This window comes from Beta vulgaris, chromosome 6, assembly GCF_026745355.1.
Source record: "Beta vulgaris subsp. vulgaris cultivar EL10 chromosome 6, EL10.2, whole genome shotgun sequence".
Lineage (NCBI taxonomy): Eukaryota > Viridiplantae > Streptophyta > Magnoliopsida > Caryophyllales > Amaranthaceae > Beta > Beta vulgaris.
Window position 1 is genome coordinate 63,313,102 of NC_079207.1, and position 283,207 is coordinate 63,596,308.

General features: G+C 34.8%; 27 protein-coding genes, 1 long non-coding RNA gene, 13 other non-coding genes and 2 pseudogenes across 64 annotated transcripts; 26 read left to right on the forward strand and 17 right to left on the reverse strand.

The window, feature by feature from the left end:
• Positions 1-268: 268 nt before the first annotated feature.
• Positions 269-6,947, forward strand: LOC104897365 (E3 ubiquitin-protein ligase BOI). Its single transcript, XM_010684226.4, has 5 exons — positions 269-645; positions 794-840; positions 3,499-3,686; positions 5,634-5,995; positions 6,251-6,947. The coding sequence occupies exons 3-5, from the start codon at positions 3,578-3,580 to the stop codon at positions 6,791-6,793; spliced, it is 1,014 nt and encodes a 337-aa protein (XP_010682528.2). The 5' UTR covers positions 269-645; positions 794-840; positions 3,499-3,577; the 3' UTR covers positions 6,794-6,947.
• Positions 6,948-8,053: 1,106 nt separating this feature from the next.
• Positions 8,054-9,765, reverse strand: LOC125498438 (uncharacterized). Its single transcript, XM_048646629.2, has 2 exons — positions 9,111-9,765; positions 8,054-8,925 (listed from the first exon to the last, which is right to left on the reverse strand). The coding sequence occupies exons 1-2, from the start codon at positions 9,111-9,113 to the stop codon at positions 8,293-8,295; spliced, it is 636 nt and encodes a 211-aa protein (XP_048502586.1). The 5' UTR covers positions 9,114-9,765; the 3' UTR covers positions 8,054-8,292.
• Positions 9,766-16,863: 7,098 nt separating this feature from the next.
• LOC125498483 (uncharacterized) lies at positions 16,864-24,213 on the reverse strand. The gene is made up of 17 exons (XM_057395838.1): positions 24,120-24,213; positions 23,942-24,032; positions 23,702-23,849; positions 22,647-22,807; positions 21,344-21,497; positions 20,996-21,250; positions 20,803-20,918; positions 20,575-20,702; positions 20,395-20,479; positions 19,341-19,461; positions 19,083-19,240; positions 18,858-18,978; positions 18,576-18,755; positions 18,403-18,465; positions 18,152-18,301; positions 17,402-17,867; positions 16,864-17,303 (listed from the first exon to the last, which is right to left on the reverse strand). Exons 1-17 carry the CDS (start codon positions 24,211-24,213, stop codon positions 16,864-16,866), a joined length of 2,931 nt encoding a protein of 976 aa, XP_057251821.1.
• Positions 24,214-25,028: 815 nt separating this feature from the next.
• LOC104897366 (uncharacterized) lies at positions 25,029-27,929 on the forward strand. 2 transcript variants are annotated; one of them, XM_010684227.3, is made up of 8 exons: positions 25,029-25,392; positions 25,504-25,587; positions 26,014-26,094; positions 26,369-26,508; positions 26,627-26,735; positions 26,816-26,885; positions 27,428-27,490; positions 27,580-27,929. In XM_010684227.3, the coding sequence occupies exons 1-8, from the start codon at positions 25,331-25,333 to the stop codon at positions 27,655-27,657; spliced, it is 687 nt and encodes a 228-aa protein (XP_010682529.2). In that variant the 5' UTR covers positions 25,029-25,330; the 3' UTR covers positions 27,658-27,929. The 2 variants fall into 2 exon arrangements, with proteins under 2 accessions (XP_010682529.2, XP_048503222.1); XM_048647265.2 differs by having other exon boundaries at positions 27,584-27,929.
• On the reverse strand, positions 27,868-32,144 carry LOC104897367 (DNA (cytosine-5)-methyltransferase DRM2). The gene is made up of 8 exons (XM_057395839.1): positions 32,082-32,144; positions 31,536-31,631; positions 31,074-31,218; positions 30,888-30,934; positions 30,491-30,616; positions 29,927-30,011; positions 28,961-29,757; positions 27,868-28,481 (listed from the first exon to the last, which is right to left on the reverse strand). The coding sequence occupies exons 1-8, from the start codon at positions 32,142-32,144 to the stop codon at positions 28,038-28,040; spliced, it is 1,803 nt and encodes a 600-aa protein (XP_057251822.1). The 3' UTR covers positions 27,868-28,037.
• Positions 32,145-43,695: 11,551 nt separating this feature from the next.
• Positions 43,696-46,572, forward strand: LOC104897370 (pentatricopeptide repeat-containing protein At3g13880). The gene is made up of 2 exons (XM_010684230.4): positions 43,696-45,779; positions 46,432-46,572. Exon 1 carries the CDS (start codon positions 43,785-43,787, stop codon positions 45,771-45,773), a length of 1,989 nt encoding a protein of 662 aa, XP_010682532.1. The 5' UTR covers positions 43,696-43,784; the 3' UTR covers positions 45,774-45,779; positions 46,432-46,572.
• On the forward strand, positions 46,206-52,965 carry LOC104897369 (probable polygalacturonase At1g80170). Its single transcript, XM_010684229.3, has 9 exons — positions 46,206-46,645; positions 46,756-46,884; positions 47,019-47,189; positions 47,306-47,326; positions 47,491-47,698; positions 47,994-48,075; positions 48,164-48,272; positions 48,595-48,711; positions 52,356-52,965. The coding sequence occupies exons 1-9, from the start codon at positions 46,403-46,405 to the stop codon at positions 52,668-52,670; spliced, it is 1,395 nt and encodes a 464-aa protein (XP_010682531.1). The 5' UTR covers positions 46,206-46,402; the 3' UTR covers positions 52,671-52,965.
• On the reverse strand, positions 48,861-52,356 carry LOC104897368 (FT-interacting protein 1-like). Its single transcript, XM_010684228.3, has one exon. The coding sequence runs from the start codon at positions 51,390-51,392 to the stop codon at positions 48,990-48,992; it is 2,403 nt and encodes an 800-aa protein (XP_010682530.1). The 5' UTR covers positions 51,393-52,356; the 3' UTR covers positions 48,861-48,989.
• Positions 52,966-53,616: 651 nt separating the features above from the next.
• On the reverse strand, positions 53,617-67,404 carry LOC104897373 (putative receptor protein kinase ZmPK1; annotated as a pseudogene).
• On the forward strand, positions 67,307-72,900 carry LOC104897372 (polygalacturonase At1g48100). Its single transcript, XM_010684231.4, has 7 exons — positions 67,307-67,896; positions 70,106-70,237; positions 70,597-70,824; positions 70,906-70,950; positions 71,043-71,250; positions 71,755-71,945; positions 72,227-72,900. Exons 1-7 carry the CDS (start codon positions 67,465-67,467, stop codon positions 72,617-72,619), a joined length of 1,629 nt encoding a protein of 542 aa, XP_010682533.1. The 5' UTR covers positions 67,307-67,464; the 3' UTR covers positions 72,620-72,900.
• A 2,763-nt stretch (positions 72,901-75,663) lies between these two features.
• LOC130591887 (zinc finger A20 and AN1 domain-containing stress-associated protein 12-like) lies at positions 75,664-76,056 on the forward strand. Its single transcript, XM_057395840.1, has one exon. It carries the CDS (start codon positions 75,664-75,666, stop codon positions 76,054-76,056), a length of 393 nt encoding a protein of 130 aa, XP_057251823.1.
• A 5,078-nt stretch (positions 76,057-81,134) lies between these two features.
• LOC104897374 (phosphatidylinositol 3-kinase, root isoform) lies at positions 81,135-93,545 on the forward strand. 2 transcript variants are annotated; one of them, XM_010684233.3, is made up of 18 exons: positions 81,135-81,594; positions 82,105-82,201; positions 83,885-83,978; positions 84,619-84,777; positions 84,890-85,099; positions 86,218-86,393; positions 86,878-87,025; positions 87,169-87,264; positions 87,474-87,609; positions 87,691-87,812; positions 88,670-88,864; positions 89,003-89,173; positions 89,316-89,453; positions 89,630-89,784; positions 90,808-90,951; positions 91,131-91,278; positions 91,395-91,577; positions 93,141-93,545. In XM_010684233.3, exons 1-17 carry the CDS (start codon positions 81,483-81,485, stop codon positions 91,530-91,532), a joined length of 2,439 nt encoding a protein of 812 aa, XP_010682535.1. In that variant the 5' UTR covers positions 81,135-81,482; the 3' UTR covers positions 91,533-91,577; positions 93,141-93,545. The 2 variants fall into 2 exon arrangements, with proteins under 2 accessions (XP_010682535.1, XP_010682534.1); XM_010684232.3 differs by having other exon boundaries at positions 81,136-81,594; positions 82,096-82,201.
• Positions 93,546-96,260: 2,715 nt separating this feature from the next.
• On the forward strand, positions 96,261-100,492 carry LOC104897375 (ADP-ribosylation factor 2). The gene is made up of 7 exons (XM_010684234.3): positions 96,261-96,416; positions 97,283-97,457; positions 98,678-98,748; positions 99,191-99,310; positions 99,616-99,734; positions 99,824-99,905; positions 100,140-100,492. Exons 2-7 carry the CDS (start codon positions 97,310-97,312, stop codon positions 100,143-100,145), a joined length of 546 nt encoding a protein of 181 aa, XP_010682536.1. The 5' UTR covers positions 96,261-96,416; positions 97,283-97,309; the 3' UTR covers positions 100,146-100,492.
• A 955-nt stretch (positions 100,493-101,447) lies between these two features.
• LOC104897376 (type 2 DNA topoisomerase 6 subunit B-like) lies at positions 101,448-106,369 on the reverse strand. Of its 10 annotated transcripts, none has more exons than XM_010684235.4 (12): positions 106,160-106,366; positions 105,928-106,036; positions 105,404-105,481; positions 105,246-105,272; positions 104,616-104,724; positions 104,445-104,520; positions 104,076-104,096; positions 103,402-103,598; positions 103,069-103,219; positions 102,379-102,572; positions 102,136-102,265; positions 101,448-101,911 (listed from the first exon to the last, which is right to left on the reverse strand). In XM_010684235.4, the coding sequence occupies exons 1-12, from the start codon at positions 106,196-106,198 to the stop codon at positions 101,597-101,599; spliced, it is 1,446 nt and encodes a 481-aa protein (XP_010682537.1). In that variant the 5' UTR covers positions 106,199-106,366; the 3' UTR covers positions 101,448-101,596. The 10 variants fall into 10 exon arrangements, with proteins under 10 accessions (XP_010682537.1, XP_048502229.1, XP_010682538.1 ...); XM_048646272.2 differs by having other exon boundaries at positions 105,928-106,020; positions 106,160-106,228; XM_010684236.4 differs by lacking the exon at positions 104,076-104,096 and having other exon boundaries at positions 106,160-106,367.
• An 879-nt stretch (positions 106,370-107,248) lies between these two features.
• LOC104897378 (pantothenate kinase 1) lies at positions 107,249-117,037 on the forward strand. 2 transcript variants are annotated; one of them, XM_057395384.1, is made up of 10 exons: positions 107,249-107,713; positions 108,706-108,912; positions 110,371-110,417; positions 110,708-110,824; positions 111,814-111,933; positions 112,088-112,182; positions 112,469-112,562; positions 113,989-114,120; positions 115,545-115,657; positions 116,375-116,513. In XM_057395384.1, coding segments are annotated over exons 1-10 (1,032 nt in total). In that variant the 5' UTR covers positions 107,249-107,607; the 3' UTR covers positions 116,376-116,513. The 2 variants fall into 2 exon arrangements, with proteins under 2 accessions (XP_057251367.1, XP_010682543.1); XM_010684241.4 differs by lacking the exon at positions 116,375-116,513 and adding an exon at positions 116,537-117,037 and having other exon boundaries at positions 107,256-107,713.
• On the reverse strand, positions 116,592-120,643 carry LOC104897377 (hypothetical protein). Of its 3 annotated transcripts, none has more exons than XM_048646274.2 (6): positions 120,512-120,643; positions 119,708-119,839; positions 119,274-119,444; positions 118,756-118,878; positions 118,415-118,558; positions 116,592-117,828 (listed from the first exon to the last, which is right to left on the reverse strand). In XM_048646274.2, the coding sequence occupies exons 2-6, from the start codon at positions 119,831-119,833 to the stop codon at positions 117,391-117,393; spliced, it is 1,002 nt and encodes a 333-aa protein (XP_048502231.1). In that variant the 5' UTR covers positions 119,834-119,839; positions 120,512-120,643; the 3' UTR covers positions 116,592-117,390. The 3 variants fall into 3 exon arrangements, with proteins under 3 accessions (XP_048502231.1, XP_010682540.1, XP_010682541.1); XM_010684238.4 differs by lacking the exon at positions 120,512-120,643 and adding an exon at positions 120,325-120,484; XM_010684239.4 differs by lacking the exon at positions 120,512-120,643 and adding an exon at positions 120,181-120,314.
• A 786-nt stretch (positions 120,644-121,429) lies between these two features.
• Positions 121,430-125,131, reverse strand: LOC104897379 (probable nucleoredoxin 1). Its single transcript, XM_010684242.4, has 4 exons — positions 124,705-125,131; positions 123,480-123,959; positions 122,444-122,926; positions 121,430-122,156 (listed from the first exon to the last, which is right to left on the reverse strand). Exons 1-4 carry the CDS (start codon positions 124,804-124,806, stop codon positions 121,677-121,679), a joined length of 1,545 nt encoding a protein of 514 aa, XP_010682544.1. The 5' UTR covers positions 124,807-125,131; the 3' UTR covers positions 121,430-121,676.
• Positions 125,132-129,103: 3,972 nt separating this feature from the next.
• On the reverse strand, positions 129,104-132,384 carry LOC104897380 (probable nucleoredoxin 1). Its single transcript, XM_010684243.4, has 4 exons — positions 132,126-132,384; positions 131,058-131,537; positions 130,098-130,580; positions 129,104-129,973 (listed from the first exon to the last, which is right to left on the reverse strand). Exons 1-4 carry the CDS (start codon positions 132,222-132,224, stop codon positions 129,317-129,319), a joined length of 1,719 nt encoding a protein of 572 aa, XP_010682545.1. The 5' UTR covers positions 132,225-132,384; the 3' UTR covers positions 129,104-129,316.
• Positions 132,385-133,575: 1,191 nt separating this feature from the next.
• Positions 133,576-137,586, reverse strand: LOC104897381 (probable nucleoredoxin 1). 2 transcript variants are annotated; one of them, XM_048646264.1, is made up of 4 exons: positions 137,421-137,586; positions 135,718-136,203; positions 135,073-135,552; positions 133,576-134,522 (listed from the first exon to the last, which is right to left on the reverse strand). In XM_048646264.1, the coding sequence occupies exons 1-4, from the start codon at positions 137,499-137,501 to the stop codon at positions 133,857-133,859; spliced, it is 1,713 nt and encodes a 570-aa protein (XP_048502221.1). In that variant the 5' UTR covers positions 137,502-137,586; the 3' UTR covers positions 133,576-133,856. The 2 variants fall into 2 exon arrangements, with proteins under 2 accessions (XP_048502221.1, XP_010682546.1); XM_010684244.3 differs by having other exon boundaries at positions 135,730-136,203; positions 137,421-137,583.
• Positions 137,587-145,238: 7,652 nt separating this feature from the next.
• LOC125499135 (U6 spliceosomal RNA) lies at positions 145,239-145,341 on the forward strand. Its single transcript, XR_007275854.1, has one exon. It is a non-coding gene; the product is annotated as a U6 spliceosomal RNA (small nuclear RNA).
• A 745-nt stretch (positions 145,342-146,086) lies between these two features.
• On the forward strand, positions 146,087-146,284 carry LOC125499278 (U2 spliceosomal RNA). The gene has a single exon (XR_007275993.1). It is a non-coding gene; the product is annotated as a U2 spliceosomal RNA (small nuclear RNA).
• Positions 146,285-146,723: 439 nt separating this feature from the next.
• Positions 146,724-146,826, forward strand: LOC125499141 (U6 spliceosomal RNA). The gene has a single exon (XR_007275860.1). It is a non-coding gene; the product is annotated as a U6 spliceosomal RNA (small nuclear RNA).
• A 303-nt stretch (positions 146,827-147,129) lies between these two features.
• LOC125499193 (U1 spliceosomal RNA) lies at positions 147,130-147,291 on the reverse strand. Its single transcript, XR_007275910.2, has one exon. It is a non-coding gene; the product is annotated as a U1 spliceosomal RNA (small nuclear RNA).
• Positions 147,292-149,823: 2,532 nt separating this feature from the next.
• On the reverse strand, positions 149,824-149,939 carry LOC125499290 (U5 spliceosomal RNA). Its single transcript, XR_007276004.1, has one exon. It is a non-coding gene; the product is annotated as a U5 spliceosomal RNA (small nuclear RNA).
• A 1,938-nt stretch (positions 149,940-151,877) lies between these two features.
• LOC125499134 (U6 spliceosomal RNA) lies at positions 151,878-151,980 on the forward strand. The gene has a single exon (XR_007275853.1). It is a non-coding gene; the product is annotated as a U6 spliceosomal RNA (small nuclear RNA).
• Positions 151,981-152,762: 782 nt separating this feature from the next.
• LOC125499282 (U5 spliceosomal RNA) lies at positions 152,763-152,877 on the reverse strand. Its single transcript, XR_007275996.1, has one exon. It is a non-coding gene; the product is annotated as a U5 spliceosomal RNA (small nuclear RNA).
• A 1,581-nt stretch (positions 152,878-154,458) lies between these two features.
• Positions 154,459-154,560, forward strand: LOC125499140 (U6 spliceosomal RNA). The gene has a single exon (XR_007275859.1). It is a non-coding gene; the product is annotated as a U6 spliceosomal RNA (small nuclear RNA).
• A 3,670-nt stretch (positions 154,561-158,230) lies between these two features.
• Positions 158,231-158,379, forward strand: LOC125499279 (U2 spliceosomal RNA; annotated as a pseudogene).
• A 1,692-nt stretch (positions 158,380-160,071) lies between these two features.
• Positions 160,072-160,176, forward strand: LOC125499146 (U6 spliceosomal RNA). Its single transcript, XR_007275865.1, has one exon. It is a non-coding gene; the product is annotated as a U6 spliceosomal RNA (small nuclear RNA).
• Positions 160,177-160,747: 571 nt separating this feature from the next.
• LOC109135368 (uncharacterized) lies at positions 160,748-165,161 on the forward strand. 2 transcript variants are annotated; one of them, XR_007275741.2, is made up of 3 exons: positions 160,748-160,955; positions 163,869-163,949; positions 164,567-165,161. It is a non-coding gene; the product is annotated as an uncharacterized LOC109135368 (long non-coding RNA). The 2 variants fall into 2 exon arrangements; XR_002040307.3 differs by having other exon boundaries at positions 160,748-163,949.
• Positions 160,818-160,920, forward strand: LOC125499133 (U6 spliceosomal RNA). The gene has a single exon (XR_007275852.1). It is a non-coding gene; the product is annotated as a U6 spliceosomal RNA (small nuclear RNA).
• On the reverse strand, positions 162,163-162,277 carry LOC125499284 (U5 spliceosomal RNA). The gene has a single exon (XR_007275998.1). It is a non-coding gene; the product is annotated as a U5 spliceosomal RNA (small nuclear RNA).
• LOC125499182 (U1 spliceosomal RNA) lies at positions 163,464-163,625 on the reverse strand. The gene has a single exon (XR_007275899.2). It is a non-coding gene; the product is annotated as a U1 spliceosomal RNA (small nuclear RNA).
• LOC125499132 (U6 spliceosomal RNA) lies at positions 165,059-165,161 on the forward strand. Its single transcript, XR_007275851.1, has one exon. It is a non-coding gene; the product is annotated as a U6 spliceosomal RNA (small nuclear RNA).
• Positions 165,162-169,399: 4,238 nt separating this feature from the next.
• LOC104897382 (glucan endo-1,3-beta-glucosidase) lies at positions 169,400-171,316 on the reverse strand. 2 transcript variants are annotated; one of them, XM_010684247.4, is made up of 2 exons: positions 171,161-171,316; positions 169,400-170,549 (listed from the first exon to the last, which is right to left on the reverse strand). In XM_010684247.4, exons 1-2 carry the CDS (start codon positions 171,219-171,221, stop codon positions 169,591-169,593), a joined length of 1,020 nt encoding a protein of 339 aa, XP_010682549.1. In that variant the 5' UTR covers positions 171,222-171,316; the 3' UTR covers positions 169,400-169,590. The 2 variants fall into 2 exon arrangements, with proteins under 2 accessions (XP_010682549.1, XP_010682548.1); XM_010684246.4 differs by lacking the exon at positions 171,161-171,316 and adding an exon at positions 170,910-171,078 and having other exon boundaries at positions 169,402-170,549.
• A 6,423-nt stretch (positions 171,317-177,739) lies between these two features.
• Positions 177,740-178,904, forward strand: LOC104897383 (mediator of RNA polymerase II transcription subunit 2). The gene has a single exon (XM_010684248.4). It carries the CDS (start codon positions 178,075-178,077, stop codon positions 178,735-178,737), a length of 663 nt encoding a protein of 220 aa, XP_010682550.1. The 5' UTR covers positions 177,740-178,074; the 3' UTR covers positions 178,738-178,904.
• A 10,841-nt stretch (positions 178,905-189,745) lies between these two features.
• On the forward strand, positions 189,746-193,390 carry LOC104897384 (transcription factor bHLH90). 2 transcript variants are annotated; one of them, XM_010684249.4, is made up of 9 exons: positions 189,746-190,124; positions 190,211-190,353; positions 190,766-190,951; positions 191,040-191,109; positions 191,626-191,694; positions 191,820-192,311; positions 192,453-192,665; positions 192,770-192,946; positions 193,092-193,390. In XM_010684249.4, exons 2-9 carry the CDS (start codon positions 190,250-190,252, stop codon positions 193,152-193,154), a joined length of 1,374 nt encoding a protein of 457 aa, XP_010682551.1. In that variant the 5' UTR covers positions 189,746-190,124; positions 190,211-190,249; the 3' UTR covers positions 193,155-193,390. The 2 variants fall into 2 exon arrangements, with proteins under 2 accessions (XP_010682551.1, XP_048503371.1); XM_048647414.2 differs by having other exon boundaries at positions 189,746-190,353.
• Positions 193,391-197,979: 4,589 nt separating this feature from the next.
• On the forward strand, positions 197,980-199,245 carry LOC104897385 (hypothetical protein). The gene has a single exon (XM_010684250.4). It carries the CDS (start codon positions 198,105-198,107, stop codon positions 198,861-198,863), a length of 759 nt encoding a protein of 252 aa, XP_010682552.1. The 5' UTR covers positions 197,980-198,104; the 3' UTR covers positions 198,864-199,245.
• Positions 199,246-203,505: 4,260 nt separating this feature from the next.
• Positions 203,506-212,461, reverse strand: LOC104897386 (AMSH-like ubiquitin thioesterase 2). Of its 4 annotated transcripts, none has more exons than XM_048646498.2 (8): positions 212,073-212,460; positions 209,184-209,335; positions 208,922-209,011; positions 206,096-206,158; positions 205,934-206,002; positions 205,271-205,333; positions 204,702-204,772; positions 203,506-203,953 (listed from the first exon to the last, which is right to left on the reverse strand). In XM_048646498.2, the coding sequence occupies exons 2-8, from the start codon at positions 209,322-209,324 to the stop codon at positions 203,779-203,781; spliced, it is 672 nt and encodes a 223-aa protein (XP_048502455.1). In that variant the 5' UTR covers positions 209,325-209,335; positions 212,073-212,460; the 3' UTR covers positions 203,506-203,778. The 4 variants fall into 4 exon arrangements, with proteins under 4 accessions (XP_048502455.1, XP_019105955.1, XP_010682553.1 ...); XM_019250410.3 differs by having other exon boundaries at positions 205,934-206,008; positions 212,073-212,457; XM_010684251.4 differs by having other exon boundaries at positions 204,702-204,754; positions 205,934-206,008; positions 212,073-212,455.
• A 6,271-nt stretch (positions 212,462-218,732) lies between these two features.
• Positions 218,733-236,775, forward strand: LOC104897387 (carbonic anhydrase 2). Of its 3 annotated transcripts, XM_010684252.4 has the most exons (10): positions 218,735-218,905; positions 222,200-222,291; positions 225,469-225,530; positions 227,507-227,677; positions 229,359-229,407; positions 231,843-231,959; positions 232,119-232,172; positions 233,469-233,554; positions 235,120-235,225; positions 236,443-236,775. In XM_010684252.4, the coding sequence occupies exons 2-10, from the start codon at positions 222,238-222,240 to the stop codon at positions 236,605-236,607; spliced, it is 864 nt and encodes a 287-aa protein (XP_010682554.1). In that variant the 5' UTR covers positions 218,735-218,905; positions 222,200-222,237; the 3' UTR covers positions 236,608-236,775. The 3 variants fall into 3 exon arrangements, with proteins under 3 accessions (XP_019105957.1, XP_010682554.1, XP_010682555.1); XM_019250412.3 differs by lacking the exon at positions 222,200-222,291 and having other exon boundaries at positions 218,733-218,905; XM_010684253.4 differs by lacking the exons at positions 218,735-218,905; positions 222,200-222,291 and adding an exon at positions 224,870-225,384.
• A 14,336-nt stretch (positions 236,776-251,111) lies between these two features.
• Positions 251,112-254,402, forward strand: LOC104897388 (2-methylene-furan-3-one reductase). The gene is given in 5 exon segments (XM_057395388.1): positions 251,112-251,578; positions 252,524-252,847; positions 253,207-253,370; positions 253,585-253,588; positions 254,015-254,402. Coding segments are annotated over 5 exon segments (1,161 nt in total). The 5' UTR covers positions 251,112-251,167; the 3' UTR covers positions 254,273-254,402.
• Positions 254,403-256,209: 1,807 nt separating this feature from the next.
• Positions 256,210-261,536, forward strand: LOC104897389 (hypothetical protein). Its single transcript, XM_010684255.4, has 3 exons — positions 256,210-256,388; positions 257,309-257,541; positions 260,964-261,536. Exons 2-3 carry the CDS (start codon positions 257,319-257,321, stop codon positions 261,155-261,157), a joined length of 417 nt encoding a protein of 138 aa, XP_010682557.1. The 5' UTR covers positions 256,210-256,388; positions 257,309-257,318; the 3' UTR covers positions 261,158-261,536.
• A 13,731-nt stretch (positions 261,537-275,267) lies between these two features.
• LOC104897390 (polygalacturonase 1 beta-like protein 3) lies at positions 275,268-278,020 on the forward strand. The gene is made up of 2 exons (XM_010684256.3): positions 275,268-275,596; positions 275,781-278,020. Exons 1-2 carry the CDS (start codon positions 275,507-275,509, stop codon positions 277,644-277,646), a joined length of 1,956 nt encoding a protein of 651 aa, XP_010682558.1. The 5' UTR covers positions 275,268-275,506; the 3' UTR covers positions 277,647-278,020.
• The last annotated feature ends 5,187 nt before the right edge of the window (positions 278,021-283,207 follow it).

Here is a 283,207-nt window from a genome sequence, read left to right on the forward strand (position 1 = left end):
TATTTTTGTTACGTTATTGTTTGTTGACCACTACCTAAAAGAAATTTTCGACGTTTGATTATAATTTTCTGGTGAGCAAAACTTATGTACAGGTCACGTTACTTGTGTGTGTTTGAGTAATGTTAAGAAGAATTCAGGTTCCATCTCAAACAAATCCAATTACAATTCCCTCAATTTCATATTTAGTTTCTTCCAAGTTCCAACTACTATTGATCATTCTTCATCAATCATCATGTAGTTTGTACCTACTAACATTATTATTATTATAATAATTTTTCCAAGAGAAAAAAAGATTTCTTCTTGCGTAAAATCCCTGCCATTACTCAAACAAACACAACTGCATCACGAGCACGAGCACGAGCACCTGCACCTCCCCCACACACTCCAATTATTCTCTCTCCTCTTTTCTCCTTTCTATCTCTCTCCTCACCTTAAAATTCCCACAAATCTATTTCCCCCCTTTTTTTCCTTTTTTTTTTTTATCATTTGTTTGTCATCTTCTTCTTACCTTCTTTTCTTGCTTTCTTTCATTTCTGGGTACTTAATTTATGAGCTCCCCTAACTTATTTATGGCATTTCACGGATCTTCTTGATCAACTTTATCCTCCTTTTTCTCTGTAAATAATTTCCCCATTTTTTTCAAAGGTTTGTTCTTTATTAGCTCATCTATCTTCATCTACTCTAATTTTTTTGGTTAATTTTTTTTCTGGGTAAAAAGATTAGACCTTTCTAGAATAAAGTTTTTTTTTTTTTTGATGGGTTATGATTTAACTTATTATATATTGAATGGCAGGATCTGTAATTGGGTTTTTCTAGCTGAAGGTGAACAATTTTTGTAAGGTAAATTGAATTTTTTTTTCTTGAAAAATAATTTTCTCCTTGATTTTTGATATATGTGGATGGTATTATTTTCCAGGTCTTGATTTTATTTCTTCTTTTGATTTATCTATGTTTCAGCTTAAAAGAATCTAGGGATTTTTTATTATTATTATTGAGGGGGGTGTTTTTGGTATTTTCTAAGGTTGAATATGAACATTGAATTTGTTCATGCTGACTGATAAAAGTTTGAATTTTTATAAATCTTGTTTTAGTTTCATCTGACTGTTTTATTTCTCAGTAATTTGGTATTTTCTTCATTTTCATGCTTGATTAAGATTATACTGGGTTGTTGGTTGATGATTGGAAAAACAAGGTTTTTGAATAGCTTTCTCATCTATACATATCTTGAGTGATGAGCATCTTTATTTTGTATTAATTGGTGCGTTTAATTCTAACACCATGATCATTTTGTTATCATCTAATGATGATCCACTATGTTGTCATTTCTTTCTATCAAGTTGAATCTATTACTTATTTTCCTTTTTTGTGCTTAATCTATAAGCTGGTGATGTAAATGTGTTGCTTGTTGTTTTTACTTACCAATCCAAATGGTTGTATTAACATATCTGAAACATCATTCGACTGGATATCAACATATTTTCGATCCATAGGCTATGGATAAGATGGATAAGGTTGATGCCTTGTAGGAGAAACTAGATATGGTGTGAGTTGACAAAAACGACCATCTTGATGTTAAGTGACACTGCTCGAGTTGAGCAGATTGAAATCTTTGTTGTGACTTAATTCCAGTTTCTGTCTAACATAGAAAGTCTAAGCTAGCTTGTTTAAATCTTGGTGATATGAAGTTCATGTTATAATTGATTGCCGCTGACTTAATATGGAGGTATTTGTAGCTTCCTGATGGGTTAGTGCTGTTTTTGTCCTTTATTTGTGTGTGTCTGTGTGTGTTTTCGAGGGTTCAATGCTTCTCTTGAGTGTGGAAGATTATGGATGGGCTTCTTGTCTCTACTAGTGTTAATATATGTTATAGCTGTAGATATGTTTGCATAAAAGTTTGAGGGAGCAAATAAGTCTAAATGATATTGCAAATCTTCAAGGAAATTGGGTTATGCTCTGTGTCGTCTCACCCTTTTCCCCAATAACCCATGCAAGTATCCTCGTGGGTTGTGGGATTTTTTTAGTTATCTTTCTTTTGACTGATGACTCTTCAATTAGTACTTTGGCTTAAACAAGCCATATGATCTAGATCACTTTTATGAATGATGATATCTTATAAAGTCCGCTGTGCTCATCTGCCAGATATGGAGTATGCGTTTGATTGTGTCATAATGCTTTGGTATGTTAATAAGGGAATTGGAAGTAAAAAACACAGGTCTTTTGTTTAGTGGTTGTGATTCTCTTGGAATGCTTCAGCTAAGTGTCAGAGGTTGAATTGTGATTGAGATTTGAGACACAGCCATAGGAATTCAACTGAATTGCTTCAGAATAATGATATGTGGCGATTGTAGTGACAGTAGAGAGCATTAAAGGTTGTTGGAATGGTTTTCATGGATAATATGCTCTAAATATGGAACTCATTTTATGCTTAAAAGACCCTAAGTTTTGATGGGTGATGACAGTAAAACACATGAACCTCTTCCTCCATGATAATGATAATACGATCAGTTAGCTGTAAGTAGATCTGCAATTGTATCATATTTGTATCTTTATTACTTCAACGTCAATTATCTTGAAACTTCTTTTTTCCATTTATGATAAAGGATAGCTGAAGGTCTTTTATGATTGAGTGCTTAAGAGTCTCATATCTTTATTACTTCAACGTCAATATGTGCGGTACTGTAAAATGTTATTAGGTAACCAAGAAAGTAAGGTACTTCATATCTTTGCTTAGATTCCCAAAATGTAGCTGGTTATATTTGCTTCTTCCTTGCATTGTTTTATGTAATTACATGAGATCTCCATTGCAAACAACAGACTAGGACAGGTCAGCTCTATCAGAAGCATTAGTGTTTGGCTCCATATTTTGAGAAACACTATCATCTAGATTATGCATGCATTACGTGCTTTGCAAACTTCAGTCAACCCACAAAAGCCTGCCCTTGTTAGTCTCTTAATTGATCCGTCACATGGTAGATTTTCTATGATATACTCCCTCCATTGTCAAAGCTTTTTCTTGTTAGGTTTGGGCATACATATCAAGTGTTTTAGTAGGTTTGGGTAGGTTTTGTTCTAGATAGTGGCTAAAAGTAAGAAGGTAAAAATTGATCTTAAGAGAGAGTAATCGAGTATTATTGACAGGTCTCGGTGTTTCACATCACATGGATTATGCGAGAGCATTTTATTTAAGTACTTATTTAGCAAAGGCATAGTTTTTCAATTTGACGACTTATCTTGTGATGCAAGTTTATGTGTGCTCTGAAATGTGGTTACTAAACATACATTGCAGAAACTTGTCCATACAATTATGAGCATGCAAAATTTTTAGACTTTTGATTGGTTTTTGAACCTTCTCTAGTGATTGGTGGATGTTGTACTTTCGGCATTTTCCAAAATGGCGTAAAAAATATTTTCGATATGCAGAGGCTTATTTTGAAATGGTTAGAATACAAATGTTGTTTCTATATTGACATATGGAGGTTTGTACTTAAAAATTTTCAGGTGTCGCTTGTTTGTAACATCATCAAGGGAGGCAGGATCCTGTATAATTAAACTGTAGCTTGTACTGTAGTTAGTCAAAATGTTTGGAGGCAACAACAGCAATCATGCGCTTCCTATGTTTCTGGGCGAGAACCGCTATCAGCTAAATGCTAATGCACCAACCCATCAACTTCAGCTCTTTGGGAATTGTAAGTCTCGCTGATTTTTTAAGTCCCTTACTCCTGTATTCATCACGTTTTCTTTGATAGTTTCTTTGGTCTGCTGTCCATTAGGTTTTTGTTGCAAGCTGCAGTGATTTTCCTGACTATTCATGGGGATTCAGGATTAGAGTGAAAAAGTAGGGTGGTGAGATAAAGTCGTAGACATTTATTTGTGGCGGTGGGAGCCTTGGAGGACATACACTTTTCAGCCTCAAGTCCTATTATTTAGAGTTTGACTATACAAGTAGATATTAATTCAATTCCTCTTCATACTAAGGTTCTTAAAAAAATGCAGGGTTATAAAATCTTTTGCTACTTGAACCTGTACCTTCTAGGTCCAGTGTTCTTTCTCTTATGTCATCCTTAATCTTGATGCATCAAATGGAGTACTCTGACAAGTTAAGGGTATGGTCAAGGTATATCGTATGGGTATCTTATGACATGAAGCAAACTTGAGCATGGTTTCAAGTTACCCTTTTAGTTCTCTAGATAATGCTACCAAGTTAAAGGAGACATAAATGGGCAAAGTGATAGCCTCATAGGCAGAGTTGGGGAAGATTTTGTGATTTAGGACTTAGGAGGGCTACCTGTATGGGAAAAGGTGGGGTGTGAAGGGTGGTAGTTGAGGAGGGGAGCAAGCTTTGTGGTCATAGGGTTGGTGGTAATACCATTTGCTAATTTGTTCTATTTGTTTCTGTTTATTCTATTTTATCTCTAAATTGGTTTGTCTAGTCAGTTCCTTAGTCTAATAGGCTCTGCACTTCTACAAATGGGTTCACCTTCCACTCCCTTTCTTTTTATCTCAACAAGCTAAAGTTATGGGAGTGAGGGATCTTAAACGGGCCTCCGCAGGAGAACCTGTTAGGACTTGTTTCTGGTAGTAAATTTAGATATGCAGATGTGAGATTTATGGACTTCTGTCATTTTGAAGGTGTGCTTTGTGGTAGGGTCAGTTCAACCAATGCAAAGCTGCATTGAATTCCTTGATTGGCTTCGTCATTATCAATTTCTAGGATTCTTTAATTCTTGAAGAAAATTAAACTAGATACATTGTGTTATTGAAATGAACATGCATTTCTTGCTGCGGTAGTAGGGGATTCAAAGCAGCCCCTTCTATTTAAGATGTTAAGCAAAAGAAATAAATTCAATTAGGTAATCCAAGGTTTGGGTTAATTACACTAATGTATTATTTGATAAACGTATTTGGCCGTCTAGAAGCTTAACTAAAAATATGTATATTCTTTTATGGACTCAAGAATTGATGGTAATGTATTATTTGATGAACGTATTTGGCCTATCTAGAAGCTTAACTAAAAACATGTATATTCTTTTATGGACTTAAGAATTGATGGTAATGCCTCTAACCACAGGTAAGAATTTGGTCAGGAAAAAAAATCCCATAGATCCATCCAGACTTCTTTTTATCTCCTCTTTCCACTCCTTCAACTCTAATTGTAATTTCTTCACCTTCCTTTCTAGGTTGTCAGATTCTCCTCTTTTTTCATACTCCATCTCTCTCCCCATGGTGGCCACCACTAGACATTATGTTTATTTGACTCGCAAGTGTTTGCCGTATCATTATTTCATTAGTATTTATTTATTTAGGAGGATTCCTTTACTCAGTTAATCCTATGGTTACTTGGGTCCTTAAGGTTACTCCGTTGCCCAATACTTTTCCTTGACTACCATATTGTTCTATCATCAAAGTGTTCTTCCCCTTTTCTTTGTGGCGATTTACAGAACTTGAGTTGAGCAAAATGCTGCAATGTTTTTTTCCCTAACGATTTTCTTCTCACTGTTCCCAAATTTGCTCATGCTGACTTTTTCAGTGGTCAAAATATGAATTTGATCAGAATTTAGGCTTGTGTACTTGTTAATTATCTTATCTTATGCTGATTCACCGCTTATTAGTCTTTGCACTTGAATTGTTTGCAGTACCTGTGGGATGTACAGTGGATCCAGTAAATTATTTTGGTAATGAACAAAATTCATCTATTCTTCGGCCAAACAAACGAGGTAGAGAGGCTGAAGATCTTTCGAGGCAACAGAAGCTCCAGATTTCTCTGAACTATAACCTCTGTCAAGATGAAGTTGATCGTTCAGCAAGCATTCCAAACCATAATCCGGTATCAACTGGGCTAAGGCTTTCGTACGATGATGATGAACACAACTCATCCGTCACATCTGCTAGTGGAAGCATGACGGGAACACCCTCCATCCTCATGTCACTTGGTGACAATATGAGGAGTGAGCTTGAACGGCAGAAAGATGAATTTGATCAGTATGTCAAAATTCAGGTATATTACTGTTGACGTTAAACTCGATTTATTTTTGGCTTTGTTGCTGGATTCTTTTCTGTGTTGCGTTTACTCTGCCGCATAGTGTCTTAGTAACTTGAAAAAGAAGACATTTCTAAATTTCTTAAGATACCCCCTGAAAGTTTTTTGTTGCTAAGTCATTTCCGTTCCTGCACTTGCTCACCAACCCAAATCATAGATCTATTCCTATTAGCCGAGTTTTGCTAAACATCCACAATTTTGTCATTTGAGCAGCAAGAGCAGTTAGCAAAGGGAGTTAGAGACATGAAGCAAAGACACATGGCTTCCTTTTTAAACTCTATAGAGGACGGCATAAGCAAGAAGCTTCGTGAAAAGGAGACGGAGTTGGAGAATATGAACCGCAAGAACAGGGATCTTATGGATCGAATAAAGCAGGTAGCAACTGAAGCGCATAATTGGCATTACCGAGCGAAGTACAATGAGTCCATGGTTAATATCCTTAAAAGCAACCTTCAAAATGCGATATCTCAGGGTGTTGACCCAGGGAAGGAAGGTTTTGGAGACAGTGAGGTTGATGATGCAACTTCTTATATTGACCCAACAAACTATCTTACAACGGTTGGAGGGCGGGGAAAATCCATTGCAGTGCCCAGTTCTGAGCATTTGACCTGCAGAGCTTGTCGGTCTCGAGAGGTATCAATTTTGCTGATGCCGTGTAGGCACCTGTGTGTGTGTAAGGAATGTGATGGATTCTTAAGTGTCTGCCCAGTCTGCAATATCCCTAAAAGTGCTAGTGTGGAGGTATACCTGTCTTGACATTAGCTTCCTGCTGATATTACGGAGTTTTCCATGTATGTCTTACTGACTTGTAAACTTGGCTGAAATACCAAATGCTGGTGGAAATGAGCCTGTGACTCAGCTATCTGCATTTGTTATTGAGGTTGTTAATGAATGAAATTTAAACCCAAAATATGTGCACATAAATTCGCTTGTTTCTAACCCCTTCTGGAAAAATCCCCTTTAACAAGTGTTTGTGGTTTTGTGCATATTGACTTTGCTGTTCAAGGAATGGAGTGTCAAGTTTCCATCTTGTGATAATATATGCATGTTCTACTTATTAATGTTCTATGCCCCAGAGTAAAGTTTCCAATTTTCAGTCATCAGCTTATTGCAAATTCCGTACTTAAAGAAGATAATTAGAAGTTGAAAATTTCCTAACAGCATAGTATAAGATCTATAAGGACTAACCGATCAAGTAAGAGCGTAATTGGCCACATGAGCTTTTCTCTAGTTGTATCTCATACATTCCACAAGAGTACCTCGGGTTTGATCCTTGGGAGCCACTGAATAGGGTGGGGGGCAAGATTTCCTTAGGTCCAATGGTATGGTTTTCTATCTCCTATATGGGAGACCAAGGTTCAAATTTTGGTAGAAGTAAATTTTCAATGTGGTGGGGTGGGGTTGGGAGGACAATTGAGGCTTGTTAGGCCTCTGGGTGAGTGACCCTATGCGAGGGCACCTCAGAAGAAATTATTCTTACCCAAGGTTCCCGGAAGGGGGGCCCAAAAAAAAGTAAAAAGACGCAATTGGTAAGGGGTTCTTAAATCTTAATAGTAAGCTCCACGAGGATAAGTAGGAGCTCAAGTGTTAAGAGCACCCACATCCTCAAGTGTTAAAAGCACCCACCGCAACTAATGTTCGCTTGTAAGTTCGACCCTTATCACTCCAACTAATGTTTTCGTCCAGTCTATGGCTAGAGTTACCGTGTTAGTTAGGATCCTTTGATCTCTCCTCGCTCGAAGGTTGTGCTTGATCTGGCCAATAAATTTCCGTGTGGGGATATTATGTTGCAAGCATTTGGTTGTGTGCGTAGACACAGGCACACAGAACATCAATACAAACTTACCTTGATTGAATTCGGTTAAAGAAGTACGTTCTAATTTAGAGCCAAAACAGAGAAGACAAGGGAAAACAGAAACTAACATATGCTTTGAAGGTCAAATGAATCAAAACTTAAGGAAATAGCTAACTCAATCCAAGTATGCTCCTTTTTCATCTAGAAGAAAGGAATTAAAGCTTCATTACTGCAAACTAACTTTAAACAAGGTTCAATGAGATAAAAAGCATATAACGACAGAAAGCCAGACAATGATCTGCTTACAAGATACTAAGAAACATGTCATTAAAACCAAAAACACAGACGCTACTTCTTGAAGCCAATTAAATCCATCCCACAGACGGTACGCGGAGTTAGAGAAGAATGAGATGAATCTTATGCAGTACTCCTTGAAGCTTAGAATTAAAGGCCAGCAAAACTAATTCAGCCCAAAGTACTTCTTCTCCTGAACAGATGCATTATAAGCAGATTTATCAATCACATAACTTGCTATTTCAGAAACCATATTCATCATATCTGTGCTCATAAACCCTGTGTTTAAAGGGTGTGTTCTGAAATCGTATATTTTCTTAGCTTGATCTTGACAATCAGCCATTAATGCGACAGTTAAAACACCAGCTTCTTCTCCAAACAACTCTGTGTTTTTCACTTCGATAAACCATTCTCGATTGAGGTAATCTTCCACAGTTTTCAGGATAACCAATAACCGAGGATTAATTGCAGAAAATGAAGTAACACAGAGACGGAATTTCTTAGTCACAACATCCTTGGTAAATCCAGACCAAAAACTATGATGGAAAACAAACCCAAGATTAACCTCTAGGTATCGAAACCCTCTCAACCATGCAAGTTCAAGTCCTTCAAGAAGGACAATGTAGAATGGAATAGTGCAGTCAGAATCAAAGTAGATATCATTGTGCAAGCACATGGAGATGCCAATAATCCATTCTCCATCTCTGTTACATATTAGTCCGCCACCAAATGAACGTAATGGCACATCAGGTCCATCAGGAAGATGATAGGATGCACATACAGTAAGCTTGTGATAAACCTGCACATCATGTTTATCAGTAAGCTTGCGATATACTTCCTCCGTTTCTTTTTATGTCACACACTTCTCACATAAAAGGGAGAAGTGTGTCACTTAAAAAAGAACCGCGAAAATAGTATAACCAGCCTTTAGATGGATAAAAAAGGAATAAAGAAATCTCTGCAGTTTCTTTCTGAGTTGCTTACCATAGTAGTATTTCCATGGAGTTTCTTCCTGAGTTTCTTCTCATATTTCCACTTATCATCCTTATCTGATGCATCACAATGCCTTGTAGAAGGCTTCTTCCACTTTTTGCATGGAGCAATCTCCTCACAAACGTAACAGTAACACTGTTGTGGTAATGAAACAAAAAAAAATCAGAAACTTTACTAAAGAAATGAGTTCCAAGAAAGAAGCGATTAAGCGAAAGCGAAAGCGAAAGCGAAAGCAACAGTATTATGCTATGTTATGCTACAATACTCGAACATAGGTATGACACTTTGACACGTACACTTGTCCGACACTAGTACCCTAGCAATCTCCTCGCAAACTTAGCAGTAACACTCTTGTGGTAAAGAAACAAAAAAAAATAGAAACTTTACTAAAGAAATGAGTTCCAAGAAATAAGCACTTAAGCCAAAGGGTAAGCAACAACATTATGCTATACTATGCTACAATACCCGAACATGGGTACGACACTTTGACACGTACACTTGTCCAGACACTAGTACAAGTACCCTAGTCCGAGTAACACAAGTGATTACAAAAAAAAATGAGAAACTTTACTAAAGAAATGAGTTCCAAGAAATAAGCACTTAAGCCAAAGGGAAAGTAACAGTATTATCCTATATTATGCTACAATACCCGAACATGGGTACGACACTTTGACACGTACACTTGTCCAACACTAGTACGAGTACCCTAGTCCGAGTAACACAAGTGATATGTCACAACTGTAGATACCTTAATGCAGTGTCTCTTAGGAGATGATTTTCCGAAAGGGTATCGAAAACAAAGGTGCCTTGGATGAGGGAGATCATCCTCTGGTTTGAGGCATATGGTAAGCGTAGTGATTATATTGGTGATCACCTGCTCTTCATTGTTGAGACTAGTATTTGTAAGCTTCACTCCTCCTTTTGATTTCATTGTAAGTGATTGTAGTAAGCTTAGTAGTTGTAGAGAATGTAAGAGTGTGTGTATATATATATATAGTAAGGTTCATTCTGATCCTAGAAGATGAAGAGAATGATTCAGAGAAGTTGGAAGAAATTAGTTAAAACCTTGGGACTTGATGTTAGTATTAATTTGATTTAATTTAAAGAGGAAGAGACCTTTTCTCTTCTCAATGATAGTATAGACATATATAGCTCTCCTATCTTCAATTTTTCAGGCTCTTGAAACATGTTCACGGTTCTTTTTGTTTGTATGTTTAGAGAACTAAATACTCCCTCCGTTTCGAAATACAAGACACGTACGATATTCGAGGTCGAACTTTGACCGTTAATTACTCTCAATTTACGTGGATAAAAAATTTAAAAAATTAATGTTATTATAGTATTTTTCAGGACGGATCCAATGGTATAATTTTTATTTATCATATTATGAGAGATATTTGCGGTAAAAACAAATTTTCGAAAAATATGAATGCCTTTTATATTAAAAACAGAGGAAGTAATAGTTACACGAACCGTTGTTAACTTCTTGTACGAGTTCTTCTCTACCAATAAAATAAGGGGGTTAATAACAACAACAATAATAAACTTCTTGTGAAATATTCCATCTGCTTGAATTTATAAAAATGTTTGTCTTATTTACATGAATTTTTTCCTTGGATAATGTAAAAGTGGGCTTTAATTCCCAAAATATGTCCAAAAAAGTTAAAATTCCCTGCGTACCGTCCACGTAGGACGGCAAGCGAGAAAATTGTTTTTTTTTTTTTGTTTTAACCCACGGAAACCGCTACTCAAAGTAGCGGTTTAATTTTAAAATAAACTGCTACTCTGAGTAGCGGTGTATAAATATAAACCGTTACTCTGAGTAGCGGTTTACCTACGCAAAATATGGTAAGCAGATATCAGTTTTCATAATAAACCGCAACTCCGAGTAGCGGTTTTACCTAAGTTGAAAAAAAAAAATTCTCGGCACTTGTAAACCGCTACTGCAAGTAGCGGTTTTACTAAAAAAAAAAATCTCGCGTGCCGTCCTACGTGGACGGTACGCAGGGAATTTTAATTTTTTTGGACATATTTTGGGAATTAAAACCCACTTTTGCATTATCCAAGGAAAAAATTCTTATTTACATGTCTAATTTTGAAATCGTACTATATTCTTTAAATTCACTCACATAACAATTTTCATTCCTCTTTTATCCTTCTTTTGACAAAATATTAATAAATAATATTTGATGTTATGTATCATTTTGAAGTAAAATATTAATAATTAAAATTTAATTTACTTGAAGCGTAATCCAAACCTTGATGAAGTGAAGGTTATTACCCTTAGTAATAGCTGGCTCTTAGTTACGTTGCTTACTTGAGCCCAGGCCACCTAAGAGAATCTTTATAGTAAACCTGGGTGTACCATGCTCATGGTGCACCCAATGCTATTTTTGCCAAATGAGCAAAATTGGTAAATGAGCAAAATGAGCAAATGAGCAAATTAAGCAAATGATCAAATGAGCAAATGAGTAAAATGAGCATATGAGCAAGTATTTCTACTCATTTAAGAAAATGAGCAAACTTGGTGCAAATGAGCAGTTACGAAAACGAACTAATTACAGGTGAGCAAAAAAGAAAATGAAGAAAGAGATGAAATGAATAGAAAAAAAAAACTAGAGCAAGTATAAGAGTTGACTAAGCAGCAATAATCATCCAACACAAATTATATAAATGAGCACATAATCTTCAATCATTCTAAATAAGCACAAATGCTTGACTCATTTGAACATTAGAATTCAAAATTATTACAGAATACATTTGCTCATTCCTACAATGATAATTCAAAATCAGCACCCATAATTTTGTTCATGTCCTAATAATATTAAACAACCAAAAACATCTGGTTTATGCAATACGAATAACTGAGGGGAAATGAGAAAAACAACAACAACAAAACAAATGAGCAAAAACATAATCAGATCTGGGTCGTGGGTCTTCATCATCGTCGTGGATGGGTTGTGGGTCTCTTTAGTCGCCTCATCATCATCATCATCTCGAGTCCGCGTCATCATCATCTCATCATTCATCTCGCGAATTTCAGATCTCCATTGTTGTGTTTGGAAGGTTTGGAAGGAGGAGAGAGAGAAGAATTGAAAATCAGATTTTTCTGGTGAGCAAGAATCGAGAGAAATGAGCAAGAAAGAAGAATTGGATTCAGATTTTTGCTTTTTGCTTTTTGTCATTTATTGCCCGAAATTACCAGCGTGCCCCTCAACTTGCAATTAATTACAGAAATGCCCCTGGGTGTACCATGAGCATGGTACACCCGGGTGTACCATGAGTGGACTCCTCAATTCTAGTGGTCTACATGTAAATGAACCATCTATATTGTATTTTTTTTGATAGGAAGAAAAATAATTCATTGATAAGGGATAGCCAAACGGCACTTACAATCAATTTTTGAAAAATCGAAAATTCCAACATAGGTATATAACACCTTAGAACTAGATACATCACATATTTGATAAAAAATAGCCTTAATAAAAAACTTCATCTGAAGCAATACAATATGTGAGTTCGCCCTGATTCGGTTTAACTTCCGCTGATGCATAGTCGTTTGGGTGAAAATACTTTCGTGGTCTTCTAGATTCTTACAGAGAATAGTGATTGTTAGATCTTCCTTCTTCACTAGACGAACAAAAAAAGAAATGGAACATCCTAAAATAAATACCATCTTAATGATGAGATATACTTATTGAAAGCAATTAAAAAGGTTTTTGGGGCTTACCACCGGTACGAACACCAGTGGAAGCCCCTACAAAGATTCACAATTGAGACCAAGAAAAAAAGTGATGAAAAAACAAAGAGAAAGAAGAAAGAATGAAGGAAAAACCTTCAAAAAAGAAGAAAAACCTAGCGACGGAGGCTAGAATAAACCCTCCCAAGGAGAAACCCTAGAGGGAACGCATGTTTTTTTCCATAGTATCTATATTGTAATGAAAGAATCGTCCTAGGAATTGATGTCACCTACTCCCTTTGTTCTAAATTATAGTTCCCATTTTCATATTTAATTCCATATTTTTCTATAATTTGTCTAGAAAAACCGTGTTCCATCATTTATTTGCTTCTTAAATTTTGTTTTTTCCTTTGTTTATTCAACCAAAGTGTTACAATGAATGTTCTTTCACCAATTATTCTTCATTTTCTCTCCTAAAATGATCTTTTCCCATACAACATTTATTTAAATAAACAAAAAATCTTTACTATTCCTCTTAGATTCTACTTGCATAAATTACCGTGAAAAAAGGAAAATAAAAACTATATTTTGGGACGGAGGGGGTAGTATTTACTATTTAACATGTCCTAGCTCCTAGGTTGTAAAGTGATGTGAGGAGAATTAAATAAAGGAGCACCGCAATTCTCTCTTGCTTCTTTTCTTTTGTAAGCCCCGTAAATTTATGGATTTTATAAATATATTTTAGTATATACTGTATATATTTATATTTAAATATAATTTAGTTTTAAAATAATTTATTTCTTTAAAAAGTTAACTATTTGAAAGTCCAAGGAATTATTTTAAGGATTTAAGGAAGTTAAAATATTTTGTTTAGGCATGCTTTGAAAAATATTTGAAATACTTTTTGAATTTGAAAAAGGGGTTTAAATGGGCTTGAAAAATTCAAATACTAGTTAGATTAGGAAAAAGACTCCTAGTGGTGTTAGAAGTTTCAATCGTCAATCCTACTCGTCATTAAACTCTATTTAAAGCCCAATTGTCTTTTCCTAAGTCCACAAGGAACACGCATATAAAAATGCATTAAATCCAAATTTTTCCCCACACATAATTTTCTCTCTCCTCACTCCACACACCCAAAGTCGGCACCTATCTCTCTCTTCCTCTCTCACGTTTTTCCTTCTTTCTTTCTTTCTTTCTTCTCTTCCAAGAAACGATTTCTTCTTCAACAAGAAACCTCCCTTCCTCAATTCAACCACAGCCGACCACCGTGCATGTTGCCGCCTGCTGCCACGTCCCATAGCCGGCGCCCTTTGTCTTTTCTTTTCTTTGTTTTGGTTTGATTACTTTTTTTCCTCCTCAAATTTTATTTAAAGATTATGTTTTAAGATTTGTTTTTAGTTTAATTATGTTTAGAAGCTTTAATTTGATGATTTGGTTATGAATCTAAGATTAAATAATTTGTATTTCTTCAGATTTAATTATTATGTTTAGATTAGAATTTTAATGGATTTTTAGGGTGTTAAAGATTGGAAAATCATAGTAGTATATTATAAACTATGGAATTGATTATTCTTATAAGTTTAAGTATGTTTAAGGGGAGTTTTAATAAATTATATGTTGCTGGAAATTTAAAAAGGATATTATTAATGGAGTTTTAAGGACTTTAATGACTAGTATATAGTAATACTATGCTAGGAAGTATTAGTAATTGAAGTTTTAATGATGAATCAACAAAATGAATTGATTGTCAAACTTATATGTCAAAAGAGAGATTTATAAGTATTCAATTTTAGTCGATTTCTGAGTGAAACTGTTGTGAAAAGATCAGATAAAGTTAATGAAATGGCTAAATAAAATTGGTCATGACTGGGAACTGATATCGGGAAAATTTTAGCCATTTATCAGTCTCTAGAATTTTGTTGATTTTTTTTAATGGATGAGGAAATTCATCGGAATAGAGGACGGGTGTGAGCCGTAAACATAGTGTTTGAAGAGAGTTGGGTAAATCTTACCTATTTTTGTGTTTGGATAGGGTATGATTTAGGAAATACATGTGGGACCAGTTTGAAAACACATCTAGCAGAAAATTGACAAATCATCTATAAAAAACTTAATCGATCTAAATTTTTTAAAAAAATTATCAAATGTATTTGCTAAGTTAACAACGCCATAAAGATTCAAATTATTAATGAATATACCATTCATTATAAAATAAATGAAACATAAGGGGGACGGGGATTAAGAAGAGAATGGAGACAGAGAGAAATAAAAAGAGGGACTCATATGATGAAGATAAAGATAAAGGCCATGTTTGGTAAATGGCTTTTTCATTGGCTTTTGGCTTTTCAATTTGGTCAAACAGCTAAAAAAAGTGTTTGGTTATTGGCTTTTTGGTTGGCTGAAAAGTTGGCTTTTAAGCCAAAATGAAAAAGCTGCCTGTAGCAGCTTTTTGGATTGGCTTTTGGCTTGTTGGCCCACAAACTCTCTAATAAACAGCCAACATCCACACTTAATTTTGCCAAACACTTTTGCAAACAGTTGGCTTAAACAGCCAACTTAAAAAGCCAATACATACAGCCAATGCTTCTAGCTAGTCAAACAAGCCAACTAAACCAGCCAAAAGCCAACAGCCAACAGCCGATTACCAAACAACCCCAAAGATAAAGAGAAGTTCACTCTTCGATTTTTATTAGTTTACCCACTTCTTTCGACACAAAGCTTTAATAAAAATAGATATATGGGTCATAGTGAGGAGGATAAAGTATTATTTATTGGCATATTGTTGTATTGTGGACCAAGAAAAGTTGAGTTAGAAAGTAAAGATAATAATAAACAATGGTGGGACCATTCCAAAACATATTAAAGAATTGTGTAAAATAATAAGGGACAGCGCACAATGGAAAGTGAGCAAACTAATAAAAATCAAAGAGAGTAGTTTTCAATTATAATAACATGTCATTTAATTCTGAATATCCTAAAACAGTAAGTGTTTCGTATATTTTAGAATTGGTAAAATATATTATTTATTAGTTGACTATTGAAGTTCTTACAAATTTCTAATATATAATTATAAAAATATTTTTTATCCTCAAATAGGCTTCATGAAAGTGTAAATATATGGGTATTCGTGCACATATAGTTTGAGCTAACATTCTTAAGGAGTAATTTGTTACAAACTTTATTTAGATGGATAACACTTTTAAATCATTTACCCAGTGGAATGATCTTATTTAGATAACATCTTTATATAGTTAATTGTTTAGTTTACAATTAAATTTGTTTACTATTTTATTAATTATTTATGAATTCGTACATCGTATTATTTTATCATATTTGAATGCAACCACTTTTAGAAAATATGCAATCATTACCATATAAATATAAGTATATTTATTGAACCAGTTTTTAACCCGTGCAAAAATGCACGGGAGGCCATACTTTTAGGTTATGTTATAAATTATTTTATAGACGAAAAGATTATTAATGCGACAATAACATTTTTGACTAATGAGAGTTTGAAAATAAAACTTGAAATCAAATTGAATACACAACACATTATTAAAGGAACAAACAGTTACACTTTCTCTTTATCAAAACATAAAAAACGGTACGTGTCAATTACAATTATATACACAATTCAAACATTTTGTAAAACTTCCTTATATACCACATTGGTTGTAACGGATGAGTTACCACGATCTTTATCACAGATCAAGATTTTCAAACCCTTTTTGCTTGTAACTCTTGAAATAGCCACATACAATTGTCCGTGGCTGAACACTGGCGGGGGAGATATAAACCAACGTGCGCTAAGGACTGTCCTTGGCTTTTATTGATTGTCATTGCAAAACAAACAACCAATGGGAATTGTCTTCTTTGAAATTTTATGGGGAACTTTGTTGCATCTGATCGATGGGGTAAGTGTCATCCTCGGAATAAAAACTTTATCACCAACATTACTACCAGATACAACAACTGCCTCAATAATTCGATTGCCAAGGTGCTTCACGACTAACCTAGTACCATTGCAAAGCCCAGAAGTCTGATCAATATTCCGTAGTAGCATCACTGGTGCCCCACCTTCAAGGTTATATTATGATTTGGCAAACCGCCGCACTTGATTGTATTCAGAAATTCAGTAGAATACATCTCGTGTATTCCGAAATTCCCTTCCTCCATTGCAATTGCATCTGAACTCAAGTACGTTCTTTCTTCACCTGGGAAGCGTGACAAAACACGATCATTAACCATGTCAGCAATTTCATTAGTTGGAGCAAGAATAGCTCTTTCTTGAAAATAACTTGCTTCCCAGATGTTATCTTCTATATCAGGATATGTGCTATCGACTATTGCAGAAATAGGGTCATCTCCTCCGTATACCAATGCTTCATGAGGAATTTCTACATTGGCTTCACCATCATTCGGTTCACCAACTTTGCCGTCTCCGATATTCAGAATCCACTCAGAGAACTCCCTAATTTCTTCCAGATTTGACTTATCAGATCCTATTATGAGACGCATGTTTTGCGTCAATCTAAGCACACGACAAAAGTCCCATAAATAAGAACTATTGATTGCTGAAAATACATATCTTGTCTGCTACCTTTGGGAACAACAGACAATATCTGTCTTAAGTCACCAGCGAACACAACCACCTTACCACCAAATGGGATATGACGATTTGCTGGATTTATTGATTGCATAACATCCTTTAAGCTTCTATCAAGAGCTTCAAAGCAATATTTATGCATCATGGGAGCTTCATCCCAAATGATAAGCTTTGTCTTCATAAGTAGTCTTGTCAAGTCCGATCCAGGCTTAATGCCATGACATGTTGAGTTCTCATCGACATTTAGTGGTAGGCCAAATCTAGAGTGCGCAGTTCTCCCACGTGGAAGCAACAAAGAGGCGATTCCACTTGATGCAACTGGCAAAACAATTTCCCCTTTACGCCTTAATGCTGCACATAATAATCTCCACAGGTATGTCTTTCCCGTGCCTCCATAACCATATACAAAAAATACACCTCCTTTACCGCGCAATACAGTGATCTCATTATGAATTCCACGCTGCTCATCAGTCAGTCCAGCATAAAGATCTTAAAACTCCTTTTGTAATTGCTCTTGGTCATACGAAAGCTCGTCCATAATGAGCTTATTTTGACCATCTGATACAATCAAGTCATTTGGAAATGGCATTCCGGTAAATTTACGAAGGGTGCTACCATTATAATCTAATTCATAAAATCCATTCTAAATAACTTTAAAAAAAACAATCGAACATAGTTTTGAAATTTATTCAAGATAGACAAAAAACACATCATCTACGATTATCACTTCTTTTCTTCCTTAACAATCATGGGCCTCTTGTTTGTTGATAACTGAGCATCCAAAGGGGAGCTATATATGCAGCTATCACTATCACTATCACCATTAGTTTCTAAGATGCGCTTTTGAGGTGTAACAGAAGTTGCCGATTCTTGTTGGTTGCTCATATTATGATCCTATAATATATAAAGACATCAAATTTGGTTAGTTAAATAACACATAGATTACATTCATATTATTTTTCTTGAAAAACAGTATTAGATAGGTCAATTGTTACCTTATCCACTTCAATTTCCTTGACACTCTCATTTTCTTTTAGTGCTTCTTTGGCTTCCTCGTACTGGACATTATAACAAAAAAAAAGTATGGTAGAATCAGGTACTCCAACTATTTGACAGAAATATGTAATTAGATTATGGGTTAAAAATATAATTTTGAATGACAATGTACCGCCATTTTCATGTAGAGTCCCATCCATTTGTCTATAGTCGTTTGATCGTCAATTGTATTGATAACGGCAAAGTCCTTTGACTGACCAACCTTATTAGGATGAGGAATCTCCACTTTAAAGAGTAATCTTTTGCCAAGCAATTTTGTGAATTCTTCAGGAAACCCATCCTTGTCACCTTTCTGTTGAGGATTATGAATTAGAATATATAATATTCTAGTATTATTACTTAATTAATATTCTTTAACTTTTTTTGTTAAGCGTATAATATTATTATGTAATACCTTCACTTGCATTTCTAACAAATCTGAAGCGGATTCATCCAACAACTTGTGCACCTCTTTTTCGAATAGAACAAAAGTTGCATCATCAGTTTTGTCAGAAACTATTATCTTCAATCTGAACCTGTAATTTATATAGATATGTTAGATTTAATTTTTATATGTTTCGTGTAAATGACAATAACTATTTATATACATACATATATATGTGCATAACATTTTTTTTACCTAGGCACGGTTGCCTTCAAAACTTTCTCGCACCTTTTGCAAGTTATCTTATCACCATCTCGTTTGACTCCCTTATAACAAATTTTGCATGACTCGTAGTACCAACTGAAATTCGTATCAATGTCTTCAATTGTAGCAAGGCACACACCTAACCCAGACTTTTTAAAAAAAAATATTATAGTTAAATTATTTATACTAAGTGTATTGGTTAAAAGTAGTAAACCAAACTAATCTATTTTAATTATCATGTTGTTTTACCTGTTCACACAGCATCAAATCACTAATGTCTTTTACGATATCCTCTTTTAGAAACTCATTAGTCTCAGTTGATATCTCACTTGGTCGTGGAGAAATTGTTCTTGCTCCAATTGCATTTTTCCTAATAAGAAATTAGTAAACATAACATGTATAAAAGTATAATCAAAACTATAGTAATTCTTAAAGAATGCACTGTTATTATTTATAATGATTGAATAATATTAGTCATACAAATATTAAGATAGAATAATAAACTAAAGATGACCATTTGTTGCCTTTAAGTCTGATAGGTTTATTAGAGTATAATAGTAATGCATTAGGTGTTCTAGGTAAAAAATAATAGTAATGCATTAGATATAGGTGTTTTTTTTTTGATAAGTTGGTTTGTTTTATTTGCTTATCATGCCATATGAAGGAAATGACATGTCAACATGAAGGATTACAGCCGTGGGAATCCTTTTAATGAAGTTGTATGCCATATGTCAATTTTGTTATACCATATGTCAAATTTGTTATACCATATGTCATCGCATTTTATTATACCATATGTCAATTTTGGTATACCATAAAGTTCATTATCATCTCTTCATTTCTTTAGCTTTAGGGCCATAAAGTTCATAAAGGAAATGACATGTCATCGCATTTTATTATACCATATGTCAATTTTATAAGTACTCAAATTTGATACTAAGGACTAAGGACACATAAAAGCTTATCAAATTGTTAAAGATACTGCTGGCAAACCATAAAAATTGACTACATTAACTTTACAACTTACATGTTGTTTGTTTTTTAGATTTAGAACTAAAGAATCCCCAAATATGAGTACACTTAATTATCAGCATTCCTCTCTAATTTGTTTAAGAATAAATAACATATACATGACTAAAAGTAACCTTTTTAATGTCCTCCCTCTCTTTACATAGAATGTAATTTGTACCTAAAAAAAAGACTTTTTTTAATGTCCTCCTTCTTGTTACCTAGAATGTAAGCAGTACATGTTGCAGTTGGAAATATGACTTAAATTTTGACTAATTTAAAAAGCAATACATACTTGTTGTTGAATTCCATAATTGCCGGAATTTCGGAGTTGATGAATAATCGAGTTGCATGGCGAGAAGTTGCGATCCGAATCTCACCTTATTATGCAAAGTAATTTAGGAGTATTTAAATTTTGAACAAATGAAGTTTTTAAAATATAACGTTAAAATATAAATGATGTTTTTAAAATTACCTTGATACGTAATACTGTTTCCTTGTTGTCCAACAACAATAATACTTTCGTCATCCTTCCTAGTCTTGAGGTAAGTAGTGAATTCGTCAGCATATTTACCCCACAACACACATGTAAGAGACTTATTCCTGTGAATATGACCGTCAAAGTAAATAATGTAAAAAAATTAGTCTATTAACTTAATAAGTTAATTTTCGTAAAACAACAATACATATTTTTTGGACTTACTCTAAATCTATAAGATCAATGGTCATCAATTTTGAAGAAGGTTTCTCTTGGATAGAACTATAGCCACTAACTTCTCCAATAAAATCTAAATAGAAGAACAATAGTGAGTACATAATCTGTAGAAAGTAAATAACAAAAAAACATATTAAAGAGAAAATATAATTATTGTAGATTTAAATACCTATTAAAAAACATTTGAATATTTCTCTGATAGTATGTCATCAAATGTGACAAACTCCAATCCATATGAATCAATTTGTAAATCCTCACACTCAGCAATATGGGACGAATAATTTAGATCAATTCTATAAGTATGTCTAGTTCCTCGATCTACACCATCATTGTCTCTAACAGAAAAATTAGAGACCTCCAAGTATTTTCCTTCCTTCAACCTCGATGAAAAGGTAGACAAAAGTGATTTCTTACATGTAAGTTGAATTTTGTATCCCTACACATTTGAGAAGCACATATTAATACATCTAAATTATGAAATTTACACGATTTATAAATATAAAAATAATGTTATGCGATTCATGATTACCTCCTTATCCATCAAAATAGCATCTATCTTTTCAACGACATCATTTTTATTGAATGCGGGCTTCTCCCAAACACGAATCACCCTTACTTTAATTGAACACCGCTTTGATGCCTTAGAAAGGTTACAAATTTTAACAATTTCTGAACCCAATTTACTACAATGAATATTGTTTGTATTTGTTAGTAGAAATAAATTGTATGATGTCTTAGAATATATATAGATGTGGATATCCACGTAACATGGTTAGTAGGATTTGAGCTTGAAATTTTTGCCATAACAAAAGCTAAATCTCATATATATTACATTGCCATATATATGAGATTTGATTGTGGTGTAATTTGGCAATGCAGAAATCTCATCTACACAAGATTATAGTCCACATGTCACCGTGTAAGTATTAAAGTCCATGTTGGATTTGATTTAAATTTGTCACCTTTGATTATGATTTCCTAAATCAATTATGATCTTCAATATTTAGCAAGAAATCATGATCAGCATCAATCATGGCCAATTTGATCAAATATTTTTACTTCATTGCCTAACATATAAATATGAATTTCGGAAATAATCAATGGTATGAGAATTTGGACGTGTATCTATAGATTTGAACCCATCACCACATAATTATAGCATATAACTCCACCATCTCATCTACACACTTTCATTAATCAAATTCTCATACAAATTACATTAAAAAAAAAACAGAGAATCATAGGCAATTCTAATATTATATCGTTTCATGATTATGTCTTTCTTATTCTTTCTATTATACCAACTTTTTACCTTTTAAATATCTTAAGAAAATCAATTATTATTTCGCAAAACAAAAACCTCTATTTAAAAATTCATTTCATGCCTGGGACATCGTCCGGGACAAATTGGAACATTCAAATTTTTTTTATTACGAATGTACGGTCGTGACAATGTTCCGTTCAGTTATCTTTAATTGTTTAAAGTTTCCAACAACTGACCAAGACTTAAATTTGGATATATAACTGGGATCTTGTATATTATTGAAAAACATACATATAGATGATAATGAACTTTATTTTGTATATTATTGAAAAACATACATATAGATGATAACATAACAATCTAAAATTACGCCATGAATGATAAGTAAGTAAATTTTGGCATTAACAAACTTTGCTTATTCCTCAATACAATTTAACTGGTCATTTCTCTTCAAGCGATCCCTGTGAAAACACAATAGTAAACACTCTTAAATGCCTATTATAAATTTATAAGGAAATATTTTAAAATAGTTAAATATAAAAGCAATAAAACAAAATAGTACACACACCTGAATAGATAAGCACATTCTTCAGCCCAATCAACATAGGTTATATGAATAACCTTAAAATATGATAATGTTGAATTGCCAAAGTCTGAGTGTAGCAAGAAGATATAAGCATATCCTATACGTGCTTTTAGTATTTTAGAAATTTCTTCCGTACTAACTCCCTGATTATAAAAAAAATAGTTAAAAGTATTACAAAAACATTAAACGAATAAATCATGCATCGATCTCTAAATAATCGATTACCTCAACATTTTTTTTAATAGAAAACTAATTTGCTTGTCCCACAGAGTGACATTTATGGATCCACTCTTGTCCTTAATTGTAACATTCAATGACATGCTGTAGTAAATGAAATACAAAAATACGTTAGTGCACATTTAGTAAGTTATTATAAACGTACATTAATTTGTAATATAGGTAGGTTTACCATTTCTTTGGTCGCAAATTTTTATTGTGGCACATGTAGCAAATATTATGTGGCCCCAAATAATTTAATATTGTATTACAAAAAAAACACGAATCAATCCATTTGATACTATCGATGTTTACATGGACTAATCGGCCAATGATTCGACAACATATTTCCTGCATTAATAGTATAAATATTGTTATACATATGAAAATATCATAAACATAATAAAAATAAAAAGATATTATATTGGAATTGATTTAAATTAAAGGTCACATACATGGTTCATGTTAATAAATTTATTAACTGTTGTTCTCCTTGCATTAGATATCTTCAGTGTCATATTCATTGGGAATGTGCTTCTTTTTATCCAATTGACTTTGTGTTGGACAAAACGGTCAGTAAGAAACCTGTTACAACTTAATTTAAAATATAAGTAAATGTAGACATTTAAAAGAATTTAGATACAATTAAAAGTTCCATACCAACGCATCATTCTCGTTGCTATTTTACACCTTGGGTTGCATGTTATAGTTGTAGCACTTCCACAATGTAATGAAGATGTACCTAGTGTTATAAAAATGGAGGGACATATAAAACAGTCGAATGTTAAAAAATATTTTCAACAATTAACGCAAAAAATTACAAATTTTTGGAATAGTGATATACAATTACCATAAGCCCTTGTGACAACTAATCCACAAATAAGGCAACTGATTGAATCTTTAAGGTTGTCCAATGCATTGGGACCAAATATAAAATTGCTTGAGATAGTCAACATAACTGCCATGCAACTAATTCATAGTACATTGAAATCATTATTTTACATTAAAAATAAAGAAATTAGATCTAATAAACATATTGTGACATGCAAAAAAAATGTTACCTTCTATCAATTAGTACAATATCTTGTAGGTATGTCACTCCATCTTTTGCCAGTGTGATAGAACTCGCGTATACTATGATACCAATTATACCTAGCATTAAAAATAATTAGGATATTAATTTTATTAATGTGTTTAAAGTAGAATAATGATACTACTAATATTCTAATAGTTACTTACTTATAAGCATGTCTTCAACATCTGTAAGGTTGTTAATTTTGCGAAGACTAATGACTCTTTTGGATGTAGGGAGTCTTTGATTGTTTGTTTTCATTTTCCTGCGAAATAATAAAATAATTAGGATATTCTGTTTGACTCTCACCTTAAAAATAAGATGATATATAGAATATGCATGAACTATGTAGTGGTGATTCATTTGCTTGATGCAAGTAGTTTGATAAGAAATGTCAACATGAAGGATTACAGCCGTGGGAATCTTATTTCAATTATGAATTATGGACAACAATCATTTATTAACTTATTTCATATAACAATCAATTTGTGAATTATGGACAACAAAGTTATTTTCCATTTATGAGTAGATTAAATTTAAAATTTATCACGGCAAGTATTGTACAGCCATATAAGTTAACGTTCACAATTTGAGAATATCCTTTGTTGGATATGGGTAGAGTTTCCTTGAGCTTATACCAATTTGAAGTACTGGTGTGTGAATTGTCAATTGTTGCTAAAAATAAACCAATTAGGAACAGTAAACTCAGCATTTGTGAAGGTAATTATCAGTTGGAGATCATACACAATCTCTTTGCAGAAGCTGCCACATGTCAAAAGGAGTGGAGATGTACACGTGGCTGATCTTGAGTTTTAGGATGACACCTAGCCAAGCCTTCTTGAGTAGATGACATGTGTACAAATTTTTCTAGGTTTATATATATATATATATATATATATAGAATATAGATAAAAAACTTCTTGTGCATTTTGCAGGGGCCCAAAAACTAGTTATATTAAGTGAATGTTATATTATATTGTATTGTATCAAGTTGCTAGTAAAATTACAAAAATGTCATTATATGAGACAAATTGTCCAACATCGAATATAAGAGAATACTTTCTCAAACTCAAGCACATCATCCATCGACCATCCACACTCGTTTAGGGTCGGAAATGAGCTAACTCATGGGCTACTTTACTCCAACCAAACACTTTAAAAAGGTCAAAACAACAACGGAAACCTAACGAGGGATGAATTTCGATTTTCTGTTATCGTAGATTCGTAGTAAATTTCCGATTCTCGCACAAAATCAATTACTACTTACTACCAGGCACTGCATCAAGTTAATTTCCCCCCTTTTTTCCTCCAAAGTTATAATACTAATTTATAGTAATTGCGAACAAATTCCAGCTTCAGGAAAAAAGCTTTATTCAGTATGCCAAGATACAAGGATGAACCTCCTGCAATTCGTGTATATACAGTCTGCGATGAATCAAAGTTTGTATCTTTTTTCTTTTAATCTTTTCTGGGTGAGAATAAATTTCAAAGTGTTAGTTTATACTTTATGAATTTGTCCTTAATATTTGTGGGTTGACCCATTTGCTAAAGGTACTTGATTGTGAGGAATGTACCAGCACTAGGGTGTGGTGATGAACTAAGACAATTGTTTGCAACATATGGAGAAGTTGAAGAGTATGATTTCTTTTACCTTATATTATGTGATTTTTATGTTTCGTGTTATGTTACTCCGACACCTTCACTTATCTCAAAAACCGGGTGTTGTGTCGTGCACCTTACTTGGATACTTCATCTTAAACTAAAAACTTGTCTTTTTTCTACAAAATAATTGAGTCCAACACTTGAAGATTCGTATCCGAGTAGACACTCAATTCGTGTCTTAGCAACATAGGTTTTATGTATTGATTTGCAATCAATGTGATTATGTAAATTGCCTTGTTAATTGATGATTTTGTGGTTAATTAGGGTAGGATGCCTTTTTATTTTTGGGTGTGAAATGTGATAGTCTTGATTGAAGTGACTTGCAATAATTGGTAGTTTTGTGGCACAATAGGCATGTACAAATTATGATATTTGAATTCTGTGAATTCTACTTTGCAGGTGTAAACCTATGGATGCAGAAGAGTGTGAGGCATTTACTGATGTCTATTGGATCAAATTCCAGCTAATCAGCAATGCAAGGTGATTATAGTTGGCTTCTCTTAGTGTTCTTAGCCGCGAAAAGAATCTACTTTCTATGCTAACAAATAGCAGTTTAGGTGGGAAACCTTTCTAGTGCCTGATTCTGACTAGTGACTGGGTTGTCTGGGTAGAGATAATATGCAGGCAATGCAGCTATAATAGTTTACACGATGATACTAAAATTTTGACGTCAAACATTACAAAAATGTAGGAAGAAATCTTTGTGGAAAGAACATATTGTAATTTGTCATGGTGGCTTGCTATATTCTTTTAGGTTCGCAAAAAGAAAATTAGATGAGTCTGTTTTCCTTGGGAATCGGCTGCAGGTGTCGTATGCTACTGAATATGAGAGTCTGTCTGATACAAAAGAGAAGTTAGAAGGCAGGAGAAAGGAGGTTCTGGCACGATTGAAGCGTGAGTAATTTACTCTTTTTGGTACTTTAGATTCTTGCTCCATCTTTATTCTTCTAACTATTATTTATCTTTCATAATCACTTCTGAAATTTGTAACGTATTGTGTGTGTGATCCCAGCTGGAAGATCCAGTGGTCATGAATTGCAATGTAAAGGTGCTAGTAATCATCCATTATCACTTGGAGCTCCATCACATGTTTATCAGCAATTGGACATTAAGCAAGGATGGTATACTATTCTACTCAATTACTTCTGTTCTGCCAATGTCGCAGTCATGGAGAGTATCAATGGGAATTCTTTTCCTGCAGGTACACCAAAGAAATGAACCAAATTTCTAAAGTACACCATTCGTCAACGACCAGGGTGTCCTCTGATCAGGTAATCTACCTACTGCTTCAAACATCTCTTTGTGATATAAGAGTGAGTTGAAACCGGACAACCATGACACCAATAATTCGTGTTTCACTTTCTGTACACATCCTAATGTGTGCATTTCACCTTCCAATTGCTAAACTCTGTGAAGTTCTAAACACTGGTTTTAGTAGTATGTAAATAAAAATGTTAAACAAACTAGTTTAACTCCTACAATCCCCCTCCCCCATAGAACTCTTTTCTCTTTTAGGATCTAGTGTATGGCCTGTATGCCATCTCTTTTTTCTTGAGTCACATCTCTGTCGAAATTAATCCTTTTCTAGCTATTTAATCTTTTGACCCATTTAAGTTCTTGCTGCAAATACTTTTCTAGCTGCTTTTTTTGTGCACACAGGTTACTATAAATCACCTACACTTTTGTCTTTCAGATCATCAAACACGTCTTGCTTAGTTCATTAATAGTAGCATTAGAAACATCAAGATGGTTTTCTTCTGCTTTCTTAGATTTTCTAACATAAGATATTTGCTTTCTTTTTCATGACTGTCAGGATTACTTCCCATCCCATTCAATGAATGAAACGGTTAAAAGAGTGAGAGAGAAGCTAGATAAGGTGAGGACTCTGCAATTTGTATTTATCTTGCACCATTTGCCCTGAGAGATGGTTACGAGATCTTTCTTTCTACACCCTCCTTGTTTCAGATAGAATCAAGTTCTTCAAATGTGCAATCTGGCCCTGCTTTAAAGAAAACACGAGTTGATAATAGGAGAAGGATATGAGACTGCTGTCTTCATACTGGTGCAAGCTGGGATTGTTTGGTCTTTACTCCTGTAAATAAGAGACACAATCCTCTTGTATGCTCAAGAGGCTACTTTTACTGCGTCGTAAATGTTTGATTTCTGCATGTAATGGGGCAATTCCGCACCAATGAAATGAAATTGTTAGTTGTAGATGAAGTTCTCTGATGAGAGTTGTATTACATTGTTAGTTTTTGTAAGAAAACTTTTCCATCTTGTCAATTCAAGAAATATAACATGGTCTTTATAATAAAGTTTTCAATGTCAAAATGACATAAATCAAAATCAATAGAGCCACTTGTTGGATTGATACTCTTAACTGTAACTTAATTTATGGAACAATGAAAAAATTAAAAGAAAAATTATGTTGAAGCTGCTCTACTTCTCATTGAAGACCTGACATAGTCCAAGACACGGTAGTACTCAAAGAAGAGCGATGAGTGTTCTCCTTCAAGCCCGTCTCGGGTCCTCCTGTTGCCGCCAGCCAAGTTGTTGCACGGACTTCCACCAATCACCAGATCAAATCCACCGAACTTATCAATCCATCGATCAATCATTAGATTGTCCACCTTCCTAACATCATCAACATGGACCAGGTTACCCTTTTGCTCCGTTTCTTCCCACCAATCTCGAAATACTTTCCGGCTCACAGGGGAGTTCTCTACTGATACAACATTCTTCAAAGTGATGCCAAGTCTGTGAAGGGCAACCTCTGCTCCACCAATGCCAGAGAAGAGCGACAGAATACTCATGCCACTAGGATACATCGGCTTCAGAACGGAAAGGTGGTAGGCAACTGTGTCGATCTAAACAAATATTATGAAATGTGTTGGTCTAAGAACGAGACATTAAATGAAGTTATAAAAAGAATTCATTGGAAGCTTATTGTGAGAAAAGGAAAAAAAATCAAGCAATTTTTTGAAGTTGCTAGTTAGCTGAAAGTAAATGCAGTTCCCCTTGATGTTATAAATATGACGCACATATATGAATTGCAATAACGACGGGCATGTTGACAATGAGGGCAAGATCGAGTGATAAACAAAAGGGTTTCATCATTATATACTAATGTGGATCATAATATATGATTTCTTTGATAATGTTTTCATGGGTTTGAAGAGTGATGGATGCATTTTGGTTTCCCCAGAAGTTAAAACATGTTTATTTCTAACAAAGTGGATTTCAGCACTTAAATTACTGTGAAAGACAAGTATTCATAATTAATCAAGCATATATCAAGATGTAGCTACTGATAAATTATTGTGAACTTGTAAAACCTTTTGCTAACCTGAAAGGAGTTGCCCAGGGATTTGTATCTGTCAGTGCGGCCAATACCTCTTGTGTGGAATCTTGGGAATCCAAGCAAAAACTCCATGTCTTCAGGTTCAAGAACAGCGACCCTGTTCTTTCCAACCCACACCAAGTTCCACTTCTTGCATTGCTCGATGACGAACTTTTTATCAGATTCAGAAGGTTCGTCAGATAGGACCCTCTTCCTGATTCTTTCAGTCAATTGGGCACTTCCAATGCAAGTCAATAGACAATTTAGCTTTGTCCTCCTATCCCATGCAGGCCACCACCTCTTTGTCTCTGGTAGTGCCTCATGAATCGTCTTTGGGGGAATAGGAAGTAAAGGTTGTCGGTTCTGGATGGGGAGGTTATGTATGTAACCCCTTTTCCTTGCCGCTGCAGAAAAGTAGATGGAATCCACAAACTCTGGTTCTATGTCATATAGGAACCGAGAAATATCTTCCCAAACCCCCTTTGGAGTAAGGGCCACATTCTCATAATAGAAGTATGGAGGACCCACAACATCTTCAGGTAGTTTTCTAGAACATACAGGAATATTGCAGCCTGGAATCCCAAATCCAATCATCATTTTACGACTGCTGAATTCTACCCTTCTTGCTGGTGGCCGCTTTTCAGGTCTTTTATGTCTCTCACTGATTTGGAAAGGTTTTCTCTTCTTGTCTGTCCGGGCAGTCTGATTCTGAGTATGTGCTCCAAACTCTATCACATCAGCATTTTTCGCCATTTCAGCAGCACATATAAAATCTGTCAGTTCTTCAATAGCAGCATCATAACCTGAAATGTCAGGTAACTCGTAAAGGAGGAGATTATGCACATGCTGAGCCAAGTAGGCAAAAACAACTATAACTACTGAACTTTTAATTTCTGAATTAGAAATGATAAGCACAACACGTAATATACTTCAAAAACCAATCTCAGCCTAATAAAATGGTAGTTCACCAACCACATCTCTCAATAGCAATCAGAGCATCCTCAAGATCGTAGCCCATGTCAACCAATACTGATATGGTCTTGTCTTTGCCACTTCCCTGCAAGACGAAATAAGTTATTGTACTAACAAATCATTAAACCAGAAAACGAACATTCCAAAAACCGCGAATTATAGCTTGACTTGGAGGAACTAAGCAAGATATTACAGAAATCGTGCCTCTTGCCTTCTTTTTGTTTCAGTACTGTTGTTTTTATCCTGAACAAACCAAACACATATAGTTGCCCAAGATCACAGCACAAAAGTTTCCATAGACATCGACAAAAGATCTTGGTGAAAAAACATTTTTGCATAGTGCTCAAAAAGCATAGAACAACACTGAGCATTGAAACTAAGATAACAAAAGATCTTGAAGTGTCTCCATATACATTATGTTACATCATCGTTTGAAAGGCATGGCATCATTATGTTTTGAGATACAAAAAGAGCTAAGAGAGATACTCCGAAGAATAATCTTGAAAATGATAGCTAAATTTCATATATCTATCTATAGCACAAAACTACTCTACAACTACATACCTCTGCATCTCCATAAGCACTATCACAATCTGAAAAGTCATCTAGATTGTCCTCATCTACATGTATAGGTGTGTTCATCATCAGCTCAGACGAACAAAGATTATCTCCAGGAGTGTTCTCAAGAACCTGTGTATTACGAATTTCAGAACTAGGTCCAATAAAAATTCAGCAACCAAGCATCATATTATTATAATCAGATATAATGCACTATCATGAGAACTTAAAAGAGCCTTTGAACCTCATTAACCAGATTTTATTTTAGATATAGGAACAATCACATGTGAAAGTAACCTAGAAGAAAATAGCCCCACTAATTCTGATTTCCGTACAAGTTTTAAGTCATATAACATACATGTCATTTACATTAAAACTTCATGATCAATTAATTAGAACTTACCGAGTATGTTAGAAGACTGTTAAGTATTGCATCTTCGTTATCCTCGCCTACGAAGTTATGAAACAAAGGTTAACAAATCATATCATATGGGGTTGGAGGTTTCACCCTCATCCAGAAACAAGCAAGCAAAACAAGAACAAGAGCAAAAGGCAATGACTGAAAAAGGCAAAATGAATCACGCATCACCATTTTCCTTGATTGCTTGGACCACCATTGTTTTGGCAAAACCCATTGAAACAAAATGGTCAACTTTGTTGGTGATGTGATTAGAAGAACTTGATGATGAGGCAGCTTCAGGAGAATCCCTCGTTTCACATATGTCCTTATTGATTGTTGGATAAGAAATTCATTAGTTAGTCACTTAGCATGTCAAAAATAATAAAATCAGTTTGCTACACTATAATGTTTCTTACACTTGAATCTATTGTAGATACGAGTCATTTACAAGTCAAATGAAATACGTACACAGTAATTATAAAAATGTATGAAAGTTTGAAGCAACCAAACGTACAAAGATTCAGTAGTTGTGCTTATCATATGTGTTGTGCTTATCATATCTTATTATTATTCTTATGATAAGCACAACACATAAGGGAAAGAAATGATAAGCATAACAAGTTACCAATAAAAGTTCAAGATGCTACTTACTTGATCATGAAGTGTAGCCTGCAAAAATTCCATTTCTAGCTCATCATCTGTATCCCAATCACCATCATCATCTATTGGTTTATAAATCTCAGGTTCCTACCAAAGGAAAAATCATATTGACAAAAAAATTATGATTAGTTATGGAAATTTTATGTACGGAGTTCAAGTTCTTTACCACTTATGTAATTTCCTAATAACTTCATAGATTGAACTTCTTTTTGTTTATCATGTTTCATGGATCTCTATAATTTAGATTCCAGTTCACATAAATTTCTACCATATATATGCATTGATAGTTAGACATACAAAAACATCAGGCATATAAATAAATGTGTTAGACGACGAATCATAAAAAAATACATAAAGACATAAACTATTCAACTTAAATCGTAACACTTACAATACATATCTTTTAGATGTATGAACGACATATTCATCTGATATGAGTAACAATTAAGTAAAAGAGAACGCAATGCAAGTTCTAGAAAAAATTGTTAATACTTAATACAACTAACCAAACGTACAAATATAAACAGGGAAACGCACCATTACAACAATTTCTTTCCCTTTAGCTGAGTATTGGTCTCGCGAGCTACTCCCAGGATACATATCAACTGTAAGTCCAAAAATTAGGAAATTTAGACTTTGTTTTATAAAAAGATGTTAAAATGTAGCTTGTTCATAACAACAAACAATTCTGATTAGTGATTATATCATTTGCGATAAAAATGCATAAATATCTGTGAGGACATTTCTATACTATTCTTAATTAAAGACTCTTAAAACCTACAAACACCATTGATAATTATCTGCTCATTGCTATCTGATCTTGATTTGCAAAGATAAAATGACAATCATGCTCGTTCAACAATAGCTCGTATATTGAAAAAAAAGTACATGTTATTAGAGGTCCATGTGTTATCAAATTGTGTGGCTAAACTAGCAAATTATTTTCCCATACTTGAATCTAGATTCTAGATAAACTTTATGCACAATGCCAAAGCAAAACAATATAAAAATTATAAGCAACAACATTTCCATCAATATCTTGAAGGAAGGAAAGCAGATTCCATAACATTATAAAAAATCTAAACAATGGCATTAACATAACCCAACTCGGCCAAAGATGCAAACTCTACTATACTCTAAAGTCTAAATTGACCAAAAGATTAGTTTTGTAGTACATACATGATACACCTGAATATATGATAATAACTTCATCTTGTTTTTGCTTATTTCTTAGGGAAAATGAAAAAAGTTGAAGAAATTTTCTATAAAACAAAAAAAAAAAGAGTTCGGAAAAAATAAGAATAATTAGGAAAAAATAACAAAATATTCAGAAAGTTCAGACACAAAATAGAAAATGTTCTGAAAAGTAAAGAAAGAATATGAAAAATTCGGAAATATGAAGTGAATGGAACAGGCCATGAACGATCTCAGCCATAGAAGGTACTCCAAGAACTAAAATAGAGTGCTACTTGTATTTTTTAAAGGAAAAACAAACACAAGATTATAGGAGAAATAATAAATAAAAAAAAAAACTGATTACTCTTCAAGGTAACCACATGCCAACATTTCACATTTGTTTAGCAATGTATGACAAATTAGATATGAAACTAATATTTTCTCTAAAACTAATTTTTTCTCTACTATCATGAACTAAACACACCCACAAAATTCTTGGAGAAACCCAGTTTTCATTGTTACTACAATTTCGTCATCTTAATCACACAAAAGACTAATATCAAATATTAACATCAAAATTTTAGTACTATGAATTGCTAACAAAAAAAATAACAATTTCCAATTTTTTATTTTAGAAACATCCAGATGATCGTACTTCCATTTGTCTTTAGTCCCTCAGAAAGAGATTTTAGTCACCCAAAAAAAGTTGCAAGAGTTTTTTTATTAAAAACAAAAAAAGGAAGAACATAAAAAATAAAAAATAAAAGTTAAACACAGGAAAATAGCAATGGAGTTTCTGGATACACACAACAGAGGTTATGATTTTCAGGCAATATATCAAAAACCCACTTAAAGAACAACAAAAAAGTTCATAACAAACCTCATAATTGTGGAGTTTTTTTAGTAAGAATACAAAAAAAATTAAAAAAGTGTTTAGTAGTACCTGAATCAGTTGAATGTATGTGGATTATTATGGTGTAAGATGAAAATGTCAGGAGATAGAAAAAAGAGATGAAGATTTTATAAAAATGTAAGTGATGCAACAGAGAAAAAGGATACTGTACCACAACGTAGAGGAGAGAGAATAGTATGTGAGCACTGAGCAGTACTGCAGTAGACCAGTAGGATAGAGAGCAGAGAAAATGAAGGTGAAGAACTTTGAACACAAATGGTAGCAAATATGGGAAAAGGCGTAAGAAGGAGGGAAAGATCAAAACTGACTATTGAATATAATACTTTGTTTTATTTGGTGGTACCTTAAGGGTTGAAGGATTTGACACGTTTGTCGATGTATAATTTCATACTCCCTCCGTTTTTTTAATGTAACATTGGACTTTTCACATTTGTCGAGACACAACTTTGACCGATAATATCTCTAATTGTATAAAAGTAAAAATTATAAAAAGTATATATTTGAAAAGTGTATACCGTGACGAATCAAACAAGATCCCACATGACTATATTTTTTCTTAGTGGTCAAAGTTGATTTGGATGAATAGTGCCCAAAGGCAATATGTTACATCTAAAAAAAAACGGAGGGAGTATTTATCATTTTTAATTGTGTTTGAGTATAATTATAAAAAAAAAATTATATTATGAAAGTATATATAATAAGACGAATTTAATAAGATCTTACATGGCTATATTAATTATTATCTCTATTATACTACCTTTGTTTTTTTTAGTTGTAACGATTAGATATTTTCCCTCTCTACTTTATGTCAAATCGTTGCAATTAAAAAAACAGATGTAGTATAAGGGAAGGGGGAGCAATGATGTCCTCTTTTGAAATGCCTATTTTGCTCCCCTTTTCTTTCTAAATTACAAAAGTAATGTCAAAATCAAAATTCACTCAAAGAAAACTATCGAAAATTAATTTATAACACTCACTCACAAATCACTTAAAAGAAGAAACTTTACAAATCACTGATACAATTGAGAAAATCACTTTATGAAAATCACGCAAATCACTCAAATAATCAAGAAACTTTATTAAAACTTAAAATTAACATACAAACTAAAACTAATAACCTAGAATGTCGATACATACAAAAACATTTACCAAAATTTACTTACAAATCACTATTCTCAAAAACCATTTACAATTAATGATGGGCCGTGATAAAAAAAATAGAGGTGTATTTGTAGTGAAATCAGAATTTAGAAGTTAGACAAGGAAAAAAAAATTATTTACTTTTTTTATAGTGTTTCCTATATATAATAAAATTTTTACATATATTTGGACCTATCTTTTCAATTATATAATAGTGATTAATTATCAAGGTAAAAAAGTTTATGTAAAATATCATTCAAGAATTAAAGTACAATATATCTCTATCATATAAAGGAAGGGGGAGCTATGGTGTCCTCGAATGAAAAGACTATTTTACCCCCTTTCCATTCTAAATAATTACAAATTCACTTACAAATCAAAGGGGGCTTCAAACAAAAATACCAAAAATATAATTATAACAAGTCAACTAAAATCATAAAAATTGCATAATTTACGTTATGCAAATCACTAAAATGAGAAAACTTTACAAAAACTTAAAAATTCACTTACAAACTACAACCTATGAAAAAATTGACTTGAAATCAAAGTTTTCACATTCTTTACAATTTATGATATATTGTACTTAATTCAAAAATCAACTAAAAAATTATAATATTAAAAATTATAAATAAATTTGATAAAATTTCAATTTTGTTCATAGAATTTAACTTTGAAAAGTAAAAAAAAAAAAAAAAGAATGGTAAGAGACTTAAGTGACAGAAACTAAACCAATCAAATTTTGCAACTAAAAACAATTATACTTCGTATGTCTAATGTTCAAATTTTGACTCTTATGCCGAAGAAAATCGAGTTTCTGTTTCGAAAAATATTCAAGCACGCATCGCGTGCAAAAAATTCTAGTGTATGAATAAGTGAATAGTGTTGAAAGTTAATATGATCCAACTAAGAAAAATAGAGAAAATAGGAAATAATTGGCCAAAATTTCAAAGGAAAATGTTCACTAGTAGAAAAAGGACGATTTGCGTCCCTTGATTTGCGTCGCACAGACACGGAAGGGACGCAAAAAACCTATTTGCGTCGCATGACAAACAGAGTACGACGCAAAACATGGGTACAAGTACCAGATACAAGCTATATGCGTCGCACGTGCCTTAAGTGCGTTGCAAAAGATCAATTTGCGTCGTACCTCAATCAACGTGCGACGCACGTACCCAGCCCAATTTGCATCGCATCGTATTTAATATGCGACGCAGATACCAAGGCCCACTCATTTTTATTTCAAAAACCACGCATGCCGCGTCACTCAAGTACTCAACCCTAATTCTCTTCAGCCGCGTCATTTTTACACTAGTAGAGATCTCTCTTTCTCTCCCTCCCCTTACTCAACCCTAAATCCTCATCCGCGTCATTTCATCAGATTTCTCTCTCTCCACCTCCCTCTCCCTCTCCCTCTCCCTCTCCCTCACTCAACAGTAACACCAACATCATCTGCTCTCTGTTTTCCGGCGAATCTTCTTCTTCACCAACAGCGACAACACCATTTCTGGCGAGCGAATCTTTAGCATCGAAGACCCGAAAACACCAATATCGACGATTTTTCATCATTTTTTTCACCGGCGAGTTCGAATTCCTCGCTACTGTTTTCTCAAATTCAAGAAGGAAAATTCAAGAAGAACGAGATTTGAAGAAAGAACGAAGTTCACTCTGATTTTGGTGATTTAGGTTGTTTTTAAATATATTTAGTGCAATTTCATACTTGTATCTTAGATCTGATTTTGTTTTTTTAGGTTCATTTTATTAATTTCGTTTTTTGTATTTTAGATCTGAATATTTAAGTTTTTAATTTCGTTTTTTAATTTTTTCTGTTTTTATTAGTTTTGTTGAATTCGTTTTTAGCGAAGGAAGTTCATTCAAATTTCGTTTTGTTGAATTCATTTTTTCTGTTTTTATTAATTTTTGTATTTAAGTTTTTTAATTTCGTTTCAGATCTTGCTTGGCTTTTTCTTTTATTAGTTTTGCTGAATTTCGTTTATGTATTATTTATAATTTATGTATCTGTTATGTATGCATTTTTAGTTTTGCTGAATTTCTATTCGCGAATTTCAGTTTAGATGTATGCGCATACGTTTGCGTTTTGTTATTTTTACGATTTGTTGTGTAGATCTCCCTCTCCATCGTTTGTTATTTTTTGTATGTTTTAGTTTTAGATCTGATGTTAGTGGTAATTGTAATCCCCCACATTTTTATAGAATTTTCATAAATATATTAAAATATTTATGTAGTTATATTTAAATCCAAATGAGTTTGGAAAATAACTTGACTTTTAAAAAGGGTTGACTATTTTTAAAAAGTCAACTAAAAATATTTTCATAGCTTAATAAAATTAAAAATGTTTTAATTAAGCATGTCTTAATAAAAGCTTTAAGTATTAAAAGTATTTATTGGAAAAGAAGTTTAATGGAATCGAAACTTCTAAAAGGATAAAAAGGAAAAGAGTCCTATTGATGATTAAAGTCCTAAGTTGATCATCTTATTAGTCATCAGATCTTTTTAAATCTTATCTCTTTTCCTAAACCTAAAAGGATTAGCCTTTATGTAAATATCCTAAAACCCAATTATTTTATCCCACACAATTATTTTATATACATCACGCCATTCATATTTTCCTCCTCCTCTCACTCGACATTTTTCTCTCTCCTCTTCCTTTGTGCCGTGAGTTCCATATTCCTCTCAAAAATCGTTTCTTCTTCGCTAAGTAACGTTTCTTGTTGAACAAGAAATATCACAAATATTTTCTTGAAGCCAAGATCCTTGCTGCCGGCGCCTCTTTCCTCCTCCTTGTTGTGGTTGTTTTCTTTTCTTCTTCTCTAAGATTCCATTAAAGTATTAATTTTTACATTATTTTATTGTTTTTAGCATGTTTATGATTTAAATTATTATTTTATATGAAGAATATATTTTCGGTTTTCATATGTATAAAAATAATAATTTCAGATTTATTATTTTCAGTTTTTATTATATATGAAAGATATGGTTTTTAGGGTTTTAAATCACTAGAAACTATATATTTAAAGTATGAATATGAGTTTTGATTAGAATATGATTTTTATATGCATTGATATATTTTCAGAAGGTTTATAAATTTTTATAAATGCTGGAATTTCAGAAAGTTTGTATTTTAAAGGTTTTTAATGATTTTTAATCACTAGAATAGTTGTACTATACTAGGGATTAAAAAATACGAAAGTTCAATACATAAAAACGATTTTAAAGACGTTTAAAAGGGTTTGGGACGTTTTTAAAGTTGCTGTAAATTTTTAGTTTAAGTATTTACTTGGTTATTTTATTTTTCTAGGCGGAGAATTCATAGTAGGGGACTTTTAGATCGAAAAAGTGGCCTACCGTTTCGTTTACACAAGGTACGTACATAGTCTACGTGCTATATGGTTTAGAAACATGCCTTAGGGATGTTTTATTTATTAGTATCATGTATAGGACTATGTTGTTCATATATATGATTTTACTGGAATTGTTTTACATGTTACTTGCCTGTGTGCTACATGTAAACTAAGAATATTTATGAGTATGACTGTTTGTATGGAAGTTTGATGCAAGCAGATAAGTTCAGTTTTTGTATTAATTCGTGAGTGAATTAATGTAAGTAAGTTGGAATCATGTGTTACATAAATTCTTGGAAATTATTTATATATCTTATAAGAACCGTGGATCTTATTTGGTAAGTATGAGTTATACCTATATAAAGGTACGGATTTCTGTTGGCTAGGTTCAACAAAGGTAAAAAGAAATAAAAGGAGTCTTGATTGATAAGTTGTGAACACTTGTTAATCCAAAGATAAAAAGGATTCTTGTTATGATTGTGTGATTTTATTTATGTGTTATTTGCTTGGTTGTGTCAACACAATAATAAAATATATTTACGTAAAGTGAAACGAGAATAAGTTATAGACTTTAGACTATGCACGTCTAGAGTTGGACACTAAGGGTTGGAGTACATGGTGGTAGCCCATGGCTTTTCTAGGATTGGACTGATCACCATTCCTCTTTAGTTCAAAGGTTCCTCGATATCGCAGGTCATTCTGGAATATGTGGTAGCTCCTGTATTTCCTATTTTTGGTTGGTCAACTCGTCCAATAACTATTCCATTAAAGTAATAAAAGTTGGGTCAAGTGTAGTTCAGTAAAAGTTGTCTATAGAGTATTATTTACTTATGTTATTATTTATTCCTGCAAGTTATGTTTGTAGTATCATGCTTAGGATTATTTATGTTTGATATGTAGTTGATTACGTGCTTGTCTGTGTTTGTGATCATGGCTTTGCCTATTGATCCTGTGGTGATCCTTCGGGGGAGCAGAGTCAAGAAAGCATTGACATTACAGGTTCGAAGATGCATACCATTGGGGAATCTGGAATGGAGAGGCTTTTGTGACATTAGTAGTATCTAAGTTGTTTCTAGGAATTTATATTTTTAGACTTTATCTTTAAATTGGTGTGTTTCAGTCAAACATTGTTTGGTTCTTATTTCATAAGTTTAATAAAGTTGATTTGGTTTTAATAAGTTTTCCGCTGCAAAATTCTGAGTAAGCCGAAACGTTATCACACGGGCGATAATGCCTGTTAATTCTCTAGATTTGTTATAAAAGTATTTTCTAGAAAGAGAGAATTATCGGGGTGTTATAGTAATGGTGATAATTTTTTCAATTAAAATTATATAAAACCATGTAACTTCTAGTATTTTTTTATGTTTTTCTTGTATTTTTTTTCTTGTATTTTAGATCTGATGTTCTTCATTTCCTTTTCAATTACTGCACACCATGTAACTTCTAGTTTTTACTGTTTCTGTACCACTACCAACTCCACTTTCTATGCTTTCTAGTTTTTTTAATAAAAAAAAAATTGTTTTTTTTTTAAAAAATTGCAATTTGCGTCGCACGTGGCCCAAGGTGCGACGCAAATCACTCATTTGCGTCGCACCCTAGGCGATGTGCGACGCACATTACCCTTTGAGCTTGGTGAATTGGGCTGTCAAGATCCACTTGTATCGCACCGTATACAGGTGCGACGCAAATAGGTGAACCATCTGCGTCGTTTCCCATACGAGGCAGATCGTTTCCGAGTCATTTGCGTCGAGGGCTTTGGCGTCGCACCAAAGTCCGACGCAAATAGGCGCCTCACATCCGACGCAAATTGCCTTTTCTGTACTAGTGGTTGTATTAGAATTTACTTTTAGGTAACTTTTAAAATAGAGAAATTTATAAGAGTTGGATGTTAAGGGTGCAACAGGAAACTCTTAATAAGAGTTAGGTATATATATTTTTGGAATAAGAGACGGGTGCTCTTAGTAAGAGTCACCAATTGCAATACTAAATTGAAACTTTATAATACATGCTTTCAGACTTTTTCGAGTTTCGAATGTCACAGGTGATTTTTAGGGACATGAGAGATTATTGGAAATTACTCAAATGAGTCATGATGGTTGAAACGATTATGTAGATGTCTTTACGTTCATTTTGAGGCAATTTTGGGTTTCACGAGAAATGAACAAATGGGATGTTCAAAGCCTTTTCATGGCAATGCAAATGGTGTCAAGCACCCGCGCAATGTTACAAGTCACGTCGGTACTCCTAGGGATGTTTCGGGAGAATATATGATCAGGTCCAGAGAAGTCCAAATCCGAAAACTGCCAAAATTGAAGGTTACTCACTCCGTCCGAAAATACTCTTCAGACTTTTTTTTTTTTTTGGGTAAACAAAGCATTCATTCATTAATTAATAAAGTTAAACATATTACAATCCGCAGATAATTGTTCCATACAATAACTAGGGGGGGAGGGGAAAATCCTAGTTACAATGCTATCACCATCCATGATCCTACACGCTTTGGCCAAGAGATCGGCCACTCTGTTGTAATTCCTGCTGCAATGTTTAATCTGCAAATCCGGCCTGTTGGTTGTCCGCTGCCTGCACATGGTAAGTAAGTTGGAGTATAGGTCAGAATGACCCCCCTTGATCAAGTGGGTCGCATCTTTGCAATCAGAATATATAATCGCCTTTGGGAGGTTATACTTCTCAACAAGATAGAGGGCCTCAAGGATTGCAAGAAGTTTTGCTGCAAAACAATTATGAGTGTAAATCTTTCTCACAAAACCCCAAAGCCATCTACCTTCAGCATCGCGAATTACCCCCAATCCCAGCAACTTCCCTAAGACCAACAAAAGAAGCATCAACATGAATCATCAAGAACTCTTTTGAGTGGGCCAAAACGAGTGGATCCCTAATTAGACTGGTTGAACCTATAGCAATATAGTCGAGCACCTTTCTCCTAGCCCTAGCTTCTAATCTTCTATAACTCTAAGAGGGGAAGGATTCTTATTGTTAAAAACACAGTCATTTCTATCATATCTCATGACATAGGTAAGGGAAGAGAGATCCCCAAGGTAGGTCCCAAAACCGATCCCTGGAGAGCATATTTTCCATAAGCTACCCTTTAAACTCTGCATTGGTACTCACAGGCATCCCCGACCAAGCCCAGACATCCCTACTTTTGCTACAGTCCCGAATAATGTGAATACTATGTTCAAGGTCGGTCTGACATCTCGGACAGGAGGGGTCCTGAGTTATGCCTCTAATCGAAAGCAAGTGTCTGTGGGGGATGCGATCCTGCCATAGAAGCCACATAAAGAATCTGATTTTTGGTTCACAGTTTCCCTTCCAGATCTAGGAGAGGTCCCCATGTCCCTCATGAACGGGAGTTTGGGCCAGATATGCCTGTTTGAGACTCTTAAGGCACATAGTTTTAGATGATAAATTATTGTTTGGTTATCAATTGTTATTTTATTGAAAAGTAGGTGTGATAGGAGTTAGTAGTTAATAAAAACTAGTATTATTTTATTTCAAGGAGAAAGAATGTAGGCTATGGTTAGAATTGGTAGGTAATAAGAGTGGTATTATTTTACTTGGAGGGGATAGATAGTGTGAGTCAATAGTTAAAAGGTAGAATGATTAAAATAATAATAGATCATATCCCAAAATAGAAGTGTAAAGAGTATTCTGGGACAGATAAAAAAGGAAAATGTAAAAAGTATTCTAGAACGAAAGGAGTATAGTACACACTTTCGAACTTTCTCGGGGCCCGAGCTCGGAACGTCACGGGATGCCTCATAGGGACATGGTAGGTCATTGAAATGAGTCATGTGGCTTGGAACGATTATGTGGATGCATTTACGTTCATTTCGAGGCAGTTTAAGGTTTCATGAGAAAATGAACAAATGAGGTGTTCATAGGCTTTTCAAGGCAACATAAGTGGCTTTCCTAGGAATGTTTCGGGAGAAAATATGACCAAAAATGTTCCAAAAAAGCCAAATTTGAGAGGAAGTTAAAATTGACACTTTTTCTAAATGAGCAAAAAACATAGTGAGTAAAACGTTAAAAAATAGATGAAAAAGAAAAGCGAGTAGAACTTTAAAATCGATGGTGGGAGTTTGTATCATATTCGTTCAGTCGGGTCCATACTCATTTGACCTTTGGGTGTACTAAGAGCTATGTATAACGCGCTATGCCTTTTATCGAATTATTTTACGTTGCTTTGCCTCATATCGCCCACCTTGTATCTGATTATCTCGTATTTTAAATTTGATTATTTTCAGTTCCTAATATGATATTATTCCAAATATGACAATTTTTTTAAAACTAATATTTCCTCCGTTTCTAAATAAGTGCAACACTTTTCATTTTAGGAAATGTCACAATAAGTACTACCAAACTCTTTTTAAATCCTTTATAATACAGAAATACCATTACTTAATTCCCACTACAACTTAATTAATCAAGTCATCTAGAACCTAAACAACATTAATTACTCAAACAACGAAAGTTCATGGGAATTTAAAATTCCCACAAAACGTGGGAACTTATTCACCTTCCCCCTTGGTGGTTTTTTGGTTGATATGAGAAAACACGGAAAATAGAAATTCATAAGAATTGAAAATTTAGTGAGTTGTTTGGTTGACAACAAAATAGCAAAATGCATGAATTAGAAATTTCTAGGAATTTTGAGTTCCCACAAAATAAAGGAAGGGCCTAGGTAGGTAGAAATTCCCATTGAAATTTCATTCCCCCTTTTGTCAACCAAATAATTTAATCAATTTTCCATGAATTTGATTAAGTAATGTAAACCAAATGACCACTTAGTCATTCAAAATTCCCACATCAATTATGAGAATCTATACAAATATATTAAAAGGATTTGATCCCGAGACCCTCAAGTACATATACTAAAGTTTTAACCACTAGGCTAAGTTGTATTTGGTGTTATTATCATAAAGTATTATATTAATAAATGAAATTTTTTCTATAAAGTATTATATTAATAAATGAAATTTTTTCTTACCTGGGGCATAGCCCGAGACTACTAACTAGTTACAAATTCATTGATGTCAATCAAACACATTAGTTAATTTTCTAGAAATTGTAAAAGGAACATCATTTCTTAGAAAATGAAGCTTTCCATCAAAATTAAATTTTCATGCATACACTATACCAAACGACTATGGCTATGTTCAGTTCACCTTATTTTTGCTTATTTCAGATCTAATGATCAGATCATATTAAATCAGATCAGAAAAAATAAGTTCAGATCAGATCAGATCAGTTCTGATCATGCTTATATTTAAAAATCATTATATCTTTCATTACATATTAGTAAAAATTATAATAATTGAATATTAATAAAGTACTCATTGAGACGAATCAAACAAGACCCCACATGACTATATTTTTTTCTTATACATTGAGAAAAATCTAAAAGATAAAATCATGTAATTAGATCAGTTCAGATCAGATCAGATCAGAAAAAATAAGTTCAGATCAGATCAGATAAGTTCAGATCAGAAAATTTCAGGTGAACTAAAGATAGCCTATGTAAGCCGTAATCTTTGAGCCTAACAACAACATAATTCTCCTGGCAATTCCTCATGAGAGCCTAACAAGCAATTTAAAAACTAGCCCTTGTGCAATTAATTAACGTGCCAATTAATGCAACATATAAAACGACTATCATATGCCACACAAATTGGGCGACTAAAATTCCCAAATTACTGGAAAATATGTGCATTTTCCCGTTTCTTGCATCTTGATTCCTACTATAACACTGATGCTTCTGAGCTAATCTTTTCGTACAATCGTACCATAGAAAATCACATCAATTCAGGGTCTTTAGCCTTTGCCCACCAACTGTTCGATGAAATGTCTCTTCGAGATGCCGTTTCTTGGAATTTACTAATTTCTGGGTACAAACGTTATAGAATTCCGGACAAAGCGTTAGAATTATATACTGAAATGGTATCTCAAGGTTTCAGAGAAAACCCATCAACGTTTTCCTCTGTTATGAGCATTTGTAGCAATGGTGGATTTCTTTTTGAGGGGGTTCAAGTACATTGCAGAGTGATTTCACTTGGGTTTTGCCGAAATATGTATATTGGGTGTTCCATTGTGGATCTTTATATGCAAATGGGGTATGTTGATGATGGGTTGAAAGCTTTGGATGAAATGCCTGAAAGAAATGTTGCTGCTTGGAATTCGGTTTTTCGTGGATTTTGTGTATTGGGTTTGTGGGATGAGATCATAAGACAGTTTCCTAGAGTGAAAGGTGATGGAGTTGAATTGAATGAACTTATGGTTTGTTATATGCTTCAGGGTTGTTGTAATGGGAACTTTGTTAGTCAGGGACAACAGTTGCATTGTCATGCTTTCAAGGCTGGATTGGTTGAATCAAATCGTTTCGTTGCTAACGCTTTGGTGGATTTTTACTCTGCTTGTGGAACTCTGAGTGATGCTCAGAAATCATTTGAAGTTATTCCTCAAGATGCTGTGATCTCATGGAATTCAATTGTTTCTGCATATGCTAATAATGGGATGTTGTTTGATGCACTTGAGTGTTTTGAGGCAATGCAATATTGGAGTATGAAACCATCTGTCCGTTCACTTGTTGCGTTAATGAATTCATGCAGCAGAAGGGAGAATCTTTCATTGGGAAGACAGTTGCATTGTTTTGTCCTGAAACTTGGTTTTGATCGTGGAAGCATCCATGTTGTCTCTGCTCTGATTGATATGTATGGGAAATGCTATGAGATGGGGACTTCGTTTAATGTATATGAGGAGTGCCATTATAAAACTATGGAGTGTTGCAATACTCTTTTGACATCTATGTTACATTGTACTTATACTGAAGAGGTGGTTGAGTTGTTTAGATTCATGGTTGATGAGGTAATTGAATTTAATGAATTCTCCTTGTCCACTACACTGAAAGCATTATCAGGATCTTCCTTTGCGGGCTTAGCAAGCTGCCAATTGATTCATTCTCTTGCTATTAAACATGGATTTGAATCTCATATCGTAGTCTCATGTTCACTAATTGATATATATTCAAAATTTGGTCAGGTTGATGATTCAAACTGTGTTTTTGAAGGTTTACTTTCACACAGTGTTTTCTCCTTTACATCAATTATAAACGGGTATGCCCGGAATGGCTTAGGAAGAGAATGCCTGAAATTACTCGAAGTTATGCTTCAGAAGGGTTTAAAACCAGATAGAGTGACATTCTTGTGTGTCTTGACAGGGTGTAATCATTCGGGTTTAGTAGAGGAAGGAAGAAAAGTTTTTGAGTCCATGAATACACTTTATGATATTGAACCAGATCAGAGGCATTATTCATGCATGGTTGATCTCTTAGGTCGTGCAGGGTTGGTATATGAAGCTGAAGAGTTGTTGAAGCTATCATATGTAAAAGATAATTCTTTCATGTGGAGCTCACTGCTGAGAAGTTGTAGGATACACAAGAATGACGTTGTTGGACAAAGAGTAGCGAAACGCTTGATGGAGCTTGAACCGGGAAATTCTGGAGTGTATATGCAAGTTTCGAACTTTTATCTTGAAGTTGGAAATTCTGAAATGTCCATGCATTACAAAGAAATTGGGAAGGCAAGACAATTGGTTAGGGAGATGGGCCGCAGCTTCATCGTCTGAATTGTGGTAATGTCACATAATCAGCCATGAAAAGCCTAAAAGGCAATCTAATTGCAACATTGAATATAATTTGAATATAACAAGAATAAATTGCATTTCTATATAAAATGGTACCAGCATATTCACAAGCTTGAACCAACTATCCATCTTAGAAAAAGAAAGATTTCTGGAAAGTAGCACCCCAGAATAGTTTGGTAGGGTATCAATTAGTTAAATGGTTGACCATAACTTATTCTTATTGTTTTATCCATTTTTTGGTTCTCTATTGTGATTTATCCTTTTGCATCACACTCGTATCTTTACAGTTGGTATTGAGATTGCCTGAAAATGATAAAAAGTAATATATATATAATCAGGTGCTAGTGGAGAGCCCTTGAACTTTTTGACTGGTGAGTCTACAGTCTCTGTTTTAAGAGTAAAGCAAAGATATGTAAAAGAATTTTCACTTATACTTCAAGTGTAGGCATGGAGAAAGTGTTGCATCTTCATCTACTTTCAAGTCAAGCCAATTTTTTTTTACAAATCTCTTGATTTTGAATGCTAATCTGTGCATATAAATGCAAACCCGGTATCGGCTCATAAATTATCCAAGTCTAATAATTTTCTAAATCATACAAAACTCACAAAATATGGAAATATTCTTTGTTCTTTTCCTTAGCTTATTGATCACGGCTCATGGGACTGCGGAATATGAGCTACAGGACAACATTGCTGTGTTTGCAGAACTCGAAAGCTTCGACATATATGAAGAAATAGAAGATGAAGTAGAAGCTTTTGGAATGCCTTCATGGACTAGTTCAAATGCTGCGCGTTTTCTCGTGAATGTTGACAGCTTTGGTGCTATTGGAGATGGAACTACTGATGATACTCAGGTGATCTTGAAGTGGCAAGGATATTCATTTAATGATGAATCTTATTCCTGCATGTTTAACTTCTGACAACCCTGCTATACTGTTTTATCTTTTTCTGCAAAACTTTTCAGGCCTTTGTAAATGCGTGGAAGCAGGCTTGTTCTACGCCAAAATCAGTCTTCTTAGTTCCTCAAGGGCGTCGTTATCTTGTTAATGCAACAAGGTTTGAAGGACCATGTACTGCTAGATTAGTTGTCCAGGTAAGTTGATAGCCAGACATGTAAATATGTCAACGCAATCTGCTTGTTATGTCTGCTAAGTTGAAGTGATCCACTATAATGCATCTGTTCACCATGGGTATTATAACTCTGCTGCTGTTGTGCTTGGAGTGCAGATTGATGGCACAATAGTTGCACCAGAAGAGCCCAAGGACTGGGATCCAAAACTACCCCGGACCTGGTTATATTTTCACAACTTGACCAGTGTCTTTTTCCAAGGCAAAGGAGTTATTGATGGGTCAGGCAGTAAATGGTGGGCTGCATCCTGCAAAAAGAACAAGACCAATGTAATTCTTTGTCATCATCTAAATTCCTTACTACTGACTGATGGAATTGATTGCATTGATCCATATGCTTATACTAATTTATCTTTCCGTTTTCTCGATTTTCCTTGATCTTACAGCCATGTAAAGGAGCACCTACGGTATGTATACCTTCTCTTGGTTTTTTTTTACCACAGAACGTGGTTCTTTTGACAGAAAAAATGAGGCATGGAGGTTGTTCTTGTGATTGTTTTAAACAATTTATTTGTACTTTTCGGACTATGTGAATGCATCAATCACTGACACATTTTCTTTTTTGCTGAAGGCACTAACGATAGATTCGAGCTCTGCTATAAGGGTCAAGGGTCTGACTATCCAGAATAGCCAGCAGATGCATTTTGTTATTGCTCGTTCTGATTCTGTGCGAGTGTCCAATGTGCTAATTTCTTCCCCAGGAGACAGTCCTAACACTGATGGAATACACATCACTGAATCAACGAATGTTGTTCTCCTCGATTGTAAAATTGGAACAGGTATTTTCAACCTTGAACTACTGTATTCATATAAGGTGCTGCTACCATGATCTTCACCTGTTATAAAAAATGCTTCATTTGAGAGGGGTAATCGTAAGTTGTTTCCTTCTTTAGTTGAAGGCGTGAAGTAGTGCTAAAAGGGTCGTATCTTTGAAATATTAACACATGTTGGTCTGTGCTAGTAGTCTAGTACTACATTACCACTTTTACATCTTGGAATAGGAGTTTGCACTATGTATTATAAGCTATTATATGGTTTAATAGCTGCTTTTATGTTGACGTTTGTGCATACCAGGGGATGATTGTATTTCAATCGTCAATGCCAGTTCAACTATCAAAATGAAAAAAATTTATTGTGGTCCTGGGCATGGAATTAGGTATGTCCTTCAATCACTATATTTCTAACTTGTAGAAGTCAACTATCTTGACTGTTCTTTATTGCACTAATTGAGTTTACCACTGCAGCATAGGAAGCCTTGGAAAGGATAATTCAACTGGCATTGTCTCAAAAGTTGTCCTGAATGGTGCATTTATAAGGAATGCGAGTAATGGGGTCAGGATTAAGACTTGGCAGGTAAGTCATGTTTTGAGGAGATACATATTTTTTTTTTTCAAACTCAACACCCCTTCCCACCCACCCTCCCCCCAAAAGCGATGCCTTGAAAAGAACCAACTTACTGTGCTGGCTACTGGTATGAGGTGGAACTAAATGCATTCCCATTTTCTGCCTCCTTTTTTATCTCAATTATTTCAAAACCAATGTTTTTGAAATTTTGAGTTTACTTTGGGGCTTACTTTCAGGCTTAAGCGTAGGTAACATTTTTTCAATTTACCATTTGAATCTTTAATTTCGAGCATTATCACTTGAATGACATCTCCATTTATTCTTAATGCAGGGAGGATCTGGCTATGTGAAAGCAGTACGCTTTGAAAATGTCATGATGGAAGATGTTGCAAATCCTATTATCATTGATCAATTCTATTGTGATTCTCCCAATCCTTGTGGAAATGAGGTATATGCTATCTGTTTATGTCTCTTTTGCTATTAAGTTAGATATATACTATGTGGTTTCTGTTTTGAGTAAACCAGCTTTGGGTGTCTACAATATAGCAGATAAAGTTCTCTCAATTATCTACATCTCTTGTTGAACAAATGAAAAAGGAAAAGTGAAATCATACTTATATTACGAAAACCATATGAAACTCTGGTAAGAGCCTAATTGGAGTAAACAGAAAATTAAATACATATCGATTTTGAAGACAAGTCAACCATTAGACTCCAATCTATTAATTAAAGCAAGCCGTCAGCTCGAGAAGGCAATCTCTTGAAAAAGTTGCTAGGAACAGAGGGCAACTTGCTTCTGAACTTTGGGTGCCTCAAAGTGTACAACCCTGCTACTAGAGCAACCACTCTGAATGGAGTCACGTACAGAAGCACTGCTGCAGAAAGGCAGAACATTACAAATAAGCTTGTCGCTCTTGGGTCCCGCCAGCTAAGCAGGGACTGGAATCTCTCCCCTTGAGTTGCTATGTCACCCACCACTGTTTGAATCCTTCCAGCCACACTTCGAAGCCGATCATATCTCATCCTCACAATTTCATGTGGCCTTGAAGTAGGAAATGTGTCAAATTCTTCATCAAGTTCATCTGGATGTACTGCCTCCGCCCATGAAAGTTTGATATTCATATGGGGTGGGTTGCGTGGGCGAAACCTATAGTTCCATAGGCCTATGAAGAACATGTAGAGGCACATAGTTGGTAGTATCAACTCTGGGTACCATATCAATATCAAAAAGAGAATGTGAACTAAGACTGAAGTAATAGGATTTTTCCAATGGCAAACATCACCGAACCATCGGCTTATTGATATTGTGCCTGACAGAATTGACATGATTCTGAAGAAATTAGCTTTGCTTCTTCGCATACTCCACAGGTGGGAATCCACATCTAACATGTATTCCACCACCTCCTTCCTCAATGGTGGTTCAGCTCTGCCTAGTCGTGCTGCTACTAAGTTCATGGCTTGGAATCTAAGACTGTCTATTTGGTTTACTGTGAAAGGGTGGATGTAATGCATTTTAGGGAGCAAGGGATGGCCATATATGTAAATCATGTTAGCTAGGGAGAGGCTGGTGAATCTAACTGCCAGCTGGAGTTCTCCCATCTTCTTCACCCCACCTGGATGCAGAACAAGGAGAGGGTAGGAATTGGCATACACCCGATGAGACTCAAGTGTGGCTAGTCGAATTCTTACCTTTCCGATTCGTGAATCTCTGGCTGAACTGACAGCAGCACTCTGCTTTTCAGATCCCCCCAAGTGGCAATTGTCGAACACTCCCAATGTAATTACTGTACATGGGTCGTAAACTTCCCATGTGTATTGCTCATTCCATTTAGGAGCAAAGGAATCCAGAATTGTTCTGCTCCGAACCCATTTCTGACCATATTTTGCCACACAGTATGCGTCTGTGGTGCCTCTGCCGTCCTTTGTCTTCATGGGAAGAAGACCTTGAGCACCTAAAATACCCACCTCCAGAATCCCAACTGGCGGCTTCCAAAGTTGACGTGCTGTTGGGCGTGTATCACTGACATACATTGTTGATTCATCCAATACATGGTATCCACCCTCAAGGCAGACTCTAAGGTGCACCCTACTGGAGAATTTCTGCTCCATCCTCCTATCACCTTCCAAAACTCCAAAACCAAATCTCTCCAGGTTGAACCAGCGAGAAACAACTGGCCTGTGGTCTAACCGCTTCTCAAAGATGTTGACTGGTAGCATAATTTTGCCTAGCACATCATCTTTTGATGGGTGAACACGATCCTCAACAGTAAGGACTAGCTGCTCCTCAAAGGGTTCAGCAACTACAAAAATCAGATCCTCATTCCAAAGTGGATTCATGGTGTTAGGTGGACTTATCTTAGTCCTCAAGACTTGGTTCCCAACTTGTACTTTCACAAGAACTTCTGGAGCTCTGCTCCTGTCGTTTGGAATCAAATCCTGAGCTTCAATCACATTCACTCTCAGGTACCATAATTTCGGGGTCATGTAAACTTTCGATCGAATGCTAAATAAGCCCTCTCCCTGAACAAAGGCTGTTTCCGTATGCCATGCTTCTGAAAAGGCTTCATCAGCCTGTGTGCCCATCCAAACAGCCAGCATTATTTCTCCCATCACCTTCCCCTGTCCTCGTCGATCCTCCAGTCTGTACCACTGAGGTGCCAATGGGCTATCAGGTGGGACCCTGCTTGGAACCTCACTCAAGTCAAACACCACTCGTCCTATGTAATCATCCCTCCCCACCATCTCTCTCTCCTTTAAAAATACTTCCAGATTAGATGCTTGGATGCGATCCTTAGAGAAAGCGAAAACCTGATTCCACTCTGGACTCCTTTTGTTCTCAAAATGCTTAGTCCTTCCTTTGTAGTTCCCTAGCTTGACTTCCACATAAGGATCACAGCTTCCAGTTACACCATTGTGGGGAAGATCTTTGGCTTTCACCACTCGAACATAAAGGTAGTGAGTTTGCTCAACAAGATCGTATGTGCTACTGAATTTCTCTCCACTATTCATCCATACTCTTCCACCATAGCCTCCTCCAGTGGGCCCCCGCTCCCCCAGCTGGGGGTTAGCATCTTTCAGCTTGTAGTCATTGTCGTGACTGATACCACCTCGTTGTTTGATGCGGATCATAGTTGGAAAATTTAGGGACTTGCAGATGTTTTTCTTGGTGACGGTTTAGTGCTTTTTTGAAACAGAGGAAGTGTTGGATATTTTTTCGTGGTCATACAACAGGCAATAATAAAAAAGCAGGTTTGTTTCTATGGGGACCTGTGGTGAATTTTGCTCTCTTTTCTTACTTTCACAATAGCATCATTATCTGCAATGGGTTTTCTCCCATTGTAAACAGCTTCTTTAAATGGTATGCAGTGGGCTCTGATTTTATTGAAATGTAAGAATAGCAACTGGCTGCTAGTGGGGTTGAGATATTCTAGGATGTTTTTGGTTTGGCTTCTGTGATAATAAAAGGCAACTTCCAGAAGTGGTCTAGTTGGTACTTGGGTTTGCTGTGTAAAGTAATGAGTGTGTATGATCCTTAGCTCCAGTTTCATGGTCCTTTTACTTTCAGTTGTTGCTCCTGAAAGAAGCTACGAGGAATCGCTTCTGCTCAAGAAATCTGAAACTCAATCCACAAGCAAGGAAGCTATCCTCTCAAAAAAAAGGGGGAGGATAAGCAAAGAATCTCAAAGGCTGTTGTTTTAACCTTCCCTCCCAACTAAGACAGCAGTTCTGGTCTGATGATTTGCCAAAAATTGCTTTGTTCAAGAATCCATGTGCAGCATACTATTTTAAGCTCCTGGATATTTTTTTGACAGATATTCAAGAAAGCAAAGTAGCCATAAAACACAGCAAGCCTTTTTTTAGCAATTCCAGGGAAAGAGAAAGCTTGTTTTTCTTGATTTTATACTTGTCTGAAAACTGAAAAGGTTGCCATTCAATGAATGGCAGTAGTAGTCTAATGATGTGACTTTCTATTCTTTTTTGTTTCTTTTGTTGTTTTGCCTTTTCCCTTTTTCGCATTATGATCACATGATTAGTTGCCTAATCTTTTCTTGTTCTCCTTTTCTCCCCTCTCCTCCATTTTTGGTTTTTCAGACAACTGCTGTGCAAATAAGTCAGGTGATGTACCGGAATATTACTGGAACTACAAGTAGCAAGGAAGCTATGAAGTTTGCTTGCAGTGACGCGTTTCCTTGCAGAAACATTGTCCTCACCAACATTGACTTGCACAAGAAGGATGGCACAGCAGAGACATATTGCAATTCCGTCACTGGTTTTGGGTTCGGAACAATCAATCCACCAGCTGATTGTCTGACCTCCAATGACAAAGATTATTCCAGTCCTGATGAGATGAAAATTTCCCAGATTAAGGAATCAACAGAAGATCACCTTGTTCATACGGAACTGTGATTTTGCTTCTACAATACTATAGGTATAACATTTTAGTAGTGGGTTTATTAAACTCAACTGGAATTATAATTCATGTAGAATACGTACTATAGGGAAGGATGTTACTTTTGACTTGGTGATTTCCAGGTCTAAAATTTTAACCCTTTTTTTCCATTTGGATTGTAATGATGCAATATATTGATTTCCAGGTCTAAGATTTTTTTTTTTTTTTCATTTGGATTGTAATGATGCAATATATTAATTGGTAATTGATTGTTATTGTTGAGTAATATAGAAAGATTGTGATGTCTACTTATTTAATGGAGCCAAATGATTCTTGCTTGATAATTAAAGGTCATAATGTTACAATTTCCATTTTTGTCTAAAGAGACTAGAAATCATGTAATTGATTTTAGTTAACTAGTGCCAAAAGTGGGCTGTCTAACCGAAAGGAAGGGTGAATTGGGATGCCTTTGCTTAAAGAAGAGGCAAAGTACTACTCCTATAGTTGTATTCAATATTGTTATATTGGGAGTATGAAAATTTTATAAATATTCTTTATGCTCTAGGATAATTGGGAAGTAATCCACGTCAAAAAAGGGGTGTAAAATTAAAACTAATAATAGTCTCTCAATTCTATACTAGTGTAGTCATTACCAAATGATTTCTAACGTTGAACTTCGTCGAGCTTTTTTTATTAATTTACTAAAATCTAATTTAAAATACTTATAATTAAGCGTGTATCTTGAATATGGTGAAAAAGATAAATTCAAACAAGTTCATTACATAAGACGAAGAGATTGGTGTTGTTTGGTTGCAGCAGAAGAGAGATAATGGGATTAGCCGATTAGGAGTTAGGACACCCACTTCGCAAGGTCTTTATAATATCTAACATAGCACCATACTAGCTGTACGCACACGGAAGCATGTTAAAACTTGGACCAACAACAAGAGCAAAAAAACTCAGTTTGAGCACTTCACTAATTTCGATCTTACTTTGTACTAGAAGCTATAAGAACGCTAAACAAATTGCATAACATTAGCTTAAACAATAGAATAATGCGCTAAAAATCTATCATTACATAGCTTAAACCAAGAAAAGTAGCAAAACAAAAAAAAAACTACATTTTGGTGGTTAGGAGGGGGGAGTTGATTGCATTACCATTTGGCATTTACCAGCTTGGTTTAGGGTAGGAAATGATCACCCTGTAGAATCTCAACCACTTGACTCACAGTTGGCCTTGCATCTTTGTCCTCCAAAACACACTGCAAGGCTACTGAAGTAAGAGTTTGCATTTGAACAACATTGTAGTTACCTTCCATCAATGGGTCCGCGATTTCTTCAATCCATGCCTCTAATGTTGGTAGCGCGCTCTTTTTCTCCCTTACCCATGTCACTACATCAACCATGCTTGGATTTTTACCTGTCACTATCTCAAGCAAAACAACCCCATAGCTGTAAACATCGACCTTTGAAGTTATAGAAAGGTTGGTAATCCACTCTGGAGCCATGTACCCTCTTGTTCCTCTAATCCTTGAGAAATTAGAATGACTAGCTCCTCTTCGATTCATCAACTTTGACAAACCGAAATCAGCAATCTTTGGTTGAAAATTGTCATCAAGTAAGATATTTTGGGGCTTGACATCACAGTGTAGGATCCAATCCATGCATTCCTCATGCAAATAAGCTAGGCCTCTTGCAGTTCCTAGAGCAATCTCATATCGCCTTTCCCAATTCAAAGAAGTCGATGATAGCTTCTCTGCTAGTGATTTGTTTTCCATGTACTCCAATACCAACAACCTTTCTCTTCCTTGAGCACAATATCCCCAAATTTCAATTAGGTTCATGTGGTTGAGCCTGCCTATAGTGCTTACCTCAGCTAAGAATTCTGCTTCTCCTTGGTCACTAGCATCCACAAGCTTCTTGATTGCAGCGACTCTACCATCTTCAAGCTTACCCTTGTAAACAACTCCATATGCTCCTCTTCCAATCTCTTCTCTAAAATTTCTTGTCGCCTTTTTCAATTCATCATGAGAAAACCTCTTGAAGCCAACTAAGTCATAAAGTTGTGTTAACTTGCTTGAGCCACTGTGAGCCCTAAATAGGAAGCACCATACCAGTAGAACGCAAATTGTCTCCATGATCCCTATTCAAATGGCAAACCAAAGTAAGAATTTTAATGGCCCTCCTTTATCCTTTGTCCGATAATCTCTTTGCAGCTGAATCTTCTTCATGTCACCTGCACTACAATACAGCTTTGACCGTTCTTCAGTTGTGCTGTTTGAAGATATAATAGACACCTTCATGTTCTTGGGAACTTTGAGATATAGAGTGCCATGAAAATTAGGTGCTTGGTACCCATTGAGCAAACGCGCTTTTGGGTAACAGTTAAACATGTTGTGATCATACTTGAGCAAGAAAGCCTTGCAATTCTGTGACTGCAAACAGAGGTCTCTGCATCCTTCAAACGTATAATTCTGCAAGTGATCAAGGTCATAGCCATAAAATTCTACATGAGGGAAACCAATGAAATCAACCTGACTAGTATTACTAGGGAGTTGGAACTCTGGCTCACACCCACGCATCCAATTTGTATGATCTTTGAGCCTAAAACCTGGTAAGCAAGTGCATTTCCTTCCAAAGTTAGGTACATACTTGCATAAGTTGTTAGGTCCACATAAGCCATTCACATTGCATTGTTTGACGAAAGCCTCCCATGTAACCCACCATCGACCATTGTCTAACAAACTGTACATCCTCAGATTACCATCAAAATCAAGAGTGAGCCTTCTTTGAGGCCCGATCCCAAAATCACTAGCGTTAAACTGCAGATCATCAGACGATTTAAATTGACCATTAGAATCAAAGCTAGCAACTCGAGTATCATTAAATATTGTCCTTCCTGCATCCCAGCTAACAAGCCCAATATCAGGCCAATAGACACCAGATATCTCCACACCATCATCAAAGAGTAACCTTAAAACATTGTCATTATCAAAGTAAAGTTTGTAGAAACCAGCAGAGTAGTTTGTTTGGCTTCTATAGGAGATTAAGCTAAGTTCGCGAGTAAGAAATTGGTTTGCAAGTAACGTATTGGTTGGGAACTCGAAGCTTTGCCAAAGGATGGCATATGATGAGCTCCTTAGAACAAGATTACCTGAGTCAAGAAGCTGTAAACTTGAGCCACCTACTGTGTTGGATGACCATACAGTGATTCTGTCTGCATCCATTAAGTAGAGATTGCCATCTTTCAACAACTTCAGCTTGGAATGCTTGCCATTTACTGGTTGATCTCGATTTGCCATCCAAACAATTGTTTTCTCCACGGAATTTTCGAACCAAATGGCGAAGCAAAATGCATTGTTACCAACTTTGTGGAAACCTGCAGAGAAAACATTACTTGGAGAGGTCAATACATCATTTGGATTCTCTACAGAAAGAGCTAAACCCCTAGTTAGAGTGTGTTTCTTCATGCAGAGCGTAAGGGTAGGTATGATCAGAAGAAGTAAGATTGCTAAGATACTAATATAGAATGTTTTCATCACTGCTATGTTTGGTTGATTACCTCATAGAGTCATAGATAGATAGATATGGAGTTTATATCATAGACCAAATAAGAGGTGTTTTGGTCATAGAAAGTTGACTGATGACTTAAAACTGAGAAATAATCCCCTTTATTTCAGGAAAAATCAAATATACGCAGTGTGTAACTTTCATCATCATTACTATAATTATTATGGTAGGAAAATAACTCTACTAATAGGAACTTCGCAATGAGAGTGGAGGAAAGATAAGGAAATTAAAAGGACGTATTGCCAAGATTGAACCTCTGACAATTCATAAGATGAGAATCTACCATTGAATGGATCAATCTAGTCATCATAGTGGTGTACAACCACAATATTATTTATGATTTTAGGCACGTAAGATATGAGGCGACTATAAATATTATTTGCACGCTCTCTCTATTAATTATAATAGACATATCAATCTATACTATATTAGAACTTAAACAATACTAGTTAGTTTATAAAGCTTGACGACAAGTTTACATATTGATTTAGGCTATCTTAATATCTCCTTATAATTAGTTGAACCTTTGTATATTGTATAGTATCCTGCACTCATGTCTTCTAAGCACAAGTTTTTTTCATGTTTAGTTATGTACTTATGTATGTGGTCCACTTATAGACTTTTATGTTTAGTTAAATCTTGACTTCACCACACAAATTTTAGATCCATTGCTTGCCAAACCCTGACTATACGGCATACGCTATTGCAAATATAGATGTCGTCCTCTACATCTTACTTTTTGACTTTGTGTGCTAAGATATGGGCTTGGATTCTTATTTCAGGTAACCTTGTATGACCGCGGACCCAAGTAATTTGCTAAAATACAAATCATATTGAAGATGGGTCTGCACATACAAACCCAAAGAAAGTTCCATATTAAAATCAATTGGTAATAATAGGAGTAACTCCTTTACCTTATAAATGATACTCTATCTCCTCTTTCTCTAATATAGGACAATGCATAATGAAAATGAGGTTTAATACATAGGTGATCACTAGAGGTCCCAAATAAAACAATCAACTCTCATCAATTTGGTTCATATCATATTCGAGTGGTAAGTCAATTGAATTGTTTCGCATCTAGGGGTGAGCACAACCGGGTATCCGGTAGAATTTCATAGATCCGGACCCAGTGGGTATTAAAAATCTGGAATTGGTCAAACCGGGTCCTAAATTTTTGGTCCCAGACCCGGAACCGGTGGATACCAGGTCCAGAACTAGGTACCCAGTTGTAAGTTTAACAAGATACTAAGATCGGCCAATTGAGCTATAAAATTTTTTAAAAAAATTAAATGGATCTAAAGGCCTACTAAGTACTAACTTTTTACTTAACAACTATTATCCTATTACCAATTCTATATGAGTATATGAAAAAAACCAATTCTAAGTTCTGGATACCCGGACCTAGACCCGCTCCAACCAGGTACCCAGAGCTGGAACCAGTCAAACTGGGTACACACCAGGTATCGAGTCCGACAAAATTCTACCCAGAATTGGAACCGGATGCAACTAGGTCCATTTTTTGGACCCGGACCGGGTTCGGACCCAGCGTGTCCATACCGGGTTCGGGTCTGCGTCTGGGTACCCGGAATTTCTGCTCACCCCTATTCGCATCAATTTGAATCAATATCTGATCGATTGGGTCAATTTCAATTTGGCCATTGAATTTTGGTGAGAAATCAAATACAAGTCAGTTTTACCAAATTTAGTGTTCGCAATGTTTTTTTTTAAAACTTGTAATAGTGTTACAATTCATATATAGTCTTTGCATACACTATAAGGTATCCTTTGTTGGAATTTATATGGCTTTGAATGAGATACTATAAATTTACTTTTAACCAAACATGAGTAGCAACTAACGGCTAACTATGGGGATGTTTGGCAATTGATTGTTGAGTTGGCTTTTGACTTTTAGCTTTTCAACTGATCAAACAGTTAAAAAAACTTGCTTAGTACATGACTTTCAAGTTAGCTGGAAAATTGGACTTTAAGCCGAAATCAAAAAAATGCTTGAAACAACTTTTTGGACTTGGCTTTTTGACATAATTAACATTTCAAAGAATATAAAATAAATAAAAAGCCAATTACGTTGAGGTTCAAGAATTCACATGCATTTGCATGAGGAATGAAGAGATGATGCAAGATTGCAATAGCAAAAGAACTAAGTTCTCAAAACATAACGTATGACAAATTTCTGAACCTCAATATTATTGGATCCGTGATTTCTAAGTAAAATAAACAAAACAACTTATACTTGTAGGCCATTCAACACTGTCGATGTTATGTTTCAAAAATATATAAATTTTGGTAACAAACAAAAAGCTCTTGTTTCCACTACTACGTGCATCAATAGAATTCATACACATGAAAGAAAAATTAGAAACACGGATAACTATAAGCTGATCAAGAAAAGAGAGAAAACAAACCAACTCATTTTGTATTTATGAGCTATATATATCTTGGTACTAAATTTATTAATTCACATGCTTGACAAGTAAAACAAATAATGTATTTATGAGCTACACTTCTCACTTGGAAGCTTTTTACTTGTGTTTTCTTTTCTAGCACACACTCTAAAACTCCAACTTCAAAGATGATCCGTGAATCACTTCCTTTGTCACTATTTGATTTTGTTTCTTTTCTTGTCTAGTTGTATTTCTTGTGCTACTATTGGAACTGGGGTCTTAACTATTGTGGACAAATGAGCATTATATGTTGTTTTTCTTGTAATAAATGAGGTAGTGGTACATGATTAGTGGATGCCAAAGCTTATCCGTCGACATTGTATTTTGCTTATATATAACTAGCTAGTTATAGACCTAAAGAGAACTTATACGAGTAGAAAGCATATATATTGCATGTATGTAATAAAATATAACATACTTCCGTTTCTTAGTAAGTACAACATAGAGAAAGTGGGGGGAATACCAAGGAATGTAGAGAGAGAAAGTTGGGACCACAATAAAGTGAGTAATTCAAGTGATGAAACAAAAAAGTTGTGGTCCCCTCTTGCTTTTTGGTGGCATATTTGTAATATTATTGAACTTTTTTTACTATTTTGAGCTTGGTTGCACTTATTGTGACTATTCCAAATAAGGAAAATGTTGCACTTATTAAGAAACAGAGGTAGTATTACATAACTTAAATAGGATCAAATTAAAACTAATTGTCAAGCTATTGTTCTCTTGATTGTTTCCTCAAAGTCATAGAGTAAGACATACATGAGATTATTAAAAAGATAAGATTCTTTTGATTGCACGATAGACTCTCCTGAAAACCATTGGCATGTGTACTAGTGTTTATACTCCATATTTTAGCATGTACTAGTTCCTTTGTTTTACGTTAACAATTAGGGCTGCTTCAAAATACTAGATTGTTGTGAACTAGATTGGTTTCTTGAAATTTGCGATACGATATAATTTAAAAGTTGAACAGACAAGAAACATGTTTTGATGCCTCGAAAAAGAATTCAATATGTCACTACAAAAGATCGAGTATATGAACTCTTTAATATATAAATGATCTTAACTTTCTTCTAAACAATCTATACATATATATTAAAAGGCGTGCGAAAACAAGAAACTGTGCCACGTGGCTCTCCCTAGGGAGTTTTAGTTCATGTAATCCATGTATAATAAAAAATTAAGAAATTGCATAGTATAGGGTTTGATCCCAAGACCTCAAGTACATATACTAAAGTTTTAACCACTAGGCTAAGTTGTATTTAATATTACTATCATAAAGTATTATATTGATAAATGAAATTTTTTCTTACCCGGGGCATAGCCTGAGCCTAATAACTAGTTATACCTCCTAAACAAAGATTTAAACCGTATCCTAAACCTAATAACCTAATAAAATTTTACTTTTCTCCCTATACTATCTATGGACTAGGCAACACATCGTCGATAAACCATATAAACCTTAATATCGGTTTGTTGTAATTTTGTTTCTTTGTTTTGCATACCTTACAACATAGGAATCTATGGTAGGACTGTGCAACTAATCTAAATAACATAACCCAACAATTTTCTTACTATTTTAAAGATCAAAATTGGTTACATTTGGAAGAAATGGACAACCTTTTTACAAAATGCCAACTTACAAAATGATAGCAATTTGTTTTCACTTCTCTAAATTACCCAACGACCTACAACAGGCAGGGAAATCGAGAAATTGGCTTTTATCGTTTTGTTACATGTCATAGTACATCACACTAGCCGCCGCGTGACTGGTTTTCTTTCTCTTTGCTATAATTATCTTGTTTAATTTCACTGATCCATATTTCAGGCAACCAAACAAGGCCTTGGGATGGCAAGTGAAGATCACAAGAAGATGAAGACATCTCCAAAAATAACTTTATGTCAATATCCATTTGTGAGTAGCACATGCATGTGAAGCATCAGAAAATGGACTTGTAATGGGTTTATGATAACTACTAGTTAATTGACCACAAAGTCCGATTTTGGATAATACTAGTTCTTATATAAGTATACTTTCTCAGTTCTAAAATAGATGAAGCACTTATGATTTTATGTTGTTTTAGAATGAATAAAACGTTACTTTATTCAACATTTATTTCTCTCTATTTCTCTCTTGATAACATGAGTCCTTTTTATTTCTCTCTCTTTCTTCTCCTTAATTCATGTGCGTCACCCTATATTTTATCTACTTTAGAAAGATGACGTATATTGTTATTCTTAGATACTATATATCAAAATTTCACCAGCTAGAGTAGTTGACAAATAAACCAAGCATTTGTCTTATAAGATAAGAGAACAAAAAATGGGAAACAAAGGTCAACTCATCCACATATTTCATGTTTGTCAAAATTGAGAATACGCAATTCAACATCTTATCAGTTATCAACTTATCACCAAGACTCTAGTAATGAAATAGAGATACATATGATCAAACAAACAAACACAATTCGAAATTATAACTCAAATCAAATCATAATCTCACTACCATGCTTTAATCCCAAAATGCCCATTTAACTATAATCAATGAACCAACATCTAAGAAATTCTTCTTTTCAAATATTTTGTCTTTTGGCACTTTAATCAACCATAATTGAAAAAAACACAAGATACAAAATAGAAAATACAAAAAAAAAAAAAAAAACAATCCTAATTTTAGACCTCACATGCTAGAGTTATGGATTATCCATCCAAGGATTGCTAAGAATCATCATCTTCAACCACACCACCAAAATGAGAAGATATGAGGGGATTGCATAAGAACCTCAGAAATTTCTAAGGGGTTGTTTGGCCCCATGAAAGAATGAAATAATTTCCTTATGTGTCAAACGCATGCATGTCTTTGAAGGCATTTCATAATAAAGACATGACAACTTTTAAAGCTTTCATTCATCAACCTAATTCCCTAACCACAAGGAAATAAATGAGTAACACTTTGTTCTTTCATATACGGGTTCATTAATTAAATAAATTCTAAGTATAAAACAGCAAAAAGGTTCTCCAATCATCTTTCTTTAATACTCCATTAAAGATCACGAGAGGGTCCCAAAAGTTCACGAGCATGTGATCCCACAAAAAGACGGCTCCTTAAGTCACATCCTCCACATATAAACCATTATTTCCTTTCTGAATTTCCTCCCTACATTATTCCCTCATCATAGTCACACTCATATATTAAAAATTTTACTCCTTAACCCTTAAGCTTGGATATGCGTATCATAGTGAGATGTCAAAAATTTGATATCAAAGCTAAATCAAGTGGTACCAAACTAGAATAATTTGATATCAAAATATAATGTCGGTACCAAACTGAAATTTAGTATCGAGATAGAGTTGGTATCAAATACCTCTATTTTGATACCAAAGATTTTGTGAAATGTTATCTTGACATCTCACTATGAGATGCCAATAACTCTAAGTTGGGTCCTAAAAACCGGAAAAAGAAACAATGTGATACAACGAAGGAAGTAGTAATTATGTAGATCTCCATTTTTATAATGTGAAAAGGAAGCAAACCATTTAGTTACATGCGTACATACAGTACCAAACAGGTGAGAGATTGTTGGCTGTTGTGCTACCTCACCCACCTGTGAACAACTCTTCAGCTCACAGTATTATATGCACCAACAACATTGTTTTTATATAGTCATTCTAAAATTTTCATTATGATATCTCATTATCAAATCTTAAAGGAAAAATTGACAAAAATAAGCCAACTTTTGGCCCATCTTCCACAAATAAGCCAACATTTTGAAATTCCAGAAATAAGTTAACATTTACATCATTTTAGCCAAATTTAGGTTAGAGCTTTTCATTCACCTGCTAACACAGGTTACAACAAGTTAATCGCTATTTAATCATTATTTTATTAATCTTAATTATAATATAATCACTACTTAATCAGTATTTTATACCTAATTTGATTAATAATTAAAACTTAAAAAAATAAATAAAAACCTTAACCACCCCCTCTACACATTCACCATGAACACCACCAAAGCCACCCCCACCACCAGCCGCCACCACAGCAGCCACCCTAACCGCCACCCCAATTGCCACCCCACCACCCCAACTGCCACACCACACCACTGCCCCAACCCCATCCATCGCACAACCAGCCACCATCACTCAAAATCCACAAACCCACCACCGAACCAACCCCACCACCGAACCCGATAAACACCCCTTAGACCATCCACACCCATCCACAAACCCACCCACAACCAAACACCCCACCCCACCTCACCAAACCCAAAACCCCCTAACCAACCCTGACACGGCCACAAACCACTGAACCCGACACCACAAATCTGACACCAACACAAACCCACTGATCCCGACGCCATCACAAACCCACTGAACCGAGCCCCACCACCACTACAAACCACCGAACCCAGCCACACCATCACCCTAAGCCCAGGTGTGCCTTAACCAGCCACAAAACCCAGAAACACCCAACACCCAACACCCAACCCCACCCCCGTGAAACCACCCAAAACCCCGAAACAACCCGACCATACTAATTCCCAAAACCCCTGTCGTGAAACCACCCAAAACCCCTGCCATGAAACCCCCATCCCGAACCAAACACCACCCCCTTTAAACCAATGTAATCAGATTTCGAATGAGAGAGAGAGAAAGGAGATCGAAGGGAGAGAGAAAGGAGGTCCGTTGTGAAAGTGGACATCCGATGGGTGGTGATTCGGTGGGTGGAGGTCCAGTAGGTGAGCAGGAAAGAGGGAGAGAGGAGAGAGGAAGCAAAAGATTGAATGAGAGGAGAGAGAAAAATAAAGAGTAAAAAATGAGAATAAAGTGGAAATTAAAGAAATAAAACAAAATTATAGCCTATACAACCGGTCACAAGTCATCTGACCTAAATTTGGCTAAAATGATGCAAAGGTTAGCTTATCTCTGGAATTTCAAAAGGTTGGCTTATTTGCGAAAGATGGGCCAAAAGTTGGCTTATTTTTGTCAATTTCCAATCTTAAATCTCAAACTTGGTAAACCCTCATGACAATTATAGTATCTCCTCATCTCTTTTATGCCTTTTCGTCTACATAAAATCACCGAGAACATTGATGTCGAAGAGGCCTGATCCCCAGTCTTTATATGCATCCTAATACTTCACCAACTAAGCTAGTTCACATCGATGGTCTTTTACCTCTTTTGCAATAAGATGAGAATTTAATGTGTTACTTTCAGTGGCATGCAAAGAGTGGCAGTATTAGTTCCATTATAGTAGCATCTCCCAACCAATAGGGTAACAAGTTGCTTAATTTACCAGCTTTTAGTATATCTGCGAACATTAATGTCATACACCTATTTCTATGGTCCTAGGATTTCTAGTATATACTTCTCACTTGGGGAATTATAAAATCAGACCACTCAGAGCCTTCACCTGTAAATGCAGAATGTTACTCCTTTATATCAAACTGTTTTTTTTTTACCATAACTACAGCAATAACTACAGATGAAAGCATGAAACCTTGTAACAATCACTTGATCAAGATTACACCAAATTAAATTGCACAAATAAAAAGATTACAGCAAATTACCAGTCACAAAGAAGTCAGTCATCTAGAATACCCATTATCTAATTCACCTAAGAAATTCAGCCTCAAAACGTTTGATCGAAATTAGCTGATGTAAAGAAGAGAGGAGAATGTGCACTCGGGAATAGAGATGTGTGTCCAAACCATTTGGACCCCTTAGGGGTTCTAACCAGAGAGCGCGCATATCCCAAAAACGCATAGTTTTTCCCCAAAAAATCACAACGCTGGTGCTCATACTGTAAGAACTCATGTAATTACCCTTACAAACAAGACATTACAAGGAAGAAAACAAGCTTGGCTAGGCAAATTATGTCAGCTAAAAATACCATTTACTATTACATAACAAGATACGTAAGATCATTAGATCTTAAATCCCTTGTCTACTAGTCAGATTTCCTAGGTAAAAAAAACTTCCATAAATTTGGTCTCTGTCCTTTTGCAAGTTGTCGCATCTTAGATAAACTACATTTTCTTGTTTGATACCAAAACTTAACATGCTTAATAGTTACAACTAACCACTTCTTTAAAATATAATTGAATCACATTTCATCAAATCCTGCACCGCAAGTCTGGACCTGACAATATATGCTGTGCTCCGAGCTAGTACCCTTAATTAAAAATTCTTGTATAGAGTTTGTCATTCTTATTCATGTCTTCTCCATGGTAACAGTATACTACAGTAATTTATACTCATGCAGTGCCTTTAAAGATACTAATCGACCGTAAAATCCCATAAAATACGCACTTGATGACAGAAGAGGCAGTCTTTGAATTCATTACCTACATGTGAGTTGTGACTGGCAGGCGGCAGCTCTTCCATCGTACGAGCGATGTACGAAAGAAAAGATGTCGATACGTCGTTGATCTACCTAATATTTGAGCTTACAATAATGTTCCCTACCATATGTTTGATATGTAATTCTGTACTCTACATAAGGAGGCTAAGGTGAAATTTTGTTACTAGACTCTAGAGGGATTCTACAACTTGGTTTGGTAAAAGATTTCAAATGAGGCCTTAGTTTTGGTAGGGTATTGATGTTTTTCTTGTATTTTCTGGAATTACTGTATTCAATTTTCTAAGTTTGCTGTTCTTGCTCCAGTGAACTTTTTATTGTCTGGTTTTTCTGGCATCAAGGAACATTGATGCATAGTCTGTAACAGCAGTAATCGAGCAACTAGTACCAGCACTTTGATCATTATGATGTAATCACATAAAAATAAAAGATAGTTTAAAATGACACTGACATTCTGAAAAGTAAAGTACTAGTACTATTTATTTTATTCAGTGCATTTTCCATACAACAACAAAAATAGAGCATTCCATGTCGTAACAAACCATGTAAAGTTCAAAACAATGGGCTATTTTAACATAATGTTACTGTTCTAATCTTAAGCACACTAATTACTATGTATAGCAGAGGTTTCACTTTCACCTGGATTAAACAACTTTGGTTGATGCTAATTGTGAAGTTTCAGTTAAATTTTCATTCCTGCTTTATCCCTTTAGCATGTGGTTCCAATAAAAGTGATGTAACACCAGCTAATCAGCCATACTACCCACTCAACTATTCCCTAAAAGTAAATAAGAAGATGAAGTACCTACAAGTTACTTCTCATCATATTAACTAAACTCGTAATCCAACTTAATATATTACTCCCTCAGGTCTTTATTAGTTTACCCGTTTCTTTTGCACAAAGTTTTAGGAGAAACAATATTGTGGGACATAGAAGGAAAGAGAAACTATTATTGTATATTAAAGTTGAATGTATGTGTGATGGAAAGTTAATGGTTCCATTCCAAAATAGAAGCAAAAGAAATGGGTAAACTAATAAAGACCGAAGGTAGTACATTATATCGTACAAACATAATTTATTGAATCCAAATCTTCTATCCAACAATTTTTGTGCTACTTCATCTTAGTCGACCATAGTGAGAATAACCGCCTATAAAAATAAGCAATAGTAGCACACAAGTGGTATCAACTTGCTACTAAACTGCTTCTTTTAACAGTAATGTTTCTTTAAAACAATTTGAATCATTATTTATTATCCATTTGAGAGCATCAGCTTACTTGAAAGTTCTTGGAGAGATTCCATAAGGGCAAATTATGAGAAATTTGTTACAAAATTATGCAAAGTGTAAGGAAACACCCAAAGCTTAAAAGGTAGAGAGCATTAACTAATTGACTTACAGATACTGTGGCCTGTATTTGCTGTTGGTTGAGAAGACAAAGTACCAAAAACTCTTACCCGTGAATGTTGCATGTGATACATAGAGAGCTGTTACAATCAGAGGCTTTGAAAACTTATAGCCATATATGATATACCCACTCACGTGCACTCTTTGGTTTTTCCAGTGCAAATAAAACCACTAAAACAGAAACCATGGAAAACAATTACAGGAGAGTTTAAGAATTGAGGGCATTGCCTTCTTAATTTATACGTATGTTATATATATGATGCATTAGTCTCTATACATGTAATTTGTGATAGGAGCAGATGATAACACATGGGGAAACAAATAACGAAGCGAATCGCGCACAATAACGAAGCGAATCGAGCATACTTCATAACTCAAAAGAACTATAATTAGAAGCAAATCAAAATCTTCATGTAGTAAATACTAAATATCAAAGAAAAAACAGAGCATTTTCCACCCAATAATATAATTGTGTATTAATCACATCTTAATGATAAAATGGAACAACAAAGTCAATTTCTTAAACTGTGCACAATGTCATAGAAGATTTTCATAAAAATTATGCTTACGAAGGCGAATTCACGAGAATGCTAATGCAAATTGCTTGCCTAGTTGAAATTTGTATATAATTAAGTAGGATTATGTAAGAAATTACTATCAACAACTGGATGACTCACATGCAAACAAGAAGGTGACAGATGTCAATAATATGAGGGTTTTAACAACTTATCCCAAATAAATAAAACTAAGAAATATTAATGATAAAGTATTGAAGAATTGAGGAGAGGAATAAAACAAATATCCCTTACATTATGTAAAACTGGCTCGTGTTTGCATAGTCTTCTGTTGTTGGAAATTCCCCACTTATTTAAACCACAACCAACTCTTCTTCTTTAGTTATCAGAAGAAGCACCTGCTCTGTGTCTCTCCTTCACTCTTTCTCTTCTCCCAAAACAGCATCTCTCTCTTTCTCCATAGTCTTCAATCTCCTACTCTTTAAACTTCTTATATGATAAAAATGAGTAGTTTTGACATCAAAAACATCACATTAATGCTTCTCATTGTTATACTCCTTTGGTGCACAAATTTTGACATGTGCAATGCTAGAAGAAGCAGACACTGGAGGCAAAGCAGACCGCTTTCGAGCTCATTGCTTAAGAAGAAAGGAAAAAGTCATGGAAGCCACAGCCACAATCACCACCACATCAGTAAACCAAAAGCAAAGCCAAAACCTCTGTCTCCACCAAAACCGAGTCCAGTAGCAGACACGCCGCCAATTCAGAAAGCTCCACACTACAAAAGTTCACCTCCTAAAGCCAAGTCACCAGTAAATCCCACACCAATAGTTGAAATTCCGACACCCGAACCAGAGAAAAGTAATAACATTTTCAGTGTACTAGATTATGGAGCAAAGGGTGATGGTAATAATGATGATACTAAGGTAAGACTTTGAACTCCATTATAGTTGATCAATCACTTGTTTAGATTCTATCTAGGCACCCAATATGAAAACATGGTCCATATATGTAAGAAATTTAGATTGTCAACTGAGCTACAATTTTGGAGCAAGAGCATATACACATATACAATCACTTGGTTAGTTATAGAATAGAAAATGTGTCAACAATGAGGATTGGCCAATTGTCACATTAGTTCACTGAAACAGGGACTCCTGAAGGGCTGAACTGAAGTCAGTACTGCAGGGGAAATTATACTCAGTTTGTTCTATTTTCCTAGAGCTGTCCACACCATGAGTTTTACCACTTGTCTTGAATATGTCACTAAAAATAATTCCCTCAAAGTCTTTTTCTAGTGCAAATTTCCCTAGGCCCTTCCAGTATTGTTTAATAGTACATGTTAGCAAAAATGCCACTACGCGCATTATAGGATGCCTATTCTAGAGAAACTTTGTGTTATTTTTTTAAACACAATACTTACTTCTATTTAAAATAAATGCTAACACTTTAACATTTGCATTATGCATATACTAATTTCGACCATAACCCTCCTTAATATAAAATAACGAATGTTATTTTGTAAATGTTGTTGGATTAGTCTCATTATATAATTTCAAAATAAGTAAGTTTTAAATAAAGCATTAAAAAATTGAAAATTAATGACATTAACAGTTAAAGTTGTGTGTCAGCAAGCATGAAAGTCAACTTTTACATTTATTAAGAAATTGAGGAAGTACACAATTAGAGTTTGTCTTCTAAGAGACCGCTTACTTTTAAATTAAAATTAGACAATGGTAAGCCCAATATTAAAAAGAGAATTAGCCAAATAGTGACTAGTTTAATTTCTTTCGGTGACTAGTTTAATCCATTTAGTAATAAGGTCTATTTTCATATTAAAATTCGACCGTCTCTTTTAATAATTTTTGTAATGATTATTGATATTTTACGCGTACCAACTAGGGTTGGCGTGAGTGGTTAAGGGCCTCTTGCTCCTTAACCAAGGTCTCATGTTCGCCTTTCGAGCCTTGGGTATGGAAAAAATCTCAGCTAAGAGGAATGTTGCCCTTTGAAGTCCCATACAAACTCCCGTAGGAGATTAGTTCACTCGTCGAAGGCGATGGGAAACTTCTCGTAGTATGACCAAAAAAAAATGTAAGCATAAAATAAAAGTTCAGTAACTTTCTAAAAGAGTGATAAAACTCAATGCCGCAAATGCATTTTAGTCCATAGAAATTTTAGCACAGTACTATAGTTCTAATGTAGGCTAAATTTGGGACCATGGGCAATCAATTATGAATTATGCAACCAGTTATCCCAGTACCTCCAATTAATAAAGAGTGATGTAATATAACTTCATTGCCAATAATATATATATATATATATATATATATATATATATATATATATAGATAAATAGATAGATAAAAACATTACCAAAATAAAGTGTACACAATTTACCTAAACAAATGCAAAGAGCTTCTTGTAACCTTTACCTCTGTCATAGGGGTGGGAAGGGGAAAAAAACCCTTTTTTCCTCAAAATTTGGGCATGAATTATGACCTATAGGCCTTTCTGAACCTACTTTATTTCTATTTCGTCGTCATTCCCTAATTATGATTTTGGTAAAGGGTAGTGTTAAGTTTCTCTCTGGTTACCAATACCAATCTCAATATTGGTCACATCTTTTCTCATTAATCAATCACGTATTTATACTACAAGATTAGGAGACCTTACTAAACACTAACATATATTGTCATATAAGTCCGATATATGACATTCTATCAACTAGGATAACTATGTTATCCTCAATAGGTAGAATATATATCTATTTGATTAATTCATTAGGTGTTAGATATTAAAAACAGATCAGCTATTTAACCTTACCTAAAAGAAATACTTGGTTTAGTGACACATTTAGTGAACTCTACTGTAAAATAGTCTCGTGTTGCTCAGCCAACAAAAGGTGCATTAACGTTTAATATAATTGGGCAGAGAGGGGAGTGGAGGGCCAAGTAAAAAGGACAGTAACTAAATAGGGTCTGGGACCAGTGACAAATTTTCTAGTTAGGGTAGTTTGGGTTCAGACTCTAACAATAATTATATACACAAATGCACAAACTGCCAAATGAGGACCAACCATAAAGTTTGTGCTTAAAGCAAATTTTCACGGATACAACAATTGTGTTCACGCAGGCATTTGAATCTGCATGGGCAGCAGCTTGTAAAGTTCAGTCATCAACGATGTTGATTCCATCAGGATATCAGTTCCTTGTGGGACCCATTTCATTCTCTGGGCCTTACTGCCAACGAAACATTATTTTTCAGGTAATCACCAAAACCTCAGTTTATGTTTTTTTTTTTTCTGATTTTGTTGGGCAGAGGATTGCACATTATGATTTAATACAGGCATTGATGTTACGATACCATTATTTACCTCAAAAACCGGGTGTCGTATCGTGTTGTGTCCGACACGACACATCACTTAGATGCTTCATTTTAAACTTAAAACTTGTCTTTTTTCTACAAAATAGAGAGTCGGATACTTGAACACCCGTATCCAAATAGACACTCAATCAGTGTCTGAGTAACATAGCTGAGACACACAAACGAACAGACAATTAATTTGTATTTATAAGTTTAATCCGTAGGAGTTGTTCTAACCTGGCTTGTTTGAAATGCTCCAGCTTGACGGAACTATCGTTGCTCCAACAAGTCCAAACGCTTGGAAAGCTAATCTAATGTGGTGGATGGATTTCACAAAACTGGTAGGAATCACCATACAGGGAAAGGGAGTCATTGATGGAAGCGGCTCTGTTTGGTGGACAAACGCTCCTTATGATCCAGAAGAAGATCATGAAATGAAACTGGTTGTACCATTAAATAACTCTATCCTGGAAAGGCCCCCAATGCCGGTAATTATCTTCATTCTTCCATATACTGCAAAGAAATGTTTACAGTCCACTAAAACTGATTATATGCCAACCGTGTCATAGGTGAGAAGTCAGCTAAACGGAAGAATGCCGAGTGTCAAGCCAACGGTAATGACAAAATTTATCTACTCCTGATGATAATGATTATTTACTTCAAAATCATCAAATTTTCCTAACATCGGTCTCTCATGTTTGCACAGGCACTAAGGTTTTATGGCAGCATAAATGTGACGGTCACAGGAATAACAATTCAAAACAGTCCTCAATGCCATCTTAAGTTTGACAATTGCAATGGAGTCTTGGTTTACTCAATGAGTGTCTCATCACCTGGCGACAGTCCTAATACCGATGGAATCCACCTCCAAAATTCCAAAGATGTGCTAATTCACTCTAGCAACCTCGCCTGTGGTAAATACATATTTTATGCTCAAAAAGTCTAGTCATAACTATTTACTACTTAGTAGCAAAAACTGGAATAGGTAAAATATGAAAGTTACCTCCATATTACCAGCCTGGCAAAAAAGTTCAACCATTTGTCCATTGTCACCTAGCTCACTCCATCATCCAAATAAAAGATGTTCTGGCCTTCTGGGGCAACAATCAGCTACGTCCAAGTATCAAAAGATAACCATCTCTACAGGGCACCACTAAAACATCAAGATGCTATATAGAGGACCACAGCACAAAATCCACACCAAAATGCCATCTGCCAGAACCTTGAAATGGTCCCTCATCACAAACAAAGTCCATGTAAAATTTTAATATGTTTTCTCTCAGAAAAAAATATCTGCAATAAAGGTTCTAGATAAATTAAAACAGAGAAAAGAAATTACAGCAACACTAAAACGGGATATAAAACAGGATCACGTGGCATGGTGACAGTGTATATTAACAACGAACTACTGGATGCAGGTGATGACTGTATATCCATACAAACAGGATGCTCGAATGTATACATCCACAGCGTGAACTGTGGACCTGGACATGGCATCAGTATTGGAAGCTTGGGAAGGTATAACACTAAAGCCTGTGTCTCAAACGTCACTGTCAGAGACGTTAATATTCAAGGCACGATGACTGGAGTCCGCATAAAGACATGGCAGGTATGCATGACAGTTATACTTTTCATGTATATAATTAACTTAAATCACTAGTTGACAGAGTAAATCGGTTTGATACGATCACTAACAAACAAGAACCTCAGAGAGATTAGGCTCAGGGGTTTGTAGTTGAAAAAAGAATAATCAGAATTCTCAGAGCTTAAGAAGAATTTTAACTCAAGAACTAAGCATAAAAAACATTTTAGACCTTTTCTAAATAAAACATCACCGCAATCATATGCAAGAAAACTCATTTATATGCTTCTAACCATTTCATCCTGCAGGGTGGTTCGGGATCTGTGCAAGGCATTACATTTTCAAATATTCAAGTCAGTGAAGTTCAGCTTCCGATAGTAATTGACCAATATTACTGTGATAAAAGCACATGCAAGAATCAAACGACGGCTGTTGCTGTATCAGGTGTAACTTATCAAAATATAAAAGGCACATACACTGTAAAACCTGTACATTTGGCATGCAGCGATGGGCTACCATGCACAGACATAACATTAAATACCATACAACTAAAGCCACTGCAAGAACGGTATCACTTATATGACCCCTACTGCTGGGAAACATTTGGAGAACTTATGGCTCCTATTGCCCCTCCACTTGGTTGTTTACAAATTGGAAAGCCGTTGAAGAACAAGGTTCAGACTGATGTTGATATATGTTGATGACATCATAACTACTCTTTTGTGTACTCTTATTTTCCTTTTGTGGTCAGATGATTGTTTGATCTGTCTTTTTTCACACTATTGGCTTGATAGCTAGAGAGTATATAGATTAAGGCTAGTAGGTTAAACTCCCTTGTTTAGTAGGGTTATATCAGTTACCAGCCAGCGTGATTATTGCTTACCAGGCATTGTCATTTTATCCGGGCATTGTCCCAGTGTAAGTTATTATATATAGCTTGATGTAGATATTTGATAAATAATATATTGATTTATCAGAAGCACACCTTAGTATTCAGTGCCAATAGAAGATCTATCGTACACTTTCTACGTTAGCTGAAAACCACAATGGCACAGATTAGAAGTGCCAGCACTTACAAATGTCAAAAAGATTTCATAAGTGATCACTAGAAATGTACTTTCAAGAGAAATGCAAGTCCAAATAGTGACATGCCATAAACTTCATGAACTTTGAGAACACAAAAGCATATAAGATAACTTTTTAGTCTTCAACAGTAACAGTTATATTAATTTCCTACCCCTTACAAATCCACAGCTAAGCAAGGTACACAGCACAGAAGACAGTGAAACATCTAGTCTACATATTCTCGCATAAGAGAAAACTGCTAATAATAGACAGTATCAGTGTATATCTTCTATCATTAGAATCTTCCACTGTGCAGCCTCCATGTCTGAAATTCCATGCCCAGCCAGGACTCCTGAATGCACAAGTTTGTCAGGGGTTACAGCTCAAGGATACATTGTCCAAACTAAAAAAAAGAGAGCCCTTTTGTTCTTCCAAAATGCTTCTATCAAGATGTTCCACAGCTACATCTATGAAGTTGCGGGAATCCACCTTGAACATGCTTTGAACAATATGTTGGCTTGAAAGCCTCTGACAGCTTTACTTATTCCATAATAACTACGCAGCTGCTTACTAAGTAACTTAATAACAGAAAATAGGAGCCCCTCCAGAAATGAAAGTTTCCTACCTCTGATTTACTATCTCATAGAAACAAAGTTTTTCTAGGGACTTAGAAAAAGTAAAACTTTGTCCCTGCCTCCCGATGGGAACTACTGAAGCCTCACAAAATTATGAACCCAAGCGTTAAACCAGAGTGATACAAGATTCTCTTTAGTGCTCCTTCACAAGTCATGTATTATAGATGCTCTCTAATGCTTGGATTCGTAATATTATGACTTGTGAAGAGGAGTAATACATGACTCGTTAAGGAAGAGAAAAGCAGAGAGATCCATGCAGCTAATCTGGGTTGAAACCTGGAAAAAAAAACTCAATTGTAGATGCTCTTATCCCGAGCATCAATAAGCTTCCAACCTGGTCGATCAATACGGAAAAGGAGCAATGCCTAACATTGTAGTTAAAAATGTCGATGATCAAACAAAAAGACATCACTATTCTCTTCACACACTTATGCTTTCTTCCCACCATTAAACCACACAAATTAACCTCCAAGATCTTGAAATCTTCATGTGAGACTAACTAACCTAAGAAAAAAATAAAAAATCTCCAAACGACAACAACAAACTCCAAAAAAAATCTGGTAAAATTAACAAACAGAAGCGAGAGGTCAATTGCCCCCAACTACACTTTGTGTAACTTTCTAATTTAAGTAAAATCACCCTGAAGGCTGCTCCATATCCGGAGTCAACTGTCAAATTTCAACCAAGCTTCTCTTTTCATGAGCTCATATATAATATTCTAAAACCTTAGCTTCTAACTATTCTTAGTCGAGGTGACTTCGAGTGTGGACATAGGACAGGCTAAGCTAGGGCTTGCAGTCGACACGTTGGGGCTGATATAGCTGCCGCTTAGCTAAGGTTTGATCATCCATATACAATAAGAAAAACCACAATGATGAACTTCTATAAAGCCACCATCAACCACAGGATACGACCAACTTATCGTAACAACAATCGTAACTTCGATTCCACAATAATTCCATATTGCAATCACAAATCCACAACTAATTTCTCAATGATCAATCCACTGCTCACGTTAAAAAAAAAAAGTTAACTACCGTACAGTAAAATCGAGCAGAAGATCAACCGATCAAGACATAATTAGTTTGTAATTACTATTAATTCATCCAATTAACTTTACTAATTCCCAAAATTAAGCTAGTAATCTCAAGCAATTACTAAATTTCAGAAATACATTAAGAGAAAGAGGAATTAAACGCTTCGAAATTCGAATCTGTTAACAAATCAACCAAATAACTGAACCAATTAGGTAATTAGTAACTACTTAACGCACTAAATCATTCAATTATCTCAATTGATTCATACAAAGCCCTAAAAACTCATGATTAACTTACAGAAAGAGCCGTTGTTTTGGGTGTTGCTCAAATTGTAGATGGTTGTTGTTGATGATTTGTTGCCCGTTGCATACTTGTGTTCGAGAAGTGTTTTGTGTGTGTGTGTGACAGTGTGAGAGAGAAGACTGAAGAGGGATGACTGGAGAGTGAGAGAGACGGACAACGGCGCGCGCATTTTAAAAGTTGTTTCAATTTTGTGATTTAATCTTTGACTTTTTGCAAGGGATAGGAATTAGGAAGAGAATCACATATTCGCAATTGAGACAGCTTTTTCTAGAAGTCGTGAGAGTAGTAGAGAGATTGAAATAGATAAAAAGAGATACATGTGAATATGTGATAAATAGATAGACGCAAGAGACTCATTATCAATTAAGATTATGGGCTTGTTTGGCAAACATAACTGTTGGAATAGCTGTCAATTGTTCGAGTAGTTGTTAGCTGTCGGCTACTAATGGTGAAAGTAGTTGTTTACAATATAATTGTTCGGTAAAGATAGTTATTATGCTTATATATGATGAAAATAACATATTTTTTAATTGTGAAAGTATTGGGTCAGACCGTCTGACCCAACACTTTCCATCGGACGGGCTGATTTTTTTAACTTCTTCTCCACTTCAACAGGCAATAGTTTTTCCATGAAGCTTAACTGCAAGTTCTGATGGACAATCGTCCCTCGAGTCTCCACCGCAACTCAAACTCGAACTCTCGAAGATGAACACCCAAAGAGCTTCCGTGGAACGACCAAACGAGGCAATCATGTGCGCCAATGGATGCGGCTTCTTTGGAACAGCAGCGACGATGAATTTATGCTCAAAGTGTTACAAAGACCACGTCGTGAAGGAGGAGGCAGAATTAGCATCTGAATCTGATTCTGATATAGATGAGTTGGAGGATGAGATGAGCTTAATGTCATTAGAAGGGAGAGAAAAAGAGATATATATTATGGACTACATTCAGGCTGAAAAGAAGGAGAGTGCAATACTCAAGTGTTGGTTCTGTAGGAAGAAGCTTGGATTGGTGTCATTTAGCTGTAAATGTCGGAGAAATTTATGTAAATCTCATAGGTACCCTGAAGATCATCTGTGCAACTATAATGAAGACTAACTGAAAAAAAATGAAGACTAACTGAAAAAAAATGAAGACTAACTGGAAAAAAAAATGAAGACTAACTGAAAAAAAAAATGAAGACTAATTGAAAAAAAGAATGAAGACTAACTGAAAAAAAAAATGAAGACTAACTGAAAAAAAATGAAGACTAACTGAAAAAAATGAACACTAACTGAAAAAAAAAATTAGAAACTAACTGAAAAACATTAACTAAATGATGACCAACTGAAAAAAAAAAAATGAAGACTAACTGAAAAAAATGAAGACTATTTGAAAAAAAATTAAGACTAACTGAAAAAATTAAGACTAACTGAAAAAAAATTAAGACTAACTGATATGGTCCGACCAGTTGTATTGTGTCAAACGAGTCTGACACAATACCTTCTCTTTTTAATTATAATGTTAATTATAATTATATGATTAATTACTATATGATTAAATCAAGTGTTTATATTATGAACACAATGCAATATTTTCTTTTCATAACTGATAAATTTTAGTTGGATTTTGCGACTGTTAATATGATATTCAAATGTATACACTTTATAAAAACTAAAACCATTTTGTAATGAATAAAATATAAAAGAATTAAAAATATTTTCAATAATTCAATAATGTTGTATAGCTCTCCAAACAAATTAAATTTAGCAAAAACTAATATTTTTTACATTAATTTACTTGGGTACGTTCTATATTTCTATTTTCAACACCGCTTCAATTCCACTAATTGTTACCCAAATCATTGCACCCTGATCCCACCAGTACCAAGATGTTCATGCATGAACCTTATCAAAATCAGTCGATCCTCGTATAGAAGAATCACCCAAACTGCACACATACTATACCCAGTGGCGTATCCAGGAATTACGGGATGGGGGTACGGATGAGAAAAATTCAAATAAAACAAAATACAATACTTGAGTTAAGTTACGACAAAAAATTCAAATCAAAATACAATGCCAATATCAATTAATAATTCAAATTACAACTAATTTAAAACGACAAAAATACATAAGTAATTTCAATTCACAACCTTTATTTCAATTTTACAATCTCTAATTTCAATTCAAGTAATCTCAATTTCAATTCAAGTAATGAAGTAATCTCTAATCTCAATTCAAGTAATTTCAATTCAACTATTCAAGTAATTAGTAATCTCTAATTTCAATTCAACATTTAAATCTCTAAGTTCAATTCAACTATTCAAGTAATCTATCCTTTACAAATTAGCAGAAATTATACAAAAAATTTTTAAAAAAAAAAAACAGAAAGTGGCGACGGGAGTTACAGAATACAAACTTACAGTGAGACGTGAGTTCTGCTTCTTACTGCCGGGCCGCCGGCGGTGGCGTCTCGTGCGAGTCATGCCTCGTGGGCTCGTAGTCGTGGCGACAAGAACTCAAGAAGAAGTGAAGAACTCCGGCAAAGGGCAAAATGGCGACAACAACCGAACGTCTACAATTCTGGGCACAGCGTGAAAGTGGCGACTGAAAGCATCAAAGCAGTACGTCCGGCACAGCGGCACTCCGGCAGGCGAAAAGAAAGAAGGAGAGAGAAAAGAAAAAAGAAACGTTATCTTTATTCTTTAGACTGACACCAGAGGAGAGAGAAAGATGGGGAGTAATTACTTTAGGGACGCGTGAGAGAGAGAGACTGAGAAAGTAATGAGGAGCATTTTTGTCAGTTTTGGGAGCCCGTTTCTTTTTTTTTCCCCTTTTTTTCTTTTTTTTTTTCCCTCAATTTTTTTTTTAAAATGGGGGTGCTGTACCCACTGTACCCCCAGTGGATCCGCCCCTGACTATACCCAAACGAAGTGACATTCTTGAATGAAAATAATCTGAAACAAATCAACCTAGAACTGATTTCACAATATTAGAATAGTACAATATCACGCAGAGAAGAAGTAATAGCTCCCGAATATATGATATTCAGTTAATCCTAAATTTTTATCCTCAAAAAGTGGTTTTTTTTTTCCTTTGAAAAAAAAAAAAAGTATAACGCTACTTACAGAAACTGAACGCTATAAAATAGAACGTTTGGGAAAAGCTATCCAAAAGCTATTTGAAACTCCAACAATTACTCCAACCTATACTATGCCAAACACTTAATTAGTGTTTTGACTAGGTCAAAATACTAAAAGCTAGTGCAAAAACTGTTGTCAAACAGGATCTATGTCTATAGTAGGTGGATTTACTAATTCGTGTAAACCTAACTCCTCCATCTCCGTGAAGTTTGAAGATACCAAAATATAAAGGGATTATAGTAATACTATAGTATATTCGAATATTATAGATTACTATGAATGTGATAGATTAGAGATTAAGGCTATGTTTAGTTCACCTGAAATTTTCTGATCTGAACTTATTTGATCTGAACTGATCTGATCAGATCTGATTTGATCTGATATGATCTAATTATAGATCTTATCTTTTAGATTTCTCTCAATATATAAGAAAAAATATAGTCATGTGGGGTCTTGTTTGATTCGTCTCAATGCGTACTTTATTAATATTCAATTATTATAATTTTCACTAATATTTAATGAAAGATATTTAATAGTAATAATGATTTTTTCATATAAGCATGATCTGATCTGATCTGATCTGATTACATCTGAAATAACCAAAAATAAGGTGAACTAAACATAGCCTAAGTAAAGGGATATGGAACTTGGTTTAATTATTAAGAATGAGATAGATTAGAGATTTTCCGCTAATGTAATTGTTAATTGATGAAATACAAACGGGCCTACTCTGTAAAAATACTTATTCTTAGTGTCGCTCGTGGATTGACTTCCTACCAACCTATTTTCCCTCCACAGTAGGGATGGCAACGGGAGGGATTTGGGTCGGGTGAGCCGTCACCCGCATCCGTCACCCGGTTAGATTGACTCTCATCCATCCATCCGTCACCCGCTTTACTCATCACCCGAAATCCATCCATCCATCACAACCGGGTGATTCGGGTGGATCGGGTGATAAACGGGTGAAAAATCTAAATATCAAATATAGATTATAACTATTAAAAAAATAATTTGGGTGATTGATTGACTGTAATTCGGACTATCCACATCCATGTCTAAATAAATAGTGATCATGTATGACTCCAATACAATTTTCATATACTGAAGTGCCATAAAAATATATACAAGTATAGTCAGTGGGCTACCAAGTAGGCTACCAAGTGAATCACAATTTTACAAGTATTATATATATATACAAGTAGGCAGTAGGCTACCAAGTGCATCACAATTTTACAAAGGGATCATGTATTACTCCAATAAGGCAAAAGGCAAGTATTGTAATTTCTCAAACAAGGTTCCAGTAGCAGCATACAAATGAGAAGTAGGCAACCATAGTTTCCGGCTAGTGTAGAAGAGGAAGTCTGTAAGGAATGTTAGTGTTTGGGGTTTTGGGAGGCTATAGTTTGTAAAAGAATCAAAGGTTAGGTTTAGGGTTTTTAGTTTTTATATTAAGTATTTTAATTTAAAATTTATTATAAAAAATTTAAACGGATGGATAATGGGTCGGGTGCTTAACCGGGTGGTGGATCGGTTGATGGGTGAGAAAGGGTCACCCGCACCCTACCCGGATTCGTCACCCGGTTCACCCGTCACCCGGTCTTCATCCGTTTATTACGGGTTTTCACCCTTTTATTTAAATAAGATGGAGCGGGTTACTGAATATCTACTGAATATTGTCATCCCTACTCCACAGTAAACCCGAAAGTTCAAAATGACATTAAGTCGTGGTCAAAGGTCATCGATCATTTCAGGTTTGCACTACCAGAAACTAGATCAAGATACGCTAAAAGATTTTTAAATCCTATACAAACTTAATTGTCGTCAGCGCATATATTATAGTTTATACCCAATATAACAAGAGAATACACTATCTCATTAACAATTGTTTCTCAAAAATTCATAATAATAATTGGTAAGAATATAGATGATAACTTACTCCTAAATTAAGGTTTCCAACCTCAAAACCAAAGAACTACTCGCACATATTATATGATCATTAACAATAAAATTAACATCATATGATATACATAAAATAACTGAAAGGAATTATTAATACTAGGAAGATTGTCGAATGTCGAGATGAAAAGCTTAATTTGATTCAATATATGTATACGTTAATTTCAAAATTTCAGCATAACCAATGCTGCATAACTTCTTATTAATAAATTATTTTACTATTCAAACAAAAGAATTTGAACTCCTTTTTGCTGAATATGAAGAAATGCTATATCTCGAACTGATATATTACAAGAACACAAATATCAATAGCATTTCCAATAAAAAACAAATTAATATCAATAACATATATCGAGTTTATAAAATTTACTCTCTCTATTTCTTTTTACGTGCAAAACTTTGACTTGTTCACTATTTACACACCCCACTTTGTCCATATTTTATTATCAATATATAAAAATAAAAATAATCACACAAAATATTGTTAGTTTTGTTTCAACAAATATTTTTAATAATATCTTTTTATAACTTTAAAAATAATTCTCAGTACTACCATCTAACTATCGACTTTTCTAAATGGTAGACAATTTTTTTATTATCTTCCCAATAATACCACTATATTTATGACTTTTTATTTAAAGTGTTTTATTGTTAACAGAAATTAGGCTAAACTTTAAAAGTAACTAATAAATATTAAAAAAAAAAAGAATATTTACCCTAATCTAATACTTGGCTGCCATACGCACTACCCAACACCAAAAATTCATCCTGATCAAAATTGGACCTTCCTCTGTTAATTAGAATGTGATGAATCGTTGGGATATTGAATTATAAGAGGAAAAGTTAAGATAATGGGTAGGATTGTATTTCAACTTTATAGCCATTAATAATTTTAACTTAGTTTTAATAAAAAAATCAATTTAATTAAGAAGTCATAAACATAGTGGTACCATTGGGAAGGTAAAAGAATAATGTCTACCATTGAGAAAAGTCGATAGTTGGATGGTACCAGTGAGAATTGCGGATTGACGTAAAAGTCAAAACTACATCACTTATTTAGAAACGGATGTCAAGTATATATTGCATCAATTGAACAGTTCGACATTGAGCAAGTTCCTGAATTACACTCAATATAAACTCTCGCATCATCTTCGAGTTCTGCTACCTGAACTGTACACCAGCACCAACCGAGAGTTTCCGACGATGCAACGGCAATAATCTTCGTTAGGGTTTCTGTTTTAAAGTCAATTTCCTTCTCTTACTTTTTGTTCATCACAACCAAATATAATTTCTGCGCAACAAATTGCGAAAATCGTCATTCATCACTTGCACTGATCACAAAATTCAAAACTCAAAATTGTGTTTATAAAACCTAATCGAAGATAATCTGTCCACTTTATATACTTCATCTTTCTGTAAAATTTACTCAACAAATTTACCAAATATGAGCGGAAACGAGTTCAGATTCTTCTTGTCTTGCGATATCAATCTTCCTCTTACCTTCCGAATTGATCGTTTGGAAGGTATTCTTCCCTCTCTCAAGTCCCCAATTTCAGGTAATTTCACTCAATTTTTATTTTTTTCGTTTCACTCGTGTATTTTGGAGGTCAAAAAATTGAAATTTAGGAGATGATTTTGTCCTAGAGCAAATTCTGTGATATGCATTGTACTATCTGTTTTCGTAATTTTTTAGTTGCATAATTTCAATTTTTGTTTCTTCGTTTCTTTCGTTTATTTTGGAGGTCAAAAATTTGAAATTTAGGAGATAATTTTGTAATTCTAGAGCAAATTCTATGATATGCATCATACTATCTATTTTTCGTAATTTTTTAGTTGCATGATTGCTCAATTTCAATAATACGTGCTCAGTTTATAGTCTTGCGTGGAAATTTGAATACCTATTATCATCAATTTGTTATTTATGATAGTATTTTTTTTCTACTATGTTATGATTTTGAACTTATATTTGCTCGAAGATCAAGGTGATATGTTGTTTGATTAGTTGATATTGCTTGTGTTTACCCTAATTGTTGTGACTACTGGTTTTGTGATGAAAGCTGGTGCAGACGCTGGTTATGCAGCAGAGGAGAGGAGGGGAGAGCTTTATGTTGAATGCGCGTTGTTCGTCAATGGTGCTCCTTTTGGACTGCCTATGAGAACCAGGTTTGTCTGTCTTCTTGATGAACTAAATTATAAGTGAATTTAGTTGTTTTCATATATTGTAGAATTTTGGTTGATTTTAGTTTAACTTGCATTGGCTTGTAAAGTTTTACTTGATGTTGTATTGATACTGTAATATGAACTATAATGTCATATTATGAAGAAAAGGGTTGTTAACATTGACCAAGTTGAATGATCTGTTTTGGTAAATTGGCAATTACAGTTGGGCTTGCTGGCCCGATGCTTATTATATACTACCTCTGTTTTTATTTAGTTGCAACGTTTTGACTTTCACGCTTGCCAATGTACAATTTCAAATCGTTTTATCTCTAATTGTATGTAAGTAAAAATTATAAAAATTTGATATTATGAAAGCTTACATCGAAACGAATCAAACAAGACCCCACATGACTATATTTTGTTTAACATATAAATCAATAAATGTGGTCAAATAAGAGAACATGAATAGTGCAATTTGTCAAACGTTGCAACTAAAAAAGAACGGAGGTAGTAGAAAAGATGATGAATTTTTGCATCTGTGATTGACCGTTTGACAAGTGTTGAGGAGGAGGACTCCTTCAACAATGATGTTAGTCGCTGTTGCTATTGATATTGGAGAACCTTTAATTCATAGTCCTTTCGATTGCAAATAGTTGTTCTAGTTGCTTTTTATTGTGTGTGCTGCCGATCTTTGACCATTAAAATCTTTACCTAGTTGATAATTGTATTAATAAGAAATTGATATCCTAAAAATAAATATCTATAATAACCTAATAAGCTTGAAAAAAACTCTGATCTTGAAAAAAGAATGGAACAACTAATAAATGGAGGGAGTATGATGTAGTCCCATATATGGTTTTGTTGCTAGTTTGCCCGCTTTTGTGTACTGTTTGTCTCAGTATTTCTCAATTTAAGCTCATCTATACAAATATATTAAAAGGTGTTTCTATCAAACGAACGGTGCCACGTGGCACTCTTCTCAAATACACATGTTTATAATCTCAATAAAAAAATATTAACAATGTGTAGTTAGTAGGATTCGAGCACATGACTCTTGAAGAGAAATATGAGTGTTTAACCACTAATCCAATATAATTTCAATACTTAATGCTTCACAATAACATATTAAAGGCTCATAAATATATGGAATTATAAAAACATGTAGACAAATTTTTTGATTTTTAACCCTTTTATTAAGTAATAATATTTGCTTACCCAAATTCCGTTGAATTTTTCCCCCCTATTTCCTTAGAAGCTTTTTTGAACAACCTATCATGCCATAACTTTTATTTTCCAATTTCATACTAGACAGAATATTACGAGAAGCTGATAAAAATATGAAAATTTTAAAACATATTTGATAATTATAACTATCGCCCAGGGTAAAATACTAGTTTTCTTCTATAAAGGTGAGAAGTTTTTGGGTGTGGACATACATGCAAGATAGGAGTTGGAAATGATTGCTTTGTGTAGGTTTATGTCATTTTAGGTCTTTGTTTATCTATATTGTGATCCCTTTTCTGCTTTCAACCCATTTCCAAATTTTTAACAGCTTATTGCTAATTGGATGCAAATCACTAATGCACCTTGTCTGATGCTTATACATATCCTTGTACCTTTGTATCTTTGTATCTTTGTGAGCTAGATTGTAAATCTTTACTGTTGGGATTCAAAAAACTCTTGTAGGCTGGAATCTGGGCAGTCTTTTTGCTGGAGTGAGTTGATTACATTGAGTACCAAATACCGAGACCTCACTGCTCACTCACAACTTTCTTTTACGGTAATCAAGACCTTCTAATTGTACCTTTAAGTTTCTCCATTTGCTTAAAAGAAGAATTTTATGTAGTGTCACTAGTTATACGCTCAAAGTAAATTAATTCGTTTTTCTTCTTTAAACACGTTTTATACTGTGTATGCTTTGGCTTTAGGTGGACCACAAGTGAGAACTAAGTTTTATGCTCCTAGTTTGTACCTCTCTGCATTGTAAGTCAAAATTAATAATGATGCATGTTTTTTCGTGCTCTGGCTACTATCCTCTGATATGACCCTCCTGAATGTTTCTCTGGTTAGTAAAGAGCATGAGTTTGCCTTGTAAAGCTACTAAATTTCATCAGCCTTTTGCATGTCAATAGATATTGTTGCCGCTTGCTTATTTCTTGATGGCTAATTGAGTAATTGAATTGGTTCCCTGCATCTTGCTGCTTTCAGTTTTTATTAGCTTGAATTTTCAAATATTTGAAATATATGTTGGACTTACTCTTTTGGGTCTCCCACATCTTCACTCTATTAGTAATTTAGCACCTTGTAGGATGATGGATGCCAATTATATTTTCCCTGGTTGGTTACCTTTCAGCATTTACATGTCTGGCTACTCCCTGTATCTTAGTCTGCTTGTGGGTTCCCATTTCCAAAAAAATTAGGTATGGGATGTTTCTTGTTGCAAAGGTGAGGGGCTTATTGGTGGAGCAACCATTCTTCTCTTTAACAGCAAGAAGCAACTTAGAACTGGGAAACAAAAACTTAGGTTGTGGCTGGGAAAAGAAGCTGATGGAGCCTGCCCTTCTTCCACGCCTGGAAAGGTTATCAATTTCCTTCTGATTTGGATAGGTTGCAACTTATATGGTTCTTCATGTAAGAAGTATACAAGCTACAGATTTTAAGTGTTTTATGAAACATCCGATCTTACTTTAGGTTCCAAGGCATGAAAGAGGAGAGTTGGAGCGTCTGGAGAAGCTTATGAATAAATATGAAAGAGGGCAAATTCCACGCGTGGATTGGCTAGATCGACTGACATTCAAGGCAATGGAGAAGATCAAGGATCGTGAAAGTTGTGGAAGCAGGAGTTCCCAATTATATATTGTTGTTGATTTTTGCAGTTTCGAGCATCAAGTTGTATTCCAGGTAATTATGTGAACCTTTCTTATATCCACGACTTATAATTTTCTAATATTTGTCTGTCTCCTCCTCTTGTTATTACAACTTCTTATGATCGAAATGTTTGTAATATTTCTCTTTTTTTTAAAGATGTTTTAGTGTTTCCTTCATATGTAGTATCTTAACAAGGATGGTGTATTTTCTTCTCAATCTCATGGAGTTTACTCAACTGGAATGACACTGCATTCACTTGCCTATAAGTCCGCCCACCTAGATTTGTTTGGTTATGTTGCATTCCGTTTTCATGAAAGTAGCAAATTTGTTGGTAGAACATGATGATTATAATATTGATGTACTCCATTCTATGTTTCTTGTTACTTTATTTGTCTTGTCTCAAGTTCTTCCGTGAAGGACATAATGTGTGTTTCTTGTTGTTTTAGCTAAAGCTGGTGAAAGATATGCTCCCCCAGTCTTATATAGGTACCCGTGTTTACAAGGTTGAATTTGTTAATCTCTCACAAACCATATTGCAAATATTTCTAGAATAATAATAGTTGTTGAAAGTACTTTTCTATATGCATCTATTGGTGTACTTTTTATGATTCTATTAATGGATATCAAGAGAAATTTTGCAGTCAGAGTTTGACCTTGAAAACTCGAATTTATTTATTTTTTAATATTTTGATGAAACGGAAGGAGTCCTTTAATAGACCAGAATGCGGAAAAAAGAACAGCTATTTGCAGTTCAAAGATCTTTATTGCGTCATTATTGCTCTGAATCACTCTTGTAGGATTGTGCCTCTGATGTCTCAAGTATAGATGTCCAGGGAAAATCTGCTGTACCTCTGGAATACTAAAGGTGAACTAGTACACTACGTGCTGTAGGTTCTGTTTTCTGACACAAATATAGCTCTGATTCTTCTACTCCATAATCAGCTGCTAGAACCTTGTTTATCTTTTGGCATCACTTGCGAGCACACATTGTTGTCATATTCTATGATAGATTAGTTGAGTTATTGTTATATGAGAAATTGACCGTGTGCTTTTCAATTGCATTTGCCTTTTTATATTTCTATAATGTGTACTGTTTGTGTACTCAGAAGAGCTACTAATCTTATACAAGATGGCTGTTTTTTTTGATGTAGGAATCTGGGCCAAATGTTTTCTTACCATCTCCAATAGGTGCAAATGAACTTGTTACTGTGTGGGATCCAGAGGTGGGAAAGATAAATCCTTCTGAGCACAAGCAGATAAAATTAGCTAGGAGCTTAACTCGTGGTATCATTGATCGGGATCTGAAACCAAGTTCCAATGAAAGGAAGTAAGTTCAGATATGACAATTAATATAGAGTAGTTTTCAATTATTGTGCTCCATAGCTCAAAGTGGCTGTCCCTCTTCCTCAAGGCTGAAGATCTTGTTTAACAGCCTCACTGCCGTGATTATTTACCACCTGATTGTTATGTGCAGCTGACGAACTCAAAATTTAGTTGGCATTGTAGCTAGGAAATTAAAATTTTTGTAACTTCAAAACTTTATAGTACTTTCCGTGATTTAATTACTCTTCCCGTTCGGTGTGCAGTTGAAACAAAGGGTTTCAGTATCTCTTGATGATTGACAGGTCTTGTCTTACATATGCGGTTCAATCATAGCCTCATAGGCCTGAATTATCCATGAATTTGCTTGTTGGTTCTGCTCTTTTGTTTCTTGTCAGTAGTAATCTAGTATTTACTATCATATTTATTGCTGTTTTCTCATCATCAAGAACAAAGTCTGAGTTTATAATTCCTATTTTCTTAATGTTAAGAGTGATACAAAGAATATTGAAATACCCACCAACAAGGACCTTAAGTGGAGAAGAAAAGCAGCTTCTATGGAAATTTCGGTTCTCATTGATGTCAGAGAAGAAAGCTCTCACAAAGTTTCTTCGATGTGTTGAATGGAGTGATGTGCAGGTCAGGACACTTGAATTTCTTGCCTTCTGTTACTCCAATTTTCCTTCTCTAGATTGCTACCTTCTACTATAGTATTGCAGGAAGGTTCTGCACGAAGATGCTCTATTAGTTAATCTCAGTTGGTTTGATTGATGAATATTCAGGAAGCAAAGCAGGCAGCTGAGTTGATGGGTAGATGGGAGATGATTGATGTTTGTGATGCGCTAGAGCTGCTATCTCCTGTATTTGAGAGTGAAGAGGTTAGTGTTGCCATTAGCTGGTCTGTTGTTGGATTATAGTCTCAGTTTTAACAATTACATTATTCCGGGTGCACCTCTCTGTAGACCGATCCAGCTAATAATTTGTAGAAATACCCAAGTACAGCAATAGGTAGCAAAAAGTTTCTTTTTTTTTTAAAGAAAATCTAAGCTACATCTTGGCTCTTGCGTAAATCATGTCTTTTCAACAGGTTCGTGCATATGCTGTGAGCGTCCTTGAGAGAGCTGATGATGATGAGTTGCAATGTTATCTTCTTCAGTTAGTCCAGGCCCTTCGTTTTGAGCGCTCAGATAGATCATGCCTATCTCATTTTCTTGTGCAACGCTGTACATTTTTGTCCTTGTCTTTCTATTATGGTTAATGTTTCTGGTATAGTGACAGTTAACATGCTTTAAATCTATTTGCAGCTTTACGAAATATTGAGTTGGCCAGTTTTCTTCGTTGGTATGTTGCTGTGGAACTTCATGATCCTGCTTATGCAAAGCGCTTTTACTGTACCTATGAAATGCTAGAAGAGAATTTGTTGAAGGTAGATAAAATTTCAACTTTCATGCAAGAGACAGTTGCTTCTAATTGTAAAACACATGCACAAATAGTTATACTTGATAGGAACTCTTTTTATATGATTTACATGAGAACATAAAAAAGGAAGATGGGAAAGAATACCTTGTGATTTTAACGAAAATTTCCCCCGTAAAGATCCTTTACATGGAAGTGTTGTAATACCTTCTGCCAACAGTGAAATGCAACCATCTAAAATTCGTGGCGTTGGTTGGAATCGACTCCTGCAGGTTATGAAATACACATGTATGATTGTATAAATTGATGGTATATTGTGGTGTATTTTTAGGTGGAGGAATCTTTTATTTTGTATATATAAGCTTGTATCACTTTTTTCTAGTCTGCAAGGCCTTTTTAAGGTCGAAATATTGTTTTTCTTGTAAGAGTGAATGGATTGTAGAAATCATGCTAAAGCTTAAGATCAGCTCGTCTTTTATGTGATGTGTTGCACGCTCATTTAATGGTGCGACATCTTAGTAACCCTTTTATGACATTATGAGTAACCCCTCCAAAAATTTATTATTTACATCGACGCATTAACAATTATCCTTATATAACCTTATTAATATCAGTAGCCCTATTTATTTATCCAGTTTTTCCTTTTATGCTTAGTCAGTAACCCATGTCACATCATTAACTAATTGCATGGTTTGCCGCATACAAGAATTTGTAATTCAAGATACCACTGATGTTTTGTGTGTGTGAGCTCATGTGTGACTTTGATATATAACTTTGTAGGTCTATGTTGCTATGCGGTAACTGTTAAGCTCGTCTGTTTATTCATCTTGCTGGTTGTAAGTACCTTTATTATCTATGTTCTGGCAGCTATCAGCTGCTGAGACTGGAGGAGAAGATGGGTTCAAGTTATGGCAAAGTTTGGTTCGTGAAACCGAACTAACAGCTCAGTTGTGTTCTATAATGAGGGATGTCCGTAATGTGCGTGGTGGAACGCAAAAGAAAATGCAAAAGCTTAGACAGCTTCTTTCAGGTCTTCTCAGTGAGCTTACCTATTTTGAGGAGGTATGACTTTTTCGTTCTTTGGAGAGTTTCAACTTTCAATCTTCTATTTTTAACATTCTTTAAAGTCACTTTTTTGCATGTCGTACCAAGCAGTTGCCTTTTTTATATTATACTGACATGGCTTTGAATCTGATGAAGCCAATACGATCACCGTTGCATCCCAAAGTGCTCATTACTGGGATTTTGCCAAATGAGTGTGGATTATTCAAAAGCACGTTGCATCCTTTACGACTGACTTTCAGAACTTCTAGTGGGGAAAATTGTAAGATTATATTTAAGAAGGGAGATGATATGCGACAAGACCAATTGGTACGCTTCACTTTAATTCTCTTTATTCATTCATAAACCTTCAGCTGATATGTGAATATGTTTATTTAGTATTTATTATAATGAAGAAAGTTTTATTTTGCTATTTTATTCTCCTCTATATTGCGATACTTCTATCTTGTAGGTAATTCAAATGGTCTCTCTCATGGATCGGTTGCTTAAATTGGAGAACCTTGACCTCCACCTGACTCCATATAGAGTCTTAGCAACTGGGCAAGACGAAGGGATGATGGAATTTATACCATCCCGTTCTTTAGCTCAGGTATCGAAACCTTAAGTATAGTTTTTCCTTTAACCCTTCATCCCTTGTGGCCAAGGTTCGAAGTCATGTCTATACTTTATGTCTTTGTATCTGTTGCATGTTTCCTCCATCTCATGAGTTGCTGAGGTATCCTTGAAAGTTGAACTATATCTAACAGTCTACTGTTTGATCTCCAGATTCTTTCAGAACATCGTAGTATCATCGGATTTCTTCAGAAATGCCATCCTGATGAGGACGCACCATTTGGAATAACTGCTACCTGTCTTGAAACATTTATTAAGAGCTGTGCTGGTTATTCTGTTATCACTTATATTCTGGGTGTTGGAGATAGGTAATTCTTAAGCTTTAGAATATTACCGTATGAGTCTGGGCTTTTCTGCTTCTGGGTTATTTAACATCCCTGAAATTTTTGGTAATTATTTTCGTGTTCGAGTACACTTTATTTATCTTTAACAGTCATTAGGAATAGTTGAAAGGATTCTGATCAAGAGTATATTAGGTGAATTATGCTTCCTAGTTCCTTAGCTAATTAATACGGAGTATATAATTTTAAAATGTTAGTGTCTTTTCTGGTAACAAGTAACTTATGAAAAAGATAGAAAGTCTAATTTCCCATTTAATTCTTTTCATGAGCTTTTGGTTGGTTCGTATCTTCCTCCTTTTATCTACTTATGTTGCAAAGTTTGGTTTTGGCTAGAAGTTGATGAAGAATAGAAGATAAAATCCATCCTTTGTGAACTTTTCTTTCCTATGACCATGTTGAGTATGCTTCCTCTGTTATTTTAGTTGTAACATGAGGGATAGGCATGGAGTTTTTAGGAGATTCATATGATGAGAAGTGCTGGATGGAAATCGTATCGTACATGTGATGAGGAGAGAGAAAGAGGAAATTACACGCTAATAAGAGGTTTGTTGTAACTCGCAACTAATTCATACATCCAACATAAGGAAGTGTTATAGGGGGTTTCATAAAAGAAGGCGCCTAGCTCCCCCTTTGCCTTCTCCCCTAGGATTGATAGCTTTTGGCAAAGGCGGCTAGTCTATTCAACTCTTGTCCAGTCCAGTCTATTCTTGTTAGAGTGTCCTCCAGAGACAAGCCTACCGGGGTTGATTTCCTACTAAATAAACCGGGCGGGTATAAACTTGTTACTAAAAGAAACCAGAGGACTATAAGTCTTAACTTTATGCTGTCGCTGTAATCATTCAGGATGCCTGTGCATGTGCACTCAGTGAATAGTTGTGCCTTCTTTTTTGTTGATTGTTATCTTTGGTTTTCTTTCTTGGTTATTTTTTTTAGTTATGCCATGTGGATCTATGAATGGATAATATATTCATTGATCTTTGTGCTCTGTAGGCATCTAGACAATCTTCTTTTGAGGGATGATGGACGACTATTTCATGTAGATTTCGGCTTCATTTTGGGTCGAGATCCTAAACCATTTCCACCACCAATGAAACTATGTAAAGAAATGGTTGAGGCTATGGGTGGAGCTGAAAGGTATTGAGTACATTTAGTTGTTTTGTGTTGTTGACCTCCTATATGGATTTATCCTCATATTAGCTTATAGTCTTAATCATGTCCTCACTGATTTTTGTGTGGCGGTTTAGGTTGAACATGTCTATGCATCCTTGTCATGTTATCTTTTACAGTGAACACTTTTTTTGTGGGTCTTGCAGCCTATACTACACAAGATTCAAATCTTACTGTTGTGAAGCATTCAATATACTTCGCAAATCCAGCAACTTAATTTTGAATTTGTTCCATTTGATGGCGGGTTCTAACATTCCTGACATTGCTTCAGATCCTGAAAAAGGCATTTTAAAGGTAACTTTTGGTTTCGCCTTATCATATGTATTTTTATGGTCTGTGTGGATATACCATTGTAAAACCCGATGGCTATTTACATAATAAGTTCTGAAGATTCCATTGATGTTGTCTAGCTGCAAGAAAAGTTTCGGTTGGACCTAGATGATGAAGCCAGCATACACTTTTTCCAAGATCTCATCAATGACAGTGTTAGTGCGTTGTTCCCACAAATGGTTGAGACGATCCATAGATGGGCGCAGTATTGGCGTTGATCTGTATATTAGTTGTGGAGCTATCAACATCCATGCAGATGATTGGTAAGACATAACGAGCACAACTCATTATTGTAAATGTTGGCAAGCTATTTTGAATTCAATGCATTAGTATTGCGAGCCATATTAGGTCTAGAAATCCCACCCCCTAAAAAATGAAGAATTGTATGTGCTCGGACTGGGCTTTTTATTATATTTTTATTTTTATTTTTTTTGGGTGTGTGTGTGTGTGTGGGTGGGGGGGGGGGGGGTTTAGCACTTAGCAGAACTGTCTTGTAGTGACTGGCCCCAAATCATCTGCTTCAGACTGCGTACTGCATGCGGAAAGCTCTGTTAAAACAGTTCAGTTTAACAGTTCAACTGACCGAACTGAACAATTTAACTTGCCTGCTTTTTCCCGGTTCCAACCATCAGAACTGGACAAACCCTTTTATATTGACTGAACCGGATTGTTGGTTTTCTGAACTGACTGGAAACAGTCAACACAAACCTGTTCAACTGAACTGGATCTGATGGCCCTGTTTCACAAAAAGTGTTGACGGCCCCAAAATTGACCAGATTGTCCCGTGGAAGGACTCCATCTGCTGCATTTGATTAGTGATGGCCACTGGTGCGGGCTAGGCGGGCCGGACCGTGGGCCGTAGCGGGCTGGGTTGAGATTTCACGGCCCAGGACCAGACCGTGAAATTTATGGGTTGGATGGGCTGGTTTGCGGGCTGAAAAATCTTGGCCCACACCGGTCTGTTACCGGTTTTCACGGTTCGAAAAGCGGTTCTGGCGGTTCGTGGGTCTGGTGGGCTGGACCGGGCTGGTTGGCCGGCATGAGATTTTTTTTTTCAAACTTATTTAATCATTGAAATTATTCATTATTGTTATATAAAATCTTTAAAATGAATAAAAATATATACAACTATTAAAATTAATGATTAATTTCATTATTTAAAATTTTTATTGAATTATAATATATGCAATTTGATTAAAATATACACAATTTGGTTCAATAATAACTTGGACTGGGCTGGTCCTGTTCATGGGTTGGGCTGGACCGGTTTCGTGGTCCGGGCTGGGCGGTTTTAGTAGCGGGCTGGGCTCAAGAAATCTGGCCCACGACCCATCCATCAATTTCACGGTTTGAGCTGGGCTGGACCGGGCTTTTTGTGAGCCCGGCCCACACAGCCCACGAGGTGGGTTGGGTTGGATGGGCTGGGTTGGCCCGCACTGTTGGCCATCTCTACATTTGATTGATTAGTGGGGGAAAACCGGAAAAAGGAAAGAAAGAAGAATGTGAGACTTGTCGTATTTGATCTTTCCATCTTTGTGGTTTAAACTGTCTTAAGCTTAACCAAACCAGGTGAGTCCAATCAAGCCTGCGAATATATATAGTTCTATGGGGCCGGGACCAGATAGGCCGTTCATTAAACCATCTATTTTTTGGTCTTAGGAAATGATCCTATGTAGTTACGTTGTTGGTGCTGTGGCCAATTTTCTGTTAAAACTTAAAAAGGAGTCTGTTGCTTTAAGCACACTCTCATGTAAACCTCCCATCTCCCACTTGTGATTACCATTGACAAACTATTCTGTACCTGTCATGTCGTGCATTTCTTGCAGATTGGATCTTTCTAGCACGTATAACTGCTGGTTTGAGCTTTTCATGTGCACGAGTCGCAAGGCATCAGATACAATGTCTCCGTCCGAAAAGATACATTATCGGTTTGGCAAACTTTCTTAGCAAATGTTCTGATGGGGTGTGAGGGGGGGAAAGTTTGCAACTTTGCACATTGCAGCAGATGTATTATTTTTTATTTGTTCATTTTTCTGTCCCTTTCTTAGTTTCTTCTATCCTTTTGCTTGATACTTCAACATATGTACAGTATAACAATGCCTGGTCTAGTATTCTAAGTATAACATATGTACAGTAATATTTTCTCATACCAATTATTTACCTCATTTTAATGAGGTTCCATGTAAAGCTATGAAAGTTATATATCCTAGTGTAATTATTTACTTGATTTATTTGGAGTTTTTATTTTTTTGTTTCTAGGTGTTGCGGAAGCTATTAACTTACCATACACAGGAAATTAAGAAATTAGAAGAAGAAAAACATTGAATTTGAAGTTTGAACCTTATATAACGAATAGTTAATTGGTCCCAAGTTTGGTTGATTTTGCTCCTAATCCTTAAATATAAGGTGTCTTTTAATTTTTTTTTTGATAATTTATAAGGTGTCTTTTAATAATCGTCCAAGTTGGTGTAGTAATTTGTTAAATGTATAAAATAAATAGTCTTTGCACTCTTTTTTAACACTTCAAAAGCTTGATACCAATCTTAAACCATAGGTCGTACTTGGGAGTAATGGCTAATAAGAAAAGTTAGCTCTAATAAAATACAACAGTCGTTACACACATGTTTAAATGAGATGAATGCGTAATAAATTATTACAAGATGAACGTAATTTTTTGCTTTAAACGAATCATTTTACTTAATAAAGTACCAATCTTAAACCATAGGTCGTACTTGGGAGTAATGGCTAATAAGAAAAGTTAGCTCTAATAAAATACAACAGTCGTTACACACATGTTTAAATGAGATGAATGCGTAATAAATTATTACAAGATGAACGTAATTTTTTGCTTTAAACGAATCATTTTACTTAATAAAGTAATTATAACCTATTTAAGGTTAAAACAATCTATCTATACTAATATATTAAAAGGCGTGCTTAACAACGTCGATGCGTCACGTGGCACCCTCCTCCTGCCACCAGAATTTCGCCACGTGTCTATTAACCAACAAAGTCAAGTGGTCATTATTTTAAAAATAAATATGTTGAAGCTTGGGCTCGAACCCCTGACCTTATGTAAGGGTTTTCAAAAAATCACCCTCGCATCTAACTTCTCTTATTGATCCATGTTTCCACAGTTAATGTTATTAAACATATCCCTTGCATCCTTAAAAATAAATAAATTTGCATGTTCATTAAAATTAATTATGTATGCATGATACCATTTGAATAGCAGTGTTGACCACTACAATACTACCCTTAGGGAGTTTTAGTTCATGTAATCTATGTACAATAAAAAAAATTTAGAATTAGTGTAGTATAGGATTTGATCCCAAGACCTCAAGTACATATACTAAAGTCTTAACCACTAGGCTAAGTTGTGTTTATTGTTATTATCATAAAGTATTATATTAATAAATGAAATTTTTTCTTACCCGGGCCATAGCCCGGGCCTAATAACTAGTTACTTTAATTAAAAGTGACTCCTTTTGGCTAAGAAAGTGACTCAATTTGACCAAAAGTAAATTATTTTCATAATAAATTTATTATACACCCGGTATATATATAATGTTAACTGTATGAGAAAGGCGAGATATCTAAATTTTGGAATATGAGTGTGGTTTATTTTTTGTCATTTCACTTGAAATAGAACCTATCAGTTTCTCTATTTCACATTTAGATATCTAATAATTATATATATTTTTTTGAGGAGACTAACAATTACATATTTAGTCTTTTCCTAATAGTCACTATTAGGGGTGAGCAGAAATTTCAGGTACCCATACCCAAACCTGGTGTGAACCTCCCGGGTCCGAACCCGGTCCAGGTCTAACTGGGTCCGGGTCCAAAAAATTGGACCCAGTTGCATCCGGTTCCAATTATGGATAGAATTTTGTCGGACTCAGTACCCGTGGGTACCCATTTTGACCGGTTCCAGCTCTGGGTACCTGATTGGAGCGGGTCTAGGTCCGGGTACCCGTACTTAGAATTGGTTTTTTTCATATACTCATATAGAATTGGTAATAGGATAATACTTCCTCCGTTTATTTTTACTCGCTCAATTGGCCTTTAGGCCCATTTAATTTTTTAAAAAAATTTTATAGCTCAATTGGCCCATCTTAGTATGTTGTTAAACTTACAACTGGGTTCCCAATTCTGGACTTGGTACCCACCGGGTCCGGGTCTGGGTCCAAAAATTTAGGACCCGGTTTGACCAATTCCAATTCCAGATTTGTAATACCCACTGGGTCTGGGTCTGGGTCTGGATCCGGGTCTATAAAATACTATCGGGTATCCGGTTGTGCTCACCCCTATTCACTATTTATATTTCAAAACTTGATTCTTTTTAGGAAAAAAGGAAAAGATGATTAGTCGTCTAACCTTTCTCTTCCTTAAAAACGTTTACTCCCCATGGAATTTCCCATGGAATTTTACTACCAATATGAATCAACCCACCACTAAGTTTTTAGTCAATTTGCATGTGAGATACATGTAAAAAAATACAAGTCAAATAATGGAAGCATCATTTTGATTCAATTCCAATACGAATCAAACTTTCATTGACCAATTGAGCATCAATCTTAACTTGCCATTCTCATTCCATCTCACAAATCCCACGTGGCAACACTTGAATGGCCAAATCACTGTAATCCCAACACCCTCATGTTTTTCCAAGTTTTCCTTTCACGTCCACATACGTTGTTAATGGGTTCCCATTTCGTTACTGGCAAAAGCTAACCAGCACACTCGGAGCGTTATATAAGATAACTAAAAATAAAATTAATAGACGAATTTAAACATTAATTACAAAGATAGATGCATGATTTTGACATGCAATTCAAGATTTAAATCTTTTTAAAAAATATGTTTAGTGCTTCGAGTGTGCTGGTTAGCTTTTGCCGTAAAATCTTTTTAAAAAATAAATCATTTTGAGGGGTTGTTTATTTAAAACAATAATCACATCTCAAAGGGTATTCCCGTAAAATCACATCTCAAAATTTGGGTAATCCCTGTTTTAAAGAAACTCTTCTCCTCTTTCTCTCTCGCACATTCAGATTCTACGCTATCTCTCTCTCTCTTCTTTCTCTCACTACTCTTTACAGGTGCGTTTCGAAACTGCAATCACTAATCAATCTTAGTTCTAATTCGATCTCATTTTGCATGTTCGCGATTTGTTTAGTTTTAGATGTAGTTTAAGATTTAATTGAAGCATTGAATTTTCAGTTTTCTTACTGTTTGTTAATTGTTCGAGAATTAGGTTTTTTATCTGCTTAATTTTCTGTAAGATTTTGCTTGCTTTGATTTTTGTGAAATTTCGTCCTTATTTGATCTTAATTTCAGCATTTCAGTGATTCTACCAGATCATGCATTCGCATTTTGCATTTTGATTTTAGATTTTAGATGTTTGGTTTTCATTGTTGAATTTAGGTTTAGCGATGTGGATCTTCTTTCCAGTGATCTGATGTTTTATTGATTTGAATCGTGTGTGTAGATCTGCATATTTTTTAGCTGTAATTTGAATTGTAAAAAATGACGATTTAGCTCATCGTATGAGAAAATTAGCTTTAGTATGATGTGATTTGATGGAATTTGGTTGGTGACTTTTCGTTGCTGAATTTTCTTTTCGACAATTGAGATCTTTAATTAATGCGCGTGTCTTTTTGTTTTTTTAAAGTGTGGTGAAATTTAGATCAGCCTTGTAAGTTTATTGTTTGTGACTGGCGAAACTTTTTGTTGTTGAGATCTGTTGGATTCAGGAACATGTTGCTAGATTTTTGAATTTGAACTCAATTTTTATAGTTCAGCAGCGGTGCGCCGAGAATTTTGGGTGATCTGTAGTGCCTGCTGCATTCAACTGATATTCATTTTTTAAATTCCAGCTCAATTGTTCTCACCTTTTTGTAAATGAGCCTGATTTCACTACACTTTTAATGTCTGATGTTGGTGTATGGAATTTTATTGAATGTAGAGGTTAGTGACATAGTCAACTGGTAAAATGGGGCTTACATTCACAAAGCTGTTTAGTCGCTTGTTCGCGAAGAAGGAAATGAGAATTCTTATGGTGGGTCTCGATGCGGCTGGTAAGACCACCATTCTCTACAAGCTCAAGCTTGGAGAGATCGTCACAACTATACCCACTATTGGTAAGTCATAATCCTCTAAAGATCTTTCCGGCTTGATTTGTGCTTAATTCAATTGTTATAGCTGGTTGACCGAGGGTTGTGGTAATGAGTTCACCTAGTTTTTACCCATTTAGTTGCCTCAATTCTGGTAGTATTGAAAAGGCTGATTGCTCTTCTTTCTCAATGATGGATCTTTTGCAATCTGCATCCATCACTCATGTGTATTGTGGAAGTGAGAGCATGTGGTTAAGCTGGTGGACAATTTACTCTGCTTGCTGCTATGATATTCAAACGTTAGAGACGCAACTTGATTTTGTTTATGTGGGGCAGTAACTTAATTGCATTGGGTGTTCTCATCATATTAAATGGTTGTCTCCATGCAGCTTGACATTGTGATATCACCGAGTGTAGTTTTTTGCATGTCACCTGTTCATACAAAATTTTTGATTCCACTGGTACGAGTCTCTATGTGAGGCAGGATCTGTATGTGGACTGTAAATATTCATAGGTAGACAGATTTGTAGTATAAATCTGTTTGCCTTTTCTTTTGTCATTCTACACAAACTTTTTCTCGAGTCTTTGCCCTCCCTGAAATCCTAATATGTAACATGATCCATAGAGACTTTAACAGTTAACTTGCATGATAAAAGATGTCATTTGAAGTTGGGGGACCATATTTGATGTAGATACCAAGAAGCTTTTTGAAGGGTCTGATCCCAGTGGGGAGAAGAAATGTAGAAGGCTGCACACCTCCTTTAGGATTAGTATCACCAGGCCACTGTCTTTGCAGTCTGCTGCTTGTATGATAGATCTACAAGGCTATGTTTGCAGCATAATTGATATGACTTGCTCTTGACGCTAATGATGTATACACAAAAGTGTTGTAGACTGTAGTATGATAATGTCCAGTATGAGCACTGAGATTAAGCTTTTGACTGTAAAATAAGCAAGTGTGCATGCTAAATTGATACCTGATTAGATGGAAAGATAATTGCACCAAGGTGAAGTCTGAATTTCTGATCTCATCTTTACATGGATAATAGTACTATAAAACACCCTGATTATTGGTTTTTTAAAGTCTAATAGAATATGACCAGGATAATCAATTAGATCCATCTTTTACAAGATATGCTATGTTTTTTGTTTTTTGTTTTGATATATCTTGTATCTGCAGCATGCACTACTTTTTTGAATTCTTCAGCCTCTTGTATATGCTAAAAGAAGTTGTCTATTTGTTGCAGGTTTTAATGTGGAAACTGTTGAATACAAAAACATCAGCTTCACAGTCTGGGATGTTGGGGGTCAAGACAAGGTTTGCTTACTGTCTTCTTTTTGAAGTTCTGTTAATCAATATTGAATACAGTATTAAGTTGGATTAAATTCTGATCCTGTACTTTCTCGATTTATGTTAATTTGGTAGTTCTGTCAGAAAATTTGGATGATAAGCACGCAATAGAGTGACGATTCTATAATGCCGCAACATAAATATTTTAATTGAACTTTTTAGTGAATCTATAATTTGAATAATAAATTATGCATGAGAATAGGAGAGGAGTGAGATGAGAGATGAGTGAAATGGGTGAGGAGAAAGACTATCCAAATTAGGGCGACACTTAGTACTTTTTGTCCAGTGTTTGACAACTTCAGTAAAAGTCACCCAAGTGAGATCTCTGAGGACAAGTTGATATACATGACTTTTCTTTGGATAAAATAACGTTCAAGAGCTGTTAATGACAAAACTCATATATGTGCAGATCCGTCCATTGTGGAGGCACTACTTCCAAAATACACAGGGGCTCATTTTTGTGGTTGACAGTAATGATAGAGACCGTGTTGTTGAGGCAAGGGATGAGTTGCACAGGATGTTGAATGAGGTATGCTGCATTCTTTGGGACTAATTACTTCATTAGCATTATTACAGTGTTTATGGTAGGTGGTAGAGTTTTTATTCATGCTACAATTTCTTGCATACTCCTTGTAGACTGAAGGCAAAATTTATGTTCTAGAAGTTGGTTGTTCCATCTGATGTATATATTGGATATGAATGTTCTCTAATTCTTTGCTGTTGAACAACTATTGTTATATAGAACTTAGTTACATGCACTTTTTAGTTTTATAAATCAGAGCTTATGTAGCAAACTTGCCATGGACCTGAGTTCTGATAATTTTTTTTGCTCAGGACGAGCTGCGTGAAGCAGTGCTGCTTGTTTTTGCTAACAAGCAGGATCTTCCTAATGCAATGAATGCTGCTGAAATTACTGACAAACTTGGCCTGCACTCTCTCCGACAGCGTCACTGGTAATAACGCTTCAGGATTTGTGGACTTACTCAAATGCCTTGTTCTGTGAACTCTTATTTAATTATATAAGTTGATTTTCTGTGCTCAGGTATATCCAGAGCACTTGTGCAACCTCTGGGGAGGGACTTTATGAAGGACTTGATTGGCTTTCTAACAACATTGCAAACAAGGTATATGCCATGCTGATTTCTATTAAATTGTGTAGGCTTTTCTTAATATTTGCAGTGGATGGTTTATCATTGTTAGTTGTTTATGATCAACGAGCTTGATAGCGCGTCTTTTATTCTTTGCAAAAGTGATGGAAATTAGCCTCAAAAATATAATTTTGTTTTATAATTTTCCTCCTTGGATTGTTATTGCTGACGGTTTGGTCAACTATATCTAATTCTTCAAATGATTTACAGGCTTGATGAATTGGGCGTTTGTCATGCACAGTTTGTCCTGGATGCAGGGGTGAAGATTATCTAAGTCGCATTTGTTTTTTTAACCATCGTTACCTAGAAAAGTCAGTTTGTGGTTGTAATTTTGTGAATGGAAGTGATAAGCTTTTTGCTTAGAGCTTTGGATATGGATATATGTTACTAAATAGTGGTTGAGCGTTGCCTGCACTCCAAAATTCTTTGGGTTACCATTTCTGTAATGCATCTGCATAGATGCAAGTGAAGTTAAATCCTGGCTCCTGGTAGTAGTGATTCAGTTTAGTGAGGTTGTATTGCTATCCTTTAATATCGTACCCACAATATTCATTTGCCTAGTAGTTTTGTTGGCCTTGTGCATTTGGATGATGCATTCAGCATTTTGTAGTAACAGGACGATCCACGGACAGTAGCAGTTACATTGTTTAACAACTGGCAAGAGTTTCTTAAAGTACTAATGTTTTCACAACTGTTAGTGATATATTTATGGTGGTTTGCTCGTTTGATGTTTGTTTGATGTTGAGTTGGCTGCCTGAATGTGATGTGAAGTATTTTTTTTCCTTTTATGATGAGATTTGCATACTCATACCACACACTTAATAAGGGAAATGCTAATTGATTCTATTTCCAAATCTGGTTGTTTCTCACAAACATGCTTTAAGCCTCTAAAAAGTGTTTGAATAGGTGAATTTAGAGGGACATTTCTTTTGTTTGGATATGATATGGAGAGACATAGGAAAGAGAATTAGGAAATTTATTTATCCTCCCTAAAGCCAAGTTATTCCAAATAAGGGAAAGATTTGGAAGAACATACAAGTGCACTCTTCCATCCTTCCTTAACTTCCCGTCCTTTCCCCTTCTACATTTCGTCAATTATTGTTGTCCAAACGAAGTGTTGACACTAAAGAAAATAATGCATGGAAGCTAAAAGTTTTCCGATTTGGATGTAAAAGTGAGTGATGCCAAATTGCTACTCCATCCGTCCCATAATATAGTGCATACTTCATTTTTGGTGGGTCACACTTTAAAATCTTTAACCAAATATTCTCATTTGTATATATGAAAAAACATATTCATGTGGGATCTTGTTAGATTCGTCTTAATGTGTAGTTTCATAATATCAAACTTTTACATTTTTTATTAATACGGAATTGAAGATATTAAAGGTCAAAGTTACGTCTTGAAGACCGTGTAAAAAAGAAACAAGCACTATATTATGGGACGGAGAGAGTACTATATTTACGGAATATGTTGTGATATATCACACCATACAGTTAGCTTGTTGTAGTCAAGCGGAAAATATACTTGCATTTATCTAATCAAACAACAATAGAAGTCTTCTCCTTCAACTCTTGGGCAAACTAGCTGAGTCCGAGGGAGTTTTTTTTTTCACCATACACTATGAAGAATAATTATAAATTTTAAGGTAATAGGTATGGAGATGATTACAAATCCATCAAAGTGCAGTTATCTTCCTCACCTTCATCATATTCATCCAACATGTATTCTGGCTCTTGTTGATAATCATCTTCAAAAAGAAACGGTGCAGCCGCTCTGCATCTTAAGTTCGGAGGTTTCCTGTCATTCATGTCTATTGCAGAGATAATCTTGTCTTTTATGCAGTTTTCAATGGACTCTCCATCAGTATTGCCCATCTGCATGCCAAGGAGACCGAAACATTCACCTCGGAAGTTTGGATCATCTGAAGACATAATCAGGCCAGCGATGCTTCTTGCAAGATCAGGGGCATGACTGTGAATCTGAAAACCGAAATAAAAGACTAAAAGTGAGATTGTTGTACAAGTAGAAACATGGATTCAACATGCTAGAAGTTTTCTAGCTTTGCTTATCCCCCAGGGACATCTGAGGTATTTAAAAGTAATTTCATGTTTATGTCGGTATCTTATCAGAATTTAGTGTCGCAATTATGTGTTTGGCTGCTGTTAGAAGAGGAAGTAAAGCTATAGATGAAATGTTTATTTACCTTAAGAGCATGGTCACTAAGAAGAGCCCCGGTGTATCTTTTCTTCAAATCATCCAGCGCAAGACTGATGGCTTCCTTCATTATCTTTGTCTCGAGTTGATTTCTTTGCCTTACAGGTGGTACAGTCACCTTGGAAGCAAGTCAAGGAAAAACGGTATACAGCAGAATATAGCACAAAAGATGCATGTCTTCTGAGCCTTTCATTAGAATGAAAGGGCAATATATGTAACTTGTAATGGATATTGCTTAGCATAACAATGGACGGCAATGTCGATATGAGTATTTGGTGGAAAGTTCTCCCATTCAAGAAAAAGAGAGCTCTCTTCATCGGCAATAATTCGTGGAGTCAGCCCATAGCTATTCCACTTGACGCTTCTGAAGGCTTTGACAACTGACTGGTGGACTGAACAAAGCGAGAAGTCTCTACAATATAGAACCTGGAAAGTTGGGCGTTAGGTAGTCCATGTTAGATAAGTGTTGTTATAGACCCTCTTTCTCAAAATCTTAGACATAATTCTATACAAACCAACATCAGAAAAAGTTATAGAATTTTATTATTTTGGCAATATATGAATATGAAATGTAAGATGAAGCATGAATCAGATTTGAAATTTTTAGAAACAACTTCCAAAATTCTTACTACTGAATACTTCTTTGTATTTAATTCCAAAGAATTTTAAGCATATTTTCCATGTTTTTCAGGCAGGTGGACGTCTAAAATGTGACTGAAGCATTTTTTACTCATATAATCTGGTACTACTAAAAAACAGGGAGAACTATAGGAAATAATAGGGAAACTTCAAAGGCACACTAAACCAGAACAAGGCTTTAGCCTTTTACGATTTACACATAGGATCACCCAGCAACTTCGTAAACTGAGTTCATGGACTGAAAGAACATTTCATAGAACATCATCCACCACAGAATACTGACCTCTGTTGTCGGCTCAAAAGCCTTCAAGCATAATGGGTTTGGTGGACCCAAAAACTCATTGTTGCTGATGATAATTACAACTTCCACAGCCAGTGCATCAATTCCATGCTTCTGACCGCATGCTTGTCCGTTCCCCACCTTCAGGTTATCTCTAAGGAAAGAAGAAAAGCACTATTCATAATTACGAACAAAATATGAAGAACCATCTTGTCATATCTTATTTCTCACTCAAGTTGTTTCATTTTCTCTCTTGCTAAAAGGAGAGAAAACCAAGATCCTACTTCATCCTATAAGAGCAATAGGCTAACACATTCGGCCCGTATATTTGTTCACCTGCTCGAAAAGCAGGATTTGCACTTTTCACTTAAACCATTTCTATGTTTACACACATAATCCTCAAACCCTGATGCTAGCTGTTGTATGTTTGATGAATCAGAGGAAGGTAATGTCAACTCGGTAGCTAGAACAACGTTCTCATGTTGGATTCCATATTGATCACAACATTCAGCCACCAGCTCTATTGCAATGTTCTGTGAGAAAAACAGGAATAAACAATTACTTTTACGCCTAACTTACCATGCAATTGTATGAAATGCTAAGTGATAGAAGTTCTAATCTATTTCAACTAGCCTTTATAATCAGAATATCAGGGAATCTAAAAAATTTGCAACAACTGTCATGCCTCTTCAGCATCTTACATACTTCCCACAAGGACCGAGCAATACGTTTGAAATAGGATCATAGACATTTTTATATAACTTATACAGAAGCAATAATCTAGTAGTTGACAGTACTGAATGTAGCAATTTACTGAAGGATAGGCAAACAAGTAGCTACTGGAAAAGAAGAAAGCCTAAGAGCTCAAGGTCTGCAATCATACATGTTATTATTTGGTTGTGTTTTCTTTTTCTTCGGGTGGGAGGGAGGGAGGGGGGGGGGGGTGAGAGATATGTTATCTGATTAACTGATACGATTTCCTTAATACAATAGTAAGAAGCTGAACTTACGTATATCTTCAGAAGAAGCATCTGCACAACCATATCAAAAATAAGTTTAGGTAAAGGTGAAAAAGGAAAGCAAATAATTCTGTGCTATAGTCAATTAGAGTGAAAGATGAAGCCAATTGCAGAATTTTTTTTTCTTAGATCTCCAGGATAGACAAACTAGAATTAAGGCATAATGTTTGAGGGCACTAGCTCAGATCCGCTGTGATATCAAAGATACTAGAACGTAGAAATGCCTAGCCCTTTAACTTGGTAGGTTAATGATATCAGCGTAACTAGAGATACCCAGCTAGCTAAAATTTTATGCTCTCTGTGTGGAGATAATCAAAATCAAAAGAAGACCATGTACAAGAAATCACGAGTCTAGTGTACCTTTCCGAAAAAGGAAGCCATATCTGCCAATAATACTTCCATGTTCGCACAACTGGACATAGACACTTCAGTTCCACTGAGAAAAGGAAGAATAAAGAAAAAATGATTTGACCTGATTATGTATATGTACATGAACATGAGAACATCACACTTAATAGCTGACAACCAGACCTGAACATAGCATTTGTCTTTGGAGTTGAAGGGAGCTTATTTATCCTTCTGTTAGAAGCACTTTCTTTTAGGTTCAACTTGTAATGAGAAAGCTCAGGATTGCCAAGGCCTGCAGACTCTGCTATTAGTGACTACATAATACCAGCTAACAAACAGCAGAACATTAGATATAAGAAAGTAATCTTGTATGTTTGGCCACATCTCAGTATCTCAAAGAAGACTAATGCCATTAATGATCACCAGCATGCACTATATGCAGCTGATAAAAAATTCACCCCACCCCCCTTTTTTTTTTACTTCAAATTATGATGATCAATATCCTTACGTTTCTGAAGGCAGACAAAGATCAGCCTCCTCATAAAGAATACAAGAGAAACGTTATCAGCCAAAAGTCAGAGCAATGCAAAGCCAATAATTCATGTTGAAAACAGTCCGAAGCACAGAAGAAAATAGTTACAAGTAATTGATACAACTCTATCCACAAAGCTCGTGCTAGTATCTAGAAATTTTCATTTGAACCAAGCAAAACAAAACATGAGGAAAGCTACTTATATCAAGGAAAATGTTTAGCTGGTGATCCAAAGACCAATATAGCACTGAAAGTAAAAAACAGAAAGGATTCTAACTTACTCGTGGTTGTGATTGAAAGCATACCATCTGCATTATAACACAAATCCACACCAAAAGAGCAAAGATGAAAAATCATTCAACATCAATATGGATAAAGCTCGCACCCGGCCAGATAAATACTCAAATAATCACAAAGGCTCATGAGTCATGACACTAACCCCACTCGGCGAACACATTATAGCCAAATCTCAAGTCCTCGAATTCTTTCAAGCAACTTCCAGCCCCAGTATCAGAAACTGCCGATACAAACTCCAAATTAAACATATACTATATATTATATGTGTAAAAAAAAAAGCTTACTGTCCAGCAAAGTAGGTAATCACACTCAAATTACAACTAGTATCAATTATCAGAGAAAAACTAGATAATCAAATATTATTCTCATGACATCCAGTCAATCACAAATTGAGCATAGAAACAAACGATTGGAGAGCATAGCAATTGCACAAAATACTCACTTTGATTAAATTTCATAAAACTTCAATTAATACAACTCACAAGTAGCATCAATAACTCTAACCAAAAAATCAATAATCAAATATTGTTCTCATACTTTCACGTCCATTTTATTACACTTAACTTTTAAAATAGCAATTACATAATATACATAGTTTGATTAAACTTTCATCAAATTTCACCAAATCATGTAGTACTACATATTATGAGGCAAATAAAGAATAACTTGATATTTGTGTGAGGAGAGAATCAGAATGCGCGATTTTTCTGATGATGACGGAGAGTCGACAAGGATCTCCTGATAAACGACATCTTTGAACTGCGAATGAAATTAACTGCCGAAATTTTGAAATAGCAAATGTAAATTATGACTAGTTTTGAAGAGTATGATTTGATAAAACAAACAAGAATTCGTAAGATTATGATCTGAATTACTTCGATATTAGCAAAATGATTACCTGTTTGCAGAGGTTCGTCACCTCCATTGTCGCAATCATCAAATTGAGGTTTCGCGCGGAAAGCTATATTTTGGGGAAAACTGTATTTCGCTCTTTTTTAGCTGAACTAGTTCGCAAATAAGGAAATGTACCGAAGTGTATGTAGACTGTAGAGCATGGTCTATAATCTATGCTTTAGCACTAGTTAGACATCTTTCGTGGTTGTAGGCTTGTAGCAATTAGTAAGTCCGGATTCTCTTTACGTCCCAAGGTTTTTATCCATGATGATGTAAGGAAAATATCATGCGACAAAAATTTAGCTAGTTAAATAGTCCGAATTTATTATACTGTAATCCGAATGATGGATGTACCATATATATTGTACATTTAAAGACTATTTTTTGATAAGTTAAAGGTAATTTAGATACAATTTGAAAAGCAAATTATTAATTTCTTATTTCGAGTTAGTTGAAAAGAAGGATTCACATCATCATACGAGAAGATCAAGCAAAATAAGGGAAATAGATGTAAGATTTATCCAATAATATAAGTATAACGAGAAATTTCAATATGCTTCTACTCTCCAACATATATTCTTAAAACTTAATAATATTCTTTTAGTCATGTTTTAAATTTGAGAAATGACTTTCTTAGTTGCTATTCACATTTTTTCTTACATAAAATCTTACGATATAAAGCTCATATAAGACTCTTTTATAATATTTTACTGTAAAATACGGTAACTTTTTGCTCCCAAAAAGCTACTTGACCCTTACTTAAAAAAGTAAAAACAATTTCCTTTAAACTTCAAAAAACACATCTTTATCCCAAATTAGTGCATACACACGTCTATAGGATAGAAACCATACGCGTGATGAACATCAAAGATTATCATAATGAACCCAAAGACTAATCTACCAAAAGAGATGTGCATGTATTCATTTGACTTGTTATCCATGTATCATACTTTATATCTAGGCGTTGTATCTTTAGGAGAGAGTTTATTTTGTATTTGGTTTGTCCAAATAGTAAAGGCTAACGTTTTCCATATGGGGTGTCAGATAAATCAGATGAGATTAGTTGGACGTCCACGTGAGCCACGAGACACACAACTCAAACTCTTCAAATTTATCAATCCCCATCAAATTTTAGAACAATCATACTAAATCTCTTCAAATTTTATTTTCTCCTGATATTAGATAGCCGTTGATTTTTTTTAAATATAAAAATACTCTTATCAACTTTTTCAATTTGGGCATTAAATTCTAGCTATTATATAGAATAGAAAAATTCGATTTTGGTGGTTAGGTAAGAAATTAGAGAAAAGTTAGAAAACCCCCAAAAATTTGCTATAAATCATCTTCTGCAATTCATCAATTTCATATTATCTTCTGCAATAATTTCATCAATTTGATTGAGCTCGAGGAGAGAGAAAGAGAGAAATCTTCGAGCTCACATATTACTCAATAATGGAGGATCAAAGTTGCAGCATCGTAGAAATCGAAGGAAATTTGAGCTCTAATTGTGATTTTGATTCGTATGATCATAATTCTCCTTGGGCTCTTGATATTGGAGGTTTGGTAGTTCATCTCTCGCCATTAATTAGGGTTTTATAGATTTAATTACTGTATTTTGTTTTGTTGAGAAGCTAAACTTGTTGCTGTATACTCCATTTTTGTTTTTAGGAATTTAACAGGTTAATTTTGATGCTTTAGTTATTTACTGCTGATTTTTTTGGCATTGTTGTAGCGTTGTGGACTTGTGGTATTAGATGTTACTGTGATGATTTTGGAACTTAGTTTTTAAGCTTGATTTAGGTATGTTTTCGAAAAAAGTATGAGTTTGGTAAGTTGATGGTATGGAATATGGATCTTGTTTAGGATTATGAAGGATGCAAAAGATGCAATTTAGCAGCAATTCTTATGAGGGGAGTGAATTGATTGATTTGGTTTGTTGTTATCCAAAGTTGGAATTATTGCTTATTATTAGTTATTATGATTGCATAACTATGTTGACTGGTAATTCTTAGCTTAGTTTTGAGTGATTTTCCCTGTAAAGTCTTTCTACCCTTTTTTAAATTTGTAATCTTTTAAGTTTGGGTCATGAAGTAATTGACTACATTAAATGTCTCATTGAATTGTTCTTTGCTTCCGTTTTTGCTTTGAAATAGTTGGACAGTAAGTTGTTTTTCAGGCTAAGCGTGTAAAGACACGATCAATTTTCTATTGTAGGGGACAAATGAGCTTTTTTTGTGTTACTTTTTCTAGTAAAAGAATTGAATAATAATATTTAGCAAATTTTTAGATATTTGTTGTTAAGAAATTGAACCTATAGTTGCTTGCATTTTTTATTATCGTGTTATTTATTGTTTGAACATTGGTATATATTGTTTTGTTACATTGGATTGGCATTCATTAGATGATATTATCACATTTCTTTAAAGGAATATGAGTTCCTTAAAATGCTCTAAAAAGAACAATTAATATGTCGCCTATAGTCCGTGTTTAGTAAAAGGAACATTTATAGCTTTAATGTAGTTACATGCAATGCCCTGTTTGTTGTTGTAGGTTCTCTGATTAAGTTGGTATATTTCTGTGGAGAAGATAGCGGCTTGGAGAAGAGTTCTGAAAAAAGTGTTGGAGTAGAGGGGGTTGGACTTGTAACAAATTCCAAGAATTATCCTTTTCTCAACGGCAAGCTCCATTTTGCAAAGTTTGAGACCAGCAAAATAAATGAGTGCTTAGACTTCATTGAATCCAATCTTCATGGCAGCCGTATGATACTGTTTTCTCCTGACTTTTCTTTGCTTTCATATGTTTTTATTATGTGAGAATGCTTGCTCCTTGAGAAACATTTGGTAGAAGTCGGTGACTAGCTCAAAACTTTTTGGCTTTGATTGGATTAGATGTTTCGTGATGTCTTATACACAAGCTCTATGATGGACATGGCTCTGCTTAACTGAGTTAATCATCCCAAGATCCAGCTCCTTTTGAGCTATAAAGTTGAATTCAAGCTCATGATTATGAATTTCCGTGTCTCAATTGAGCTCAGAGTAGTTATATGATATTCCGTTTCCTAAAATTTACCCATTTTAAAGCATCTTTATTTTTCCATAGTGTAGGATTCTTCATCCTAATTATTGCTCATTTCACCAAATTTTATTAGAAATATTTTGAATAAAAGTTTGTTTAAGCTTATGAGCTTTCAAGCTGAACATAATTGAGTTCCAGGCTTCGATTATGGTTTGTAAAGAATAAGTAAAGTAGCTACTTATCTGAGTCAGAGGCAAGCCGAGCTTGTGGCCTGTGCCCCACCAAATATTAATGTAAAATATTTCCGTATCTCCCGTTATGCAGGTTCCTTTGGTCAATCATCATGGATTTCTCATTGCATCTAGTTAAAGTAAAGAGAATATGCAGAAATGAATCTATATATAGTTGAATAGATCAATAGCCCCAGAGTCTCTTTTTCCCTCAGACTCCAATCCCAAGTCTCAACTAGGGCAGGTGAAGGTTTAATGAACTAATTTCATCTTGTACTTTTCTGCATATTAATGAAACTAAAAATTTTGTTGATGGTGAAGAATTATCGATTATAGTAAAGCTGGCATGTGCAGATCAATGTAGAACTTTGGCACCAAAAGCATGCTTTAATTCACTGTATACAGTGCAAGTCATGGCAAGTAATTGTAACATCAGTTCCAACCATCTACTCCTTGTTATCCCAAATAGATGGTCGTATCATATGTCCACTTCATGCTTCAAAATGACACACATTGAATAATTCCTTTGACTATCTTGGCCTGCAGATTTTAGCAAAGGATATCTTGCTTTAAAGGATACTACTTTTCTCCATGATAAAAAAAATAAAAAAATACTTGTCCATCATCTAGTTCGTGAATTTCTTTAGTGATCTGCTTTGGAAGTACTCATTTGTGGTGTCTTCTCTAAACATACTTAGATTTATATGCCATTGACTGTTTCACCAACTTGTAGGACACATTATCTTCTGTAGACAATCTCAGGGCCTTCTTATGCATGCTGCAGACTAATTTGTGGTGTCTTCTCTAAACATACTTAGATTTATATGCCATTGACTGTTTCACCAACTTGTAGGACACATTATCTTCTGTAGACAATCTCAGGGCCTTCTTATGCATGCTGCAGACTAATTCTAGGGTTGAGCGTTTTGCTCTTGATGATCGAAGTTCTAATGTTTTAATATTTGTCTAGGTTGCAGGGACCAAGAGGTTTCAGACAAAAAAAAATTAATGATTAAGGTAGGAATGTTCTTCATTCTTTACTGGATCTCTCTTTCTCTCACTCTCTTTACACGAATACTCTTTCATGGTTTCTTCCCGAAGTTGGGTTCCTGGACGAAGGCTATAAACTGAATTTTAACCCCTATGACACGCAACCAAATTCTTTTATAAGCCTATCAAATATGTAAAATTATATTGTAGGGATGTGGCACTTAGACTTAATTTCTCCATTTGTTTTTCCCCCTTTAAATAATTGCTTCTGTTTCTTTTCCTGTGGAAATCTACTAATTAATTGTTGGTGGATGCAGGCTACTGGGGGTGGGGCCTACAAATATGCTGATCTTTTTAAAGAGAAGTTTGGGGTTAGGCTTGACAAGGAGGATGAGATGGATTGTCTCGTGGCTGGTTCTAATTTTTTGCTGAAGGTGAGGATTTGTGATTACATATGGCTTTTACACAACTGGTGTCTGTTGTTGTTCTTCCTTTTTCTGTTTGTCCGCAATAACATCTTAGATCTAGTTGATTTTGAATGAGATTAAACTATTAAGGCTTTAAGGATTTGCCTTACGAAATATGAAGCCTCTACTTGAGTAAAAACCAGAAGTGAGTGTTCGCTGATACTTGTATCTGGGAACCAGCTGACTGAGCTAATACATGACACAATGAGAAGATACTCGCGTAATCCATGACTTCGTTGGCTGATATGGGCTTTTACAAAGCCTATACAGCTGGCTAATTGCTCATGTGACCCTATGTTACTCAGACATGGATTGAGTGTCTACTCGGATACGCCTTACGAAATATGAAGCCTCTACTTGAGTAAAAACCAGAAGTGAGTGTTTGCTCATACTTGTATCTGGGAACCAGCTGACTGAGCTGATACATGACACAATGAGAAGATACTCGTGTAATCCATGACTTCGTTGGCTGATATGGGCTGTTACAAAGCCTATACAGCTGGCTAATTGCTCATGTAACGGTTATAACCAATACAGATTTCTTAACTTGACATGAGAGCCTTGACGTGTAACATGACACTATGAGAAGATACTCTTGTAATCCATGAACTCTAGTGTGATTGGGACTGATTTATAAGATTGTTCCATCTTCTGGTGTAGCCTACTAAATTGAGGTAGAATATTCTACAATACACATTAATCTGTAAATTCCCGTTTTCAGGGCATAGTTTAACAGATGTTTGTGGATCAAACGTGCAACATAAGAAGGGGAGACAAATTTCCAAACGCATATCCGTGATGTTTGTTGCTTTAGCCTTACAGTTTTTAATGGACATTACTTAGGAGTTCTAGTGGATCCTTGGTTCTTAGTTTAGATGTACACTTGCTCTCGAATTATATGTATATTTTAATTTCGACCACTGTGCTAACAGCATTTTTACTTTACTTTTAAGTAGGCAGTCCCTTGTGAAACTTTCACATACATAGAAGGTCAGAAAGAGTTTGTGAAGATTGACTCCAACGATTTATTTCCCTATCTCCTTGTCAACATTGGCTCTGGAGTCAGTATGATTAAGGTATGATATATTGAGTTTTGTGCTGATTCTTTATTGTTGTATTTTGCATTAAGTGACAACGGATAAAAATTGTGACATATTTACTTTTCTGTCAAATTCATGGCTCCAGTTACTGTTTCTAACTTTGATTGTCAGTATCATTTCTCTTCTTCAGGTTGATGGAGATGGAAAGTTTGAGCGAGTTAGCGGAACAAGTGTAGGAGGTGGCACCTTTTGGGGTCTAGGAAGGCTTCTAACAAAATGCCAAAGGTAATTTTGATATCGTTATGATTACCCTTTATAATATTTTCTTTTGGTAGTTTCTGTATACTGGGGATAGTTTTACAGGATTCTTATGTACTATGGAGAATGCCCACTGTGATATGTTAAAATCTATGGGTTTTGTGGTGGCCAATTGAGATGTTTCGAGAATTTATTCGACGGATAGATATTTTGAGAATATACTCTACAGATAGATAATGCTTCGTTTTGGTTCTATTTCTTCATGGCTTGATCTATATTCTTTTAGCTGAATTAAATTTTCTGCAACTTCCAGCTTTGATGACTTGCTCGAGTTGAGCCATCAGGGAAATAATAGAGTTATTGACATGCTTGTCGGAGACATTTACGGTGGTTCAGACTATTCTAAGGTATATATCTGCTATTCCAATACTTGATGCATGTGTTTCCAGTTCTTCGGCCTAGTGTTTCAGTTTCTTCATAATGTGATATATATTGTTCTGCCATATCCACCCATCACTTTGATATGGTAGTAGTAGTATGTACGTTCCAGGGACACTTGTTTAGCTCTTGCTTTGAAGAACTAATCAGAATAGTACTCCCTCCGTTTCCTAAAGATCTTCCCTCTTTCCGTTTAAGGGTGTTTCCAAAAGATCTTCCCTCTTTTGCTTTATTCCTTATTTGGCAAAACAAATTTTCCTATTTATACTCTCATGTCACTATCATATGGTCCACCATTACATTATTAATTCAATTTTACTCCCTTTCTCTCTCCTACTTTAACCCCTTTTTGTTTGTTTATTTATCTTAACCCCTTTCTCTCTCCTACTTTACTCACACCATGCCCCACACAACTTGATTTTCCTTGGTATCCGTAGGAATAGTAAGTGGGAAGATCTTTAGGAAACGGAGGGAGTACCTCTGAACAATTAATATTCAGTATTTAGTACTTCTGCTTTTCATCATTATCCTCTAGACCTCTACTGACTATTTGCTCTGATGCTGCATGGATCTGTGACAAGAACTTTTCTGATATATGAATAATTCCACTTGAAAGTTGTAATTGCCATATCCACCCATCACTTTGATATGAGACTTGAAAGCTTTACTTTTCAGGCAAGATTTCACCTCTTGTCCCCCCTCCCTCCAGTAACTAGTTTTTAGTTCTAAAAGCTTTTCCTATCATGTATGGGAGGCTTTCCAATTTTAGTTTTGTGCAAGTTGGGTTCATTTGTCTTAGCATGCATTCTTTTTGTCCTCTTTTCTTTTATAGTTATATAGTTAGTGTTAGTTAATTTGTTGGCGGTGGTTACATACAGTGTACTACAAAAATTATGCTTGTAGGTTCATTTTGTTTTGATGTGGTTATTCCTACATTATGTGAGACTTCCAGTACTTGACTGAAAAGAGAGGTGGTACTATAGCCACTCCCTATGACTTTTGTCACAGACTGCCTGATTGATGTGGTTTGGTTGGGTGTTACTCCCTCCGTTTCATTTTAATCTACACACTTACACTTTTTACGCATGCCAATGCAAAACTTTGAGGACATATATCTCTAGTTTTGTATTTGTAAAAATTATAAAAAGTACATATTAATAAAATACATGTTATGATGAAACTAACAAGATCCCACATGACTATATTTTCATCCGCGTATAAATCACAAATGATGGTCAAAGTGAAATTTGTGAATAGTGTAAAATGTCAAAGTGTGTAGATTAAAGTGAACGGAGGGAGTATTAGTTAACACTTAGAAATGCAAAGTTCTTGGCTTCAATTTCTTGCTATATTTCCTCCATTTTTGGTTAAATGTTATGTGTACCTCCATGGCAGATTGGCCTGTCAGCAACAACTATAGCGTCTAGTTTTGGCAAGGCAATTTCTGAAAAGAAAGAGCTTGAGGATTACAAACCTGAGGATGTTGCCCGATCCCTATTGCGGCTTATTTCAAACAACATTGGGCAGGTAAGGTTTTTTAGGAGAATGCAATTTCTTAAAAGAAAGATCTAAATGGAATTCAATAAGTTGAGGCTAGCTTGTAATTTGCATAATGTCAGAACGAGCTGTCAAGAGCCGACTAATCCGAAATAGGCATCACTTGGCCGTATGGGACTAGAAAAAGTTATTACCCGGACCAAACCTGGCCTATAATCGACTCAAAACCTGAATTGACTTGAAAATTCGAGATTTAAACCCAGACCGCACTTCATTCAAAAATGACTGGACACTCAAGGTGACATGATAAGGAGAGATTCTAACTGAACCTGCACTGGCACAGTCGCACCTGCCTGGTGATGACCAAAACCTGATTTAGTTAGATATCTGGTCTGATCCAAATTCAAGCCGACCCGTTTTCAGCCAGAATTGTGTTTATCCTGAACCACTTTCAACCTGATTTGTTTATTAACTCGGCCCATTTCCATCTGACTTGTTATTGACCTGACCCGATTTGAACCTTAATTTTTATTGATAGTTAGATGAGTTATTATGTTATGCTCCTGTTCTCATAAGACATAAATTGTTAATAGCTATTAGGGAAAGTCGACGCTTTATCATCAATGTAGTTATAAATTATAATATCATTGATCATCTCATTCCGAGAGCAGCAAATGTGAGCTTGTCCTGTGTTGTAACTTCTAAGCTGCAGCAACTGAAGGGCACACTACTTCGGAGGTGTCAAATTGTTAACTGAAAAGACCAGCTATAGGACTTCCCTCCCATTGTGATCCCTGTACTTGCAAAATTTTGGTCATGGAATTGCACTGTGAAGTCATTTAAGATGCCTTGTCAGTGTTTGTAGACTATATTGTGTATTGAAGATAGACATTGCTCACAAGGACAAAACAGTTGAGAATTAAGTGGGAGCTGAATGATAGAGCTCCCACTGGCAAACCAAGAGTTTGGGTGTGTGATTCTTTCCTTCCCAAATCTCAATATCTGATGCCATTCTGATTTCAATCTGGGAAAATGCCCATATACCAGGCAGGCAGGGTTTCCTGTTGGTTGGATCTCCTTGTACCACCCCAATCGCACAGGGTCGTGCCCCCCAGAACAGTAGATTATAGAACCACGAAAAAATGAGCAAGGGAAAATTAGTTTGTGCGTGGCTTTGAGACAGTTGTTGTTCTATGGCTCTTTCTGAAGAGAGTATGCCACTGTCAAAACATTGTTGTGGTTGTGGTGGTCGTTGTATGGCGTGTTCTGCTTGTCATGGCCTTGATATTGTTTATGTAATTTTTTTCTGAATTTCTTTGCTGAAGATGGCCCTATTATACCGTCTCTTCCTCCTTGTTTGTTTTAAACATCATTATTTTACGTTGCAATGTTTCTTTTAGCCATCATGATTGGTAGAAGTTTCTCATATATTGTTCCTTTCTTTTGCTTTCTAGATTGCCTACTTGAATGCGCTTCGGTATGGACTAAAACGGATTATCTTTGGAGGATTTTTCATCCGCAGTCATGAATATACTATGGACACAATATCTGTTGGAGTTCAATTCTGGTAATTGCGGGAATATTTTTCTCTCTTTCCATCTGCCTTTTGCTTATTTGACTGTTCTGCTGTGTTGATTTCCTTCATATTGTTGTATGAATCCTTTTTCATCAAGTTGGTGTATGTTGCTGGCACTGGAACTTTTGGAACACTGGAATTATGTTTTTAAGTTTAAGATCATACAATCACTAGCCACATCTTTTATTTGGAAGCTGTCCCATGTTCGGCGTATATTGGAAGAAAGTTGCTATGGTCCTTTGCGAACTTTGTTGTTTTCTGGACCATGATAAGAGACACTGTAACTATCTCATGGCTGATGCTAAACTAGAAAAATATTGAAGAAAGCTATTTGTATATCTATACAATGTATATAAATTGAAATAGCTGTAACAAAAAGCAACCTAGAATGCAAAAGAAAGTAGATTACGGCATTACGCCTCTAGGCATTAAGTGGCCAGACCATGAGACTTGCATTTTTGGGAATACGTAGTTACAAAACCAAAAAATGGGAGCTGCAACTCAGTAAATCTTCTTGATTGTCCACAACGTTGAAGTAAAAAATTAACTGTGGATCTCCCTATATTTACTAATATACTAGACTCAAGTCTCAACCACTCAGAATAGACCTTCGAAGACAAAATATTGCTTCGGCATATCTGCTTGAAAGGCTGCAAAGCATTTATAGTTTTTTAATTTGACGACCTACACCTCTGATCCTACTTTCAGATGTTTCCTCCACAACCTAAGCAATCTCTCCAGATGAGCAGATTCCGAGCCTCATCAATGTTTCTTCCCTAAGCACTGTTATATATTGTTCCAGTTGATTGGGCAATTTGGTAGGCTTCTTTTAATTGTTGCAGTTGTTTAAAATTTCAGAATTCTGTGCAGGTCAAAAGGTGAAGCAAAAGCCATGTTTCTGAGGCATGAAGGGTTTTTGGGGGCATTGGGTGCATTCAAGAGCTATGAGAAGCATGGCCTTGGTAACTTAATGGCCCACCATCTAACTGAACAATCACCTGCAGCATCACCCCTCCCTCAGATCGAACAAAAGCCGAATGTCATGATTCGGGAATCCACAGATGCTGAAAGCATTAATTACAGTGTATGTGGTAGCGATACCATGAAATTGACCTGAACCTGATTTTGAGGTACAATGTGGCAAATTATTTGTTTGCCTTTGTGATTTAATTAGCCGAGCCTTGTTCGTGTAATATACCGTTAGCGTTTTTCTTCATATCAACATTCAATATTTAAAGTTAGGTGGGGAGGGGGTTGTGCAGGGGAAGATTTGTAAGTTTTATTTTCTTCTTTCTTGATATTGAACAAAGAGGTAACACTTCAACGTTTTGTACATAAGCAATTTATGTGAATCCTTGTTCTACAGTACAACACCATTATATACATACGCTTTTAAATTCTTCAAAGAACATCTGTTGGAAAAAAAATTGTCTGTTAACGTTGCAGGATTCAATGGTTTTACTGCGTTCAACAGAAGACTATACAACACATTGGATACTGCAGCGAAACGTATCGATGGAATAATTTCTCTTTTTCGGGATAGGCTAAAAGACGATGGGAAAATATTATCAAAGTCATGAAACCTCCGCTCAACTTTTTTCCAAATTCTTCATTAATATTGATGAATCTTTACATCTCACAGTGATTTGATGTATTAAATGCTATATTGTACAATTAAACAAACAAGATTGTACAAAACTTTCATGCTAAGAAACATACACCTGCTACTTCTTTCGGTGTTGCAAAGCGTTTTTCCTCCGCGAAGCCCATCTTTTCTTAATGTCACGCACTTCATCTACCTTCAGTTCATGAGGGATTTTCTGAACAGACTTCTCATCTCCACCTGAACCCGTTGCTTGTGGTATACCCTTAATCCGTGCAACCTCTTCAAGCAGATAGTTCATCAGCGCCTCCGAGGTCTTTGAAGTGATTCCCCTAAGATACCATGCAATGGGAGGGGGTGGAACGATAGCTGGTTGAAGCAGTTGCTCCAAGACAACTCTTGATCCAATCCTTCCTTTCCCTCCTGTACATGAGCGATAATCTGACATAGTTTTGGGTTTAAACGGGGAGCACATTTTCTCATCAACAAATACCGGATCCACTCTCCAGCAACCTTCAAACTTCTTCATAAATCCCGTGTTAATCTGCTTGAACTTCATCTAAGAAAACATAAAGAAAAGGGAATATTGGTCATACTTTTGAGTGTTTTGAAATCAAAGGAAAACCAAAATACCCCTTTGCTTTTGGCACATGACATTAAAGATGAAGTATGAAGTATGAAGTATGAAGTGGCCTATTTAGAGAACAATAGGGTTAAAAAATGGATGTAATTGGATTATTGAGTAATGTTGTATACTTAAGCAAAAAGAAAATGGGACTAGTACAGAAAAGTAGATGTGGTGAGGGACAGTTTGTAATTGTATGTTAAGAAGAAAGAGATAGTAAACTTGAGGGTATGTTCTCTTCAAGTTCTTTTTACTTATTTTCATAAAAGTTAAAAGAATTAGAAAAAATAAGAAAATTTGAGAAAGTTCAGAAAAAATACGTCAAAGTTAAGAAAAAATAAGAGAAGTTTAGAAACTCCAGAGAAATTTTAAAAAGTCGGGAAAAGTTTAGGAAAAATAAGTTGAAGCAAACAGATCCTGAGTTGAGATATGGTGCCAATCCAAAAAAAGTAGTGTAAAATATTTTTGAGACAGATAAAGTGTATGACAACAAAGAGTAAGATCAAAAGTCTATTCTTACCGAATGATCCTCCCTGTTTTGATCTACTAAGACATGGACTGCAATTGTTCCCGACAACCAAAGAAACTTCCATATAGCTGCTTGTTCCACTTCGACCACTTGTCTAGAGCCATCATCAACCAACACCTTCCTCGATATGACCTCCTGATACCGAAATCAATTCCATTAATGCGAGCACCTTTCAAGGCAAGCAAATACTGCTAATTGTTACAAAAAGAAATCCGTTTCTGACATTGATATTTCACCAATGGTAATTAACACAGAAATGCATAAGCAAAGATGTCTATTGTTTAACCAAACTAGCAAGTTGTTCTTATCACTTGTATCCAGTTACCACTCACCTTGATGTTTCGGAAGACCCTCTTACTATCAGGATCAATGACAATGTTGTACACTGCATCTGGTGGCAACCCAACATCGAATTTTACATGCAAGTTGCAAAGTGATCCTGTAGGTACCGTAACCTGCAAGAAAATATAACACTTGTTGTAGTTCACTTGTTTATTACCTCTTAACTCTTAGGAACTGGAAGATGAACATGTTTGTAACATTACTGTAATTACAATAACTTGAGGCCAATGATTCCCCATATTGGCATTACCTGCAACACGTTAGAATAAAATGCATAATATAGCAGCATTTTCACTATAGATTCAGCAAACTCAAATGACAGGAACAAAATACATGGTCCCAAACAGCAAGTTTTTGTTAATCGTTGAGAATCTTTTCGTTGTTTGTTCATCTAAATACAGCGATTCTTGCCTCAGTCTCCGCACAAGAGTTCACAGCATCGAACTTATAGGAAAATCCATCATTAGAAAAGCATAAAAGATGTTAAATTCTCTTTGTTAATTCTCACATTTATTTCAGGAGGTTGATCTTGATCACCCCAATAGGGATCTGCTCGCCAAAGTTGCAGCTGCTTCTGCAGATCAGCCTCCCAATCAGTCGAAGTTTTCTGCTCCTTCCTGACAATCTGCTGAGGTACATCCTTTCCCTCCCCTGCTTTCCCTGGTCCTCTAAGATGTGACTGTCGGAAAACACGAAGCATTTCACATCAACCAAAATAAATGATCAAACCAACAAAATGAACAAAGAATGGTAAACATAGCCCTAATAGCAATGTACAAGAAACTACAATGGCATTAATCCCATACGAACGACACGAGGTTTTGTTACAAATTCTCAACTTAATACCACATTGCAAAACATAATCTATCCCCAATTCAACAAATTGCACCCAAAAGACGAATCGCAACCCAAATTACAAATTTGAGGAAAATTACCACCAACCTTGAAAAAATTCTGCAGTCTTTGAGGGGCTTGTTTGAAGAACTTTGGAAATGCAGGATGAATCAGCTTAAGGTGTTGGATTCTATCAGTACCTTTGCTTGTTGAACTCACCTTTGTCTCTCCCATAATTCCCTGAATTTGATCAAACACATAGTTTTTAATATGCTGAGTTATCTTATCCAAATCTAAAAAAGTACTTTACTTTCTCCTTCTCAATTTCACCCATTTTTTATACAGAATCACTTAATCAGCAAGCAAAGGATTTCTTGCTTCATCTCAATAGAATCTCCTATACAAAAATTGATCACTTAACTATAAAATTCCACCTAAATTTTCATCTGGGCACCAACAATTTTACCTCAAAAATCATCTAAAATTACATAAATTAGCAGAATTCAACTAAAAATCACAAATTGACAACTCATACAAAAAACCCAGTTTTCATAATTATAACATCACTAAAAATTTCTCACCCAGATACTGAAATTTGATATAGAACAGCTGTAAAGCTTCAATTATGTTATCAATTAGTACATTATTAATAATAACAAACAGAAAAATATGAAGTAAGTAGATAGGAGAGAGAAAATGAGATAAGGAGTTAAGAAGCCACTTACTGAATGGATGTTTCTGGATGGCAGGATATAGCACTTGGAAATTGAAATGACTAGATTCTGGTCGATTCCAAAGCTTAAATATTTGAGCTTGAAAATGCAAATATGACGAGAACTGTGGTACTTTAAAGGTATTTATGCTATATAAATTGATTGTATTCAGTCATATGATTGAATTAGACAAAAGTACCTGTTTTCTTGGACTCGAAATTGGCACGTGCTCTGCAATTGATTTCTTAATTTGCCGGCAATTTCTCGTCAATTTTGCTTCCCTTCCTACAAGTTGGACGGTTCCTACAATTGTCTACCAATGGCCAACTCAAAGATCTATTACTAGTACAACGATCTTCGATTTTTTTAATTGCTACAATATTATTTTGGAAAATTTAATTACCTGATTATTTTGATTTTTATATGAGTAAAAATTATAGCCATTTCTTTAAAAAGTTGGTAAGATGAAAGATCCTGCTAGACTCGCACCTCGTGCAAGTATAATCAACCAGGCTTGCAAGTTAGACTTTGAAAGGGAGGGGGATGATAAGGAAAACCTCACCTCAAAAAGTCCCTGGTAGAAACCTTGTTTGGTAGTAAGAATATATAGTCATGTCTGTGTGGTTTTATTGCCTTGTAAAGTTACTAGTCTTATATGCATACTATGATCTTATATGCATGTTATGCGTGCGAAAGTATTATTGAAATTGGCAAATTGCAAATTTTTCTTGATTTACTTTTGTAATCTGAATTTAGAGAGCGATAGATTATGTACTTTTTTTTAGTTACGGATAATTTAGGCAAAGAAGATGAATTCCAAAATACTCGGGAGTTTTCATATATAATAGAGATAACGAGAATCAGTCAAAACCGAAATTACCAAGCTATTCCTCTCTCTTTGTTTTGTAGAGCACGGTCCTTTAATATTAGACTATAGCTCATAAGAAAATAGTGGTCAAAATTTGTTGCAGCAAGAGCTGAACCAGCAAAGAGGAACAGTGTGTCCTCTCTCATGTCATTTAAAACTATCATGCTGTTTGCAAATCACCCTTATTTTTCCTTGCAGGACGGACATTAATGCTAATTGAATTACAACACACAAATAAGGAAAGTAATCTCAACAAATAGCCAATCAACTTTAACTAATCATTATTGGTAAAGCACCACAAGTTACAAATCGCCACAAGCACAGCACTATAGCAGCATCCAACCGGGAGGAACTCGCAAGTCGGAAGGATTGCACATTCAAATGATTTACAGAAGTATAACAAGACATCACACAAGAAACATAACAGCCTGCTAATCCAGAGATCCACGGTTATTGGAAGATTAAGTATGTGTAGGTCTAGCATAGAAGTACGTTTCTAGGCTTTACGACAAACATCACCTTCACAGATATATCCTTCCTTAGTCTCGACTTTGCCCTCTTCATCTTCTGCTTTTCCCTCAATTTTCTCTATTAATTTCTTCATGTGATTCTCAGTGAAGGGAAATGCATCTGCCCCGTGCGCTCCTATGAGTTGTCTGGTTTCAGTAGTTATTGTCTTACCTTCAGGTCCAATAGCCACAAGACATGGGATACCCTTAACTTTGAACTTGCGAGACAGATAAGCCTTCCTCTCATCGCCGAATGGGAGGGCTAACCAAGGCATGTCTGAATAGTATTCGTCAAATGACGGCTGGTCACGATCACTGGAGACAAATATGATCTCAAACGCACTCTCCTTCGCCTTAATTTCATGGTATGTTTCAATAAGCTTTGGCGTAAAAGCACGACATGGCGGGCACCAATGTGCAGAGAAATATATAAGCACATGTTTTCCAACAAGCTGAGACACAGGAACCTGAACAACAAAATATAAAAAGAAGCATTATAAATTCAGGCGCATAGCAGAAACTTGAGAAATTATGCACATCTCACAACGAGTAGTGATACATCAATCTCAAAGATGAACGAGATTTCCCATCTCAGCACTAAATGATAAATTACTTCAATGTCTCTTATTTGCATGTACGAGGAGATATGCAAAAATTCCCCATTTCAAAGATGAGGTTATCATAACCTTTTCAACAAGTTAACAGTCATGTGATTTCCTTAAAGAGGGGACAAAGAAAGAAAAGGAGCCATTACCTTAGAGCCACTTTTGTCAATGACATAGTCCTTTTCTCCATGAACCAGTATGGATTCAAGTGTTTGTGACTCAAGTTTGGCTTTCTCAATCTCAGCAAGCTCAGCCAGCTTCTCGGAACTGAAAGGGTATGCCGCAGCACCGTGCTCTTGTATCAGTTCAGCAACATCTGGATTCAGAGTCTTCCCATCTGGTCCAATGATGACCAACCTGGGAATGCTTCTAAGCTCAAAATAACGAACAAGCTTTTCAATCTTTTTATCCTTGAAGGGCAAAGAAAGCCATGGCATATCTGCCAGATTTTCTTTGAATCCTCCTTCATCATCCTCATCCAAATAAATTAACACAATCTCAAAGTTCTCGCCTTCCTCTCTGAGTTTCTTATAAACCTCCACTAGTTTTTGTGTAAATACAGTGCAGGGCTCATAAGGGCCTACACAGAAATAGAGGCCAACCATCTTTCCTTCAAGCTCAGTTACAGAAACCTGATGAGAAATCACAATTATAAACCAGACAAAACAAGCAAATGTATATCTAGAAGAGCGTAACGAACAGGTGAAAATATGCCAGCAGAGTGCAAATTTTAAGTTGAGCAAACATGACACAGATCTGGACTTCTTCCAAATACAGGAAGCATGGAACTATTTGTCTTAGCTGAAAAAATACATAATGTCAGGTTTCAATTTCCTTGGTGTATTAACAACAAAAATCAACTTCCGGACATGGTCATAATCCTCTTGGTTGATCTCTAAGACTATTTAAGAATCCAGTTCAAACGACGTTCATTTACGTTTATGAGTTTATCAATTATCATGTCATAGAGGTTTACAAAACAAAGCACCAATCATCTTGGTTAATCTAGACTATCTGACTCAAAAGACACTTGCTGTTGGTTTATCAATCATAGAAAATCTTTATTTGAAAATGAAATGTCCAGGGTTACAAAAGCATATACCTACCACTCCTAAAAAACATCTAAGGTCTTCAACAACAAATTCAAGCAGATGCATAGAATCAAACATAATGAAAGAATGTTACCTTCGTTTCATCACTTGAAATAACATAATCTCGAGATCCATAAACCAAAAGATTTCTCAAGTTCTGGTTTCTCTTTGCGGCCTCTTCTTCCTCTTTCAATTGATCAATCCTTTCTGAGGTAAAGGGGTATGCTTCGGCTTCGTGTTCCATGACTACTTCGACCCCTTCATCAGTCGAGATTTTCCCATCTTTATCAAGGAACACAAGATGAGGGATTCCCATCACACTGAATTTTTCCTTGAGGCTCTTGATTGTGGCATTATCAGAAAGTGGAATAGCAAGCCACGGCATCTTAGAGAAGTAACCTTGAAAAGACTCTTCATCTCTATCAGATGAGATGAAGACAATTTCAAAGTCCCCTTTCGAGGAGAGCTCTTTGTATACTTCGATCAAACTTGGGGTAAAACCACGGCATGGCGGGCACCATGAAGCAGAGAAATACAAACCCAAAATTTTCCCACTCAAATCTTTGATGTTCACCTATCATCAGCAAGTTCAAAGAAATTCGAATGAAGTAATTCCAAATTCGACAAAAGCAGAAACTTTTTTAGCAGATCAAAGCAGGAGCTACAACATACCAAACCAAAGTATTGACTTATAAATGAGAGCTTCACAGCACACAAAGTCAACAAATCCCAAACAAAAACAACATCCATAAACACTCAAACTGAACATCTTCAACCATTCATAAAATCGATGAAAATTAAGATTCCTCAGGCGGTCATCACAGCCAAAAAAAATCTTAAATTGGTACTTAAAAATGAAAAAAAAAAATTATAATTTGGTCCATATTGATTACAGACCGGAACAAGAACAACCACAACAAAGCCTCTTAGCCTCAGACCGGAACAAGAACAACCACAACAAAGCCTCTTAGCCTCATTCTCAAAATGACATGGGGTCATCTAACATGAATCGTCATAAGAAATCGATTACAACCCAATTGCAAACAATCAAAAAAATTTCATTAGTCACCAAGTAAAATCAACAAAAAACTACTAATTACCCAAAATCAACAACAAAAGAATCATCATTAATATTAATAATATCAAACAATACCAGCAAATGAAACAAATGAAAGAATATCAATCATTTAACAATACCCATAAACAAATTGGCAAAGTTACATAAACCCCATCAAATTAAACAAACTATGCATAGGTGATAACTATACAAATTAAAACTTCAATTAGTAAGAAACATAAAGGAAAGAAATAAAGGTTACCTTATCACCATTGTTACGAATGAGAAAATCTCTCTCCTCTGATGAGAAAAGAGAGCTCAGATCATAACATTCATTGTTGTTAATGGAGTTTTCTTCAGCCATTTGACTCTTATATTACTAGCTTCGCAAAATTAAAACTTTTTTTTGGACTCTTATATTACTAGCTTCGCAAAATTAAAACTTTTTTTGGAGCGTCAATCTGTTTTTAGAGTTGAAAGTGGTATTTGAGCAAGCACATAACAGATGATTAAAGAGTATATATGGAGAAAATTAAATGGGGTTTTAGTAGAAGTTTTCTTGATGATGAAGAAAAATATACAAATAAATAACGACTACTCTTTACAAGTCAATGCAGATTATTTCGAAAGTGATGCTCAATTTCCTGTAAATTTCACAAAGGCAAATTGCATCAATTTTTTTTTTTTTCCGCCACATGGCCGGTGTGGAGAAATAGGTAAGAAGGTACACTATTATGTCTATACGGTTGGATTGAGCAATGATAATCCCATATCGGGTATGTGTCAATACCATGACATTTATGTAATTTTTATGACAAAAGTAGTATTAAAAAATTATATATAAAAAAATTTCATATTTTTTTTTGGGAGGTTGTTAGTTGAAATCTTAAATCAAATCTGGACTACATCAAATCATATCAGTTTGCTATTAAATCATATCTGAGCTACATCTAATCATATCAAGTAACTGATATGGGAAAAGTTGTCCCATACCGGGTATGGGACTATACTTTCTCCAGTTGGATATTGTGAAAGACGGTTACTTTTAATTTAGAAATAGGCGCGATCCAAGCCTAATATTAAAAGATAATGGATCACCTTTTTGAGAGTTAAGCATAAAATTGAGCCCCAAGTTTTAGTATTTTTCACCCATTGGGGACTCAAGTTTTTTTTTTCACCAATTGAGTACTCTGATTGATTTTCACCACAATTAAACCTTAGCCACCCCTAATCAACTCTCTCCTCTAGTCCTCCCCTCACCCCTTTCTCTCTCTTCCCCACAAACACAAACACTCACCCACACAAACACCATCAGCCACAAAACAACCACCAGCAGACACCTAGCTACAACCACCGCCCACCGCTCCACCTCAACACCGACCAAGCTCCACCTCACCTCACCACTCCAGCAAACCTAACACCACCATTGTTAATCACCCCAAAACCCAACCTAAACTCGAGCACAACCCCGCAATCCAACATCAAATCCAACCCCACCATGACACAACCTACCAATCCACCAACGGTCCACCTCTCGCACAACCAAATCGGCGGCACTCAACCCAAACCAACGAGCAACCCAAACGAAAGAAGAAGGTGGTGAGAGAGAATTTCGAACAACCACCACCACCATTGTTGCTGAGGTTGTTCGTTTTCTGTTGTTGTTGGTGTGAGGGTGTTGAAGGGCGTGTGGTGGTGACTGAGACTGGAGGTCCAGCGAGATCTCAGGCGAGGGTGAGCGAGCATGAGTGTGGGTAGGTGTGTGAGGATGAGGGTGGTTGCACGTGGAGGGACGGCGGTCGGATAGAGGAGGCCAAGGTTGCTCGCCGGTTGTGGTTGTGGTGGCGGACAATAGGGCAGTGGTGTTGGTTGTGGTGGCGGACAGTAGGGTGGTGGTGGTTGACTGCTAGTTGGATGAGGGGGTGGTGGTGGACTGGTGGTTTGTGGCTTAATTTGGTATAAGAGAGAAATTTATGATTTGGGGTCTAATGAGGGAATTAAACCAAAGGGATTAAATTATAATTACTATCCAAATTGGTCTCAGTACCCAATTGGTGAAAAAAAAAAACTTGAGTCCCTAATTGGTGAAGAACACCAAAACTTGGGACTCAACTTTATGCTTAACTCCCTTTTTGAACATAGTGACTACTTTAATTTATTGAGTGACCATTTTAATTTATAAAGGAATCAATTTAATATATTCAGAAATCACATAGAAGGTATTGTGTCAGACTCGTCTGACACAATACAACTGGTCGGACCACTTCAGTTAGAAGCACTTGTGCTTCAGTTAGACGTGCTTGGGTTTCAGTTGGTCTTTATTTTTTTCAGTTAGTTTCTAAATTTTTTTCAGTTAGTTTCTAATTTTTTTTTCAGTTAGTCTTCATTTTTTTCAGTTAGTCTTCTTTTTTTTCAGTTGGTTTCAAATTTTTTTAAACACCAATTGAAACATATAAAACACAAACTGAAAGAACAACAAGAACTAACTGAAACACTAACAAAGCACCAACTGAATGAAAGGAAAAATAAGATCAGCTGAAACATATTAAGCACCAACTGAAACATATTAAACACCAACTGAAATAACAACAAGAACTAACTGAAACACTAATAAAGCACCAACTGAAAATAATAACAAACTAACTGAAATACTAAGAAAAGTACCAACTGAATTGAAAATTAAAGCACCTGAAACATATTAAGCACCTGAAATATATTAAGCACCAACTGATAATAACAACAAAACTAACTGAAACCCTAAGAAAAGCACCTACTAAAAACCTAACAAACAACCTATTACAAATGTAATACATCAAATGAAACAAACATACATATAAATGAAAGAAACAAACAACTAACTGAAAATATAAACAACAACTAAACAAAATGCGCCTAAACAAATTTCAAACAAAATAAAGCAAAAACAATTGAAATACAAAAACATTCGAAAAACATAAAAATCAATGTGAAACACAGAAACAGCCAAACGCATATCAGGTTTGTCAATCTTCGCTGACTTCTTAGAAGCCTTAGAACTACATTTAAAGAAAAAAACGATCAACACAATTTTTTTTCTTTCTAAAAACAGATCAACTAAACTATCAACTAAGAGATTAATGGCCAAAAAATTTCAAAATACCTGTAATCATCTTCTCTTCCCCTCTTAACTACCATGGTCGAGTTGATCAAATGCAAAAGTAGAAATCAAACGTAAAAGTATGAGGTTAGAGAATTTCGGAGTAGAAAATATAAGAAAGCTTTTGAAATTTAGGAATGGAGTTTGAAATTTAGCAATGGAGTGAAGAACTGCTAAATTAGAGGTAACCGTTGAATGAAACTAGGAAAAGTGGGAAGCAAAAATAAAAGACAAAAAATAAAAATAAAAAAATAAAACACGCGTCTGAAATATGAATTGGGCTCGGCCCGTTTGACTGTACTATTGGGTCAGATGGTCTGACCCAATAGTTTCACTTCTTTAATTTATTTAGTGATTGGTTTAATTCATTTAGTGACTAATTTAATCCATTTCGTAAGACTGTCAGGCTATTTATAAAAATTATTTGTTATAACTCGAAATTCAAATGGAAAATAAAGGAAGGAGGAGAGAAGAGACGACTACGATGGTGCAAGATACCTCGAAATAGTGTTGGATTAGAAAGAAATAAAATGAGTCTTTTAAGAGAATGTAGACTTAAGTTGTCTAATTTTATATTAAAATTAGATCGTCTATTAAAATAATTTGTGATGTCTATAACACATTTTGCCATTACTAAATCAAGATTTTTTGACATTGAATTGTGTCTAAGTTAATGTGTTTAGTTGTTCAATTACTTCGCCAAAAAAATTATCATACATTAGGATATACCTAAGTTTGGTACACTTTAAGGCTTTTTATTTGCTCATTGTTTATTTAAAATCATGTAAATGAGCAAAATGTACTTAAAAAAAAAGGATAATTCAGGTGTATAATGAATGAACCCATTACTTAGCTTATTGCCTTACTAGTTGTATATGCAAGCGATGCGTGCGTCGACAATTTTATGTAGGTATATACAAATGGAAATATTTTTTTAATCTAAAATTATTTTGGTAGTGATGTAAATTATCGAGGTTCTTTTGTAGGTGTTATTATCTTTTTTAATTAAAAGTGAATGATTTTAACTGGTCATACTATCACTGAAAAATTTGGTTGATGATTTAATAGTTTTTTTCCAGCGACTTTAGTATAGTTCTTTAACAATTATAATTGTTAATAAACCATATTGTTTGAACTTTGTAAACATGAAATATTATGTTATCACGATATATTATTAACTTTTTTTGGTTGAAGATTCTAATTGATTTCGTGAATTGATTGTATCAATCTAGTTTGTCAAGTTATTAATAGTATTGTATATTCTATTTTTGACCTACTCATATGACAATTTTCATTGATTCTCATTTTTCAATTTTTTATAAAAAGAAAAACATTGTTTAAATTATTAGAGGGTATTTTAGTCACTTCAAAAAAGGACACCACACCTCCTCCCTTGAGCCTTGGCTTATATAATAAAGATTTCCGGACAACCGGTTTGGAGTACCCGAAACACCACCCTTGTATTTCTTTAAATGTAACGTGTGGTACTGCTAATTGAGTTACAACATACAAATCAAGAAAGGAATTTAATCACATACCAAATGAACAATAGATAAATCATATTCGTAAAGCATCACGAGTTACAAATCACCACATACATCGAAGTATCCATACTTTGTGAAACTCGCAACTAATGCCCAAGCGCATCCAACAAGAAAGATAACAGCCTGATGATCCAAAGATCTACAGTTATTTGGTAAATTATGTGAATGTCTAGAATAGAGGTTTAGGTGCACTTCTAGATTTTACGACAAACATCACCTTCACAAATATATTCTTCCTTATTCTCGATCTTACTCTCTTCATCTTTTGCTTGTGCCTCTTTCTTTAAGGCACATTTGGGATCAAGATCAAAGTCACACTCCTTGCAGTAAAAAGACCAGCTATGCCCCGGATTATTACATCCATCACAGTAATAACCATCACGGCGTACCTTCAAAAGCTCGTGTTCATGAAGCTCATGTTTCAATTTCTCAGGCCATCCCTTTGCCATCTGCTCAATTTTTTCTTCTAAATTTTTCATGTGACCCTCATTGAAGGGAAATGCATCTGCCCCGTGGGATCCTATGAGCTCTCTGGCTTCAGTAGTAATTGTCTTACCTTGAGGTCCAATAGCCACAAGACATGGGATACCCTTAACTTTAAACTTGCGAGACAGATAAGCCTTCCTCTCATCGCCAAATGGGAGGGCTAACCAAGGCATGTGTGAATAGTATTCATCAAATGAGGACTGATCGCGATCACTAGAGACAAATATGATCTCAAATGCGCTCTCCTTCGCCTTGATTTCATGGTATGTCTCAATAAGCTTTGGTGTAAAAGCACGACATGGTGGGCACCAGTGTGCAGAGAAGTATATAAGCACATGTTTTCCAACAAGCTGAGACACAGAGACCTGAGCAACATAACATAAAAGGAATATCAGTACAATCGTGCACAGCAGAAACTTGAAGAATTTTGAATATTTTACAAATTAATAGTTCCATGATTCTCTTAACACGGGGGAGAACCATTGTTACCTTAGATCCACTTTTGTCAACAACATAGTCCTTTTCTGCAGAAACCAGTATCGATTCAAGGGTCTGTGACTCAAGTTTGGCTTTCTCGATCTCAGCAAGCTCAGCCAACTTCTCTGGAGTGAAAGGATAAGCCACAGCACCATGCTCATCTATCAGTTCCACAACATCTGGATTCAGAGTCTTCCCATCTGGCCCAATAATGACCAGCCTGGGAATGTTTCTTAACTCAAAGTACCGAACAAGACGTGCAATCTTCTTATCCTTGAAGGGTAAAGCAACCCATGGCATTTCTGCCAACCCTTCTTTGAATCCTCCTTCGTCATCCTCATCCAAATAGATTAACACAACCTCAAAGTTCTCGCCATTCTCTTTGAGTGACTTGTAAACCTCTACTAGTTTTCGAGTGAATTCAGTGCATGGCTTATAAGAGCCTACACAGAAATAGAGCCCAACCATCTTTCCTTCAAGCTCGGTTATTGGAACCTGCTGGGAGATCCAAGCTATAAATACGATAAAACAAGCAAATGGGTATCATTAATTGGTAACAAACAGGCGGAATATGCTAGAGTCCACTGTATAAGACTATAAGTTGAGCATATGTAAGCATATCTGAACTTTCTCCTAACTCGGAGCACCGACCTATGTGTTTAGCTAAATCAAGGAATAAGGTCCACAATATAAATCAACTTATGGACAAAGTAACAATCGTCTCGGTTGATCTGAAACCATTTAATATATAACTCAATCACTCAAAAGACGTTGATTGCTGCTTTTTATCAAGTATCTGGTCATAAGGGTTTCTGATGAAACATATTAGATTTGAGGATAATGTTGGCCAGAGTTCCAAAAGACACTGACAGATATACAAGCAGAAATTCATCCCTCCTATAAAGCATCTAAGGTCTTCCACAGCAAATTCAAGCAGATGCATTGAATATAACATACTGTAAGAAAGTTTACCTTCTTTTCATCGTTCGAGATCACATAATCCCGAGGTCCATGAGCCAACAGATTTGTCAAGCTCTGGTTTCTCTTTGCAGCCTCTTCCTCCTCTTTCAATTGATTAATTCTATCTGGGGTGAACGGGTATGCTTCGGCTTCATGTTCCTTGACCACTTTCACCCCTTCATCAGTCGAGACCTTTCCGTCTTTGTTAAGGATCACAAGATGAGGGATTCCCATCACACTGAATTTTTCCCCGAGGCTCTTAATTGTGGCTTCATCAGAAATTGGAATGGCAAGCCATGGCATCTTAGAGAAGTAATTCTGAAAAGACTCTTCATCAAAGTCAGATGAAACAAAGACAACTTCAAAGTCCCCTTTTGAAGAGAGCTCTTTATATACTTCGATCAAAATTGGGGTGAAACCACGGCAAGGCGGGCACCATGAAGCAGAGAAATACAAAGCCAATATCTTCCCACTCAAATCTTTGATGGTAACCTATCATCAGCAATTCCAGGAAAATTCTAATGAACACACTCCAAATTCGATATAAGCAGGCATAACATCAACAAATCAAAACAAAAGCACCTAATAATGAAATATCCCTAATTATCACCAAGTAAAATAACAAAAACTTCTAAAGACCCAATAACAACAACAATGAACACTGATCATAAATGTGAAACCCCCCTTCCAGAAAGGGGATGACAAGACACAAAATGACGACGACAACGACAACAATCACAGCAACAACAACAACAACAACAACAACAACATCATCATCATCATCATCAACATCATCATCATCATCATCATCATCATCATCAACAACAACAACAACAATAGCAAAAATTTGATAACTTACAGCAAACCAAAAATGACTGTAAAATTTGTCCAACTGCTATAACACATACCAGCAAATGAAACAAAAAACCGACCAAAAAATTGAAGAGTATCAAACACCAAACTAAGCCAACAAACACAATAAGCAAAAATTCATAATTCCCATGAAATTAAACAAATTGTTAAACTGAAGAAAGTAATATATAATTGTAAGAAAATAAGGAAACAGATAAACTAGGTTACCTTATCACCATTGTTGCGAATGAGGAAATCTCTCTCCTCAGAAGAAAGAAGAGAGCTCAAATCATAACACTCACTGTTAATAGAGTTTTCCTCAGCCATTTCACTCTTCTATTTTTTTATTTTTTTTGCAAAATTAAATTTTCTTTGGATTTTTTTTTTTTTTTGTTCAGATTGGTGTTTCAGCAAAACAGATAATTAAGAGTATATATAGGGAGAAAAGATGGGATTTTAGCAGCTTAATTAGTGATGAAGATGGAAAAAGAAAAAGGGACGACTCCAAGTCAATGCAGATTATCTATAGCAATTTCTTACTAGCTAAGGTGGTAGCAAATGAGACAATTTGGCTGCAATTAGCTGTGGGCCAGTGATAAGTATAACGGTTGCAAATTTACAAGGGTGTTCATACTTCATACTATGCGTGTGAAATTGATCATCAAAATGCTACTCCAAGTTGGGAAATTCTTTGATAACACGGATTCTTATTTCTCAAAGATATCCCACGATCTACAATAATTTATACATTTAGGTTCCGTTCTTTTCAATTTTTTTTTTTCTTATCTGAACTTGTTTGAACTTATTAGACCTTATATTTGAACTTATTAGATTTTATTTGAACTTGTTAGATCTTACTTTGAGTGTGTGAACCTTTTTTTGTTTAACTGAAGTTAATAGACCTTAACTTATTTTTTCTTATAAAGATTGATAATAAGCTAAACTCATGCATCTTACAGGGTCATAATTTTGACCCAGTCAAAACTCTAAATGGAGTTAAAAACTCTCTTTTGGTGCAAAATGTTGTTCACCAAACAGGGCCATAATTTTGACCGTTTATAAAGGAAATAGACCATGAACTTCAAAGAATCCTCTCTAGCAGTAATAGAATGATTGTCAAGTTGTCACTAAGGAGTCGTTTGGTTCACTATTTTTGGGTTTCAAGAAACGGAATCAATTATCGATTCCCTTTCATTTTGTTTGGTTCAACCCCTCATCAATCCCTTACCATTACTTGATGGTAATGGATTCCCCCAATTTGTTACTTTCTCTCCCCCTCAAGTAACAAAACCATTACTTGAAGTTAATGGTTACCCTCCATTTCCATTCCTTGGCTTGAACCAAACACTCAATAAAGATAACCATTTTTGTTAGCATTCCCCTCCTCTATTTGTATCTATTTTCTTTCCATTCCATATCTTGAACCAAACGACTCCTAAGTGTAAACCTTGTATTTGCTCATGGTAGTCAATCGTGGAAGAAGTTTACTCTCAGCTTGGTCCTTCCTATTTCTTTCTTTCTGTTTAGCTATCTTCTTAGCACTATATTTCTGAAAGCTTCGTTAGTACTTATTTCAGTTTAAAAGCTATACCAGAAAAATAAATTTGTAAAGAAGCAATTTATGCTATGAACAATTTGCATAAAGGTGATTTTTTTTTATCTGAATAATAATTTCGCGTACAACGGCAAACGATGAGTGTTTCATTAAGCTGTGTTAATTGATTGTTACAGCAGAAGAATGAAATACAAGCAAAATGTCATTTGCTAATTTCAACACTAGGGACATTGGGAGGAGAAATGAGAGAGAACATGAAACCTATCAAAAATGAGGAAAAAAAATAAAAGAAACTTACAAGGTGATGTATATGGCAAGGAGGCTTCACTAAAACAGCTCCTCTGAGTATACCAAAAAAATTCCTCAATCTACACAGTACAATTACAATGGTATGATTATATACATCATGGTGCTCTATCACACTCGTGATCATTGCAAATCCACCCAGCATTCGAAGTTTCATGATCCTTCAAATTATTACCGGTTCCATCTGCTTCTGCCAGAGCACATTTTGGGTGGAGATCAAAATCACACTCTTCACAATTGAAGGACCATAATTGTCCATCTCCGTCACAACCATCACACCTATAAACATTGCGCCGTGTGAGCAGAAGTTCATGATCTTCATGAAGAGCATGGTTCACCTTCTCAGGCCATCCTTTAGTCATCTCCTCAAGTTCAGATTCTACTACCTTCAGCCGTTCACTGGTAAAAGGATAAGATTTCGCCCCATGAACCATAATAAGTTTCCTGGCTTCTGTTGAGATTGTCTTCCCGCTAGGTCCAATTGCAACCAGTTTTGGGATCCCAAAGACCTTGAATAAACGACTCAGATATGCCGTTCGCTGGTCATCGTATGGAATAGCTAACCAGGGCATTGCAGAAAAAAATTCATCGAAGGAAATCTGGTCTTTATCACCAGAGATGAAGATCACTTCAAAGGCATCATCCTTTGCTTTTATCTGCTGGTAAGCTTCAATGAGTTTTGAAAGAAAGGCACGACATGGAGGGCACCAATGCGCTGAAAAATACAAGAGGATGTTCTTCCCTACAAGATGAGAAATAGGGACCTGCAGAGAACAAACTAGAAGAATTAGTCAGCAGCAATAGTATGCCTCACAATTTAAGAAAAACAAGAAAGAAGCTATTTCTTGGATAATGCAAATCATAAAGGATCTCTTAGGGTTTTTTTTTAACTTCACCTTATATTTCCTATACTAATCAATACTGAACTAGTCTGGACCAATCTGAACTAATTGGAACTTTAGGAGCTGATTTTATAAGGTGTTAGAGCTTATTGGAGCAAATCTGAACTTATCTAAACTTATTAGCTTTTAAGGTGAAGAGAGCGCACCCATGAGATGACTTTCCAGAGATCCAACAATCACACAAATCCATTAATGATCACGGGAGCAACTTAAGCAGGGTATTCTGTTTTCACCAGAAACATGCCAACAATTCATAAATTGTATTGTATCAAAAAGGAAGGAAAAAAAGAAGAAGAATAATAAACGCAGCAGTCTAGTTAACGGATATGCAATATAATGTGAGCTTTGACATTGGGATTGTAAAATGAACTAAGCAGCATGCACAAAACTCCATACTAAAACAGTATCTCACCTTTGTGCCACTCTTATCAATAACAAAATCCAGCTTTCCTGAAACGAGAATTGACTCAAGGGTCTGAGCCTCTTGCCTTGCTTTTTCTATTTGAGCAAGCTCCTTAAACCTCTCTGGTGTGAAAGGGTATGCCTCAACTCCATGATCTTCTATCGCCTCTCGCCCATTATAATGAAGGGTTCTCCCATCTGGTCCTACTATAACCAAAGTGGGAAGCGTTGATAGATCGAAATAACGAGCCAGTTTGACACAGCTCTTGTCCTTAACAGGCAAAGAATACCAGGGCATGCTGGCAAATCCCTGTTTAAAAAGCTCTTCATCTTCATCAAGGGGAATCAAAACAATCTCGAAATTCTCCCCCTTTGCCTTTAACTCTTCATAAAAGTCTATCAGTACAGGATTGAATTGCATGCATGATCTGTACGTCGACAGTGAGAAATATAGACCAATAGTCCTGCCTTCAAGCTCAGAAACAAGCACCTGCATAACAGGCAAAACAAATTGCCTTCAGGCTTTAACATAAAGAGACTACAGAAATTTTGTATATCAAACCCATAAAATTCTACAATATCTTACTCTGTAAGATCAATTACTATGTAAACAAGCAAGCATAAGCATAACACATTAACAGCAATTACCACATGCCTCAATATATACCTTTTTACCATTAGCCGAGAGCACAAAATTACGAGAATCGGACGCCAGTATAGACTTTAAGGTTCTCGTTGTTTCCTCTTGCTTTTTCAGTATCTGGATTCTTTCTGGGGTAAATGGATACCCCTGAGCTTCATAATCCTGAATGATCGCAACACCATCATCAGTGAGAACCTTGCCAGTTTCATCTAGAATAACAAAATGGGGAAGACCATCGACTTTGAACATATCATCCAATTTATCACGAGTTTCTGAGTCAGAAAATGGTATGGCAAGCCAGGGCATCTTGGAGAAGTAATTATCAAAAGACTCATCATCATCGTCGGCTGTAATAAAAACAACCTCAAAATCTTTTCCCTGGGAAGTAAGCTCATTGTATACCTCAATAAGAATTGGGGTAAAACGACAACATAGGCCACACCAAGACGCTGAAAAGTACAACGCGACTATCTTCCCTTTCAAAGTATCAACACTGACCTGCATAAAGATTACAACATATGGGTTCAGTCAACAAAGAAAATGGCAGAGAAATCAGACCCATTAGCACAGTTCAATACAAACGAGTAAGCAGAAATTCTAGATTACCTAACAACAATACAAGGTCTAGTATGTGGTGGCCTTTCTAAGTGGGATTCATTAGTCCTACTCGTCTGTATCATTATGAATATATGGATTATGCAATATTTTAGGTGGACTCAGGAGCACATAGATCTACATGCACCTATGACAAGACGCAGGTAGAAACATACAAAACGCTGCACATGACTTTTATTGTTATAAATAAACCAAAAAAAACATGCTCTCCCCGACCCCAATGTCGCCCAAGTACCTCGCCAGTCGCCAATGTATATCACTTGATTTGGATCAATCAAGATAACAGCTAGTGATCTTCCTTAAAATGGGCACGGAAACACAACATTACTCTACATAATTTTGTTAAATTAGCCCAAGTTTACCACTTGCAAATTACAATTCGTCTTTCTTGGATCGCAGTTCGCGGTTAGTGAATTAAGTAACACTAAGTCACTACTACACTAGTGCTAAAACTACTAGAATCTATAAATGATCATAATAAGTCCCTCAAACAAAATGAGGTCCTGGAAGATCCAGTTTACCCACTAATGTCATCTTTAAAATCATATCATGTCTGCTGGACAGAAATTCGTCACATTTATAAGTTCACCTCAGTGTAACATAATTCGCTATATAACATGCTTTTCCAATTCGTAATTCGCCCAAAATGGGCAAAAATAGGCGAATACCGACCATAATTCGTTTCTTTTAGAATCGTCAGTTCGCGGGGGAGATTAGGGAATTATGTTACAGTGGTTCTCTCAGCTACAGCTCAAGTAATGCTAGCATAAACTTGCTTAATTTTAAACCTTAACTAATAACAATATCAATTACACATAATCAAACTTAAACAATTACACATAATCAAATGAACTTTTCAAGCTTAATTAATAATTACTCAATGGCAATAATACTCTTGTAAGTCAACGGTAGGTGTAAATAAAAAAGAAAAAGCAGGATCCAAAAAAATTAACAAGAACAAAAGATCTTAATTGAATAATCAGTTCCATTACTGGAAGTAAGAAGTAAAGAAATGTTGTACGACAATAAATTTCTGAAATAAACGCAGGTAGAAGTGAAGAAAGAGAAAAAAGAGTAGAGAAGTAAGATAAAATTTAAACCTGGTGACCGTTGTTACGACAAAGGAAGTTTCTGTTGGAGGAGCACAGAATTGAACCAAGATCATGTCTTGTGGTGGCCATGGCGGTTCACAAGAAAGAGAGTCAAATAATTGGAGGGATATTCTTTCTCACACGGACCTGATTTATGCGTAAAGGTATAAAAACATTAGGCTACCCTCCTTGCCAGAGGTAGCCATTGTGCGGGCCTAACCAGATTCAGTCCTGAACCGATTAATAAGAAAATCGAGCTGATAGGAACCGACGGATGATCGGGCTAGAACCGGCTCGAAACCGCACAAGCATAAAGGTTCTTGTGGGCCAATTGATGGGAGAAGAAATCGGCCCAACCTAAGCCTTGAACCAGACCGTGAACAGCACTCAGCCTTGAAGTGGATCACAAATCGTGCTCAACCCTTAATTGACCCGTTAAACCAGTTCTAAATATACATAAAAGTTTTTCATCATCGGCCTAGTTATCAATAACACTAGCGTATATGGAAGGTGTCGAAAATTATTTATTGTAAATATTAGTGCATATGCAATTAAAATTTAAAAATCAAAATGTTTTTCCATTTACGAAAAAAAATAATTGGATTGGTGGACCAAACCTTAACCGTCCCAGACCGATCTGTTGAAACGAGACTGGACCGATTCATGTTTGAAAATACAACCCTGAACTTGAACTAGACCAAAGTGGTCAGCTAACTGGGCTGGTTCAAATCCATGTCAGCTAAAACGGTCTGGCCTACGAACCGGCCCGTGTCCATATCTAATTCTCGCGAAGGAAATACTTAACGTGTCGGATACAAGAATGGAAGTAAGAGAATAGTTATTATAAAGAGAAATATCAAAATTAGACGTTACTTGGTGCCCTACATTGGTTATTCAATCAACAGTGCGATTTACTCCCCTAAACACATGTCTAGCTTGGCAAGAGGCAAATTGAGTTAGTATGAGCTTACAATCAGTAAGAATATTAGCAATATTCCATGGATTAGAACAAAGATTATTGATAGTGTTAATGACCAAGAGGTTATCTCCTTCAATGATGATTATAAATACCCGTTCGCAAAGAGATCTTGATACCTTATTGCGGTACAATGGCTTTGGCGTTGAGAGCAGAAGTGCGGACAAGATCGAAGGCTTTGCCCGTAAAGAAGTTGACCTTCATGATTACGGATAATGACACCACCAGATGCATCTAGACCACGAACCGAAAATCAAAGTTTAACTTGAATAGTGAGTGAGGAGGAGGATCCCATCCTTCCCAGGCTCCTCTAAGAGGAGAACTAATAGCATGACAAGTACCCACTTGTGAGCGAAACTCCGATTTATCATGAGCACATTGTTGCTTAGTGAATGATAGTTGGGACACCATTTTTCGTTATTGAAGATAATAATAATAAGAAACAAATGAATTACTTCCTCTGTAACAAAAAAAAATGCAACATTTGTCATATTTGGATGTAACACAAAAAATACAACAATTTATAACTTACTTTATTTAGTAAATAATTTTCAACATATTTACAACAATATCATTACTAAAAAAAAATATCAAAATTTATCATTATCAGTTTATCATTCCCCTAATCCTACATGGACAATACATCCAATGATTCTCTTTTTTCTCTTTCCTTTTCACGAAGTCATCCCTCTAACTACAATTATCAAATTTTGACTAAGAGTCTGTGGGGTCCGGATCCTGTAGAGTTTTATGAAAACTCTACAAAGTAGAGTTAAATCCTGACCATATCTCTATTATATAAGGGAAGGGGGGAGCAATGGTGTCCTCTTTTGAAATGCCTATTTTGCCCCCCTTCCCTTTCAAAATTACAAAAGGAATGTTAAAATCAAAATCGACAAAAGAAAACTACCGCAAATTACTTTACAACACTCACTCACAAATCACTTAAAAGAATAAACTTTACAAATCACTCCTACAATTGAAAAAATCACGTTATAAAAATCACGCAAATCACTCAAATAATCAGGTTACTTTATTAAAACTTAAAATTAACATACAAACTAAAACTAATAACCTAGAAAGTGAATACATACAAAAACATTTACAAAAATTTACTTACAAATCACTATTCTCAAGAACCATTCACAATTAATGGTGGGCCATGATAAAAAATAGAGGTGTATTTATAGTGAAATCAGAATTTAGAAGTTAGACAAGGAAAAAAATTATTACTTTTTTATAATAAAACTTTTACATATATTTGGATGTATCTTTTTCTATTATATAATAGCGATTAATTATCAAGGTAAAAAGGTTTATGTAAAATATCATTCAAGAATTTAAAGTACAACTAACACATATCTCTATTATATAAGGGAAGGGGGGGGCTATGGTTTCCCCGAATGAAGAGACTATGTTACCCCCTTCCCATTCTAAATTTCAAATTTACTTACAAATTAAAGGTGACTTCAAACAAAAATACCGAAAATATAATTATAACAATCACTCACAAATTACAACCTATGAAAAAATTGACTTGAAATCAAAGTGTCCACTTTCTTTACAATTTATGAAGTACTATACTTAATTCAAAAATCAACTAAAAAATTATAATATTATAAATCATAAATAAATTCAATAAAATGTCTATTTTGTTCATAGAATTTAACTTTGAAAAGTATAAAAATAAAAAAAAAATAAAAAAGAATGGTGAGAGACTTAAGTGACAGAAACTAAGGCTCCGTTTGGTAGGGCGTAAAACGTTTTCCCGGAAAACTGTTTTCCTCTATTTTCAGTTTTACATTGTTTGGTTGGCAAAAGAGTGTAAAACCATTTTCCCTTGGGGTATTACTCTCCCAAGGATGGAAAACCATTTTCCTTTCAAAATGAAGGGAAAACTATTTTCCTTCTCTCTCTTGTACACTCCTCCCACTACCTCCTTACTTACCCTTTCATTTCATCATTTTTTTTACATCGAACCAAACAACGGAATTTTGGAATTGTGTTTTCCATTGTAAATGGTTTTCCATGAAAATCATTTTACACTGAAAATATTTTACGCCCTACCAAACGGAGCCTAAACCAATCAAATTTTGCAACTAAAAACAATTATACTTCGTATGTCTAATGTTCAAATTTTGAATCTTATGCCAAAAAAATCGAGTTTCTGTTTCGAAAAAAAATTCAAGCACGCATCGCGTGCAAAAAAAATTATAGTATTATAAAATCAAGGGCTCATGATTAGTGGGAAAGGAAAAGATACGGGCAGGATATTCGGGGGAAAATAGGGGGGATTTTTGGGAAAGAAAATACAAGCCTTTGATTTCTTAATCAACGACTGATATTTAACGAACTCTACCGTATAGAGTTATTTTGAAACTCTAGAGGATCTCAACACGAGTCTGTGTGCATCCAAATTGTTGCAATAATTTTGTTACAAATGAAGTATTAGTTTTCTTACATTATCCATTTGGGTCGCACTCTATACCAATCTATATAAAAAAGTTACTTTCTCCTCTGAATTAAAAAATACCCCATCAATTCTTACCATATCATCCTTTACTACTATCTGAAAAAGTATTTAGACATTTCTAAGAAGAAGTAAGGGTATGTTTTCTTCGACATAAAACAGTTGAACTGAACTGAACTGAACTGAACTGAATTGAATTGGATTGACTGAACTGAATTAAACTGAAATAAATAGTGATACGTGAGAGTAAAAATATTATCCAGAGCTGAATTGAACTGAACTGAACTGAATTAAACTGAAAATAAACTAGGGAGAACATGTCCTGATTTTACATAGGTGATTTCATTTTAATTTGATGATGTGAGATGTCAGTAATTTTTACGGTTCTACCTCCCTCACTTTGTTCATCTTCTACAAGCCATATTTTTCAACTAACAACGATATTTTATTTAAGGTAAATTATATGCTTTTCTCCGACTTTTGTGTTGTTATTGTCTTAATTTTTGTTTTCCTTTTTTTAACCTCCAGTTTCTAGATTTTCGAGGATAAGACGAATATAGTGTCGAATTTGGAATATTGTATTTGTTACAACATATTGGAATTTTCTCTACAACTTCATAATTAATCTCATCCATGACTATTTTATAGTAAGTTAGTAACCTTCAATAATGTCGAAGTTCTACAACTATCTAATTTTTAATTAGATTCATATTTACACAGTATGTTTCTTTATTTGTTCAATGATAATTTTCTCATATTAATTGGCTAAAGGGAACATATTTTTTGGATTAGAGTAATTGAAGGAACTTTATTTGTTGTTGTTATTTACTTATAGATTATATCTTTTCATTTGTGGATGACTAATGTTTTGTTAATATGGTTAAGGGATTAAGGTTAGATATGATGCTATGTTTCATTGAAATGGAGATAATTCTAGGGTTTTTGTGTGGTTGGAAGTATAGGGTTGAGCCGTTAACGTCGGATTAGAGTGTTGATATATGAATATGTGATAGATTTTTTTGTATCGAAATTGTAATGCAAGTCGATAATCGATTTGTCTAAAGCCTGTTCGGCATTACTGTCAGTCGAAAGTCATATGATTTGTGTTGTATAATGAACTTGAAGTTAGTATTAAAGTTAATAAGATAGAATTAGGAGATATAGTTTATCTATTATACAACTAGGAGTCTAGTTGGATATATTTTAGCAGTTAGTCTTTAGTAAGGTTTTTTAATATTTACTATAAATATGTGATTGATTAATGAGAAAAGGTGCGATACTGAGATTGGTATTGGTTGCTAGAGAAAAAATTAGCACATGCTTATTCGTATCATGTTTATTGAAAACTGACTACAAGAACTTGGTAACTACTTTTTTTTTCTTGTTTTTTTGTTTATGTTTTTATTTTTTGAAGCACTAAAAAACCGAAAACAAAATAGGATAATCTGGAGGTTCTGACCTCTGCGTTATTTCGTAATTTTTGTTCAGAACCTATGAAACTATCATTTTTATGTGTATGTGGTGGAATCTATGAAACTATTGTAATGTGTGACTGTGGACATTTTTCAGTATATGCATCTCCTAAATTATGATATAGAGAAGTGTGGAGGATAGAGAGAGTTTTGTTTATGAGAGGGAAAACGTGGTTTTTGATTGATGGGGGAGGAGCTTTGTTTTGTTTTATGATAATTAATGAGAGGACAAGTTAGTAAATTTACTTAAAATTATGGATTGGTCAGGTTTTAAGTGGATTAGAGTCACTATGTATAATTGTTTAAAGTATGGTGCTACTTTATATAAATCTTTTTTTCGCCTGCCACCAAATAGAAAAACTCAAAATAGGAGGCTACCATATAGAATTTCCCAACAAATTTTAGCATGTAAGGCAATGTATTAATTTGATGTATATTTATAAATTATCAATGTTCTATATCACTAATAGATTATGAAAGATATTAGTGATCGAAGTTGTGTTGGCAACTTTTTTCTAGGCATCCTCTTTTCGTTGTCGGGGAAAACGTTACTTTTCGTTTAAACAAAGGACGTTCTAAGAATGAGTCATTGCTTTCAAGTAACATCATAAATGCAAGGTATGTATCCCCTTGTCTGAAGCTTAAGGGGTTAAAAGAAAGTGTTACACGATCTTACCATTTTAGATTGTGAAAGAGTCCTTGATTTGGGCTCAGTTGTATACTTGTATTGCAATATCTATAGGCAACTTGACAGACTACAATATGAAACAAAACAAAACTCTTATACCGAAAGATATACAAGGAAACGAACTATATATGAATAAAAAATCTACATATATGTTTATCTACTATTAATTTAAAAGGAGTCCATGTGACATTTTGTTTGACTTGAGCTAGTTGTATTTTGCTTATTAGGAAATAGGAAATCTTTGGCTAAGAGAGAAAGTGTTGGCGTCAAACAGGTGTGGTACCGTACCAATTTGTGGCTCTATTGCAAAAATGGTACCTTTTTTTTCTAAAATTTGTATTAATTTTAATCTTAGAAGTGTTGTTTAGTTGGAACTAGAAAGTGATACAATGGTATCAACATGTGTTTCATTAGACTAGGTTTGAGTGCCAAACATACATATAACAACACCATTATATATCCAAATGGTGCCGATCTCTTTTGCAAATGCTACCATTTTACATACAATCTGGTACCAATCACACGCCTGTTGAGAGTTGAGACTGCGCCTGTTTGACGCCAATAATAGCTAGTAGCTGATATGCTTTCACATATGAATGGTGTGTGTCTGACATTTTATTTGGAACTTGACATAATTTTGTTCACTTGATGACCTCAGTTCATTCCTTTCATTCAGGCTGTGTTCTAACTTCTAAGTAGTAGGAACACTTTTTCTGAGGATATTCTAATCTGAGCAAAAGTGTGAGATAACTAAAGCAGTGCAAACCAGGAACTTGGAGAATATCCTAAATCTTCTACCTTCAAATGTTCATGAAAGGCTTTCTGAGTGAAAGGCTGAGGTAACTGAATTCGGAAGAGCAGAAGAATATGTTGTTTAACCTGAACCAGCAAATCTGCAATGCTGAAAACATCAGCTCAGGCAAATATTTTCCTTCTGTGTTTAATACATTGCCTGAAGAAAGTATAATCTAACTTCTATTACAAAACATAGAACAAATGCTTGTCTCTAAACCAAAGAATAAATTCAACATAAAAGAACTTCCTATTGAAGGTAGTTAATTGTTGGGTATGTGGATTGGGAAGTTGTAGGGAGGTTAGTGACGATGTAGGGCTTGTGCAGCTGAGGTATGAGGATTCGATATTGAAACTCCATTGCTCTTGACTTGAATCAAAATCATTCCATTCATTTTCTCTAGAGAAAATGTATTTTTATACTAACCATTGTTTCTTTAATATATGGAATTCATAAATACAGGACGAAATTAAAAGTGTGCCTTTTAGAGAATTTGCCTGTTCAAGCCATGAGACTTACCCTCTTAAGGATGAGTTTGTGTTGCTAGATTAGCTCTATTTAAAAGGGTTTCTAGGCTGTCGAAATGGATGTAATAGTAAGGCACATCCTTATCTATGTATTATCCCAAAGATATCCGCCCTTCTTTATGTTGATTCAAAATTCGAATGGCAAATAAATTTGTGTTATGCAAGTGCTTAAATTTGTCATGCCACTTTGTTTCTTCCATTTGATAACATTGTCCTAGGAGCACATTTATCTTCTATTTTCTAATGAGCCGTTGTGCTTCTTTGCTCTTGCTATCTGACAAAAGGAACAGTTCAGAATTGACCCATCAAGTCAAATGCCGAAGAGAAGACTGCTGGCTGGAGTGGAGACATTACTGATAAATAATCATATGATACTATGCAAGAAATCACTCATCAACGTAATCTCACGATAATTTCTGCTGCCTTGAAGCAGGTATTCTTTTGCCTATGTTTATTTGTAATATTCCCGACTAATTTTCTTATTTCTATTTTCACTCATGCTGTATTAACTTATATGTTGTGAATTAGTTTGCAAAATACTGCAAGTCTGAGCTTCATAACTGAAAACTGGGAGAGTTTCATAAAGGTGTCCCCTGCTAATCAGTGACATATCAGGGGATTATCATAGAATATTCCGGTAGTATCTTTTAGTCGGTTGTTAATAAGAATATAAATGAACGAAATAGAACGAGATGTTTGGTGACCCTGAGATTGTTTGAACTTTTGCAAATTAACAGGTCACTGGAGACTGGGTATAGTTTTAACTTGTAAGTTGTACGTTTGGAGCAGTAACATATGACCAATGATTTTAAAAAGCAAAAACCACAAATATGCTAATCCCACATCAAAATTTTATAGAGTTATTGTGCTCTTTATATCGTTTAGCTTCAATATAATGTTTGTCTCTTCGGAGACATCTGATAAAATTGGAACGATACAGAGAAGATTAGCATGGCCCCTGCGCAAGGATGACACGCACAAATCGAGAAATGGTCCAAATTTTTTTGGTAAAATTTGCTGTAGGAATACAGACTTCAATTTCCTGTTCATGTTCATATTTTGCTACAGCAAAAGATCAATATCAGTATCTTGTGTTTCAACTAATTCTCTTGTCTCTCTGTTGTTGTGAAATGTGAACGATCCAAGTACCCAACTGACTGCCCTTGAAAGTTGAAAATATAACACTTGAAACTAGTTGAAAGTGAACTTAAAGTAACACAAATTGAGAAATGGTCCAAATTTTTTTGGTAAAATTTGCTGTAGGAATACAGACTTCAATTTCCTGTTCATGTTCATATTTTGCTATAGCAAAAGATCAATATCACTATATCAGTATCTTGTGTTTCAACCAATTCTCTTGTCTCTCTGTTGTTGTGAAATGTGAACGACCCAAGTACCCAACTGACTGCCCTTGAAAGTTGAATATATAGCACTTGAAAGTGTTTCTTCCTTTGTGATGTATATCCTCAAAAGCATAGTATTCTGGATTTTTTTTACATTAGAGTTGAACTTAAAGTAACACTTGAAACTAGTTGAAAGTGATTCTTCCTCTATGCTTGATATCCTCAGAAGCTTATTATTCTGGGTTTTGATACATTAAGAGTTTTTCTATGTAAAGTTCCAGTTCCTCCCCCCACCACCCCCCACCCAAATGTAAAGTTCCAGTTTGTCATGTCCCACATCAATTGGGAAATGATGCTCCCATGGCTAGTCAAGAGATAAATATAGGTTTCTAGATTGTGAATACTCATACCTTTCTCGGCCTTTTGGCTAAGATCAAGTGTAGTATCTGTTCTTATCAGTTTAATATCTGATACGTGGGTCATCGACCCACAATGATATTAAATTTATTTTTTAAGGGGGAGCATCCACCACAGTAGCTTGCTACTGGGATCCTCAAGTGTCGCCCATGCGTTGCACTATTGCTTGGGCACAGGCGCGTCCCACCAAAGAATAATTTAGAAAATTATGTTACTTGGACTTAGTACTAATGATTTAACTTTGGAACAAAGTGTGCCCAAAATTTGTACAATGACACAATCAGGGTCGACAAAACTTTTAGGCATTTTTTGAAAGCTATATTAGGGTCGACAATAATTCTCAGCTGCAAATGACAGCACTTTAAGTCCAAAAGTATGGAAGTTTTGTTAAAAATTTCAGTTGCTGAAGGAGATGAATGAAGAGTGGGATAAATTTTTTTCGCTGTGGATATTTGATACATGTTGGTTTTATGAGTGCTTGCTTTTTGCTCTAATTGGCTGTTTCTGTTGTTTTACAAGTGTTTGGTTTTATGAGTGATTGGTTGTTTTTGTATCTATTGTCCATAGCATTGGGTACATTTGGAGCAGTTTACCTTGGCAACATGTTAAAACTTCAGTATAGAGTTGTCTCTTCGGAGACATCCGATAAAATTGGAACGATACAAAGAATATTAGCATGGCCCCTGCTCTAGGATGACATGCACAAATTGAGAAACGGTCTAGGGTTGTTTGGACCATTGCTACAGGAATTTACTCATCAATCTTAACTTAAGCGCAAAGATAACACTTGCCTATTCATATTGTAAAACAGACTTGAACTTGTTGCTTTTACTCTTGCATAAGAGTTGACAATCTTTTGATTTGGTTTTTGAACAGAGCATGTATCATTTCGTTAAGCTCAACTCTCGCCTTCCATTTCATTGGCCTTTCAAAATAATTGTTATCCTTGAAGCTTTTAACATAACATGACTATATAATAGATGCCTGTTTTGATTATATTATTGTATTTCAAAGTTTGGAGATAGAATTGATTAGGGGTTGCGCGAACGCAGACCCCCACTAACACAAATTATGACGTACACTCTTCCTCTTTGGGAAGATGTTAGGCAGGCATCCCTCCAAAAGTGCAATGGAGGCTACGTGCCTAGGCCATGGGCCTTTTTGATGGCCCATTGACCCCGCCCAGGTAAGTAAGTTTGGCAATGTTCCATGCCTTCAATTTAAATCTATGTTGTTCTTCCCATTACTGTTTGTCATTGATGTGGGATGGGAATGTGGAATGTAGAGGTCAAACCATAAGTATCAAAGATGCCAATGAAGTAGCTTGCATCTAAAGTTCTCCCCATGTGATAGAGTCATAGATTTTCGTATTGTGGAGCAGAAGCATATCCTAACTTGTCATATCGTACTGTCTTGCTCTCTTTCCAGGACACATTGTCACTTTGGTCCTGCACTTGGGAAAATTCTAAGAACATATGAATTACGTAACGAAGTCAACAAGGTCCTTTGGAGTTGAATCAAGGTAACATGGTCATCTAATATATCTCTGTAGCTTCTATAAGATTTCACCATTTTATCTGAACCAGATAAAGACATGGTACATTAGGAACAGCCTCTTTGGTTATGATTGTGCATTTTGTTAACTTGGCGAGAGTTTATGTAACTCAGTTGCTCCATCTTCCTAGTTATATTTTGCTTTCGGGCCGCTTCATGGTCCTTATAGTTTAAAGCTTTGTGGAGTTTGTTGATTTGTACAAATGTTCACAGACCGAGCTTTTCAAAGGTAAATTAGTTTGATATAATGCTTTGCGTTTTTAAGAAAGGATGTATCATTTCATTTAGTGAGCTCATCTCTTGCCTTACCTTCTGGCAACCATTCCGCTAGTAGAAAGACTGTGCACGAGGATCAATATATGTAAAGGAAAAGAGTTATGATTGTATTATTACAATCTAAGTTGCAGACTGGCATATCTTGTACATCATGTAGGTCAAAATGATAATCATGGGAATCTATTAGTTTAGAAACTCTCAAGGTTTTGGCTTCTGCGATCGAGAACTTGTTGCGTGTTCTAAGGCTATTGCAGACTGGCATATCTCTTGAGAAAATGTATTTTTATACTAAACATTGTTTCTTTTGTATGAAATTAAGAAATGCAGGATGAAATTTAGAGTGTGACAATTAGAGAATTTGCCTATTCAAGCCATGCGACTTACCCTCTTAAGAATGAGTTTGAGTTGCTAGATTACCTCTATTTAAATGGGTTTATAGGTTGTCCAAATGGATGTAAGAGTAAGACACCTCCTTATATATGTATTATCTTAAAAATCAACACCCTTCGTTATGCTGATTCAATGTTTATATGGTACTTGTGTTATGCTAGTGCTTAAATTTGTCATGCTACCTTGTTTCTCCCATTTGATACATTCATATTTATCTTCTATTTTTTAATGAGCCATGGTGTTTCTTTCCTCTTGCTATCTGACATACATCTAATGAAAGCTTAAAGGAACGGGAGGAGAGGGTTGACACATCAAGTCAAATGCCGAAGAGAAGACTGTTGAGACATTACTGATAAATAATCATATGATACTATGCAAGAAATCACTCATCGACATGATCTCATGATACTTTCTGCTGCCTTGAAGCAGGTATTCTTTTGCCTACGTTTATTTGTATAATTCCAGACTAATTTTCTTATTTCTATTTTCGCTCATGCTATATGTAAATTATATGTTGTGAATTAGTTTGCAAAATACTGCAAGTCTGAGCTTCATAACTAAAAATTGTGAGAGTTTCATGAAGGTGTCCTTGCTAATTAGGGACATATCAACGATCTATCATAGAATATAATCAGGTCAGTGGAGACTGATATAGTTGTAAGTTGTACGTTTGGAGCAGTAACAAATTACCAATGATCCTAAAAAGCAAAAACTTCCAATAAGCTAATCCCAAATTAAACGTTTATTGTACTATTTTTCTCTAGTGTCACTCTCATCTATTTATATAGCCTTCGTGATTCTCTTTCCCCTCTAACTTACCTGCCTTTTCACTGATTTATTGTGCAATTCCTATCGTACCCCTAAATAGCTGATTCATTATACGAAAGTAGTACTAGATAGCCTTGGTGATGTATTTTTCTTTTGACATATTACTGAAAATTTGTTTTCCTCTCACCCATACATAGCCTAAGTTTACACTTCTTGTTTAGAGAATTTGAGATAATTCAAAATCTTCCGTACATATAGAAACTTATATATTGATGGAAGCCCCTTTTAAGGATCATAAAAAGAGCTTCCTCCAAAGATAAACAAAGGGGTATTTAGACAATTCAGACACTTGAAAAATTGTCTCATTGCTTTACCCCACTTTATGGATTCACTTGTTAGAGTTCTTCTAGTGCTATCTCAATTGAAGGCTTTCCTCAATTTCAAAATGTTACCGGAGTAGCTAGTGTAAGTTAGCACTAGAAAAGGACTTTAATGTTTTTACGAGGTGCTTATGTTGTGCTTTGTTGGGAATAAGTGTTTTCCCACTTCTACCAAGTTGTTTGTGAAGGGGGTGAAAGAGATACATGTATGTGAGTATGTGACCTGAGGTTTTCGGGGATGGTTTACATTGCACATTAAATTGGACAGAACACATACTTTACATTAAAAATTAAATTGAACACCAATACATTACTCTTATCATAACAATGTACTAAAATCTTATTCTGAGATTAATGGAAGCTCCTAATAGGAACTCCCTCCAAAAATAAACGTATGCCACTTTATGCAGCGAGCACACGGTATTCTTTAGTAAAAGGCGAAAGAATAGTTCGCTCTGTGCTCAATGCATGGCTGCGTGAGTACTCCAATGCAAGGCACAGGAATTTATCATTGCAGTTCTAGCTTGGTCTTTATACCTTATTGATGTGGGATTACTTAGGACTACGGCACAGAAATGGTACGGTTACTTATACCTGCCTGAGCTTATCTATGATCATAATAAATCCTCCAAATAGAATACAGGTCCTGGAAGATCCAGTTTACCCACTAATGTCATTTTTAAATCAAATCATATCGGCTAGAAAGAAATGGTGCCAGTCTCTTTTACAAATGGTGCCATTACAAGCTGGTACCAATCAGGCGGCTGGCGAGATTGCGCAAGTTTGACGCCAATAACAGCTAGTAGCTGATATGCTTTCACATATGAATGGTGTGTGTCTGACATTTTATTTGGAACTGACATAATTTTGTTCGCTTGATGATCTCATTTCATTCCTTTCATTCAGGCTGTGTTCTAACTTCTAAGTAGTAGGAATACTTTGTTTGAGGATATTCTAATCTGAGCAAAAGTGTGAAAATAACTGAAGCAGTGCAAACCAAGAACTTGGAGAATATCCTAAATCTTCTAGCTTCAAACATTCATGAAAGGCATTCTGAGTGAAAGGCTGAGGTAACTGAATGCGGAAGAGCAGAATAATATGTTGTTTAACCTAAACCAGCAAATCTGCAATGCTGAAAACGTCAGCTCAGGCAAATATTCTCCTTGTACAAGCTAACTGCTATACAAAACATAGCACAAAAGCTTGTCTTTAAACTGAAGAATGAATTTAACATAAAAGAACCTTCTAATGAAGGTACTTAATTGTTTGGTATGGGAGTGGCAGAGTGGGACGTTGTAGGGAGTTCAATGACGATGTAGGAATTGCGGAGTTAAGATATGAGGATTAGATATTTTTGAGCTACCATCACGCTTGACTTGAGTCAACAACATTCCGGCCTTTCATTTTCTCTTGAGAAAGTGTATTTTTTATACTAAAATTTGTTTAATGTATGAAATTAAGAAAAGCAGGATGAAATCAAAAGCGTGTCTTTTAGAGAATTTGACATTCAAGCCATGAGGCTTGCCCTCTCAAGAATGAGTTTGAGTTGCTAGATTAGATCTATTTAAATGGGTTTGTAGGTTGTCCAAATGGATGTAAGAGTAAGACACCTCCTTATCTATGTATTATCCCAAAGATCACCACCCTTCTTTATGCTGCTTCGAAGTTCGTATGGCACTTGTATTATGCTAGTGCTTAAATATGTCATGCTACTTTGTTTCTTCCATTTGATAACATTCATATTTTTATTCTATTTTTCAATGAGCTGTTGTGCAGCTTGTGCTTCTTTGCTCTAGCTATCTGACATAGACCTAGTGAAAGCTTAAAAGGAACAGGAGGAGAGGGTTGACCCATCAAGTCAACTGCCGAAGAGGAGACTGTTGGCTGGAGTGAACATTACTGATAAATAATCATATGATACTATGCAAGAAGTCACCGATCGACATGATCTCATGTTTATTTCTTTCGCCTTGAAGCAGGTATGCTTTTGCCTATGTTTATTTGTATGATTCCAGACTAATTTTCTTCTTTCTATCTGTATGTAACTTATATGTTGTGAATTAGTTTGCAAAATGCTGCAAGTCTGAGCTTCGTAACTAAAAATTGTGAGAGTTTCATGAAGATATCCCTTGCTTATATCAGGGGTATTATCACAGAATATTTGGGTAGTATCTTTTAGTCGGTAGTGTACTCAATTTAATAAGAATATAAATGAAAGAGAGGGTGATAGGACGAGTTTTTTGGACTTGGTAACCCTGGGATTGTTTGAGCTTTTGCAAATTATCAGGTCACTGGAGACTGGACAAGTTACCAATGATCCTAAAAAGCAATAACTACCAATAAGTTAATCCCACATCAAAAGTTTGTAGAGTTATTGTGCTCTTTATATTGGTTAGCTTCAGTATAATGTTTGTCTCTTCGGAGACATCTGATAAAATTGGAACGATACAGAGAAGATTAGCATGGCCCCTGCGCAAGGATGACACGCACAAATCGAGAAATGGTCCAAATTTTTGTGGCAAAATGTGCTTCAACTATTTCTGTTGTGATTTGGTTTCTGAAGAGAGCATGTATCATTTCGTTGAGCAAGCTCAGCCCTTGCATTTCATTTTGGTGGCCTGTCTCTGAGTAGGTTGTATCATTACAATCTGAGTCGCGGAGTTATGCGTACTGTGGTTCTCAAAATAATTGAGAACCCTTGTAGAGCTTTGACGTGACATGATTCACTTAACGGATGCCTGTTTCAAATTTTTGATTGGTTTATTGTATTTAAATGTTTGGAGATAGAATTGATGGACTCACTTGTTGGAGTTCTTTAAGAGCTATCTTAATTGAATCCTCAATTTCAAAAAGTTATCCTTGAGTAGCTAGTGTAAGTAGCACTAGAAAAGGACTTTAATGTTTTTCTAATTAGGTGCTTATGTTGTGCTTTGTGGGGGAAAAAATGGTTTTTCCACTTTCACCTAGTTGTTTGTGAAGGGGGGGTGGGGGGGGGGTGAAAACAGGTTTCAAGTGACAAAATTGTTTTCCCAATATGGAAAATATTTTCCCTTATTTAACAAAGAAAGCCTTATTTTCCTCGTAATTCCATCAATGTAAAGGATTTCACATGAATCAAGCGAGAAATAGATTGTAAATTTGTTTTCTTTGAGACGTAGATGCATATGAGTATGTGATTTTTGGCAATCCTTCTTTTAAAATGGAAAATAATAATCCTATGGTTTTCAGGGATGGTTTACATTGGACATTAATATAAAAGCACATACTCTACATTAAATCTTATTCTGAGATTAATGGAAGCTCCTAATAGGAACCTCTCCAAAAATAAACGTATGCCACTTAATGCAGCGAGCACACGGTATTCTTTAGTAAAAGGCGAAAGAATAGTTCGCTCTGTGCTCAATGCATGGCTGCGTGAGGATTACTAAGTAAGGCAGAGTAATTTATTATTGCAGTTCTAGCTTGGTCTTTATACCTTACTGGTGTGGGATTACTTAGTATGGCTATGAGGAAATTATTTATCCAGCATAAGACTACAGCACAGAAATGCGTGTTGTTTCTGTTGCCTCGATGAATAAATTATCTGCTGGAAGTATATGGCTTATATGGTTACATATACCTGCCTGAGCTTATCTATGATGATAATGAATCCTGCAAATAGAATACAGGTCCTGGAAGGTCCAGTTTACCCACTAATGTCATCTTTAAATCAGATCATGTCTGCTGGACAGTAATTCGCTACATTTATAAGTTCAGCCTAAGTAATGCTAGCATAAAGTTGCTAAATTTTAAACCTTAGCTAATTCAACATATATAAAAGAACTTCCTAAAGAAGGTACTTAATTGTTGGGTGTGTGGAGTGACTGAGTGGGACGTGTTAGGGAGGTTAGTTACGATGTAGGGCTTGTGGAGTTAAGGTATGAGGATTAGTTATTTTTGATCTACCATTATTCTTGACTTGAGTCAACAACATTCCAGCCTTTCATTAAACATTGTTTCTTTAATGTATGAAATTAAGAAATACATGACAAAATCAAAAGTGTGCCTTTTAGAGAATTTGCCTATTCAAGCCATGAGACTTACCCTCTTAAGAATGAGTTTGAGTTGCTAGATTAGCTCTATCTAAATGGGTTTATAGGTTGTCCAAATGGATGTAAGAGTAAGACACGGAGACACCTCCTTATCTATGTATTATCCCAAAGATCACCACCCTTCTTTATGCTGCTTCAAAGTTCGTATGGCATTTGTGTTATGCTAGTGCCTAAACTTGTCATGCTACTTTGTTTCTTCCAGTTAATAACATTTATATTTATATTCTATTTTTCAATGAGCCATTGTGCTTCTTTGTTCTAGCTATCTGACATACACCTAGTGAAAGCTTAAAAGGAACAAGAGGAGAGGGTTGACCCTTCAAATCAAATGCCGAAGAGAAGACTGTTGGCTGGAGTGAGACGTTACTGATAGATAATCATATGATACTATGCAAGAATCACTGATCGACAAGATCTCATGATAAGTTCTGCTGCCTTGAAGCAGGTTTTTTTTTTTACCTATGTTTATTTTTATATTTCCCGAGTTATTTTCTTATTTCTGTTTTCGCTCATGCTGTATCTAACCTATATGTTGTGAATTAGTTTGCAAAATGCTGCAATTATGAGCTTCATATATAAAATTGTGAGAGTTTATGAAGGTATCCCTTGCTAATTAGTGACATATCAGGGGATTATCAGCGAATATTCGGGTAGTATCGTTTAGTCGGTAGTGTATTCAATTTAATAAGTATATAAATGAAAGAGAGGATGGTAGGACGAGATGTTTGTGACCCTGAGGTTGTTGGAGATTTGCAAATTATCAGGTCATTGGAGACCTATATAGTTGTAAGTTGTACGTCAGTAACAAATTACCAATGATCCTAAAAAGAAAAAACTACAATAAGTTAATCCCACATCAAAAGTTTGTGCTCCTTATATAATTTGGCTTTAGTGTAATGTTTGCCTCTTCGAAGACATCTGATAAAATTGGAACGATACATAGAAGGTTAGCATGGCCCGTGCGCAAGGATGACACGCACAAATGAGAAGTGGTCCAAATTTTTTTTGCCAAAATTTGTTGCATGAATACAGACTTCAATTTCCTCTTCATGTTTATACGGTTTATTCACAAAGTATTCCCCGAGTTTTCAAAAAACTCACCTAGTACACTCCATGTTTTCAAAATTCACTAGGTACCTCTCAATTTTATGTGAATACACCCAAATTCCCTTATTGACTAACGGTGTTAACCGTCGTTAGTCATTAACCCTCATTTCTGCTTTAAACCCTAATTAACCTCTAATTCTAATCCTAATCGTAACCCTTACCCTAACTCTAACCCTAAATCCTAAACTTTACCCTAGCTACCCCTACCCCACCCTCCCACCACCTCTGCAGCCTCCTCCACCCCACCCCCTCCCCCACCCCTACCCCTACTCTTACCCCTGCAGCCCCCCTCCCACACCCTCGCGCCGCAGTAGCCTTAACCCAGTTCCTCCAACCCTCCCCCACCATCGCTCCCCCCGATTTCACAACAGGCCCCCCCATTCCTACTCCAGTCACAACACCACTCCTATTCCATTTTCGAGATCTCCGGGTAAATTTGCGAATAAGGTCTCGCTAAATAACCCGAACATGTTGCTCGCGATGGGGGGTGGGGTTATGGGCACGCGACAGGGGGTGGGGGTTGGGCTCGCGACGGGGGTAGGGGAGGGGTGGGATTCTGGGCTCGCGATGGGGGGCGGGGGGCTAGGCTCGCGACGGGGCTGCGGGGGGTATGGGAGGGGGAGGGGCTGCTGGGGTAGGGGCAGGGGTGGTAGGAGGGTAGGGGAGGGGGTTAGGGTTAGTTAGGTTTTAGGGTTTAATTAGGTTAATGGTGTTTAATTAGGTTAATTAGGGTTTATTTAGGGGGTTAAGACTAACGGCTTTAAGCTTTTAGCGTCGTTAGTCATTAAAGGTATCTGAGTGTATTAGTTTGAAACTTAGGGGTACCTGGTGAATTTTGAAAACATGGGGTACCAGGTGAATTTTTTGAAAACTCGGGAGTATCTGGTGAAAAAACCAATTTTTATATTTTGCTACAGCAAAGATCATCAGGTGGTCTCACCGTCCCAGTGTTCCACTGGTTCTCCTGTCTCTATGTTGTGATGAAATGTGAATGACCTAAGTGAAAGATGGTATAATCCCCTAATTGGGTTATGCCCTTCATTGAGTTAATATAGCCATACAGAGATAGAGTTACCATAAATATACAAGGCAATAATCTAGCCTATGATTCTAAATATAAATACAAGATATACAAAATATATACTCTAATACACCCCCGCAGTTGGAGCGGGAGGGGAGCAGACGCTCAGGCTGGAACGGAACCGAGTGAAGAGGTGGCGAGGCAACCCCTTGGTGAAAATGTCAGCGTAGTGATACTTAGCAGGGACATGCAATACACGAATGGTACCAAGGGACATGCAATACACGAATGGTACCAACCTGAGCTTTTTCGCGAACAAAGTGAATATCAAGTTTAATGTGATTGGTTCGCTGATGTTGAACCGGGTTGCCAGATAAGTAAACGGTAGAGATGTTATCACAGAAGATCATAGTGGCTTTGCGTAGAGGAAAATGTAGCTCAAGCAGAAGATTACGAAGCCAACTAGTTTCAGCTACAGCATTAGCAACACCCCGGTATTCGACCTCGGCACTGGACCGAGAAACAGTGGCTTGACGCTTGGAGGACCAAGAGACAAGGTTATCGCCAAGATAAACACAATAGCCAGAAGTAGAGCGCCGGGAGTCAGGACACCCGGCCCTATCAGCATCAGAGTAGGCTGTCAATGTGTGGGACTTAGAAATAAAGAGGCTAAGTCCATGATGGAGAATACCTTTTACATATCGTAACACTCGTTTGAGTAAATGAAAGTGTGGTTCCCGTGGATCATGCATGAAAAGACATACCTACAGCATAGCCGATGTCAGGACGAGTGAATGTAAGGTATTGTAAAGCCCCAGCAAGGCTGCGATAGAAAGTGGGGTCCGTGACAGGTGGACCAGCAGTAGCATTGAGCTTTGATGAGGTGTCAACTGGGGTGGTAACAGTATTGCAACCTGTCATAGAAGCACGAGCCAAAATGTCCTTAGCATACTGACTCTGAGAAAGAAATAAACCAGTGGAAGTACGAGTAGCAGTACTGCCAAGGAAATGGTGAAGAGCCCCAAGATCAGTCATAGCAAACCCAGCAGAGAGTTGAGCAATAATGCGCTCGAGGAGTGTAATGCCGGAGGCAGTCAAAATATTATCATCAGCATACAATAGTAGATAAGCCATGTCAGTACCACGACGATAGATGAACAAAGAAGCATCACACACACTACCCTAAAACCCCTGAGATAACACAAAAGTAGCAAACCGCTGATACCAAGCACGGGGTGCTTGCTTGAGGCCATAGAGAGACTTGCGAAGTTTGCACACATGATGAGGGGTAGTGGGATCAACAAAACCAGGGGGCTAATGCATATATACAATATCATGAAGATTACCATGTAAAAATGCGTTCTTGACATCAAGCTGATGTATGGGCCAAGAACGAGAGACCGCAAGACCAAGGACAGTGCGGATGGTAGCCGGTTTGACAACCGGGCTGAAAGTCTCATCACAATCCAAACCAACTTGTTGGTTTTTACCATTACCAACCAATCGAGCTTTATATCGAGCCAAAGAACCATCAGAGTGAAATTACAACCATAAACTCCGAATAACATGAGCACTAGGGGGACGGGGAACCAAATCCCAAGTATTATTATCAATTAGAGCACGATATTCGTCCTGCATGGCACTATTCCAGTTACGGTCACGAAGGGCGGAAATGGGGGATTTAGGTAGAGGAGAAATGGAAGAGGGAGAAGTGACAAGGAGATTAAGTGGCCGACGAGCGGAGATGATGCCATTTTTGGAGCGAGTGGTCATGGAATGATGGGGAGGTGGTGGAGGTGGGGGTGGTGGAGGTGGCGGAGGGGGCGGTGTTGGAGTGGGAGGGACTAACGTGGACGGAGTGGGGGGGGGCAGAGAGGTAGAGGAGGGGGGGTTTGAGTGGGCCGAGGAGGAGGGGAGTGAGGCTGGGTGGGGGAGAGAGTGGGGTTGGGGCGCAGAGGAGGAGAAGTGGGTGGGGACGGGCTGGATAGGATGGGGGGGGTTTGGGCCTGCGGGTGTAGTGAAGTGTAGGGCGAGGGAGAGGAGGGTGTTGGGGGGAGTGAGTGGGCCGGTTGGGAGGGGGCTGGGATGTTAGATGTGTGGGGTGGGGTTGGGTAGAGGGAGCGGGCCGGCTGGTAGAGGAAAAAAAAATTCCTAGCTCTGATTACCATGAAAGATGGTATAATCCCCTAAATGGGTTATGCCTTTCATTGAGTTAATATAGCCATACAGAGATAGAGTTACCATATGTATACAAGGCAATAATCAAACCTATGATTCTAAATATGAATACAAGATATACAAAATATATACTCTAATACTAAGTACGCAACATGTGAATGACCTAAGTACCCAACTGACTCCCCTTGAAAGTGTTTCTTTTTCTGTGATGTATATTCTCAAAAGCTTAATATTCTGGACTTTTTTTACATTAGTATTGAACTCAAAGTAGTAGTTGAAACTAGTTGAACGTGATTCTTCCTCTATGTTGTATATCCTGAGAAGCCTACGTTTCCGGGGTTGGTTACATTATAGTTTTTCTATGTAAAGTTCCTGTGTGTGTTGCCCCACATCAATTTATCACTTTAATATCTGATATGTGGGTCATCGACCCACAATGATATTAAATTTTATTTTCTAAGGGGGAGTAAGCGTTGCCCATGCGTTGCACTATTGCTTGGGCACAGGCGCATCCCACCAAAGAATAATTTAGAAAATTATGTTACTTGGACTTAGAGTACTAATGTTGAATACAGATATGTCATATTAATGTGATTTAACTTTGGTGTAACTATGCGAGTGTTTAAACTTAGTGAAAGTATTGGGTCAGACCGTCTGACCCAATATTCTCGTCAGACGGGCTGAGCCCAGTACTATAATATACAGCAACGACGGCGGTCGAAGGATTCTCCACCATTCCCACATAAAACCCACCACCACCACCACCACCACCACCACAACCACCACCACCACATTACAAAGCCTCATCCATCTCCACCGCCACCACCTCAGTTCTCGATGCGACACTACAGGAGAACTTCTTCTTACTCTTCCTAATAAGATACTGTTTTTGAAGTATGAGGATCTAAAGGAGAATCCTAGTTTTTATTTAAAGAAGTTAGCTGAGTTTATTGGTATGCCATTTTCTCCCCAAGAAGAAGAAGAAGGTGTCATCAAGCAAATAATAGATCTGTGCGATATTAACAATCTTAAAGAATTGCAGGTTAATAAGAGTGGTTTGCTAAGTAAGATGGTGGAGAACAAGAGTATTTATAAGGAATGAAGAAGAAGGAGAAAGTGAGAGAAAGTAGAGGTTAGTTTTCTTTTCAGTTGGACTTTGTTTTCTTTCAGTTGGACTTTGTTTTCTTTCAGTTGGACTTTTGTTTCTTTCAGTTGGACTTTGTTTTCTTTCAGTTGGACTTTGTTTTCTTTCAATTGGACTAACTGAAACAAAATGAAGACTACTGGAAGAAAAATGAAGACTACCTGAAAAAGAATAAAGACCAACTGAAACCCAAGTAAGTCTAACTGAAGCGCAAAAACCAACTGAACAAAAAGAAGACTAACTGGAAAAAAAAAGACTAACTGAAACAAAATGAAGACTACCTGAAAAAAATGAAGACTACCTGAAAAAGAATAAAGACCAACTGAAACCCAAGTAAGTCTAACTGAAGCACAAAAACCAACTGAAAAACAAAGAATACTAACTGAAAACAAAATGAAGACTACCTGAAAAAAAATGAAGACTACCTGAAAAAAAAAATGAAGACTACCTGAAAAAAATTGGAACCACCTGAAAGTCGTCCGACCAAGATTATGGTCGGACGAGTCCGACACAATACGTTCTTTTAAACTTTACTAGTTTCTAAGCAAGTTAATGTGATATATGCCCAAAATTAATGTGACTTATGCTCAGTCTGAGTAACATTGCCTAAATTATCTTATAGAAGTTACAGCTATCATATCAAGGCGGTACAGTGACACCAAAAAAGATAGGGTCAGATTGCTGACAAAATTTTTAGGCATTTTAGAAAGCTACATCTTATTACAAATGATAACAATTAGTTTGCATTAAATTCTCATCTGCAAGTGACAGCACGTTAAGTCCAAAAGTACGGAAGTTTTGAAAAATGTCTCAGCTGCTAAAGGCGATAAATGAAGAGTGGGATAAAATATTCTCATTGTGGATCTTTGATACTTGTTGGCTTTATCAGTGCTTGTTTGTTGGTCTAATTGTTTCTGTTGGTTTTACAAGTGTTTGTTTGTTGGTTTGATTGGTTTGATTGGTTGTGTTGCTATCTATTGTCCATAGCATTGGGTACATTTGGATCAGTATACCTTGGCAATATGCTAAAACTTCATTATAGTCATATAGAGTTGTTTCTTTGGATACATCTGGTAAAATTGGAAATTTGGAACGATACAAAGAAAATTAGCATGGCCTCTCCTCAAGGTTGACACGCACAAATTAAATCGAGAAATGGTTCAGAGTTTTTGGACCGATAAAAGGGAACGGAAATTGGCCGATACGGCTAGAAATTTTTCAAAAAATTCACACTATTATGTTCTAACCTATTTAGGTTGTTTTAGTTTATGAAGCATTATTATAACATAATATAATCTAATTTATTAGAATATCTTGTTTAATCAGCTATATAATTAATTCATAAATTTATTTTTGGCCAATGTTTGAAAAGAATGGATGTAATGGGGATAAATACGTTCTGATGTGACGGGAACGACAAATTCAAAATCCATTTCAGAATGACAGTTCTGTAACGGAACGGGAGAGTTTTAATTCCATGCTTGGAGCTTGTAAAATAATCTTTCATGGCCTATGTAGTTAAAACTTACGCTTGAATTTTCATGTCACAGGTGTGGAGTTGCATAGTCTTAAGTCACCCATAACAGGTTAGTGTAGAGCTGTAATCATAGCTATTTGAGTTATTAGTTTCCAAAGGTTGGTTGTCGACAGGTGCATGAAGCCCATGTTCATGCTATATCATGCTGGAAGAGCCCAAGAGGACCAGTTTAGGTCTTATGTTTACAGTCTGAGGTTTGAAACCTATCAGTCCCACATTGAAAGTTAAAGAAGTTAGTTCTCTGTTTATAATGCAGAGACTGCAGTATTAGATTGTCTCTTCGGAGACATCTGATAAAATTGGAACGATACAGAGAAGATTAGCATGGCCCCTGCGCAAGGATGACACGCACAAATCGAGAAATGGTCCAAATTTTTTTGGCAAATCTTGCTCCATATATCCAACCTTAAGAGTAAGTCTGTCACTCTAATCAAGTTATCTGTTTCAAATCTGATACCAAAAATGTTGACCCACAGTGATATCTAAATTATATCGCAACGGGGAAGGGTCAATTACAGTGGTTATCTTCCCCCTCATTCATGAACAAGACAACATCACATTAGTTTATATTTTTTATGAAGTTAATGAACTGGATTTCTGGACATGTTGATCGAAAATTGAACAAGATGGTATTCATTAATTAAGCTAAAATTGCAGAAAGATGGTAAATATCAAGTATTTGAGTGACTTGACATCTCCCAAGCTAAACACTAAAATGAACTCTCAAATATTTTCTTCATAGTTCGATTTTAGTCTCACTCTTATCTATTTAAAGTCTTCATGATTCTCTTTCCGCTCGAACTTATCTGCCTTTTCACTGATTTATTGTGCAGTTCCTATCACACACTCCTACTAGCTGGTTCATTACATAAAACTAGTACTAGATAGCCTTGGTGAGTTTATTTTTTTTTTGACACGTTACTGAATTTTTTTTTCTCTCACCCATAAATAGTCTAAGTTTAAACTTTTTTTCTAGAGAAATATAGATAATTCAAAATCTTCTGCACATATAGAAGCTTATAATTTTATTGGTGGAAGCTCCTTTAAGGATCTCAAAAAAGAGCTTCCTCCAAAGATAAAGAAAGGTGATATTTAGACAATTCAGACACTTGAAAAAATAAGAATTGCTTTACCCCAATTTATGGACTCACTTGTTGGGGTTCTTCAAGAGCTATCTTAATTGAAGGCTTTCCTCAATTTCAAAAAATTATCCGAGTAGCTAGTGTAGTTAGCACTAGAAAAGGACTTTAATGTTTTTCTAATTAGGTGCTTATGTTGTGCTTTGTTGGGAAAAAAATGGTTTTCCACTTTCACCTAGTTGTTTGTGAAGGGGGGACGAAAACAGGTTTCAAATGACAAAATATAGATTTCCAAATATGGAAAATATTTTCCCTTATTTAACAAAGAAAACCTTGTTTACCTCGTAATTCCATCAATGTAAAAGGATTTTACATGAATAATTAAGCAAGAAATAATTTTAAATTAGTTTTCTTTGCGAGGTAGATGCATATGAATGAGTATATGATTTTTGGCAATCCTTCTTTTAAAATGAAAAATTATAATCTGTTATGGTACTATCATAACAATCTGCTGCTGAAATCTTATTCTGAGATTAATGGAAGCTCCTAGTAGGAACCTCTCCAAAAATAGACGTATGCCACTTAATGCAGCGAGCACACGGTATTCTTTAGTAAAAGGCGAAAGAATAGTTCGCTCTGTGCTCAATGCATGGCTGCGTGAGGATTACAATGTAAGGCAGAGTAATTTATTACTGCAGTTCTAGCTTGGTCTTTATACCTGACGGGTGTGGGATTACTTAGTACGGCTATGATGAAATTATTTATCCAGCATAAGACTAGAAATGCGTGTTGTTTCTGTTGCCTTGATGAATAAATTCTCTGCTGGAAGTATATGGCTTATATGGTTACTTATACCTGCCTGGGCTTATCTATGATCATAATGAATCTTGCAAATAGAATACAGGTCCTGGAAGATCCAGTTTACCCACTAATGTTATCTTTAGATTAAATCATGTCTGCTGGACAGAAATGGTGCCAATCTCTTTTCAAATGGTGCCATTTTACTTACAAGCTGGTATCAATCACGCAGCTGATGAGATTGCGCATGTTTGACGCCAATAACAACTAGTAGCTGATATGCTTTCACATATGAATTGTGTGTGTCTGACATTTTATTTGGAACTGATATAATTTTGTTCGGTTGATGATCTCAGATCATTCCTTTCATTCAGGCAGTGTTCTAACCTCAAGTAGTAGGAATACTTCGTTTGAGGATATTCTAATCAGAGCAAAAGTGTGAAAATAACTGAAGCAGTGCAATTCAGGAATTTGGAGAATATCCTAAATCTTGTAGCTTCAAACGTTCATGAAAGGCTTTCTGAGTGAAAGGCTGAGGTAACTGAATTCGGAAGAGCAGAAGAATATGTTGTTTAACCTAAACCAGCAAATCTGCAATGCTGAAAACATCAGCTCAGGCAAATATTCTCCTTGTACAAGCTAACATCTATTACAAAACTTAGTACAAAAGCTTGTCTTTAAACCAAAGAATGAATTCCACATAAAAGAACTTCCTAATGAAGGTACTTAATTGTTGGGTATGTGGAGTGGGACGTTGTAGGGAGGTTAGTGACGATGTGATATTTTTGAGCTACCATCGCTCGTGACTTGAGCCAACAACATTCCAGCCTTTCATTTTCTCTTGAGAAAATGTATTTTTTTTTACTAAACACTGTTTCTTTGATGTATTAAATTAAGAAATGCAGGATGAAATTAAGAAATGTAGGATGAAATTAAAAGTGTGATTTTTAGAGAATTTGTCTATTCAAGCCATGAGCCTCTTCTTAAGAATGAGTTTGAGTTACTAGATTACCCCTATTTAAATGTTTGGAGATAGAATTGGTTAGGGGTTGCGCGAACGCAGACCCCCACTATCACAAATTATGACGTACACTCTTCCTCTTTGGGAAGATGTTAGGCAAGCATCCCTCCAAAAGTGCAATGGAGGCTACATGCCTAGGCCATGAGCCTTTTTGATCGCCCATTGACCCCGCCCAGGTAAGTAAGTTTGGCAATATACCATGCCTTCTATTTATATCAATGTTGTTATTCCCATTACTGTTTGTCATTGATGTGGGATGGGAACGTGGAATGTAGAGGTCAAACCATAAGTATCAAAGTCTCCCATGGTGCCAATGAAGTTGCTTGCATCTACACTTCTCCCCGTGTGATATAGATTCATAGATTTTCATATTGTGAGCAGAAGCATATCCTAACTTGTCATATTGTGCTGTCTTGCTCTCTTTCAGGCCTTCTAGATTCGTCTTGTATTTCTCTGCTGAAAATGAAACAAGCTCTCTATTTCCCCCCCACATGAATACTAAAACTATGTAAGTCCTTGTGTTCATGTTTCACTTTTCACTGCTTTCTCAATATATGTTGTCTCTGTTCTGCACAAATCAAATACATTATACAAACCACACACTTTAGCTCATTAACAGTTATGTACATTTTGTTAAAGATGATGCTGGTCTAGGTTAACTGACCTTGTGCTAGTGCTTGACGATTGATTCTTTTTTTTGGCTGATGCTCCTTTGCGATATGTGATATCACTTGCTTTTGTTCCATCCAACTGCTTCGATATTTTACTTCATAAAAGAAACTAAAGGATCCTTACTTTTTTGTCGTTTGTCTTTTTTACAAGTATAGAGGATCTTCACTTTGTTGAAGCTGTCTGTGTTGCATTATGCTACTTCCTATTGTTCGACATGTATGTGATTAGAGATAAATCTCTCTGAAGTACACATGACTGTTTATTTGTAGACTCTCAGTGATTGATGCCATTATAACATGTTTTTCCCTGACCTACGTCTGCTGTGCTCTGATTTTACTTGCTGCTGAATGCTTATGTCTAGTCACAGGCTTTATATTTCTTTTGAAATTCTATAGAAAAATTTCCTTTATTAAGTGATCATTCCATGTGTCTTATGTTGACTATCTCATATAGGAAACCCACACTTAAGACTGGAATGACCACAAAAATAGAGGTATGAAGATTACAAAGCATACTTGTACTTCATTTTGCTCTTGTTGCCAAATATCGGGGATTGGAGCTTGTAGCTTGTAACTCCAGTGTTGGAGGCTTGGAGCTTATAATACAATCTTTTAGGGGCTATGCAGTTGAAACTTACCCCGCCGCTTTTGAATTTTGATGCCACAGATGTGGAGTTGCATAGTTATTAAGTCACCCATAACAGGTTAGTGTGGAGTTGTAATCAAAGCTTGAGATTTGAGATATTAGGCTTCTTTCCAGTGTTTGTTTTGTTTGCAAAGTTGGCTGCCGGCAGGTGAATAAAGCCCATGTTCATGCTATATCATGCTGGAAGAGGACCAGTTTAGGTCTTATGTTTACAGTCTGAGGTCCGAAACCTATCATCCCACATTGGAAGTATAAGAAGTTAGTTCTTTGTTTATATTACAGAGGCTGCAGCATAAGACTGTCTCTTCGGAGACATCTGATAAAATTGGAACGATACAGAGAAGATTAGCATGGCCCCTGCGCAAGGATGACACGCACAAATCGAGAAATGGTCCAAATTTTTTTGGCAAATTTTGCTCCATTCAACAGGTTTCCTTTTTTCTCTAACCTTGTGCAAAATGAACAAATTAGTCTGTTAGCCAGCCTTAAGAGTAAGTGTGTCATCTCTAATCAAGTTATCCGTTTCAAATCTTCTTAAGAGTAAGTGTGTCATCTCTAATCAAGTTATCCGTTTCAAATCTTCTACCAAAATTGTTGTTCCACAGTTATATTTACACTATATTGTAGAGGGGAGGTGCTGGTGAATCATACTTGTTTGTTACATCCCTTCATTCATGAACAAGGCAACATAACATTACTCTTATTTTTATATCAAGTAATGAACTGGAATTTTATACTTCCTCCGTTCCATAATAAGTGGAACACTTCTCTCTTTTATGTGAGAGCTTTTTTAGAGAAGTGTTTCACTTATTATGGAACGGAGGAAGTATGAAGCTGAAAAGTACAGAAAAGGAGAGGATAAAGGTTCAAGTATTCGAGTTACTTGATGCACTCCAAGCTAAACACCGAAATGCACTCTAAAATGTTTTCTTTAGAGTTCTAACTTCTATTTCTTTCTAGGATCCTCAATTTATAGTCTTCATGATTCCCTTTTCCTTCCAACATATCTGCCTGTTCTCTATAGCTTTCTAACTGGTTATTGTACAATTTCTATCATACCCCTAAATAGCTGGTTCAATACATAAAAGTAGTACTAGATACTCCCTCCGTTTCAAAATATAAGTCGTTTAAGGTTTTTGCACATAGATTAAGAATTTAGTTAATTTTAGTTAGATTTGCATGGGTAATAAGAATTGATATTAAGTATTGTATTGATAATACAAAATAACCTATAAACTTATCTTGATAATATAAAGTTGCATTTAATCTTACATTGGTATTGTAATGCCTTATATTTTGAAACAAATTTTTTTAGCTAAAATGCCTTATAATTTGAAACAAAGGGAGTAGTAGATAGCGTTGGTGATATATTAAATTTTTTATTGACACCTATATTATTGAAATTTGTAAGAATGTTGTGTAAATGAAGGATGAAAAACGTTTCACCAATTAAAAAAGTTTGTATTCCTCTCACCCGTATACAACCTAAGTGTGAACTTCTCTAGAAAAATTTGAGATTATTCATAATCTTCTACAAAGCATAAATCTTATAGTGGCCACGAAATGCCCTAAATGTCATATGTCCGTTCCAAATCATTGGACTCTCGTGACCCTGGGAGGCAACACATGGTCTCCGTTACTCGAGCCTCGAAAACGTTAGGAAGGGTTATCCTCTAGTTTTTTTTTGCGATTTTGACCATTTTCATACTTTTCTACGCCGTCAAAAAATCCAAAAGCGTCTCTTATAACTTTTAATTTTGGTAGTTTTGGGACCATTTTTAGATTTTTCCGAACACAGTCATATTTTTCTCTTGAAATCCTCCTAGAGGATCAAACATAACTTGTAATGTATCACAAATGTGTGGGACCCTTTGCATTGTCTTAGAGTAGCTATAACTCCTTTTTATACTTTTACGGTGCAACCCTACTGGCCACGAAATGGTCGTGAATGTCATATATCCGTCTTCAGTCATGGGAGTCCTATAGAATGACCTCCCATGTCCCCGACAAGCATCCCATAACCTCTAGGGACCGAATCCTCGAGAAGTACGAAACAGACGTGTATTATAACCTTCAACTTAGGCAGTTTAAGGACAATGTTCAGATATTTGCAGGCCCATCCATATTTTTCTCTTGAAACATTCCTATAAGATCCAGCATAACTTGTAATATAACACAAAGGCTTGGGACCCTTTGCATTGACAGGGAATAGTTATGAACACATCTTTATATACTTTTACGGTGCAACCCCAAACTGTCCACGAAATGGTCGTGAATGTCGTCATATGTCCATTTTGAACAATGGGAGTCCTTTGGAATGACCATCCATATCCACGAGAAGCATTCCATAGCCTTTGGTGCACGTACCCTAGGAAAATCTCACAGTGTGTATATAACCTTCAATTTTGGCAGTTTTGGCTAACCCCTTTATAGTTTGTATAGGGAAGCTAAAAAATGTCCCCGAAATCATCATATGTTCGTTTCAAGCCACTGGATTCCTATAGAATGATTTCCCATGTTCCTGGAGGCATCCCACAGCGTCCGGTGCTAGGGTCATCGAAAACTCCGAAAACATGTATATAACCTTCAATTTTGGTAGTTTTGTGACCATTTTTGTATTTCTCCGAGCCCAATCATATTTTTATCCAGAAACCTTCATATGGTATCCATCATAACTTGTAATTTATCACAAATTATTCGTAACCTTTGCATTGCCTTAGAATAGCAATAAACTCTCCTTTATGCTATTTTAGAAGTCAAACCTAAAATGGCCTCATAGCCGTAAATGTCATTATATATCCGTTTCAAGCAATGTGATTCCTATATCATGACCGCCCATGTCATCGAGAAGCATTACATAGCTTCTGGTGCCCGGGCCCTCGGGAAGTCCGAAAACATGTACTATAACCTTCAATGTTGGTAGTTTTGGGACCAGTTTAAGATTTCTCTAGTCTCTACCATATTTTTCACCTGCAACCTTCATAGAGTATCCAATATAATTTTTAATGTATAAAAAATTATTAGTTGCCTTTGCATTGCCTTAAAATAAGTATAAACACCCCTTTATACTTTTTTACTAGTCAACCTTGAAATGGCTCCGAAATTGTCGTAAATGTCATTATATGTCCATTTCAAGCCATGAAATTCCTATAGAATAACCTCCCATGTACTCGACAGGCATATCACAGCCTCCGGCGCCCGGTCCCACGAAAAGTTCGAAAGTGTGTATTATAACCTTCAATTTTGGCAGTTTTGGGACCATTTACTGATTTCTTCGGGCCCTATCATATTTTTCTTCTAATATCTTCATAGGGTATCCAACATAACTTGTAATGTATCACAAATGATTGGCGACTTTTGCATTGCCTTAGTATAACTATAAACACCCCTTTATAATTTAGTATAGGGTGACCCCGAAATGTCCCTGAAATTGGCGTAACTATCATCATATGTCCGTTTAAGCCATTGGATTTCTATAGAATGACTTCCACGTTCCCGAGAAGCATCCCACAACCTCCGGTGCTTGGGTCATCAGAAAGTCCGAAAAAGTGTATTATAACCTTCAATTTTGGCAGTTTTGGGACCATTTTTGTATTTCTCTGAGCCCAACCATATTTTTCTCCTGAAACCTTCATATGGTATCCAACATAACTTTTAATGTATCAGAAATGATTGGTAGCCTTTGCATTGCCTTAGATTAGCTATAAACCTTCCTTTATACTTTTTCACAAGTCAAACCTCAAATGGCCCCGAAATAGTCGTAAATGTCATCATATGTCCGTTTCAAGCCATGTGATTTCTATACAATGACCTCCCATATGCCCGGGAGGCGTCCCATAGTCTCCGGTGCCCGGGTCCTCGGGAAATCCAAATACGTATATTATAATCTTCAATTTTGGAAGTTTTGAGACCTGTTTCAGATTTCTCCGGGCCCAATTATATTTTTCACATGCAACCTTCATAAGGTATCTAACATAATTTGTAATGTATCAAAAATTATTAGTAGCCTTTGTATTGCCTTAAAATAGCTATAAACACTCCTTTATACTTTTTTACAAGTCAACCTTGAAATGCTCCCGAAATAGCCGTATCATATGTCCGTTTCAAGCCATGGGGTTCCTATAGAATAACCTCCCATGTACCCGAGACTCGAGAGGCATATCATAGCCTCCGGTGCCCGGGCCCACGAAGAGTTCCAAAACGTGTATTATAACCTTCAATTGCGTCATTCATTGAAAAATGTTTCTTTCCGACCAAACAAAGTCACTTAAAAGATAAGATAATTGTTCAATAAGAAGGGAGGAGTTGTACCTAATTAAGGCTTATGTCTCTTTTGTCTTTCCCTATTTGGCTTATGGAGACTTTGCTTTTCTTTATTAAAAGGGACAATACAAGAATCACCATTTCCCTTGTTTTAGTGCTAATCTGGTGTATTTGCTATGGGTTCTCTTCTTTCAAATGTTGTTTCTAGATCATTTGCAAGGTACATGAAGGCCATGCTCATACTGTAGCATGCCGGCAGCCGGAAGAGGACTATATATATGCTACTAATGAATTATGAAACCTAGAAGTCCCACATTGAAAGATTGACTAACTATTAGTGGCTGAAACATGCAATCGTCTTTTCAATATAAAATTAGAACGATAAAGAGAAGATTAACATAGCTCTTGCATATTACACATAATTCTATTACATAATTGGTGCTGCTACCTTGTTGACAACACAAAGACACAAGTTCTTCATTGATCATCCTGTTACAGTTAATACATAAGCCTTGCAATCATGTTCAATTTTACTATGTCAAATAGTGAAAAATCCAAAATCATTCACACTAGCTAAAGTTTACATCATAAGCCTTAACACCATTAAGTGCAAAAACCCCAAAATGCTTCTCATATTCTTCCCCATCCTTCTCATCCTCATCAAACAAATCAAACAAGAAAACCTCCACTCCAGCACTAGGCCTCATTGGAGTTCCAAAGTCTCCTAGTGCCCTCTTAACAACATTTCCATTATAAACCCTTGCATTTTCTAGGCTCGCCGCCTCACCACCAGCCGTGGGCCACCCAGTCTCCGTCACCACTAGTCGGATCCCACGGAACCCTTCCCTCTCCATCGCCGCCACGAACGAGTCTAACGTGGCGTCGAACAAATTATTGTAGAACAATCCATTATCCAACAACACACCTTGGGTGTTAAAAAGAGCATAATCTAGTCCAATATCCTTTTTGTTATTAATGTAACTAAAAAAAGGGTATACATTGATCATTAAAGGAGAATCATGATCTTTCAAGAATCGTAACAAGGGAATTATTTGTGGTAAAAGATCAGGATTAAAAGTCCCATTTGAAGGAGGGAAAGAAGTGCTAAGAACAGAAGCAGCAAGTGGGGTTGAAATCTTGATAATTTCATCCAAACTTAGTGATATTAATGCTTGATGAAGATTATAAACTGATGGGACAACAAATGGGGTGTAATATGGATCTTTTATAAACACTTCATTTCCAATGGCTAAATATTTGATTTGGGTTGGTGGTAAAAAGGCAAAAATGTTGTCTTGGAGCCATTGCAGAGAGAATTCAACAGGGTTACTTGCTAATAAAGGCAACATTTCATTTGGGACTCCAATCATCAACTTAATCTCTGAGTCTGAGAAAGAATTTAACAGTTCTGGCTCGGGTTTAAAGATTCTAACTGTCGTAACTTCGTTCGATTGGAGGAGAGACACTATGGTGGATGGTGGTGGAAGGTTGTTTCCTATTCTTCCATAGCATATTCCAACAGATGCAGCTGCAAATACAGGGGAGATCTTATTAGTATGGGATTTATTACTACTTCTTTATGTAATACTTCACGTGTTTTTTTAGAAGTAACATTTGCCTTTTTGGTGAGTGCATTAAATTAATGGTTTACTGAAATCGAATTATATTACTCTATTTTTTTTTTTACTTTTTACAATTGTTTTTTCTACACAATTTTCAAGATTAACTAAAAAATCATAAAAAGTTGATATTTAGAAACACAGTAATAATTCTAATAAAATCTCACATATAATATTTTATGTACTTAGAAAAATTTGAAAAATTCTCAAGTAAAAAGGGATATAGAAGTATATTTTCATCATCAAATATAAAAGTTACGGAAACCTACCACTTGAAGGCGAGAAAAGGAAGAAGAAAAATACAAAGGAAACAAGTGAAGACAGGGAAAAGTTAGCTATCATATTTGGAACAATGAAGTAAATGATATGCAAGCTAAAATGAAGGATACAAGAGAAATTTTTTTAAAGATGGGATGAAATTAGTTTGAGGAGTTTGAAAAATTGCTATTTTTGGGTTAAGAGTTTGGTATGAACAGTCAGCTTTTGTTTAAAAAGGATCATGTATGATTAGTGTTTGTACCTTGGGATCTGTTCCCTCTTCCCACCAATGCACTAACTGTTTGTAGTTTCACCTCATACATGCTGCCTATTTAGGTTATTTTTTTGTAAAAGATGTTGAGCTTCTTTCTATCAACATATGGGAGAAATAACTTTTGCATTGGTGCATGATAATGGGCTGGTCAAATTATTTTTTCAAGATAAGATAGAAATCTACCTAAATCTTCACTACCTTCTTTCTCTTTTTTGCTAATTTGTTTTACACTTTCTCTTACTTTCATGAGGGTACCTGCCAATAATGTTGTCCTAATTGTAGTTTCTTTTTCTACATCTAGGCCTCAATAGTGCATGTAGCCTGTAGATGTGGAGCGTTTGCAAGGTTTGACAAGTTTGCAAAGCAAACATAAACTGATGTTAGTTTAAATTTAATTAGTGATAGTAGTTTGAAAATTGTATATGTATATATGAAATGTCTCTTTTTTCTATTAGAGCAATGTCAATGGTGATGGGTTTGATCACCAAATTTTCCTACTTACTCATGTTTTGTTCATTTAATGAACAAATGTATCACCTCCACTTGCTGCTCATAAGAAATTTCTATATGAATTTTGGTAATTGTTTTTTTTGAAATAGGGATTTCTTGGGAAATTCCGTGGAAATTTCCACGAAATTTCCCAAAAGTACACAACAACAGCCACGTGGCAGCTTGCTACTAGCTGGCTGTCTGTCATTCTTCCCCTTTTTTCTTCAATGCAAGGTGATGAGTTTGTTCACCATGTGAACAATGACATAATTTGTCATTTGGTGAACACTTTTATGTCACCAATGGGATCCAAGTTTTGTTCAATCCAAAATTTCAGATTTTGGTGATGGGTTTGATCACCATTGGCATTGCTCTTAGGTAGTTAAGTTACCGTCTCTTGTACGGAGGGGAGGGGAGGGGAGAGGAGAGGACAGACTATGTGTTCTTCTTGTAAGGGTTGAAAGTCGATTTTAAGATGGGATCAGGGGTGATGCCAATATACTTAATTGTCATTTGCTGCTCATAAGAAATTTCTATACTTAGGAAATATAAATATAGTGCAACTCAAATATGATGTAATGAACAATATGAGATATACTTTTTCTGAAGTAAGATGAAGTCTTTAGCTTACAAGTAGAGGAGGGAAATTAGGGTATCATTCTGTAAGGGTGAGAATCGAAGCCTATCATACATGGTGGAAAGAGGATGTCCGACCATTAAGCCAACTAAAAGAAATATACGAGTGATATACTCCCTCCGTCCCAATTTATTTGCTACATTTTGTCATTTAGGTGTGTCCCAATTTATTTGCTACAGTTGCAACTATTTCCATATGTAGTACATAGATCCCACACTTTATTTATAAATTTGCCATCACTCCCTCCTTGGTTTTTGTAAATATTTCCATATATAGTACATAGGTCCCACAATTTACCTATTTGTTTTTTTGTTAATTCTTGTTATGGCAATGGTCCCCACTTCCTCCTTTTCTTTGTGATAAAGCAAATGTAGCAAATAATTTGGGACGTAGGGAGTAATTCATTTTCACGCTTATACATGAGTGGTACATTAAACATTATGTACGAGATCGACTAATATGGTAATACTGTGTTAATATGACAAACTTGGCATTCTTCATCACTCAAGAAAATTGTTTATAATCAGCAAATTAAAACTTCCAAAGTATCATTAAATCAGCTCTAAAAAGAAGAGCAAAAGAATCATTCTTAATTCATAGTTCATGTAGGTTTTTTACATTGGAAAAAAAGATCTTTTACCGTGAACTTGGACCATTTCATCTTTTGTAGCATAGTGACGCTCAATTAAATCATGAAATGTGGCCAAAATCTGGTAGCAGATGAAGCAATGAGGCATCAAGGCATGTCAAGTATCACAGTAGTTCTTATATCAATGTTCTGTTACGAGTACTATACTGTCTGTTTGTCACCATGTTTCTTATTGTTCGCATACTCAGATTAAGATAGATAACTTTATCTCAGAAAAAATTACAAAATTTTCTGTAAGGGTGTTAGGTTAGGTTAGATGAGAGGTTATTAAAGAGGTCCCTCACTAATGCTCAAAGGGTAGCCTCACTAATGAAATTCCCCGAATTCAAATTAGTCGAATCAAATCCAAATCACTTATCAAATATTTAGATTTGTCGATAGTTTCAATTAATCCTAACATTATCGACCAAATAGTATTTCAATCAATCTTCCTAGTAAATAATCCATACAATAAGCTGGAAAACACCAGGTAGAAATTGTTGCTAGTTCACCTAACACTCTACGAGGCTAACATCATCATAATTCATAGATAGAAGTATATATTCTGTTCATTTTTTTCACACTCGAATAATTAGGTTCGGTACCAAGGATGACTTGGCTTATTTGTTAAGATCGAGGTGATGTGAACGATATAGGTCACAGGTTCAAATCCCTCATCCCCTTCTTTGTACTGCCTTCGTGAATAATATGGATCAATAAAAAATAAAATATTAGGTTCAGTTTTGTAAGCTGAAAGGTGGAAGTGGGTATGGGCTGGTCCAGCATGCGGCCCGACCCGGTACGATCCAGCTCGAGGTCCGACCCGTTGTCCGCTATATGGCCTGGTCTTGTCACGGTCAAGAAATTTTATTTCAAGTCTGCACCGGTATGAGCCCGCCTAGATGGCCCATGAGCCGAACACCCATTTCCTTTGTTTTTAGCCTAAAACTGTCAGAAATCTAAAAAAACAACATAAAAACGGGCATGTGAACAAAATCTGGAAATTTCAGACCCGTTTCGGCTCGTCATTTCCTCAAGCCTGCGGGTCAGAGCCCGTGAACAGGTCCGACCCACGCCAGGTCTACTGAAAGGCCACTCATTTGATTTGGATGGATTTATAGGGTATATATTCGATTTGCCTACTTTCTAATAGGGATAGGCTGCCTTTGTTACTATACGCTATTCTTTACACCAAGCTTCATTCCGTACCTTTTTAAGATGCTCACTCAAACTAACAATGGAGCAACATGTACTCCATGTCCATCACTTTGCTTTCTTGTGACTTTTGGCATTGCGCTGGACCAAAACAGAACTATAGTCTAGCCAAGTAACATCCAGGATTCTACTAGCTTACTGCCCAAAAAGGTTAATAAATTTTAGTCCCTGCGTGCAAACATGTGTAGGAGTGTAAATGTGGAATATGAGTACACACAAGCTTTTATATGATTCTTTCTTCAAAACTGTGTTAATCAACAATTGGTCGAGTAATTTTTACACCATTAATCTGAAGTTCAATTGCGGGTGTATTAAATTACTGTGACTTTGGAATATCTACCTCATGTTTTAAACTCAATATAATGTTGATCAATCAAAAAAGAATAAGTCATGTTAGAAAAGACAATACGTAATGGCAGAAGAGAAAGATTTCAAGACTGTGTCGTGGTAGGAGACCACTGACTTGAAAGCATTACGGTCTGACAACGGTGGTAATCGATCTAGCCGGAACGCTCCCCAAGGTTGACATAGTAGCCTAGACTGGCACCACTAGCAGAATAAGCTTTGGAGAAAAGCACGAAACCCAGGAAAAGAGACAGAAGAGAAGGAAGAGAGTGTTTGTTTTTGTGTGTCTTAAACTGATCAGAAGCACTGATTTTATAGGAGAAAATCAAGCCAAAACGGTCAAACCGTTTATTTGGGCGGATAATAAGGGATTGGCATCAATCCTAAACAATCACACACGTGTTCAGTCCCGGGTCCAAAACTTTAGCTAAGTAAAGTCCACAGTCCTGGCCCAAGCGGCGCGCGATAGCAAGCCCAAACCATACATGACATCCAACCACAAAAGCATCTCAAGTACCAACTAAATAAAAGAAAAGAGGGAGGGAATATATAAACAAGGAGTCATTCCCTCCCATAAGCAATGTGGGACAATAGAATAAAAGAAGCTAAGGCTTTTCAAGCCTTAACTCCAACATGTCATATGTGTTATAATTTAATTAGCATGACGTGTTGGTGGGTATAGTGGAGACAACGGAAACTGGACAACGATAATTTGGGTTCAAAAAGCAGCTCATGTTAATGGAGACTGAAGAACGATAATTTGGGTCAAAAAATTAGCTCACTAGTTGCTTACGGGAATAGTAAGCAATAATGACTATAAATATGATTCTCGTTACAAACAAATTGAAGGTCTAAATTAATCAATTAATTATCAGAACTATAACAAATGATTTCAAATTGTTTCCAAATCCGATCCTTGATTGATCTATTAATTATCTACCCATTATGATAAGTCAATTTTGTTTAGGTGAATACTGACTTTTTATAATAGTTCCATCCAATTGATAACACATTTAAGCTTTCTACATAATTTATTTATCAAATAAAATTCATGTAGTGCTTTTCAAATAAGTACTATCAATTATCAAAAGATAATGAAAAGTGAGAATCAATACTACTCTCATTTTGGCCTGGTAGTAAACTCAAGAACTCTTGATACTTTGATTTGCATACCTTTATATTTGACCTAAATTAGTTGCAAATACAAATTTCTTCAACCTCTTTATAGTATATTGTAGCCTTTGTAGGAAGATGTAGTTGAGGAAGAATGATAGTCTCTATTGATAAGAAGACGGCAAACGAATAGTTCAAACCGAATTTCATTTGGTAATTAATGTAAAATATACGTAATTACGTATATAGGTTATGTTATGAGTCATTTGAATAAGTTTCAGCTCTCTTTTCATATTTTGGCTTTTTTAATATTGAGATCTTTTTTCAATTAGATTATAATCATTATTACTTATGTTAATTTATCAGTCACATAAACTGTAAAGACGTCTATTTATCCTTCAAATTATATCTTGTTGAGCATTGTTCACATTTAGGTAGATGGGATAATTCGTATCAAGTAATCCTAAAGTCTAATTCCAACTAGTAGTTGTGAAAGACTTATATCTTCCCTTTGAATTATATCTTGTTGAACATTATTCACATTTAGGTCGAATATTTCGTATCAAGTAATTAAACCTACCAAAGGTCTAATTCCAACTAGTTATATTTGTTTTTACCTCTAATTTTTGCATGCATGCCTTTAAGGATGGAGTTGGGTGGATTCTTTTCTGATTATTGGAGCCTGTGATGATAATAATGATTAACTGATCTAGCAACTAATCCTAGTTATCAAGTAATCATGCTAAGACAGATGAACCACAAAAAATCACACCACATTCTGTCAGAATCATACTCTATGAAAAGCAAAGAATAAAGATTATTGATTACTCCTTATTGTTCGGCGTGTTGAGTGTTCCCTTTTGCTAGGCAAAAGCAAATCTCTCAAAAGAATATTGTCACTACTGCTTCAACTCAATTTTAAGATTTCTTTGGCCAATTATTTATTTTTTCAGATCAATGTTTTTTTTTTCATTTCTGCATTTTCCAACTATACTTTTTAGTCAAGGTGCAGTCTATCTAATTCGTGCTTAATTTTATTTTGACTGTAAATGAATTCCACAATACTGTTTCAATTCTTTTTGTTAAAATGAAAGTTATCAAGTTCAAATATTTGAATCTATACCATCTTTTGTTTAATTAGCATCGGAAAATTTAACCATATTTTAATAGTTCTTTCATTTTAAAATAAATGAAACACATTTTTTAAGAAAGCTCCTGCATAAAAGAGAGTAGCTTTTATTTAAAAATGGAAAAAGTACTTAATTTTAAAGAAAAGAAAGGAGATTTAAGTAATTTTAATTATGAAATTAACTATAACTCTCCCCCTTTTTGTTTGGTTCAAAATTACCACTTCATCACCCATTGTAGCATACTAGCATAATTTATTGCAACATGATTGATATAAAGATGTCATCTTTTTTTGTTGCTATTTAAAAGATCATTTATTCAATTTAGATCTTTCTGGTAAAATCTTTAACATATATGAAGTAGTAATTTGTTAATTGATGAGCAATATAAATATCATTAATATTTGGTTCAAAACTAGAGTTGCATGGTTTATGGTCGTTTGCTCATAAAACAACTTTAAGATGGGCATATTATACGTTATTCTCGCTGTACCTATTTTCTTTCCTCCTTTTTAGTAGTTTAAAATAACAAAAATAAATTTTAATCAGTAAATCTATAAAAGTAATTTCAACTTAGTTAAAAAAAACAAGTGAAATGAACTAGGATAAACCAATTATTTTCCAAATTCTAATATGGATTTCCACTACCAATCACAAATCAGATTATCTCTCTACTTAACTGATCAAATTCTTTCCGACTTTATTTGTTTACATTATTACCATTATAGTGACTACTAACTACTAAGTAGTGACAAAATCATTTTGGGTGGAGAGGGTGAGTGCTAAATTGTCAATATTAATCCCCTTATCATTATCAAAATTAATCCTTAATTAACATATGAAAGGCCCCCCAATTGAGAAGCACTAATTCTAAAAAGCAAAAGTTGATGATCAATATGTTTTAAACAACACTTTCTTGGGGACACACTGTGAATGTGGGTGGAAGCCCAAAAATGATTGCTTTCTCTTCATACAAAGCAGAAAAATCAGGAAAAATAGGCCTTAGTATTCCTTCTATTCCGCAGCAAATAAACAGTAAGGAATAATCTTTACTTAAGCTTCTACTTTCTTTTCTTTATTAAAGAAACAAATTAAAGCAAATCCCCTTAAACTCCTACTTTTTGAATTCAAAAAACAAAACCAAAAAAAAAACCCTCCTTCATATCCACTTCTACATAAACCACATCTTCTTGCAAAAACTAATGCTAGCTTCTTACTTTAGCTTAGCTTCTTCACATCACATTCCATCATTTCTCTAGCTTTACTCTTCTCCACCCCTTTAAAAACCTCCAAATTCACCCTTCTTTCGACATAATTAAGCTCGAAAACTCGAATTTTTTTGTACAAAATGTCAACCTCCTTTCAAGCTCTACCAAACCAAGGACCACCCCAACAAGGGATGATCTACCCAACAACACCAGCAACAACAACAAACCCTTCTACGAGCAACGTTCGAAACACCTCAGACGATCACTCTAGTGGATCATTTGGGATGGTTTTCGTTGTACTAGCAATCATATTAATAGTTTCTGCTGTTGCTTGTGTTCTAGGGCGTTTTTGTAGTAAGAAATCTCAAAAGTCATCCAAAACTCACCAAGGTAGTACTAGTAAGGCACATAAACAAAGCCATGGCGATAAACACAACCGCAACAACAACCACCCTGTTGATTATAATCACAACCACATGAAACATCATCAAGCACCTAACAATAAGAACAATAATCATCCCAAGCATGGTGGCCGGCCTAAAGACCGAGACCTCGAGTTCGGATACCGGTCTAGAGAAGGCGATATCACACTTGGGTTTGAGCCTAAGACAAGGATGAATAATCCTACTGCTAAAGTTGCTAATAATAATGGAGATTTTAGAGTTGATAGCATGGGAAGAGGTCATCATGGAGATGTTAGAGTTGATAGCATGGGAAGAGGTAATCATGGAGATTTTAGAGTTGATAGCATGGGAAGAGGTATGGAGTCTCATCATCATGGAAACCCTAGAGATTTTCCTTAATTATTATGGATTATAAACATTGAAGATCTCCTTCATAAACATCTTATTTATCTCTGTAATTTTTTCTTTTGATTAGCTAGATTATGGTGCTTGGGAGTGAAAAATTTGTAATGGTATATTTTTATATGACAAAGATTGTCATCTGAAGTAAGTGATAGTAATTAATTTTTTGGGTTTGTAAGCAAATTTAATTTGCAAGATCTGTTTCTTTTTTGCATAATTGGTTGTTGGTTTTTCACTGATTTAGCCCAAAAAAAATGTTAAAGTATTTAGGAATACAAAATTTTACATCCTGTAATAAGTAAAAATGGCAGCTTACTGTATTTGAAGACTCCAATTTGTAACACATATACTGTCAGTCTGTCACTGATGTAATTTTAAATATTGACAATCTTGAAAATGTTTGATCTGAAATAATCTGATTCTATCATTGTAGAATTAATTATCCCTGTTTTTTGGCTAGATAGCAAAACCATATATATTTATCCATTCTCGCGAGAGGAATGTCTGATGAGGGTATGAGACTACAAAAATTATTAGAAGAGACAATCTAATTTCAATATAAAAGTAGATTTAGTCATTAAATGGATTAAACTAGTCACTAAAAGAAATTACCTAATCATTATTGGGTTAATTCTCTTTTTAATATTGGGCTTATCATTGCGTAATTTTAATTTAAAAGTAATCGATTTCTTACAAGACAAATCATAAGACTAACACAAAGATAGACCGCAAATATATATTTATATGATCCATAACCAAATGTCCAGCATTAGCTATTCAAGCTGTTGTGAAAACATCTTCTCTAAATATATGTTGTATCTCACAATTGTCAAAATGTTGAAGATGTAATTGTGTGTCTCCAATGATGTGGGCCAATTGGCAAGGAGGGTATCAATTCTTTTGAAGCAACATGTACTACTACAAACTCTCACCTTCTATGTATAGATCTTTTGCTAAAGCTAGAAGAATACTCAAGCTAGAGATGGCCAACAGTGCGGGCCAATCCAGCCCATGCATCCAACCCAGCCCACCTCGTGGGCCGGGCTTGCAAAAAGCCCGGTCCAGTCCAGCTCGAACCGTGAAATTGGTGGGTGGGCCGTGGGCCAGATTTCTTGAGCCCAACCCACTAAAACCCGCTACTAAAACCGCCCAGCCCGGACCACGAAACCGGTCCAACCCAACCCATGAACCAGACCAGCCCAGTCCAAGTTATTATTGAACCAAATTGTGTATATTTTAATCAAGTTGTATATATTTTATTCAAATTGCATATATTATAATTCAGTCAAATTTTAAAATAATGAAACTATTCATTAATTTTAATAATTGTATATATTTTTATTCATTAATTTTAATAAGTGTATATATTTTTATTCATTTTAAAGATTTTATATAACAATAATGAATAATTTCAATGATTAAATAATTTTGAAAAAAAATATCCCATGTCGGCCCGCTAGCCCGGTCCAGCCACTAGACCCACGAACCGCCAGAAACGCTTCTCGAACCGTGAAAACCGGTAACAGACCGGTGCGGGCCAAGACTTTTCACCCCGCGGACCAGCCCACCCAACCCATGAATTTCACGGTCCGGTCTTGGGCCGTGAAATCTCACCCCAGCCCGCTCCGGCCCACAATCGAGCCCGCCCAGCCCGCACCAGTAGCCATCACTACCCCAAGCTTTCTGCTACCAAAGAATGGGTGTTGCCCAAGAAGGCAAGAATTAAGCAAATACTTGAATAAATGGTCCAGTTGAGGTTGAGATCACAAATTCACAATCCCCATTTCCTCTTAGCTTGTGTCACACTCCTAATTTTGCGTCCGAATCCTCTATTGTTTTATTAATAAAACTCTACAAGGTAAAGTTATATCTGAATCATACATTTTAATATCAAGACTTATATGGTTGGGAGGGGAAAATTAGGAGTGAATTTTGATGATAAAAAATAGGAGGAATTTTGGAAAGATAATATATGAAGTATGAACCATTAATATTACTCAAACTCTATCTTGTAGAGTTATTTTAGAACTCTAGAGAATCCAAACATCCTATTTTTGACACCTAATCCATATAAAATAACTACCTTATGAAGTAATAGTATTAGTAATAACTAATAAGGGTGGGCAATGGATTTAATTAATGCACCTAATCGCTCTCTAACACAAAAATAAAATTGAGAATGGGTGAGGTGTCAAGATATTACGTATCCTAAACTAAATATAATATTAATAATATACTTATTTAATATTATTAGGAAACTATATTCGTTTCCTTATTAGTCTATAACTCTAATATAATATAACATAATATAATATAATATAATATACTTACCAGATGAGATAGAGGATCTCAACTGGTCATTCGAGTCCGTAAGGATTACTCCAGCTGATCAGGATGAGTTAGATTCAACTGATCCACTGATATATAGCTTAACGAACTTTTGCGGCGTAGGCTTCCAAGCAGTGGATTTGAGAGGGAAGGGAATGGATGATGGGCCATTTGTTGAAAGAGAATAAGGCCCTATGGACCATCAGGGCCCAATGGGGGATCTAACGTTCAAGTCTTAACTACCACCAACCAAATTTTTTTAGTTTTTACTATTATTAAATATAAACCCCCACTTAATTATGTAATAAGATTAATATTTTGAGATAACCCACCTTGGTGAATTTGGTTGTGATAAGGTTTTTGACAAAAAGAAAAGAAAGAATTGATAAGATATAGTGTTGATGTTAAAATGCAAACTGTTGTGAAAACAGTGGAATGACCAATTCCATTGTTGAACACAATGAAGTCCACTGCCATGCATTCAATGCATGGTAAGTTTTTCTTGCCGTTATTTTTGATTTATGCAAATACACAGTAAGGTTTGTGCCTATAAATACTACCATTTGTAAATACACCGAACATCAATACAATACAATACTCTCTGATAAATTTCTCTCAGTAACATTCTTTCTATATATCTTTTTCTTACAACACGTTATCAGCACGAGTGTTCTACCGGAATTTTTTTTTTTAAGGTATCTTTAAAATTTTTACATCCATTTTGTTTTTTTAAGTTTAAATTTTTCTCCAAGCCCAACCCTTTACTATCCGAACATGGATCAACAAAGTAACGGGATTAACATTGTTTTACACAATGTCTCTGTCTCGGGTGTTTGTATTTGGGTAGAACGAAACAATGTGCCATTCACTACCAACCCAGCGAGGGGAACTGTAATACAGCCCCGACCCAGTAACCGTAACGACGGTACAAATACCCGTACTAGAGAAAACCTACAAACCCCTGTTCCCAACACCAATAATAACCCTCCTATACAACCAGCTGAAAATCAACCTCCGCCCAGAAATAAAAGAGATAGAGATGAACAAGAAGAAACTAGTAGTAAACGTCACCATGCTGCTAACACAGAAAACAAATTTTAACGCCACCTTCATGGAGGGCAAGGACATTTTATTTACGTTATTTTATTTGCTCTTGAACCGCCTATATGGACAGGTTAATTTTTTTTTCCAAAAATTGCCACCTATATAGACGGCCTAGCGGAATGATAAAATTATTATCTCTTATATGTGCAATAATGTTGTATGTATGCAGGGAACAAAAGAACATTATTATATATTATTGTCTCTAATCTTTTTTTTGCATTTATAGTTACATATATTATATTACCATTTACTAGCATGCTTTAAAGTATATTTGTCAATATTAGAATTTTATTGCGCTGTATATTTTTTTACTGTATATGAACTGCACAGTTAGGGATAAACCTCTATAAAAGCGGATTACCATCCCCATTTTCACCACACATTCCTTATCTTCTTCCGATTTTTTTCCTCTAAACCCACAATTTTTTTTTTCTCTTCTTCCTCAATCTTCCGTCCACCATGTTTAACGCCGACGACAACCGTCCTCCACCCTCATCTTCCTCTTTTGAAGAGGATTTTAGGAAAATAAGACTCTACTTATTTCTTATAGCCGGTTTCTTTTTCCTCCTCATGGCATTAATGATATATCTCCTACTCCCTCCGTCCCATAATATAGTGCCTATTTCGTTTTTGGTGGGTCAAACTTTAAAATCTTTGACCAAATATTCTCATTTGTATATATAAAAAAACATATTCATGTGGGATCTTGTTAGATTCGTCTAAATGTGTAGTTTCATAATATCAACTTTTTATATTTTTTATTAATATGAAATTGAAGATATTAAAGGTCAAAGTTACGTCTTGGAAACCGTGTAAAAAAGAAACAAGCACTATATTATGGGACGGAGGGAGTAATACATAAGTAGGAGACAAAAAAAAAAAAAAAAATTTCCCCCGGAAGAATGGCGAAAAATGCACATGAATATCAATTTTTTTTTTGTCTTTAAGTGCATTTTAGGAAGTTTTTTTTTGTTTATTCACTTGTTGTATTTTGTTTCTATTTTTGGTATTTTTTTTTTTTGCTTAACTTCATTATTGCTGTACGCTATTTTTAGTTTTTTTTGTTTGTATTATTTATCTATAATAATAATGATATAAATCAGGGGGAGATAATATATATATGATTTATCATCATTACTAATTTCAAATATTTACCTATTTGTAGTCAAAGAATGGGAGATTTAGTGAAAAGACAATTTAACATACTAGATCTATCTGGCAAAAGTTTTTAGAATGGACGGTGGACGCCCAAATGAATTTAAAGGCCCAAGGACTGGAACATACAATTAAAGATGTGACAACCCAACAAGGGGATGCAACTACAACAGCCGCATCAGTTAAAATTGCGACTGTACAAGAAAAGGCAAAAGCCTTAGTCCTCCTAAGACATCATTTACATGAAAGTTTAAAAAGTGAATATCTACTTGTGGATGATCCAAAAGAACTATGGGATAGCCTAAATGAAAGATATGGGCATCACAAAAATGTGCTTCTCCCAAAGGCACATTATGACTGGACCAATCTGAGGTTCCAGGATTTTAAAACGGTCAGTGATTACAATTCAACATTGTTTAGAATTGTATCATTGTTAAGATATTGTGATCATCCCATCACAGAAGAGCAAATGATAAACAAAACGCTCTCCACTTTCCACGCCTCTAATATCATATTGGCAGAACAATACAGGTTCAGAGCTTTCAAAAAGTACTCTGAGCTAATCTCAGTACTACTTGTGGCTGAACAAAATAATGATCTTTTGCTGAAAAATCATAATCTTAGACCTACGGGGTCTTCAGCCACTCATGAGATAAATGCAATAGAAAGCTCTAATCCACCAGAAGCAAATGCTATACATAGTGGTGGACGCGGTAATTACAACGGTCGTGGGAGAGGACGTGGTAATTACCGTGGCCGAGGGCGTGGACGTGGAAGAGGCCGATTTTCCCCAAGAAATAATAATTTTAAACATTCTGATAAAAATTGGGGACAATCATCTGGAAATCAGAGCAGACGTCCTATAAAGGAAATGATACTTGCCATAGATGTGACATGACTGGGCACTGGGGACGCACATGTCGTACTGCCAAACATTTGGTAGAACTATATCAAGCTTCAATAAAAAACAAAGGAAAAAATGTTGAAGCAAACTTTGTTAATGGAGCCACTACATCCATGCCCAGCCTTGATGTTTCAAATTTTTTTATGGATGATGCTGAAGTGTGAAAATAATTTGTTTAGATCACAATCATTAATGTGCTTAGTTTATTTAACTGCTTCAATATCCACTTTCATGTATTGTTCCTTATTATTAATAAAAATACATTTTTCTTATACTAATCATCGTATTTATTATTTATGAAGATATGAATTCATCAGAAGTTGGAACAAAGAACAATGTCTCCTGGACAGTGGGACAACACACACCATATTGAAAAATAAAGAGTATTTTTCAAAACTTACAATATTCCAAGCAAATGTTAGTACAATTTCTGGGACAGCCAAGCTAATTGAAGGCTCTGGAAAAGCTTGCATTATATTTCCAAATGGGACAAAATTGATAATTAATGACGCATTATATTCGAGTAAATCTCGAAGGAACCTCATAAGTTTCAAAGATGTACGTCAGAATGGTTACCATTTGGAAACAATGACAGTGAACAAAGAGGAATTCATATGCCTAACGGCAGAGAAATACGGCAAGAAATACATCTATGAAAAATTGCCAGCAATTTCCTCGGGACTATATCGCATAGATATACGTCCGATTGAAATTAATATGATATCTAACCAGAAGTTAGATAATAGAAAATCATTTACTCTATGGCATGACCGATTAGGCCATCCGGCACAGGAATGATGCATAGAATCATTGAAAACTCAAATGGACACTCTATAAAGAATGTCAAAATTCCTCGGTCAAATGAATTAACATGCTCTGCATGCTCACTTGGCAAATTGATAATCGACCATCTATAAATAAGATTGCCACTGAATCTCCAATGTTTTTAGAAAGAATTCAAGGAGATATTTGTGGGCCTATTCATCCTGCATGGACCATTTCGTTATTTCATGGTATTAATTGATGCCTCTACTCGATGGTCACATGTGAGCCTTCTGTCAAGCAGAAATGTTGCATTTGCAAAACTTTTGGCTCAAATAATTCGATTAAGAACTCAATTCCCAGATCATACAATAAAGAAAATAAGATTAGACAATGCTGGGGAATTTACATCCCAAACATTTAATGACTATTGCATGTCTATTGGGATTATTGTTGAGCACCCTGTACCTCATGTACAACACAAAATGGTCTTGCTGAATCATTAATCAAAAGACTACAATTAATTGCAAGACCATTAATAATGAGGTCAAAATTGCCATCTACTACTTGGGGTCATGCTATATTACATGCGGCAACATTGATAAGATTAAGGCCGACAGCCTATCACAAATTCTCACCATTACAATTAGTATCGGTCGAGAACCGAATATCTCACATTTGAGAATTTTTGGGTGCGCTGTACATGTACCTATTGCTCCGCCCAACGTACTAAAATGGGTCCACAAAGAAGGATGGGAATATATGTTGGATTTGAATCTCCATCAATTATCAAATATTTAGAGCCAACAACTGTGTGATCTATTTACGGCTCGATTTGCCGACTGTCATTTTAATGAGTCGGTATTCCCATCCTTAGGGGAGAGAAAGTGGACCCACAAAATATAAAATCGGAAATTACATGGAACGCATCGCAAATGTCGTTTCTGAACCGAGAACAAATTCATGTGAACAAGAAGTCAAGAAAATTGTTCATCTGCAAAGTATTGCAAACCAATTGCCAGATGCATTCACAGATTCTAAGAAAGTGACAAAGTCACATGTACCTGCTGCGAATGCTCCGGAACGGATTGAAATTCCTAATGACAATAAGGCAATTGAAAATGAGTCAATAGCACGTCGAAAACGTGGCAGACCACCCGGTTCTAAAGATTTAAAACCGAGAAAAATGAAAAGGCAAGGGGAGACAACGAACGAAATTAATATAAATCTCCAACAGAGCATGATGAAAACAAAAATGAAGAAAAACGTGTTCCAGAAGAAAAGGAACATGAAAGCATAGACAACAATGAAACTTCAATTAATTATGTTTCTACAAAGAGACAATGGAATCGAAAAGGAACATGAAAGCATAGACATACGATGAAAATGATGTAGAACCAAATACAGTTGATGAATGTCGCCGTAGAAAAGATTGGCCAAAATGGAAAGAGGCAATTCAAGCAGAATTGAGATCACTTGAAAAACGTGAAGTATTTGGTCAAATAACCCAAATACCAAAAGGTGTAAAACCAGTTGGGTACAAATGGGTATTCGTGAGAAAACGAAATGAGAAAAATGAGGTTACTAGATATAAGGCAAGATTAGTAGCCAGGGATTGATTATGATGAGACATATTCTCCAGTAGTCGATGCAACTACACTAAGATTTTGGTAAGTTTATCAGTTTCGAAAGGATTGCAAATGAGATTGATGGATGTAGTGACCCATATTTGTATGGCTCACTTGACACAGATATTTATATGAAAGTTCCTGAAGGACTAAAACTACCAGAAAATTGCATGCCCAAAGAGATTTCTCAATAAAATTGAGAAAATCACTCTATGGGTTAAAACATCTGGAAGAATGTGGTATAATCGTCTTAGTGAATACCTATTGAAAGAAGGATTCAAAAATAATCAAATCAGTCCCTGTGTTTTCATTAAGCGATCTAAATCAGGATTCGCATCATTGTGTATATGTCGATGATTTGAACATTATCGGAACTCCTAGAGAACTTGAAGCGACTGCAAAATACTTGATGAAAGAATTTGAGATGAAAGATCTCGGGAAGACAAAATTTTGCCTTGGCCTGCAAATGGAACATCTAAGAAATGGGATTTTTGTCCATCAATCAAACTATACAGAAAAATTCTGAAACTTTTTTCATGGACAAAGCCCACCCAATAAGTTCTCCAATGGTAGTGCGTTCCCTGAATGAGAAAGATGATCCATTCAGACCACGAGAAGAAAACGAAGAGATTCTTGGTCCTGAAGTACCATATCTAAGTGCTATTGGTGCCTTAATGTACTTGGCTAACAATACTCGACCTGACATAGCTTTTTCAGTAAATTTGTTAGCTAGATACAGCAATGCACCAACAAGAGACATTGGAATGGAGTCAGACACTTATTACTTATCTTCGAGGAACACAAGATCTCGGATTATTCTATCATCGAGACCAAATGCATCACTCATTGGATATGCAGATGCTGGCTACCTATCAGATCCCAAAGGCTAAGTCTCAATCCGGATATCTGTTCACTTATGGAGGTACTGCAATATCTTGGAAATCCACGAAGCAGACTTTGACGGCCACATCATCAAATCATGCAGAATTAATTGCTCTTTATGAAGCTAAAAGGGAATGTGTATGGCTAAGGTCAATGATCAAGAATATCCAAGAAGAATGTGGGATGGAAACAATAACAACAAATCCAACTATCATCTACGAAGACAATACTGCATGCATCCCCCAAATAAGCGAAGGGTACATCAAAGGAGACAGAACTAAACATTTGTCACCAAAGCTCTTCTTCACTCATGACCTCCAAAAGGAAGGGACGATCAACATCCGACAAATCCAATCATGTGAGAATCTTGCAGATTTATTCACCAAATCCCTTCCGGCGAAGAAATTTGAAGAATTAGTCCGAAAAATTGGAATGCGTCATCTTCATGATATATGCTAGATCAGGGGGAGTATTATATGCGCTGCACTCTTTTTCCCTTCGATCAGGTTTTTATCCCACTGGGTTTTTCCTGACAAGGTTTTTAATGAGGCAGTTAATTTTAAGCATATAAGGATATATTATAGTTATACTCCTTTCTCTAGTTATGGATTTTTCCCAGAGGGATAATCCTAACAGCATTCTAAATAGGACAACATCTGTTATGAGTTATTAGTGGACATTCAAGGGGGAGTGTTGTGAAAACAGTGGAATGACCAATTCCACTGTTGAACACAGTGAAGTCCACTGCCATGCATTCAATGCATGGTAAGTTTTTCTTGCCGTTATTGTTGATTTATGCAAATACACAGTAAGGTTTGTGCCTATAAATACTACCATCTGTAAATACACCGAACATCAATACAATACAATACTCTCTGATAAATTTCTCTCAGTAACATTCTTTCTATATATCTTTTCTTACAACACAAGCAAGCAAATTACACAACATATTCACTAATTTTTGGTGTGAAACAGTATCCAACTTTTTTTTTTGCATTATTGGTTTTTATAATTGCTTCCATCCTTAAGCTTTAGTATCCCTTTAGACTTGGCACAATTGATCTTACACAAATTCTTGACCTGAACCCAAAGACTCAAGACTCTATTTGGACCCAAATATGCAGATCTCAAGTTAAAACAAAACCCAATATAACCTAAACCAATTCGAAATTGGTTCAGTCAAAACTTATCGAAACCAAAATTATTTTGATTCAAAACTGACCTGACTTGAAATAGACACGAATATTTACATACAATTAAAAAGTAACACACAAAGTTTGATGTTCAATAATGAAATCTTAATAAATATCCAACTCAACCAAATTAAAAACCTTAGGCTCGAACTTCATCCAAACCCAAATATATTTGACCTAGAATAGACCCAACCCGCTTAAAAGTACGACAAACTTCATATGACCCCACTTAAAATCCCAGTCTAAATGACTTGATTGCCCCATATTCATTACATATTTTAGATGTGGCCATGTATTAATTGATAATTATCTTAGTAACAAACATATTAGCTTGTTCCACACCATAAATTAGCTCATTAACTTTCCATAGAAAATTTTTAACGTTGGATGGACTGAATCAACCTTTAAGTATTTAATAAGATAATGACTCATTTTCTTAATCGGTTGCTGGTCGATCGATTTTAAGTTTCTATTTGTATCAAATGTTTAGTGAATTAGATCGGTTTGGATACCAAATTGGAGCTTCAAATCAACCCTAATTCTCAAATTGTATACCAAATGGGATAAATGAATTGTCCCTTAACCCATTCCGAATTCCACAATCCCCACTACTTGTAAAGGTGAGCATGGGCCGGGGCCAGCACGCAGGCTGACCCGACCCGTCCCATTATCCGCTACATGGGATGTGGGCCTATCACGGTCATGAAATTTTATTTCAGGCCCGCAGCGGTATGAGCCCGCCTAGATGTCCCGTTGGCCGACCCGCAAGTCGAACATCCCTTTTCTTTGTTTTTTAGCCTAAACCTGTCAAAAATTGAAAGAAAATAACATAAAACACGGGCTAGGTCTGCAGGAGGCACGAGCCCGATCCGTGGATAAATGTGGAGGTTTTAGGTCTGGTCCGGTCCGGCCCGCCACTCAGGAGCCCACCCCGACATTTTTCCAAGCTTGCGGGCCGAGCCCGTGAACAGGCCCGGTCCGGGCCATGCCCAAAACTAATTACTTGTAAGTTGTAAATAAACACAAAACTCAATAAAAAAACTTGCTCAAAATAGAAACTTTCTCAAAGCCATGCAAAAGATTCCACACTGTACAGTCCACAGTCCTCCCTTTCCCCTGCCATACTTGTACTAGCAACAAAATGGTCCCAACAACGCACCATTTTCATAAGGGTAACTGTAAAACTCACCATTGTTTCGCATGCTACGATCACCACCTTCTTATAATCACATGAAGACAAACACCATTTGATCTTCATCTGTCCAACAAATCACACGAATCTCTTTCTCTCTCTATAACGTTATCAGTAGCTTTCCCGCTTTTTTGAACCGTTCTTTTAGGCCGTTAAACCTTTCACTTCTTTTAGTCAAAAATATTATGAAAGAGGAGAGAGAATATGTCAGATGTATCTGACACACCAATGATTTGGTACACATTTTTCACTTTACTATAAAACTGGGTACCCTTTTTTTTCTGGGTAGTAAGAAATTCAACTGAAGTTTTTTTTTTCTTAGGGAAGAAGAAGAAAGAGTGCAGAATAAGTGTTTGATAAAATGAGTCACTTAAACAGAGCATTAGAGTGTTTAAGACCATTAATTTTAGATTCTAATACTTGGGATTATTGTGTTCTTTGGAAACTTGGTGATGATCCTTCAAGGTGAAATTTGAATCATTTTATCTTTTCATATCTGCAAATTTAAGTGGGTTTTTGTTAAGACCTTATAAAACATGAAATTTATGAGACACCATCTTATATATATTTTTTTCGAGAACAAATCTTATGCCAATATTCCAATCATTAATTCAAGGTTCCGGCATTGATCATATCATGGATTTTGTTGGGTTTAAAAAGTCACTTGTCTTGTCATATGCAATGGTGAATGTCGGAATCTTGGATCAATTATTGGAATTATGCATAGGATTTGTTCTTGCAATAAAATTGTTTTTTCGCATAAATAAATAAATAAATAAGGTGGTTTCTCACAATTTTCATGTTTTATAATGTGGTTTTTGACAAAAAAATCCTTTTCTTAATGATTGAATTTGATGGGATTGTTTTGTTTTAATAGGTTCATTGAGTGGATAGGTTGTTGCTGTAATGGAGGTGGGAAACAAGAGATTGGGTTGAAAAAGAGGAATAAGGATAAGTGTAACTCAATTCAAGTTTGCAGGGATGTGAATTTTGTTCATTTGGCAAACACAAAGTCATGTGAAGCTCTTGCAAAATTGCCACTATTTCTGTCTGTTTATTCTGGGTAATCTTTTTTGTTTTGTAATGATATTTTTTAGTGAGTTGATTGGTGTTGCAATGGATTCATTGAGGAACTGAATTTGCATTTTCAGGCTTCATGGAGAAGTTGCTATTTCATGTCTACCTCGGTGGCTTACTATTGATTCGACGAAATCGACTCAGGTCTCTTAAATTTCCATACTCTTTCTCTTACAATAAGCTGATGGATCATTGATGATGTTTTTAGCTATATCTTTGATGAAATTCTTGGTTATTTTTTAAGTGAGTCTTGTAGCTTGAATATATAGTATCATTGATGATGTTTTTAGCTATATCTTTGATGAAATTCTTGGTTATTTTTAAGTGATTCTTGTAGCTTGAATATTTAGTATCATTGATGATGTTTGTAGCTATGTGTTGTCTAGAAGAAATGATTGTAGCTTAAATCCCCTCCACCCCCGGCATAACTCATGCAGCCGACCTCATTCTAATGGAATTAACAACGCTATCTCATTGTTGTTGCTGTAACTTGTAAGGTTGTATACATCTGTTCTTTATAGTTTATACTCTTTTTTCTGTTCATTTCGTTTTTGTTTCTGTTCTGATATAATACTCCTAATATTAGAAGTGACTTATTTGATTGCAAGAATTACTAGAATTGATTCAAGCAAAATTTTGATTTGTTTTCCTTTTCACCAGGAATCCTGTGGAACCCATGTTTTAATCCCTGTGTTTGGTGGTCTGGTAGAGCTGTACTCATCAAAGCTTGTAAGAGACGATCTTTGCTTTTTTCTTGGATTACAACATCTCACATGATATGAAAAAATTGCATGCTTAATTAGATTTAATCTAATATATCTGCATTTTCTTTCAATGGTTATATGATTTATTAGATAGAAGAAGATGAAAGCATAATAGAATATGTGAAGTCTCAATTTACGATCAAGTCAGAGCTAGAAACCATGTCCACTTCTACTATAAGTTTCGATGAGCAGTCCATTGATCCGGTTTTTGATAGAAGCACAAATATTTGTCTATCTTCTCTAAATCAATCCAACATCCTAGCTTGGCCTCAACAACCCCTGATCCAAATAGCCCCTCTCTACAGCGATTCCACTTTAGATGTATCTTCCACTGGCTCGTTTCCTTCAGATGAACGTCCTTCTCCTGATTCCAACTGGTCTTCTGTGTCCCATGATATACCCTTACAGCCGGTTACTGCCTGTCATGAAGATTCCATCATTCTGAAGAACAAAATGGACAGTAGACTCAAGCCAGAGCGAGGACATTGCAAATCAAAGAATCTTTTAACTGAGAGGAATAGGAGACAGAGGATTCACGATGGCATCCTCTCCCTTCGTGCTCTGGTCCCAAAGATCACCAAGGTATATAGAAGCATTACTCTATTGATAGAAGTAATCGGATGAGACTGATGTATGTTGCTAATAAAGCGACATGATTGCCCTCCTTCCTGCATGGATATGTTTCTTTCGAAAGTTTATATACTTTATTTTCTGTTAATTTAGATGCACAAAGCAGCAACTCTGTCAGATGCAATTGATTATATTTTAGAGCTAAATAATGAGATCAAGGAACTCCAGAGTGAGCTTAGAAGTTTGACTGAAGAAGAAGACTGTGACGAAAACAATATATTGAAGCTGGAAACTTCCCATTTGGATGCAAAAGTCAGCAAGCCTAAACAAGCTAACTCCCCTCTCACAGAAAGGCCAAATCTGGAGGTATATAATTAAGAAACTGTGTTTATGTTACAATTATATATTCAGAGGTGAGATTGTTTGATTCTAACAGTATGTGGTTTTGGACCTTTTCAACTGATGACTAGGTCGATGTACAAGTGAATCAGCTTGGAATAGGGAACTTCTTGGTGAAAATTGTATGCCAGCAACAACCTGGTGTGTTTACAAAGTTGCTTGAAGCTTTAGGTTCTTTAGGTTTACCCATACAAGATGCCAATCTTACGACGTGTGATGGCAAAGTATCAACCATTTTCACAGTACAGGTAACAGCAAATTCTGGAACTAATACATAAAACTTCTTAATACAGTCAATGAACTCTTCACGAATGTATGCATGCTGAGTATGATTTATTGTAGTACTTGTCCAGTAACCATTGTCTTTCTGTAATTCTGTTGCATGTTTTGTAGTCGAACAAGAAAGAGATTCAAGAGCAAGACTTGAGGGACTCACTGGCAAGAATGATACCTTAAAACTTCGCTCGCACTAGAAGATTAGAGCATATATATTCAGCCAACTTTTGATCCTTGATGCTTGTTGTTAAAAGTTAATGTTACTTGGTTAACCTTTTGCTCTTCTCTTCCTTTAGTAGCTAGTTCTTCGTTAGACTTACCGCACGCTTTAGCTTTGTTGCCTTTGTATATATTGGTTGTCATTCCCAGAGTTTAATCACTTGTTATGAATGTACTTAAAATTACAACCTTACTAATCTGCTACGAGTAATCCGGTCTTAAGGCTAAACTCTGGAGATTGTTCTTGTTCAGCAACATGCAATTAAAGGGTCCACTTCTCAATTAACTACCTTGATTTGTTTCTAACTTATATGACGAACTGTGTTTGATAAATTAGCTATGAATTTGGTTGAGCTAAAGTGAGTCAAGAAGATTGTTTTATGCACTTCATAGTTCATGCTATTGGGTCTGATTTTTCTTAAAACATATACTCGATCAGTTGATATAAATATATGTTGTTCTTCCCACTTTCTTAATCTTTTTCTTCTCATTTTACTTTCTTCCTCCCTCTAACTTATCATTTTTGTGCAATGACCCACTACCAGTACTTGACTTCAATGACTTCCGGATATTGTGAGGGCAAAAGTTAAAATGAGCATGAACAGAAACTCCAATGGTGTAAAAAAAGGAATTGCTAGCAAATATTCAGAAATGTTTAGCTACTTGCTAAATTGTTGGAGCATAAGATAATGGAGTTTTACTTCGCAAAGCAAATTTGCTCTACAGATTGGCTTAGCCAAAATATTAGGTCGCACACAAAAAATAACTCTTCAATAAGTGATAATTTATGTACAAAAAAGGAAAAGGTGATTGTAAGATCTATCCAAGCAACAAATAATTTTGCTAAACCATTAAAATAGAAGTTGACTAAGGGCCTATTCTCCCCAACTTATTTTCAGTTCAGTTCAGCTCCATTCTTTTATAACCATTTTGTTAAATATTATTATTATGTTGGCATAATTTATTTTACTAATTACTCTTATTATTATTATTATTATTATTTAAATATATATCATTACTATTAAGTATTATAATTATTGTTGCTTCTATATATTATTTTGTTTATTATAGCTTTACTCATTATTATTACTATTGTTATTAGGAGGAACATGGTTTAGGTCAAAGCACAAATAAACCCACTTTTTTTAGCCCATAAACCAATCAAATCGCGTCAAGACGGTTTATGATGTAATTTTCGCGGTCCAACCCAATCATTATTTTTATTACTAAATATTTTTATATTTTTAAATCTTATCATTAAAATAGTAATATTAATTTGCTTCTTAGATATTATTGTTATTATATATCATCATCAAGTATTAATATACTAATACAAATAATATAAGATAATTATTATTATTTATCATTATTATCATTAATTATTATTATTATTAATTTATGATTATTAATATTATTTATTTATAACTATCATTTAAAAATATCCAAAATACTATTATTATTATTATTCAATAATATTACTTATCATTATAATTACCTCCTCCGTTTCTTTTTACTCGCTACACTTCTCATTTCACGGACTCCTAGGCAATTTTTGTAGAAGAGAGAGGTAGAGAGTAAAAAGAAAAAGGACCCATGTGGGAGGAGAGAGATAGAGAGAGTGTATTGCCCAAAAAAGAAGTGTAGCAAGTAATGTGAAACTTCCCATAATGGAAAGTGTAGCGAGTAAAAAGAAACGGAGGAAGTATTATTTAATATTCATATTATTATTGTTTAAAATATTATTTATATATTTATTACATTTAATTTAATTCAATTTAATTTAATTCAATTCAATTCAGTTTAGTTCAGTTCAGCTCCAATAAGTTCAGTTCAACTCCAATAAGTTCAGTTCAGTTCAGTTAAGTTGTTTTACGCCGAAGAGAACATACCCTAAAAATGAATTAGCTAGCTAAGAAAAATGATGTGCTATCTTTAGCCAAGTATTATTTTAACTAATCATTGATGTTGCTCTGAATTCTGATAAACTTATGTAAAAAAGAGGAAACAATCTTATAATTGAATTTAACTAAGGGACTTTAAAATCTTTAGAAATACGAATTTTAATTTTTGTCCATATAATTTTATTTTGTCTCAATCGTCTTAAAACTTCGAGCTTTGAAAGTTGTAGCTCTAGCTAGTAAGAGTAGAACCGGAATATTCTATTATACAATTGATCTATAATTTAATGCCATTTTTCTTATTCAATAATATATCTAGATTTTTAATTTTAAAAAAGGTGACATAATATGGAAACAATTAATGAATATAAGTGGTGCAGAATTTGTAAATAGATTGTGGGACATGATGTTTTTAACTCGTGCGAGTGTGATGATTTTTTTCTTTTTGAGAGCAACTTGGGAGGGGGAAGGAAATAATGATATTAGTACATATTATTCCGTTTATTTTCAGTTCAGTTGTAGGGCATGTTCTCTTCGCCATAAAACAGCTGAACTGAACTAAACTGAACTGAACTGAACTGAACTAAAATGAACAGTGATATGTGAGAGTAAAAGTAGTGTCCAGAACTGAACAGAACTGAGCTGAGCTGAACTGAACTGAACTGAATTGAATTGAACTGACTGAATTTAACTGAACTGAACTAAAAATAAGCTGGGAAGAACATGCCCGTAATCAATTAAGTTTAGTCAATTTCGACCAGTTCAATCCAGCTCCTAATTTACTTATTATTATTATTAGTTATTATTTAATTCAGTTCAATTCAATTACAATCAGTTTACTTTCGTTTACTTCAATTATAATCAATTCACTTCAATTATTTTATGCGGAATAAAACATAACCTTAAGAGTTAAGAGCCTTTAACTTTTGTCACTTATTCAACTGAAACTTCTGAGTTCTCACATTATACTCATTCCATTTTATATTATATAATACAATGTGCACATGTTAATACTACTGTATGTTAGGAAGAATGTAGGAGAGGAAAAAGAAGAGTCAACGAGCATAAAAACCACTTCTTACTGGTCCGATGTTGCTGCTGCTTGAATGGTCAACATAATATAATTTAGTCAATGTTGACCAGTACACGCCATTGACCGTTGATAAATGATGATCATCGAGTATATCTTTGCCTCTTAATTAATTGTAGTTCAGTAGTAAACATGCCTTCCTACCCAAGTTTTACTCACGTCAGTCCGATACATAATCTTACAACTAATTTTAAAATACATCAACTAAATCAGACAAGAAAGCTAGACTTCAGTCCATGAATTTTAAATATATGATGGTAATTGGTAAATAATATGTTCATTCTATAATTCTAATTATTACATTCATCTCAAAAAGTAAGTAAACTTAAATAGTTTCAATATCAATAGGTTTCTTTTGGTAACTTAGTTTATATACCCCTCTTGATGAAAAAAGAAACGACGAGTAACATAATTTAGAGAAATTCTTAAGTTATGTAATACTTCTCTCATTTTCTTTTGTTCTTCATGTATTCCCCATTGGGAATTCCAATAAGAAAACATATATGGAAGATGCAAATATTTCCAACAATAAGATGCATCTATCAAATAACTTCAAGCTTCTTTTCATTCTTTATTTGTTTTTTAAGAGCTAGTAAAGCTTGGTGAAGCAGTTTATTTTTTTACCATTTATCAAGTACTAGAAGTTGATTGGGTGTTTTATTTGAAGTAAACAAATCCAAACGTCGTGAAACAACCAACATATGCTACTACCAACTGAAAAGAACAATAAAACCTTCAACGAAATAGAATAAGTTATATATATGTATATATTGGCCCTGTTTGACAAATATAGTTTAGAGTTTAGCTGTTAGAGTTTAGAATTTGTTGTTAGAGTTTTAGCTTTTTGTTCAGCAGATTTGACTGCGGATTAAACAACTTTTTTTTATAAACGTGTTTGGTAACAATTAACTGATTGTTAAAAGTTTATCGCCATTTGTTTGAGTAAAACAACATTTATAGACATTTTAATACAATGTGTATAGTATTAGAGGCAAAAAACGACATTTTGAGAGTTTTCATTACAAAACTCTCTCTAAAACTCTATTTTACCAAACACTCCTTTTAGAGTTTTTGACCTTTTATAAAATGTCTTCTCTGAAAACATGCCTCTTCCAAGTATAATACCAAGTCAATATCCTACTTAATTAGCTTATTACTAACTTTTAATTTTAAATTAATATAACTAAATATAATATCTATAAATTGAATCGAACAAAGACTAAGACATAACATGAATGACTTTGCGATAATTTGTTTTCGCTTAATATTATATCCTTTTCTTTGGAAATCCCCTCCCGTTCTGGTCTTGTTCAACCAAAAACCAATATCAATCAGTGAGTAAACAAAAATAGAAGAAAAATTAAATAATTGCGAAAATTCAAAAGGTATTTACCATGTGAAATCCTATTCCAATAAGAGAACTTTATAACCAAAAAAATTCATGATTTTGGACATTACCTAATTATGCTCTTTCCACGAAAACACTAATCATCTTTTACCTTAACAAAAACCAGATACATCTCACTGACCAAAAAATAAACCTAATTGTCATAGTCATGTTTAGCACTAATAATTGACCGAAAGGTAACTTAAAACGAAATTTCCACCAAACAATTAAAAAATTAAAAAAGAACAAGAATCAAGATAATTTGGGTTGAAAATTCTCACTTTCGCACACCTTTACGTGGGCCCAGGTTCTGGAACCCACGTGTAGGGCCCATGACGTGGACTGTTATCCTTGGAATTTGCTTACCTCCTTTTTTATATAAAATCACACAATCTATTGATATCGTCATTTACCCCTTCTTCTTCACCTCTCTGGCTCTCTCTAACAAAAATTCCCCCCAATTTTTATTCTCTCTCCTCTGAAAAATCAATTTTAAGACATACTTGATAAATTCTAGTGATTTGTTCAGCAAAGTCATGGAGGAAAATCAAAATTATAATCATAATGAAGCTCATAATGAAGCTGAAAATGTTGAGTTGTCGGAAATCGTCGATAAATTCGACGAAACTCTAATCCTAGAAAACGAAGAAGATGAAGATGAAGGATTTGAGTTTTGTTTTCTCGGAGGAGAATTAAATTCGCCGATTTCAGCAGAAGAAGTCTTCGAAGACGGTCAGATCCGTATAATTTCGCCGTTTTCCGGCGAGAATTCCGAATCACCGGAAACGTCGTCGTACGGACCTCCGCCGGTGAAGAAATTCTACGTGGTATCAAACTCGCCGGAAAACGATGACGTGGCAGAAGGACCGTACTGCGTGTGGAAATCTCCGACGCCGGAGATGAGTCAAAAGAGCAACTCGACGGGGTTTTCAAAGCTGTGGAGGGTGAGAGAGTTGTTATCGAGGAGTAACAGTGACGGTAAAGATGCGTTCGTGTTCTTAAAAAGAGACAACGCGGCCGAAGTCGCGTCGTCGAATAAGGAGAAGGAGAAGAAAAAGAAGAAGGAGGTGAAATTGGAGAAGATAGAAGTAAGGAGAAAGGGTGGTGAAACGACGGCGTATGGAGGAGAGAGAAAATTGAAGAAGTCGGCATATGAGGTGTTTTATGGTGGAGGGAAAGACAAAAAGAAAGGAGGTGGGAATAATAATAATAAATCATATTTGCCATATAGGCAAGATTTGGTAGGGTTTTTTACAAATGGTAGTGGCATGAGTAGGAATGTTCATCCTTATTAGACTAAAAAATCAAAAAAAATTAAATCAAGTTCAAACAAATATTATTTTGTTATTTTGTTGTATAAAGATAATATTGAGTTGTTAGTTTTAATCAATGACTAATTCATTGCATTTTTATGGTAATATTATTAGCATAATGATATATTTGGTCGTTTCTTACTGACTAATCTTAGTAATGTAATAGTGTACGACGAGTTTTTCACTGCCTTCGGCAAGTGGGTGTCGAACTACTCTCCTTGTACGAATAATGCAATAGGGTAAATCGAGTTTTTCACTGTCTTCGACAAGTGGACTAATATCCGTGTAATGTCATGTGGATGTGATCTCCTTGTAATAAAATGTTGATGTAATGGTCGGCTAAAATGTTGTCCATTTCTTGGAATTTGATATGACGTTTTGATTTTTTTTGGGGGGGCGGCTGTTAGTAGTATTATTTGTTAACGATATCTTGTGGATTATTCACATGTAAGTTTGGTGGTGGTTAGAACTTAGAAATTAATCTTGTGATTATGGGCACGTGTGACAAAAATAAATGCAAATGCCCCTTTTTTTTTAATTCTTTGCAGATTTATGTTCTTTATGAGGAATAAAGATAAGGAATAAGAATAAGAATTTGGTGTGGTTTTTACTTTCTATATATACTTTGTCTATTTTTTAGTTGATTTCTTTCTTTATGCACACTTGTAATGTAATATTGGTGTTTTGGTAATTAAAGTAGAACATGCAAAGAATGTTAAAATCAAAATGTAAGACATATCTAATAAGAGTTTACGTTGGTAATTGAAAAAGAGCATGTAAAGAATGTTAAAATTAAAATGATCAATTAAAAAACAGAGGAAGTATGACTTTAAGAATGAGTTATTTATTTATTTATTTAGATAGGCGAAAATATAGTTGTGAAATTAGGTAGAAATTAGGCTTATGAAATTGTAGGAATGTGTTTAGAAGTCGATAGTTTGATAGTATCATGTCATTTTCACTAAATTCTCCAAGTGAAAAGCCATCTCAGGACTTCCAAGTTCCAAGTTACAAGTTTAAGTCTTAGCATGTGTAGATGTTACATATTGTACTTCTCATATCCTATTTCATACAGCGTGATATCAGTACATGGGTGCTTAATACTTGTATTGAAATTTCAAATCTCTTAAAAAATCATTTGTAAATGTCCGAATGACTTTTATTTAATGAAATTAAATCACCCCTTCACTATTCATTAATAAAGAATGATCGGATCTCATTAGTAGTTGCGTTGAAATATTTTACTGAGAATTATTATAAAAGCCAGTTTCAACTACTCCATCCGTCTCAAAATATAGTTCTTGTTTCTGTTTTGGGAGTCAAATTTTAAAAACTTTGACCAAATATCCTCACTAAAGTATATAAAAAAAAACATACTCATGTGGAGTCTTGTTAGATTTGCCACAATGTGTACATTCATAATATCAACTTTTTATCTTGTGAAAGTATTGTGTCAGACCGTCTGACCCAATACTTTCCGTCGGACGACCTTACAAACCTCTTAAATTTAACAGTCTCCCTCCATTTCTGATGTTTCGGAAGATCTTTACTGACTGCAACATCACTAAACTTCTTGAGTTAGTTATACTCTTAGATGCTAACTTAGTCAACCTGTATTATGGATAATATTATCTCCTAGATGCTGTGAATATTCTTAGTATTATACTCTTAGCTCTATCTTTTGTAACCACTTTGCATTATCTTCTTATATCTATAGTTGATGTACTATTGTATAAATATCGTACGAGAGTTAATGATAATCTTAAGCTTTTGCTAATCTTCACAGTAGATTCGAGAGTTTGGAGGAGAGAGAGTGGGAGTGAGACATAGCAGTTGGTGTGAGGTAGGAGTAGAGAAGAAGATAGTAATAATTTGGTGAGAGATTACTTGACTTTCAGTTGGTGTGTAAATTCTTTCAGTTTGTGTTATTTTTCTTTCATTTGGTCTTCTGTGTTCTTTCAGTTTGTGTTGTTTTTCTTTCATTTGGTCTTCTGTTGACTTTCAGTTGGTGTGTTATATCTTTCAGCTTGTGTTGTTTTTCTTTCATTTGGTCTTCTGTGTTCTTTCAGTTGGTGTGTAAATTTTTTCAGCTTGTGTTGTTTTTCTTTCATTTGGACTTTTGAACAAAAATTGAAACCAACTGAAAAAAAATTGAAACCAACTGAAAAAAAAATTGAAACCAACTGAAAAACATTTGAAACCAACTGAAAAAAATTAAAACCAACTGAAAGTCGTCCGACCAAATTGTCTGACACAATACGTTCTCTTTTATCTTTGTTTACTCCTACATATGCATTAGAGTGTGCGCCTCTTCAATCTCTATGCAAATCTGAAATTCTCCCTCCTAGGGATACAGACATACAGTTGTAGTTTCATCTCCTAGAGAATAAAAAAAAACCTCACGCGGGATTTAAACAAGTTCACATTATTGTTTCAGTGTTCCTACCTCTAACAATGCTAAAGGAGACTAATTTCGAATACATCAATATCCTCTAATTTCATACATCGGTAATCAACTTTATTTAATCCAATGAATAATTTAAGCTTGACTTAAAGTGACCACAAAAGTCTTGCTAAACCACCCAAGTACTGCAACCAATCAAGTAAACTTTTACTTGTTGATCACCAAGTGAAAAGAAAACTCTGTCTACATAAGTGAGAAATAAACTTGCTAACCCATTCTGAATGAAGAGCGACAATGTGTCAATGAGACGAGACAATTCGCGAGCTACTCGAAATTGTCTCTGTCAAAACTCGATCAAAGCTCGATTCGACTCGAATCGAGCTCAACTTGAGATGTTGGTGAATCAAGTTGAGCAACTCGATATTCGAGTCAAAAACTCGTGAGAAGTTCGAACACCCAATTATCAATAGCAAAATTCTTAATTCAACATTTTCTACCTTATTGTTGCTTTTTAACATGAAACACTTACAAGCGACTCGAAATCTACTCGGTCAAAGCTCGACTTGGTCAATACTCGACTCAGTCAAAGTTCAGTCAAAACTCGACTCGAGTGGGCTCGGCTCAATTCAAACTCGACTCGAAATGCTAACGAGTCGAGTCGAATCGAGCTAGCTCAAACTCGAACTCGACTCGCACCATTGACACCCCTAAGTGACACTCAACCTCTCATTTTTTTGTTATCTACTTTATTTCTCTCTAAAAAAAGTATATTAATAAATATTATGACAATTTATTTATTTTTTCTTTAGAATAAAGAAAATAAATTATTGAAATGTGTTTAGAGAACAAAATAAAATAGATCAATAAAATAAAGAGAATGTCACTTGGCATTCGCTACTCAAAAAATGTTAACAAGTGCTTGTTTTTTCACTTAAATGACGTAGCAAGTTCTTTCATTTTGCTTGGGTAGTTTAACTAGTCACAAATTTATTTAAATGACATAGCAAAATAACGTGTGTGATTTGGGTTCCCCAGCAAAATAACACAAATATCCTTACAATTATCAAAAATAGTACATGATTAAGAACAGTATGGTCCATACTCCATAGACCATTCACCATAGTGAGTACCAAAGTCCAAATAGTACAAATATCAGAGCAAGTTGACAGTTCACAAACAGCTGCCAATGCAACTATGCAAGTGGTGGTACTAAACAATTCCTAACCATTAAAACTAAGATTTAATATCAAACATAACACTCAGAATTGGATAGTGTTGTGTTCCTTATTTATTAGTATCATATTTACTACTACTCTATCCGTTTCAATTTAGTTATGGCACTTTTAAAATCACACACTCTTTGACAATTTTTAGATAGAGATAGAAAAAGAGAAAGAAAATAAAAAAGTCTCATGTGATAGGAGAGAGATAGAGAGAAGTTATTACTCAAAATGAAAGTGTCGTAACCAAATTGAAACTTCCTAAAATAAAAAATGTCATAACTAAATTGAAACGGATGAAGTATATAAATACGAGTTGATAGAGTAGGAATATTGCAACAATGTCAATATCCAAATATCCAATATTCCATGTTACTCTGATAGTCTGATGTTAATCTCAACGCCTTTAACATCTCAGATAGGGTAGTTGCGGCATATATTTAGCCCTGATATATAGTTTTGTTTAGAGGTGGTGGCTACTCACATCGTGCATGTTTTGGACTATCACTTTGCAGTTATCTAGTAAAAAAGAATTAACTGTCCTCATCTTTTGTAGTACAAAATTTTCAAACTTTTATTTTTAATTGGATTAAACTTGGCTTGCTAGACAGTTACAAACTTACAACATACTTCTATTCAGATCACTTAATACTTGACCACAATTGTCTTTTTAACGTTATCATCACCCTTGCATACATGTTGGGTTCCGATTCTTAATGGAAAATTCTACATGGTAACCTCGTTTTGTGCAAAATTATAGTAGGAATAAGAAGTTTGACCATAAACTAACCCTATATAATGTGACCTTATTTTTCATATCACTTAAAAACCCGTTAACTAATTAAAAGAAAAGAAAAAACAATCTTTTTTTCTTAACCCATTACTGATTTTAGAAATTATTTTCGATTTTAGAATGTTGAATTAATAGGCATACATACAGCATACTCTAGCTGAAATGCTGAATCATGTTTTTCTTTATTCATATCAGAGTACAAACTCATGCAAAAGAAAAAATACATCAAATTTTATTTAGTCCTTTTAAGTTAATCCTATATTCATATTGAGCAGTGGACAATTAGAAGCATTTACACTTTTTTAACAATCTACAGGAGATGGATCTATGTAACCTTGTGCACAACAAGAGTTTGTACTACATTTGGAAGTTGGAACTGACTACTGATGCTAAGCCGTACTAAGCTTTACATGCATGATTGCAAAGAAATGTACCTCAATTGTCTTCAAATGTGGAAACAAAGCAGTATGTTCAGTCATATCAACGAAGATCAAAGATTTCAAATCTTAGGTTTGGGTTGATATAAACATGTGAGCATTGTTCATACAACGGCCTACCGTCGGTGGAATCCCGGTGAGGGTGGAACCCGTTCTCTTCGCATTCCTTAACAACGTTCATTCCACTAGGATCCGTCAGCCGGAATATACCATAATTCCTGAAGGACATCAATTATCAGAGTAAACTATTTTTGTACCTAGTACACAAGGAAAAAACAACAAAGTAACGCCATTCTACTCTTCCATGAAATCAATAATTCATCCTCCCTTGTCTGAATCTTTCAGTTTCCTTTTCATCTTTTAAGTTTTGGACAAAGTACCCGAATGGCTAAGATAGTCATAGCATATGACATAATTAAGAGTTTTTTTGGCTGAACTGATAAAGAGTTCTTTTGCATTTAGAGTTTACCAGGATGAGGATTATGAAGAAAATAAAAGATGAAGATAGCAAATTATTGAACCTTCCCAAGATTAGAATGACCAATGTGACTACGCTTGTCGTATTATATATACAATCTGTTTCAAAAGCTCCAATGTCTAAGGTAGCACATTGCTAAACTTATTTTGACTATTACAGAAAAAATAAGTTAAAGTTATTAATAAGTAGTAATATAAGCTCCAACAAATTACAAAATAAGCCCCACTATATACTAAAAAGTTCAGATAGGTTTAAATAGGTTATTATGATAACTTCCAATAAGTTTAGAGAAGTTCACATAAAATTTAGTTAAATTAAGCATCTCCAATAAAGTGAATTAACAATCACAAATGATTAGACATTCCCTTCCAAATGCTAAAGATATAAAAAAAGAAGCAAGCATGGGTACATATCTGTTGCACATTTGACATGTCAAGGTGATGGATGCTAAGAACTTGAAGTGACAAGTTAGACTGAAGAGTGCAGACCTTGTCTTATCAGTGGGAGCCACGACAATGGCGATAGCCTCCGGCACCATTACCTGCATAGCAACAGCTAACTGGGAAGTATGGCACATTAAATTCAACATTATCCCAATGTCTCTAAAGAGGCTCCTGTTTTGATGGTGCAAGGAAGGGTTACACTGGTTTTACCCTTGTGATAACAAAGAAGTTTTTTCAAATTACCCCTCATACACACGCAATGCCTATACTAGTTCAAAATAAATACGAACCCTGATTTATCGATAAGTAGAGCCCTTTTTAAGTTGGTCCATCATATATCAAGAGTCAGAACATTTGATCTGACTCAATCAGAGTACAAAATCAGTAAAATGTCCAATGTAAAACACAAAAAAAGCTCAATTAGTGTAGAGATTTCACTGAGATAATGGATTACAGGACAATAACTGAACCTGCATTACATCATTGAAGGCGATGAAGGTTGAGAATGAAAACACATGCTTTGGATTGTATATTTTTACATTAAGACTTCAGTAAACAGAGAGAGAAAATATTGTGGGTTCCATATTTTAAAGGGAACTATCTCAACTGGTTACCTGATAAGGATATTGCGTGTGCAGATCTATCGATGACATGAAACAACTTTGAGATGGATGTGTCTGGAAAATAGAAAAGAGCACCTTGGTCAGATCAGTTTATTTTTCATACAAAACTAAACTTCATCTTTCATGTCTCAGAAGAATAATAATAATAGGAGTGAATGCTAAAAATTTGCAAGATAATTAAAGATGTTAAAGAACATGGTGTTTGTATCCAATCTTTGGTTGTTGATAGACAGTGCTTTCAGTCAACATATCATGGTCAAGCAAAATTGACAGAAACTTCATGTAAAACATGTCATGATGTCAAGGAAAATGACTGATGTATACTTTAAAGTTTACGATAATACGAATATACTAAGAGCATGTTGGGCATGAGATTTTTGAGTGTTGCACATAGAAATAAGAAACCAATTCCTTTAGAGATTATTTGGTATCATGGGTGGGGTAATGATTTCCTTGCCTTGAAGATAACTATTCCCACCCAATTATTATCCTCCTCAATCCCACAGTTATAAATGAATCCTTTTCATCATACTGCAACTAAACAACCAATAAAGGTAACAATCTATTTGATTCCCTTCTCTTTCCATTCCATGACTTGAACCAAACATACACTAAAAGGTATCAAAAAGGAAACAAGAGAGATGAGGCGCATACATGGATCCATCCTACGGGAAATAGGGACCGATCATTCTGTATGTTAAAGATCTCCTCTTCCCTTAATGCCTGACACTAACAATAAGAACGATTAGGTAAATGCAAGGTACTAAAAAAATGATCATATTGAAGATAGAGAGAGGTAACTTATCAGAGACTCACTGAGCTGGAAGTTGATTTCTGCTTCGGTATTATTAACGTTGTAGCATAGAATGTCTCTTCTTTCTAAATGCCAGAATCAGAAAACTAGAATTATTTCAGGGAACAGACAGCTGTTATCAGCTAAGCATAATAATTAACTAAGCCTGAAAGGTTTACGGCCAGGTAGAATAGGCAACAAGACTAAACCATATAATAAAGGAGTCAAACCAGAAAAATCTACAATTTTCAATGGTATACAAATATGTCAAAACTAGACTTATGACCCGTGTCATACACGGTTTAAAAGAGTAAATAATAGGGTATATTTTTTTTTCTTATAAAGTATACCAAAACATTACTCCAAAAAATCCGTTATTGATCCTAAATCAATTGTTTATTATTTAATTGTCAATTTCTGAGGAATTTATTAGGCCTTATATTGCTAATCAGACAAACACAGCAAGAATTTAACAGAGAAATACACCAAAATTAGGCAAAGTTGTATGATGAATGCAGAGTAAAGCTACCATTTACAACCCTCACTATTCGAGAGGTGAGGTCTGTCCAAGGCAGAAAAAATTCCATTTGCTCATAACTAACTGTGATGTGGCGATCCTTCAAAAAACTGTGAGGTGGCATATTGTTGTTTCCCCTTCTCACATAAGTAACTAGAGGTCTAGCATCCCCATTCCCCATTTTAATTTTTTGCATATATATAGACAGATTATATGTCAACATGTACTACTCACCAAATATGATATAAATGAGCTAAACTAGGAGCTTCATAAAAATTAGACCAAATGCTTTCAACCATTTTCGTCTTAGATTGGCGATTTCTTTATTAAGAAATAAGTACGTGCTTAGAGACCCTCTCGTCTCACTGTAAATCAGATGAACAAGCATCAAGTTAATGCAGCAGCAAAATGCAGGCATTAGTTCTTCATTTATGGCCCAGCTATAGCACAAGTCACTGTCAACAACAAGCCCATGTTTGTGTAATTGTTAACTATCTTAAATCTTATAGATCATACTACCACATTCATAAGCTAAAAAGGAACTGTAAAAGTAGAACTCTAATTGTGATTTTTTTCTTTTTCAACTCCGTTCCATCCCCTTATATGTCTTATATCTTGGTGCTAGTTAGGTGGCTGACAGACTCACCAAGTATTCTCATTTCTAGGCTTGAAGCATCCCTTTAAAACATACACGATGGCAATGGCCTTTGTTAAGGAGGTGGTGAGAGTGCATGGTTTATAAACATTATGTGGGGGTAATTATTCAAGTTACAGGGTACAGCCCCTCACAGGAGCACTGCCTATGCCTATCACCCACAAACTGTTGGGCAGACTGCAGTGGTGAACAACACCCTTGAGACCTATCTTAGATGTTTTATTCATGGCCAACCTAAAACCTGGCTACATGGCTTCCATAGGCTATATATTGGTACAATACTTGCTCACGTGTGTTGAATGCTGGCGCCCCATTTAAGGCCTTACGAGGGAGAGACCCCCCTCAACTACAGAAGCCAATGCAGGCACGACAGCTGTATCATCTCTAGAAGACATACTACTGGATAGGGATGCATCCTGGATGACCTAAAGACTCACTTGTTTGTAACCCAACAGAGGATGTGAGAACAAAACAAGACTCTAAGCAGAGAGAAATAGAGTTTGAAGTGAGAGACTGAGTCCAGTTGAAACTTCCATAGCGACGAGACCTTTTGCTAAATTGGCTGCCAGATTTTTCAGGTTCCTTTTAACTGGTGCGAAGAACTGGCAAGCTGACCTACCAACTAAATCTTCCTCCCTCAGCAAAAGCACACCCAGGCTTTCACATCACTCAACTGAAGAAAGCCATAGGAACTACTTATGTCTCCACGTAATGAACTGACATGGCTGGAACAATCTGATGAAAATGACTAAGGACTGAAAATGGACTTCAAATTGATAACTGGAAAATTACAGGAAATAAAATATAATTTCAAGAGGCTTAAATCTCTCACAAGAAACTACTAAAACTAACGATATTTTCCACACCTTCCCTACTCTCAATTCCTCAATGTACAAAGTTTTTATCCTAGTAACATATTCTCCAAGCCACTAATTACTAACGTATTTTCCATGCCTTCCCTCTCCCCTATATCAGTTTATCATACTACCGCCATTCCACCAGCCACTACTGCTGTTGGCGCTGGAAGCAGAACCTGACAGAGTGCTAGGAGTTAGAAATGTTGGTTAGGCAATTTGGGTAAGGATGAAGTTTGATAGCTTGGCAAGGGCTCCTGGATCTTAAGGCTACTTGGGAAGATTACACAGAAATCAACCAAAGGTTTCCCCCGTTATACCTTGAGGACAAGGTGGCTGTTTGGGTGAGGGGCAATGCAAGTAATCAGTTGTGCAACTAGATCTTCCTCCCTCTGCAAAAGCACACCCAGACCACAACCTGGTCTCCACTTCATTTATGCTAGAAGACAGCCAAGGGTAACTTAGTTATTGGGCAACAAATTTGTATGGATAGGGAGAAAAAAGCTCAAGTAGCGAAACTTTCATAAGTTAATTAAGGAGCAGAGGAGAGCAAGTAAGGATAAGTGGGTAAAAAAAAGGTGTGTATGAAGAGAAAAATATTAAAAAAAAAAGGAAACAAATTAGGAGATTCTCACATCTTGAATAGTGAAAGATTGTAATTGCTTTAGAACACACTGATCTTGAATACAATCGGGTTAAATGAGTTAATTAAGCTTCAAAATTTTTTTATTCTATGCTTAAATAGTTAAATTTGCTAATATTGATCTGAAATCTAGCACAACTCGATCAAAATTAGACCTCAATAGAGAAAGGAAAGACTCACGAGGGAAGCACCAAGAACCCCACATGTCTCGAGATCGTTGTTGGTGTTGTTGCGGGCAAGTTCAAGAAAATCATCTGTTAATTGAGCTGACTGACGAGTAAAAATACAACAATATAAGAAAACCTTAGCATTTGACATTAAACTGTACAAATGACAAGAGGTAAATAATTCTGAGACCTGCAAGAACCCATATAAACTAACAACACATGAGAATAATTTTGTATAGATATAGAAGCAGATACAGTTGTCTTTTCTCACTTACAATATGTACATTTTTAAGAACATGAATCGCAGAGTCTGAATATGCATATCGTGAATCTGCAGCTGTCACTTGTGAAACTTGTCCAGCATTAGGTGGAACCTCCGTGCAAGAGATTGGTGCAGAAGGGTAATGAGTGACCATATTTCTATTCCCTAAGAAATAAGTATAAGCTAGTGGTTGGTAATTTATTCTGAGAGCAAAATGTTTTAGAAGGAAATTTTAACCACAAAGTAAGAAGTCCAACAGCACCCAATACATTCAAGACACACAGCTTACATGGAGAAGAAGCTTTACGTTAAATGCCTTCTAATAGTGAACATCTCATGTGAGGGTGGAATACAATGATTATACTCTTTTATGCACTGACTATATCTACCTAAGAGCAGCTATCGAAATTCTTCACAATTCACAGGGTAAAAGCTTGACATTAATCTCAGATATACTACTCCCCGCGGTGCTCAAAATTTTTCCACTCCAGATCAATATTGAGAATACAATCTCAGGAAGCTAACTAGTAATCAGACAGAAATAAGATGTCATTTGAAAATCTAGCTTAGAATTTTCAAGTGCAGTTTTAAGCTAAATGCATAAAAGAATTTTCTTTCTGAAATACAGGGTCATGTCTAACACGTGCACATAATTCTGCAAGTGGCAATAGTTACAAGGTTCAATCATGGCCTCTGCAACCCTGCCGCATCTTCAGAGCTAAAAGATTTAGTGATACACTAATCTTTGGTATTGGATTATAGTGGGAAAATATAAATCATTAAACTACAGTATTAGTGTGACTTCTACAGTGAAGTAGCAGATGGTCATAAGGTTTGAGACTTCGAGTCAACATTTGTAACAAAAACAACCTTAATGCTATCCTGGGCATAAGAGTGCATAAATCAGAACCCCTCCGCCCAATACGCCCTAAGTCCCAACCTACCCAGTTACACTTTATTGTCCATTAACAGCCAGTGATGAGCTTAAGATCTTGCTCGAAAGCCTATACTACAAATTCTTTGAACTCCCTTCCTCCAAATTAGAGGTCCATTTTTAACTTTTGAGGTCAAATCAACTTAATTTTGAATTGTTATGTAACAAAGGTGATTAAGATTCCTCAATACCTACTTACGGCATTTTTGAGATAACTAGTCTCCGAAGAATAAATAGTTTCCGAACTTCCTCTATTTCACACTATAACTCTATAAGCACAATAAGATTTCCCCGTAAAACAAGTTATTTTAATACATTGATGAAGCATTTGATATAAGCTCTCCGATTTTCCCTTCTCTTTCACCTTACAAGTATTTAATGCTTATGTTTAATAAGGAAATTTTAGTCAATTTCAGCAAAATTCGCATCTTTAACGAGCCCATGTATGCCACTCCATCTAGCATGTTGGGTATTGCATTTGCTTGGTCTAATTTCTCTTAAGGTAGCCTCTATAAAGTGCCTACTCTTAAGATGCTTGTGCTACATCCTTGGCCAGCAAGAAAGCTCATGTTTTTTTAAAATTTTAACTTATTTTCAGAGGGAAGAAAAAAGAAAACATTTTGAAATTCACACATCTCTATCACTAATATGAATGAAGAAAAGAACTTCTTTTGTAGATGCCTAATTTTTTCCTTTTATCAGTCGTTTGGAGGCCTGAAAATCCATATTCAAGGTCACTAAGTCTATTTTTGTTAGCACGGCTAATAGTTTAGTCTTTCTTCTATATGATCCTTTAGTTCACCCAGATTAGTACATACACATGTACGAATGATTAGAACCATACACACGATAAACATGAAGGACTAAATTACAAACACAAAGATCAATACATATGTTCATTTGGCTTGTTATCCATATACATGTGTTTCATTCGACTAGTTATCCATGTACATTTGGCGTGTTATCCATGTACATGTGCACACCATGCTCTAAGTACCAACGTGTGCACCATCTAGGCTTTGTTAAGTTCACTCTATTTTGTTTGATGACCCATAGTTTAGTCTATTTAGTCAATTTGAGGAATAATTTAAGGTAGAACATCTATAATTGTGTATTTGTGTCCAAATGTCTCAATGCCCAAGTAATGGACATAAGATACGCTCCCAATTTCATTTAGAAAAGTAAAGGTTTTATGCTATCTAATTTATCTAACCATATAGTACACACACAAAAAAAAAAAAACATAGTCATATGAGATCACGTTAAATTAAGTCTCATATATGTCTTTATAACTGTTAATAATACGTGATTAAAGATATTAATAATCAAAGATGTGCATCAGATACCGCGCGCTGAGAACACTACAAGCAAACCACTTACATTTAAATTTTGCCAAACACTACAATTTCCAATTGATCAAACCCACTAATAGGGTAATGATCACTTGCCAAATAAGAACAATTATCCATGTAGCTGCTAAATGGGCCTCTCAAATAAAAAGGGCATCAATTCATGAACTGAACCAAGACAATCACAATATGATCTCATCAAAAAAGAAATTGACATATTGTGATTGTCTTTTCAAAAGTTCATGGATAATTTCCTACTAACGCCCTACATATCGTATTTTTATACTGTATTTATATACTTTCCTAAACCCACCTCCAATTTCAAAAGTTCACTCGTTTAGCAAAGCCCATAATTAAACCACACGACCAAAAAAAGAAAAGGAAGACGATGAAGATACCCAGAAAAAGAAATGCAAAGTCTTTAAATTGACAAAATCATGAAAGGAAATCAATAAGTATAAATTAAAAGCTTAGGAAATTATGTTAATATTTATGATCCTCCAATTTTGTCTTTAAATTGAAAAAATATTTTTGATTAATAGAATTAATTAGATAATTGAAGAAAGAAAGATGAATTGATATGGAAAAAAGGTAATTTTAAATGATGATATTTGCTTACCTTTGATGTTCGTACGTCTTATTCCTGCATGTTTGAGAAGGATGAGGGAGGAAAAGAGGTGAAATTGCTTTAAAATAAGTGACTATATACGATAATTTCTGTATGTTTGTGAACAAATAAATTGCTAATTTGAAGGAGAGGGAAGAAGTGGAGAATAACGGTAGTAATTGCAATTCTGATGATACTTTGGGGGAAAGATTGTTTTTTTTTTTTTTTTTTTGAAAGGGAACGTGATTTCATTAATCCATAGATAACGAGTCCATGAGTACATACGGAACTACATTAACCGGACAATGATTCTCCCAACATTGTTTCACACCAAAAGGAAATAATCTAGCGAGATTATGGGCAACAGTATTCCCATCTCTCTGAACATGCATAAAACTAATAGATTCAAAATCAGTACTCATATCAATAACGTCACCAAGAATCGCCTAATGGTAAAAGTTTGGCATTATCACTTTTATTTTATAGGATCAAAATCAAACCGTATTAGAGGTATACCTCTTTAAAAACGAGGTTCCTTTATCATTTTCCCTCCCTTTTAAAAAGTTTGACCTACAAAATTGACGTCTTGACGGGATATATTTGCGAGATATTTTAGTTCAATATGGTAATTTATCTTACTTAAAAAACAAATCAACAATGATAAATTTAAAAAGATGTGTGTTTGAAAGTGGTACCTTTTTACAACAAAAATTGTCATAGAACATGGTTTGAGGAGGCCTAAGCCTAACTAAGCATAACCCTTTATTTCAATTGGACTACACCATAGATATACATCAAGTTGTCTCCTCTTCTGAATGATATTAGATGAACTAACATAGCTTGTCTAGCTAGGATGTGATATCACAAATGATATTATATTGATGGACGAGACCAAAGATGTGGATAATACTACATTAAAGTGTCAAAAGTAGGATGGATAGGTTGAGTGAAGGGGAGCGAAACACGAGATTTTTTTCATAGAAGTGTAGTCATCAAAAGAAATATGCCATGCATTCTATGTCTTAGGGATAATGTCGGAAATCAGGTTGATTGTCTGGAGGGGGTCAAAGAGTTAATTCAAAAGTTCTATAAAAACTTATACACCACGGCTCAGACCCAATGCCTTAAGGTTAATGTGGGGGAGGAGGGGAATGTCTTAGATGGTTTTGTCCCTTCTTGCGAGGAGATTAGGCAAGCTTTTATTTAGTATGAAACTGTTGAAGGCTCCGGAGCTTGATGAGTTTCATCCCATAATTTTTCAAAAAACATGGAGCATTGTTGGGGATGATGTTTGTAAGGATGTTCAGTTTTGGTTCAAAAATCAATGCATCCCTGGATCCTTGTGTAACGCTTTTTTGTCTTATTCTTAAACAAACTTCCCCGAAAACTGTTAAATAGTTTAGACGCATAAGTCTTTGTAACACCCTTTACAAGCTGGTCACTAAGATTATGGTTAATCGTTTAAAACACTTTATCCCAACCTGGATATCTAAGAACTATAACAACTTCATTAAAGGAAGAGGTCCTGATGTTAATTTGGTAGTTGCGTCAGAAGTCTTTCATTCTATGAACTTAAAAAAAGGGAAATGGGGGTGATTTGCTCTTAAGATCGACCTGGAAAAAGCGTATGATAGGATCCAATGGGGGTTTGTTAGGAAGCTAAGTGCTTGATGTATCATGACCTAGATCTCCCTTTGATAAATTTGACTATGGATTGTGTGTCTAAGGCTTCCTCGGCTATCCTTGTTAATGGAACTAAAACAGATAAGTTTTCGCATTATAGGGGCCTTCGTCAGGGTGACCCTATGTCTCTGTACCTATTTAATGTTTGCCTGGAGACGCTTTCTCAGTTAATCCATGAAGAGTGTGAGGGGGGTGTGTGGACTCCGTTTGGGGGTAGGGAAACATAAGGTTCCAATATCCCATCTTATGTTTGCAGATGATTTGCTTCTCTTTGGGAGGGTAGATGAGTCTACGACTTTTGCGGTTCGTCGGGTGTTAGAAAAGTTCTGTGAAATCTTGGGTCAAAAAATTGATGAAGCCAAAAGCAAACTCATGTTTTCAGAAAACACTCCTGCCGATTTTAAAGATTTGTTTCAGGAAACCTTGAACATAAATTAATGAATCAGGTAATCTAGGGATGTATTTGGGGCTCCCCATCTCGCATAAAAGACCTTCCCGTGCCCAGGTTTCGTTTGTGGTGGATAAGGTGAGAGCTAGATTATCAAATTGGAAAATTATTTATCTAAAGCTGGTAGGTTATGCCTCATTTTCTCTACTCTTCCAACGATTCCTGCGTATTACATGCAAGCATCCATGCTTCCTATGTCAACTCTCGGGGAGCTAGACAGGATCTATAATAACTTTTTATGAGGGGAGGAATATGGGAAATCAAAGTTACGTTGCATCTTGTTAACAAGGAAGTGACGTTTAAACCTAAGAACCATGACGGGTTGGGAATTAGGTGTCAAACGTTCATGAATGTGGCCTATATGGCTAAGTTGGGGTGGAAGTAGGGATGGCAATGGGTCATGGACCTGACCCATTTATAAGGGTCTGGGTCCATAAATTTTAGACCCAGTGGGTCCGGGTCTGGTCTGGGTCCTGAAGAGCATGGGTTGGGTCCGGGTCCACATATGCTAGACCCAGACCCAACCCGCAGACCCATTTACGTATTAGAATTTTTTTTTTTTTTTTTACCTAAACTCTAAAATTTTATGAGTTGTGGTTTTATGAACTCGTTAGTATTGTAACTCCACTAAGACATGTAACTTTGTAAGTTGTAACATTTTAATATTTTATGAGTTAATTCTTAAAATTTTATTTAGAGAATGCTTTAACCATGGATACAATAACCTATATATATTAGGGCGAAATTTTTTAAATTACATATATTCAAAAATGTGATGAAAACTTAAAATTAAGAAGGATCCATGGACCCGCTAGACCCAGCGAATCTGGGTCTAGGTCTGAAAAATCTAGACACAACGGATCTGGGGCGGGTCTGGGTCTGTGAAAAATAAATGGGTATGGGTTTGGGTCCAGGTGGGCCCAACCCAGACCCGCCCCATTGCCACCCCTAGGTGGAAGTTATTAGCCCATCCAATCTAGTTTAGCCCAAGAATGCATTGAGTCTAAGTACTTTCATAGGAATTATGTGACCAAGTTTTGTAATGGATCGGCTGTGCGAATTGAAAAAGTGTGGGGAAATGGTGGGAGTTGTTACAACAAAATATGGAGTGGACCTTGGGGAATGGTATGAGTATAAATTTTTGGGAGGGTAATTGGCTCTTTATTGGGTCCATTTGGACTTTTGTTCAGGGACCTTTGAACCTAGCGGAAGAAAATGTTAAACTTGCAGAACTTAATGTAGACATGGGATCTCCGAAAAATATCCATCATGCTCCTGAGTTTATTATTGATAGGATTCTGAGCACACCCCCTCCATTACCTTCTTCGAACATGGACCTTCTAGTCCCTACATTTGTACCCCCTAAAGGGTTCTCTCTTACTATTGCTTATAAAGCCCAACTAGGACTGGACAGTTTAACTAACAACCTAGATTGGTTATGGAAGGGGCATATGGAGCCCAAGTTAAAGTTTTTTTATATGGCTGGTCTGGAGAGATCGCCTTCCTCATGTCAACATGCTTATTCGAAGACAAATCCTCCCCCGGATTCAATGTGCCCCCGGTGCAAAGTAATGGAGGAAAATAGTGCACACATCCTTCTTGATGAGTGCCCTTCGTCTATCTAAGAGTGGATTGAATCGGGCATTCAAATAGAGCTTTTAATATCCCCCTTCCTCAATGGTTACATCATGATCTTATTTTAAAACTTAAATTTCGCCAAATGCAATGGAAGGAGGTGTTTCCTTATATTTGTCATCAATTGTGGAAAGATAGAAATGAGTGTGTTTTTAGAAATGTTGCCTCGGTTTCTCCCTAAAACATTTTGTTTATGGCCACAAAGGTGGCCTTTGATTTCATGAAAGCCCAACCAAATAGGGTCTCCCCAATGCCCTTGCATATTACTAATCCCGGATTTGTCGTGTCTCAATGAGTTTATGTTGTTAATGTGAATGCATCTTTCATGTATTTGACTGAGTATGTGGGTCTAGGGGGGATTGTGCGTAATTGTAATGGGGAATGGGTGTTGGGTTTTTGTAAAAAGAGCTATGCCAATGATTCTATTGTAAGTGAACTCCAAGCCATCCATGAAGGGCTTAAGATGATACAGGGACACAATTTTTTGCCAGCGGTACTTTACACCGATTGCAAGTCGGCCTTACAATTTATTGTGCAAGAGGAAAGTGTTGAGAAATATTGTAATTTGATCACAATGTGCAGGGAATTGATGTACAAGCTCCATGAAATCAAGTTACAATTATGTGATAGGTTAAGTAATCAAGTGGCGGATGTGCTTGCAAAAAAGTGTAGAATGTTGGATATGGCATGTAATGTACCTAGGGTTTTCCCTATCCCCTAGTTATTGTGACGAAACTCATTATATTGAGGATTGTAACAAACTCTGTTAAGTTATGTTGATGCTTTGTTAATCCAAAAGAAAAAAGTGTCAAACAGAAAAGTTAGAATCTTGAGGATTTAGACCAATTTTTTTTTAAAAAATCATTGAGCATTATTAATGAGTTGCACACCAAATGCTTTTTAGCAATTGATTGACAAGTGAGTATTTCGTTAGAATAAACAAAGTGACAGATTTATATTCGTCACAATTTAGCAACATGAATTTTAGCAGTGAAATTTTTTTGCGGCCTATTAAATTTATGGTAAATTAAAGACTACTTCCTTCATCACTAATTATACACTTATTTGCTTTTTTAGAGTCAAAATTTATGAACTTTGACTGCATAATTCCAATAATACATAAGAAAAAAATATAATTATGTTAGATCTTATTTAGATTGATCATGGCAAATAAATTACAAAATGTAAACCTTTTATAATTTTTACTAATGTGTTTGAAAATATTAATAGTCAAAAATACATTTTGAAGACTATGATGCATGTCATCTGAAGAATTGGAATTTGAAGATCCAACTAATAGGATGCAATAGTTGGAACTTTAATTCGAAATTCGAAGATCCAATTAAAAGGACTCAATAATAGTTGGAATTGAAATTTGGAAACTTATATGAAAATGTACGTTGATATAAGTTCTTGACATCTAAATTAAGAAGTCAAGTTCTTGACCTCTTATGCAAATATTTGATCATTTTGTAGGATAACAGATGATCCATGTTGTTTCAGAGATGAAGTTGGTTATTTTGCATTTTAATTTTGCACAGATAAGACTCGTGACCATGGTATGAGTTGGATTGGTGACACATTTCATACATGAGTTGGTTAACATTATTAGATAATAAGAAAGCCCAATATATTATTGCATAGGATTAACATTTCACTAATTTTTTAAGTAGATTTGGTAAGATCGAAACAAGTTTAGCCAAGTTCTATCGTAGAGAAATCCAACTTTATCATTTTTCCACAAGTCTTCTACCAAAGTGATCATTGCTACCACAAATTTGAACTTTGAAGAATTGCAAATAGTGATCAAACTAAAAATGTGGGATTGTTGTACATCACACGGTCTTAGAATTGTTTTTGAGACCTTTTAGAGATTAAACTAAATGAGCCAAAAAAAATAATATTATGCATAATTTTACAATATCAAAAAATATAACCATTAAAAAAATCAGAATACCTACATTATGTAATTGTAGAACAATGTGTTTAAAACAAACAATGATCTCGTTTTAATAATCTATGGGAAATGATATATGCAAAGTTAAAAATAAAAATATTAAGCAATAAATAAACATTAATTATATCAAACTAATGTATGATTATGCATTTGGTTAATGTATGATTATATTGTAAATTTCTTAAATATTAGTATATATGAAATAAATTTAATGCTTATATGCAACTCTAAAGACTTCATATATTAAAATCAATAAGCCTTCTAAACCCATTTAATTAACGTACAGGTTGAAAAAAATTAAATGAGCAACTTCACTATTGAAAAAATACGAGTTTAGAGTTTGTTAGACCAATTATGACCTATTTTAATGATATTTTACATTCTTTTAACCAAATATTAGATTTATCAATATATATATTTCTTCGAGAATTTTCTATATGTATAAATTAATAAGATTATGCAGGTCATTTTCGAATCAGAAATATCAACCTGAACTAACCCGTTTAATTAAGTAGTTTAATCGTCTAATGAGTCAAAAACTCAACCCTAACCTGCTTATTTCGAGTTTAATTGGCATCGAATTATCGAATTGAGTCAGCTTTTGTCAACTCTACTTTACATGCCTTTTCAGATGACGCGCATGTATATACATTCATCTTGCCACCGAATCATATATGATATATGTCACAAGTTGGTGTTTTTTTTGGGTGCATCATCTTCCCCAAACTGAAATTTGGGTAATGAGGATTTGCAAGGTTTTGGAAAACAAATGTGGACCATGGGAATGAGATTAGACCAATCTGGTAGCGTGACATTCTAATCTACGGAAGTAAGCCTTTAGAAGTCCAAGTTGTCTCTCCATTCGCTTTCCTTATCCTATTAACTCTACACGTCAACAATTCAATTCTCTCTCTCTCCCATTTTTTAGGTGTTTGTCATAAAATAAAGAGTTTTTGTCTCAAATATATATTGCATATTTCATATTTGTGTGTTTCATTTTATGTTGTCCACTAAAACTTTCAAATTTGTAAGCAGTCATTTGGATTTTGGAGCTGAAATCTCTCGACCTCACTTGTAACATCTTGTTTCAAGCTACACTTGCTTAGTTGATTCTCTTCATTGGTAAATTTCCCTTTTTTTTTTTTTTTTTTTCTCTTATGTGTGCATGCATATTAACTTATTAAGTTGGGTTTTGTTCTTTTTATCTACAACTTTTTAAAGAAAACTTTTTTTTATCATTTGAACATATTCTAGTTGTAAATTGAACTTATAATAAATAATTCTTATCTCAACTTGTTGGTCTTAATATAAACTTATTTTTCCAACTAAAATGTATTAGACTATTTACTAAATTGAAGGAAAAATCATTGTCCTCTTTATTTCGTGAAATTTTGTTACTTCATATAGTACCTGAACTAAGGAATCTTTGGGAGGGGTTCTTAAAAAGTTTCAATAGTTGTTATATATATTGAATGCCAGGATTAACCTAATCAGGTTAACGTAATTATTCTCCACACTTTTACAATATATATATGTATAACTATATTTTCCCTAAGAAGTACAATTAATATGCTAAGAAAACTACACGATATGGCATAATAAGAGTGACGTACTAAATATATGATTCATCATCAAAAAGACCTAGTAAATTTCTCCTATATCAGCAATAATTTATGGCACTAATACTTCCTCTAACAATACCTAAAACGTAGGAATTATTGAATTAGAATTCGCTCATTCCTATGTATTCCAAAATATCCTCATGTTTTTTCATTCACACATTCTCAACTACTATCAATTTAGAAATTGGACCACTCAAAATACTTATGTTGGAAAATATTTGGCTAATAAAGTGATGTTGTATTACTTCAAGTGTTACGTGTATACATTGAAGATTTACTTTATTATTTTCTCCGTTTTAAAATATATTTCCTATTTTCATTTGGGGTGTCCCAAAATATAGTTTCTATGTCCGTATTTAGTTTCACATTTGTCCATAATTTGCCTAGAAGAACCGTGTTCCCATCATTTATATGTTTCTTGAAATTAGATTTTTGCTTTGTTTATTCAATCGAAGTGTTATAAATTAATGTTTTTCACCAATTATTCTCCATTCTCTATTCTAAGATCATCTAAACAAAAAATCATTATTGTCCCTCTTAGATTCTACTACTTACATTAGTTTCCGTAAAAAAAATAGAATCATTGACTATATTTTGAAACGGAGGGAGTACTAGATCTGACAAAAGCCTTCATAATTAGTTTAGTATATATATGATATATATGTTTCAGTCTTAAGAATTCTTTGGGTTACCTAAGATTAAGGTTGAGTTTAGTATGTAACGTGTGTGAAACTATAAATTGGTGTAATGAAATAAATGATGTTATGAAAATCAATTGTCGAAGAGGTGATATGTGTTTTTTTTTTTTTGAAAGGTAAGAAAAAAATATTAAGTTTTTTTTTTTTTGAGGGAAATGTCTAATGCGTCGGATACAAGAATAGAAGATACGGAAAAATTATTATAATCTGAAATTTCAAAACTAGAACTAATTAGATGACCTACATTGGCAATCTAATTAGCCGCTCTATTTGCTTCCCGGAATATATGTCGAAGAGTGATATGTGGTTTGTTGGCGTTGCATTGCTTTAATTTGCATGGACAATACAAGGCCACGAATAACCGCTGATGGTACAATCTCAACTAATTCCGGTGAACGACATTTAGTAGCATCATATGGGCCGTGTATCGTATTTGGGCCAGACACAAATATACACTATAAATGGCCCGCAATCTTGGAGGTCCACTTACCTTATATACTGAGAGACAATATAGCCGAAATATTCTATCTTAGATGTAGAATATATATTTGTAAAATATTATCTTCACAAATCTATCATATTCTATTATTACCACCTTGTTTTGTTTGAATCATCAAAAGAGACAATTATTTGTTTTTTAATGGAGAGTAACAAATGATGTCGACGAAATTTGATCCAAAATTTAAACACCCCCACAACTAGTAATTAGTATACTTTTTACTCCTCTTTTCTTGTCGACTTCAAAAATAAATTTTTCGAAATTATAATTATATAGTCTCACAGTTCAAAATTGGAATTTTCATGGTGCATACGCTCTTTGTTTGTAGCTAAACAAAATCAAATTACTTTTAAATTGTGTAGAAAACCACAATGATAGAGATGTACTCCTAGTAACTGAATTCTCTTGAGTTTACCTAATTATTTCAACTGAACCTACCTAACTTAACTGAATTTATCAACTTCCTTCGTATTGTAACACTCTATTAAAAGAGAAATAATTAATTACTTGCAACACTCTCTATTTTTGCTTTTCCTTTTTATCTATCTCTCTTCAATCATATGAGATCCTCTCTTTTTTTCCTCTCTACCTCTCTCCTACCCAAATTTTGTATCAAAGCGAATAAAAAAAGAGTGTTACAAGTAAAAAAAAAAACGAAGGGAGTACTTATTAAAAAAAAATTTATAAAGTGTTGAGAATTTATGAACTTTTATGAATTAGCTACAATTTTCTTTGACATTTCGCCTGGTTCACACGAATATGTCGTGCTGAGTGAGATGCATGCAATTGTTTTTCCCTGAATTACTGCATGTTCCACGTTAAGAGATGAAATTGATGATAGAGTTAACGTGGAGCGGTGTAGGCAAATAAAAACTCCTTAATCAACAGTGACTTTCATGCAATCAATTTTTGAAATAATTGTACATAAATATATTATACAAGTCTGAGGTGTTAGCTGTGAATCAAAATACTCTTTTTGGTTTTAGTGTATCCTTAATTTTGCTGTTTTATGGTCTCAAATACACAACTTTAACCATTACATCGAAGTATTAATAAGAACTAAAAAAAACTGAATTTTTTTATTCGGTAATTAACTGGCGAAGTAGGCTCAGCCCTCATGAGTTATGGGTAACAAGGAGATCTCAATCTATAAGGAAACTTCCAGAGACGGAAAAGTGGGGATTCATACCCACAAACAAATATCCACACAAACACCCTAAATTTGAAGTTAATGAGAGTCGAACTCTCAACTATGAGGTTGGGAGGTGATGCAGCTCCCATGCAATTCTCTCTTAAAGAAACTTTGATGACTTATATATATATATACCAGTGATAATATTTAGGCTTATATTTTAGTGCAAATATGTCAAAATTAATAAATTTTAACTTTTAAAAAGAAAAGAGGTAAATTAATAAAAGACGGATGAAGAATGAAGTATATACTTATGTGGACACTCCATCTCTTAATAAATGCACTATGAGTTCACTTTCAAAAAAAAAAAAAACACTTTACCAAACATTCCTTTGTATGTACCTAATCTTCTTAATTAACATTAATGCTCTAATTTGTCTTTTTAAATACTTACTTTCTTGACAGAATTGATGAAGGAGACACCTATAGTATAAATTGTGGATATGGCAGGAAGCTTTAAGAAATGCATGGGGATTTGTTATGGAAGACAACTTCCGGTAATATTTCCTTCATCTTAAATAAGATGTATGATAACCAATATTGTTGGTTAATAAATTTTATATTAATTTTGACAAGTGATCTCTATCAATATATACCTCATGGTGAAAACATTATATATTGTAGGCGTGGCTTCTCTAATAAATTTAATTTTGTCCAAACATCTTTTGTTATTGGGCTCAATATTTCATTTCACATCTACATTTTCGTTAAAAAATTAATTAAAAGAACAAGTATTCCGTAATTAATCTCATGACACGTCTACGTACTCTTTATGATCAAAGTAGCCATTGATGATCCGGTAACAAGCTAAATTTACCCTAAAACTTTGTACCTAATCAGTATTCAAGTAATTAATCTCATTACATGTCTACTTAATAAGGCCTCGTTTTTTAATATTAAGAGAAACTGAAATATAGAGAAAAACTTAATTGAATTGAACTAAAATTAACTAAATTATAATTAATTGAACTAAACTTAAAATATGTCTAAAAGAACGTAGCCTAATTAAGTAGGATGGAGCCAGGAGAAAGTAATACTCTTGTGTAGACCACTTCAAACAAATATAATCCAAAGTCAATAATATCCCATTTAGTGGGATGGTGGCATGATGAGAGCAATTTATTGTATAGACCACTTCTAAAAATATAATTCAAAGTCAATACATTCTTGATTAGCCAGCTTAACCCTTCCTATAATAGTATAAATGGGTTAATTTATCTAAATATTTGATTCCTTCAACTTCTTTCTTACATAGGAACTGGGGTTGGCTCAAGTGGTGAGCTTTCCCATCTTCCCTAGCAAGGTATAGGGTTCAATTCCTATCCCAAACACTTGCTTGAAATTTAAAGGAAAAAGGAGTTGGGGGTTTCTGGCTTGTAATAGGTATCTGGATGGGGCCTTATACGAGGACCGTTCAAAGAATTCTTCTTACTAGTTTTTTTTAAAAAAAAAAAATTCTTACATAAAATGAATGTCTCCGCAAATGAAGCCCAAACGAAGGGGGTATAATTAGATTAGTCAACGTTGTCCCATGGCCCCCACCTCAAGCCATTACTAAAAAAATAATTCCAAAGAGTCTCTTTGTTGACTCCTCCTCACCGAGAAGGTCACTTATAACGTCTCCAACTCAATGCCAACTTGCCAAGGGAAACTCTATTCATTTGAATATGGTGAGACATTTGCATTATGCAACAAAAGCCAATTATTAAGAACAAAATATAGAAAATTATGAAGTAGGGTTTTTATTTTTGGAGGGGATAAAGAAGTAAGATGAAATACTAAAACTTATGGTTTATAATACTTTTTATGAGTTCCTTAATCATTCACTTTAGGTTATCTTGAATTAATTTTGAAGATTTTGATCATATCTACAAAAAAAATACGAATAGAGTATTAAACACCAATAAGTTATCAGCCTATCACCAATTCGTATATAGAATGTAATAGAGATATTTGATTTCCTAATATGTTTATGAGAATTACCGACTTTAATTTGTTGTTTTTTGCAATATGCTTATACTCTACTTTCATTATCATTCTTGATTTATATGTAAAGAAAACATATTCATATGAAATTTATTAGATCAATCTCAATATATATTTTCATAATAAGTTTCGATTTTTTTTAATAATTTCTTATTTATAGATGATTGAAGAAATTAATGGTCAAATTTTTGTTTTGGCAAGCTTTAAGTATATATTTTCAGTTAAGAGTTTAGTATTGCCTTCCATCGTACTTTCAGTGATCCTTTAAGCAAGGTAATATTGAACTCGTATACGCTCAGTTATAAGTTTTTTAAAAAAAAAAATTCAAGAGAAAAAGATAAATTTCATTAATTAAAAGTCTAAAGTTACAATAGTTAAATTGTGTTTCGTTTGCAGTTACAAGCATAATTGTTTTATACACAAAGAATAATATTCCCCTAAATTATTACCAATATTCATCTTTATCAAAATAAACATGTTCGTATTCCATTTAAGAAGTTTAACCTTCATTACTTTCAAACATTATTCTATTAATTTTAACTTCTTTTTTCAAAGAAAAGAAAAAAAACGATATTTGTTCTATATCTTTGTTATTAATTGTCTAAAGTTTTTTTTCTTCACGAGGTCAAATGTAAGTAAGACACATAATAGCTAGAGCGATACCGCACACTAGTGGGTTTCATGAAATAAAGGAGGGCAACTATAGATGAAAAAGCTAAACCCAATACACTTGCTTGTTCCGCAAAAATAGTTATCGTAATACTTGTTAGCTGTCGCACTAGCTATTAAAGGTATTATCAAACGTTGAAGATATATAGTTACCAAACAAAGATGTTTTAGAACAAGTTGAGAAAACTAATTTTTGAATTAATAAAAGAACAAGATATAAACTAAACTTTGCTTCTTAAAACTACCTCTAATCTACTCCTCAAAAGCTAGTTTATTTAATTAGCTTTTCTAAAACACTTTTCCGTTATTAACTTTCAGACTTTCAATAGATTATCGAGTCACTCAAACTTATAAAACTACTTAAAAAGCTATTGAGGAACAACCTCTACACCCCTATAACTCAATCAATCTTTTTCAATAGAAAAAAAAATCAATTAAAAAGAAGAAGTTAGTGGTTCTTGTCAATTTGCCCACTTTTCCACATAAGAAAACCACAAAAACATAACACCTCATCAATAATATACATTCATGTATCCCCCAAAAAATAATAATTATTCTCTTTAATTCTCTTCCTTTTTTTATACACATATATTTGACAAAAGAGTGGAAGATTCATCACTTCACTTTCACATTGACATTTTAGACAACTAATAGTAAAACTTTGTTAATCCACACTATATACTTTCCTGACCTTTTGGGATCATCTGCTTAATTACCCTTTAACCATAGTTAGTGGATACTTTATCCTTTATATCATCCCAATTCTTTTCTATATATACATAACTATCAAAGTGTGGACACTCTACCTATTTCAAAAACGAGTAAATCACTCACTTTCTCTCTCCTCATCTAAATACTCATCCTAATCAACACTTTTTTTTTCTCATCCAATCTTATATTATACATCACCTAAATCAAAATAAACAAAATCCCAGGTAATTTTTTTTAATTTTCCTCTAATTTTATTGTTTCGTTTTATGTAATATGATTTTTCCTTAATTCTTATTGGGTGGTTGTAGAAAGAGAAAATGGCGAACAAAGTGTACGAGGAAGCCATAGCTGGTCTCACGAAGCTTCTAAGGTAAAAAAAAAAAAAAAAGATGTTATGATTTCTGTGTTATGTTTGTTTTTTTACTGCTTTTGATCGCTGTAAAAAAAATTTGTCCTTTGAATTTGACTCTTCGGTTGAAGTTGTTTTACCCAAGAATCCCATGATATGAGGTGGTGATTGGTCAATTCTCACATGTCGGGCCCAATTTGACGGCCGTATTAGCCGCCCGATTCAGCTACCACTGACCCCAACTCACCTCGCCCTATTTTTTTATTTTTAATTTGCAATATTTTTGTTTTTCGGATTTTGATTTATTTACTCGATTTCTTACAAGGATTTTGTTATACTTTATCCGTAACATAATAACTTCAATAAATAAATATTATTTGAATATAACTAAATTTTTAACCTGGTGGTTGAAGATTTAGTATTGTCACCGTTTTTTTATTTGCTACATCGTTGCTTTGAGAATGAAGCAACTATTTGACCAATTATTTTGATTATTTTATAAGTGAAAATATTATCATGTTTAGTCTTGTTAGATTTTTTCGATGTGTAGATTCATAATATCAAATTTTTATAATTCTTACTGAAACGAAATAAAAGATATTAAGGATTAAATAATGCCTTAAAAATCATGCATAACAATGTAGTAAATAATAACAATAATAAAAAAAAAGCAGAGGTAGTAATAGTTTTATATTCTATTACATACTTTTATTATTACTTTTAATTTTCAATGTATTATTTTATTTTTGAGAGGGATTAATAGTCTTCAAGTTTGAAAGGAACTTTTTAGTTGTAGAACATATATAGAAGCAAATAGTTTAGTAACACTTGGAAATCTTTTTCAATTTTCACTCCATTTGCTTATATAATCTTTTGACCTCAATTTATTTGAAATAATCTGTTTAAAATTCAATTTTTTTAGCTATCATCTAGAACTCAATGTCAATATTTGACTTAATTTGGTGGAAATTATTTGAATATGAAAAGTAGTAACTCAAAAAGCCCTTAAATTTGAAAATGTATACTTAAATTTCCATTTTTTTTTTGACAGGGTACTTAAATTTCCATTTTAGAAATGTACTATATCACAATTGACAAAATCCTGATTCCACAATAATTGTTAGTAGCATAGTATTTTAAATTTTAAAGTCTCAATTTTGGTCATCTAAAATATTACATGCATATTAAAAAAGACTTTAATAGCAATATTCTAACAATAAAAAATTCAAAGCAAAATTGATATCATGTGATATCACATTTTTAATACATTGTTGAGAAGATCCTTCAAGTTATCAAATGATACATCCATAAGATATATTTTTTAATAAAAAATGACACCACAAATCCTAATTTTCTATAAAAGATCCCATCTTTGATTATCTCTTAACAAGTCTTAACTTTCAGAGGAAATTCTCTTTCCAAAATAATATTTTACCTTAATTAACATGTTAAAGTTGTTAATTATAATATACCATACTCTTCCATTGACTTAAGCTGACTCATTAATTGAGAACTATCATGATTTATGTACCATAATCAACTGATTAAGTAGTTTATATAAGGTGTCATTGGGAAAGGCGTTTCTTAACGCTGAGATTTTCTTTTGGACTGAATTAATGGAAATTTAGTTACGTTCAAACAAATTCATTTCAGTTAATTTATTGTTCCTTACTGCCTTAATTCAATTCACTCTAATTTAGAATAACTGTTTTTAAACATAAGTCGGTGACAATTAAAGATGATGGTATGAATTTTTAGTACATTAATTTAAGAAAGTATGGATGTTTTTATTTTATTTGAATAACCGTCTTTTAAATATAAGTCAGTCATAGTTATGGATGATGGTATGGATTTTTAGTACATTAATTTAAGAAAGTATGGATGTTTTTATTTTATTTAATTTTTTGTATGGTGAATGACATACTATTAAAAGGTAGAGTGGAGTAGTAATTTGGAACAAATAACAAGAATTCTGTTACATTGGGATTTGAAAACAGTGAGAAAGAAGGATTAGATGACGTAGCAGCCGCAAAAATAAAGAAGATAACAGCCGAGTTGCAGGGACAAACAACCCAAAATGGCGTAGCCAACGGCAAAGCTGATCTAAAGTTCGATCCTCATGAGCGCATCAAATCCGGTTTTATCCGGTTTAAAACTGAAAAATACGAGTACGTTTCATTCTCTCTCTTATCTCATTCATTTATTTCTGGACCCCTCTTTTTAATTCTTTTTTCAGTTTTACTTTATTGCATTTCGAATAATTTTCAGTTACCTGAAAGTCTACTACACTTCATCATCGGATTCATAACCTATAATTAATAAAGCATTAAAAGATACTACTCCCTCCATCCCAAAATATAGTTCCTATTTCTTTTTTTTCACGGTAATTTATGCAAATAGAATCTAAGAAGAATAGTAAAGATTTTTTGTTTATTTAAATAAATGTTGTACGGGAACAGATGATTTTAAAAGAGAGAGTGAAGAATAATTGGTGAAAGAGCATTAATAACATTTTGGTTGAATAAACAAAAGAAAAAACAAATTTCAAGAAGAAAATAAATGATGGGACACGATTTTTCTAGACAAATTACGAAAAAATGTGGAACTAAATATGAAGATGGGAACTATATTTTGGGACTGAGGGAGTAACAACTACGTAGAGTGGGATTTCATTACCAGAATCTTTAACAAATTTTCATTAAAAGTGGATAGTCTATTCGGTGAGCATACAAAGTTGTTTCGATCCCCAATATATAATTTGGGTAAATACATGGAGTAAATTACTACTCTTATGTGTTGCCTAAAAAAAAAGTACTTACTACTCTTAATACTTCCTCATGCAATGAATAAATTTTACATATACATTTAAGACTTTTTTTTTTGAAAGAATTATATTTAAGACTTAAAATGTTATATCTACGTACCTAGATGTTTTGATTCTATAGAATTCTAAAAAAAAAACTCTATTATTATGTGTTTGACGTCCATGATAATATAATTCTCTAATATTTCCTCACGCAATGGACGGGTATTATATCGACACTAGTAGATTTTTTTTTTTCTTTTTGATTGATTACATTGCTTGACGTTCATTTGGAGTTAATAATGTGCCCAAATTTTAAGTTTTACAACTAGGCTAAAACCATGAAACAATGATGACCTAATCTACATATTTAATTTTGTTATATGCCCTTATGATTATTCTTCATATATATATATTTAAATTTGTTGGCATTGATATAATGCAACCACCTCCATAAACAAGAACTCATTTTAGTAATATTTAGTTTTGACATTATTCAAAATTAGGACTATAGTGTCTATAGATGCAAGTCTCCTAGACAAATTAAAATATGAAATATATAGATTAATTATTTATATCACTACATAAAAAGGGGTGTCCAAAAGTATAAAGCAAAAAATTGAAGGCTCAAGTTATTTCAATTAAGAATCTCAAAAATAATTGGCGTATATTATATTAATCATTTGTGAGGAATATAAAAAGGTCCCATTAATATCTTATGCATGTTACAAGAATTATGGAGTGTTATCTGTTGTGATAGTAGTTAGTACTTTCACCTTCAAAGGACTGAAAATGTACTTCATATAGTGTTAGAGAATCAAGTATCTGCCACATTTGCAGAATTTGCAGCTACCTAAAAGAGAGCATCATGCATTAAAGTGTAAATTGTAATTTTCCACTTTATAGTCTATCACTAATTCACAACATTATTCAATTATTAGTAACAGTATGATATTAGTTAGTTAATACGTTAGTTATTGTTTCCTTAATTTTGTGCAAAGTTTAGTCAAACTCATTTATTTGTCTCCCTTTTTCCATCTTATCAGAAAGAATCCTGCTTTGTACGGTGAACTTGCGCAGGGTCAAAGTCCTAAGGTAAGAAATTCAGTTTATTACACTCTTACCTCAAAATTAATTTACACTCTATTATTGTTATTATTTTTTTAAAAAAACTTGGCTCAAGTTGAACATTAATCGACTTATTGTCATCCTCAGGATGGGTTATTTTTTTTTTTTTTTTAAGAAATCCTCAAGATAGTTTAAGAATAATTGGTTGAAATGACAATTCTATCGCTTAAAGTATTATGTGTGATTTATCCAATTTTAGTTGTTTTAGTTGTCTTTTTATAATTTTTAATGTAATTTTTAACAACTAACATCTTTAATTATGTGTTAAAAAGTTTAATTTTAAAAATACATCTCTGTTATATAAGGGAAGGGGGAGCTATGGTTCCCCTCTATAAATTTATTAAATTATCCACTAGTAATTCAACTACTATCAAAAAAAGAGAAAACAAATTCAGACTCAAATATAGCAATAAAAGAGACTTAAATCGTTAAATGTTTAAAGGCAATCAAGTTATAATTATGAGACACCAAATTAAAAAAAAAATATTGAATGTAAGATTTAGTACATTTATGTTAAAAAAAATAAGAAAAATATTACATTAATCAAATATCTTATTAATCAATTCACCAAATACAATCAAGTATTACATGAAAACTGAAAATTCAATCAATTAACAATATAAATTGATTTATTTTACAGAAAAATACTATGTTAATATAACATAAGAAATCCTAAATAAAATCACCTAATATTCTTTTATTATTTATCAAGTTTAATTTTGAAAACCTAAAAGAAAGAATAAGTAAAAAAATTAATAAAAGCACGGTTTAGTGATTGAGACTTTTAACCCACAAAAAATGTCTAATATCTGAATTCTTACCTTTATTTATGTCCAAAAAGTATAAAATTTATGTTTGAAAAAAAATGCATCACATGCATAATTTGTTAGTATCAATTATCAACTAATATAACAAAACTATCTATAAGATATACTTTTATAGTAGTATGTTGTTAGGACTACTAATGAAAATTCTCCCAATTAGTGGGAAATTAGTGGGAAGTAGGCCTTGATTATGATATGCTCTTTGCTGTCAAGAGGATGTGGCAGTGGCACCACCCATATTATTGTTACCATGTGCTGTCTCAACTTTAAAGTGCCAGTTTGCCCATAACAAAGTCAATGAGTTGAATATAATTATAGTGTGGTCTGAGTTCAATATTCAGTTTCCGGGCATTCTGGAAAAATGTGATGGTATGCACAAATCTTAATTCTCAATAAGTGGTGATAGAAATATATTGTGGGAAAATTAAATAGAAAGTGCATATGGTCACATTTTGTTATGCTATTTTATTTTCTCGAAAAATTATCTTCATACTCTCTGTTCATATGGTCACATTTTGTAAACCTTGACCATATTTATCATTTATATATAACACAAATAAGTCTTATGGGACTTGTTACAAGAGTTTCAATAGATATGTATATTCATCATTTTATAAAATTTAATTATTGTAAAAAAAACCAAGTGACAAAGGAGATACTATCATAAAACAAAATGATCACTTTTCGAACATCCTAATTTAATATATTAATTTTTTTTTTCAATGATAAATAAAATTAAGTAAAAATACTTTAACGAGATCACAAAGTCAACCATTACATTTTATTGATCGAGTATTTGCGAGCCAACTACTTGTGAATAGGAGAGAAATAAAAAGGGTTTCCTATCCCCTAATACTCTTACTTGATAAAATTCGAATTTCATATATACAGAAGTTGATATAAGAATCTTATCAAGTAAATCAAGTCTTTCTTAATATCCTAAATCCATGTACGTAGCTTCTAATTCAGAATAGACATGGTATCATGAAAAGCTACCAATCATCATCAAGAGTTAGTTGGAAATCTTAACCTTGAAGCAATATGATTTTAATAAAGACACATGCAATTTGCTTTATTTTGTACAATCTTTACAGCGTTCAAATGTTTCAGTCAAATATATATGTATGACATGTACAGGATCTTTCTGCTGCCATCTTCTTTGTCTATAAGCCCCACTTATTAAGTAATATAATCATCTCCAACTAGTCTTTAGAATAGAAGTTTCAGATTCTTAATATTATTATTTTTGTTGGTGCAAAGTTTCAGATTCTTAATGGACAAATTTAACTGACTAAATACAGTGACAGATGTATGTTGATAGGAGTGTGATCATTTAGCCCCAATGGGAGAAAATGATATGTAGAAAAAATCTAATTTATTATATAAATGTAGATAAAAGTGTTAATTAGTAGTAGAAGAACCTCCACTCAATATTAAAAAAGGATCCTGACCTACATTTACATTACTGTTTCGGATACTTATGATTAGCGACTCTGTTGCGTATTATTTCTAAATCTGCCACGGACTAAACATATGTAATTCATCTTGGTGTTTAATTGGTTGCACTTGCACATGCAGTTTCTTGTATTTTCCTGCTCAGATTCCCGCGTTTGTCCTTCGCATATTCTTGATTTTCAACCTGGAGAGGCCTTTTCAGTCAGAAATATTGCCAACATGGTCCCACCTTATGATAAGGTTCATCTTCCTTAACATTTTCTTAGAAATTTACACAAAAAATAAGATGTACTAAACTTATCTGATAAGGGAAGTACAGTATGATTATCTAGATCAATGATTATTGTTAAAAGGGTTTAGTTTTCTGTTTTCATGATATATTTTTTTGGTATAATGCAGACAAAATTTTCTGGCACAGGAGCAGCTATTGAATATGCTGTTTTGTTTCTCAAGGTAAATAATAGATTAATAGTAATCCATAATATTTTATATTTCATTATTTGTCTTCTTTGGAAAAAAAAATTATATTATCTGATTTAGTAATATTGTTGTTTGGAGGGAGAGGTGATAGTTCAGGGTTCGAATCCTTATTCCAAAAATATTTTCGACATTTACTTCTGGAGTGTTTAGCCTTGTACCTACTGTTTGAGCTGGTGTGTCCTGCATGTTAGTAATCTAGGAAGAGTTGACATTCGCACCAATAATTTTTTTAATAATAAAAAAAATTGTTGTTTGCTAAAAGCAATGTTTTATTTATGTCCTTATGACAAATCTCCTAGTGGAAATGTGGTTAGGTCATTTTCTATTATCTACTCCACTTACAGTGGGTTTGATAAATGCTAATGCTATGCCTTTTGTCTGTTCCCACTATATGCAATTGACAACTTCGTTTTTATTGCAAGAATTTGACTTTAATGGAGAAGGTTAAACCATAATTATATCAAATTATACAATAATTCTAGCTATTCACATTTTAAGGAGCGTCATTTTATAACATAACTAGTTATTAGGTCCGGGCTATGCTCCGGGTAAGAAAATTTTCATTTATTAATATTGTACTTTGATATGATATCACTAAATACAACTTGGTCTAGTGGTTAAAACTTTAGTACATGAACTTGAGGTCACGGGAACAAAAGCTATACTATGCAATTTCTAATTTTTTTTTATTGTACATAGATTCAATGAACTTAAACTCCCTAGGGAGAGCGCCACGTGGCACTGTTCCTAATTTACGCACACCTTTTAATATATTAGTATAGATAGATTACATATTTAAGTTAATATGACCGAGAAAGTGAATCGGACGGACTCAATTAGTCCGAATTTTAGCTTATGTTCACACCTGATTGAACATGATGAGTTGTATCTAGACCTGAAATTTTTTTCATAATGGAGATAATTCATTGAAAGTCTTCTAAAATTTCGTACTAGAACCCTAAAAGTATTCCATAAACATTTTTTTGGCTTATGTATGAGTAGAGGACAGTTTTCTAATATGAAAACTTAATTAAAGAAGTAATAAAAAGAGATACAAATTAAACAGGAAGGTATATTATTTTTCTATTTGTTAACGTATTAAACAATGTGAAACCTCCAAGATTAGGCATTGATTACCACAATTGTTGGTCAAACAAGGGAAAAAAGAGAAGGTTTATTAGAGTATTGCTATCTTCTGTTATCTTATCTGTACAAAGTTATGGGATTGAACATTGAAGCTAAAAAGGGTTTTTGAATGTGGGTTTTTAGGTGGAGAATATCGTTGTGATTGGACACAGCTGCTGTGGAGGAATAAAGGGGCTTATGTCCATCCCTGATGATGGTAACACTTCTACGTAAGTTTCTACTATAATCTTACTTACATTATATGTATAAAATTACTCCATGCTATCTTAGATCAATGTGTATCTTTGTTACAACACAGGAATATACTTCCCCGTCCCAAAATATAGTTCGTATTTGTTTTTGCACAGTCTCTAAGACTTATCTTTAATATACGATATCTTTTATTTCGTATTAGTAAAAAGATATAAAAAATTGATATTATGAATGTACACATTGAGACGAATCTAACAAGACTCCACATGAGTATGTTTTAGTCTATACATTAACGAGAATATTTAGTCAAAGTTTGTAAAATTTGACTCTCAAAAATAGAAACAGAAACTATATTTTAGAACGGAGGGAATATAATATTATACTATTAATTATGTGAAAGTAAGTTCAAAGCTTTTTTTAGATAACTCGTTTTGTCATTGTTCCTTCCGTGTAAGGGGTACATGCAAGTTGAGTCTCTATTAATGTCTAATGATGCTTCTTAGACTCTGAGTACATGGAATATCTCATAATTGAATGGAATCGAAACGAGCATCTTTTAGCAAACTCGCGATTTAAAATCTAATGGTTGTTTCTACTACGAATCCTTCTATAAGTTGAAAATCTTTTCTTATCCTACCTTGTCTTAAAAACTTCATAACGCTAAAGTGGTTTTTAAAGGATGTCATTAATACTCTTATAGTTTTGTTTCATGCAATCTGTTTTTTAAATTTATAGTTAGAAATTGATTCAGCTAATCCAAACTTCTTGTTATAAAGTGATAAATAATGGGGTGTAAGTCAATTCCCACTTTATAATAAGAAGTTTAGCTTAGGAATTCAGTTTCGAAACCAAAAAAAAGAGTGTAGAACTCATTATCCACATTAAATTATTGACTTTGAGACAAAATATGGATATTATTGAGATCCTTCTTGAACTATAAAGGTGAATTTTAAAAGTTGGTGCTATGATGATGTAAATTTTCAACAAATACAAAGACATGTCGTGAAAGAATTAAAATTGTTCGTTATTATGCCGAATTATTGAGTTTTGAGTCAGAGATTGAAAACAAGCTTTTGGAAGTTAGGACATTTTTTCATTCTACAAGTTGAGATCTCATAATTAATAAAATAAAAAATTGTAAGATGGTAATGGTATCAAAAAGTGACCGTTATCTGCTTCTTCTACCATTTCCATTAGCCGTTTGAGGTTTGACTTCACCATCACAATACACAAGATATGACCAATAATGCTCTTCTTCCTATATATGCGAGCTATTATCGTTCTTGCTTGTTTTTGTTTTAGATGGAATGTAGGAGCTCATAAAGCTCCTTATGTTTGTTTGTTTGTTTTAGTTACTAGTTATATTAACATTAGGTTGTACATCCTCTTTTAATTAATGCACGATTTTCCATTGTAAAAAAAAACTATATATTTCAAGCAAGATATTTTTTTTTTTTGACGGGAAAATATTAGGCAGGATAAAGTAGTACATATATTGATTAAATGTTTTAACTTTTATGAGGGACAAACAAATTTATAAATATACTAAACTTTTGTTTCCTTGTTTGTTCTTGAATATTAGTGATTTCATAGAAGAATGGGTACAGATTTGCAATCCTGCTAAGTCCAAGGTGAAATCAGATCTCAGCTGTGGAGAGTTTTTGGACCAATGCAAGAACTGTGAGAAGGTGAGTTGTAACTTGAGAAACTTTTCCTTCTGGTCTCTTTTCAATAGGTTATTTTTCGCGACTTTGTTCGTATCAACAAACAATTCGAAATGCCTCAACTTGTTTAGAACAAGTCTGAGTTAAATAGCAATGATTCGAAGCAGCGAAAGGAAAATGAAAGGGAAGTAAATGAGGTAAAGCGAGGAGTGTACAAGAGAGATATGGATTATGGAAAAGGAAGGAAAATAGTTTTCCCTTCATTTTGAAGGAAAAATAGTTCTTCATCATTGGGAGAGCAATTTTACTCCTACAAAAAATAATTATTTTACACTCATTTGCAAACCAAACAACGTAAAATGAAAATAGAGAAAAACAATCTTGCACAAAGATATTTTACGCCCTATCAAATGGCGTCAATATCTCTTCTTTTCTTGCTCATCACTACCTTTTATCCCAAACACAAACACCGAGACAACACGTTACACCCAGTTTTGTAAACGATGTTGCTTATATGATCCTTTTCAGATCTTGTGAATCCACATTGATATTGAAATCATCGTCACAAGTCCATAACAAAACTTTGTTTACTTATCCCCACTCACAACGCACACAAATCCAAAACTATGTTCATATGATTCCAATTCCACAAGTAATTATACATAACAAAATATCAAGCTAAGGTTATTTCTTTTAATACTAGTGGTAAGATTCCTACCTCGTAAATTACTTCTAGGTTCCACTTCCCTTGTCTTTTACGCTATGAGGTTTTATGAAGTCAGGATCATCTCCAGTGTACTGGATGTTAACTGCTATTTTTTGAGAGGAGAAATTTGGGATGGAATCCCCAAATCACCCCCAATTCTTGGTGTAATCACTGAAGAGGATCCTCACTTGTTTATATGACTCATCATATATAAAAAAAATCCATCTAAAAAGTATGGCATAAACATAAGCAAGTAATATTGTGTTTATGAAGTTAGCATAACATTTGCACGAATTTTTGCATAATCTCTAGACTTAGTTTAATTCTATCGTTGTACATGTGTAGGTTATTATGTCGTTGTACACGTGTAGGTTATTATGTCGTATTTGACTATTTTGCCTTATTTTAGATCAATAAGTTGTAATAAGTTCCGATAGCTTCTAATTGATTAAAATAAGTCTATAGAGTTTAAATAAGTTGAATATAACGCACTTGTAATCTAATGAATGTTGCTTAATATCTAAATTTATTACAGGAAGCTGTGAATGTTTCCCTTGGAAACCTCTTAACATACCCATTTGTAAGAGAAGCAGTGTTGAACAAAACTTTAGCTCTGAAGGGTGCACACTATGATTTTGTCAAGGGATGTTTTGAGCTGTGGGATCTCGACTTTACTCTATCGCCTTCTATCTCCCTATGAAAAAATGAATGTTGTTATCAATAACCATGTTTTGGTTTCATGTTCTTCGGTTTTTGAGAAGTTCATCTTTTTCTTCTTGAAATGTGCTTACTTTGCTTCCGTGTTTGCTGTATATCTATATATATGTATGTCAAATTCACAAATATTACAATAATAATCAATTTCGATCCTTTTTCTTATATGCTCTTATCTTTGTAGATTTATCAGTATGACCATTTCAATCACTATTCAATATATTTTTACAATGCTCAAGCCGATTCCCTTCCTAAAGCTTGCGCGAATATTGATTATTGTGCCTATACGACTTAAATTATCTATAAGGTATTGAATATCAAAATTTGGATACATATAGACAAGGTTTCACTTTTGTGTGAATTCCCTAGCGACTAATTTAAAGCAACATTAGTATTTATATCATTCATGGTATCACTAACTCCGTTTGAGATAACGATATAGTTTTTCAAGACAAAGGACCCCCAACAATTAGAAACATAAATGATGGAAACATACTCTTAATAAAGAATGGAACACAAGTATGATATTCTTCTCCAAATTTAGCTTATTTGAATAAGGGGTCTTTTTTCCTTTTATTTTAGTCCGACCGAAACAAAAGGTTGAAGCCCCTCGTCCTCGGTGACCTCCATGGAAAGCTAATTGCCAAGAAGGAAGAACTAATTTTTCTTCTTGTTTGCCACTTAGACATAATTAAAAAGAACGGTTTTTCACCAAATACCTCCGAGTTTTAAAAAAAAGTCACCAGGTACCCCCATGTTTTCAAAATTCACAGGGTACCACTCAATTTTATATAAATACACCTAGATACCCTTAATAACTAACGCAGTTAACGCCGTTAGTTTTAACCCTAATTAAACCCTAATTAGTCCTAATTAACCTATCTTAAGCCTAACTTCTAACCCTGGGGCAAGGGTGGTGGGAGGGTTGGAGGGTGGTAGCGTGGTAGGAGGGTGGGGGAGTGAGTGGTGGGAGGATGTGTTAAGTTAGAGGTTAGGGTTAGAGGTAAGAGTTAGGATTAGGAATTAATTAGGATTAAAAAAAATTAGGGTTAATGACTAACGATGTTTAATGTCGTTAGTCATTAAGGATATCTGGTATATTTACATAAAACTGAGGGGTACCCTTTGAATTTTGAAAACATGGAGGGTACCTGGTGAAATTTCTAAAAAATCGAGGGTACTTGGTGAAAAAACCGTAGTGTCAATTGGCTTATTCGATGCTCACTGTTAGGGGTTAGCCCGATCAAGATCAGATGATGCAAGGATCAGAAGTAAAGAGTTCCAGGCGGACGATAGGGGCTTCGGGGAAAAAGAATAAGTAACAAGTCTAGTTTAGTTTTAAAAAGAATAAGAAACAAGTTCTTGAAATAAGGTGAAAGAATACAACCTTGATATCAATAAAATCGTGTAGACAAAAGTTCCTTTTAATGGCCCGAATTGTGAACTTGTAGCTTTGGTTGGGATTAGGCGCAAGACTTAATCTATCCTAGGTCGTTTTTAGTAAAAAAAAAAAAAAGTTCCTTATGATGGGAGTAATGAACAACAAAAACGTACATACTCCCATGAGTTTTTTTTTCTTTTTCTAGTAGTGAAACTAATACTCTCATGAGGCGTCAATTAAACCCACTTAAAATTTGATATTAGTGTTTTATTTTATAAAAATCTTAAAATTAATAGTTTTTGTTTCTTTAAAAAAAGTTAGATCATTAACACCCACTAATAATAATAAAAACTACAGTGGTTTTTTTCACCAAGTACCCCCGAGTTTTCAGAAAATTTACCTGGTACCCCTCAAGTTTTCAAAATACACGGGGTACCCCTAAGTTTCAAACTAATACACTCATATACCCTAAATGACTAACGGCGTTAACCGCCATTAGTCTTATCCCTAATTAACTGTTAGTTTTACCCCTAAACCCTAACATTTAACTCCTCATTAAACCCTAACCTATAACTTCTAACCCTAATCCTAACTCCCCTTCCTTCACCCTCCCACCATCCCGTGGCAGCCCCCCTCCACCAACCCCGTCGAATTACCCACCCCGCCCCCACCCCGACGAATTCTCCACCCCTCGCCCACCTTCGACGAATTTCGTACCCCTCCCCCACCCGCCGTCAAATCCCCCTACTCCATCTACTCCAGTTCGAAGACGGAGGCGAGAAGGCTGTCTGGGAGCGCACGCGATAGTGGGGAAGCTCGCTGGCGACTAGGCTGTTGGTTTCTGGGCTCGCGACGACGAATTAGGGAGGGGGGAGGGGTGGGGGTAGGAGGGGGTTGCGGGGTGGGGGAGGGGGCTGTTGGGGTGGTGGGAAGGTGGGGGAAGGGGTGGTGGGAGGATTAGGGTTTAAGTTTAGGGTTAGGGTTAGAGGTAGGGGTTAGGATTAAGGTTAGTATTAGAGGGTTAATTAGGGTTTAAAATAGAAAATTAGGGTTAATTACTAACGGCGATTAACGCCATTAGTCATTAAGGGTATCTGAGTGTATTAGTTTGTAACTTAGGGGTACCCCGTGTATTTTGAAAACTTGGGAGGTACCTGGTGAATTTTTTGAAAACTCAAAGGTACTTGGTAAAAAAAACCGTAAAAATTATTTTATACTTATTAATATATCATTAAAAACAATTTTATACTTATTAATATATCATTAAAAACTATTTTATACTTATTAATATATTATTCTAGATCCACCATTTAAAAGTAGCATGCACTAAACGAATTTGATTGTGGGCCAAACTTGCAGACGACTGGTACAACACGATTGATTAGCATGGCATATCTCTAGCTGCTTTTTCTAAAACCAGAAAAATCACAAAAGAGTAGTCCACCTCATAGTTTGGCCCCATACTGTGAACCAATTCAGCCCATGCGTTTCAAAGGCCGTCTTCACCTTCGACCATACCTGCCCATTAGCGTCCTCTACAACTTTTGTATATTACTAACATCTGTTTCTAAATAAGTGCAAGAATTTGACTTTCACGCGCTTGTTAACGTACAACTTTGACCATTAATATCTCTAACTATATATTTATAAAAGTTAGAAAAAAGTTGATATTATAAAGATATCCATTGAAACAAATCTAACAGCACTTTATATTGATCATTTTTGTTTTTATATATTAGTAAAAAAAAGTACACTCAAAATGAGATTGTGTGTATGATGCGAAAGTCAAATTGTTGCACTTAAAAATAAATAAAGAAAGTATTAATTATACACCTCGGAACTGACTATTGATATTTTCGTCGTACGTACATGTTCTTTTATCAAATTTGTTGTATAATATGAGCACTATAAGAGGGGGGGAGGGTGAATTATGGTGAGAGAATAAGCTATACTTTTTGCGGAATTAAAAGTAAACTTGGGAACAAATAATGGGAACACGAGAGATTTAGCAAGGAAAAATTTCCTAGGCCTAGTAGCAAGAAACAATCTCGACCACAAGGGATTTTAAACAACTTTCCACTATAATAGGCCAAAACAATTCTTATTACAACCTATTATTTTTCTCTCGATTCTCAACTTAAGTCACTCAACTCAAGTTCCCAAACGACAGTTCCCACAACTGACGTTCCTCTCAAACTTCACTCGAAGTTTCTAACTATTTCTCTTTCTCTTGCTTCACTCAAATCTTCTCACACTTACAAGAGTTTACTCAAATCCTTTTCTCAAAAATACACTTTGTAAAACAATGGAAGAATAATAAACTCGATTAATGTAAGTATGAATCTCTTAAGGAAAAGGCACTGAGTCTTTTAGACAACTAAGACAATATTAGCTAAGTCAGACACACTTTGTTCTAATGAACTAGGCGCCTATTTATAGACAACTAAGACAAGACATGTTCTCCACTAATTAACCATTATCACATGATCTCCATGATTTTAATTAATTAATTAAATAAATTAATATTCATGTCAGTAACATCCACTAATCCACTACTTCACTCAAAGGCAGTAACATATTACGTGGTTTTACAAAACTTGAAGAATAATTAACTATTTAATTAATTAAATACTTGGAGGATAATTAACTAAGCCACTAAATCCACTAACTACAAAAACGTGTAGCAGTATCTTTAGGCGTGTAAGTCAGTTTTAGGAAATAAATAAATTAATTTACTTTAGCTAGTTTTTAGGAAAAATATCTTTTTAAAATATCTTTTAAAAACGAAAAACTTTTATATTTAAAACCGAAACATTTAAAAACCGGAAAATATTATTTTGAAAACAAATCTTTTAAATAAAAGATAAAAGATAAAAGATAAAAAGATAAGATTTGCAAACCAGGTTATTAAAATCAGAAAATCTTTTTAAAATCTTTTCCTAACAAACTTAAACTAAATTCCTAAAATTGTGGATCTTAGTCAAAACACTCCTAAAAACTCTAACAACTATATTGGGACATTTATTAGGCGCACAAATTTAGAGACTCTTAGGTGTTCCTAAATCAGTTTTAAGTCTTGTTCCCTAACCTTGTTCCTATAGTGCCAGGTCTGTTCCTTTCATGGGAACAGAACCAAGTTCCTTTGAGAATTCACCACGAACTTAATTAAGCTTTTACTCAACCTTAACATGAAGATAATAAATAACCCTAATGTATTCTAATCTTCATTCCATGCTTGATTCTTCATCCTCGAACATCTTTACTTCGATCTTGATTAATTCTCCGTTTAATCTTCAATCAAGTATTCTCTTAGCTCGAGCATGAATTACCTTGCAACAACATAAATAAAATATACTATGTCTTTTGTGGTTAGGTCATCTTCAAAACTCAAGGGTCAACAATTTCCCCCTTTTTGAAGATGACAACAAAAGGCATATATATAAATAATTAATCACATAAGTCATATAAAATATTTTAACAAAGTATGTAACCAAGTTAAATTAATATTATAGACTCGTTTAGTTTATTTTTTGTAAAGAAGAAAATGAGAACATAATCCATGACAAAAAAAATTTACTCTGATTGCCTTTTCTTTCCCCCTTTGGCATCTTCAAAAATAGTCCACGATTTCAAAAAGATGAATTTATCTACTAAACACATCACACCACCAAACTTGTGAAGAAAAATTTGGTTAGTATAAGCAAATAAAGCATTCAACTCTCAAAAACCGCAATCCAAGAATATTAGCCATTCATTTAGACGCACACATGCAAAAAGATTAAACTTAGAATTATCAAATTAACAAGTTCCATTGTAGCATGATTAAAAGGAAAGATAGAAAAAAATAATTAAAAAGTTCATGTTCCCGAAAAAAAAAAAAAACTAAGAGAGGTTTATGGTTTAGGAGAGGGAGGTTGCTCGATTTCTTCCACCACATCATTAAGCTTAGCCATCACCTCCTTATGATTTTCGGCCATGATATGATCACTCTTGAGCACACCATCCTCCAACTTCAATAACCGAGAGTTCATCACTTGGATGGAGGAGGAAAGTTCACTAAGTCGTTCCATGATCACTTGTTGTCCTTCCAAAGCCTTGTCAACTTTTTTCATTACCCCTTTTACTAACCCATTCAAATCCTTGGCTTCTGTAGCAAACTCCATCATAGCTTTCGAATGACCCATAACCAAAGAAAACAAATAGCCCAATCTTCTAGCATGAGCTAGAGTATATGTAGAACCAATTGTAGGATTTTGAGAAGACGATGGAGCATTTTGAGAAGGATTTGGTGCGGCTGTTTGTTCCTTAGATTTGGGAACAGCAGGTTGTTCCTCTGAAATGGGAACAACATCTGTTTCCTTATCTTTGGGAACAGAACATGAAGGCTTTGAGGTAGAGGGAGGGATAGGATCATTTTGTGGAGCAATGGTAGAAGGTGAAACAGATTTTGGTGGAGATGGAGGAAAAGGAGGATTGGTTTCCATAGGAACAGGAGTCTGTTCCCTAAAAGGAGGAAGGATAGACTCATAATCTTCCTTATCAATCACCCTAACTTCATCTTCCTCAAAACTTTCATCTGTGTCAAGCAAAGGAAAATTTAGCACTTTCATGTTTGAACTCTTTGACTAGTTCTAGTGCTTTTTGTAACCGGTTTCACCACCTCTTAAACCACCTTCTTCCCTTTCTTCTTAGCTTCTTCTTTTTCTTTTTCGTTTTTCTTTTCTTTTTCTTTTTTCAATTTTTCTGTTTTCTTCTCTTCAATTTCTTTTTTTTCTTCTTCTTCCACATCATCATATACTTCATCATCCTCATCATCAAGGTTAGCCCTTCCCTTGATTACTTCCCCATTCACAACACAAACTTCAATTATCAATCAACGCACATTCAACATATTTCCCGTAGATACACCAATGGTTTGAGTCCCCGAAATTTTCACATTGAACTTAAGCAAGATTTCGGTTATTAAATCCCCGTATCCAACAACAAAACCATTTTCAATACAATGACTCATGTGTTGAATCATTAAAGAGGGAAAGTTTATGTGTTTATGAGAGGCTAAACAATGGATATAATCAAGTTCAAGATGCTAACTTGAGCACGTTTAAGAAAGACGAGGAATAAGGCTTTCTTTAGAAGTGAAATAAATTTTGTGGTAGGGAGAAAGAAGATTGTGATCAAGAAATGTTTTTCCCTTTTGACCACCATATTTAACAATCAATTGATCAAAAGAGATATCCGAAAAGGGATAGGATCCTCGTTGCTTTTTAAAATAAACATCAGTTCCCCTCACAGGAACACCGAGTAATTTGCCCAATGTTTAGCATTAAAATCAATTTGGGTTCCCTTTACCAAAGTAGAACAAGTTCCTTCTTCATCAATGGAAAAGTTTTCACAAAATTCATCCATTAGTTTAGGAATTAAACTATTTCTATAACAATTCACAAAAAATGCTCCCAACCTTGAAACTTGATCATATTGAGCAATTGACGAAAATTTACCTTTTACACCAAGAAACATCAATGAAAACCATGAACATACCTAGATGCCGTGGTATTCTTTCGAGCAATTCTTGTTGTTCCTCTCTCAGGAACATCCGATTTCCCCTCACTTGTTGCATTTTGATCTTCCATTTTCACGGTCTCCTCAATTATTTTCCTTTTTCTTAGGATTCTTGTTGATGAATTTGGAGAGATATCCATGGGAGTAGGTGATTCAATGTTAATGGAGGAAGAGGGTTTTTCGGATTTGTGGGAGGAGAGAGAGTGAGAAGTATTTTTGGGATTCATGTTTTGTGGAGGGGTTTTCGGGTTTTATGAAAGGTAAAACAAAGGAGTTATTTTTTGGTTTTAGGAAAGCTAGGAAATAAAAGAAAATAAATTAAGAAACCGTGTATAGTACACGTTTTTGGAAAAGAAAAAAAATCTTCCAACTAATTAAAAAAATATCTTCAACTAACTTGAGAGATATGAGGGAAAAATCAGATTTTTAGGAGAAAAAATCTGAACAGAATATTTTTGGATTTTTGAATTTTGAAAGAAAAAAAATCTAAACTTAATACGTGGGAACAGCGTTTGGGAACAATGAATGGAAACAAGAAATTTTGCTACTTTGGAACACCATTAATTCTTTTAATCCTTTGTCATCACTTAAGGCATAGAATTGTCTTATGAACAATAAGGGGAATATTATTGGACATTGGTGAGCAGTTTTCAGACATTTTTACTTATACACATGAAATAATCATATAAGGATTGTGATGTATTTAAGCAAATAAAAACATCGAATATGCACATCCAAACATAATGCCAAAGAATCAACACAAAGGGGAATATTGTAGCAATCATTTCAACTTGATTAAGCCAAGTTCAAGTCTCAATTTCTCAAACCTATCTCTATTTAAGGGCTTTGTCAAAATGTCTGCAATTTGACGTTCAGTCTCACAGAATTCCATTTTAATAAGACCCTTTTCAACATTATCTTTAGAAAGTGATGCCTAATATGGATGTGTTTGACTCTTGAATGATGCACGGGATCTTTAGAAATACTAATAGCACTAGTATTATCACAATAGATGGGAACACATTCAAAGTAAATTCCATAGTCACGTAGTTGTTGTTTTATCCATAGCATTTGGGAACAACATCTGCTGCTGCAACATATTCAGCCTCAGCTGTAGATAAAGCAACTGTGTTTTGCTTCTTGGTGCTCCAAGAAACTAAACTATGACTAAGGAACTGAACCATACCTGATGTACTCTTCCTATTGACCAGATCTCCTGCTAGTCAGCATCCGCAAATCCTTTTAATTCAAAGGTATCACTTCTCGAATAGAATAGGCTTAAATCATCTGTTCCCTTGAGGTATCTTAGGATTCTCTTCACAGCTGTGAGATGAGATTCCTTTGGATTGGCTTGAAACCTTGCACATAACCTACACTGAAAGCAATATCAGGACGACTTGCAGTTAGATATAGTAATGAGCCAATCATACCTCGATACTTGGTTTGTGTCCACACTTGCCTATAGAATCTTCATCCAATCTGGTTGAAATTCCCATAGGTGTATGATTACTTTGGATGCCTCCAAACCATACTTTTTCAATAGTTCCTTTATGTACTTTTGTTGATGGATGTAGATTCCTTCTTCTGTTTGCTTGATTTGCAACCCCAAGAAGAAGTTAAGCTCGCCCATCATACTCATTTCGAATTCTTTACTCATGAGATTAGCAAAATCCTTGCACAAAGATTCATTAGTGGCACCAAATATAATATCATCAACATATATTTGAACAACTAATAAATGTTTTCCTTTTGATTTTAAAAACAAGGTTCGATCCAATTTTCCTCTTTTAAACTCATTTTCAAGAAGGAACTTAGAAAGTCTTTCATACCATGCTCTTGGAGCTTGCTTTAACCCATAAAGAGCTTTGCCAGCTTAAAGACATGATTAGGAAAGTCTTTACTTTCAAAATATGGAGGTTGTTCTACGAATACCTCCTCATTAAGATAACCATTTAGAAAAGCACATTTTACATCCATTTGATACAATTTAAAACCCATGAAAGCAGCAAATGCTATGAAAATTCTAATTGCTTCCAATCTTGCAACAGGACAAAAGTTTCTTCATAATCTATACCTTCCTGTTGATTGTATCCTTTCACAACTAACCTGGCCTTGTTTCTTACTATGGTTCCGAACTCATCCAATTTGTTTCTAAACACCCACTTTAAACCAATAACCTTGTTGTGTTTAGGTTTAGGTTCAAGGTGCCAAACTTTGTTTCTTTCAAATTGATGAAGTTCATCTTGCATAGCTACAATCCAATCAGCATCAGTGAGAGCTTCTTCATGGTTCCTGGGTTCCAACATGGAAAGAAAAGCATGAAAACACAAAAATTTCTCAACCGAGATCTCGTTTGAGTTCCCTTGTTTATGTCACTGATTATGAGTTCCACAGGATGGGAACGATGAGTTTTCCAAGGCTTTGGTTGGAAATCCTGGATGGAAACTTGATTTATTTGATCTCTTCACTTCCCTGTTCTTGGGAACCAGGTTCAACAATAGTGGATTCATTCACTTGTGTATCATCACCTAGTTCTTCTTCTCCTTCATTGGGAACAGGAACAGGATGTTTCCCTAGGCTTTGTTCCCATGACTTCGTCTTCCAAAGTCTCATCAATAAGACTTTGATCTTTTCCAATCCTATTTCGAAGTCATCATCAACCTGTGTGCTTGCATCAAATTTATCTGTTTCATCAAAAATAACATGCACACTTTCTTCTACACACATAGACCTTTTATTATAAACTATATAAGCTCTGCTACTAGAAGATTATCCTAAGAATACAGCTTCATCACTTCTAGCATCAAATTTTCCAAGATTTTGTTTCCCATTATTATGAACAAAACATTTACATCCAAATGTTCTGAAATATGTAATATTGGGCTTTTTACCAAAATACAGCTCATAAGGAGTTTTATTTAATAAAGGTCTCACCATGGCACGATTTATAATATGACAAGCAGTATTCACAGCTTCGCCCAAAAGTTATAGGAAGACCACTAGCTATCAACATAGTCCTAGCCATTTCTTCTAATGTTCTATTCTTCCTTTCAACAACACCATTTTGTTGAGGTGTTCTAGGGGCGGAGAAATTGTGATCTAAGCCATTGTCTCTACTAAAGTCATCAAACTTAAAGTTCTCAAATTCTTTGCCATGGTCGGATCTAAGGTGTAGCAATTTTTGACCACTCAAATTTTGAACTTTCTTTGCAAAGACAAGGAACTCATCATAAGTCTCGTCCTTGCTAGAAAGAAATAACCCATGTAAATCTAGAGAAGTCATCTACAATAACCAACACATATTTCTTTCCACTCCTACTTTGTATCCTCATAGGTCCACATAAATCCATATGAATTAACTCTAATGGTCTTGTGGTACTTACCACATTTGGACTTGAAAGAGGACCTAACATGCTTACCTTTGCGCATGCATCACAAACATGATCTAAATGAAACTTAAGAAGGTAAACCTAAAACTAGTTCTTTAGAACGAAGTTTGTCAAGCAAAGAAAAGCTAGCATGACCTAGACGCATGTGCCATAAAAATGAATCATCATCAATAACACTAAGGCATGTAAACTTGTTTTTGGGAACAAGGTTGAGATCCACAACATATGTGTTCCCTTTTCTTGTTCCTTCCAAAATGACATCCTTTGTGCTATTGTTGACAATTAAACATTTTTCACTATTAAACTTCACACAGTTCCCTTTATCACAGAATTGGGAAATACTCAACAAGTTATGCTTTAACCATCAACTAGAAAAACATTATCTATGGAATGTGACGATGACTTACCAACTTTGCCCATGGCAACTATGTTACCTTTCTTGTTGTCACCAAAAGTCACACTTCCACCATTATAGGCTGAGAGTGAGAGAAATCTTGATTTATCTCCAGTCATATGCTTAGAACAACCACTGTCTAGGTACCATGTGTTGTTCCCCTCACTCCAACCTAAGAAAACTAATTGTTAGAGTTAGGAACCCAATCTTTCTTGGGTTCCTTTCCTTCAGGAACAATAGATTTCTTTTTCCAAATCTACTTGTTTCCAAGTTCTCATTAATGCGACCAAGTCTTTTAGGACAAGAGTTCCTAAAGTGACCAGTGTTCCCACAAAACATACAAACTTTATCACTTGGTAAATCAACTCTCTTTTTAGGTTTTTCAAATTTCTTTTTGTGATTAAAACCAAGACCTTCGTTCGTTTTGTTTGAGGGTTCTTAATCCAGTTTGGAATAGGTAGCATTTTCTTTTCATTTCTCATTTGGTGCAGTTCCCCTACAAGTTCATTATTTTCATTTCCAAAAATGAAACATGATTTTTCAATTCGTTTATTTCAGATTTGAAACTTTGCAAGGGAACTGACTTAATGTCAAATGAACTTACTTCAGGAACAAACTCTTTTATTGTGATAACTCAAGCTTAACAAGTAGTTCTCATTTTTAAGATTTTCGAAATCCTCTTTTAATTTAAGATTTTTGTCAAACAACTCGAAAAATCTTTTCTCAATATCAATTCGAACACTTTTAAGCCAAGAGGTATGTTCCTTTGCAACAGTTAAAGCATGTTGACATTGTTTTAGTTTAATGGTCTCATCTTTGCAATCATTTACAGCGTCAACAATAAACTCAAATAACTTTTCTTTACTTAAAGAATTAAGACGAGTTTTGATGTTGTCTAGACTTGCCTCAAGAGATTCAATCTCTTCATCAGATTCGGAATTGTCAAGAGCCATAAGACAGAAGTTTGCAGTCTCCTCATTTGGTTGAGGATCATCTTCTTCTTCGGAGTCAGAGTCTCCCCATGCAGCAACCATAGCTTTCTTCATAGATCGAGTATAGGAACTTTTGTATTCCTTGTTCCTATCTTGCTTCTTCGTTCCCATTGGGGACAATCCTTGATAAGTGCTCAGAGCTGCCACACTTATGACAAACAAGTTTGTTAATCTTATTCTTACCTTTGTAATCTCCATTCTTCATGTTCCTAAACATTCTTTTGAATTTTGGACCATGAGAGCGGATTCTTCTTCATCAGTTTCTGAGTCTTCATTTTCATCAGCTTTTAAGGCAATCGATTTTTGCTTGGACATGTCTCCATTCTCATTGTCCAATTGCAACTCATGAGTCATAAGGGAACCAGCAAGTTGTTCCAAATTGAACTTGTAAAGTCCTTAGTTTCCTGTAAGGCAGTTACCTTAGCCATCCATACGATCCCTAGGAAGGCTCCTTAGGACCTTTCGTACCTGTTCCTCAGATGTAATCACTTTTCCAAGAGATGTTAGCTCATTAATAATATTAGTAAAGCGTGTAAACATGTTTGGATAGACTCTTTTGATTTCATTTGAAAAAGTTCATATTGGTTCATCAAAAGATCTATTTTTGATCTCTTAACTTCACTCGTACCTTCATGAGTGACTTCAAGAAGATCCCAAATTTGTTTTGCGGTTTTGCATCCCATGACACGATTGTGTTCATGAGGTCCAAGACCACAATGAAGCAGTTTTATAGCAAGAGCATTAATTTCCATCTTTTCGAAATCTGCTTTATCAAAACAGATAATTTAGGAATTACCTCATTCTTGTCATTAGTGGTAGTGACTTCAAAATCACCTACCTCTATGACTCTCCATACCTGGTAATTGTCGGCTTTGATAAAGATCTCCATTTGTTCTTCCAGTAAGTGTAAAACTTACCATTGAACATTGGTGGCCTCTGCGTAGAGTACCCTTCTTCCAGTTTCTCTCTAGTATTCATATTTTTCAAGATCTTGAACTCAACAGGGTTTCCTGATTTTAGAGTTCCCCCTCTGATACCAATTGTTGATAATATGAGCACTATAAGAGGGGGGTGAATTATAGTGAGAGAATAAGTATACTTTTTGCGGAATTAAAAGTAAACTTGGGAACAAAAATGGGAACACGAGAGATTTAGCGAGGAAAAACTTCCTAGGCCTAGTAGGAAGAAACAACCTCGACCACAAGGGATTTTAAACAACTTTCCACTATAAAGGCCAAAACAACTCTGATTACAACCTATTACTTTCTCTCGATTCTCAACTTAAGTCACTCAACTCAAGTTCCCAACGACAGTTCCACAACTGACGTTTCTCAAACTTCACTCGAAGTTCCTTTCTCTTTCTCTCTCTCTTGCTTCACTCAAAGCTTCTCACACTTACAAGAGTTCACTCAAACCCTTTTCTCAAAAATACACTTTGTAAAACAATGGAAGAAATAAACTCGATTAATGTAAGTATGAATTCTCTTAAGGAAAAGACTACGACTCTTTTAGAAACTAAGACAAATTAGCTAAGTCAGACACACTTTGTTCTAATGAATTAGGCGCCTATTTATAGACAATTAAGACAAGACATGTTCTCACTAATTAAACATTATCACATGATCTCCAAGATTTTAATTAATCATTTAAATAAATTAAATATTCCATGTCAAGTAAACATCCCACTAATCCACTACTTCACTCCATAAGGGAAACATTAACATATTACGTGGTTTTACAAAACTTGAAGAATAATTAAACTCATTTAAATTAATTAAATACTTGGAGGATAATTAACTAAGCCACTAAATCCTCTAACTACAAAAACGTGTAGCAGTATCTTTTTAGGCGTGTAGTCCAGTTTTTAGGAAATAAATCAATTTATTTACTTTAGCTAGTTTTTAGGAAAAATCTTTTTAAAATATCTTTATAAAATCGAAAAAATATTTTATATTTTAAAACCGAAATCATTTAAAAACCGGAAAAATTATTTTTGAAAACAAACTTTTAAATAAAATACAAAAATAAAAAATAAAAAATAAGATTTGAAAATCGTTACATTAAAATCAGAAAATCTTTTTAAAAATCTTTTCCTAACAAACTAAAACTAAATTCCTAAAATAGTGGATCTTAGTTAAAACAGCCCTAAAAACTTTAACAAATATATTGGGCGCATATTTGAGTTAGGCGCACAACTTTAGAGACTCTTAGGTGTTCCTAAATCAGTTTTAAGTCTTGTTCCCTAACCTTGTTCCTATAGTGCCAGGTCTGTTCCTATCATGGGAACAGAACCAAGTTCCTATCATGAGAACAGAACCAAGTTCCTTTGAGAATTCACCACGAACTTAATTAAGCTTTTACTCAACCTTAACATGAAGATAATAAATACACCCTAATGTATTCTAATCTTCATTCCATGCTTGATTCTTCATCACTCGAACATCTTTATTTCGATCTTGATTAATTCTCCGTTTTAATCTTCAATCAAGTATTCTCTTAGCTTGAGCATGAATTACCTTGCAACAACATAAATAAAATATTCTATGTCTTTTATGGTTAGGTCATCTTCAAAACTCAAGGGTCAACAAAATTGCTAATATGTTTGTAAATCTATATTGCTTTTATCATATTCTCGAGTGTAAAATTTACTTTGGGTTTATAGACGGGTTAAGAAAATATGAATAGATTTGAACCACACAAGTGTCACATCTCTAGCCAGTAAGACCAGAACTAGCAACAAGTACTCCTAACTCTATCATGAACACATGAACAAATACAAATATACAATCTATGACCATAAAAACAGATAACTTTGCAAATTCTGAGCAAAAATGGAAGCCATTCTTACCACCAAAGTTATTCTCCCTCTTTCAACTTCCTCATCCTATCCAAACACACCTTCACTTTCTCTCTCATCACTCTCAATTCTCAGCAAAACCACCAGAAAACTGTCTTCTCAATGCATAACTAACAAAAACAACCAACATTGTTCTTCTAGTAGAATTACTGCAATGTCTCAAACTGCTCCTGCTTCTGTAGAATCCGCAACCATACCTACAGAAATGAAAGCATGGGTATATGAGGAATATGGAGGTGTTGATGTTCTTAAAGTTGATTCTAATGTGAAAGTTCCTCAAGTAAAAGATGATCAAGTGTTGATTAAGGTTGTTGCTGCTGCTATAAATCCTGTTGATGCTAAGAGAAGATTAGGCAAATTTAAGGCTTCTGATTCACCTCTTCCTGTAATCTCACTTTCCCTCTTTAATTCTGTTGTTTATAGTAATTCACTACTTCTAGAGTTAGGAGTAAAGCTGCATTACTGTCTTACTGATATTTCTGATACTTCTTTTGGAAATAAGGTTCATACAGGTATTTCTGTTGCTTGTTTCTGAATTAGTAGTTGCATACTTCGATTTTGAAATAAGCGAGGAAACACTCCTCTCTTTTATGTGAGAGCTTTTTTTTACAGACGTGTTTACTTATTTTAGAACGGAAGGAGTATAATTAAAGAAAAACATAGTCAGGTGGGATCTTGTTAGATTCGTCTCTATGCATACTAGAACGGAGTAAGTATATAACTTTGTAAAGAAAGTCTTATACCAATGCTCATGGTAATGGAAATCCCCAAACATGTGTATTCTCGCTAGCATCCAGTATGACCGCTGAAGTGATAATGGATGGTAATAGAAATTCGGAAAAAATAGAGGTATTAAAGGATAGGCAAACATTATCTAACCACTGGTATGGGACTCTTTCTATAAGGGTACGTACAAGACTGTACATTGGAAGTTACAAATTTTCACTCATGAATTAATCAGTTTTATAATATTCGAACATTCTATTGAGGCCAAAGGCTATATATGCTCAATATGAGTCAGTTGATGAACTTTCTTAGTTAAGCACAGGGGTAAGAACTATCTGCCATTTACAGATTTACTGCATACTCAGTTTCCATTCTGATGCATATGTGTGCACTTATGAGACATATACTGATCTAATTCTCGATTCAACCAGCGCGATTTTATCTACATAGTTACAGTTACATGTCCTAGAAGTTCTCTTAGGAAGGATTTCTGTCCTAGCTGGTAACATAAGATAGCTTATTGATACATTAGTTTCTAGTACATTTTATGTTATATCTGAATTCTGAATTATGCATCTTAGGAAGAATGGGATTTTAAGTGCAGACTGTCCCAGGCTATGATGTTGCTGGTGTGGTAGTTAAAGTTGGTAGTCAAGTGAAAGAATTGAAGGTAGGGGATGAAGTTTATGGCGACATCAACGAGAAAGCACTCGAAGGTCCCAAGCAATTTGGGTCATTGGCAGAATATACAGCAGTGGAGGAAAAATTGTTGGCTCTGAAACCTAAAAATCTTGACTTCGTACAAGCTGCTGGTCTCCCCTTAGTTATTGAGACTGCCTATGAAGGTCTCGAAAGGGCCGGGTTCTCTGCTGGAAAATCAATCCTTGTTTTGGGTGGAGCTGGTGGTGTTGGATCCCTGGTGATCCAGGTATGTCATTTTTATCTCGAAACAAACTGTTTCAGTTGGTTATTTTGCAGTTTTAGAGAGTAAACTTTAACCTTTCTTGCATACTGCCATAGCTGGAACTATTTGATTAAGATAATAAAGGACTGAAAATGGACTTTGATTAATTAAAATAAGAAAAAAATACAGAATATTAAAGGATAGATTATCAAGCTTTCGAGTGGGGTGATTCACTCCCAAGAGCTAAACAAATCTAAGATAACAACTGAATAAGTCAATATTATGCCTTTCTCTTTGCCTACTCTCCCTTATTTATAACAATAATACTCTCCCTTGATAAGGAGATGATTTGGTTTTCTCTTTTTGGATTGATTTCGACGCAGCTTGCAAAAGAAGTATTTGGTGCCTCAAAAGTTGCAGCTACTGCTAGCACGGGGAAACTTGATTTTTTGAAAAGTCTCGGTGTTGATCTGGCTATTGACTACACTAAAGAGAAGTTTGAGGACCTGCCAGAAAAGTTTGATGTTGTATATGATGCAGTTGGTAAGTTTATGCTTTGACAAGAAGCTCTGCAATTTCGTTGATGAATTTGGTGACAGAAAATGATGAAACTTATACTGTATTCACATTGAAGAGTGTCCTTATTAGTGTTTGATAAATCTTTTGGTTAAGTTTTTTTTTAACAAATACAACCAATTATTATCAGCCAAGTTAGTCAGCATAATTCCAGGATTATAGCCAATCACGTTCTTAGTTAAGAGTGGTGTTATTTGACTAAATTTTAGCTAGCTATGATTCAGTTTGACGAGTCTAGTAGGGGCCTCTTTATAAGCCTACTTTGTATAGAGCACACATCTTTCCTATCTCGCTTTTAGCTAGCTAAAACATAGCTAAACAGGGTGTTTCCTTAGTTAAAGCTTGATTAGTTAGCCATATTTTAGTTAATGATGAGGTTGAACCTGATTGTTTAGAACATTTTCGTCATTAACAGGCTTCCTGATTCCACTTCTTGGAGTTTTTTAGTGAAGTAGAACTCTATCAGTCCAATCTGTACCAGAAGTGGCTATATACATAGTAATGCTGAACAGTTCTGCACTTTTAGTAGTCAGTCCTTGAACTTTGATTTTCTCATGACTAGAAATTTGTATTCCCTCATAAAACATTTTCAACTTTCATGGATAACAGGTGAAGTGAAGGAACGTAAAGGCTGTGAAAGAAGGGGGAAGTGTGGTGGTCTTAACAGGCGCGGTCACACCACCAGGTTTCAGATTTGTGGTGACATCCAATGGAGAAGTACTCAAGAAGCTGAACCCCTATCTCGACAGTGGGAAGGTGAAGCCGATAGTTGATCCTAAAGGCCCCTTCCCATTTGACAAGGTTGATGAAGCCTTCAGTTACCTTGAAACTAATCGCGCTACTGGCAAAGTAGTCATCCATCCCATTCCCTGAGTTCAGTTTACCATGTTCTAACAGTATTTAAAGTTAGCTCATGTGAATCCCCTTGATCAATGAAACAGTGAATACCATTGTTACTTATAAGTTGAAATAGCTATATGAGGATACAAATTTTGTTTCTTCACTGATGTCTTTTCAACTTTCTTGGATGTGTTTTTGGAGAATTTTTCTATTCTGCCTCCCACTTCAGTTATTTAAACATTGGAAGCTCTGCACCTCACCTCAGGATTGGAGTTTACCTCCTAAGCACATCTTCCAAATAGTATCTAAAACTTGTTCGATACTTATGTTTAGTTGCAACAAATTGACTTTCACACAGTAATCATTAATATCTTTGCGTATCTTATAATAAAAATTATCGAAGACAAATTAACAAGATATTGTATAACTATGTTTTTTCATATAGTTCATAAATAGTGTAAAAGTCAACCTTTGTTATGATTCGGAACACGGTCTAATCCAACCTTTGATGAAATAAAGCATCTTGCAAACACAGTAGACTAGTATTAGGCTATTAGCATAACAAAGTCAATGCTGAATCGGGCAACAGCCAACTGATTGGTTTACTTCACGTTGTCGCGTGCAAAGGAGTGGGGAAATGTAAATGGATCATTAGCTTTCAGGGGATCATAATAACAACTTAATTAGTATGACCCATGAATCTCCTTAAAAAAATCCATATTGCACAAGTAGATTTTACCATGATGATATTTGATATAACCATCTAAGAGTTTTCTTTTGTGAATCGTGAGTCTATTTTGTATTGGTACAAGAGAAAGATCATCTAATATTCTTGAAATAAGATCATTTGATTAGGATATCATTTAGTTTAGTTGACAAATTCTTAAGAATTTAGTTTTTAGACTCATCTGAACTTGTTTTTTTTAATAAGAAATGAAAATAAAGTGAACTAACAAGCCTATAGTATCAAATTTTATCAAAAAATTATGCATTTTGCAAACGCTATAGTATAAAAACTAGTTTATTTAAGATAAGTTTATGGAGAATATTTATAGTACACCTGGGTGTACCATGCTTATGGTACACCCAAGATTATTTTCTCCAAATGAGCAAAATGAGCGAATGAGCAAATGAGCAAAATGAGCAAATGAGCAAATAAGCAAACATTTCTACTCATTTAAGAAAATGAGCAAACACTTTTATTACAAAATGAACAAAATGAGCAAATGAGCAAAATGCCCATATGAACAAATTTGGTGTCAAATGAGCACTTGAAGTTCTAATTTATTACAAAAATACCCCTGGGTGTACCATGCTCATGATACCGAGTGTACCATGAGTGAACTCAAGTTTATGCTCACCTTTTTGAATAATCTATTTCACTTGTGGCTTGTATGGATGTTCTTGCCTTTTAACCTGTGAAAATTAGTATCAAATTCATTTATACACATATACTCCCTTCGTTCTTAAATCTTAAGTATAGTTCTCATTTGTCCATTTATGTCCGACCCAATTCCACCCTCATTTTATTTGAGCCGGCCCAAGTCCGTGCGAATCACAAATTCACAATTGAGCCGACCTAGTACATTCGAATCCAACTTGATCTGCACAAATCCATTCAGAGTCCGATCCAAGACAACCCAAAGCCGATCAGAACCAAATCGGAATGGTCTGATCCACACCCAATCTGTACCCAAATATACGTTGTCAAGGCTGGATACCTGGATCCAACCTAAATATCCCCGACCCAACCCAACCATGTCCGAGAAAAGGGTTGATCCAATACGATCTTACCCAAGCACATTCGATCCAATCCGAGCTAACCCAAACCCACCCAGTGAACCAGATTAACACATATTAAAATATAATTACTAATGCTTAATTAGATTCCACTCTATTATAAATTGGGTCAACCAAGTTTTATCCGATGTTGGAGTATCAAAAGTTGGCAAAAGAGAACTTTCCTCAAAGTGAGGGCATTGTAGGAAAAGCATAAGAGTTTCATCCCACGACACGACTTTCTCTCTCTCTCCTCATTTTCCTTCTATTAAAAGCGGAAAGACTTTAAGAGCCCGAAACACTGACGCTCGACGGCTACTTTTTGAGATCTCATCGTAACGCATCTTTCTTCGTTATTCACAAATTCTAGGTGAGTATTTTGAATATGTGAATGTCATCTTTTTATGTTTTTTTAAATCTTGCTTTGATCTTTACATTTGAGTTTTAGTTTTTGTCCTATTGTAAATTGATTTGAAAATTCTGCATGTTCATGGTTTTTATTCTGTTTCTTAGTAATTCATCTTGGATTTAACGAAGATTTGCTTTCTGGGTTTTGTTCAAAGATCAGAATTATGATTACCCTTGTTGCATTTTTTTAAGATGAATTTCGAGCTTTAGATTTGGCTTGGTTTTTTGGGTTTCTGATTGTGATGCAAATATAGGTGTTTTCTGAGAAAAATATGGAGAAAGATGCTAAATTTATATATGTATATATATATGTACGGGTGTTATTTCTATAGGACTCAAAATTGTATTTTGTTGTGTTAGGTTTGTTCTTCTTTTTGGAGCTCATATGAATTTAGTTATAAAACTAGCTAGGTTGTTGTGTTTGATTGTTTAGGTTAAGACTTTGGAGTCAATGTTGGAGATTTCAATTTGATAGTAGAACTTCATATGTTAAGTGTATGGAAGAGTGACTTTTGTCACCAACATATGCTGAAAAATGTGAACTTGGCTATACTTGGATTTTTGAAGCTTAAAAGCTTATGACATTATTGAAATTTTAACTAGTTTTTAGGCTCGGGCTATTCCCCGAGTATTATGATTTTCATATATGCCGAAAAATGTGAACTTGGTTATACCTGAATTCGAAGCTTATCCCATTATTGAATTTTTAATGTATGGTTTTCTCTTTTTTGGTCTTTAATTCTTCTATGGATTGATTGGAAGAGAATAATAATGAAATAGGATGTTGATTTAAGAAAGCTCTTCCTATCAACACAGGTAGGAGGGGTATTTTGTCCTTGTTGATTCTCCTGACTAGAGGTTTTCTTTTTGGTTTTCGTGAAGGTGTTACGAAATGGCTGAACAGAAAAAAGGAATGAGGAAGCCAGTTTTCACGAAAGTTGACCAACTTCGACCGGGTACCAGTGGTCACAACCTCACTGTCAAGGTTGTTGATTCGAAGTTAGTTATGCAGAGAGGCAGGTCCGATGGACCTCAAGTACGCCCAATGAAAATTGCGGAATGTTTAGTTGGAGATGAGACTGGAATGATAATTTTTACTGCTAGAAATGATCAAGGTAAGATTTTGTTTAGATTCGAAATGTGCGCAGATTTCCTACAAGTATATGTATCATGTTTAGTCCATGGTATATTTGATTTTTGCTTGCATAAGATTTGGTTGTTTGGTTGATGTTGTTTGAAAATTTGAATGATGTGTTCTTATTTACTTTTTGTGGCATCTCATCTAAAGTGTTCTTGTTCATCCCTCTGCATTTATTTTTTCAATCTTGCATGTTCCTGAGTTTTAATTGAGGTGTTCAATAGCATGTTGGTGGTGATCCTCATCTTCTTCTAAAGTGCTATATTGTTCCGCGACCAGGGTCTATATATATATATACTTATATATATGAAATTATAATTTATCTTAGACTCAAAAAATGCTGGTTTTGGCACATAATCATCCTCTCTGTACAACTGACTTTGTCCCATCCACCTCGTATGATAACATCATGGATCATCAGCTTAACAACTAGTCAAATGTGGCAACGCTTTGTCAACCTATCTACACTTGCAGCAATATTCCCATTCTTTCCAGAATTATCAGGTGCTTTTGTGGCAACGGAAATTTGGGTATTTACTATAGACCTAAGTTTAGGTTGCATTTTAGACTTTCCGCTATCTGATGGGGTTGACTTTTGGCCTTTTACCTTTTTTTGTGGGGTGGGGGGGGGGGGGGGGGGGGAGGGGGTTCACATAGTGGCTGTGTCTAGTTATCCGATACTAAAGATTGTTTCCGGTGTTTGGTGGGGTTGTTTAACAATTTTCTTGCATTTGTAATCTTTCACTGCTTTGGTTTTTTTAGATCATTACAAAAAAAAAAATTAATATAGGAAGGAAAGGAAGCATGAGGCAAAACTCATTTCTTATATTGGGTCTTGATCTGTACTGTGTATAAGATTTGGATAGAAATGGGGGCTTAACAGGAAAGGCCCTTTTATAGAAATCTCCATTACTATCATATCAATTTGGGGAAAGATGGGCAAGAACTTTGATAGTATAAATTGATTTTGTCCCCTTGTATCCATTTTTTAAAGCTTAACCAAAATCGCTACGTAATCAAAGTAGTCAATATGATCTTTCACATAACATAAAAAAAGACTTCTGCTTGCCTAAAGCCGAATCAACGATAGAAGATTAATTCTTATAACGAGCCTCTTTAGTAGTCTTTGACTTTTGTGGAATAAGCAGACTTTGATTTTTTTTTTGATGAATTAATCTTAGTTCTTAAAAAATGAAACATTGGGTATGGCAACAACACTGTGGTGCTCAAGATGCACTCTTAGTGTGCCCCCTCTTAATTCTTTTATTATCTGTTTGGTTTTGGCTTTTTCCCCTTCCCAGCGCTCTTGCTTCTTTTTGAAACATCATCCCTTGAAAAGAACATACAGCATTTTTTAAAATAGATGAAGTATTATCAAGGAATGATGGTCTTGTATCTTGGCTCCACAAAAGCTTTTGTCTGTTTGAGCTCCTTTACCTTCTTAAAACCAAGAATAAAGAGACGCTTATAGCAGAACCCAATTATTTAGACAGGGAATTGTGTAGTAAATCCATATCCCTACTGTGAATTTCCTCCCGGCTCCTGTACAGTGTACTTTGTGTCCTATGATTCTATCAATAAGTCCAGTAAATTTTATATGGTCTGGTTTCAAAAGTTGTTTCAGGGTAAGTTAAGCTACAGTTCTTTACGAAAGTGAAAGAGAAGGCAATTTGATATTCTTGCATGGATATTGGGATTTGGGAGTGATCAAAATAAAAAGCTGCTTGGTGCTTTTCTTCTTTGACGTCATGTACTCAGACAAGGATTAAGTGTCTACTCAGATACGGGTTTCTAAGTGTCCAACTCAGCTATTTTGTAGAAAAAAGTCAAGTTTTTAGCTTAAAATGAAGTCTCCAAGTGAAGTATCATGTCGGACACGACACAATACGACACCGGGTTTTGAGGTAAATGAAGGTGAGGGTAACCTAGAGTTTTGGGTTATATTTCAGCCATTTAGGAAGGAATTCTCATGTATGGTTTGGACTTTTTTTGGTTATAAAGATTGAGACTCAATGCAGCCTGGCCAACTCTTCACAACCTTCTGCCCTACTCAGCCAAAAGGCCTTTCCACTCTAGACTTCACTGGATGGGATTATGTACATATAATGTGGGTTATAAAGTGCTTGTCCGAAGTCCTTGAAGAGTAACTGTACCCACACAAATATACAAGCTTAAATACATCAACCAACCTCGGGCTAAGTCTTGGTTTTGGTCCATGGTGGTAGTGTCCTGACAAGCTTAAGTACAAGCAAGCCCATCTTTTATTAGCAAAATCCGAAAAAAAAAATGAATACAAGTAATATCAATACGTGTACTGAGACCAAGTAATAAACGACTCCTAACAAGCTTAAAACAAGTAATATCTCAATCTTTCCCAAATAGGAAAGTAAAACCTTCTAAGCAAAAGACTTCTACTAGAACTATGACTCTTAAGAGTTCCATCACAAGTTACACTCTTTACAAAAGACGCAATTACATTAGAACTTTAAGATATGTAGAATCCTAACAAGACTAGGACACTACTGGAAGTCCTAACAAAGCAGAGTCCTAACAGAACTAGGACTCTTCCAAGAAATTGGAACTTGGAGTCGTGCTTGATTTCACATCACTGACCCATATTCTTCTCGTTTAGGTCATGCTTGCATGAGGTTCAATTAAGGATTTGGCAGGTTGTAATGGGATTCCCTACAAGCTGCAACAACTGCCCTCATTACCTCCACTGATCTACCGCACCCTTTATACTCCTTAAATAAGATTTTCTCCTAAAGCTTTGATCCACCTTGCTGCATGAAAATTTGGAATGGATGCGGTGTGGAAATTAGGAACCTGCTTTCTAGCTAAGAATTTTCTTTTAAATCTTTGTTAAAAAAGCTCTTGTAATTTGCTTCCAGAAGCTGGGTGAGCTAAACCCTTTACAAATGACTTTGGACAGAGAGAGATATGCAGATGATTTTCTTCTCTTCCAGAAAGAATGAATTTTGGGAATGAATGAAGGTGCTGCAGAACTGAATGAATGAGACCAGCCAAATTTGGCTAATAGTGATGGCTGCTTGCATTTTGATTTCCCTGTCAACCGCTACCTGACTTGTGATCTTTGGTCTGGTGGCTTTGAAGTTTAATTTATAATAGGAAAAACATACAGTTCCACTATAGCTATATATTTGGTTCTATCAGTTATCTTCTGTTAAGTCACATGCCATTATTTAGATGCATGGCCATAACAGACCTGTATCTCATACTTCTGTTAAGTTCTCTTTTGTCTCTAGATTCATCTTATTGGAAAGCTTGTACTCTGTTATTTGTTGCCACAAGTGGCTTTTATTCTCTATATTTCTTAAATCATTCCCTTTTTTCCCGTTGGATTTTACTTATGATGGGATTTGATGTTCTCATACATAGTTGAAAAGATGCAAGCGGGAGCTACAGTAACCTTGCGCAATGCAAAGATCGACATGTTCAAGGGATCAATGAGGCTTGCAGTTGATAGGTGGGGTCTTGTTGAGGTGGCAGAGGATCCCGCAGATTTTACTGTTAAGGAAGATAACAACCTATCACTAATTGAGTATGAACTTGTGACTGTTGTCGACGGGTGAATGGGAACTTAAGCAAACTTTAGTTCCATCCTTCCAGAAAGTTGGAACTTGAGAAATAAAAGAAGGAATCAAACAAAAAAAAGAAAAGGCCAAATTTATGTAGTTTTGTCTCCTGGGCTTATAATACTCCAAGCTGCTCGTGAAACCTTGCCTTTGTGGAGGAGGAATTTGAGGCTTCTAATCACTACCAAAATTGAAGAGGTGAAAAGAAACCATTTTGCAGCACGTGAAGGCAGCTTGTTGGATTTTGGACCCCTCTTTACTCTTAAATTATGGTATTGGTTTTGTTTTTCTTAAGTCTCTTTCAGTTAAATAGTTTGGAGACAGATTTTTACTTGGTTTCATGTCATATATAAGATGGATGATATTTGAGAATTGAGATGAACTCCCATTGCTCTAGTCTTCGTTGTCCGTCTAATTATATCGCGATCAATGGCACTCAGGGGATTTCCTGTGTTTTGAAGAGTCGTTATATGATCATACGAGTCAAGACATTGGAATTACGCAGTATGCTGCTACATACAAATAACGCAATGTTGCATAAATTGCTTATGCCAACATGTGTGTATTGTGCTATTTAGGTTTGGGCTTTGACGGTGAGCAACAAATGACAATGTTGTGACTACTATTTTTTTTTCTTCTCCATAGATCAGACTAAGGGTCTGTTCTCCCCAACTTATTTTCAGTTCAGTTCAGCTCTGGACAATACTTTTACTCTCACTTATCACTATTCATTTCAGTTCAGTTGTTTTATATCGAAGAGAACAGGTCCTAAGGGTACTTATGAGCATTAATTTAATATCTAGGAGCACCATTTCACAAACTAGCATTAGACAATTAGTTGTTAAAACAGTTTGTATGTATTGAGAAGATTAAGGTAGAAGGATTGATAGCTCAATTTATTTGTTTGAAGGGTAGGTAAGCATGACATGTCAATTATCTCTATGAAATAATGTCACAGCCCATGTCATCGCCAATGTATATTATAGAGGGTTCTTTTCTTTGTACTGTTTCTCTTGGTAAGATTATAGAGGGTTCTTTTCTTTGTACTGTTTCTCTTGTTTACCAAGCAATCCAAAATCTCTATTACATAAGGGAAGGGGGGAGCAACGGTGTCCTTTTTTGAACCGACTATTTTGCCCCCCTTTCCTTTCTAAATTACAAAATACTTGCTTGATTAGCTTCTACTTGATTAGCTTATATGAGGAAAATTAAAGTTTCCTCTTATTATAACTTTATAGAAATAAAATACCTGCTTGATTAGCTTCTACTTTCACTGATCAACAAATATGTTTCATGTTATTATCATTGACGACTACACATACACGCGATGCGTGCGATGACATTTTTAGGCCTAATTATTACTAAGTAGTAAACAAAAAGAAAATGCAAGTTAGTATTTAAGTTCACCTCCATGTTGTAGAAATAAGATTCTTTGAACTACAATCAAATAGTATTTAAAAACACTTTAATAAATAAGTATAAATAATGAACAAATAACGGTATTTTATTTCTATAAAATGCTTTGCAAAAACCATTTCATGCGAAATCAGATTGTGTATGAAAAATTTGAAATTTCATTTCACCTATAATTGAAAATCAAAGTGTTCAAATTTAGAAAAGGAGAAAAATTAAAAATGACCATTTCATGCAAAATCAGATTGTGTATGAAAAACTTAAATTTCCTTTCAAATATAATTGAAACTCAAAGTGTGAACATTTAGAAAAGGAGAAAAAATTAAAATGATGAAAATTCTTAAATATCTGTGAAATCAGAATTTAGAAGTTAGACAAGGAAAAAAAACTAAAATTGTATTATACTTTTCGGTTACAATTTTGGGATCATAGAGAAATTACTGAAATCCATATAAAAAACTATTATAAGTTACAAAAATGAACAAAACAAAATAAAAAAGAACATGACGATATTTGGTAAAGAACATCATACTGATTATAAAAGAACATGCGCATATAAGACTTGAGAAACAAAAAATATTCAAAATCACAAAAATGAATGACAACATAAAAAGAACATGGAAGAATCTTATTCACAAAATAGAGGTGAACTTACATACTAACTTGCATTTTCAGTTTGTTTACTACTTAATATTAGGCCTAAAAATATCATCGCACGCATCGCGTGCACAAAAGACTAGTATATCTCATAGCTCAAGGGCGTGTAAAATAAACGTCTCACCCTTTCCCGGCTTCCCGCTTCCCACTTAGCATCCATGATTACCGGAAAACGCCTCCACTTCGCCGGAGATTGTCTTTCGTCCTCAGCGTCGAGTGAAAATCCAGCCATTGATATTCACATACCGCTGATAAAATGGAAAATGTTATGTAAAATGTATTATTAGAAATAATTGTTTGTTAGAAAGTTTGCACTAATTGTTTTGTCAAATTTTTTTGATTGGTTGAGAAAGATTTGGTTGTATCACGTAAGATTTATAATGGTTGTAATTAAGGGATAGTTTCTGTGTATCGATACTATCGACAATGTTTAGTAAACCTAGAGTGATGGCTGCTTACTTACTACTTCCTCTGTTTCTTTTTACTTGCAACAGTTTGACTTTCATGCTTGCCAATGCATAATTTCAACCATCAATAACTTTAATTACCGATAAATAAAAATTATAAAAAGTATATATATTTAGAAAATATACATTCACACGAATCTAACAAGATCCACATGAATATGTTTTTCCTTAACTATAAATCACCAAACATAAACTAAGTAGAGTTGGTGAATAGTGTAAAAGTCAAACCGTTGCAAGTAAAAAGAAACGGAGGAAGTATATATCAAACATACAATATTATTGACGCAATTTAGAGTTAGCGTAAAAATCATTAATCATATATAAAGTCATGTTTCAAAATATTCTCTCTAAGTTGTTGTTTGTAAGGCCATTTTTTTCAGCTTGAGAAGATAATTTTTAGTAAAAGTTAGTTTTAATTAGGGAAAATAGATTTTAATGAGTAAATATTGTAATGATTTTAATCACGACAATTTCGTTTTGATCAATAATTATCAATTTTGATTAGTATAAAATAAATTACATAAAATTCGGTAAACAACTATAGATGAGAAAAATAAGAGAGAGTTTTAATTAGTCAATTACATCAATGTATGTTGTTATGGTAGTTGATATGACTTTCCAAGGCTATATGCATGCCACAAGGATTTTTTATACATTTTTTTGGCCCTTATTATCGTATACTGAGGTGCTCCCCGCCGGTTGTTGGAACGACGCGAGCCGGGCCGGGAATCAAAATTCCACCAAGAATAGAAAAACAAGCTGGAGAGATTAAAAAACCAAGCAGGAAGTCTGTAGTAAGATGAATTTTCACTGGGCTGCCCTCGCACAGGGCCACTCACTCAAAGGCCCAACAACATTGGAATTTGGCTTCCACCAAGACTTGAACATTGGTCTTCCATGCGAAAGATAGGAAGCCATATCATTGGACCTAAGGGTCCTTGGTAAGGATTTTTTTTTACATGTCAATGTGCATAAGCCACATAAATTATCTTCCACTAAGATAGATAGGAAACCAACCATACAATATGCTATATTATCATTTTTAATTGTCCTAGAATTATAAAATGTAAAATGGAAGATCAATGAGTGAAGAGATTATATGGATGCTTTTTGGAGATTTGTTTTAAAGTAGTGAATTTCCACTGATTTGTCCTCGTACAGGGCCATTCACTCAGAACCCCAACAAGTAGTGAATTCAAATGTTGTGATTTTATGTTGGTGTCGGTGCTGTTCTCCTCATTCTGCTCATAGCACCCATTTCCTCCTTGTAGTCGTTAATGCAGTACAACATTGCATCATATCCGTTATGAACTTATGATTATTATTATTTTATTGACATGAATGAACTTATGATTATGGTAGCATAACAAAAGTAGCAATATATTATTCTAACAACCATTAGTCCAAATGCTCATGAAACTACTTCTGTGTGTGGCCCCAAATATAAAGTTGTTAACTTTGAGTTTTCATAATGCTTAATTTTTGTGGCATACATTATTCATAACTACTACCCCTAATTAATGAAGATCATGATCAAGTATCTATGAGCTTTTTATATGTTTAATAAGTATATCAAAGTTATGATTAATGTGGCAATGGATTTTGGAGTTTGTGAGGATTATTATCCTATGATGATTAAGATACTTAATTAGTTTCATGTTAATGTAGGAGTCATCCAACACCCATTCCTATTCCAAAAGAAACGATAAATAAATCGTATCCGATTGACGAAGACATACGAAACAAGCCGTAAAAGTAAAACCACCTCTATTTCTTAACATTTATAACGTTGAAATGTGTACAAGAATCAAGAAAAGAATAGACTAGAGAGATTATAATAGAATCACTATATATTAGGGGAGAAAAAGAGCGTATATTACCAAAAATAATGTTAACATTATTAGTTATATATATATATATAAGACAACATTATTTTTTGAAAATTTTCTATCAACAACGGTCAAAATTCGATCTCGAATATCGTGCGTGCCTTATATTTTAAAACGGAGTAGATAATTTTCTAAAATTAATACACATTGAGTATTGAGTTCGGAACTTGTGTACCTACAACTTCACAAGGCCCCAACAATTCCATTACCCTTAAGCTTTCGCTATAATAATGATCACTTCAACCATTGGCCATGTCACGCTGAGTTTCTATCTAATACTATTCCACCAATAGTATCATTTTTCAAGTGTTAGGGCTTAGCCCATCTTTTCCACCAAGAAAAAGAAATAATGCTCTCTTCCACCAACGCAGGAAAAGATAATAAAGGAGAAAAAAAAGGAACACCATATAGTAAGTGGAGGCAAAAAATATATTTCAAAAAAAAGCGAAATCCTTAATAATAACGGTAAATAAATTCAACTTGTATTTTTGCATTGCTTTGGCCCTTGTCTGTTAAACTTACTTCCAATCCTTCTAAGAAAAAAATAAGTTCAAATAACTTCAAATAAGTTTAAATAAGAACTAATAAATTCAAATCAGTTCAGTTTCGCAAAAATAAGATTTGACACACTCATAAAATAAGATTTCTAATCTGTTCAGATAAGGTCTTAAAAGTCTAATAAGTTGAGATAAATTCTCATAAGTTCATGTAAATTCAGATTAGCAAAATAAGTTGAAAAAAAACAAAACTTTATCTAAAAAGCGCAAATTAATAAAAGCAAATAGGAAAAAATAGCACTAATTAATTTCAGATGGTTATGCATTCTGACATCACATTATTACTGCATTTACATCATCTTAATAATAACGGTAAAAGCCCTTATGATTTACTACTATAATCTACGTAAAATAAAAGAGTTGATTAAAAATCTCTCTCTTTTTTTTGCATATATACATTGACATGCTTCATCCACTATATATATAGTTGTACATTATCCATTTTTCATGATTATGATTGGCCCTCTAATGACCCAACTTCCCCACCCAAAAAAGATGAAATAAATGTCTATTATGGGATCTTTTATAAATCTATTTTTTTTTCTTATATAAAATTAGCTTTGCTGACAATACAATGACATATGTCTTACATTTATATCATCAATGAAATGAAATGATCAGCTCATTTATAAATACTACGTTTAAAATTAAAGTTGCATTGCGTGCATGGGCCAGTGGCCACGAGGAAATGGGATAATGTCGTAATACACAAAGGAAGCTGGACTAAGTGAATTGAACTCGTGTTAAAACTTTCAAGAGATTATTCACCAAAAGTAATAATGAGAGTAGGGGATGCAGGATCTTTACCTTGTGTTTTAATTTGTTATGCGAAAGCGTTTAATTAACCAAAACAAGCATGCACAACTACCAAGCACCCAAACAAAAGCACAAGAAAATGAATAAAGAATACACAGATTTAACGAGGTTCACTATCAATGTGATAGCTACATCCTCAAGGAGGGAAAAAGATTCAATGAACGAGACGTTTACAATGACAATAGGCAAGATTCAATTGAATGTAATTGAATCTCAAAGACTCTTTCTAATCTTCTCTAATGTGTTTAAGCTAATCTCTCGTTGATAATTTGTGGATGTACACTCTAAAAATGAATTAACGTATTTATATGAAGTCTAAAATACAAGCCCGAAATTGTCGAGAAAACCTAATGAGGAAATCGCCTTCGCGCTTCGCGTTCCGCAGACCGAAGCTTGCAACTCGCGACAACGAGTCTGCCAGGAAGCACAGAAAACCACTCGTTACCCCTCGCGACACAGGTCGCGACTCGCGACCTTCCAGCTCCTCCGCAAGTCACTCTCACATGTTTGTTGGGAGGGTGTGTTGTAGTGTTTGATTAATACGGAACAAATAGATGAAATAATAATAGCGAGAAAAGCAATAAAAAAGATAAACAAGATATCACAAGGATTTACGTGGATCGGTCAATATAGAACTACGAATTCGATCTAATGGTGATGGAAGACTTCTTTAGCAAGATCCCACTCAACTATGGTTTTTCTTATATAATGGTGATGGAAGGCTTGTCAAAGTTGTTTCATGAATAATGACCAAATGTCAAATGGTATAATTATTTTGAAACGGCGGGAGTAATATATACTATGCGTATATTATTATCACTATATATATGGTTATAAACTTAGGCTATGTTCAGTTCACCTTATTTTTGCTTATTTCAGATCTAATCAGATCATATCAGATCAGAAAAAATAAGTTCAGATCAGTTCATATCATGCTTATATTTAATAACTCCTTATTACTATTAAATATCTTTCATTACATATTAGTAAAAACTATAATAATTGAATATTAATAAAGAACTCATTGAGACGAATCAAACAAGACCCCACATGACTATATTTTTTCTTATATATTGATAAAAATCTAAAAGATTCTCTCTAATTGTTAATAGTGTCAAGATTCTAAGTGAGAAAGATAAAAAAAATACAAAGGGAGTATTATTATTTACTAGTACAATTGTTCAAAAGGATTATTTATTTTTGTTGTACTTATTAATTATTAATATTGGTAATTACTATTAATCTTGTTGTTATCATTATAAATATCATTGTTATTATTATTTTAAGTTATTTTGTTGTTATTAAATAATATAAATCTAAAAGCCACGTTAAGAACATAAGATTGACGCAAAAATAAGGAATATATACCTGTTCTCCCCAGCTTATTTTCAGTTCAGTTCATTTCAGTTCAGTTCAGATCAGTTCAGTTCAGTTCAGATCAGTTCAGTTCAGTTCAGTTCAGCTCTTGACAATACTTTTACTCTCACATACATATCATTATTCATTTCAGTTCAGTTCAGTTCAGTTCAGTTCAGTTCAGATCAGTTCAGTTCAATTCAGTTTAGTTCAATTCAGTTCAGTTCAGTTCAATTCAGTTCAGTTCAGTTCAGCTCAGCTGTTTTATGCCAAAGAGAACAGGCCCAAAATATGATAGCTCAAATTCATGACAACGAAACTACTAAATTCGGATTACATTTCAAAATAAACTGAGTGCGAGATACAAATTATAAATTTAGATTCAGTATACCTCTTCCTACCAAATTCCAAATCTCTCAAGCTATTTGATGTTGCACACTGTTTATTTCTTCTTGCGTAAGTCATAGTTGTTTATATATCTTATGTTATTTTATAGGAAAATTTGCACAAAACCACATTAAGTTTTCACTTATTTAGAAACTCCTACCTTTATGTTTTTTTTCCCTAAATTTCCACCTAAACTTTACAAAACCTTTATAAACTCCCACCACTTAACGGATTTTGCCAAACTTCGTTAGTGGTGAGACCCACATCAGTTATTTCTTTTGTTTTTCCCTCCAAACAACTCATTTCCCCCTTCTTATATAAGATAATTTCCCTTTTCACCCTTTGATCCTTCACCCACATCTTATCAGAAGGAGGTCTGTTCCCTTTGTTGCTTGTGTTGGAGGGAAATTCTCTTATATGAGAAGGGGGAAGTGAGTTGTTTGGAGATAAAAATAAAAGAAATCAGTTAAGTGGTGAGAGTTTATAAAGGTTTTGTAAAGTTTAGGTGGAAATTTAGGAAAAAAAACATAAAGGTGGGAGTTTCTAAATAAGTGAAAGCTTAAGGTGATTTTGTGCAAATTTTCCTATTTTATATGAAAAAAAAGAGTTGAGTCTGTCGACTTCTCAAGTGTGAAATTTTTTTTTAAGGGAAAGTGTGAAACATTGTATAAGTGTTCTTATAAATTAATGATTTGGGTTATATAATTATTTTAAGTAATAATTATTATTGTTATGATTATAATTATTGTTGTTGTTATTATAATAATGATAATAATTATTATTATTATTAATAATAAAAGTTGTGTAAAAGTTGTAATAGAATTAAAATGATAATAATAGTAATACTATAAATAATTAAGATCTTATAATGTATTGCATAATAATGAATTACAAAGTAATAATATGATCCCCTCAAAAAAAAAAGTAATAATATGATAGTAATAATATATTTTATAAAAGATAAAATCTTGTAAATCAGATCAGATCAAATCAGATCAGATAAGTTCAGATCAGAAAATTTCAGGTGAACTAAACATAGCCTTAGTGGACTCTAAAAAACTTTCATAGTTTCATATATACAAGAAAACTTCGTGCGTCTGTTCACTTGTTGCTGATGATGATGCCGAGTGCCGACTGAGGGATCTTCCTTCCTGCAGAAGATAAACTTCCCTGTGAACGAAAAACTCCTAATTAATTAAAGAGAACGTATTGTGTCGGACTCGTCCGACCATAATTTTTGGTCGGACGACTTTCAGGTGGTTCCAATTTTTTTTCAGTTAGTCTTAATTTTTTTTCAGGTAGTCTTCATTTTTTTTCAGGTAGTCTTCATTTTTTTCAGGTAGTCTTCATTTTGTTTCAGTTAGTCTTCTTTTTTTTCCAGTTAGTTCTTTTTTTTTCAGTTGGTTTTTGTGCTTCAGTTAGACTTACTTGGGTTTCAGTTGGTCTTTATTCTTTTTCAGGTAGTCTTCATTTTTCTTCAGGTAGTCTTCATTTTGTTTCAGTTAGTCCAACTGAAACAAAACAAAGTCCAACTGAAAGAAAAAAGTCCAACTGAAAGAAAACAAAGTCCAATTGAAAGAAAACAAAGTCCAACTGAAAGAAAACAAAGTCCAACTGAAAGAAAACAAAGTCCAACTGAAAAGAAAACAAAACACTAACCTCTGCTTTCTCTCACTTTCTCCTTCTTCTTCATTCAGATAGTCTTCATTTTGTTTCAGTTAGTCTTCTTTTTTTTTCAGTTAGTCTTCTTTTTTTTCAGTTGGTTTTTGTGCTTCAGTTAGACTTACTTGGGTTTGAGTTGGTCTTTATTCTTTTTCAGGTAGTCTTCATTTTTCTTCAGGTAGTCTTCATTTTGTTTCAGTTAGTCCAACTGAAACAAAACAAAGTCCAACTGAAAGAAAACAAAGTCCAACTGAAAAGAAAACAAAACACTAACCTCTGCTTTCTCTCACTTTCTCCTTCTTCATTCCTCTTAGCTGATACTCCCAGAACTCTTAATCATCTAAAAAAATTAAAAGCAAACTTACTCCCAGAACTCTTAATTTCTGAATCTCATCAGTCACTCACTATCTGATACTGATGTTGTAGATCTCTAATTTCTGCCGCACATCTTTTGCCTTCTTTCTCACATTTACATTACGAAGAATAATACTCCATTTATGTGGGTTTGTCAACTATTTACCAACAAAACTCTTAACAGTCATTTGTGACATTGATAGAATATAGAAGATGGCAGAAGGTTTGTTATATTCTCATTGACGTGAAAAACATCTCCTTGTATATTAATAGGGAGCCACATACAAAAAAGATAGGAAACCTTCCTAAATGATAAGAATACAAGTTAAGGAAAATAATCCTAACAAATCGTAACAAATCAATCCTAGAATATCTCAACAGACATACATTAATCATTCCGACGAAGTGGAGAAGAAGTGGAGAAGAAGTTAAAAGAATCAGCCCGTCCGACGGAAAGTGTTGGGTCAGACGGTCTGGCCCAATACTTTCACTTAATTAACTCATGCAGTATTTGCTTTTACCTGTTACCTCTTCTCAAGTAAAAAAAAAAAATCATACGCACTACCTTTCATGATTACTAAACGAAGCCTGTATTAGTAATTAAGTACTGCGTAGAATGATATGCTATAAGAACATAGTGGTGAAGGGTCATACCAGATCGAAACCTCTCGCAAGTTAGACTGGCGTAGGTTTGCAAATGATAAAAAGAAACCCTTTCTTAAAGTGCCTTTAGTAGATATTGAACCCCTAACTTTGAAGTTGGAAGAATCGAAACTATATGGCAATGCACTATGTAGCCAATTATATACTACATATACAACATAATAGTAATAGAAAAGCATACAGCCATACAATTATATTGATCATTGTTATCTTATGTTGAGCGTGACTTGTGACGCTATAAGCCGACAATGTTAAGTCTTGTTATTTTGTTTTTCTCTCGTAAATTCTACGCATTATTAAGGATGGTTAATCAAACGCTAATAATCCATCCATGGACAGTGACGGGACTCGTTAGTCGTGATTATGCCTCTTTTTGTCTCACTTTAGTTGAATAATCCTTCCTTTTTTTAAGTGAGTTCAAATGAGTTCTAGTAAATTTAAATAAGTAGTACACTTTGAATTATTAAAGTCCATGCCCGTTAAAATTTAACTCAAAAAAAAAAGTTAACGTAAACTAATAAGATAAGCCAGCAAGTCAACAAACTGTCGTGTCTGATTATGGAATGAGGAATAATGGTAATTCAAAATGGTTTCGGATATGCAAGCATGATGACTTATATGATGTTTTATATGTCCATGAATTTAGGAACTTTTGCTTGCATTGTATTATTTGGTCTATGTACCGAAACTGATAACATTCGAGATTATTTGGTTGAAGGTTTTCAATAAAAGAAAAGGGAATAAGGTTCCTTGTTATTCTTTGTGAGTATTTGATTAGTGCTTTTTTCCCACACTATACTCCAACAATTTACAAAAGGAGGTATCATTAGCTTCTTCTCTATAAGACTACATGACATCCTAAGTGTTCAATCTATTGAAGTTTAGCATTATTAAAAACAGTGTCGTTTATTACATGAAAATGATTTTAATTAAAATATATACAAAACATGTGAAAATCATTATTATCTTGTGGTTGGCATGTGAAACAACTCAACAAGCATGCATCCATGTACACATTGTCCAAAATACATGCTCCTGTACATTGTTGTATCATTGTATGTGTAGTAATCCTTCTCAAACCAAAGGAAAGATATAGTTAAAATACATAATTAAAGTATTTCATAAGAATTACAATATAATATTAGACAATATGTACAAACTATTAGTACAAAAAAGATGAAAATAAATAGTACAAAAATCAAGAAGCAGTGAGGAACATCAAGAAGTACTAAGAGTCTGTTTGATTTAACTTATCTTATTTGAAATTATCTTATTTTATTTTATCTTATAAGATCTTAAACAAGCTAAAATAAGTTGAATAGAACACGACCTACAAAAATAGGTATGAATCCCATGACCCCCGCCTACCCCGACCTGACCCTAACCCATATTTGGTATGGACCTTAACAAATTCGCCAAGGGTTAACCCGATTCGAACTTAACCACAGCCTGACGGCCTGTCCTTCCCCTGCTTCTACCAGTCAAGACTCAAGAGTTGGGTTTATTAATCCTGGTCCACCTCCGACCCTATTCTAACCAGGTCAATTTTTGACCCATTGACCTTATTTTCCAGGTGAAGTTAGTCACATATTAAAGTCTACGTTGAAGCCTTGGAGGGAGTAATATAATAACTTAATAAGTTGTTGGGCTTTGAGCATGGGTCTTGCAAGAGGAAGTGAAAGAATTTATTTACATATTTTAGTCTTAAAACATATATATACATGTCACACCATTGAAATACTCCTTCTCAATTTTATTAGTTTGTCCATTTTTTGGGCCACATCTATCAAGACACTAATTTGCAATTAACGTATGAGTTGTCGGATAGTAAAAATTTTCTATCATATATTGGAATTTTTATATCGGATAATCAAAGTTTAAAATTATATACTCCCTCCGTTTTTTTAGATGTAACATTGGACTTTTCACATTTGCCGAGGCACAACTTTGACCGATAATATCTCCAATTGTATAAAAGTAAAAATTATAAAAAATATATATTTGAAAAGTGTATACCGTGACGAATCAAACAAGATCTCACATGACTATATTTTTTCTTATGTATAAATAACAATTAGTGGTCAAAGTGTAATGGATGAATAGTGCCCAAAGTCAATATGTTACATCTAAAAAAAACGGAGGGAGTATTTAAAGTTTGAAATTAGAGATTGAAAGTATTATATCAGATAGTCAAAGTTTTATATCAGATAATTAAATTTTTATATCATATATTCAAAGTTAAACATCACAAAATTAATATTGATTACATTAGATGTTCAATAATATGAGATTAGAAATTGATTATCTGATATCAAATATTGATTATCTGACATTAGATGTTTAATACTCAAGATTAGAAATTATAATGATTATATGAGATGACCACAATGAGTATATAATGTCAAATATTGAATTATGTTGGACATTACTATATCAACCCACTGGATAGATAACCCATTATTAATAGAATTATTAAAAAAATAATTACTACAAGACATTCAATTTTCTGATATCATACATTCAATATCTTATATAAGACATTGAATATATGAATCAGACATTGAATATTTGATATGAGATACTTAATTTCAAATAACCAAAAATTGTATCAGATATTCAAAGTTTACTATCAGCTACTCAAAGTTTCAAATCACATATTGAATGTTTTTTTTTCCAGATAATCAGTATATATTTGTCTGATCATTAGTTACGGTCAAACAAGTCTGACGGAATACCTTCTCAAATATAAATATATCCTCGTGTGATGTAAAATGTAACTTCGTGCATTGTATTGGCTTCATAGCGTACAACTTATTGAAGAAAAAGAAAGTTCCTATACAACATGAGATAATCTCTTGCCTTCGCTTCTTATTCACCACCCTTAAAATTTGCGTAAATTTACTAAAAAGGTTAATTTATTTCAGGAAAATGATAACGAAAATGCATGAAACAAAAAAAAATCACAAAGAATATTATTTCTCAAGCTCAATCAAAACGCACTATCTGGTAAGGAATAATAAATAATGGTAATGATAATGAATTTACTTCCCGTCAAAAAAAAATGATAATGAATTTACTTGTAATATTGATAGAAAATCTCATGTTCATATTCGTGGTAATGAAATTCATCCTAAAGCAATAGAGTACTTCTTTATAAGTTTTTATTACCACTTAATACCCCATTTCAAGTGGTAAGTGGTAATGGATGATAATAAATTTCTACTAAAAAAGATAGAAAATCTTGATTAAAGTAGCATTCTCATATATATTAATATGAAAATCCCTCTACAAATGTACACTGTCATATATCACAATTATCACCAATTATAACCAACAATCAAATGAACCATAAATCAACTGGCTTCATATTCCCCTAAAAAAAAAAGTGATAATCATCTTTTGTTCAATCTTACTCATATACCACAATCCCTTTCACATATGAGACACAAAATGTTCTGATCTCTATTCAACTTATTTTCAATCCTTAAAAAAAATCACATAAATTCAAATAAAATTTAATAAGAACTAATAATTAAGATATGTTAAGTTTAAAAAAAATAAAATTTGACGCACTTACAAAATAAAAACTTCCTCCGTTTTTTTTCAATACTTTTCTAAAAGAGAAATAATTAATTACTTGCAACACTTTATACTTTTGCTTTTCCTTTCTATAGAACTCTCTCTCTTTTTCGTCCCTACCTCTCTCCTACCCAAATTTTACATTGAAATTGATGAAAAAAAATTACAAATATAAAAAAATGGAGGAAGTAAACAAAAATAAGTTGAAAAAAACGCAGATTCAATTCAACATAATCTCTCAACTGCCAAACCACAGACCACATTAACTAAGAGTGAAAAAATTGACATTATAGTCCACTACTTCACTCTCACTCCAATAGTCCAATGAGCCATCACTTCCAAAATCCCTCTACCAAAAAAAAAAACAACTCTCCTACTCCACAATTTCTTCCTCTCTATAAATACCTCGATTCCATCCAAACACACCATCTCCAACATTCTCCTCTCTCTCTCTCTCTCCTCCCCTCCAATTAAACTCACAATACAACACTCCTATCTTTATCTCCAATTCTCAACTATCAAAACCCCAAAACAAAACTAAAAAAAATGAAAGAACATAAACATGAACACAAACACAAACATATCATCATCTCACTCTTCTCCCTCCACTTATTACTCCTCCTCTTATCCTCCTTTGTAAGCTCCACTTTATCATTATTTATTTATTTATTCATTTACTTTCTTAAGTTCACACTACTACTAATATATATTATTAGTAGTAGCGCATATATATACTTCCTTCGTTTTTTTTTTATATATAATTACAACGTTTTCCTTATTTGGAAGTTTACTAATTAATTACTTATCGAAAAACATGTAGGTGGAAGCATCGGCGGCAGCAGCTCGTAGATCCTCCGGCGAGAACCCATTTACGCCGAAAGCGTACGCGATCCGATACTGGAACAACAAGATCTACAAAGTCCCTCGACCTCAATTCCTCCTTTCAAAAGCCTCCCCACTTTCTTCATCTGACTCAGCCCGATTCACTCAACTCGCTTCAACCAACTCACTCTCAACTCACTTAACCACTTTCTGTAAACTCGCTAACCTCCTATGTTTCCCTGACCCCACCACATTTTCTCTCTCCTCCACGTCATCATCATCGAAAAAACACCCTTCAGACGCCAAATTCTCCGCTTACTCCGACAACAACTTCACCAACTACGCTACCGGCGCAGCCGGTGGCCTCAACTCGTTCACAAACTACTCAGCTGAAGAAAACGAGCCACTCGACTCGTTCCGCCGGTACAGCCGTGACTCAGCGGGTCACAATGACGAGTTCATCAACTACGCTAAAGACGGCAATGTTATCTCCCAAACATTCAATACTTACGCCGCCGGAGCTACCGGTGGCGCCGGTAGTTTCTCGTCGTACGCCGATAATGTCAATGCTCCAGGCCTACAGTTCACCTCGTACTTAGACGAGGCGAATGGTCGGGTTAATTCATTCAAGTCTTACTCAACTGAAGCAAATGCTGGCGATCAAGGATTCGGAAACTATGGAAAGAATGGTAATGGATTGATAAACGGTTTTAGTAGATATGGAGAGAACACGAATGTTGTTGGATCAACTTTTTCTGGGTATTCACAGACAGGTAATAGTGGGAATGATAGTTTTACATCGTATGGTTTTAATGGTAATGTACCTGAGAATAAGTTTAATAGTTATGCTGATGGTGGAAATGCTGGTGTTGAGAGTTTTAGTAGTTATAGAGATCAATCTAATGTTGGTGATGATGTTTTTAAGTCTTATGCTAAGAGTTCTAATATTCAGAAAGTTGAGTTTGGTAATTATGCGCAGAGTTTTAATCAAGGGTCCGATAATTTTACCGGGTATGGTGAAGGTGCTAAAGGGCAAGATATCGGGTTTTCGACGTATGGGCAAGGAAGTAATTTCAAGTCGTATGCTAAAAAAGGGGTTACTTTTGCTGATTATAGAAATACTAGTAGTAGTACTAGTAGTGGTGGTGGAGTTGGGGTTTTGATGGCGAATAAGGGTAAAAAGGTAAATAAATGGGTGGAGCCAGGGAAGTTTTTTAGGGAGAGAATGTTGAAGGAAGGGACTATAATGCCAATGCCGGATGTAAAGGATAAGATGCCACCAAGGTCGTTTTTGCCGAGGTCGATTTTGTCGAAAATACCCTTTGAAAGTTCGAAAATTACGCAATTGAGGGAGATTTTTCATGCTTTTGATAATTCTACTATGGAGGGGATGTTAAACGCTGCGTTGAGGGAGTGTGAGCGGGCGCCTAGTATGGGTGAGACTAAGAAGTGTGTTGGATCGGTTGAGGATATGATTGATTTCGCGGTTTCGGTTTTGGGACGATCCGTGGAGGCCCGGACTATTGATAATGTAAACGGGTCGAAAACGGATATTTTGATAGGGAAGGTTAGAGGGATAAATGGTGGGAAGATTACCAAGTCTGTTTCTTGTCATCAAAGTTTGTACCCGTACTTGTTGTATTATTGTCATTCGGTCCCAAAGGTTCGGGTTTACGAGGCGGATATTTTGGATCCGAGTACCAAGGCTAAGATCAACCATGGTGTCGCTATATGTCATATTGATACCTCGGCTTGGAGCCCCACCCACGGAGCGTTCATCGCGCTTGGGCCGGGTCCAGGTAAGATTGAAGTTTGCCATTGGATATTTGAGAATGATTTAACTTGGGCTGTTGCTGATTTCTAAAACAAATGTACTTGAACCAAAAAAAAAAAAATTGAGGCAGACATTCCAATTGAGATTTGGTACTCTACTTGAGAACCATTTTTGGGAATGGACCATAACATTTATAAATTCGGGTAGTTTTTTTTTTCTATTTTATTATTTAAAATCAGTTTAGTGGCTTTGCAAAGGCCGAGCCACAACCGTACCAGCAAAAAATTGTAATTTGTTGTTTCTAAATGTTGGTTACTACCTTGTCATTGTTCTTAGAATTTGGGTAAATTTTACTATAGAGGATAAAATAATGAATATATATTTTTATATATTATATAGTAAGTACTATATGTATGTACCATTATTAAATGATATGAAATGGATACAACCACTAATTTAATGCACTTTTTTTTTTTTGAATTTCATTCAAATATACTACATTCGGTCTTTATTTGTTTACCCGTATTTCCTTTACGGATATCTTTTATTAGTTTACTCATTTTTTTTGTTTTTATTTTTAAAATGGAACCATTAACTATCCATCACACATATATTCAAGTATTCACCTTTAACAAAAAATTATAGTTTTTTTTTCTTTCTATGTTCCACAATATTTTTTCTCCTAAAATTTTGTGCAAAAGAAACGAGTAAACTAATAACGATCGCAGGAAGTATATTTGTATTTTTATCTAATTTTTTTTTTATAACTTATGAACATAAATTGAATCAATTGTGGTTGGTGATAACTGATAAGGACTTGGGAAGTGTTGGCCAGCATCTTACCTTCTAACGCGTTATTTTTACTTTTGTAGTTTCTATGGTCCCTATTATAAGTATTCCAAAAAAAAATTCACATGTATGAATATTAATCATATTATGATAAAAGGTGGCGGATGATTGAGATATATTGTACTGGATTCACCATTTTTGGATTCAAGGCTTTGTCGATTTTTAGCAAATTATCAGATAGTCAACAGCAGAAATTAAATAACTCGTTTGGTGGGTGGAAATTACGTTAGTAGTGATAGCTTTACATTGATGATGATTTATTTGCACCGAAAAAAGTTCCAGAAAAAAAAAAAGAACATTGATGATGATTTATGTGCAAATTTGGATAAACAAGTTTAAGAATTCCATCAAGAAAGGGATTATAGAGACCTTAAGAAAATGACGCCGTTGAATGTGAAATGTGGTTGTGAGTTGTTTTTATTCATGTGAGTCACGAAGGTAGTACGAAGAAGGGGAGGGGATTCGAACCTGTAACTCATCGTTCACAGCACCTGAATCTTAACCACTAGGCTAAGACATCCTTGGTAATATGGTTGTGAGTTGTGGCAAGTCGGGAGCCTAAATTTAGACGGAAGGTTTAATAGAAAATTTTGTAATGAGAGGAAATCAATTATTGCAGACCTCGTTGATCATTGTATATGTATATTTACCTGCAGAATGTAGTGATATGAATTAAACCAAAAAAAGCTCATAAAAAATGGTTATTTTTTCAAAATAACTATCAATAGTTTAATACTTATGTATATGGAAGTTGCCAATACAATATCTAGAATGATTCATCAAATTTAGGACCACGAGATTGATATGGTAACTTAGAGTTAGGATTGAGAAAATATTTAGTTATATGGTTCATCCGTCTTTTGTGATTACACAATCCATTTGATTATTACATCTCTATTTGAAAAGGTATTTTAGGTGCTTAAAATTAAAAGTTGCTAAAACTTTTAGGTGTTAGAATGAATGTAATCCATGTTGATAGGATTTAAGGTGATACACATGCGTAATTTCATATTTGTCAATTCTCATGATTCATTCCAACTTGCCGAAACAAAGAATGAATGCAAATAGCATGAAAAACTTGGTAGTTATTAACAACAAAGGGACAATGGTGTTACGTGTTTTTGTTTGGTTGCAACTGTTGAGTCACGCATTGTTGTTTACTTGCAAATTTACTACTGTGGTAGCTGCCTGTGAGTGAGAGAAATTGAAAGATTCACTCACATAGTCACATTCACAGAGTTAGTAGGCTTCAAATTTTAAAGTTTCTAAGCCAAAACAAACAAGTTAAGGACACTTTGATTTGAAATAAATATCTTTAAATGTTTTAATCAACTATTTATGATTGCCACCAATGCTCCCTTCACTTCCTTACAATAGGTGGTTATACGAAAAAGGTGACGTACAAGTCATTTAGATTGTTTTTTGGTTCAGGTTAATTTGGTTTAATTTAGAGTAATACGATAATTATTTTAATGTTGATTAATTGGGGTCATATATTATGTGAGTATATCTATAATCAATACCTTATGTGAATAATTTAGACCAATAATCAATTTCGGGTTGGTTCTGTTTAGATTAGATCGAGCCTATAGTTATATCGATTAGTGTCAAAATAAGTGATATATCAAGCGTGTGAAAAAGTTTATCAATAACACCTTGATTTTACACGTTTATTGTCATTTCGGCTCCGTTTGGTAGGGCGTAAAATATTTTCAGTGTAAAATGATTTTCATGGAAAACAATTTACAATGGAAAACACAATTCCAAAATTTGTTTTCCGTTGTTTGGTTACATGTAAGAAAAATGAGGAAATGAAAGGAAAATGAAAGGAGGTAATGAGAGGAGTATACAAGAGAGATAAAGAAAATAGTTTTCCCTTCATTTTGAAAGGAAAATGGTTTTCCATCATTGGGAGAGTAATTTTATCCCAAAGGAAAATGGTTTTACACTCTTTTGCCAACCAAACAATGTAAAACTAAAAATAGAGGAAAATAATTTTCCGGAAAAACATTTTACGCCCTACCAAACGGAGCCTTCATGTGATGTTGGACAGACGGCTACCTACGATATTATAGGAGAATTAGGCCTAGCTTGTCTTTTGATCTTAATTTTAGTTGAGTTCGGCGCAAAAGGATAGAGCGTTAGTAGCATCTCTCACTATCGTATCAAATAATTTTTTTCACTCATTTTTATTACACCTAAGAATCCATTATATCAAAGATGAAAATAAGCTAAAAAGTTCAAAAAGACTAATTGAGTTTAAGTTCAATGAACAACAGGCTAGCAGGAGTGTTTAGGGTGGTTAACCATTTCGGTTCGTTTTTTTGCTTACCGTAACCATTTGGACCGTTTATCGCCTAAGCGATTAACCGTTTTTTCGGTACGGTTTTTCGATTTACCATTAACAATTATTTAAGTTATACTATTATATTTTACTTAATGTACATATATATTTTCAATTTTTTGTGTATATATTTTAATATTATATATACTCTAATATAAAACGTATTATAAAGTGGATAATAAATCCATTCGAAAACATATTTAACACTAAAAAATCACTCCATTTCCTAATTATAGTGTTTGTATTAGTACTAGAGTTTCCAAATAATTACATATTTCCTCCAATTGTTGTAACTTAGCAACAAATATTAGAATTAATGTAATTGTTTCACAACAATTAGATAAAGAATTTTTTTTTTGGTATTTCGGTTAATCCTTCACTCAAAAATCGTAACTATAACCGTATCGTTTAACCGATAATTTTATCGGTTCGGTAATTATACCGTTATAACTTTTTTTTTTGTCGGCATGGTAACCACCCATTTAGATCGGTTTTTCGGTATTTCGGTTTCAATTTTTTATGAACACCCTACATTTTTGTTTTTGATTAGGAAATTAAGTTAGCCCAAGGGCTATGGCTAACCCCTACAAGGCTACTAGCCTGTAAGAAACACCAACACATTGGCTGGTAAAGCATGCATAGCATGCTGAGGAAATACCCCAACATAATGGTAGGGGTAAGAATTAAACCCCTGACCTCAAGGGCTAAGGGGGAGCGCTCTACCCACTTGAGCTAACTCCTATCCTTTTATGAACACCCTATATGCTACAGCTAAATGCTCCCCAAGCTAATTTTACTTTTACTATCGAAATAAGACACTCTTGATTCTTGAATAACATCTCCTAAGGAACATTCACAAATGTCAAATATATCACATTCGGAAAATCCGACGTATGATATTATGCCTCATGTGACTCAATCCTCACGAACAAATACTACGCGTTTGTTGGAAAGTAATCTAATTTGTCTTTAAATGTGTATGAACAAGCCAAACATTCATTTATGTACATGAATTCTTATGCCCTCTTATATCATAGTATAATGTGGGACTTATTGCTAACTAAATTTTAGTTTGGATACATCAATCACGATGGACAAAAAGGTCGGGGAGATAAGGGGAGGAAAAAAAAATTAGTTTGCAATTTCTTTACAAATTTTTACAACATTAGGATTAGGTTTAGTAACAAAGGAAGAAGAATGAAGCCTTCCATTCCCTTTCCTTCCTCTCTCTTTTATGCCCTTATATTGTGTCGAAACAAGGGAAATTGAATCTTTCCCTTTCCCTTCTCTCATGTGCTCACCAAATTCTCCTATCCAAACAAACTATAAAAGATCAAAATGTAAAAAACCAAAATGCAACAATAATTTCTCGGGACAATAAATACAATCACACTATAATAGCAAATATACAATACACTCCTAATATAATACATGCTATGATGAACACAATAAAGCAACGAAGAATTAAAGAACAATCGACACAAGAATTAATGTGGTTCATTAACAATGTGTTAGCTACGTCCACAGGAGAGGAGACACGTTTCATTAGCTTTAGGAAAGAGAGTGCATAATAATAGACGCAGAAGTTAATTGTAGGGTTTATGTAATATCCTTCTAAACCTAAATATAATGGATTTAAATCACACTCAAAATAGTTGCAATATATTAAACTGCATATAAGAACCGAAAACCTGAACCTTGACTGGATAGCGAGACCCTACTATACTTGATTAATCTTAGACTTTCGTGTTTAGTTAATCGGTTAATCCTAACGCCAAATAATTCAACAATACAACTATGCTGAAATAGCTAGGCTTATCTCTATGAAATTAAAACCAGTCCCAAAAAACAAAAACTCAGATCTAAAGCTGGTAAAAGTGTTTCATAGAATCATAGTCCTTTTTCTTTACATGCACTTTACTTGATAATATTCCAAAATCAAATTTAGTGCTTTAATTAATTAAAGTGTAGATAACTCCTTTTGGTTTTTGCAGATTTATTTAGGTCCATTCCGTGTGGACCTATTTCTCTCAAATTAAAGCCAAGTGCCCCCAAAACTATCCCTATTTCTCTAGGAATATGAATATGTACAAAACCATGTGATTTTTAGAGTTGAAGGAAAGGTCCAAGTGGTCCTTAGAATTTAGAACCAACCCAAACTTAGATGATTTCTGGCCTCTAACTGATGTGTAAGTAACTCCAAAGGTGACAGCTATGATTACGTGGTCACTTCTTACCACCCCGTTTTTGTTTTATCGAATTCTATATTTCACTTAGTTTTACTTCAAACTGCTGGCTGGAGTATTTAATTCTTATTAAAATCGTCTTCGACACAAGTTTTTAAAGTAGTTTTTAGTGTCTTGATTAGGTCAAAACACTAATTAAAAAAGAAAGTAGTGTTTAGTAAATTAGTAGTATAAGTAGTTTTTAGTGTTACAAGTACTATTTTAGTAGTGTT

What these genes read in the sequence shown, in the direction of transcription:
- LOC104897365 (XM_010684226.4), top strand. Translation starts at nt 3,578, where the DNA reads ATGTTTGGAGGCAACAACAGCAATCATGCGCTTCCTATGTTTCTGGGC. An exon ending in ACTTCAGCTCTTTGGGAATT is followed by an intron (nt 3,687 to 5,633) that starts GTAAGTCTCGCT and finishes AATTGTTTGCAG; the next exon opens with TACCTGTGGGATGTACAGTG. An exon ending in ATCAGTATGTCAAAATTCAG is followed by an intron (nt 5,996 to 6,250) that starts GTATATTACTGT and finishes TCATTTGAGCAG; the next exon opens with CAAGAGCAGTTAGCAAAGGG.
- LOC125498483 (XM_057395838.1), bottom strand. Translation starts at nt 24,213, where the DNA reads ATGAAAACAAACAATCAAAGACTCCCTACATCCAAAAGAGTCATTAGT. An exon ending in TGTTGAAGACATGCTTATAA is followed by an intron (nt 24,033 to 24,119) that starts GTAAGTAACTAT and finishes TTTTAATGCTAG; the next exon opens with GTATAATTGGTATCATAGTA. An exon ending in CTATTTTGATGGATAAGGAG is followed by an intron (nt 21,251 to 21,343) that starts GTAATCATGAAT and finishes TCAAATGTGTAG; the next exon opens with GGATACAAAATTCAACTTAC.
- LOC104897366 (XM_010684227.3), top strand. Translation starts at nt 25,331, where the DNA reads ATGCCAAGATACAAGGATGAACCTCCTGCAATTCGTGTATATACAGTC. An exon ending in ACATATGGAGAAGTTGAAGA is followed by an intron (nt 25,588 to 26,013) that starts GTATGATTTCTT and finishes TCTACTTTGCAG; the next exon opens with GTGTAAACCTATGGATGCAG. An exon ending in TTGGACATTAAGCAAGGATG is followed by an intron (nt 26,736 to 26,815) that starts GTATACTATTCT and finishes CTTTTCCTGCAG; the next exon opens with GTACACCAAAGAAATGAACC.
- LOC104897367 (XM_057395839.1), bottom strand. Translation starts at nt 32,144, where the DNA reads ATGTATCCTGGGAGTAGCTCGCGAGACCAATACTCAGCTAAAGGGAAA. An exon ending in CCAAGCAATCAAGGAAAATG is followed by an intron (nt 30,935 to 31,073) that starts GTGATGCGTGAT and finishes ATAACTTCGTAG; the next exon opens with GCGAGGATAACGAAGATGCA. An exon ending in CCCTGGGCAACTCCTTTCAG is followed by an intron (nt 28,482 to 28,960) that starts GTTAGCAAAAGG and finishes ATATTTGTTTAG; the next exon opens with ATCGACACAGTTGCCTACCA.
- LOC104897370 (XM_010684230.4), top strand. Translation starts at nt 43,785, where the DNA reads ATGCAACATATAAAACGACTATCATATGCCACACAAATTGGGCGACTA.
- LOC104897369 (XM_010684229.3), top strand. Translation starts at nt 46,403, where the DNA reads ATGGAAATATTCTTTGTTCTTTTCCTTAGCTTATTGATCACGGCTCAT. An exon ending in CATGTAAAGGAGCACCTACG is followed by an intron (nt 47,327 to 47,490) that starts GTATGTATACCT and finishes TTTTTGCTGAAG; the next exon opens with GCACTAACGATAGATTCGAG. An exon ending in TCAGGATTAAGACTTGGCAG is followed by an intron (nt 48,273 to 48,594) that starts GTAAGTCATGTT and finishes TTCTTAATGCAG; the next exon opens with GGAGGATCTGGCTATGTGAA.
- LOC104897368 (XM_010684228.3), bottom strand. Translation starts at nt 51,392, where the DNA reads ATGATCCGCATCAAACAACGAGGTGGTATCAGTCACGACAATGACTAC.
- LOC104897372 (XM_010684231.4), top strand. Translation starts at nt 67,465, where the DNA reads ATGATAAAAATGAGTAGTTTTGACATCAAAAACATCACATTAATGCTT. An exon ending in GTAATAATGATGATACTAAG is followed by an intron (nt 67,897 to 70,105) that starts GTAAGACTTTGA and finishes GTGTTCACGCAG; the next exon opens with GCATTTGAATCTGCATGGGC. An exon ending in AACGAAACATTATTTTTCAG is followed by an intron (nt 70,238 to 70,596) that starts GTAATCACCAAA and finishes GAAATGCTCCAG; the next exon opens with CTTGACGGAACTATCGTTGC.
- LOC130591887 (XM_057395840.1), top strand. Translation starts at nt 75,664, where the DNA reads ATGAACACCCAAAGAGCTTCCGTGGAACGACCAAACGAGGCAATCATG.
- LOC104897374 (XM_010684232.3), top strand. Translation starts at nt 81,483, where the DNA reads ATGAGCGGAAACGAGTTCAGATTCTTCTTGTCTTGCGATATCAATCTT. An exon ending in CCAAGTTCCAATGAAAGGAA is followed by an intron (nt 86,394 to 86,877) that starts GTAAGTTCAGAT and finishes CTTAATGTTAAG; the next exon opens with AGTGATACAAAGAATATTGA. An exon ending in ATATGCGACAAGACCAATTG is followed by an intron (nt 89,174 to 89,315) that starts GTACGCTTCACT and finishes TCTATCTTGTAG; the next exon opens with GTAATTCAAATGGTCTCTCT.
- LOC104897375 (XM_010684234.3), top strand. Translation starts at nt 97,310, where the DNA reads ATGGGGCTTACATTCACAAAGCTGTTTAGTCGCTTGTTCGCGAAGAAG. An exon ending in ATGTTGGGGGTCAAGACAAG is followed by an intron (nt 98,749 to 99,190) that starts GTTTGCTTACTG and finishes ATATATGTGCAG; the next exon opens with ATCCGTCCATTGTGGAGGCA. An exon ending in TCTCTCCGACAGCGTCACTG is followed by an intron (nt 99,735 to 99,823) that starts GTAATAACGCTT and finishes TTCTGTGCTCAG; the next exon opens with GTATATCCAGAGCACTTGTG.
- LOC104897376 (XM_010684235.4), bottom strand. Translation starts at nt 106,198, where the DNA reads ATGATTGCGACAATGGAGGTGACGAACCTCTGCAAACAG. An exon ending in AAATCCTGCTTTTCGAGCAG is followed by an intron (nt 103,220 to 103,401) that starts GTGAACAAATAT and finishes TTCTTTCCTTAG; the next exon opens with AGATAACCTGAAGGTGGGGA. An exon ending in CTTTTGAGCCGACAACAGAG is followed by an intron (nt 102,573 to 103,068) that starts GTCAGTATTCTG and finishes CCAACTTTCCAG; the next exon opens with GTTCTATATTGTAGAGACTT.
- LOC104897378 (XM_010684241.4), top strand. Translation starts at nt 107,608, where the DNA reads ATGGAGGATCAAAGTTGCAGCATCGTAGAAATCGAAGGAAATTTGAGC. An exon ending in CTTCTAACAAAATGCCAAAG is followed by an intron (nt 112,183 to 112,468) that starts GTAATTTTGATA and finishes TGCAACTTCCAG; the next exon opens with CTTTGATGACTTGCTCGAGT. An exon ending in GTGGTTCAGACTATTCTAAG is followed by an intron (nt 112,563 to 113,988) that starts GTATATATCTGC and finishes CCTCCATGGCAG; the next exon opens with ATTGGCCTGTCAGCAACAAC.
- LOC104897377 (XM_048646274.2), bottom strand. Translation starts at nt 119,833, where the DNA reads ATGGGAGAGACAAAGGTGAGTTCAACAAGCAAAGGTACTGATAGAATC. An exon ending in GACTGCAGAATTTTTTCAAG is followed by an intron (nt 119,445 to 119,707) that starts GTTGGTGGTAAT and finishes GTTTTCCGACAG; the next exon opens with TCACATCTTAGAGGACCAGG. An exon ending in AAAACAGGGAGGATCATTCG is followed by an intron (nt 117,829 to 118,414) that starts GTAAGAATAGAC and finishes ATGTTTTCTTAG; the next exon opens with ATGAAGTTCAAGCAGATTAA.
- LOC104897379 (XM_010684242.4), bottom strand. Translation starts at nt 124,806, where the DNA reads ATGGCTGAAGAAAACTCCATTAACAACAATGAATGTTATGATCTGAGC. An exon ending in TTCGTAACAATGGTGATAAG is followed by an intron (nt 123,960 to 124,704) that starts GTAACCTTTATT and finishes TGCTGATGATAG; the next exon opens with GTGAACATCAAAGATTTGAG. An exon ending in TTTCAAGTGATGAAACGAAG is followed by an intron (nt 122,927 to 123,479) that starts GTAACATTCTTT and finishes ATTTCTCATCAG; the next exon opens with GTTTCTGTAACTGAGCTTGA.
- LOC104897380 (XM_010684243.4), bottom strand. Translation starts at nt 132,224, where the DNA reads ATGGCTGAGGAAAACTCTATTAACAGTGAGTGTTATGATTTGAGCTCT. An exon ending in TTCGCAACAATGGTGATAAG is followed by an intron (nt 131,538 to 132,125) that starts GTAACCTAGTTT and finishes TGCTGATGATAG; the next exon opens with GTTACCATCAAAGATTTGAG. An exon ending in TTGACAAAAGTGGATCTAAG is followed by an intron (nt 129,974 to 130,097) that starts GTAACAATGGTT and finishes TATGTTGCTCAG; the next exon opens with GTCTCTGTGTCTCAGCTTGT.
- LOC104897381 (XM_048646264.1), bottom strand. Translation starts at nt 137,501, where the DNA reads ATGGCCACCACAAGACATGATCTTGGTTCAATTCTGTGCTCCTCCAAC. An exon ending in GTCGTAACAACGGTCACCAG is followed by an intron (nt 136,204 to 137,420) that starts GTTTAAATTTTA and finishes ATCTTTATGCAG; the next exon opens with GTCAGTGTTGATACTTTGAA. An exon ending in TTGATAAGAGTGGCACAAAG is followed by an intron (nt 134,523 to 135,072) that starts GTGAGATACTGT and finishes TGTTCTCTGCAG; the next exon opens with GTCCCTATTTCTCATCTTGT.
- LOC104897382 (XM_010684246.4), bottom strand. Translation starts at nt 170,982, where the DNA reads ATGATAGCTAACTTTTCCCTGTCTTCACTTGTTTCCTTTGTATTTTTC. An exon ending in CCTTTTCTCGCCTTCAAGTG is followed by an intron (nt 170,550 to 170,909) that starts GTAGGTTTCCGT and finishes CTGTATTTGCAG; the next exon opens with CTGCATCTGTTGGAATATGC.
- LOC104897383 (XM_010684248.4), top strand. Translation starts at nt 178,075, where the DNA reads ATGTCAACCTCCTTTCAAGCTCTACCAAACCAAGGACCACCCCAACAA.
- LOC104897384 (XM_048647414.2), top strand. Translation starts at nt 190,250, where the DNA reads ATGAGTCACTTAAACAGAGCATTAGAGTGTTTAAGACCATTAATTTTA. An exon ending in TTTCTGTCTGTTTATTCTGG is followed by an intron (nt 190,952 to 191,039) that starts GTAATCTTTTTT and finishes TTGCATTTTCAG; the next exon opens with GCTTCATGGAGAAGTTGCTA. An exon ending in TGGTCCCAAAGATCACCAAG is followed by an intron (nt 192,312 to 192,452) that starts GTATATAGAAGC and finishes CTGTTAATTTAG; the next exon opens with ATGCACAAAGCAGCAACTCT.
- LOC104897385 (XM_010684250.4), top strand. Translation starts at nt 198,105, where the DNA reads ATGGAGGAAAATCAAAATTATAATCATAATGAAGCTCATAATGAAGCT.
- LOC104897386 (XM_019250410.3), bottom strand. Translation starts at nt 209,324, where the DNA reads ATGGTCACTCATTACCCTTCTGCACCAATCTCTTGCACGGAGGTTCCA. An exon ending in TTCTTAAAAATGTACATATT is followed by an intron (nt 209,012 to 209,183) that starts GTAAGTGAGAAA and finishes TTTACTCGTCAG; the next exon opens with TCAGCTCAATTAACAGATGA. An exon ending in GGGTTCTTGGTGCTTCCCTC is followed by an intron (nt 206,159 to 208,921) that starts GTGAGTCTTTCC and finishes TCTGGCATTTAG; the next exon opens with AAAGAAGAGACATTCTATGC.
- LOC104897387 (XM_010684252.4), top strand. Translation starts at nt 222,238, where the DNA reads ATGGCAGGAAGCTTTAAGAAATGCATGGGGATTTGTTATGGAAGACAA. An exon ending in GTTATGGAAGACAACTTCCG is followed by an intron (nt 222,292 to 225,468) that starts GTAATATTTCCT and finishes GGGTGGTTGTAG; the next exon opens with AAAGAGAAAATGGCGAACAA. An exon ending in ATGCTGTTTTGTTTCTCAAG is followed by an intron (nt 232,173 to 233,468) that starts GTAAATAATAGA and finishes GTGGGTTTTTAG; the next exon opens with GTGGAGAATATCGTTGTGAT.
- LOC104897389 (XM_010684255.4), top strand. Translation starts at nt 257,319, where the DNA reads ATGGCTGAACAGAAAAAAGGAATGAGGAAGCCAGTTTTCACGAAAGTT. An exon ending in TACTGCTAGAAATGATCAAG is followed by an intron (nt 257,542 to 260,963) that starts GTAAGATTTTGT and finishes TCTCATACATAG; the next exon opens with TTGAAAAGATGCAAGCGGGA.
- LOC104897390 (XM_010684256.3), top strand. Translation starts at nt 275,507, where the DNA reads ATGAAAGAACATAAACATGAACACAAACACAAACATATCATCATCTCA. An exon ending in TCCTCCTCTTATCCTCCTTT is followed by an intron (nt 275,597 to 275,780) that starts GTAAGCTCCACT and finishes AAAAACATGTAG; the next exon opens with GTGGAAGCATCGGCGGCAGC.